The 257,568-nt window shown below is 38.9% G+C and overlaps 6 protein-coding genes and 1 long non-coding RNA gene across 13 annotated transcripts; 3 read left to right on the top strand and 4 right to left on the bottom strand.

Annotated features, from left to right (window-relative positions):
* The first annotated feature begins 7,631 nt into the window (after positions 1 to 7,631).
* TIMM17A (translocase of inner mitochondrial membrane 17A) lies at positions 7,632 to 22,242 on the top strand. Its single transcript, XM_081949240.1, has 6 exons — positions 7,632 to 8,174; positions 9,752 to 9,851; positions 15,653 to 15,716; positions 17,109 to 17,237; positions 19,828 to 19,938; positions 20,358 to 22,242. The coding sequence occupies exons 1-6, from the start codon at positions 8,149 to 8,151 to the stop codon at positions 20,426 to 20,428; spliced, it is 501 nt and encodes a 166-aa protein (XP_081805366.1). The 5' UTR covers positions 7,632 to 8,148; the 3' UTR covers positions 20,429 to 22,242.
* A 14,244-nt stretch (positions 22,243 to 36,486) lies between these two features.
* Positions 36,487 to 41,383, top strand: LOC309390187. The gene is made up of 3 exons (XR_014175083.1): positions 36,487 to 36,582; positions 40,616 to 40,699; positions 41,302 to 41,383. It is a non-coding gene; the product is annotated as an uncharacterized lncRNA (long non-coding RNA).
* A 6,361-nt stretch (positions 41,384 to 47,744) lies between these two features.
* On the bottom strand, positions 47,745 to 74,217 carry LOC309390023 (alpha-1,6-mannosyl-glycoprotein 4-beta-N-acetylglucosaminyltransferase-like). 2 transcript variants are annotated; one of them, XM_081949072.1, is made up of 5 exons: positions 73,780 to 74,217; positions 73,548 to 73,629; positions 57,015 to 57,188; positions 52,778 to 52,925; positions 47,745 to 50,804 (listed from the first exon to the last, which is right to left on the bottom strand). In XM_081949072.1, the coding sequence occupies exons 3-5, from the start codon at positions 57,114 to 57,116 to the stop codon at positions 49,657 to 49,659; spliced, it is 1,398 nt and encodes a 465-aa protein (XP_081805198.1). In that variant the 5' UTR covers positions 57,117 to 57,188; positions 73,548 to 73,629; positions 73,780 to 74,217; the 3' UTR covers positions 47,745 to 49,656. The 2 variants fall into 2 exon arrangements, with proteins under 2 accessions (XP_081805198.1, XP_081805199.1); XM_081949073.1 differs by lacking the exons at positions 73,548 to 73,629; positions 73,780 to 74,217 and adding an exon at positions 73,324 to 73,541.
* An 11,104-nt stretch (positions 74,218 to 85,321) lies between these two features.
* LOC309389813 (putative G-protein coupled receptor 139) lies at positions 85,322 to 87,992 on the bottom strand. The gene is made up of 2 exons (XM_081948649.1): positions 87,494 to 87,992; positions 85,322 to 86,631 (listed from the first exon to the last, which is right to left on the bottom strand). The coding sequence occupies exons 1-2, from the start codon at positions 87,609 to 87,611 to the stop codon at positions 85,703 to 85,705; spliced, it is 1,047 nt and encodes a 348-aa protein (XP_081804775.1). The 5' UTR covers positions 87,612 to 87,992; the 3' UTR covers positions 85,322 to 85,702.
* A 3,103-nt stretch (positions 87,993 to 91,095) lies between these two features.
* On the bottom strand, positions 91,096 to 104,461 carry TMEM183A (transmembrane protein 183A). 2 transcript variants are annotated; one of them, XM_081947561.1, is made up of 8 exons: positions 103,936 to 104,461; positions 103,761 to 103,850; positions 100,035 to 100,193; positions 99,741 to 99,900; positions 97,668 to 97,848; positions 95,581 to 95,655; positions 94,596 to 94,742; positions 91,096 to 93,432 (listed from the first exon to the last, which is right to left on the bottom strand). In XM_081947561.1, the coding sequence occupies exons 1-8, from the start codon at positions 104,039 to 104,041 to the stop codon at positions 93,250 to 93,252; spliced, it is 1,101 nt and encodes a 366-aa protein (XP_081803687.1). In that variant the 5' UTR covers positions 104,042 to 104,461; the 3' UTR covers positions 91,096 to 93,249. The 2 variants fall into 2 exon arrangements, with proteins under 2 accessions (XP_081803687.1, XP_081803686.1); XM_081947560.1 differs by having other exon boundaries at positions 94,596 to 94,751; positions 103,936 to 104,455.
* A 3,185-nt stretch (positions 104,462 to 107,646) lies between these two features.
* PPFIA4 (PTPRF interacting protein alpha 4) lies at positions 107,647 to 232,718 on the top strand. Of its 5 annotated transcripts, none has more exons than XM_081947489.1 (31): positions 107,647 to 107,739; positions 137,665 to 138,530; positions 172,033 to 172,134; positions 174,307 to 174,471; positions 175,192 to 175,266; positions 175,943 to 176,044; positions 176,891 to 177,112; positions 177,709 to 177,855; positions 179,321 to 179,455; positions 181,529 to 181,612; positions 184,370 to 184,501; positions 188,877 to 188,939; positions 189,507 to 189,598; positions 199,310 to 199,451; positions 203,206 to 203,411; positions 206,588 to 206,828; positions 207,172 to 207,207; positions 209,515 to 209,648; positions 211,275 to 211,441; positions 213,758 to 213,851; positions 214,971 to 215,052; positions 215,847 to 216,047; positions 217,567 to 217,629; positions 219,316 to 219,342; positions 220,851 to 221,026; positions 222,113 to 222,210; positions 223,909 to 224,084; positions 224,856 to 224,924; positions 227,174 to 227,351; positions 228,916 to 229,010; positions 231,540 to 232,718. In XM_081947489.1, exons 2-30 carry the CDS (start codon positions 138,294 to 138,296, stop codon positions 228,972 to 228,974), a joined length of 3,705 nt encoding a protein of 1,234 aa, XP_081803615.1. In that variant the 5' UTR covers positions 107,647 to 107,739; positions 137,665 to 138,293; the 3' UTR covers positions 228,975 to 229,010; positions 231,540 to 232,718. The 5 variants fall into 5 exon arrangements, with proteins under 5 accessions (XP_081803615.1, XP_081803618.1, XP_081803617.1 ...); XM_081947490.1 differs by lacking the exon at positions 107,647 to 107,739 and adding an exon at positions 107,750 to 107,993; XM_081947492.1 differs by lacking the exon at positions 219,316 to 219,342.
* A 3,672-nt stretch (positions 232,719 to 236,390) lies between these two features.
* On the bottom strand, positions 236,391 to 243,303 carry MYOG (myogenin; the record flags this gene model as incomplete). Its single annotated transcript, XM_081949239.1, has 3 exons — positions 236,391 to 237,245; positions 238,743 to 238,824; positions 242,752 to 243,303. The coding sequence occupies 3 exons, from the start codon at positions 243,301 to 243,303 to the stop codon at positions 237,124 to 237,126; spliced, it is 756 nt and encodes a 251-aa protein (XP_081805365.1). The 3' UTR covers positions 236,391 to 237,123.
* Positions 243,304 to 257,568: the final 14,265 nt, after the last annotated feature.

Here is a 257,568-nt window from a genome sequence, read left to right as displayed (position 1 = left end):
CACACATCTACAAATGCATCTCCTTGTTGGCATGCAGTGTCTTATTTCACTTCTCTCAATAATATGTAAAATCAAAATAGGCCTGAAGCTTTCTTAATTTAATAAAAGATTCAGTTTGCTGAAAGCAGCATATCTTCTACTTTTCCACTGAAAATACAGGAGTTTTCAATTTGATATTTCTTTTGAATGTTACACAAAACAAATGAGTATGATACAGCACACTTTCAATACATAGGTCATTTAAAAAGTACCCAACTCTCATCAACATGCAGTTTAAAGCTAGATAGAAAGCCCATCAGATTTTCTTTCAAATATATTTGCATAATTGCTAGTAAGTGGAGAGCTAAATATAATAGGATGGATCTTCCATTCTAATCTGGGAGATTTTCAATAAAAACAGTTCAGTCCTTCTCTGAAATGTCTTCTGAAGATCTTACTTTACTAGCAAAATATAAGGACGATAAGGATGGTAATTTCTGAGTAGTTCTGAAACTATTAGTGGAAAGTTTTTATTCCTTGGCTTTTATTTCAAAAACTCACTAAATGCCACAATAGCATTATTGAAAATTGTCAGGTTTTAAATTAATTTATTTTTACAAAATGAAATTCCACTATGGTATTGAGCAAGTACTCCATTCATGAGCATTCCAGGTTGGGGAATTCTGACCCAAATATTTCATATCTTTTATTATGCAAATAATATGGAGGGTTCATACCCCTTGTTCTGCTTTTTCTGCGATTCACCTTCTCCATCTCCTTTCATCTGCTTTGTAACAGCTAGGATTCATATTGGAAGGTATTATCTAGAAATGAAAAACTAATGCTTGCTTCATTGTTTGACATTTACATTAAGTTTTATCCAGGTTCAAACTTCAAAATAAGCTAGCCCAATAGCATGTTGGAGAGTATCACCTTTGGGGTGGTTGGTTTGCATCATAATTTATTACAGTATTAATGATATTTGAAAGAAATAATAGACTGATGTCAAAATAGAAAAATGTAATTCCAAAAATGCTACTTATATAATCAAAACTGGATTATGTCATTAGGAAACATAACTGAATGAACATATCAAATTAATTATCACTGTATGAATGCATGCTTATGTTAGTTAAAAATGTGTTTTCAAAGTCCACATTACCAGGCCCTGTGAATTTTAGTGCAATCTAATAATTGCCAAAGCAAAGTCAAAATTTATTCTTTACCTAAGTTTTTCTCCCATCCTCCTCAGGTCTTTCCTAAACAAAATTTGTACAAACATTGCACTCCATCTGCTGACAGTCGCTATTATTACACATGTAAAATGTTATATGATGTAAATACAGTGCAATATTTCAACTTCGTGTTACTGTAAATAAAAGCCTTGCTGACCTTCAGTTCTCTACTTTTGTTGAACTAGATAGATTTTTCAGGTGTGATGTTGTTACTTTGCTTTTAGTTTCACTATTTGGGGCTTCTTCAACACAATGCCGAGAAGGAAATGTGGTAATACAGTTTGTATCTTTTCCTGACAAAAACATCAGGAATCTGGTAGCAATATTTCCAACTATTTTTTTAATTAAAAGGCATAGGTCTTAAGCTGCAGCTCATTACATCAAATGGATGAAGTGGCTTGATTGATGTAGGGTTAAATTGGAGGGGGGAATTGTTAAATAATAAGGTAGATACAAATTTGTCTCACATACAACCTGTATAACTAACTACAGGTGGTCCTTGACTTACAACAGTTCATTTAGTGATCAGTTACAACAGCACTGAAAAAAGTGAGTTATGACCAGTTTTCACATTGCACATTTCACGCTTGCAGGATTCCCATGGCCATATGATCAAAATTCGGACGCTTCACAACTGATTCGTATTTATAATGGTTGCAGTGTCCTGAGGTCATGTGATCCCCTTTTGCAACCTTCTGACAAGCAAAGCCAATGGGGAAGCCAGGTTCATTTAACAACCATGTTACTAATTTAACTGCAGTGATTCATTTAACAACTGTGGCAAGAAAGGTTGTAAAATGGGGCAAAGTTCACTTAACAAATGGCTCGCTAGTAATAGTAATTTTGAGCTGAATTGTGGTCATACATTGAGGACTACCAGTACTTTCCCTTCCCTTCATCCCTACATCACCCCCATTGAAATCTTAATGAAATTTATTAATAAGAGGTACTAGCAGAAGAGATGCTAAAGTTTTTTTTGCCACCATACACTAATTTGGCTCTCCTTCTACAATGTATAGTCTTGATTCATTTGATATGCATCATCAATCTCCAAAATAAAGCCTTTGACAGAGGTAGAAAAATCTGCACGCATCTCCATGCTCAAGGAATGTTCTTTTCATAGTTCTCTGCAATTCACTCCTTATGTTGGTATGCAAAGGGCAGTCCTATTTAGTCATAAAAGATCCAATTACCAGATGCTAGGATCTCTCTCCAACACGGAGACCACTCTTCAAATGTCATTACTATACTGTACATTTCTCGCCTCTTGCTTCCTAGATGAAGTTTCAGTGAGGGCTTTTCATTATTCTTGTGACGGGATAAAAACGCTATCTCAGCAAAGGAAACATGGCCATATTTGGGTTTAGTTGTCTTGAGCTGGCCCAATTCACATGTGCAAATAGGCAGAGATCAGAGGCAGCAGAGGGATATGGGGAAGAGTGTGCCAAGGGGTAGAAAGAGGCAGGAGGAAGAATTTGCAGCTTTATAATTTTTCCATCTTAAGCTCTTTGTTAGACACTGCGCTGTTACAGTGCAAATAATACCACAGTGTTCTGGGGGAAATTTCTTCCAACAATTCCTTTAGTGCAACATCTTTATCTGTGTGCTGGAGATTATGTAGTCATTAAGTAGTGTCCATCTGTAAGTCATGTCCATCTCTTTGTGACTCAAAGGACCATAGTACGCCAGGCTACCGTATTTTCCACTGCCTCCCAGAATTTGCCCAATTATACATGAGATATACACGTTCAATCAATCACACATGTCCTTTTATATTGTGGATTTTGACAAAGCACAATCATCTCCCCCCCCCTTTCTTTAGCAGCAACTGTAGGCCATTCAGATGTACAGTACTGTGCAGTAAATAGAACTTCACCTTGTTGAAAGAAATATCATTCTGGGTTCAGCCCCAAGTGGGGAAAAAGACACTGGAGACAAGGAGGCTGCTTGGAACGATGGTTTAATGGTGGACAGGACCACATGGCTTGAGTCCTGAACAGAAAAGGTGATCACATGCTTCAATGTTGGGGAGAAGAAGAGAAGGGAGGTCTGAGATGCTGAGTCCCTGGTTTTATGCCCTCTCTGGCCTTTGATCTTGATCTTGTATTCTGATTGGTTGTCAGACTCCCATGGGGCCATGCAGGGGCAACTCTCTAGGCTGCATTTTGAATCCAGGTTTGGTTGAGTTCTCAGATGCCATGTGGTGAGTTGGGTAAAGGCCCAATATTATCATGCCTTAATCCCATCTTCCTGGAGCTGAAGGAGAGAACTCTTTATTATGTAAAACAGTGGTTCTCAACCTGTGGGTTGGGACCCCTTTGGGGGTTGAACGACCCTTTCATGGGGGTCACCCTAAGACCATCGGAAAACACATATTTTTGATGGTCTTAGGAACCGAGACACCAATTTTATGGTTGGGGGTCACCACAACATGAGGAATTATATTAAAGGGTCGCAGCATTGGGAAGGTTGAGAACCACTGATGTAAAGGGACGGCTTGGCTTTCTTAATGGCCCATTGACAAAGTGGGTGGAGGCAGGAAGCTACAGGAAGCTATTCTCAATTTAAAACAGGTTTCTTTCTTTTCACATCCAGATAAATATAATATTCTGCCTTTTCAATATTTCCTCGGATATTTCATTTTTCTGGGAGAGGGCTGGGTGATAACTTTCCACAACCCCTTCACACATGAGCCAGAGTCAGGAAATGGTAGGGAGATGTCATTTAAGCTTCTGATAAAAACAGTTCACCTTGACTTTTTTGTCACTTTGTTTTCTCCTCAGCATCTCCCTCATCAAAATTTAAAGTGTTCATCCGTTAAATAATTCTATATTAAAAGAGAAAGATTTTGTACAGAAAAGAAGATTCATCAATGCAGAACCTCTGGGACACAATGAAGGCCTATACCAGAGGCTTGATAATTGACTATACAAGGAAGAGAAACCTAAAGAAAAGACAAATAATTAAAGGACTAGACAATGACTATAAGCGTCTTGAAAAAGAATTACAGAAAGCCCCACAAAAGAAGGATATTAAAGTAAAAATGGACATGATTAAACACAGAACGGAGCTAATGGAAAAGGAGGAATTAGCTCAAAAAATAGGGGTGCTAAACAGAACTATTTTGAAAATGCAAATAAACCAGGTAGATGGTTGGCATATAAACTGAGAAAAGAGAGAATCAAAGAAAATACTGCAGTTAACAGATGACCAAGGGCAAACCTGTTATGGGAATGAAGAGAAGAAAAAGATCATACAAGACTACTATGGTAAACTATATGATCAAGAGACTATAGAAGAGGCAAGAGTGAAACAATATTTACAGGAAGCCAACCTACCCCGGATACTCAAAGAAACTGTAACAATGCTAGAAGGCAAAATAACTATGATGGAGCCAACTGAAGCACTTAAAAAACAAAAGAATGGGAAGGCCCCAGCCTGGATGGGCGACCAGTGGAATTTTATAAGACCCTGCAGGAATCATTGTCTCTTCCATTGTTAGAAGTTATGAATTAGGTTATGTCATAGAAGAGGATACCCAAATCTTGGTCAGAAGCATATATTACACTTTTACCAAAAGAGGAGGCCGACTTACTACAAATTAAGAATTACAGATCGATTTCCCTGTTAAACTCAGACTACAAGTTGTTTGCGTCAATACTGGCAGAACGACTCAAAAAATACTTAAACAATTTTATTCATTCTGATCAAAATGGGTTTCTACCAAAGAGACAAATTAAAGATAATATGAGAATAATCTTAGATACTTTGGAATATTATGAGGCGCATCCCGAAAAACAATTGGCTTTGATGTTCTTGGGTGCACAGAAGGAATTTGATAACATTAATTGGCATTTTATGTTGTCACAATTGGAACAGATGGGCTTTGGTGAGAAATTTACTCAAGCCATACAAACTATATATCATAAACAAACAGCTAAGATAATGATTAATGGAGACCTGACAGAGTCCATTGAAATAAAGAAAGGGACGAGACAAGGCTGCCCACTAACACCTTTACTTTTTGTCTTAACATTAGAAGTTTTAAATAGAAACATCAAAGAAGAAAAAGAAATTAAAGAAATGAGAATCAAAAAGGAAGAATATAAGCTACAAGCATTCGCAGATGATTTGGTTTTTATCCTAGAGGATCCATTAGAAACAGCACCTAAGCTGATAGAAAAAATAGAGGAATATGGAAAAGTAGGACTGAAAATAAATAAAGATAAAACGAAGATCTTGGCAAAGAATATACCAACAAGACAAAAGGAAGAACTGGCGGGAAGTTTGGAGATGCTAGTTACGAATAAGGTCAAATACTTGGGGATATACTTAACAGCAAGATGTAGTGCTCCTAAACAGAACAATTACTACAACCTTAAACAACAGATTGCGATGGATCTGAAGAAATGGGAACATTTACAACTATCGATGATAGGGATAATATCTACAATTAAAATGAATATTATACCTAGAATTTTATATCTGTTCCAAATAATTCCAATTAGATTGGGAAGGAATACTTTGATGACTTAAATAAAATAGTGTTGAAGTACATATGGCAGGGGGGGGGGGGGGAAAGCAAGAATAAAACTTAAACTGTTACAAGATGCAAGACTAAGAGGTGGACTGGGCCTTCCCAACTGGGAATTATATTACCAGGCAGCAAGTTTGATGTGGGTTAAAGAATGGATAACATTAAGAAACACTAGATTATTGACTGTTGAAGGACATGATCTATTGCTGGGATGGCATGCCTTTTTATGGTACAAGGGAATCAAATCACAGGGGTATTTTAGAAGACATTATCTACGGGAGGCTTTGCTACTAAATTGGGAAATTAAAAGACAGTACTATCTAAAAATTCCAGTCTGGCTATCAACCATTGAAGCTTTTTCATATTCAATAATATACAAAAAGAAACAAACAGTTAGATATGGTGAAATATTGAATGCAGAGGGTGAACTTAAATCTATGCAAGAGTTGGAACAGGAAGGAATAAAGATGAATTGGTTTTCTTATGTGCAAATACAATCTAGATATGAGAAATATCATAAAGAGGAAGGTTTTATGATAAAATAACTCAGCTAGATAAAATGTTGATGAGTACTGATGAAAAAGTAATTTAAAATCTTTATGGACACCTATTAGAGGTTAAGTTAGAAGAACAAGTTAAAGGATCTATGATAGTCTGGGGGGGGGGGAATTTTGGGCATGGGATTGAATTAAGAGAAGTGGCAGAAATTGTGGTCCCAAAATTATAAAATGACAATGTCAACAGCTTATAATGAAAATCGAATTAAGAGAAGTGGCAGAAATTGTGGTCCCAAAATTATAAAATGACAATGTCAACAGCTTATAATGAAAATTTGTATAAGATGTTTTACAGGTGGCATCTACCCCTGACGAGAATAGCAAGAATGTTCAAGAATAATCAGGAAAGTGTTGGAAATGTCATCAGACACCGGGTTCATATTACCATATGTGGTGGACTTGCTCAGAAGCTAAAATATATTGGACTAAGATCCACATGTGGTTGGAGAAAAATGACACAAAAAGATATAGACTTAAAACCAGAGATTTTTTTATTGGGAATTATACCAGAAATATATAATAGAGATTTGAAATATTTGATTGTAAATGCTTTAACAGCAGCTAGAATTGTATTTGCAAAAAAATGGAAAAATGAGAAAATACGAACGCAGGAAATAATGGAATGTGCGGAAATGAGTAAATTGACATTTGAAATCAGAGAACAAGATGATGAACAATTTAACAAGATTTGGGACTTGTTTTATCAATGGTTAGATAAAAAATCATGGTAATGAAAAATGGAGAATTTTTTATATTTTAAGAATAATGGAATGATATATGCAATAATTTTAAGGGTTTAGCATTGTTAAATAGAACGATGTAATGGAATGATGTATGATCTCAATATATAGAATATTCTGTTTAAAATGTAGAAATAATAATTGGAGTTGAACTATTGATACAAATGATGTTGTTATGTATGAATTCAATACTTAGAATAACTCATTTAAAATTAAGGAATAATAATTACAGTTGAATAATTGACATATAATGATAATAATGTACTTATGTTTATCTAGTGAATAATTTGTGACTCCATACATAATTATAAGTTGTGACCATGGAGGACGCACAAAATTTTGTAACCAAACGACACGCTATATGAAATGGAAGGTTGTATGTGTTTTATGTGTTTGTTTAAAAATAAAAAAAAACTTTATAAAAAAATTAAAGTGTCCATCGAATCGAGTATACTGAATCGATCAACACAGATCATTTAGAATAGAATAACAGGAGTTGGAAAGGACCTTGAAGGTCTTCTAGTTCAACTCCCTGCTTAGACAGGAAACCCTACACCTCTTCAGACAAATGGATATCCAACATCTTCTTAAAAACGTTGAGTGTTGGAGCATTCACAACTTCTGGAGGCAAGTTGTTCCATTGATTAATTGTTCTGTCAGGAAACTTCTCCTTAGTTCTAAGTTGCTTCTCTCCTTGCTTAGTTTCCACCCATTGCTTCTTGCCACGCCCTCAGGACAATTTAACAGTGAGTTCTTCTTTTGCTTTCTTAGGATACCCCTGATGCTAGAAAACTCCACTTTTGGGGAATTCCCCCCCCCCCGGCTCGCGCTCATTTATAGCACAGAGATCCCACGCCGGAATCCAACTGATTTTCCTCCTAAGCTTTCCCTTCGGCCTGGCGTTCCCGAGGCGGTCGGAGGGCAACACGTGGGCGCCGCTCAGCTCCGGAACCGGGCCTCGTTAAGTTGAGCCGGCCCCTTCAAGGACTGTCAGCCAATGGCTGCGCCTGGCGTCGCCGGGGCCCGAAAACCGCCTGATTCACAAGCCGGCAAACGTCTGACTCTGCGCGTTACGCCGCTGTGTGGAAACCGGGACGAAAATGGAGGAATACGCGCGAGAGCCTTGGTAAGCAATGGCTGTGGCCGTGGCCTCTCCCTGCCCGGTTCGGTTTTTTTCTCTCCCGAGCGGCAGCCGGCTCCGTCCTTAATGGGGGCGCCTTGGGACCCGCGCCGTTGTCCTTTCTCCTGCCGGTCACCTTGGGGATATGGATTGGGCCAATCAGCTCATAGAGGGCAAGGAGTCGGAGTCGGGCTTCTTTTTAAGGGTGGCCGGAACCGGGCGGCCTTTGACCGAGAAGCGACTCCTTAGCCAAGAGAAAGCACGTGGAATGAAATGGCTGCGCGCGGCTTTGTTAAGAGTGCACCTGCCCTGAGCGACTCCTTGCCGGGTTGGCGAACAGGTCATCTGTAAATCTGAGTCCGGTTTCTAGTCCCTCCTCTGCGGGGGAGGCAGGAGAGCCTGCGGTCTTCAGGTGCTGCAGAATTGCTGTACCGTTCCCAGCAGCTAACAACCAACCCCGGTCAGTGCAGCGCTATTGATCAGTTCCCAGAAGGTAGCCAAGGGGTCTTGTAATGGTAACTCAGCACCATATGTACTGTAGAGCAGGGGTCTCCAAACCTTAGCAACTTTAAGCCTGGTGGACTTCAACTCCCAGAATTTCCCAGCCAGCTTTGCTGGCTGGGGAATTCTGGGAGTTGAAGTCCTCCAGGCTTAAAGTTGCCAAAGTTGGAGATCCCTGCTGTGGAGGCCATCCCCATTTCTGCTGTTAAAGATTACACGTTATTGCCAGAATATTTAATTGGACACATAGTTTTCTATCCTCATACATTGATAAACCAAAAATATTAAGGTAATGGTTCCATTTGCACATATGTGCTAGTCGTTCCCGACTCTAGGGGGCGGATCTCCATTTCTAAGCCAAAGAGCCAGTGCTGTCCGAAGACGTCTCTGTGGTCATGTGGCCGGCAGGACTAAATGCCGAAGGCGCATGGAACGCTATTACCTTCCCATCAAAGGTGGTCCCTGTTTTTCTACTTGCATTTTTACATGCTTTCCAGCTGCTAGGTTGGTGGAAACTGGGACAAGTAACGGGAGCTCACTCCGTTATGCAAAAATATGGGCCTTTATTAGGGCATGTTGCAATGCTCTCCCCTCAACACTGTTACAGCGCAGCTACCATTAGCACATCATCTTTGTGTTGTTGTGTAATGGCTAAGTGAATCCATGGACCATAGCACTCCAGACTCCCCTATTCTCCATTGTCTCCCAGATATTTGTGTAGTACAGAAGTTCAATCAATCACATATGTCTTTTAATGTAGAATAGATGTCATTTGATAAAGCACAATAATCTTATTTTCTTTGTTTTTTTTACCAGCAATCCTAGATCTTTCAGGTGATTTCTGGGTTGATTTCTTTCTTCTGACAAGATCTTTTATGCAACATACAAGACTGTAGTTAGAGGGTCCACAATAAAAAAATTACCTTAAAACATATACTGTATTTGTTGGTTTTTGTTTTGATTTTTGGGGATGTGCATTTGTTAGAAAGCTAATGGACATAATACATTGAAGCTGTAGTATCTGAGGAATTGTTTGCTGTGATCAAGTTACAAGATTTATATATATATATATATATATTTAGCCCCTGGAGAATAGTGGATGATTGTGGTGGTGCTTTCACAATGGGAGCCATTGGTGGAGGCATCTTTCAAGCCATCAAAGGATTCAGAAATTCCCCAGTGGTAAGTTAAAATAATTTCTGGAGACAAGTTTATGATTCTTTTTTCTATAGTACTTAAATACAGAATTTTGTAAATAATGAATTCAGTGAAAATAACTTTTAATATTTTAAATTTATAAAATTATATATGTTATATTTATTTATATGTACAACATGAAGCACATTTTAAAAAATGCCTATTTCTCTGAAATAATAAAATCATATAATTGTGGAAGGATCCACAAGTATCATGTAATCCAACTCTCTGCAGTATGCAGGAAAATCAATTAACCCACACTTGAGAAGTAGCTGTTCAGCCTTTTCTTAAAAACCTCCAGGGGATGGAGAATGTTATCTTTATTTTTATTTATTTATTAAACAAACAAGCACATATAGCATTCATCTACCAGAAACAACTTTGGGCAGCAAGCAAGAATCAAAACCACAATATAATTAAAACAAAAAATTAAATTAAAACAAAATAACCAATTAAAACAGGCCCCATAAAACGTATACCCATCAACCATGCTTCCACCCTATTGTTTAGCTTGCAAATGCTTTTTGCACCGAGAGTGAAATGTTTTGGGGGCTTTGATCTTGCTTGACTTCAGGCACCCATTCTCTCCAAAAACAAGTGGGTGCCTGAAGTTGCCCAAGATCACAGCCCCCAGAAACTTTCACTCTCGGCACGAAAAGCATTTGCAAGCCGATGGGATGCTGAAAGTGATATCGCGTTGCTTTCAGCATCCTGTTGGCTTGCAAAATGCTTTTCGCACTAAGAGTGAAAGGCTGCTGACTCTAATGGGAGCTAAGCAGCTGGGCCAAGAATGCCCCCCCCATCCATCGGGGGGGGCTGTATCCACCTGGAAACAGCTGAGCTGAACTTTCATCTACCCTCCACCATTTTTGCTACCTTTGCCTTCCCCCTACCACCTGGGATATTTAATCATTTCTTGCCCTCCCCCCCCCCCCTGCCTCCAAGCACCAAGTACCACCTGGACACTGGAATATCCCCTACCCTCCATTGAGACTCTTCTATTTATTAACTTTCTACCCTCCACTCCACTGAGACTCTATTAACTACTAACTTTGCATCATCTGCACCCCTACCCTACTGGGACTATTACAACGTTTTAATTTATTCGAGGTCTGACCTGCTCCGCCTGCGGGAGGCCCCTCTTTCGCTAAATGTTTTATATTGTTTTTAGGGGGTTCTGGGAAGGGAGGGGGGGATAACCAGGCCAGGAGGGAAGCCAGTGCCAGACGAACAGGTGAGTCCAGGAGGGAAGTGAGCGGAATGGGGGGGGGTGAGGGAACAAGCTATTCCAGTAGAGGGTTGTTTTATTGCAACGGTCGCGGGGAGGGGGGGATGCGAGGACAAGAGAAGATCACAAGGTCGGTTGGGAGACCGTGGCTGCTGGCTACGCCCGGTCGTTTGTACCAACCCCCGCAACCTAGGTGGTCAGGAACTACAGAGACAGGGCCTGCGGCTGATGCTTTGCAATGCAAGGTCCGTGACCAATAAGGCCCCCCTCATTAATGAGTTGATCTCCGAGGGGGAGCTGGACCTTGCAGGAATAACGGAGACCTGGTTGGGTCGCGAGGGTGGTTTACCCCTCGTGGAAATGTGCCCACCAAGTTTCCATGCATTCCATCAGCCTCGGGCCCTGGGTAAGGGTGGAGGGGTGGCGGTAGTTATACGGGATGGTCTAGAGCCGAGGGAGTTCACTGTTCCTCAGATATCCGGGTGTGAGTCACTTGGTGTGAAATGGGGCCCAGGGAGGCAGTGGGGTTTGCTGATTGTATACTTGGCTCCTCGCTATACGTCAGCAGCCCTGCCCGAGCTCCTCGAGCTGATCTCGGAGGCGGCGGTGGAGATCCCCAAACTTTTAGTTATGGGGGACTTCAACCTGCCGTCGACGGGAGCAGCATCTGAGGTAGCTCGGGAGTTCATGGCTTCCATGACAGCCATGGGCCTGACCCAACTAATTCAGGGCCCCACACACGAAGGTGGTCACACACTGGACCTTGTTTTTGTATCTGAGCAGTGGACGAGTGATCTGGGAATAGGGGATTTAGATATTACCCCCCTGTCATGGTCAGATCACTCATGTCTCCGGCTAGACTTCCCTGGCGCTACCCCCCACCGCGAGGAGGCGGAGCCAGTTCGTCCAAGCTGGTACCGCCCCAAGCGCCTGATGGAACCAGATAGGTTCCAGACAGAGCTTGGGCCATTACCTGTAGCCCTGACCCGCGCTCGGTCGGAGGACCTAGTGGCCGCCTGGAATAGGGCGACGGCTGGGGCCTTGGACCAGGTTGCGCCTTTGCGACCTCTCCTACGGCAGCGACTCACCCGGGCACCTTGGTATACCGAGGAGCTCAGGGTGATGAAGCGCCATAGAAGACGTCTAGAGAGCAGGTGGAGGTCCTCACGCTCCGAGTCTGACCGAACACAGGTAAGAGCCTATTTACGGACCTACCTTGTGGCATTGAGAGCGGCCAAACGTAGACATTGCACCGCTCTTATTGCGTCTGCGGATAACCGCCCTGCCGCCCTGTTTAGGGTGACCCGCTCCCTCTTGGTTCAGGAGACGCGGGGGGCACCCTTACAGGGAAGAGCAGAGGAGTTTGGAGAATATCTACAGAACAAAGTCGCTCAGATCCGAAGCGGATGGGCCCCCTCCAGTGGTCTGGACGGGCCGTCAACAGCAAGTCTTGTGAATCCACTCTGGGAGGAGTTTGACTCTGTTGCCCCCGAGGATTTAGACAGGTTGCGTGGACGGCTGCGACCCACCACATGTTCATTGGACCCGTGTCACTCCTGGTTGGTACTGGCATCCTGGGAGGTGACACGAGGCTGGCTTCTGGGCCTGGTGAATGCCTCGTTGGGGGAGGGATCCTTACCATCTGCCTTGAAAGAGGCGGTGGTGAGGCCCTTACTGAAGAGGTCTTCGCTTGACCCAATGGAGCTAGCTAATTATCGTCCAGTCTCCAACCTTCCCTTTCTGGCGAAGGTTGTTGAGAATGTGGTGGCGCAGCAATTTCCACGTCACCTTGATGAATCCGACTATCTAGACCCACGCCAGTCCGGCTTCCGACCCGGACACAGCACAGAGACAGCCTTGGTCGCGTTGGTCGATGATCTCTGGAGGGCCAGAGATAGAGGTTATTCCTCTATCCTGGTCCTATTAGACCTCTCAGCGGCTTTTGATACCATCGACCATGGTATCCTACTGCGCCGGCTGGAAGGGATGGGAGTCGGAGGCACCGTTTTGCGGTGGTTCGGCTCCTACCTCTCCGGCCGGATGCAATATGTGTTGACGGGGGGGCAGAGATCGACCCTGAGGCCACTCTCTTGTGGAGTGCCGCAGGGGTCGGTCCTCTCGCCCCTTCTGTTCAATACATATGTGAAGCCGCTGGGCGAGATCATCCGTGGTTTTGGGGTTGAATACCATCTGTACGCTGACGACACTCAGCTGTACATTTCAACCCCGAGCCACCCCAACGAGGCTGTTGAAGTGATGTCCCGGTGTTTGGAAGCCGTCGGGGTCTGGATGGGGGACAACAGACTCAAACTCAACCCCTCCAAGACTGAGTGGCTGTGGCTACCGGCGCCTCGGTTCAGCCAGCTGACCCCATCGCTGGCCATAGAGGGCGAGCAATTGCCCCCTGTGGAACGGGCGCGCAATTTGGGCGTCGTCCTAGATGCCCGGCTGTCAATGGATGACCATGTGGCAGCCGTGGCAAGGGGGGCATTCCACCAGGTTCGCCTGGTGCGCCAATTGCGCCCCCTTCTGGATCGGGATGCCCTACGCACAGTCACTCATGCGCTGGTGACGTCTCGCCTAGACTACTGTAACGCTCTCTACATGGGGCTTCCCTTGGGACGCGCCCAGAGACTGCAGCTAGTCCAGAACGCGGCCGCGCGGGTTGTCATGGGGAGCTCTAGATACTCCCATGTAACACCTCTCCTGCGCGAGCTGCACTGGCTACCTGTAGTTTTTCGGGTGCGTTTCAAGGTGCTGATTACCATCTTTAAAGCGCTCCATGGCACGGGACCTAGTTACTTGCGGGATCGCATCCTCCCACATACATCCCTGCGGCCAATCCGCTCTCACAGGGAGGGGCTTCTCCAGGTGCCGTCCACTAGGCAATGCCAGCGGGCGACGCCAAGGAGTAGGGCCTTCTGTGATGGGCCCAACCCTCTGGAATGACTTCCCCCCCGATGTCACAACCACCACAGACTTCCGCTCCTTCCGACAAAAATTGAAGACTCACCTGTTTCGATTAGCTGGCCTGGCATAATTATAATTGTGACAACTGTTACCTCCTGGAAACATATTCTTACCTGGTTATTTATAGGGTACGGTTTTAAATGTAACTGATTTTAGGGTTTTTAGAACCAGATTTATATTCTTCTGTACAGTTCTTTTTAAATTTTTAACCTCCTCCTTATGTGTATTTATATCTGTATTTATATTTGTATTTGATACTTATTGTTTGTTGTGTGGACTGTACACCGCCCCGAGTCCTTTTCGGGAGAGGGGGCGGTCTAGAAATTCGAAGAAAATAAATAAATAATAAAAGGTTTTGGGGGCTAGAGGAAATTACTAACCAACAAATAGATTTAAAACTGGAATTATTTTCATTAGGTATACTAAGAGGAAATTACTGTAAAAAAACACAATATATCACGTTACACATTACAGCAGCCAGAATCACACTTGCGCAAAACTGAAAAAATGATAGCATCCCTTCTGATGGAATGTGATAAAAAAAGTGTTAGAATGTGCGGAGATGGATAGGCTAACAATGGAAACAAAAGAGAAGAAACAGAATACTATTTGATTTTGGACACATGGTATAATTGAGTGGAGAATAGAAATAAAGATCAAAAAGGTTAAAGTAAATTAAGAGGTGACAAAAAGGATGTATGTATGTATGTATGTGTGTTACAACCCCTGGTATGCCTATTTCCCTGGCTCAGCTGATAAGGAGAGCCTGTGGCTTAGTGGCTAATACAACTGCCTAATATGTAATACAGCCCTGGTTCGAATCCCAGTAAGGGTATGGCTAGCTGATGAGAGCTAAATAGCTTGAAATAGATCTATACTAGTCTCCCTTTATTTATTTATCAGCACAAATAAAACACAAACATAGCAAAGGCAACATTAAAAATAAAAATATGGTTTTCTGCCTGGATGGTCTTCTGTAATGAGCTGAAGGACAGAAAGAGGGAGTAGTGAGCTCCCTCCCATATTTGGGCATACCGGGGGTTGTAACACACACACACAAACACACTGATGTAATTATAATAATAGCATACTATATAAAGTAGATACGCACATAAAAGAAAAGGAAAAATAATGTAAATAACTTGTGTGTACATATTAGATATACCTATATCGGAGCGTTATAAAGATTGAAATTGTGATTGAAAAATGAAGAAAATTGTTCAATAAAAAAAAGAAAGGAAGTTTCTGGGGGGCATGATCTCACGTGACTTTAGGCACCCATGCTCTGCAAAAGTGGATGGGTGCCTGAAATTGTGCAAGATCACATGTTGCTAAAACAAATTGGTAGCCTGTCTGATATATGTTGTTTTACAAAAAGTCAGATATGGATTAAAAATACAAAGTTAAAAAAAAAAACCTTTTTACTTCTGGAATACCATTACAGCCGTTGCTGCCTGTCCCAGCATGGTGATGAGTAGAATTTTAGCATAGCATATCAGTCTCAGGAACATAAATTAAACTCTATAGATTGTAACTTGAATAAAAACCTTTAGTATTACTCTTAATAGTATATTTTTACCTTTTCCAGGGTGTAAATTACCGATTGCGGGGTAGTTTGACAGCTATTAAAACCAGAGCACCACAGTTGGGAGGTAATTATTGTTGTTTATTATTATTTCCTTCTCTGTTTTAAAAAGAAAAGTGATAACATTTCTTGATGGACATGGTCTTTACTTTTCTTTAGTATAGTGCAGTGTTTCTCAAACTTGGCGACTTTAAGTCCTGTGGACTTCAACTCCCAGAATTCCCCAGCCAGCTATGCTGGCTGGGGGATTCTGGGAGTTGAAGTCCACAGGACTTAAAGTCGCCAAGTTTGAGAAACACTGGTATAGTGTATAACTGAAGAAGGGGCTACTATAGCTGCGTCATTATCTGCCCTGTGCTTTTGACAATAAAAAGAAGGGAACAAAAGCCTTTTTAAAAAAAAAAACCAGGAAAAGGTAACATTTGACATTTGTCAATATATGTTTTACTTGAGCGTTTCCTTCCTAGGTGTGGAAAAGAAGGACCACCTCTTTCAAGTGCCATGCCTACCTCAGCAGGGAGAAAAGAACACTTGATAGTTATCTTTCAAGATTTGAGAAACTTTTTTTGCCCAACTAGAGAATAGATTTCTTCTTTCCTGTCTAAGCAAGGAAATAAAGTTATTTAGAAGCATAAATCAATACTTTCAACAAGCATTCTTATATATACATTTGTGAGAAAATATGTCTAGATGAGAGAAGAAAACAGTTATCTTAGAAGAGGGTAAATTGTTATCATTTAATGTATGAACTAGCTTGGCTTAGAGGTTAAAGCCTGGGCCAGGAGTCGTGAGACCTGAGTGGTGAGACTTGTGTTCTAAACATGTCGTGGGTACAAAAGCCACATGGGTGGTTTTTGAGCCAATTACTCTCAGCCTTAGGGGGGAAAAGTGGCAAACTACTTCCAGAAACTACATGGTCTTGTCCATATAATCACCAGGAGTCCAGAATGGCTTGAAAGAGGAAGAAAAAAAGTATTTATTAAGTGAACTGCTTTTAGAAATTAAGGAGATGCAGTTTTTAATCAAATGTTCTTAACTTTTGGAATATCCCTAAGGCAGTGGTTTTCAACCTGTGGGTCGGGCCCCCTTTGGGGGTCGAATGACCCTTTCACAGGGGTCGCCAAAGACCGTCTGAAAACACATATTTTTGATGGTCTTAGGAACTGAGACACCGCTCCTCTATGCTTAGGGGTCACCACAACAAGAGGAACTGTATTAAAGGGTCGCGGCATTGGGAAGGTTGAGAACCACTGCCCTAAGGAACTTTGGTGGGCATTAATTATACTTCCTTTTTGTGTTAAATTCTTGAATATTTGATATGTTTGGTCATAACCATAAATGTTGTTTCTTTTTGAATTTAAAACAAAATTTTCTCTAGCTTCTTTTGCTAGGATCCAAATTTTTAAAATGACCACTAAAACTTTGGTTATAAATTTTGAATCATTTTTCATTCAAATAGGTAGCTTTGCTATCTGGGGTGGTCTCTTCTCCATGATCGACTGTAGCCTGGTGAAAGCAAGAGGAAAAGAAGATCCCTGGAATTCTATTTCCAGTGGTGCTTTAACAGGGGCCATTTTAGCTTCAAGAAGTAAGGACTACCTATGAACATTTTTTAACTTTCTTTTTTATTTTTTTTATTTTTTTAAACAAACAAACAAACATAAACAGACATAAGGCATAAAAACCATCCTCCAATTGCATACAGTGTGTCGACAGGTTACAAAACTTTTGTGCTCCCTCACCACAGTCTTTGCTTACAATTTATATAAAATCTCATATTATTAATCTAATATACATATATGCACACTATTATGATCATTATTGAACATTTATTTGAGTACAACCATTATTACTTACTTTTATGTGAAATATTCTAAGTTTAAAATAAATTTACATTGTGGCATTTCATCCCTTCATCCCAAAACCATCCAGTAATATTACATCTTTATATTGTGTTCTGTATAAAATTGTTTATCTTTGGTTACAAAACTTTTATGTATCCTCTCCATAGTCCTCGCTTACAATTTATATAAAATTTCATATTATCAATCTAGTATACATATATATATACACGTCTATACATTATTACCATTGTTAATCATTTATATGACTATAACTATTATTACTTCATTTTATGCGTAATATTCTATGCTTAACTAAATTTAAATTAATTTTTATTATAGCATTTCATTACATCATCCTGTATCCATCCAATAGTAATACAATCTTATATCTCCTGCCATTTGTAGTATTTGTGTTCTAATTGTTTTCTTGGTAGATATTATATGGACGTCTCTTAGTAACTTGTTTTTCACTGCATATCTTGTAAAGACTTGAAACCCCTCGTCTGTTCCTTCCATCAACTTTCCTTTGGTTATCACCGATGCTTCTGCCAGAATTTCTATCATTACTTCTGCCAAATTTTCTCCCTTCTTCTATATTCTGGAATCTGAGATAAAATTGTGATCTGTCGCTCTCCCATTCCAATGTTCCACTCTTGTCTTTTTCAACCACACTCATTCTACTGTCAATATCTCAAATTTTCTTATCTCTTTGTTCATCTTTTTCTTCAATTTTTTGAAATCTGTCCTTGTATTTCATCGTTTGGTAAATATTCTCAATTTTTCCATCTATTTTTCCTGTTCTTTGTTCAATATTCTCCATTCTCTTTTCAATGATCTCCGTTCTTACGTATTTTTTGAATTTCTTGTATAATCATCTGCAAAGTCACTTCCTTTTCTTTTTCGTGTTGCAACATCAGTCTTTTTCTCCAGATAGTAAACAGTTGCACTATATAAAATCCAAGGTTTTTTTATTAAGTTCCCAACAGGTTCATTGAAATCTTCTCTCTTTCAAATCAAGCTTTCATTTCACTCCAGTCCAGCTACTGATAGTACCCCGGACGAGCACCTGTATAAACAATCCATGCTCATCCCACTATCATTTTCAATAAACAAGCTCAAAGACCTTGAAATGTAGATCAAATGCTCAAAGGGAAAAAAGGAAAAACAATGTTTCCAAGCCTCCAAGTGGCAGTGTTACTTCTTTTCCTCTACTTTTACTTCCCTCTTTATATTCCAAACTTAAGGAGAAAAAGAGAAATTCTTAAAAAGAAAATGCAATAGAGTGCTGAAAAAAGAAAAAGAAAGTCTTAATAAGTTTTGAAAAAAGAGAAATAGAAGAAAAAAACCCCACTCCAGTTTAAAAAGTAAAAAGTGTTTGTAAAAATTCCATCAATAAAAAGATTAAAGAAAAATAACACACTAAATTTGACTCAGGCTTAATCTCGCCGCTTAACCTCTTTTGTCTTCAATTTTAACTTTACTTTGTATCTTTTTGGGTGTTCTCTAATAATAAAATTTATCTCACCAATTTGACACACTTTCTCTCCCGCTTTCCTTCCGTTCTGGAGCTCTCCCAACTTTCAGCAGCTTTAATGGCTGCTTTTCTGTGGCCGGAAAAAAGGGCTTCTCCTGGATCTAGCAGGGATTTTGTGATGTCCCTGGGATCAGCAGGATGTGCCCTTCTCTATCATCGTCTCTGCGGGATGGTTTAGGTCCAAAAGGACCGTCCAGCGGCAGCGATATTGACGGCGATCTTGGAGCTTCAAGATCGCACGTCGTGATGTCAGCCCTGCCTCTCAACATTTTTAAAAACTTTCTGACAGATGATTAAAATATATAACGAGCCTTTATCAATGCATATTCTATTCTTAATTTTTTACAGTGTTAGAATTTCTTGAAAGGATGGAGGGAAGTTGTACCTAAAATTTTGGAGTGATATACGTGACCTTTGGGCTGCAGGTTGTACACGCCTGCTATGAAGAATCTACATTTTAATTTTCAGTGTTATTTAGCTTTATATTCCCATTTTCGTCAAGGCCTTTGGAAAGAATGACTGATATCCCTTTCTTCCTTTCTAGTCCCCCCTGGGTTTATTTTATTGCTATTTTTATTCTTTTATCTCATAATGTTTTTGTGTTTTGTATTGTTCTTTGTTTTTAAACGTTTAACAATTGCAAAGGGCTGAGAGCTGGATGGTTATAAATTAAATTGTTGTTGTTGTTGTTGTTGTTATTATTGATTGACATTTCCAACATAACATGTAACCTGAGGTATTATTATAGAATGGTTTTTGAAGATTATTCTAAACCTTTTTTAAAAAATCCCTTTTATTAGATGGACCAATTGCCATGGTTGGATCTGCAGCTATGGGAGGAATTCTTCTAGCATTAATTGAAGGAGCAGGTATCCTGTTAACAAGATTTGCATCTGCTCAATTTCCAAATGGTAAGATAATTGCAGAGTTTCATATGCTGTAAAATCTGATATTTAATTCTCTTACTGAAAAACAATTTTACTTCTTTTAAAAGTTCAATTAAATATTATGGGAGTTATTTTCGCTACAATAAATTGAAAGCATTCAAAATAAAACATTCGAAGATACTTAAAACTTATCTGCAAACTTGTAATACTTTCACATAACAGGCATCAAAAACTTGTGTAATAGTGATTTCATAGAGTTGTCAATTCTGGTTCTAAACATGTGACAGTAGGTTCTTAACTGTTGGTGCCTTCCCAATTGCACGTTAGTGTGGAACAATCATACTGTAAGAACTCCAACTTTCTCCCTTGACCCTAATGGAAACATATTCAGTGCAGCAATATACTGCAGAGCGATAAACAATTGCTGTTTTTTTTTATTACAGGTCCCCAGCTTTCTGAAGACCCATCTCAGTTACAAGCCTCTCCGTTTGGAGACTATAGGCAGTACCAATGATTTCTTCTGTTTCTGTTGAACTTTAAAGTTTTACCTTTAAAAGGAGAAGCAAACTGCAGCCTCATTTGAAGACTTTTCATTGGATGTGTACATGTAGATGTTACTGTATTTTTCACAATATTTAAAGGATTATGAATAGAAATTATCACTGTAAAATAAATATGAAATGCCTGCAAACTCCATAGATATTCCTTATCTTAAGGATCAAGCAACCTATGGATCTGTGGCCTTTTCCAGTGTAATGCAGATTATATCACGGGGGATATAACAACCATGTAATATGAAAATTTACAGAATGCACTAGCAGAATATGTGCTGGTAACAGACATCTGCAGTGAGCTGCGTTGTGTTTCCTTCCAGATAATCAGAAAGAGGTGCAAAGTAAAGAAATATTTAATTTCCTTTTAATTTTCTTGTAATGTTAATATAACTCTCCGTAGCGAGAATGAAATATTAAGGGAGATCATAAAAGTTCTTTACTGAGTATTTAAAAGGATTATATTATGTTGACAAAAAAATTCAAGGACTATTTTTGGCAAGAAATCTTGTTTTTTTTTTCTTGAGCTTTTTTAATCTTTGGAAAATAAGTCTTCTATGCTGTTCATGTAACAATGGATGAAATGTTTGTGATCAGATGGTGTAATTTGCATGTCCAAAGTTCCTTACCCTGTCTGCACAACGACATGCTTGTCCTTCATAACAGTCTTATCTGAAGCTTGTGTGTTTTCAACTTTTGTCTGTTTTAAATGAATTTACCATTTTTCCCCAAGTAATTATACAAAGAATATAAATATGTGACCTGTTTTAGACTAAACATGAGAATGAAGTATTGCTTTAACAAGACAAAGTGCTGCACGAAATTGTTCACTAGTTTTGGAAAAAAGAATAAAGTTAGAGATGTGCAGCATTTCACATGTCAAGAGAAAAACATATTTGGGAATGCCTGGGGGGGTTCATATCGCATCTGTTGGCAATTTGTTAAAGCAGCCATGTCTTCCTACGATTGCATGGCTGTCCTCCATAATGGTGGCATGATATTGAGAAAAGACTTACTTGGTCTGGAGTTGCTACATGCATACCCAAATGCACACTAAAACAACTTTATTCCTAGTAATCTAAAGCAGGGGTCCCTAACTTGTTAGGCCTGTTAGGAACTGGATCGCATAAGTGGTGCAAAAGTGAACAAAATTTTGTCTGCACATGTGTGGAATCTAGGTTGCACGTGAAACCATCCTTTCCCCACCCGCCCACCGTCGATCCGTGGAACAATTATCTTCCACTAAACCAGTCCCTGGTGCCAGAAAGGTTGGGGACTGCTGAGCTAAAGCATTGAACATATCTTATTTATATGATACTAGCTACAAAAAATCTGGCAACACAGAACAGTCTTTCTGAAGCTAAAATTAAATTACTGCCCTCCAATGGCATCTGTGTCTTACTGTTACATTTTAAAATGCATCTTTTGTATGAATTCATACATGTATCAACTTTCTGTGCTTTTTGCATTGTCTTGAAGTAGTGAACTGTGGCTGGGCTGCACCATTTCAGATAAGCATTTAAATATACAAAGATACATTATCTTAATGGAGAAGACAGAATTCGTTCTTCATGTGAAAAAAATTGAAGTCTTTAGAGTTCCTATCTATACTCTAAAGTAGTACAGCCCCAGGATTTTTGTCATTTTAAGTAAGAATTGAATTTACTGCCTTGCATGGACAATTACATGTCAATAGCACAATGGGATTCCATAATACCGAAGATTTTTGGATAAACTATTCTTAGACATTAGCTCTAATAAATTCACAATTATCAAATTATTTGGGTTTTTATGTGTATTCTATCCTTGCAAATTTCTACTTAAATTAGGCTGCAATTGGGATACGTGAGTTTTGCCTTATGACCTTTCTTGCTACAGTTGTTAAATGAATCACCAGTTGTTAAATTACTAAAATGGTTGTTAAGTGTATCTGGTTTCCCCATTGACTTTGCTTGTCAAGAAGGTTGCAAAATATAATAATGACATTGGTACGCTAAAATTCTCATAAATACATGCCAGGTTGCCAAGTGTCTGAATTTTGATCATGTGACTATGGGAATGCTACAGTGGTCATAAATGTGAAAAGTGGTCATAAGTTATTTTTTCAGTGCCATCATAACATTCACTAAGCAAATGGTTGTAAGTTGAGGACTACCTGTGTGTAATCAGGCAGTGAACTGCTAAGTGGTATTGTGGTTGGGCTTCCGAAATTGGCTTACATCAAACAATGCTACAAAGCTCTTTTTGAATGTTCCAGTATTCCTCGCACTTTACGACTGTATGAACAGGATGAACAAAAAGATCCCACAAAAGTCCCTAAAATCAGACCAAATTGTATTGCCATGTCTCATGCATTTGATCAATGGCACAAAAAGAAGCTTTTCCTTCTCCCTGCTTTCTGATTGAATCTCCCCCCCCCCCCCAAATGATGATATTCAGCAGGTTCTGACCAGTTCTGGAAAACCAGTGGTGGAATTTTTGAGTAGTCTGGAGAACCGGTAAATGCCACCTCTGACTGGCCCCATCTATTCTGCCTCCCAAGTCCCAGCTGATTGGGAGGGAATGGGGATTTTGCAGTAACATTCTCCTGGAATGGGGAGGGAATGGAGAGTTTAGAGTATCCTTTCCCTGCCATGCCCACCGAGCCACGCCCACAGAATCAGTAGTAAAAAAAATTGAATCCCACTACTGATGATGATGGTGGTGATTATTCAATATCTCACTTCTCTCACTCTTAATATGGGGCTGTCACCTCTGATGTTTAGTCCCTGCAAGTGTAATCAACCGTTCTGGCAGTTGCTCTGAGACAACTTTATGGTTAATCACAGAACCATAGAGTCCTCTAGAACTAACAACTGGCCTGCAAGTGTTGGCAGCTGCTCTGAGCCCTTGTTGGAGCATAGAGTCCTCAGAGCAACTGCCAGAATGGCTCCTAACATCTCAGGGTTTGAGCAGTGGTGTTAGCAACTTCACTATAAACATAATGGTGACAACGACAGTGGTAGGAGGGTAAGGGGGCAAGCAGCAAGAGGGAGAATCATGGAAAATCACAAGACAGACCTCTGAAGGCTATATTTGAATTGTGGGTAGCCCCCAACAATGAATTACCATAACGTGCTGACTCTGTAAACTGCTTAGAGAGGGTTGTAAAGCACTGTGAAGTGATATATAAGTCTAAGTGCTATAGTGCTATATTAATCCATGGTTAATCAGGGTTTAGAATTCACTCAATTTTTCCATATTGTCAGGGTACACTGAACCACAGTATGTCTGCCAGCAATATTAGTTTGACAAAGACAGCAATAATGTTTGTTAGAAAACTGAAAATGATGCCCTATTCAGTTTAGGCTGGTGCTGTCATCCCAAATAACTTCTGAAATGGAGCTGTGTTATGTTATCAAGAAGAATGAGATGGTGGGCGCTGTCTTTGCACCTTCCACAAACGAATCAATGCAGTGGCCCGCATCCTTTGTTTCCAGTCCATCTCCTTGTGTCTATATCGCTGCTTGCACCAGTACATTTACTAATGAAATTAGGAAGTCCAGAGAAAAGATAAATGGACAGAACTTGGAATATAGGAGTCAACATCAAGAAATGTGCGAGAGAGAGAGAAGCGGGGGGGGGGTGGCTTTCCCTAGGCAGTGTTTTATTCCCGGGCAGAACTTTTGACACAGACAAGATTTATTTTTTTCTATATTCTGATTAGATGCGCAATCCTTTGCTTATTGAAAACAGTGGTTTGATTGTTGAAATCTTAGCGTTATACTATGCCAGTGATGGCGAACCTTTTTTGGCTCGCGTGCCACAAGTGGGGGGAGCGCAGGGGGGTCATGTGCGGGCGTGCCGCACCCATAATGCAACGTGCGACCCCCCAGTGCGCATGCGCGCACAACGTGCAACCCCCCATTTTTACATAGTTTTTTCGCCCTCCCCAGGCTCCAGGGGCTTTATAGGAGCCTGGGGAGGGTGAAAAGAGCCTCCCCCGCCCCCCCAGGCCCTCTAGCAGGGAGAAGTGACTTCTGGGTTGCTCGGAGGGTGGTTTTAAGCATTCCGAAGGCTTCAGGGACCATCCCAGGCTTCCCTGAAGCCTTCGGATCGCTTAAAACAACCTGCTCGGAGGGTTGTTTTAAGCGTTCCGAAGCCATCAGGGACCGTCCAAGGCTTCCCTGAAGCCTTCAGAGCGCTTAAAACAACCCTCCGAGCAAACCGGAAGTGAGTTCTGGTTTGCTCGGAGGGTCGTTTTAAGCATTCCGAAGGCATCAGGGACCGTCCGAGGCTTCCCTGAAGCCTTCGGAGTGCTTAAAACGACCCTCCGAGCAAACCGGAAGTCACCGGAGGGTGGTTTTAAGCATTCCGAAGGCTTCAGGGACGGTTCCTGAATCCTCTGGGGGGGGGCGGGGGGCTCTTTTCGCCCTCCCCAGGCTGCTATAAAGCCTCTGGAGCCTGGGGAAGGCGAAAAATAGCTTTTAAAAAGGTGAACTCAGCTGGCCGGAGCGCATGCACGCTGGCCAGCTGACAGGGCAGCGCTTCGCGTGCCCTGACAAATGGCTCCGCGTGCCACTTGTGGCACGCGTACCATAGGTTCGCCATCACTGTACTATGCTGACATCAATATCTAACCACAAACATCACAAAACAAAATTCATTTCCTCACACACTGCAGTTAAAAAGGCCACCTGGGAAAGGTAACATGCCGTTTGTAAAACATGTGCTTGATTTTCTACTAGAATCCACATTATAAAAGGAATAGAGACAATTAAGCATAGGATAAATGCAATAAGTAAAATTTTTAGTAAATGCTCAAAAACTAAAATCCTTCAGAAAACGGATGAGCTTTCTGAGTAGAGATAAGTGAATGCAGCACTATTTTTCCAGTCCTCACCCTACCCTTACACCAAAATTGGTTATATGCAGCTAGCTCTCATTCTTTGTGTAGTCTACATTCTAGTCTGGGCTTAGGGAAAGAATGTTCTTATGCTTATAAATTATGTTTATCTTATTTTGTGGATCAATCCTTTTCAGGTTTGAGAGACAGAATGCCACTGGGTGAAGGGACCGTTAACGGCAATAATAACAAGCAAATAAATAGAATGTTATGGGATATAATATATCTCTTTCTCTTATTGTGACAGGTTGATAAACATGGTACTAATGATACAGCTTTTGACAACATACTAAGCTAAAATGTGATTAGTTATGATTCAGAGTCATCTAAACAGTGTTGATTACATAGATGATTTTTTTTCAAATAGCAATAAGTATACACTTACTTTATATGTACACTTATCCTGCTTATCAAACAAATGCCTAGTTACAAATGAATCAGAAATGTTGCTATTATGATCCCATAACAGTTTTATCTACTACTTCCCCACCGCTAATTAACACTGAATATATTTGCTGTTTCATATTTGAACATTTACATATCTAAACAGAACATATCACCTAGGTCTTAAGATGTACTGTACGATGACAATTTGTTAGCAATTTTTTCTCACCTATCTTATTTCCATTTAGTTTTTTTAAAAAAAATAATTTTAAAATGAGAAAGAAAACACCAACTTCAAGCACACCTGCATTTCCAACAATTCCTCTGGGTGCCACATGGACTCCAGAGGTGTCAATAGGTAGGTTGATGCAACCCAATGCTTCGTTTGTTTTTGGTTTGTGGCTCTTTTGTAATTGACCACAGCCACCATGACTACCATTTTGTGAGAGTGCCCATAACCTGCGTTCAAAATTTCAGATGAGTCTCTGCATCAAAAATGTTGGAGAACCTTAACATTCCCTATAAGAGAATGTTATAACAAGCCTGAATCTGTTTTTCCACCTCTCTAATCATGACAGGTTCTATTTTTCAATCATTACATTTCCTTCTACATGTGTCCATCAATAATTTTATATTTGAACCTTCTGATTCCTTTTAAAAAAGAATTAGTCTTTTTCTACAAATTTCCACTTCCAAGTACTTAAATTTATTCTATTTAACTGCAACATAATTCAAGCCAATCATAACTTCATATTCTTACTTTATACTGTTTTGATCCAGAAAATGAGCAAATAGTCTGCAAAACTGTTTTCCAGGATATTCCATTGTGAAGTATATAAAAGAGTCGGCTTGCTGCATTCAGTAAAGTGGTTAACTTTTTAATGATAATTTTACTAAATGTTACAATTAAAAAATTGTAGTAATTCAAACTAAAAAAATAAAATAATAAAAAGAGAACGTGCAGGAAAGAAAAGAAAGTAAGAGAAAGAAAGAAAAATATTTAAAGAACTGACTTCTCAGTTATATGCAGTATAAATAATTTTTGTAACGTATCTTCTCTTAAAATGCAACAAAATATTTCATCTTTCTGTAGCTCACCATATCTTATCTAGAAACCCTTAAAGCCTGATCATTCAGTCCTGGTGAACAAAAGCCCATTAAGGTGGGGTGTCAAACTCGAGTCATCATGGTGGCATCACGTGACGAATTGGGACTTCCCCCCCTCTGCTAAACTGGGTGAGGTCGTGGCCAGCGCGTGACACATCCGGCCTGTGAGCTGCGAATTTGACAGCCCTGCATTAAGGATTGCTAGAGATAACAACATACCTATTTTAACTTTGATCAAATAAACTATTTCACTTTGAACAATCTTGATCCTTAATCCCCTCAAACAATGTCTTAGAATTTGATTTATTTTTATTTGTTTCTTTGTTTCTTCTCACAAAACTTCAAAACTTTAACAAGTCTGCTTTGTAAATTCAATTTAGAAAAGTTATCTAAGTCATTCTTTTGGTTTATTATTTGACTATCCTTTTAATCTGGTTTCATTTGTATATCAAGTGTAGCCTGCCCTTTTTAGATCACTTTCAGATCAATCTTAGCCCTGTGTTGTTACACTTGTTCTTTTTCCATAACAACTTTTAAAAACAGCCTATCTATAATGCCAGACACTCTTAAAATTAACTTATGGATCACAAATATCCATCAGTACATGAAGTGTAAAAGTATTTTGCTCCATTCTGTATTAGTAAATCAAATTTAAATGTTCTTTTCCTTTAATCAAATCAAATCAAACCAAACCTTTATTGTCAATGCACAACATGTGTACAATTAAACTGAATGAGCTTTAATTGTAATTTCAGTTCCTTTTGGTTCCCTATAGTGTCCAATCTTCAGTCCCATTCTTACATGATTTTTTTAAAGCATTCAAAATAACAGCATTTTCCTATGGCCAGAATTCTTATAATGAATTTAAAAATCTTATTTCAAAAAACATTTGTAATCTTGGTTCTTTTTAACTTTCCAAAATCAATGTTCTAATCATCCTTTTGCTGTTTATTAAAAACTATTTTTAAAGTACTTGTATTTAAAACCTCTTTTGGTAAGGATTAAAGGAAACTCAACTATGCCCAATAAAATTTGTCAGTTTTCAGAATACCCAAATACCATCTAATTCAGATAAATGTTAGCCAAAACAACTAAGAGAGTTTTAAACAATCAGAATAGATGTTCAGTTAAGAATACAGATTCATTCTGGGCAATTTATGAACAAGGTAAGACTAATATTACCACTACATATCTGGTTTAAGGCTGAATAATAATAACAATAACTCATTATCTAATTTAGGTTTGCTCATCCATTTGAGTACTGTATTCAGATAAAGGATGATAAGATAGAGCTAAGACAAACCCATATTGATTTCTCTCCTTTCTTTCCAGAGATTGTTACTTATTTCTGCTGAAATCCAAAACATCTCACATTAGCCTTAAAATGGATACTGTACTTTGCATGAAATACCTGATGTTTTTCTTCTGTCTTCTGGTGTTTGTAAGTATTATAGACTGTACTTCAATGTAAGCAATGTCCTACTGGATTAGACCCCAGCCTATCTGTTTTGTTTTCATAGATGCCAACCAACTAAAGAAGGGAGCCCCACTAATTTCCAAGCAGATAGTCACACTGCCATCAGTGCTAATAAACACCTATTCCCCATGACTCCTATTAATTTGTCCAACCCATTTTTAAGGCCTTTCAAACTGATAGCCAACATCATTCTTGTGGCAGCGAATTCCAAAATGTAATTACACGTTGTGTAAAAAAATATTTTTCCCGATTCTTGCAAGATTCAGTTCAAAGGCTTATGTCTAGTTCTAGTATTTTAATAGGGGAAAATAGCTTATTCTTGTCCACTTTATCCACACCACGTGTAAATCTATGCTCGATCATATCCCCTTTTTGGCACAAAGGTGCATCATTTTACATTTGCTCACAATGAATGATGTCCGCCATTTGTTATTTTTTGTCATGTTATTTTCTATTTTATGTGTAATTTTATATGTCTAGGAAAGCCCTAAGTAAATTCTCAATTTTTTAAAATTCTCAATCTGTTCTGTAGATCAACATTGGTCTGCAGAAATTCACCTGGTGGTCTACCACAAACTCTATGAATTCACCAGCAATCTGCAGGAAGTTTGCATGAGACTAGCTAGCCTCTTTGACTAAAGAAAAACAGTAACCTGCTATACAATAGATAATTTCTGGTTTTTTTTTCAGAAGGAAAATAGCTAGATATGTTGAAAAACTGTTTACCTGGAGTGGGATCTAGAGTTAATATTCTTACAATACTGCCTTGTCCCTCTGAAATCCTTGCAGCTTTAAATTGCCGAAAGATTTTCCACAGAACGCTGATATGTGAGACTTGTAATGCCTGTTAAATTTGTGCTTCGGTGTCCAGATGGCAGCCTCATAGACCTCTTGTTAATCTTGACCAAAATTAATATCCAACCACTCTTGCCTTATGAGCCAGTCTTCCCCTCGGATTCCTAAGGGAATACTATTTTCTCATCAGAATAAGTTAGCTAAGTTAAACACTACTTTTACATTGAATGGTTATTCTGTGTGTTTTTTTCAGATTGGGTCACTCTGCCTTATTATTGTGGCAATCTGGGCAATCATTGATCCTAAAAGAATTCTGGATATCCATCCAAACTATTTCTTAAAAATAGCAGCTTCTATCATCCTACTGATGGGTCTACTGCTCTCATGGCTGAGCTATTTGGGCATTTATGCAACTGTTGCTGAAGATATACAGTTGTTGAAGAATGTAAGTGAAGGGAGTTCACTGGTATGAAGACTGAATATCCACGCAAACATACATTACAAGAGATTTCCAAGTTTGGAATTCATATCATGGTTTTGAAACCTTATGTGCAATGGTTAAGAATAATGCAGTCTGGCAGTTATGAGATCTGAGGTTTAGTCCTACATATTTCTGCTAGATGCAGCATAAATTATTATAAGAAAATGAATTTTAGGATTAAAGCATATCGTCATTAATAGAGATCTCCACACTAGGTTCATACATGACATACAGTTCTAACGTTATATATGGAAGCATTATACAATACAATACAATAGTAGAGTTGGAAGGGACCTTGGAGGTCTTCTAGTCCAACCCCCTGCCTAGGCAGGAAACCCTATACCGTTCCAGACAAATGGCTATCCAACATCTTCTTAAAGACTTCCAGTGTTGGGGCATTCACAACTTCTGGAGGCAAGCTGTTCCACTGATTAATTGTTAACATTAGATCCTCCCATGCTATGTAACATATCGGAGAGCAAAGTATCTCCAGCAGTTTTTGTCTTGAGCAAGTACTTCAGTGTCTTCCCATGTGATGCTGAGAGTCCTTAAATCTTCCATGAATGTTCTTCAATGTGTATTTTGAGGCGTCCTCCTGGTCATCATGGGTGAGGGGCCCATCTCTTTGCCATCTTGGGGATTTGATTGTTCTCCATGTGGAGAATATGAACTGCAAGTTGTAATCTTTTGTGTATGTGTGGAGGACATGGGCCTAATTCTGCATGTTATTTTCACTTTATAGCTCGTCATACTGGTCCTGGTGATCTCCATTGTGAAGCTTCTGATCATTATACTCCTTTATTTCTTTGCAGCAAAGGTAATAATGAGACAGGGATTAGACCACATGTCTGAAATTTCTCATCCTTGTTGCTTCCTTTGCTATCCTAAAAAGCCCCAAACAGTTCTTCTATTGCTTTTAGAACTCTCTTCATACAAACATGAACTTTTTCCAAGTAGACATATCTTTGAATCAATAGAATCACACTTGCTAGAGAGGAACATAGAGAAATAGATTACTTATTGAATTTGTCATACACTGGCCTTGTGGCTGAATCTTGGGGGGGGGGGAATGCACCTTCTTTGGATTTCTAATGTATAACTGGTAAAAGAATATTTAGAAAATATGATTGCTGACATAAAACTTTGCATGCTTTGACATTTCTACCATGTCTAGCATAACCACTTGAGGCTTTGTACTTTTTAGCAAGAGAAATTCTACACTTTTTTTCAGATCCGTGACAAATACCTTGTAAATCAGCTGGCCCAGAAGTATGAGGGAGACGATGGCACTAATGTATACTCTAAAGCTTTAAATGGCTTCATGATCATGGTAATCAAGAATGAACAATAATTTTATCTTAAGGTCATAAGATTTTGTCAGTCATGTACATTAAGAGTAATTGCAAAATGGTATAGAAGCACAATATGTAAAATGAGTGTACCACTTATATATTATATAAAAGTTTTGTATCCAATGCAATATGTTCTCTCAAAAGCCTTAAAATAGCATTCAAAGACGAATTAATATAAATGTTATATTATAATTATTATAAATTTCTTTTGTGTATATTTCAGAAAACGGACAGGTAGTGGCCATTTCCTTAATTAGATAAATTGAAATTTTAATTTTAATTTAATTTAATTTAATGCTTCTAGACCGCCCCCTCTCCCGAAAGGGACTCGGGGCGGTGTACAGTTCATACAAAATATAACAAGATACAATAAAATTAAATATGTACAGTTGACAGTTGACATAGAGGAGGTTAAAATGCCGTTAAAAGAACTGTACAAAGCAGATATAAAATAAATTCAAACCCCTAAAAACAAATACAGTAAATTAAAAAACCCCTAAAATAACCAGATATAGTACGTTTGCCAGGAGGGACAGTTGAATTATGCCAGGCCTGCTAATCGGAACAGGTGAGTCTTCAGTTTTTGCCGGAAGGAGCGGAGGTCAGAAGTGGTTCTAATGTCGGGGGGGAGGTCATTCCAGAGGGTTGGGCCCATCACAGAGAAGGCCCTACCCCTCGGTGTCGCCCGCCGGCATTGTCCAGTGGATGGCACCAGGAGAAGTCCCTCCCTGTGTGAGCGTATTGGCCGCAGGGATGTATGTGGGAGGATGCGATCCCGCAAGTAACTAGGTCCCGTGCCATGGAGCGCTTTAAAGATGGTAATCAGCACCTTGAAACGCACCCGGAAAACCACAGGCAGCCAATGCAGCTCGCGCAGGAGAGGTGTTACGTGGGAGTACCTCGTACTCCCCATCACAGCCCGCGCGGCTGCATTCTGAACTAACTGCAGTCTCCGGGCGCGTCCCAAGGGCAGCCCCATGTAGAGAGCGTTGCAGTAATCCAGGCGGGACGTCACCAGCGCATGAGTGACCGTGCGTAGGGCATCCCGGTCCAGTAGGGGGCGCAATTGGCGCACCAGGCGAACCTGGTGGAACGCCCCCCTTGCCACGGCCGCCACATGGTCATCCATTGACAGCCGGGCATCAAGGAGGACGCCCAAATTGCGCGCCCATTCCACAGGGGGCAATTGCTCGCCCCCTATGGCCAGCGATGGAATCAGCTGGCTGAACCGAGGTGCCGGTAGCCACAGCCACTCAGTCTTGGAGGGGTTGAGTTTAAGTCTGTTGTCCCCCATCCAGACCCCGACGGCCTCCAAACACCGGGACATCACTTCGACAGCCTCGTTGGGGTGGTTTGGAGTTGAAATATACAGCTGAGTATCATCAGCGTAGAGGTGATACTCAACCCCAAAACCACGGATGATCTCACCCAGCGGCTTCACATATGTGTTGAACAGGAGAGGCGAGAGGACCGACCCCTGTGGCACCCCACAAGTGAGTGGCCTCGGGGTCGACCTCTGTCCCCCTGTCAACACACATTGCCTCCGGTCGGAGAGGTAGGAGCCGAACCACCGCAAAACGGTACCTCCGACTCCCATCCCCTCCAACCGGCGCAATAGGATACCATGGTCGATGGTATCAAAAGCCGCCGAGAGGTCTAATAGGACCAGGATAGAGGAACAACCTCTATCTCTGGCCCTCCAGAGATCATCAACCAACGCGACCAAGGCTGTCTCTGTGCTGTGCCCAGGTCGGAAGCCGGACTGGCGTGAGTCTAGATACTCGGATTCGTCAAGGTGTCGTGGAAATTTGTATTGTAATGTAATGTAATTGATGCATGTTATTATTTAGTTGAACATTTTTGAGGAAACGGGAAAGATTATGCAAAAGTTTTTCATAATTAATAAAACTGTAACTTTAAATCTATTTTTCCAAGGACATACAAATGAGTAAGAAAACAAGTTAAATCTTTTTTGTTGTTAGGTCTCAGATGTAACATAACAAAATAATGACAAACTAAAGTCTTTCTTTGGATCCATGGCACTTGATGCTATAATATATAATAATGGCTTAAAAATTAACATAGCACAAAATAATCTTAAAGGATCCTTTAATTGATTCTTAAAACAGAAGGTTTTGCTCACATTTAGTCTCTATTTTTAAGTTATATCAAGAAAAACTTGGAACAGATCAACTTAATCTTCAATTAAGATAATATGCAGAACGCTTAAACTCCCAGTCCTCTGGTAGGGGAATAGAGATTGAATTGGACACATGCCACCCATACGGTGTGTGTGTGTGTGTGTGTGTGTGTGCGCGCGCGCACACACACACACACACACACACACACACACACCAGGGGTGGGTTCCTGCCAGTACTAACCTCTTATATAGAAGAGGTTCCACAAATCTACAGTGCCATTTAGAACTGGTTCCAGCTCCCTCCCCCCGCCCATCCACACATCATCAAGATGAAGTGCGAGAGGAGGAATTCTGGGAGTTGAAGTCCGCAAGTCTTAAAGCTGTCAAGTTTGAACACGCCTGGGGTTTTTTTTCCCTAAAGGGTTAGGGGTGCAAGGGTCTTGTAACTTGACAGCTTTAAGACTTGCGTGCTTCGAAGAGTTCCGGTTCCGGCGGCGGCGGCAACGGGCAGCTCTTTGCCCGCTCCGGCTCCCCGGTGGGCTTCCCCACTCCTTGGGGGGCACAGGACACCCCGCAGAGGGGTCCTGCCGGAGGGGCGGCATCGCGGAGGACTCCTGCAGCGGCGGCGGCTGGCGGGAGGTCTCTCGCGCGCCCAAGGCACCGGGGAGCAAGCTCAGAGGGCGCTTCGCGTTCCTGCGCCTCGCGCCTCGCTATAAGCTGACCGAAGAATGCAACAATTGAAGGAAGCAGCTGCAGTGCGGTGAGGTTGCTTCTCTCTTCATCCCTTATTCTGCATGAAGAATTACTCAGCTTTTTAAAACTTTAAAATAACTTTCGGAGCATTTTGGAGGTGCGGCTGGAGGGAGGGGGTTTCCCCCCCCCTTGGACAAGCGGCGAGGAACAATCTTGCTCTCAGCCCCCGGGGAAGGAGGAGGGGGGAGAGCCAACGAATGAAGCCTCACTCAGGCTGAGATGATTTTCTTTTCAATTTAATCCTACATATTACAGTGATTTGAGGATTTTTGGAACTTTTTAAAACTTTGTTATGCCTCTGTGCCCAAAACTGGCAGGGCAAGATGGCACACTTCCGTTGTCTTTATGAACTGTGAAACCTGACTCCACCTTTAAAATTCAGGCTTCCAGTCTTTGTCTCCGTGTCTCCCAGAGGAATCTCTTGTGGATTGGTATTTTTTAAACTTTCTAGGGGAAATTTTCTATCTATTGCCAGACTTATTGGAGAGATTCTCTTCTGCCTGGTTCTTCTGCTCCCGGATTCACCTGGCTACCCTTCTTTTCTAACTGTTTATTTCATATTTGGACTGAACTTCTAACGTTATAAAGGATGGCACCCAAAAGACCCCCTCCTGGAAAACCTGGTTTTGCCACTTCTGCTCCAACATCCGCAACATCCAGTCCAGCCACACAGTCAAAGATAACAGAACTGATGCAACATAAGACTACAGAGATGGACTTTCAACAAATGCTTCAACAAATTTTACAGGGCCAGGAGGAAATCAAGAAACAGCTAAGGGAAATGAAAGATGAAATTAAAGAAAATCAAGCCCAAATATATAAGAACTCACAAAGACTGAATCTTGTGGAAGGGGGGGTGGAGGAGGTGAGGGGGGGGGGGTAGAAGCTGTGCAGAAAGGGAACAAAGATCTTGACATCCAACAGATGAAAATAGAATTTGAGAGAATGTCCTATTACCTTAGATTTCAAAATGTTATAGAAGAAGATGGGGAAAACATAAGGGACATCATGATAAACATCCTGGCTGACTATACACACAAAGAAAAACAACAGATGGGGTGGGATATAGACCTGGTTTATAGAGTGAACTCAGCTTATGCTAGAACTCACAATGTACCCAAGTTTAACTCACATTAAACTTCTTAGAAAAAGCACAAGAGATGAAATTCTGGGTGTACAAAGGGGGCAAGCATTGACATACCATGATATGGAGATAACCATTCTGAAGCAGATCCCTAAGAAGATTAGAGAAAAAAGGAAGAATTATTCGCAATTAGCGAATAAATTATACCAGAAAGGGGTGTGGTTTAGATGGTTGATGCCTGAAGGTATGCTGATATTCTGGGAGGAGACAAGAATTAGAATCAATTCACCCATAGAGGCGCAGGCCTTTATGGAAAAAAACAGAACACTCCTAGAAAAAACACAAGACACTACAGCGGACACGCAGGACACGGGAGGGGCCAGAGCTCTGCCAGTGGAGGGAGATGGGGCAATAGCAAGAAGACTCAGATCACAAAAATAAACAAGAAAATCATATTATTATAAACTGACCGAAAGTGATAATGGAATTATATCTGGATTTTATACTGTAATGTCTAATCTGATTGAATTTAGTAATAGAACTAATATGCTGATTGTAATCAATTATATACCAATGCATTATATATAAATGTATACTATGAGTATGGAGAGAGGGGCGCCTGTCACACTTTGCAACTGCCATAATTTGTATACCTGTCCATTTACCCTTTTCCCTATAAATGTTGAAAAACCAATAAAAAATTTTGTTAAAAAAAAAAAAAGACTTGCGTGCTTCAAATGCCAGTGTTTCTGAGCCAACATTTTGATTGCTAAGCGCCAAGCCACTCCCACCCGGTCACATGGCCGGCAAGCCACTCCCGCAAAGCAGGCCACACCTACAGAAGAGGTTCTAAAAAATTTTGAAACCCACCACTGGTGCACGCGCACGTGTGCGTGTGTGTGCATGCGCTTCTATATTTGCCTTGCTGTGTAATTTATATATATATATATATATATATATATATATATATATATATATATATATATATATATATATATATATATATATATAAATTATTCTCACTTAAATTTAGTTAAAATTTGATTATATATACATACAGGTAGCCCTCATTTAGTAAACATAGTTGGGACTAGCAGCTCTGCTGTTAAAGTGGCAAATCATATAATTGTAACCGTTCTTTCTTTTTCACCCTCCTCTACCCTTTGGAATACTTACTTGCAAAAAATTGCCTTTTTAAAATACTTTTCTCACCATTTATCATTACTACTGGACATTTTTATGAAATTATCAGAACATGATACTATTTATTGACATTTATTTATTGACCTAATGTCACTACTCTTGAATTCTTGTAAACACATCAGCAAAATAAAATAAATAATCCCAGGATTTGTAGAGAGAAATGGTCGCAAAAACTTTAGATATTCAGATAGAAAAAAAAAAAAAATCCAAAAGAAATTAACTTCAATAACTTTAGGGGGCTAAGATTTTATTTCTATACTTGTGTTCTTTTTTAGTTTCAGTGTTGTGGAATTTTAGGATCTGGAGATTTTAAAAATGCTGAATTGTTCAAAGAAAAACAGCCCCATGACTCCTGGCCACAAGCTTGCTGTACTCGAGCCAAGTCTCCTGAACCTGAGGAAATTCTGGATGTGAAGTTCTGTCAGCAAGGACAAACTGGATATGTCAATAATTTAGTAAGGATGTTTGCTCATCTGCATGCTGTATAATCACTGTAATCCTTAGACAAAGAGTTATAGAGAGTAGTTTACTGATAACTGTTAAAACCGGACCTTTATTGATATAATTGTTCTCCTGCTTTGGACTCTATTAATGTAATTAATGTTTGCATTTTTAAAATTCTCATATGCTTGTCTGCCAAAAGAGAACGTTGAATCTCTTAGAAAGTTTAACATCTTATTCATCAATACTGACACACAAACAAATTATTAAGAGAGCCAATTCTGTATAATGATTAAGATAAGAAGTTGGATTAGGATTGGCATAACCAAAGTTCTAGGTCACACGTTAGACACGGAAACAAGCTGGGCGACCTTGGGCCAGACACTTTCTCTCAATCCTAGGAAGAAACCACCACTGACAAACCACCTCTGATATGTGTTACCACAAATCATGGACTTGTCCATGTAATTGCCAGGATTTAGTCAAAATTAACTTAAACCCCCTCCCTCCCCAAAAGGTCTTTACGTTATCACTGGAATATATTTATTTTAGTTGTCGGTACCAGGTTTACAACTTAACAATTGCTTTTTAGCATAGGTGGTTAAATGCAATTTGAAACTATCAGTATAGTCCAAATATGGTGCTTAAATTGGGTCCTAAAGGAATTATCAGGGCATGCAGAGAGGATGAGAAACCATCTGCTCACCAGATATATAGTATAGCAGGGACGTGTGGTCAGGGGAGGCAAGGGAGGTAGAGCCTCACCTCTCTTCATGAAATAATAGTATATAATATATTATATATGCTGGTTTTGTTGTATTCGGGTCTTTTCCCGTGTAAGGTTGAGATTGTCTTTGCAACGTTTCGGCAGGATCTCACCTGCCATCTTCAAGCGTGGGCTCAAAATGTGGGCTTAAAATGGGAACGGAGCTGACGTCTTTCTGTAAGTCTTGGTGGGAGGGGATGGGGTGCTGGCTTTGTTTCAGTAAGTGGAATGATTGGTTGTGTGGTTGTATCATGATTGGAAGATTGGTGCTGATTGGTGCAGGTTGTGTGTGCATTGTTGTTTTGTATTTTAACGGCTTGGGTGGTGGGTGGTGTTCGTTTGTTGGCTAGGGCTGGTTTCCAGATGTTTGGTAGGCGGGAGGTATCATCACGTTTGTTCATGCTGTGGGGGTGTTTCTCTATTTCGATGGCTTCCATGATTATTCTCTTGTGGAGGTGTTCTGTTTTGGAGATTAACCTGGCTCCTTCAAAGCTGATTTCGTGTCCTGTAGCTTTAAGGTGCTGGAAAAGGGAAGAAGTTTTTTCTTTTTTTCTTACTGCATTTTTGTGTTCTGTGATGCGTGCATTTATTCTCCTGTTTGTTTGTCCTATGCTGGGCAGATTTTGCATGGTATTTCGTAGACTCCTTGGTTTTCTAGCTGGATTTTGTCTTTGGGGTTTCTTAAGATGTTGGCTATGTTTTTGGTCAGTGGTGAAGGCTGTCCTGATATTGTGCTTGTGGAGAATTTTGCTGATTTTATCTGTGGTGCCTTTGATGTAAGGGAGGAGGGCGATGCCATTTTCCTGTTCTGTATCTTGGTTTTTTGGGGGAGTCTCCTTTTGGATTAGGTTGGTGATTGTTTTTCTTTGGAATCCATTGGAGATTAATACCTTTGTGAGTTTGTGTAATTCAGTTTTCAGGTGGTCTTTGTCGGCTAGGCGTTTGGTTCTGGAGATGAGAGTCTTGGCTACAGAGTTGATCTGTGCAGGGTGGTGATGGGATTGTGCATTTAAGTAGCGGTTGGTGTGTGTTTTTTTTTCTGGTAGATGGTGTGTCCTAGGGAGCCATTGGGTTTTTTGTAGATTAGGACATCCAGAAAGGGAAGTTGGTTGTTTGCTTCTATTTCCATGGTGAATTGTATTTTGGGGTGTAGGTTGTTGAGATGTGTGAGGAAGTTGTCCAGTTTTTCTTTTCCATGTGGCCAAATCACGAAAGTGTCATCAACATATCTAAGCCAGAGTTTGGGTTTGTGTTCAGATTTGTCTAAGGCATTGGTTTCAAAATGTTCCATGTATAAGTTTGCAATGACAGGAGAGAGGGGTGATCCCATGGGTGCTCCTTCTATCTGTTTGTACCTTTGTCCATTATGGATGAAGTATGTGTTGGTTAGGCAGTGGTCAGGTCTAGGATGTGTTTAGGGGGGTTGTGTTTTTTCTGGATGGCTGTCAAGGCTTCTTTCATGGGCACTTGGGTGAAGAGGGATATGACGTCGAAACTCACAAGTAGGTCACTGGGTTGTAAGTTTTGTTTCTTTATTGTTTCTATGAAGTGGAGTAAGTTTTGTACGTTTGAGGTGATGGATTCTGCGTAGGGTTGGAGTTGTTTGGCGAGGAATTTGGCAAGGTTCTGTAGAGGTGAGCCTATGGAGCTGACTATGGGTCTGAGTGGTGTTCCTTCTTTGTGTATCTTGGGGAGTCCATAGAGTTTGGGGCATCTGGAAGATTTCTCTCTGGGGATGATTCTTTGCTGGATCTCTTCACTGATGGCAGAGGCTTTTATTTTGGATTTGGTGGTTTTTTCCAGGTAGGTGGTGGGGTCTGTGTTTATAGGTTTGTAAGCAGGGTCTTGGAGTAGGTTGGATAGTTTGGCTTGGTAGTCAGATGTGTTCATCACCACTGTGGCGTTTCCTTTGTCTGCTGGGAGAATGATTATGTTGTTGTCTTTCTTCAGGTTGGAGAGTGCTTTTTCTTCTTGTTGCTGTAAGTTGCTTCTGGGTGGAATGCTGGAGCAAAGGACGTTGCTGACTGCAAGTCTGATTTTATTGGCTTCATCTGAGTTGATTTTGATGAGTGTGGTTTCAACTCCGCATATGATGTCTTCAGTGGGGATGCGTTTAGGGGCAACTGCAAAGTTGAATCCTCTGGAAAGGACATTGGTTTCAGCTGTGGTGAGGGTTCTGTCTGATATGTTGTGTACTGTTTGTTTCATGAGTTGCTGAGGAGGGGGGTTAGGCTTCTGTCGTTTTTCTAGTCTGTAGAGTTTGTTGGAGTGTTTTTCTGTCTTATAGAAGGTTTCTTTTTCTGCTCTCCAAAGGGCTAGTTGTTTGAATTTGTCCCAGAGTGCTGGGTGGATTTTGTTGCTGAGTTTGAGGTGAAGAGTGAGTAGGTCCTGGTTGGTTTGGTCTAGTAGGAATCTTTTCCTGTGGAGTTTGTTTCTGATTAGGGCTAATTCAGTTCTTTTCAGGATCCTTTCGGTGGCTGAGGTTTGTGAATAATATCAGGGGAGGCAAGGGAGGTAGAGCCTCACCTCTCTTCATGAAATAATAGTATATAATATTTTATATAGAGCCGACGTTCCCCAGTCGCTTTTGTGACGTTCCCGTCGCTTTTGTGGCTTCGTCATCTGGGAGCGTTCCCCAGTCGCTTTTGTGGCTTCGTCATCTGGGAGCGCTGACAACATTTCTGCCTCCGCAGCTCCCGGGCGCGGACGTACGGATGTAGCCAGAGCGACGCCGAGGCGGTCCGGGCGGACGAAAGAGCGAGCGAGTGAGCGAGTGATGGAGGTCCTTGGTCGCTCGCCCACCGGACTGCCTTGGCGCCACTCTGGCTACCTCCGTCCGTCCGTGCCCACGAGCTGCAGAGGCAGAAATGTTGTCGGCGCTCCCGGATGACGAAGCCACGAAAGCGACTGGGGAACGACAAGAACCTTCCTGCCTCTGCTGGACTTTGCAGTCCAGCAGAGGCAGGAAGGTTCTCGTCGTTCCCCAGTCGCTTTCGAGGACTGCGGAGTGCGAGCCGGCGGAGCACGCTCAGGAAGGCGGGGAATGGGATCACGTGTGCTGCAGGCTGAGGCAGCCTCAGCTTCCAGCACACGTGGTCCCATTCCCCGCCTTCCTGCTGACATCACCAGCCTCACCAGCCATAAACCTCACTGCACGTCACTGTAGTATAGTAAGCCCTTCCACAAGTCAACATCTTGAGAGATATTCATGTTGTGCATTTGGGTTACTTTAGTTAATGCTGATGGAGACATTTGCATAATGATTCTTTTATTTATTACAGGGCTGCTCCCGTAAAATTGCGTATTTCTTTTCCTGGTACACATGGACTTTAGTGGGCTGTTGTTTAGCAATGTTAGCTGCTGAGGTAAGCAGGCATGAGTCTATTTGTGAAGTAAGGTTCATATTTTCCTTTGGCCCTCCCCCTTTATTAGGTTCAATAATGTGGGTTATTTAATTTAATGTGTTGATTCTTTCCAGAAAATACAAACCAGGGCTAACATAAATTATAGCTTTGGGTGCTCAGTATTTGATGTACTGTATTGGTTTTTAATTTATTTTATATACCTTGTGAAGATTCTCCCTAAAAGATGGGGGTATAAATTTATTAATTAAATAAGTTTTACTTTGGGTTTCAATCATGGGCAAAGAAAATTACTTCTCTTGATATATCAACATCTCCTAGAAGAATAAAGATGTAATAAAGCAACATATAGCTGACTCCACATAAAACAGTGGAGTCTTTGTAAATATCAAAAGAAACAATGGAACTACACAAAAAATAACAGGGAGGGGGGGATAGTTTGTTCCTAAATATTCTGATTTCTTGCTTCTTTTTTATTAACCAGGCAAATTTTTCCTTCTGGAAAGAGGAAATTTGCTTCTTAAATGATGTTATATTCTAGCTTAAACAAAACCCTGAGGCAGTTGGAGGTTGAACTAATATATCCATCTTTATATTTGTTTCAGATATTTGTTATGGCAACAGCATGGTACCTGCATCGTGTATTAAATGATTGATCTAGCTTGCTAATTCAGGAGAAAATTAAACATACAATACTGGGAAAATGTATTGGTATCTCATGTTTTAGTTTTAAAAAAAGGATAGCAGCACTATTTTTCAGGTAGTCCATAACTTGAAGTGCTGAGCTGGGGAATCATGGGTACACGGGACCTGCAGCCCTAGTAGATGGGGGGAGCTAGTTGGAACACCGCTGTCATCTCAGGCCCTGCCCCTATTTTTTTTTTAAGCTCAGTGCTTCTTTGCCAGTGTGAGAAGAGCAATGCCTCTTGCCTTCTAAAGCCCCTTTCTCTAATACATGTTGGCCCATTGGAGTAAATTTTATGTGAGAGACTCATAGTAAGTTGTGTTCTTATCAAGTATTTCAGCCCTCCTTAAATTCCATGATTTGGTATTTTAATATTTCTCATTTTAGATCATCACTGTAAATGTTTTATCTGCATTGCTGTTTTCAGAGGCATACTAATACCATTTGTGTATTAATAACATTTCAGTGGGCATTCAACAGATACTAGGTGTAAAAATGAAAAAAATGGTGACAAGAATTCAGAAAACTACATGTACTGCTGGTTGGTGAAAGAAAGGATACTTTTGGTACTTGAATGTTACTGCAGTTCTGGCAGTCTCTTTGGCCACAGCGCATGGAATGGTATGAGTGTTAGACATAGATTATCCTTATCTCAGACAATTAAAAATGATCAAATAGCAACTTTGTCAGAGTGGAGGTCTATAGGTGGGTTCAAAAAAAATCTAGATGGTGATTGCAACTGTGTGATCAAAGCTGTACCCTTTTTTTACTTGTATCATGGCCACTACCTTGATTTGTTTGAATCTTAGATTTCCCTGGAGTTATTCCTTGATTATATCAGTATTCAAACATGATAAATAAATAAATACACAAGGTGAAACTCAGGTATATCCTTTAAAAATAGAAAAGCAAAATACAATAATACAATACAATAGCAGAGTTAGAAGGGACCTTGGAGGTCTTCTAGTCTAACCCCGCCTAGGCAGGAAACCCTATACCGTTTCAGACAAATGGCTATCCAACATCTTCTTAAAGACTTCCAGTGTTGGGCATTCACAATTTTTGGGGGCAAGCTGTTCCACTGATTAATTGTTCTGTCAGGAAGTTTCTCCTCAGCTCTAAGTTGCTTCTCTCCTTGATTAGTTTCCACCCATTGCTTCTTGTTCTACCCTCAGGTGCCTTGGAGAATAGTTTGACTCCCTCTTCTTTGTAGCAACCCCTGAGATATTGGAACACTGCTATCATGTCTCCCCTAGTCCTTCTTTCTATTATACTAGACATACCCAGTTCCTGCAGCCGTTCTTCATGTTTTAGTCTTCAATCCCCTAATCATCTTTGTTGCTCTTCTCTGCACTCTTTCTAGAGTCTCCACATCTTTTCTACATCGTGGTGACCAAAACTGAATGCAGTATTCCAAGTGTGGCCTTACCAAGGCATTATAAAGTGGTATTAACACTTCATGTGATCTTGATTCTATCCCTCTGCTTATGTAGCCTAGAACTGTGTTGGCTTTTTTGGCAGCTGCTGCACACTGCTGGCTCATATTTAAATGGTTGTCCACTAGGACTCCAAGATCCCTCTCATAGTTACTACTATTGAGCAAGGTACCACCTATACTGTACCTGTGCATATGCCATAGTACTATAGTACTATTATTAACAGATTATAGAACAATATGTAGAGTTATTCATGCCCTAGTCAACTCTTGGCTCAACTACTGCTGTATGTTTACACTGATCTGCCCTTGAATACTTGGAAACTTCAACTGGTCCAAATGTAGCAACATCGTCCAGTGATGGTCATGTGTCTCTGTGTTATGTACACTCACCACATCAAGATCCTCATGGACTTCCAGGTGAAGTTCAATGGCAGATTAGATGTCTCTGAACAAGTGAAGATAGAGCTGAAAGTAGTGAATGAAAGCCAGTAATGATTTCTAGCCAACAAAGCTTTTCTGGATAAAGGAGAGACCATATGAACTGAGGTGGCACAGTGGTTAGAGTGCAGTACTGCAGGCTACTTCAGCTGACTGCCAGCTTCAGTTCAGCAGTTCAAATCTCACCGGCTGAAGATTGACTCAGCCTTCCATCCTTCTGAGGTGGATAAAATGAGGACCCAGATTGTTGGGGGCAATATGTAAACCAGGGCCGGATTTTCCTATAGGCTAACTAGGCTTCAGCCTAGGGCCTCAAGATCAAGAGGGGCCTTTTATTTTTATTTATTATCCGTGCCACATTTTTTATAAAGGTTAGTACCAATTACAACGTTTCATTTAATATATTGATATATATCACAGTAATTATGTATTTTATTATCTCTCATGTAATTTACAAACTTAAAAATGGGAGGTGAAAGGGCCCTATAAGTGGAATAGCCTATGGCCTCTTTTCATCTAAATCCGGCCCTGATGTAAACCACTTAGAGGGCTGAAAAAGCACTATGAAGTGGTATATACCATATTTTTCGGAGTATAAGTCACACCTTTTTCCCTGAAAAAAGAGGCTGAAAATCTAGGTACATTTTATACATTGAATACAGCATTTTCTGCCTCCCAAAATCCCACCCCCTTCACCAAAATGGCTGTGCATTGCCTTTAGGAGGCTTCCAAAGTACTTCTGGGAGCTGGGGAGGGCAGAAAGGAGCAGAAAACGGGCCACTTTTTGCTCATTTTTGGACCCCCTACCCAGGAGCACTCTACAAGCCTCCTAAAGGCTATTCATGCCCCTTTTTTGGAAAACAAAATGGGCCCGTTTTTGGAAAAAAGAGGGTGTTTTTGGGAGTGCAAAAACCTTTTTTAAAAAATTTGCCTCTTCAAAATCTTGGTGCATCTTATACTCTGAAAAATATGGTAGGTCTAAGTGCTATTGCTAAGTGATTGCCCACCTGTACTCTGGACCTGTCCACCTTGTGCTGAGATTGTGGGATGGAAGCCCTGTGGTTTTCTCATGAGTAGATGGAATGGGATTGAGGAAGAAAAAGTGTGCTCACATATGCAAGTGCCGCCTTTTAAAGGACACTGATCAAATGCTCACTTCCTTCTTTACTTTGAGGTAGTCATTTCGTTTTTAAAAATGTCTTTGAGAGCAACAAGACAAAAAGGTAAAAGATGGCGAAGAGGAAAAACTTGCCTTTCATTTTCATCTTTGTAATTGATTTACTTTTACTTTTGAATTATAAAATGTGATTGTGTGTGTGTGTATATATATATACATACATACAGTATATATATAAATAAAAATACAGAAATATAACAGATGTCTGAAAAAATGGAGGAGCAATCTGAATCTGTTAAATCTATTAAAAGTGAGCTGATTGCCTTTCAAATGAGAATGGAAGAAAAATCTGTAAAGGTGAAAAAACTTACAAAGCAAATTAAAGAAACTACATGACAAGAGAGCCAGTACGTCTAGTTGTTAAGGAACAAAACTAGAAAGCAGGAGACCATGAGTTCAACTACTGCCTTAGCCATGAAAGCTGACTGGCTGATTTTGGCATCACCGTCTCTCAGCCCAACTACCCTCACAGAGTGGTTGTTGTGAGGAAAATTGGAGGAATGTGTGTTGGATATGTTCACTGCCTTGAGTTACTATACAAACACAGGTAGGATGTACATTAATAAAATAATAAAATAAAGGTTACAGGAGAAGTTAAATTAATGATAAAGCGGGAATTTTAGAAAGTGAAATAGAATAATAAATAGAAAGATGGGAAAAAGTTTAGACAATGTGGCATTACTGAGATTGAAAAAAAAATGCTTGAGATTTACAGCAATTTCAGAAGATCCTGGAGAAGACACCAGAGAAAAGATTGTTCACTCTTCAACAAACTTTTTTTTGGAATCGGATGATGATGATGATGTAAAAACAGAACTTGACAAAGAGTATGGAATCAACATACGGTTTGCAAAGTTAAAAAATGTACCAAGGGATATTCTTGTGCACTTTGTCAGGAAGAAGAGTAAAGGTCATGTTTTGCACCAGTATTTTATTACCAGGTTGAAGATTAATAATGCAGATATGATAGTTAAAACAAATTCTGATCAGAATACTGCAGAGGTTTTATTTTTTTTACTGACAAACTCAAACAGAAAAAAGTACAATTTTGAACTTTCAAGTTTCATCCCTTTCATGTATGGTTTCCATTTGCATTTGTGCATTCAGATTTGAGGCTGAAAAGCTGAGTTAAAATGCAGATGGTGCAACACCTCTTGGCAAATCATAAAAGTGGTCACATCCGTTTCCAGGATTGGCTGCTGCAAAAGCCTCCCAGCAATAGCCATATGAGCTTGAGAAAAGATATGGCTGCTTTAGTAACTTGATGACAGGAACTCCTTTGAGCTCTGAAGCAATTATTTGGAATCACGTCCAATCTTATGCACTATATAGGCCTACTTTCTTATCTGAACTCTTTGGCTTTAGGCATATTCTGTAATTCAGATTCAAATATACCCTATTGCTTTATTTGGAATATTATTTCTTATTCCTTTTCTTCACTCTGCATAACTTACCTAAAAGGGGATATATGGTTAATATAAATGTACTATCCAAACTACAGTGGAACAAATGCTTCTGACCATGACCAAATCAAACCAAAAAATCTGCGATCAATCACAGCTGCAATTTTCCCTGTCGCACCAATTTCCCCTCCCACACCTTTTTTGTGTGTGTGTGCATGCACAGTCAATCTTGCTTCCAGTCACGACCAAATCAGGTGCCGACCAAAGTCCTGGAACGGATTACGGTTGTAAACGGAGGTTCCACTATGTGTTAATATATCATGTAGCTATTTCCAGGGAGCTCTTCTCCATTACAGAGATCCTAATTTTCAGTACTCTGCAAAAGCTGCATTACAAATATTAATACAAGCTGCATACTTTACATTGTTGTTAATTTTATTTTAGGACACATCTATCTGCATGTTAATTACCTTCACGGGAAGTCACTGGGCATGCTAAGAATTTTCCAGATATGCAAAATAGGAAGAAGAAGAAAAAAATGCTTCTGAGATTTAGAGAATGTCACCTTATTCCAGCAGATTAAAAAGTTTTGGTTCATATTAAGCAATCCAAAAAAAACCCAAAAAATCAGAAGAGACAGTAACTTTACCAAAGGGGGTTCCATAGTTACTCATATTAGTTGGATTAGCTACATTTTATAATAGATTACACTTTAAATAGCTAGCATGTACCATGTAACATAATCTGTATAAATATTTGGTTATAGTTTGATTCAAATATGCCTGAGAACAGAGTACAGAGAACAAAAGAGGGCCTCCTCCGGGTACCATCCGCTAAACAGTGCGGGCGGGTGGTGCCTAGGAGTAGGGCCTTCTCTGTGATGGGCCCAACCCTCTGGAACGACCCCCCCGATATTAGAACCACCTCTGATCTCCGCTCCTTCCGCAAGAAACTCAAGACCCACCTGTTTCGAGTAGCTGGTCTGGCCTAATTATAATTATAATCGTAACTGTATTTAACATCTATTACTAACTTTCCTGGATGGCTTTTTAAATTTTATATTGGGGTTTTAAACGGATTTTAAAATTGTTTTTTAATTATTTAAATTGGTTTTGGGGTTTTATATACAGACAGTGTGTGTGTGTGTGTTGTTTCTGCTCTATGTCTTATGTTATTTTCTGTTGTTTTGATTATGAATGGTCTGTACACTGCCCCGAGTCCCTATGGGGAGAGGGGGCGGTCTATAAATTAAATAAACTATAAACTATAAACTATAACAAAATCATATAATAAAAAAGGAATCTAGAATTAAAATTCAGAATATATGTTGAAATGGCAATCAATTCAGTTTATAATGATTTCCCGTAAATCTTCAATAGTTTTTAAAAATATGGATGCAAACTATCCATGAGGATTTTGTAATTCTTATGGAGAAATCAGAACTGTTGTTAAATGGTTCCCAATAGATTTGTTTAGAAAAGCTGAATAAAATGAAGAATTGAAAGTACTCACCTGAATAGCTACCACTTAAGGTTGAGTCAGTTGATTCTGCTTGTAAACAGCTGCTTAGCTTTGGGCTTAGGCCACAGTGTAAATTTGCATTACAGGTGACAATGTCATAGCTTATGCCAGGGGTGTCCAAACTTGGGAACTTTAAGACTTGTGGACTTCAACTCCCAGAATTCCCCAGCCAGCATGGCTGGCTGGGGAATTCTGGGAGTTGAAGTCCTCAAGTCTTAAAGTTCCCAAGTTTGGACACCCCTGGCTTATGCTGACTTGAAACACCTTTTACAGTTCTTTTTTCTTAAAAAAAAATATTTTTCCAAAAATAAAATACCAATACCGAATAAAGGAAAACAACAAAGCAAGAATTACAAACAAGATACAGAAAAATGAAAATGAAAAAAAAAGGAAAAAAAGGTTTATGCAACAAACATTAATGTAAGAGTAAACATACGACCTCCACCCTGGTTACTGTATTTTTGTACATGGTGTCAGCTGCAAGGATTGTGTGTGCCAAATATTGTAAAGAAAAAGGAATGTGCCAACACTGGACAAATTGATTTTGAAACTGCCAGAATTAGCAGAGAGGGCAAAATTAACAGTGTTAATTAGAGACAATAAGTTCAGAAGCCATTTGTGGAGTTTCTGCAAGTTAAATATAATAAGAGACTATTAACAGAGGGCTTTGAAGTTTAATATATTTTGGGGCATTAACAGTTAAGAGCTTGTATCTCACACAAATCTAATAAATTCAATCTCTTGCATTGCGGGTCTACAAATGATTATACATTTTTCATCTATACCTGTACTTGTATATTGTATATTACTATTTTACATCACATTTTCTTAACAAATATGTCATTTATACAAATCTATTATCTATCAATCAAATCAACTAAATATCAGTTCACTGTAAAAACAAACAAACCCAAAATATATTAAACTTCAAATCCCTCTGTTTCCAGAAATACCATACAGGTCAGCATTATTTTATTGTAAAGGTATAACAACAGAATTTAAGTCTGAATGTGCTTCATTCTCTCTTGTCTATCGCTAGCTGAACTATCAATGGGCTTGTGTGAGATATTTTCTCAAGTTACTTGACTGAGGTTCAGGCCTTTTTTTATCTGAATGATATGAGTTCTGGAGGACCAAGGTTGGGAAAAGCTATATTAGATTATGGGACAGTTGTTTAAATTACATTCATCAGTCAGCGTTTTATGTAAAATATTATGCAATCATAATTTTAAATTAGAAAGATTTATTAAATATGTGTTTGCACACATTTTGTTAAGAAAAAATCTAAAAATATTTCTTCAGATGTACAAAATATTGTTTCTATGGTTTTAGGAAAAAGATTGCACTTCTGTAAAAATTGCTTCATGTAACTGTGAACAGTTAGTTACCCACCTGAATCCCTTATTGTCCTGTCATTTGCAAGGCCATGTAGCAAGGATGAAAATTACAGAAATGACTCATTGGCCCTACTTACTCCTATAGATATATTTAAATCCTTACTGAAAATCCCCACACACAAACACAAGCATTTTTCTTTATGTGCCTCCCCAATTCAAGTATTAACAGTGATGGAGCTAGAACAAGCTATCTCTGAAGCCAAAGAGCAGATCCTTGAGTTTAATTTAGAAGTTAACAGATTTTAAGTTATACATTATGCTTCAAGGAACTTTTATCACATCACCTTCATCTTTCCAAACTATCATTTAAAGCTTGAATAGCAGAAACAGAAAGTTGTTTATGATACTACCAGCTGAACTTATTTCAGCTTCTTATCTTAGTGGTCCCCAACCTTTTTGGCACCAGGGACCAGTTTTGTGGAATAGAATTTTTCCAAGAACTGGGAAGGGGTGGGGGGAGATGGAGAAAACAAACTAGATCCCATGCAAGTACAGTTTCACTTTCACTTGCTTCTCGCTGCGGTTCCTGTGTTAGGAACCACACTATGCAGTCCGGTTCCTAACAGGCCATGGATCGGGTCCTATCTTACTGTTTTTTCATATAGAGCTACAAAACTCTCTTGTTGTGGGGAAAAAGAGATTGATACAAAATAATCCTGGAAACATTCAATTGAAAAAGGAGGGTCTCTGACAAGAAGACAATGCCAGTTGTAGCCATCTTTTGAAGAACATTGTTAGTGCCCTCTTATGCTGTAAGGTAATAGATCACAAATATATCATCATTAGGACTGAGAACATAGAACTGACTTCTTCCACTGCATCTTGGATTCTTCTCTCCAGAAAGGATCTATCTGCAAGCAATGTTCTTATACTGCAAGAGATCCTGATCATTCCAATGAAGTCAGGCTTTAGGCTTTATCCAGATGCTTATGTTACTTATGATCAATGACTCAGTCTGAGTGTTAGTTACCAAAATGTGCACACAATCAGGGTCAGAGGTGGTACTATTCTCTAGGTTCTGCTTGTCAAAATTTCCTTTGGTAAAGTGCCCAATGGTGATATAATTAGCACACCTTGGTCTTAATGTATGCAATTTATGAGTGCCCAATGCTACAAGCCCTTCATGGAGATAGCTATATGGGAACTTCTCAGAGCCTGTATAGATCTGGATGCGGAAGATGGGGGCAGCCTTTTTAAAGATAAGTGTGAAGGAGTTGCCAACAGAAGGGGCCTTACCCCAAAAGTAGCCTATCACACTACTGTAAGCCTTACTGGGCATAGAATTCTGAAATGTTTCAATATCAGTTATTATATCTGCTGGGGGATTGTCAGGGATCTTAGAGAAATCCTCTTCAAAGTCTTCATCTTTCAGTTTGTTTAGTGTGCCCTGGAAGGAGGAATAGTGACCAACGTGCTGGAAAAGGGATTGCCTGAAACGAATTTCCTCCTTTTGTGTAAGCAGGAGACGGAAATGCACAAAAAGCCAATCACAAGGCATCTCTTGGTAAAAGAGCATGAGGAATCGAGTAAGACGGGGGAGGTCAGTAGAGCGGTAGAGCTTGGCAATGTAACCAAGTTTGGAAAATTCCAGAGTGACCCAAGAGGTGCCCTCCTGGGATGCCAGATTTCTTTTGATTACTGTGAGGAAGTGTTTGGTACAACGGACATCATCCTCAATCATGAGGTAGTAGGTGGAGAGGTTGGATGCAAAGTTCATGAGGTAAGCATAATCAACATTCTGTTTTGATCGAAAGCGCACCCGATCTTCAGGATCATTAAAATTCCTTTTTAGGCCTTCCAAGGGAGGGTAATACTCATGAGGTGTGTGGATAACCACTAGGTTTCTCTGATGGAGTTGATCAGGAAACTTTCTGGCAATTTTCAATGCCATTTGAGAATTCCACTTATGATACAGATCTGTCAAATGTACCACTACCACCATTTCCTTCAGCTCTTCTTGAGAAGATTGTTCAAAGATGGATGTCAGGGTATCCAGGAGATAGTCCTGTCTCATTCGCTTGACAGAACAGAGTCCCAATGTCAGAAACTCTGCAATAAAAAGAAAAAATGTATGCACCTTGTAAGTTTGAACGTCGCTATCCAGGGTGTCAAGTCATGTAGCTATTTGTTCTGTATATCTGCAGCCTTATGTAGCTGATATATGTATCAATCAACAAGAAACCCAGGGCACTAATTAAAAACGATTGTTACTAGGTTTAGAACTAACAAGTAAAGTAATTTTCCACTGATGGAAATTATTACAAGAGGCAGTAACAACTCTAGTTTAGGTATTTTAAAATATTTAGACAATTCCATGTCCAGTTGTAGAGGCAATGAATAGAAAAGGAGAGATAACTGCCTTCACGTGTGTTTTCACAAACAGAAGTTTTATTATGTACTTACTGTGTTCTTATATCACATTCATGCATTGCTAAATGAATTTAATTGTCTAAATCAGCCTTTTCCACAAAACACGCTCGTTACGGGCAAGAAAAAACCATAGCTACCTGGAACATCAGTGCATTTCCTTAAGATGCCTTGAAAAGTTTCATTGAGTTTACAATATGCAGCTATTGGTGTGCTGGCAAAGTCAAATCAGAAACAAAGAGAGAAGGGAAAAATAGCCCTCCACAATAAAAGTACAATAATGGAAGGAGCAGAAACATGGGGGGAAATGATGCTGACAAAACACGAACAGCTACCTATTTCTCATTTCCATCAGCAATGCAGGTGCACTGCAGTGCAGTGCATCATTTGTGATGACCACATCACAAATGACACCATTCAACAACATTTTGGTGTGGCACCAATTATAGAGAAGATGAGAGAAGGCTGGCTCCGCTGGTATGAACGTGTCCTGAGAGCAGCACCTTCCACCGTTGCCGAGACTGCCTACCAACTAGAAGTTAATGGCCGGCAACCTCACAGGTGCCCAAAATGGAGATGGCAGGACACCACCAACAAAGGTATGCAAGCTATGGGCCTGCACCCTGGACATGCAGCTGACTGTACAAAGCAACATTCAATAATCCGGAAAGGGGACCCTGCGCTTGTGACTTTTGGGCAAGTTAATTTCTCTCAGCTCTATGAAGGAAGCAATGGCAAACATTTCCAAAAATGTTGCCAAGAAAACTGCAGGGACTTGTCCAGGCAGACTTCAGGAGTCAACACTTACTCAAAGGCATCACACATACCTTAAAACGGATACATAAAACTTTTAGTATGTGCCTACTCCTCTGCTTGCATCCTTCCCTCTCCTTAACTATAACCAAAAAATCTGATTGCTAAAGGAGAGAGGAGACAAAATGTCGAATAAATCATTGAGCTGGAAATGAGACACACCAGCCAACTGCATCCTCTTAAGAATAAGAAGAAAGCCTGAGCAATAGCAAAGGCCTCATTCCTTCTCTACTTGGAAATAGGAATGAAGAAGAAAAATCTGCCATTATACATTCTGATCTACCAGTTCTATTACCCACTGGGTGGCAGCATGAGGGCTACCACTGAGCAGAAAGAACTGCATAGTTGTCCTATCTACAGAGATAAATTGGCATGAATATTATTGCTCTCGTTTGACTAAAAGTAGGAACAGAGATTTATTTTTGCTTTAAAAATCTTAGCCACCACAAGGGCCTGCTTGTTTTGATGTCCTAAAATGAATTCCACTTATCTTTGGAGTTAGTCCTCGAAGTTACAACTGTTGCACCACCACATGATCGCAACTCAGGCTCTTGGTAACCAGCTTGACCTTACTATGATCGCAGTGACATGATTACTATTTGGAACCTTTCCAGCCTGCTTCCCCTAAGGAAAGTCAACTGGACAGCTTAAAGACTGGGTGATTTGCTTAATATCTATGCTGATTCACTTAAATACCTGTGGTAAAAATGTTTATAAAATTGGGTCTGGTCATGTGATAACTCCTTTTATGACTCCACTAACTTACAATGAAAATTTTGGTCCCACTTGTGGTCGTAAGTCAAGAATTACCTGTATTTGATCTGCCTTTTGTTGGTACTTACTTTTCTGGAGTGGAGGCAACCCAACAAGGTAGTCATAAGAGATATTCAGTGTGTTGGTGGCATTGATAAACATTCGGAGGCTAGAAACGGTCCAGTCAGTTGCAATATGGTGCAGACCCACTGTTTGAGCCCACATCTGAACATCATTCTATGCAGAAACAGACAATAACTTTCACTAAATCAGTGCAGTGGCTTTTTATGGCTATGAAATTATTTCAGTAAAGCAGGAACTTGGCATTGTCTCTCATTTACAGGGTTGACTATCTATCTATCTATCTATCTATCTATCTATCTATCTATCTATCTATCTATCTATCTATCTATCTAACATCTATCTATCTATCTATCATCTATCTATCTATCTATCATCTATCTATCTATCTATCTATCTATCTATCATCTATCTATCTATCTATCTATCTATCTATCTATCTATCTATCATCTATCTATCTATCATCTATCTATCTATCTATCTATCTATCTATCTATCTATCTATCTATCTATCTATCTATCTATCTATCTATCTATCTATCTATCATCTATCTATCATCTATCTATCTATCATCTATCCATCCACACACACACACTGTATTTTTCGGAGTATAAGATGCACCAAGATTTTGAAGAGGTAAATTTTTTTAAAAAGTTTTTGCACTCTGCAGACCTCCCAAAAACTGCCCATTTTTTGCGAAAATGGGCAGTTTTTGGTCAAAAAAAAAGGGCATGCATAGTCTTTATAAGACTTATAAACAGCTCCTGGGAGCTGGTTGGGGGGCAAAAACGAGCAAAAAATGGCCCGTTTTTCGCTCATTTTTGCCCTCCCCAACCCCCAGGAGCACTCTGGAAGCCTCCTAAAGGCTATGCACAGCCATTTTTGCAAAGGGGGCGGGGTTTCAGGAGGCCAAAAATGCTGTATTCAGTGTCTAAGACGCACCCAGATTTTCACCCTCTTTTTGGGAGGAAAAAGGTGTGTCTTATACTCCGAAAAAAAATGGCCAACTCAAATAAAAACACAAAAAAGTGTCTCTGAAGTTCCAAAGTTTAATAAACCTTTTTAAAAGAAGAAAATCAGAATAATAGAATAACACTGTTGGAAGGACTTTGGAGGTCTTCTAGTGCAACCCCCTGTTCAGGCAGGAAACCCGATACCCGTGATGGCGAACCTATGGCACGCGTGCCACAAATGGCATGCGGAGCCATTTGTCAGGGCACACGAGGCGCTGCCCTGTCAGCTGGCCAGCGCGCATGCGTGCGCTGGCCAGCTGAGTTCACCTTTTTAAAAGCTATTTTTCACCTTCCCCAGGCTCCAGAGGCTTTATAGGAGCCTGGGGAGGGCGAAAAGAGCCTCCCCCGCCCCCCCGGAGGCTTCAGGGACCGTCCCTGAAGCCTTCAGAATGCTTAAAACCACCCTCCGAGCAAACCGGAAGTCACTTCCAGTTTGCTCAGCGGGTGGTTTTAAGCGCTCCGAAGGCTTCAGGGAAGCCTCTGGACAGTCCCTGAAGCCTCCGGAGGGCCTCCGGGGGGGTCGGGGGAGGCTCTTTTCGCCCTCCCCAGGCTCCTATAAAGCCCCTGGAGCCTGGGGAGGGAAAAAACATCTAAAAATGGGGGTGGTCGCCCGTTTTGCGCGCATGCGCACTGGGGTGGTCACACATTGCATTATGGGTGCGGCACGCCCGCACTCGACCCCCCTGTGCTGCCCCCACTTGTGGCATGCGAGCCAAAAAAGGTTCACCATCACTGCCCTATACCATTTCAGACAAATTGTTATCCAATCTCTACTTCAAAATGTCCAATGTTGGAGCATCTAAAACTTCTGAAGACAAGTTTTTCCACTGATTAATTGTTCTAACTGTCAGGAAATTTCTTCTTAGTTCTAGGTTCCTTCTCTCCTTGATTAGTTTCCATCCATTGCTTCCCTGTTCTGCCTTCAGGTGCTTTGGAGAATAGCTTGATTCCCTCTTCTTTGTGGCAACTCCTTAGATATTGGAACACTGCTGTCATGTCACTCCATTCCTTCTTTTCATTAAACTAAACATACCCAATTCCAGCAACCATTCTTTATATGTTTTAGCCTCCAGTTCCCTAACATCTTTGTTGCTCTTCTCTGCACTCTTTTCTAGAGTCTCAATATCTTTTTTACATCATGGCAACCAAAGCTGGATGCAACATTCCAAGTGTGGTCTTACTAAGGCATCATAAAATGGTATTAACACTTTGTGTTGATCTTGAGTCTATCCCTCTGTTAATGAAGCATAGGACCACAATGGCTTTTTTGGCAGCTGCAGCATGCTGCTGGCTCATATTTAAGTGATTGTTCACTGGGACTCCAAGATCCTTTTCACAATTAGTACTATTGAGCCAGGAACCACCTATACCTGTGCATTTGATTTTTCTTGCCTAAATGTATCTCATCTGATTACAAATATCTGGAGAACAAAGGCATTGGTTGACTCTGAATATTGAAGACTAGACTCATGTCTGCTACTTCTGCTTTTTATTTATGGGGTGGGGCTATATCTGGTGCCAATCAAAATTTACTGTGCATTCATTTCTGCCTGGGTTGAGGGAGAAAATAATGATCTAAAATAAGGCTAAAGGAGGACAGATTTTTATTAGTTGAAGATTCCATGTTGGCACCTACCCATTTATCTTACAAATAAAACTACAGGTCAATTTTCTTTCTGTGTATTCCCAATGCCTGCAACTCCTAAAATGGTGAGTCAAGATTCATAGGATTCATGTCTTAGGCACTGTAATGATGCCCTTTGTTGCATTCTTCAGGAGTGCTTCATTTTAGGTAAAGGAAATCTGCTTTCCATCCCATTGAATACAGATAACTCTTATTCCATGTATGCCAATAAAATATTAATTTGGCAGCTATATTACAAAAAGTCTCCTTTATCAGGCAAGTCTGGTATTTGAAGTAAGAATATTCTTCTTAGAATGTGGAAATACATTTTGAAGCAGAGATTCCTATATATGCCACTGCTTCACCCTCTGGTCCTAAAAACTTTTGCCATGGCAAGGTTGAAGGTAGATGTGTCTTAGAATTTAATTTAATTCATATTTTTAAGAGTACCAACTAGATCTGTACTTTCTAGACTAAGATGCTGATTGAATTTTTGCATTCCCACCTTTCGTGGAACTGGTTTGTTGTAGTGGCTAGAAGCTGGTAGGCTCTGAGTTCTAGTCTCATTTTAGGAACAAAATCAGCCAGTCACTCTCTCTCTGCACTAGTAAACTTTGTCTGAAAAAATCCAGCCAAGAAAACTGCTGGGACTTGTCCATGAAGTTCTCAGGTGTAAAATCAGGTGCCTGATTTGAAGGCATGCACACAATTTTTGTGACACACGTTTTAATTAAAAGACTGCATTTTAGAGTAATAAATACTTAGTGTAGTTGTTTTTTAAGAGTTAACAGATCAAATAAAAATTGAATGGTACAGATGTACAGTATGTACGATCTTTGAAGACATGGACAGAGGCCTGTCTTCCCATAGTGGCCACAACCTGGATGGAACACCAGTTCTTTAAAAAAAAAACAGGACAGCACTACACTCATCTCAGACAGTGTCGGGAGAAAACTAGGCAGCAAATTGTCAATTCCATCATTATTTCTTTGTTCAGATCAGCACTGACATTCTGCTTGATTTTCTGCCAAAAAGTTTTAACAAGGGGCTGCTAATTTCTAGGCTGCTTATCTCTATCCTCATGTTTACTATAAAACAGTGGACAAATCAGCATGAAAATAAAGAGAGAACTTGCATCCAAGAGAGAACATAATTTAGTTTTAAAAGTTTCTTGCAAATACTCAAAATTTATGAAGCAATTTTGGGATTTCTAATAGAGTTAGAACTCAACAACATGTGTGTTATTTCTGAAGACAAGTTTTTCCACTGATTAATTGTTCTAACTGTCAGGAAATTTCTTCTTAGTTCTAGGTTCCTTCTCTCCTTGATTAGTTTCCATCCATTGCTTCCCTGTTCTGCCTTCAGGTGCTTTGGAGAATAGCTTGATTCCCTCTTCTTTGTGGCAACTCCTTAGATATTGGAACACTGCTGTCATGTCACTCCATTCCTTCTTTTCTCTATCTCTACTCAAAATTTATGAAGCAATTTTGGGATTTCTAATAGAGTTAGAACTCAACAACATGTGTGTTATTCTCTCTCTCTCTCTGTGTGTGTGTGTGTCTGTCTGTCTGTCTGTCTCTCTCAGCAAATGTGTTGTTACACTTACCATCACATGATCTTCATGGTACCAAGAAGCCAGATTCATGATGAGTAGGAACACAAAGAGAGAAAAGGCTGTTGCAAGTGATCGTTTCAGGGAACACCTCATGACAACAGGCACTTTGGAAAGAATGTATTAGAAGCTAGTGAATCTGCAATCATTCAGTTCTCACCATGTCATCTGGAAAAAAAATTAAGAAGATATTATAAACATTTCTCAATGTCCTTACACAACATAATCATGCTTGAGTCAGACACTAACTGTATTGCCAATATATCTGTACTGGAGGCAAATCAGGTCCCAAACAGTTGGAAGTTGATTGAAAACTGTAACATTTATCTTTGTTGATATAGAAGGTACAATTGATAAAGAAATGTAACAATGATTCAAGTCAAATGAGATTTTATTGACAGCCTTGTCAGGTAGTTTAATATTACAGAAGTGTCAAGAAAACTATAGAGAAGATACTAACAAAAGTCCTTCAAAAATTAAAGAGCTTCTTGCATCCACAAAACAAATTATTTATCTAAGCCTGGTCGGTCTTTGTCTTTTCTACTGCCAGCTTTGAAATATTGAGTTTCGAGAGATTAATTGTCATGCCCTGGCAAGGTCTAAAATCTAAGGCTGCTCTGAAGAGAAAAAGCCTTGATAGGCGGTCTCAGCTTTACAAAGAACAGTGTGTCAGGAAATTTAGTCTGGTTAGGCAACCATTCATAAGCATATTTTATTGAGGGACTCTTGAAAAAACAGCTCTGCTAATGAGATTTCAAATTACCAGTCCACTCAACTCACAGTTCTTTTACTCTAATCCTGCCTACTAAACTCCCTTTTTATGATCCTGCAGTCCCTATTCAGGGTAAAATCAGGGCAACTGGATGGAGCTGTTTACTGGCTGGATGCCCTTGCTGGATGCCTAAGGGAAGTTTGCAGCAGATATTTTTTCTTTGCCCCCTAGGAGAGAAATTGCTGCCACTATCTAGCATTGAACTCTCAATCTTCCAAATGGGAGGCGAACATCTTCACCATGCCCTGTTCTTCTAATACTACCTACTGAATATCATATAATGGTAGAGTAGGAAGGCTCAAGTTTGGCTAGGGGTTGAAATGCTAACACATTTCTCCACATGTTCAGTTACAATTTACTGATGTGCTTTTCCTATCAATTGGAGATATAATAAATGTTCATCTTTTTCTGTCTTTCTAAATCAGAAATTATACCTTCTCCATTACATTTGGTTTTTCAAGATACTTGCAGTATTACTCTTCCCACCATATTTCTTGATTTCTGAAGTTTACGTAGACATTACTTGCACATTTCCAACATCTTTGCAGTTATTATTAGTGCCTGGTGTTAAGCAGAGAACATGGGAAGGAAATGCAATTGTTATTCTTTGGGAGCAAATGTTCTGAAATTAATTAGCTATATCAATTAAAACTTTTTATTAGTTTATCAAAGTATAAAATACAAAGAAAAAATGGAAAAGTAAGAAGAGAGGAAGTTATTTTATACTTTGATAAACTAATTGTAAAAGTTTTAATTAAATTAATTATATCAATAAAGTATAAATGTTAAGAAAATACCTGATTTTATTTATTTAGTAAGTTAATATAGCTATCCTCTGAAAAATTACTCAGGAGGGTAATGAAAACAACATAAAGTTTTAAAATCTCAAATATAATACACCATAAAATATATTCCACCAGAAGCATATTCAACAACCCGAACAATCAGAGTGGTCAGACTCATAAATCCTCTTGACCCAATGCTTTGGGGTGTGGGTGGGGATTTGGTCTTCAAAACATCACAAAAGCAAGATAAGGCTAGAGCCATCTGGATCTTGGGAGAGATCATATTTTATAGGAAGTGACAGAGAATGAACATTTCCTGGGTCCTCAGATGACTTTGTTTGAGAAATGGATCCTGTGCGCGCTGGCCAGCTGACTTTGGCCTTCTTTTGAGGCCATTTTTCATCCTCCGGAGGCTTCAGGAGCTTCCCTGAAGCCTCTGGAGTATGAAAAACTGGCCCTACGGGCAAACCGGAAATTCAGGAACCTACTTCCGGTTTGCTCATATGGCCGGTTTTAGCCCCCCTGACCCTTCAGGAGGCTTCCCTGAAGGCTTCCCTGAGTCACTTCGGGGTTGCTCGTAGAGTCATTTTTTGCCCTCTGGAGCCTTCAGGGAAGCCTCCGGAAGGCCCCTGAAGGCTCTGGAAGATGAAAAATGGCGCTACGGACAAACTGGAAGTGACTTCCGGTTTGCTCATAGGGTGGTTTTCTGCCCTCCAGAGACTTCAGGGAAGCCTCTGGAAGGCCCCTGAAACCAGCCCCATGAGCATAGGGCCATAGGGCCGATTTTTCATGCTCCGGAGGCTTCAGGAAATCTCCTGAAGCCTCCAGAGGGCCTCCAGGGGGGTAGGCTGTTTTCACCCTCCCCAGGCTCCTATAAAGCCTCTGGAGTGGTGAAAAAAGCACATGGGGAGCGCTGGTTGTGCATGCATGCGCACTGGGATCATGCGCATAGCATTATGGGTATGGCACGCCCGCGCATGCCCCCCCTCCGCTCCCTCTACTTTTGGCACACAAGACACTAAAGATTCGGCATCACTGCCCTAGGAGGACTCACTATACCCGTGATGGCGAACCTATGGCACGCGGAGCCATTTGTCAGGGCACGCGAGGTGCTGTCCTGTCAGCTGGCCAGCGCGCATGCGCGCGCTGGCCAGCTGAGTTCACCTTTTTAAAAGCTATTTTTCACCTTCCCCAGGCTCCAGAGGCTTTATAGGAGCCTGGGGAGGGCGAAAAGAGCCCCCCCGCCCCCCCGGAGGCTTCAGGGACCCTCCCTGAAGCCTTCGGAACTCTTAAAACCACCCTCCGAGCAAACCGGAAGTGACTTCCAGGTTGCTCGGAGGGTGGTTTTAAGCGCTCCGAAGGCTTCAGGGACCGTCCGAGGCTTCCCTGATGCCTTTGGAGCGCTTAAAACGACCCTCCGAGCAACCCGGAAGTCACTTCCGGTTTGCTCGGAGGGTGGTTTTAAGCGCTCCGAAGGCTTCAGGGAAGCCTCTGGACAGTCCCTGAAGCCTCCGGAGGGCCTCCGGGGGGTCGGGGGAGGCTCTTTTCGCCCTCCCCAGGCTCCTATAAAGCCCCTGGAGCCTGGGGAGGGCAAAAAAAACATGTAAAAATGGGGTGGTCACGCGTTTTGCGCGCATGCGCACTGGGGTGGTCGCGCGTTGCATTATGGGTGTGGCACGCCCGCACTCGACCTCCCTGCACTCCCCCCACTTGTGGCACGCGAGCCAAAAAAGGTTCGCCATCAGTGCACTATACCATTTGGTCTGAATGTTAAATTCCCCTTGATGCCTTGAAATTGAAGTCCGCACATTTTCCAATTGCCAAGATTGAGAGACACTGTTCCACATCTAGGATGCTTTAATATTCACAACCAGTCTTGCTAGGTTTCAGTCTTTGTCTGTTCCTTCCATCCCATCTTACATTGAGCCAGAATACTTGAGCAGTCAGGGGCTGAGATGTATAATTGGCAACTCAGATATAGATGGGAAGAGATGTATAATTGCCAACTCCATGCTTATGTATGACATCACCCAATTGCTTCATGTAACTGTTGAACAAGAGAGAAAATCAAGCTCTAAGATATCCCACACAACAACAGTCTAGGACGGATCTTCTTCAGCTATAATTGAACCACCTGGTTTGTGATAGGCTGCATTGAGGACTGTGAAGAAATGTTGAACCCATTCACTTGGAAGTTTGATAAACTGTTTGTTTCCAGTCTTTCTGAGGTTAAATCAGTCAATGTAGTTAGCAGCAGTTTAATTCTGATGAAAACAAATTTATCAGAGAGATTTCAGTACAGTATTCCAAGCCAATGCTAATTCACTTAAACCGCCAGCTTATATTGTGAGAAATCAGTGGTAAGCACAACTCTCCGTTTTCAGACAGGAAGTCTGGTATTGTGGTTTTGAAAGCTATTCAAAGTGTTTATCTGCAGTGTTACCTCAAAGTGAAGTTCTTTCAGCAGTTGCTGATCTAATTTATAGGTGGCTCAGTATGTTTGTCTATAAAAATACATGTTGAATCTAATTACATTCAAACAGATTTCATTCATTCCATCCATCCACAAGAGACTATAAAAACTTAATAAGGAATCTTAAAGCACATCCTTTATAGCAGCCAACACCAGAGAACCAGATAATTACGCGGAAAACAATAGCTTAATCAATGAACTACCAAAATATTGCATATATTGGCAGGACAAACTGCTGGATATAAACAGGGGCAAACTCTGTTTCACACTGATGATTTTTCCCAGTTGGCTAATGAAATACCTGAAAGCAAACAGAGAACTCAGAGAATACCAAGGACTTCACCATCCAAAATAGATTTGTGAACCTGAGATCGCAATAACAGAGGAATAATTTGTTAATGGTTTTACAGTAAAGAATTCTATTATTTTAATTTGAGTAGATTATTCACTATCCCTCAGCCAATGCAGTTATTAGAAGAGATAAACCAAGTTTTTAATATCCTCTTTAAGTTAAAACCACATTCTAGTATATCCTTTAAAAATAGAAAAGCAAAATACAATAATACAATACAATAGCAGAGTTGGAAGGGATCTTGGAGGTCTTCTAGTCCAACCCCCTGCCTAGGCAGGAAACCCTATACCGTTTCAGACAAATGGCTATCCAACATCTTCTTAAGGACTTCCAGTGTTGGGGCATTCATAATTTCTGGAGGCAAGCTGTTCCACTGATTAATTGTTCTATCAGGAAATTTCTCCTCAGTTCCAAGTTGCTTCTCTCCTTGATTAGTTTCCACCCATTGCTTCTTGTTCTACCCTCAGGTGCCTTGGAGAATAGTTTGACTCCCTCTTCTTTGTGGCAACCCTGAGATATTGGAACACTGCTATCATGTCTCCCCTAGTCCTTCTTTCTATTAAACTAGACATACCCAGTTTCTGCAACCGTTCTTCATGTGTTTTAGTCTCCAGTCCCCTAATCATTTTTGTTGCTCTTCTCTGCACTCTTTCTAGAGTCTCCACATCTTTCCTACATCATGGTGACCAAAACTGAATGCAATATTCCAGGTGTGGTCTTACCAAGGCATTATAAAGTGATATTAACACTTCACGTGATCTTGATTCTATCCCTCTGTTTATTCAACCTAGAACTGTGTTGGCTTTTTTGGCAGCTGCTGCACACTGCTGGCTCATATTTAAATGATTGTCCACTAGAACTCCAAGATCCCTCTCACAGTTACTACTGTTGAGCAAGGTACCACCTATGCTGTACCTGTGCATTTCGTTTTTGTTGCCTAAATGTAGAACCTTACTCTTTTCACCATTGAATTTCATTTTATTAGAAAGTGCCCAATGTTCAAGTTTGTCAAGATCCTTCTGTATCTTTAGCATATCTTCTGGAGTGTTGGCTATTCCTGCCAGCTTGGTGTCATCTGCAAATTTGATGAGGTTCCCATTTATTCCCTCATCCAAATCATTGATGAAGATGTTGAAGAGTACTAGGCCTAAAACAGAGCCTTGGGGTACTCCACTGCATACTTCCCTCCATGAAGATGCAATTCCATTGAACACTACATGTTGAGTGCGGTTGGTCAGCCAGTTACGAATCCATCTGGTGGTGATGCTGTCTAACCCACATTCTTCTACTTTATCTAGTAGTAGGTTATGGTCTACCTTATCAAATGCCTTACTGAAGTCCAAGTAAACTATATCGACGGCATTCCTGTGGTCCACTAATTTTGTCACATTATCAAAGAATGCAATAAGATTAGTCTGGCATGGTCTGTTTTTGACAAACCCATGTCGGCTTTTGGCTATTACTTTGTTTGCTTCTAGGTGGTCGCTAATTTTTTGCTTGATTATCTTTTCCAGAATCTTTCCTGGTATTGAGATCAGGCTGATAGGGCTGTAGTTTCCTGGATCTGTTTTTTTTCCCTTTTTTGAAGATGGGAACCACATCAGCTCTTTTCCAGTCCTCTGGTAGTTCCCTGGTGCTCCAGGATCTCTGAAAGATATAGTTCAGTGGTTCTGAGATCTCATCTGCCAGTTCCTTCAGAACCCCAGGGTGTAATCCATCCGGTCCTGGTGATTTGAACTCGTCTAGGGTAGACAGGTGCTCACTTACCATTTTCTTCCCTATTTCAATTTGTGTTCCTAATCTGATTTTTGTGGTGCTGTTTTTGATAGGTTGGACTGTTTTATCCCTTTGTGTAAAGACAGATGCAAAATATGAGTTAAATTGTTCTGCTTTCTCCCTGTTGCCTGTCACCTTCTTGCCATTTTCTCCCAGCAATGGAGCAATTGTTTCCTTAACTTTTTCTTGTTTTTATCATGTTGGAAGAAGCTTTTTTTGTTAATTTTTACTTTTGTGGCAAGCCTTTCTTCATTGTGAGCCTTAGCTTTCCTCACTTCATCTTTACATGCTCGGGCTATTTGCTGATATTCTGCCTTAGTTATGCCCCCCCTTTCCACTTTTTATACTTATCTATTTTGTCTTTTAATTTGTCAGAGAGTTCTTTATGCAGCCATGCTGGTTTCTTTTGGGAGCTGTTATTTTTCTTCTTCATTGGCTAGAATGGGCATTTGTAATCTCATTTTTCAAAATTTCCCAAGCTTCTTGAGTTGTTTTCCTCTTGAGGATTCTCATCCATGGATTTTTTCCCAAGCTCTCTCTAAGTTTATTGAAATTAGCTCTCTTAAAGTTTCACTTTGTTCTACTACTTGTGTTTGCATAATGTTGAATTCCAATATTGCATGGTCATTTGCCCCCAGGGTTCCTGTGGCTTCAACACCTTTTTTCATTTCCTCTCTGTTAGTGGGAATTAAGTCCAATATGGCTGATCCCCTAGTTCATCTACTTCCTCTGGTTGGGTGGCCTGTAGTATAGACCTATGGCAATGTCATTCCCTCCCCCCCCCAACCTTTAATATTGACCCAAATGCATTCAAGATAGTTATCATCATTGTTGTGCTCTATTTCTGTAGAGAGGTAATTATTTCTTATTTATAGTGCAACTCCACCTCCTCTTTTATTTGGTCTATTTCTTTTAAATAATTTAAATCCTTCTAGCTGTATGTTCCATTTGTCTGTTTCATCCCACCAAGTTTCTGTAATGGCAACAATATAGTATCTGCCTTCTTTTACTTGAATTTCTAATTCGCCCTGTTTATTCCTCATACTCTGTGCATTGGTGTATAGACATTTGAGTCCATTTTGATTGACCCTGTGTTTATTGTCTACATAACCTGTGTTATGCCTGACTGCCCCTATTTTCTTGCCACTTGTATGATTCATGCACATGGTATGGCACTCACTATTAAATGCTTGGTTTTGCTTGACAGCGGGAGTGATAATCTTACCCGCACCAACATCTGTGTTACATGCACTGATAACCCTATGAATTTTAGATTGCTGGGGACAGAAATGTTCTATATCAATTAATTCTCTGTCCCCGCTCTGGTGGGGACAGACATGTTCTATATCAATTAATTCTCTGTCCCCGCTCTTCAGTTTAAATGTTTATCAAGAAAATTTAAATGTTTATCCAGAAAATCTGTGAATTTAATGCCAAGTAACTCAGTCTCTTTCTTGGATGGGAGCAAACCATCTCTTTTTTACAGTTTTTATTGGACCACCTGCAGACATCATGACTAATAAAACCAAAGCCTTCCCTTTTACACACTCCTTTAGCCACACATTAAACTCTGCTACACGCTGGCCCTTCCCTTTTTGTTCCTTATATACTGGTAAAACATCTGAAAACATAAGCCTACAACCTATACTACTAAATTCATACCCCAAGCTCTGGAAATCATTCTTCACAGAAAGTACATCTTTTTGGAACAGATCATTTGTGCCAAGATGTATAATAGCATCAACATCACAGTCCTTACTTGCATTCTTGACTATCTTACAAATACACATCTTGTCTCTGCTGGCAGTAGCACCTGGCAGACACCTGACCTTTTTTAAAACCTCCATACCCTTTCCTAAATTTACATCCCTTATGATTGAATCACCAACCAGAAGGTGACTTCTCTTTTTGCATACCTTGCTCTTCTTGTGCAACTGATGTGTGATACCTGGTTCCCCATTTCGCCTTTCCGAAATAAGTTCTTCATTTTGGACCATGATCCCCTGCTTATTTGAGTCATCATTATCACAACTACCTTGACCTGTCTCTTTAGTGTCCCCATTAGGGTCAGCAAGGGCGCTATATCTGTTATGCTGGGTCACAGCAAAAGCTTTGTGTTTATGGTTCACAGTTCTCAGCCTGCCAGATCCCACGGTTGTCCAGACTACTCTTCTCCTGCAGGATCTTTGCGGTGTGGGGGGGCTGATAGTGTGGCATCTCGATAGAGTGGAATGGTCGAATTGGACACCTAATTTCTGTTTGGAGAGCACAGATTAGAGATTCTAGATAGGTAATCTGTCTATGTAGACTAGTAATTTGTTTACAAAGGGGACAGTATCCAAATTTGAAAAGAGTACTGCGAAAGACAGGTGCAAGACAGCTATTACATTGAACTAAACCAGTCATTTTGAAATAAAATAAAATCACAATTTCAAGCGCACTAATACAGAATGTATTATTACTATTTTGGTTTATGGACATATGATTCACACGCTGTTAGGTGCATGGGCCACTACCTACTCCTCTTTGTCTCTCTGCTTTCCCCCCTTCCAGCCAGCAGCTCCAATCACCAGCCACAGGAAAGTTCAAATGAAATGGAGTTAAAGGGCCACTACATACTCCTCTTTGTCTCTCTGCTTCCCTCCTTCCAGCCAGCAGCTCCAATCACCAGCCACAGGAAAGTTCAATGAAATGGAGTTAAAGGGCCACTACATACTCCTCTTTGTCTCTCTTCTAGTATATATCGCAATTAGAGTACTGCGTCATAACTTAGGAAACCATCAAATAAGTAAAGTTCTGCAGTAAATTATCTTTCTTGGTTCAAGCAATGAATAAACACACTCCTTAAAATAACTTTATCAGCAGTAACACTAGTCAAGATGATATACCCATAAAGAGCTTTGAAGGACAGCTAGATATTTTAAGATATTGACTGCTTGTTGATGATTGATCCTATGTTATGGGTTAGAAGATAGTTGAGTGCATTTCATTCAATATTAAGAAAATTCCTCAAGTGAAAGAAAATGAAAAACAACAACCCACATTTCTACTGTTTTCCATGGATGACTTTCTAATTTATGGGAAATATTAACTACAATATTGATAAGATCTATTTTAATCTTTAGACTTTGAGTGAAATTCAATTATGGATTACTTCATAAGCACAACAATGTATGATAGATTTCATACAGCTATGGCAATAAATCTTTCTCACTCCAGAAACTATCCCTGCGTTCAATGGCTTGGTATATATTGAAAAGTATCTGGAAGATTCAACTAGTGCAAAGTGCAGCAGTGTGAGCAGCTCTTTTGGGTACCAAAAGAAGGGCATATGTAACACCTCTGCTCTGTGAACTCCACCTGTTTGCTTCTGGGTCCAGTTTAAGCTGCTAGTTATAAAGCCCTACATCTCATGGGCCAGGCTACCTACAGAACTAGCTTTGCCCCATCATATTGGCCGAGCCCACCCATCAGGCGGAAAGGTATGTTGCAAACCCCAACAAAAGCTTTCTCTGCCTGTGCCCTATGGAATATTCTTCCCCTGGAAGTGAGGTGGGCCCCCGTTCTCTTGGTCTTCTGAAAAAGGGCCTTGCATGGGAAGTCCAAAGGAGCACACAATGCAGTTGGTCCAATTCTCAGACAAATTCCTGGAAAAATCCCTGAAGTATTTTTTAGAGTTGGCGTGGTATTGTCTCCTTCCAAGAGCTCAGAGAAAGAGACGAGCCAAAGTCATCCAGCTGGCTTTGTGCCTAAGGCCAGATTAGAATTCATGGTCTCCTTGTTTCCAGCCTGATGCTATAGACTTCTGCTATTGACAGATTTCTAGAGTATGGGGATAAGAGATAGAGAGAGGAATATAAACAGTTATCAGCAGCAAATTCTGATTAGGAAAGTTGAGGTGGAAGCAAGGCACAGATCCTTACAGAGCCTAATTATCTTGATGTTAAGCCTGAGACACAGATACTTAATCTTGCACAGTGTCTTCCTTGACCCACTCTGGATACTGCTGGAAGTTTCAGGGATATCTAGCTCTCAATATGCAAGTCATTGACTCACCATGTTTCCTGGAACAGAAGGATATCAAATTGGATAACACAGCACAGAAATGCAAAAATCCTTTTCCAACGGGCATGTCACAAAGGTGCTTTTTCGAAGGCAACTGGACTGTGCCTTTGAAAAAGCACCTTTGTGACAACCACAAACTGGATGACTGAGAATCTCCATAGACATTTCCCAAATGGCAATATTCCCAAAAAACAGTGACAAAGATTTGCAGGAGCCTGCTAGCCAAGGAGACTTGCTAGCCAAGGAAATTTGGGGTCAGTCATTGTTGAATCCATGAGGGGAGGTTTTTTTCCATTCAGGTTATTGGGCAATTAGAAAGGCTAAAACTGAAGTAGTGGTATAGTACATTTTTTTTCAAGTTAGAGATATGGAAGCAAAAGAGGTATTTTTGGAATCCCATGTCAGATATTAAGAATGTTAAGAATTCCTACAGAGGTTATAGCAAATGTAAAAAATCTCTGAACTTCATTTGGACTGTATATATAATCCAGTCTCTGAAGCAAGAGAGAGAAATCTGGTCTGTCCGCTTCTCTAGGAAGGTTTGATTACATGAAACTGTCCTTGATCCAACAGGCCTCCATGATTTATTGGCTGCTGGGAGGTGGCTGCATGGTACAGAAAGTTTGCTCTCTCTTTTTTTTAACCACAATGTTTTAATGTGATGTGATTATTTTCTCTGATTTTATTAAGGAGGAGCTGCTCATGAAGTGTATTCAATGCCATTTTTCCTCCTCCTCTTTGCTGCTTTTTACTTCTCAGTCTACCCTATATCTCTGGAATTCTTTAAATAAAGGTTGAAGCTAAGGCAGGAATCTCTCATTCTAACACCAAATCAAGCAATTTTGTAAAGGATACATAGTAGAAATGCTCAAAGAAAAGGAAATGAGCAATCACATGATTGTTGACTCATAAAGGTAGAAAGAAGAGACCTGGGATTTAAACTCTTACTTCTTTAAAAAGAAGGATTCTGAATAGTTATTAAGAGACAGATCTGTATGCATTGACTTCTTAATTTTCTTCAATAAATCTGCTATGCTAAATTTCTTGGGCCATTTTAGGAGGAGTTTAATTGTGATAATCTGATATGAAGCCCTGTCATCCATCAGAGTTCTAGCCACATTTCAACTCTTATCTTTTAACCCAGGCAAAGTCAGGACTTGCTGAAAGTATAACACTTACAGTACTGTTGCTTGTCAGTATCAAGAAAACTGAGTTAGACACTATCCTGCATTACAGGGTTTAAGCCTGAGGCCCTTTAATCTGAAAAACCGTCAAACAACAATCCCTATAAATTGGGAGCAATAGCATGCTGCTGGACCCCAGATGGTCAAGATTTCAACCTCAGATTCTTATTTAGAAGAAATTTCTTGAAGTACAAGGAGCAGGGAACTGAATTCAGATGACATTTATACTGACAAGTAGCCGGCAAATTTACTGGAAAGAATTATGGTATCTCCTTCCAATCTAGTGGCCTTAGTGGATATGGCTCAAAGAAGTGGCATCTGATTAATTCAGCTACTTACTACTAATACTTTGAGAAATTATTTTAAATTAGTATATTATTTCTACGGTTTGACTGATTTTTATCATATATTAAAAGAACAACATTATCATCATCTACAACAGTGGTGGGTTCCTGCTGGATCGCACCGGATCGCGCGCGCTCCCTTTCAGCGCTCCACCTGGCTTGCGCGCTCCCTTTCAGCGCTCCACCTGGCTTGCGCGCTCCCTTTCAGCGCTCCACCTGGCTCTCGCGCTCCCTTCCGGCGCTGAAACCGGAAGTACAGTCTTGCCCCGCCCCTGGCGAAGCAACGACGCCTGCCTGCGCTCCACCAGCTCGGCTGGGAACGGAGATGTTTCCTCAGCGGAGCGGAGCGCCTGAAAAGACTTTTCAGGCGCTCCGCTCCGCTGAGGAAACATCTCCGTTCCCAGCCGAGCTGGTGGAGCGCAGGCAGGCGTCGTTGCTTCGCCAGGGCCGGGCAAAACTGTACTTCCGGTTTCAGCGCCGGAAGGGAGCGCGAGAGCCAGGTGGAGCGCTGAAAGGGAGCGCGCAAGCCAGGTGGAGCGCTGAAAGGGAGCGCGCAAGCCAGGTGGAGCGCTGAAAGGGAGCGCGCAAGCCAGGTGGAGCGCTGAAAGGGAGCGCGCGCGATCCGGTGCGATCCGGGAGGAACCCACCACTGATCTACAATAAAGAGAAAGAGGAAATCACCAAAAGTCTCATCACTCACCCACTGCCTTAGGCTGTTTCAAACCCAGTTGTATTTCTAAGGTTAAATGCATTAATGGTTGGACATCTTTCTATAATCATAATTAAACCGTATTTTCCTACACCTTTTGCCAAAAGCAACATTAAATTGTTGAGAAAAATAATGCAATCATAAGAAAAACCTCCATCGTGTATTGCTTTGCTTACCATCTTGCCAAATGCTATGTGGATTTGAACATCAACAGTTTTTTCATCCTTCCTACTGCCAGCCCATTAAATAAAAATAGGCAACAAAACATCTCTTTATAGTTTCATGCAGACACTGAAGAAAGGCAAAGCATTGAGCCAACAGCACTGTGTTCTGGAATTAGCCATCCAGTAGGAATAGACTGAGTACTAAGGGGTACTTCCATTACTCAGCGCAGGCAGCCTGCTTGAAAAGGATACCATAATGCAGGGAAATGGAAAGACACTGGAGGTTCTAAGACAGTGGTTCCCAACGTGGGCCCCATGCCCCACGGGGGAGGGGGATTTGATTTTTAATGGGGGCAATTTGAACCTTGTTTAAACCAAGTTAATGGCCTTTTAGGCTTCCTCCGCATGAGTAGAGTTCACTTTTTAAGTAAAGTAAGAAATATATGTCAAGGGGGGGGGGGGGGAATCAGGATTTTAGAGATGCTTAGGCCACTGTTCGAAGAGGAGCAACGGAATCTCATCCACCCTGCCTGTTTCCTGATACAATCTATCTCAGAGGCTGGACAAGGTAGCAACTGTTGAAACCCAGGCCTTCAGTCAGATTGAAGTGGATTCTTAAAATAGGAATGGGAGTGACTTCTACTTGGTGCAATTGGACTTATATTAAATGCTCATGCTCAGGTTTATGCTTTGATTAAAAATAACAGAAGGAATAATACATAGAGATTTGCCAAGGCTAAACAAAAACTCTTTCCGCCTGTTTATGTTTTAGGCTACATTCATAGGCTGTTGAAAAATTGATCCCTTTAGATTTGTTCTGCAGCTTTTCCAAGCAGCTTTTTCAAAAGAACAACTCAGCTCTTGCAATGTTAACTGCTACTTGAGAAGTCCCACAAGACAATTCTTTATTACAGTCCAACTTCTTTCATGCCTCATTGCATAAATAAGACATATTTAAAATCTAATATAATAAAAATATCCCATTTACAAATGAGGCAGAGATTCCACTAAAATGGTCTGATGAATTCTAGAAGAATCATAAGTTTCTGTGTTGGAAATATTGTAAAACTGATATATGTCGAGGTTTTCCCTGAGATCTGGATGGCCCCCACCCTGATGGTATTTCAGAGGGTCTCAAAGCCCAGGCCTTGGGTGAGGGTACCTGAAGCTCTCTTCTAGGGAGTGTGGGTTTTATTTTGGTTGCTTGCTTGGTTTTATTTATTGCTTTTATTATTGCACTGTTTTAATGGTTTTTTAATGCTTTTTATTTGTGAACTGCTCAGAACTACTGGGAGATAAGTGCTGTAAAAATATAATAAACAAATAAATAAATAACAATTCCTCATGGAAAAGCTTATGGAAGAAAAAATGGATGCATTCTGGCTGTTGTCAATCTTCAAGGACAGCACCATAATGTTATATTGCTGAATAGCCCACTAAAGAACATAGAGCAGATAGAAATATATGGGCTTAGAGATTACTGTTAAATATTCAGACAGAGTTTTAACATAGCTGGCTGTTGTAGTTACGCATCTAACTAGAACTAATGGGTAAAATTATAATTTCCATCAGTATTTGAACACTTTTGAAAAACTTTACTCTTCTATCAACTCTCAATAGTTCTGACTCCAGCCAAAATACAGCATAAGGCATATATGTCTTGTTGGTTGAAACAGAGCACTCAAATATAGACACTCAAATGATGCAAAGTTGGAATTAGAATCCAAGTCCAATTGAACTCCACCCAGCAATTTGACCATAATGGGCTTCAGGGCTACTGTGACAATCCTGCCTCCTTGTCTATAAAAACAATCTCAGGAAAAATGTCCTAGTCTTCAGGCAGTGAAATTCAGCATCCAGGCAGCACCTATTTTTATTTTCACACTTACGGAAGTCTGTTCATTAATACTACTTGCATGTGTATCCCTAGTTGGTCAGTGAAGACCATAATCTTTAACTTTAATTATTTAATTACAGGCTAAGCTCTGAAAGCAATATTGAATCTTCAGGCTCTCCTAAAGCCAAATAGTGAATATGATAGTATCACTAGGTTAAAAATCTACATTAAAATTTTTCCAGTGGGACTAAAAAGTTGATCATTGGCATTAAACTGCAGATGACCAGGCTAAGCCCAAGGGAGCAGTCAAATGCATCATCAGTCTCAAGCTCCTTTGCACCCACAAGAGATCTAAGCCCAGCCCATGTTGAATTCTATTGACTCTTATCTACCATAAATTTGCTTTGACCCTTAGTTCAAATTCTTGTAGAGAGCATTAGCATGCAATAAACTATATTCATTTGAACTACCTGATTTCCTGTGCTTGACATTAACTTTATCTTCAACATTTTATTTTTGTATAATTTTGTCAATTGTGGTTATGTTTATCGCACAATTTATTGTATTGATGCAAATAAAGTCTGCTTATGCTCCAATCATTTAAAAATTAGACCGTTTTAACAATAAAGGTGAATAGCAGTGCCAGAAGGGTTCCCCCCACATCAACATTGGATTTAAGCATTTCAGCTGAAATAGGAATGCTACTGGATATTTTAAGCCCTTTCATTTGGTTGAGTTCTCAATTTCTGCAATACATACAGAAAGTCAGTTGGAGTCGGCTACCAGATTGGGTACAGGCAGTTACTGAGGACAAGCATATAAAATTTGGAAAAGAACTCCCAGAGTTCTACTGGAATATGACATGCAGTTTTGGGGTCCACTGCTGGATATAAGTCAGAATTTGGCTATATCCTTACCTCTGGAGGTATAATTAGCTGGCCCTATATACCCAGTCTCTTTTTATCTTTTAAAAGGGATTTTGTACTTCTATTAATTTCCAGAAGCAGTCCAATGGTCCTATCAGAGGTCTGGCTTTATATATAGATCATAAAAATTCCTACGGAAGTTGCCCTCCTGCTCAAATCAACTTGCAGATTAATGTGTTTAGCTGCTTCCTTGAGGTCAGTTTTTGGTAGGCTCTGAATAAGCTTCTCACAATGAACCGCGACAGAAGTATCAATGTCACTATCAGGATGGAGCTCTATCCCCAAGGACTTGATCAGACTCACTAAACTACACATGTCAACATTCATGTATCACATTTTTTAATTAAGTCATAAGGCACTGTAAAATACAAAATAAGAGGCCAATGAGGGGGAAGGGAAAAGGAGGAAGAAAAGTGAGAAAGGATAGGGAAAGAAAAAGAAGCATTGACTTTCACTCTCTGTGTTAGAGTAGAATAAGGCATTAACAACAAATCACAACTTTTTATTTTTCCATAATAGTATGATGAGTCAACATTCAAAATCAACAGCAGATCCTGGCAACAAGCAATTCCCCTAGCCTAGATGGACTCAGTTCAGGTCCACTGAAAATATATAAATCAAGGCAGCTTGACATCTCTGCCAAGTAACAGCTGCTCTTGCAATCCTTAGAGGTGTGAATAACCACGTGTCAGAAAAGTAACTTTGATGATCTAAGCTCCCAGATGAAAGCTTAAACAATTCGTGATAAACAAATGCTCTACCCGCATAGCAGGGTGTTGTTTTTTTAATCTGAGAGCGGCAACTGTTGAAAGGAATTTAACATATTTAGAAACGGGTCGTATATTTTGGAGCTTTTCCGAGGTTTTGAGAAAGTAGCAGAGCTGGGAAAGCTAAAACAGGTCAAAGAATGACTTACTTGGAGAAACTGCAACTGAATTTAGTTAACTTCCCCCAGCTCAAACCGGAGCGCCACATCCGTTCTTCGGGCTTCGTGCAATGAGCAATCCAAAAAGGGGCGGTTTCCACAGCACCCTTTCGGGAGAACTTCCCAGCAACTCCACCCCAAAACCCGTTGCTCCCGACAGAAGAAAGCGGCTCTCGGGTCTTTGTCTAAGCAGCCCAACCCCGACGCGAGCTCACCTTTGTCCGAGGAACGCAGACCTCGCCTTAACGCTCCTTCCTTTAATTGGATGCCATCTCGACACAGACACGTGCCCAGAGCCTGCAAGAGAAAATAGCGAAAAGGCCCGCGAGATTTATATGCACTTCGGGGGGCAGGAGAGAGAGCGGCCTACCCTGCCGCGCGGGGAGCCACTGTGACGGGTTAAACTCGGGACCGAAACGGGCGTCTCTCTTCCGAGCCCAGCCTTACTTTCCTCCTAGTAAGCCGTCATGCCTACGCCGAGCAGAGGTCGCCGGTCGCTCAGCCGCGACGCAGCCATTCTTTCCCGGGCTCTTCCTCTTCCTCTCCCCTTGAACTCCAGCCGTCACTCCGAGGGAAACGCCGAGCGAAATTTCGCCTTGCGAGCCTTTGAGCTCCCGCCCTCCTCATTCACTTCGCCGTCGGCGAGACACCACTCAGGGCGACTTCCACTTCGCCTTGGCCGTTTTCCGCCACGCGCAGCCCACCAGCGTGGAACTATAATCCACTCAGGGAACGTTTGACAGGAAACGTTCCCGTTGGCCAAACCTCCGCGCGCAGCCTTGGCCGCCTGACGAAGAAGCAGCAGCAGCAGCAGCAAACGCTCGAGCGAAACGCTCCCCCGTGTTCCGCCGCTGCTTCTTTGCTTTGAGTGAAGCATCCCCACAGCTCGTTGAGCACCGCCCGCCCCTGGCTCCGGCACCGTCTGGGCGCCGCGGCTCCTCTTGTCTCTTGGCCAACTTTAGAGCAGCTTTTCCAACAGGCTTCCAGCGCGGTTATTCCGCCCCACTGATTACTGTTTCTTCACTTTGCTCGACTGTGTGGGGAAAGGCGGTAGGGCTCTGTCTTGCTCAGGAACCTTCTGACCAGTCTCGCTGCCTGCTGTCTTGTGACACTGAACTCCCGGAAAGTTGTGTTCCCCCCCCCGCCCCCAACAGATCTTTCCTCATCTCTTCCTCCCCAGCTCTCGCAACAGGACTGAAATCGGTGGGGCTTAAGGGAAAGGCTTCCTGTGGGGATCTATGGAATAAGAAAGCCTCCCACCCCGAAGCCCCTCCCCCTTTTATTCAGCATCTCAATCCGGCCTGCAATTGTTGAGATTTCCTATTTGCCAGTTCCCATTCCAAGACGACCTGGCAAATTGGACATAGTCAAAGGGAGAAAGATGTCTGAAGTGCAGATTGGATGCACATGTAGCTCTGGTTGGCAAACTCCTGCGACTTTTAACTGCAATTGGGCATCACAGCAGGTTCCAGAGCTTTTTCCCTTTACATCTTTTTATTTGTTTGAACCTGACACTGTGATGTGTTTACCCAAGGATTGGGATTAGTAACGATGGTTTATGGTTATGATTATCATAATTGATTTGACAAACCAAATTTGAAACAAACAGGTGCAATGTTTGTAATCCAGTATTATTTGTCCCATGTATATCTCCTCATCAATTTCTCAGGTAAATGGAATTAAGATTTCAAGTGGTACAAAATCTGCAAGTGATACAAAATGTTTCCTTGGTCATTTCTCAAAAGTTCCATTTTTGGGGAAATGACCAAAGAAACATTTTGTACTTCTTGAGATCTTGATTTCTAAGTTTGTAATGCCAAGCAAGCCTGATGAGAGTCCCCCACCCCCTTTGTAGGAAAAACTTTCAAATTTGAAGTCACAAAGAGAACTAATAAGCAGGTAGGAAATACAGATGGAATGTATGTCCTTTGAACATATATTATAACAGCATATTACACTTTGATTAAATTGCTTGCTGTTTCTTTTCTTCTAAACGTTTCACTGGCCCCCATCTCACTCCTAACCCCAGTGTGTTGACATCAAGATGTGAACCATAAGAGGATGTACAGGTAGTCTTTGCTTACTAGCTCCCATGTTTCGCCTCCTATGTTTAGTGATCATTCAAATTATGAGGATATGTATTAAATTTATTTTAAATGTTATATTGTATTTATTGGCAGAGAAAAAAGATTCCACTCCAGTAATGTTATCCATTATGGGAGATGAACATAATTGGATAATAAGCCTAATCGTGCATCTACTGCATCTTTTATAACAATTTATGCATCTTAATGTTCCTAAATTAGGCTTCTGACTAGAGTGCTCCATCCTTGTTCTGATTTTCTCCCCCAAAATCTGTTTACTTATGTGCATTTGTCTTTAAACCTTTGAGTGATAAAATAGAACAGCCTTCAAATCATATTTGAGTCATTCAAAATACTTCTAGAATTAAGATAAAATTGTCTACCTCTGGTTCCAATGGACATTAAACAAGCTTATAGAAAAATAAATTTCTTTTGATTGAATTTACCTTGATAATTAACCTTGAAAGAACTTTATATAAGACACCAGCTACTTTATCTTATATACCAATAAAAAAGGGCACATGGAAAAAAAGTAATGATAGATGCATTTGGTATAGAGCACTCTGAACTACTGAGCCCAAAGAGGTAAATTGTAATGCTTGATCTAGACTACAGGAAGGCACAATTAAAGAGTGGAACAACTTGCCTCCAGAAGTTGTGAATGCTCCAACACTGGAAATTTTTAAGAAGAGATTGGGCAACCATTTATCTGAAATGTTATAGGGTTTCCTGCTTGAGCAGGGGGTTGAACTAGAAGACCTTGAAGATCCTTTTCAACTCTGTTATTCTGTTTTGTTACAAAATAAACATAACTGAAACCCTGTGGATTACAAAAAGTAAGTAGGACTTTGTTGTCTCGGAACAGATCAATTCTGTAGAAAGGATACTGGGACAGTGCATTATGTCAAAGAAGGCATATATTCTTTAGAATGAATTGAAAAGGCTAGCTATTTGTCCATCTAACTTCAGGAATCATACCTGGCGAGCGAGTGCCCCTTATGATACTACACTAATGTATTAATGGATTACGGATGGTTTTTCTATAGCAGCAGGAGAACTGTTTTGAAGCTCTTTAAGAGAAACAGATTTAGAGAAAACTAATTTTTAAAGCCATACGGATTACAATACAATACAATATAATACAATACAATACAATAGTAGAGTTGGAAGGGACCTTGGAGGTCTTCTAGTCCAACCCCCTGCCTAGGCAGGAAACCCTATACCGTTTCAGACACATGGCTATCCAACATCTTCTTAAAGACTTCCAGTGTTGGGGCATTCACAACTTCTGGAGGCAAGCTGTTCCACTGATTAATTGTTCTAACTGTCAGGAAATTTCTCCTCAGTTCTAAGTTGCTTCTCTCCTTGATTAGTTTCCACCCATTGCTTCTTGTTCTACCCTCAGGTGCCTTGGAAAATAGTTTGACTCCCTCTTCTTTGTGGCAACCCCTGAGATATTGGAACACTGCTTTCATATCTCCCCTAGTCTTTCTTTTCATTAAACTAGACATACCCAGTTCCTGCAACCCTTCTTCATATGTTTTAGTCTCCAATCCCCTAATCATCTTTGTTGCTCTTCTCTGCACTCTTTCTAGAGTCTCCACATCTTTCCTACATTGTGGCGACCAGAACTGAATGCAGTATTCCAAGTGTGGCCTTACCAAGGCATTATAAAGTGGTATTAACGTATTAATGGATTACGGATTAATGTAATGAGAATTGCTCCATATTTAAAATAACCTTTCCCAACAAGACACTTTTCGTGTTTGGAATGGATTGGGAGTTCTAGGATTTGTAGTTATAAAATATCTGGAGAAAGCCAGAGTTGGGGAAAACAACTTTGCAACAATCAGGAAAAAACATTCGTAAAGTGATACAGGGCTTGACAGAAACAAGTACCAGCCTCACCTGTTTGCACAATATTACTAAGTACCAGCCTCACCTGTTTGCACAATATTACTAAGTACCAGCCTCACTTGTTTGCACAGGCTCATGACATTTCAAATGCCACTGGGTGGTATGACAGAAAAAAGAGAGATTTGCACAATTTATCTCAGTGAGAAAATGTCATTGTTTGAATGCCTTTTCCATGCTATAATAATCCCGCTAGCAAGAATGGTCCCCTGTAACTGGAATAAAAACTATAAATTGAATGATAATGGAATAATAATAGAAGAGAATATATGTAGGTCAGAATTGAATGATTAACTCCTTGGTGTTCTCTGGGTGAGCAAATCCCATTCACTAAAACTGATGTTACATGGAAAGCCCCCAGGATTCTACAACTGTTTTTATAAGTAGTTTTGAGAGTTTTGTTTGATAGGTGCACTAAAGCTGGAATTTCATTGCACATTAAGTTGCATAGCTAAAAAGTTCTTAATTGACACAATGAATCTAAACTGACATTTCTACCTTTGTTGTACAGTAATTGGAGGTGTTTACAAAATTGGACATATGCCATGAGCTTTGCCCCTTTTTTATCTGCAAGTGATACCACAATACATGTACACAGGAATGAAGCTTGCATTGCGACACTGCTGTTATAATTTCCACCCTCCCCTTTGTAATTTTTTCAATAATAAAAAGAAAGCTAAGGTAAAGGTCTTATTTCCAAGATACTATGTTTGACTTGGCAGCTATTAATGTAAGAGTTTAGGTGCTTTCCTTGATGTGCCAAGAAAGATTGTTCAGAGAAACATCATTTTCTGCTTTTAGGACACTACTATTCTTATTCTTGGTTAGATTTTATATATAGAATATATCTGAAGTAGTATCATTGTATACATCAGAGTATGTGTTCTCTTGTAATACAATAAATGTCTCTGAAGTTTGAATAGCACACATTTAAAGTAGATTTACAAGGAATAGAAGGGACAGAACACAACTAAATGTAACTTAAATTGAATCATAGAATCTTAGAGTTGGAAGGGATCTTGGAGATCTTCTGGTCTAACCCCCTGCCTATGGCAGAACCCCCCAACCAATATTGGTTGTCCAATATTTTCTTGTACGTCTCAGTGATGGTGTACCCACAACTCTATAATATAATTGAATTTATATTATAGTAAATTCTATTTGTAGAGTGATTCATCTGAGTTGTTTAGAAACAAGATAGAAAATAGAGAGCAAAATTAATATGAAATAATTAAAAAGCACACACAAAACATGGCCATTAAGTATAATGTACAAATATCAGTGATTGGCAGTCTGCTGTAGCCTCTTGCCATTTTATCCACTTTCACATGATGTACTGTAGTTGCTAGGACAATTCAAAGAGGCTATTTATGAATAGCACACAATGAAATGGATGAGATTATTAAGTAGCTCCAGGAAAAGCGTCATACTAGAATAAAAAGCCCCAAAGTATTATAGATGTTTTACCAACTCAATTACCCCTAGTATAGTGTTTTGTAAACTAGCCTGATTTTCAAAAGCTTTAAACATGTTTTTTCCCACCTCATCAGAAGTTTTGAAAGTCTCACATTGGATTATATAACAAATATGCACAATGCCATACTTGTGAATAGGCTTAGACTTGTGGTGCTAACAAGGAAATGCCTCTGTTTGCATAACACGCTTAATTTGATCAGATGATCTAATACTGGAATTTGCACAAAATACTAAGCTTACTTAGTGTTAATATTGGTTCTATTTTTTCTCACCAAAATCTCATTAGCTTGATTCCTTATATATTGAGCAACTAGATATGGATTAATTCAATAAGCTGGTTAAACACAGTGATTGCATATCATAGTGCTTCAGGGCATAACTCCGCCCTGTCCTCTGTCCATAACTGCCAGATAAGAAGGTTGTCTTATGAAGTTTGGTTCAAAACATCAACAAGGACTTTTCTACTGGGTTACCAACATTGAAATTCAGTTTGAGAAAAAAATTACATATTAAAAGATTGTGCATGTAACAATCTGTCCGTGGTGGCCCAGTGGTTAGAATGCAGTACTGCAGGCTATTTCTGCTGACTGTTGGTTGCCTGACACATAATATTATAAAGAATGAAATTCAAACTCTTGTTCCAAAGAAGGTAGTTATTACAAAACTCCAAGCGTCTAATATCTCATTGCTTCTTGGTCTACTCTGGAAAGTGGGTTTATAAAATGCAGGGCAACAGCTACTATCATGTTGCTTCTAGTTACAAAATGTCTCAGTTCTACCATATGACTGCCGAAATAGGAAACTGCAGTCTAGGGGCAAAATCCAGGGAGAGTGTCTTTGTTCCCTTGGGCCTTAATTAATTAAGCTCTCCCTGCAATTAGAAAAGCAGATAGAAGGTGAAGACAACCCACGGGTTCCTTAAACTCTGCAGCAGTAACTTTCTCCTTGAATTTGCCAATACTGTACACGAACTATTTTCCACATTAAATACTACCACTTGTATAGTTACATGTAAACAGGTAATCCAAATCATTTTATTATACTGCTGTCCATATGCCAGCGTAGATAGGAATGTAAATGACTTAATTATAACTACACTTGCTGGTGATGAATGCAATGCTGTACTTTATACTGATACTATTCACAATAATTAATTTGGATCATCACGGCCAGAGAAAAGAACCATAAAGAAGAAACTCAGCTCATGACCTTAAACACTTTCATACTAACTTAATTCTTTTTCTTTGGAATCAGGCTTGAAATTGTTACATACCTGCCTTTGGCAGAAAGTAAACTTTTCCAAGGTGGAGCTTCTTTTTCTCAATGTGGCTCCTTCTCCACAGACCAACCTTTCCCACCTTGGTGTCCTTTGGAAGTAATGGCCATGCTAGCTGGGAGTGATTGCCAGAATCTCAATATACCTGGAGTACTTTCAGGTTAGAGAGGCATGGTTGACAAATCCTAGTCCTCAACATAGCCCTCCAGATAAAAGTTTGAGTCCCAGGTTATTTGTTCCTCTCTTCATATCATTTCTGGTTTTGCAGTAGCTCCAGGGATGAAATTCAGCAGGTTGTCACAGGTTCTGGAGAACTGGTAGCAGACATTTTGAGTAGTTCAGAGAACCAGCAAATACCACCTCTGGCTGGCCCCGGAGTGGGATGGGAATGGAGATTTTGCACTATCCTTCCCCTGCCATGCCCACCAAGCCAGGCCCACAGAACCATTAGTAAAAAAATATTGAATTTCACTACTGAGTAGCTCCCTTGCCTCTTATACTATATCATACCAAGTTCAGAAGGAAAAGAGACACTTACACTCTCAACTTTGGGTGGTGGTGGGAACATTAATAATTGTGACTCAGCTGCCTTCGAAAAGTAGTACAGTCTGCAGTACAAGAGCTGTGGGAGTTATCAGTGAGTCTCTGCAAGAGGTAGCCTCATATTTCAGCCTCAGAGGTGCTCAGTTTCTTTGGATAACAAAAGAAATCAGCCAACCTGAGCAGAGGAGCGGATGGAGTGAATGTAGGGCTGGCTGTGCAGCTATAGAGCCTCCTTTAATCAGTACGTTCCCCTATCTGCCCCACTCCCGGTAGTCTCCACAGGTAGTAGCCAATGCATCTTGGAAGTTGGACCAATATAAAAAAGCTACAGAAGAGGAACAAACAGGGTTCTGAAATATTGGATGTATTTGCCATAATCCTGCTAAAATTAATTAAGAAAAAGAACAATTTTAAGAATCTCCTTGTTTTACAAGCCTGATCTCTAGGAGTGCTTTGTTGCAGGAAAGTGAAATATTTAAATTTGGTCCAAGAAACCATATTGATGGTTTAGAAGTGAATAGCAGAATTTTTTTTATATATGGAAACTAATTTTCTATGCTACAGTAAGTGTAGTTATGGAATTAGCATGCATATGTGTTAGCTATTATATTTGACTAATGTTTATTGTAAAAGCTTCTCTTTCAGGCTTGTCTCTCCCTCTCTGTGTCTGTTTTCCTGTCTCCTTGTCCTCTCCATGCCTCCATGTGTGTTGCAGCAAAAACAACACAGGGAGTTTTCAAATGGAGTATTCTAGCAATCCAAGTGAAAAATCATTCTGTACCTATTGTACTTTTCTAGCATAGCAGCTTTTCTGTGAAAAGAGAAAAAACAGCAGCATTAACAATAACACATGAGAAGGCAAAGGAAGTTGCAAAGCCTCTGTTAAGATGCCTGTTCCTGGAAATCAGACAATGAATTACTGTGACACAGGAAATTAAATGTATACCGAACTGGTTACACAAACATATTTTTCTGTAATACTCAGGATGTAATATTCAGGATTAATAAAATATGTTAGCAATGTTAGATAGGTTTAATTTTACTGAAGCAAGCAAAGTGGCAAATAAAATCTTATTTTATCTTTTTTTATCTGCTCTTACTTTCACTGCCAGGAAGTAGTTATTTAGTTCTTTACTGTGGCTCTAAGTTCTGGGAAACAAAAAGAGCAATTTTCAGGCTGCATTCAGTCTGCCAGCATATAATTTGCTCCTCTCATACTCTGTGGGCTGTGGGAGGTCATAAGTCTCAATATGCCTTACAAAGCTTGGTGCAAATTATACCGATGGAACTTTCCACCTACACTCCACATAAGGTTACGATTTCATATAGATTTCATAACTTCAGCATCAAGTCAGCGTAATTGTTCATTTTGTAGTTGTCTAATTCAGGCCATCCTTGACATCCAGCAAATATATTATCACTCAATTAACAACAATTTTGTGCTGAAAAAAAAAATGACTTACAATCAATCCTCACACTTACGACTGCTGCAGCATCAACTGGCATGTATTTACAACAGCTGCAGTGTTCTGAGATCATGTGATCATCAGTTGTAACTTTCCCAGTTGGCTTCTGACAAGCAAAGTCAAGAAGGAAACTGGGTTTCTTTAATGACTGTGATAAAAATCTTGTAAAATTGGGCACAGTCACATGATGACACACTTAACAACTGCATCACTTAGTGACGGAAGTCTTGGTCCAAATTGTGATTGTAAATTGGGGATTATCTGTACCCAACATATCTACAGGTTGCAGGCTGATAGCTCAGCAACTTTCCTTCCTCGTAGACACCATTCCTTTTCTTCCCCAGATTTGAGATAAATTCCCTGTTTCAGGGCTGGGAAGATAAACCATTGATTTACAGTCTGCTCAAGACTGAAGATGAGTTGTTTTCATTGTTGCAAAAAAGGTACTGTTGGAACAAAGTTCCTTTCTTCTATGTGAAGAAATATTTCCTTTAGGTAGTTTCAGTTTTAGTAAGAATTAATAAAAAACAGCTTAGGAAACAAACGCAAGTGCTACAGGAAGACACATGGTGGTAAAGCAGAACAACTAAATTTTGTAATAATTTCGTACCATTTAGTATCAACCTCGTTAACTCTCAAGACTTTTTTCCGCTATGTATCAATTTCTGCTATGTATTCCGCTGTGACTAATGTATATATGTATGTATATGTGTGTGTATGTATGTGTATATGTATATGGGTACATATATGTTGTCTGATACTTGCTCTGATGTTGTCTGAATTTCATTTTTAATGTGTGCCAGGGTGTACACAGAAAAGGCAACAATAAAGATTTTATCATATTTGCTGAATGTTGGTATATTTAATAAGATTCATCCAAATGTAAATAAACAATATAAGTCACTTCATTAAAACTATAATGTTATATTGTTAATCAATATAAGTCAATGAAGATTTTATTTTCCATGCAGGATAATACTTTTATAATTATAAGAAAGATATACATGACTCTTTCATTCAAAGTTCCCTGACCAGGGAAGGTAAACTCAGAGTGAGTCTCAAAGCAACATATTTTCAACAATTCTATAGTTGAAATAAATTCCTGAAAAAGTACATCTCAACTGAATATATAATGATAAAGACACATTTGTTATGCATGATCACATGACAATGTACAAAGACACGGTCAAGTTATTCCTTTCTCCAGGTGAACTTAATAAACCAATCCAAAAAAGGCCAGAAAATTTAACTTGCAGCCTACGTTTTCAACCAATGTATTAGAAGAAAGAGGACACATAAGTATACAGATTTACTAAAAGGTGCAAATTATTGAAATGCTTAATACAAAATAAAAAGAGAAAGTACAGAATAAAATATTACATTCTTTTAAAATACCTGTGTATTTGATAACATCCATTAGAAACCCAAGAGTAATGTATAATTGGAGACTGGAATGAATGATGTTGTTTCTTAGCTCAACTAAGTATCCTAGGATTATTTTTAAAAAAATGAGATCTGTGTAGCTTCACTGCACAGTGAACTGTGCTTCACTACACAGTTAGGAGGCCAGGTCTCCTAACCACATGTACAAATGAAAACCAAAGCCTCATAGCTTTAAATCAACATAGCTCCAAAGAAATAGGGAACAGACATACTGTATGTCAGACTCAGTACTATAAATATTGAGACAAGCAGTGTTTGCCACAGAGTCTATGGGCATAAGGCAACAATGCTGGGCTTCTTCTTGCCACACCTTCCTTGCTCCACCCTTTTAACAAACAGGATTGATTGTATGAGGAATCATCTGTGAACTACAACAATTTAGAATTTTGGATTTTGCAACTAAGGCATTGTAGCTAACGTGGAAAGTCCCAATAGGAGCAATGAAGTGAGAAGGATAAATAAGGAAGCAAGGAAGGAAAGAACTACTGTTGTGACCACTCCTATCCCCTCCTCCACTTCTGCTGCTTAGTCACCCGTTGTTCCAGCAGCAGCCTTGTATGCTAGAAGTAGAAGAACCCTTGTGGGCATTGGTGATTCCTCTGGTGATTGTGCTGGCCATTATTTTTCCTCTCCTGCTCCTGGATTGTTGAAGGAATAAGAGAAAATAGGCATTCCATATCTGGAGGGCAAAATCTGAGACAGCCAATAGGTTAATCCAAGAAACACATAAAAAATATATATTTCCCTGGCGCAGAAATGGTTTGCTTACGAGGGAAAAACTTTTAGGCAACCCAGGAATTAGGTGGGGGGAAGATTTCTGATTGGAAGGAGAATAGGATATCACCTCTGAGTCTGAAAGTGAAAGGGAAAAAAGATACTGTGAAGCACTGAAGGTGTGGGGAAACTCTCAAACTCTCATCAGGCTCAAGCTGTGCTAGCAGGAAGAAGTGGCAATGTGACTCTCTTATTCTCTTTCTCCTAACCTCCCTCAAATGCAGCCTGGGTAGTGGGTACTTGGTGCCTAATGCTGAGACACTGCATGAAAGTTGGCCTTGGAACCCAAAGAGCTCTATTTATACTTGTGACCAATCCTCAGAGCAAAAGCCTGCGGTTTCATAGGAACAAGAACAAGGAAATGATAGCAAAGGATCTAGTGAGCCTGAAGGCAGAGTTACAGAGTAGTATCCTCCAAATTTGTACTAGGATAATCTGAAGCTTGAGCAGGTATTGATTCTTAAGGAGAAGTAAGTTTAAGTTAAAAAACATATGAAAAAATACACTCTTCTAAGGCCAGTTATTTCCAATACTCTATGTGAAGAACGGTTGCAGGAACTGGGTATGTTTAGCTTAAGAGAAAGAAGGACTAGGGGAGACATGATAGCATTGTTCCAATATCTCAGGGGTTGCCACAAAGAAGAGGGAGTCAAACTATTTTCCAAGGCACCTGAGGGTAGAACAAGAAGCAATGGGTGGAAACTAATCAAGGAGAGAAGCAACTTAGAACTGAGGAGAAATTTCCTGACAGTTAGAACAATTAATCAGTGGAACAGCTTGCCTCCAGAAGTTGTGAATGCCCCAACACTGGAAGTCTTTAAGAAGATGTTGGATAGCTATTTGTCTGAAACGGTATAGGGTTTCCTGCCTAGGCAGGTTGTTGGACTAGAAGACCTCCAAGGTCCCTTCCAACTCTACTATTGTATTGTATTGTATTGTATTGTATTGTATTGTATTGAAGGAAAGAACTTTAGCAGAAATAGGCAATTAACAAAGAGAAGCAGGGATCCTTCTACAAAAGTCTTTAGTATCTTCTAGCTTGCTATAGCTATATATGGATAAGGGACAAAAATCGACAGTTAGACTTAAGTCACTTTATGGACTTGAAATCTGGATTAGACATTTCCGATAGCAGTGGAATCAAGGCCTATCAGAACAATAAAAAATCAAAGAAAATTTAAATTTAGATGTAGAAAAAAGCATTTATGTTGTTTGGAAATAGACTGAGAAGATGAGGAAATGCATGATTATAGTGGCATGATGGCAGAGGGAATTTAATGCAGAATTAACAGCTTTATTGTCATTAAAAGGGAATAGTCCAGCATTTCTGCAAGTAAAATACCATACACTTCCAGTGATTTGCAGCTCAACCAAATAGTACCACTTCTGCCTATCTAGCTCAATACTGAAATTACATTCATTGGATGCTTTCGTTTTGTTGGCCAGTAACACAGTATACTCTGCAAGTATTGGATAAGCTCCTTTCGGAAAGCAGACTGGGTACAAGCGTAGAGATACATATTGATAGCAGTGTTAGTCATTTCTAGCATGGTACCAATATCTGTCACAATATTAATGGTCTTTGAATAATCTTGCCTATCTATCTCATAGTATGAGGTTTTTATGATGATTTGAGTCACAAACCTGGTGGTGCAGAGACAGGCAAATGTCATTGAAACTGTAACCAAAAGGATGATTGATTTCTTCCAGATACGAAAATGGGTTGCAGGTGGGGTTCTATGCAAGACTGCCCACTTGACACTGTGTACTTTGTTATTGTGAATTATCTGCCTTAGAATGAGGCTGTTTAAGGTGAAGATAATGATGTATGGAATAATGTAGATCACAGAAGTCTGGAACCATACAAGTCCCTTCACATATGCACTGGGGAGTTCAGGGTTATATTTGCAGATGACATGTCCCGTACCATTCTCCATTTCTGAATAGTTAGACCAGTAGTGGGGGATGCCCACAGTATAACAGCAAACATGAACCACAACAATAACATGAATTGTTTTTCTGGGAGAAGAGATTTTCATCCTGAGCTTGATATTGTTGATTGCAATGAAACGCTCAATGGTGAAAGAAACCATCAGCCAGACAGAAGTGTTAACTGCACCATAGTTGAACACATCCCGCAACGTGCACCAAGGATCTCTGTACCAGAATGGACTTGTGCAAAAGCATTCTACAATGATCTCAATGCCAACCACAAGAATAAGGACCACTGTGTCAGCCAATGACATAGCCATGAGGAAGTAGCGACTGGAGGTGGAAATAAAACAGTTTTTTTGACTGAAGATCACTAATGTCATCACGTTTGCTGCAAAATGAAATAAGAATATGCAAAAGTGTTTATTCTTATTGTTGACACCCTAAAAGCATCTACTTAAAGTTTGGATCCAGCATGCCATATTCCTCTCTCATGTGGAAGTTGGCTACTAAAGTTCCTTTGTAGCTTATTCATTGGGTATGTTCCTATTGCATCAGCTCACTCAGTAAGATTAGTGCAAACTAGTACTGCGCTGTTCTCAAAATCTTCCAGAGCAAAATGCCAAAAATCTTTCCACTTTTTAACCATGATATTCTTACAAAAAGCTATGTTTCTGATACCTGCTTGCATTGTGTGGCAAGAAAAATAATTAACTATGGCTTCTCTGCCAGTACACACAAGATCACACAATCCAAATTACAATTACAAAAAAGATCAAAACAGATTTTTCCAATGCTCAGTGATTTCTTGCAGAAGCTCGATATCAGCACTTGGAAATTTTGTAATTGATTCTAGTAAGGATCAGAAACTCTTCCATTCCTTTTCTCTTTAAAAGATACTTATGGCATTATCATTACAGACATATTTGATGTACTTAGAATGCAGTTTACATAATTAAACTTAAAATAGTGAATAGTCACAGATTTGGAATCAAAGTACATTGCACTTTATAGGTAACTATTCTGGCTATTAAGGATCCAAAAACAATGAATTTATTTCACAGGAACTTTCTGTTCTTTCCTGTCACTCAGTTATTCCTGTTCTCTTTTCTTCCCTACACCAAGTGTCCCAACACATTGCTGGCTCTTGCCCTTCCAACATTGATTGTGCATTAATTTGCACCTTATTGGTATTACCTTGCACATCACTTCCTATTTTGCAGCCTTCAACTCCTGTTGTTTCCCCTACTTACATGGAATGCCAATTATGACTAGAAGAGGGTAGAATACTTTCTTCAGTGTTGTAATCCAGTAACTCGGTTTCATTCTAAAATCCAATCCTCTTTTACAAAAGCCGACAGCACCAACCATGTCTTCTGTTAACACTGAAACACTGAACACTGAATTTATTATAGCATCTATAAGTCACTGGTAAATTATTATCTAGGTGCAGATGAGATTATGCTGCAAAACAATTAACTGTGAACATAAATTTTAAGAATAGAAAGGTACACTGGCATTATTTAATTTTCATTACCTGAATTGCATCTAATTGTAGAACTACCTATAGTAGTTCCTTATTGAATAAAAAAGGTTATTTCTCCCCTCTCAAGCTTATTAATTTAAGAACTCATTTAAAACCCCATTCACTTAAAATATGAAGAAATAATATATAAAATACTGTATGAACCTGCAGATACACAATCCTATACTAGTATTCCTATAAGGTTTGGTATAGGAGAGCCAGTTTGGTCTAGTGGAAGAAAACTAGGAACCCTGAAATCATGAGTTCTAGTCTTGCCAGGCAGAAAGTCAGATGGGTAACTTGGGGCCAGTCACTCTTTCTCAACCCTAGTGAGATACTAGCAAGCCACTATTGAAAGACCGGATAGGTTTCTTCATTAAATCACCAGGAATCAAGACTGATTTGAAGCCACCAAAAACAAAAGATAAAATGTACTTGGGATATATATTCAACATGACTATGTGCAGACCAGGGGTGGGTGGCAGCCGGCATTACTGCTGGTTTGCTTTGCGCATGCTTTGTGCGCGCTAAGGTGCGAACCAATAGAAACCCATCTCTGGTGCAGACTCAGAGAAAGCTAGACCTTCTATTCAACATGGATATTAAAATCATTTAATGGAAGTCTATTGTACACTACTGCCTGACTGCATAGCCTTACTTTACGCTTGGCTACTATATTAAAGATAACACAGTGTAAGATCTGTAAATGAACGTAAGTGGAGAAGAAAACTAATATTCATGGGGTAATGGTTAATAGGGCAAAGTGATAAACATTAAATATGGAACTTGCTTATGAAAGAGAAAGCTAGATCATCAGTCACATTGTTGATTTTAAAATTAGCTTCATAGCCAAATAAAGCTGCCTGGTTTTAGAAGTTCTTGCAATGTAATATTAAAGATCCTGTAAACTCTTATGGTGACATCAACTGTTCTCCTAGAACAGCGATGGCGAACCTTTTTGGCCTCGTGTGCCAAAAGCGGGGGGGGGGGGAGCGCAGGGGGGTCAAGTGCGGGTGTGCCGCACTCATAATGCAATGTGTGACCCCCAGCATGCATGTGCACGACAGGTGCTTCCCCCCATTTTTGCATGCTTTTTTCGCCCTCCCCAGGCTCCAGAGGCTTTATAGGAGCCTGGGGATGGTGAAAAGAGCCTCCCCCGCCCCCCAGAGGCCCCCCGGAGGCTTCAGGAGCTTCCCTGAAGCCTCCGGAGTGCAAAAAACCAGCCCTACAGGCAAACTGGAAGTTCAGGAACGGATTTCCGGTTTGCTCGTAGGGGCGGTTTAAACCCTCGGGAGCCTTCAGGGGCCTTCCGGAGGCTTCCCTGAAGGCTCCAGAGGACGAAAAACAATCCTAAGAGCAAACCGGAAGTTACTTCCGGTTTGCTCGTAGGGCCGGTCTGCACCCTCCGGAGCCTTCCCTCAAACTGGAAGCAAACCGGGGTTTGTCCATTGGGCTGTTTTTAGTCCTCCGGAGCCTTCAGAGAAGCCTCCGGAAGGCCCCTGAAGGCTCCGGAGGGCGCAAACCAGCCCTACGAGCAAACCGGAAGTCTGTTCTCGAATTTCTGGTTTGCCCATAGGGCCATTTCTTTATGCTCAGGAGGCTTCAGGGAAGCTTCTGAAGCCTCCAGAGGACCTCCGGGGGCGGGGGAATCTCTTTTCGCCCTCCCCAGGCTCCTATAAAGCCTCTGGAGCCTGGGGAGGGAGAAAAATGGCCTAAAAAAAAGCAAAAATCAGCTGGCCAGCGCTTGCATGCACGCTGGCCAGCTACAGGGCAACACCTTGTGTGCCCTGACAAATGGCTCTGCGTGCCACGTGTGTCATAGGTTCGTTATCCCAGTCCTAGAAGATACTGCTGATGTACTGTTGAATAAATCAACAGCTTTGCTTCTAATCATATTCTACGTAGCTACATTTAAATTGGATTAAATGATGTATTTTGGGGGGGATCAGTTTGATCTCTTAAAACAGAAAACCAATCTGTTTTTATTACCCCAAAGATGATTAAAGAATAGTGGATGCACTGACTGTTGACACCAGTAAAGGAGAATATTTGTAGCTCAGGATTAAAATGAGTGGGTCCTCTTTGAGCTTAGTTGTTTTCTGGCAGACATTTCATTCCCCAAACTAGGTAACATCATCATAGCTAGAGATGTTAATGGATTAGAAAAAAAATCTAGATTACATACCTAAAAAATACCTAGATTGGGGGGGGGGGGGAACCAACCAAGCTCAGAGAGCACCAAGGATCTGTCACTAACTGATTTTAATTTGGACTGTATAAGTAGTCTCTTATGATTTGTGGACCAAAATTTGCAGTTTCAAATAAGCCCATGGAACTGGGCTTTATTTAGCAACTTATGATTAAGTAAAATATGGCTTAGCAGATTCTATGAAATAGGATGTTCTGTACGAGTCTAAAAAAGAAATACATATATAATCTAGAAAACCATCTGTGAAAAAAATTGGCTGGAAATTTCAAATCTTCCACAAAGATTTCAAGACATGAATCTATACTGATTACAAAACAAAACAAAACAAAAACCTAAAAAAACTTCAGACAGAAAGTTCATTAGTATTAATGGCTGAAATTAGACAAATTTGTAGCCAAACTAAGAGATATTGAACATAAGAAAAGCTTCAAAAGAATATTTAACTGGAACCTGTTTGAAATATTATAGGCCATTTTATACCCCAATTAACACATAGTATATATTGTATTAAAACTGACAATTCAATCTGAGTGATTTTTAGAGCACAAAGATAAGTTGTATAGCAAGCAACTGTGTACTGGAGGAAAAAAGCTTTTAAGTTAGGAAAGGTAGTTTAACACCAATTCATATCTCCTATTATGCTAACTTGATCATCTATTCTTAGTTTGCTTTCCTCCTTTCTTTCTATAACTAGAGTATCCTTTACCCAGTTACCCGTTACCTATTTTTGAAGCCATGGTCACCAAATTGTTCCATTTCACAACTAGCAAATACGCCTTTCTTGTTTCTAGAGAAAACCTTCATTTCTGTATGATAGATATCTAATTAATTGCATGTAAATGAGAGCCAGTTTGATATTGGGATGAAGGGGTAACCTTAAATCACAATATCAAATCAGGAAACTGAGTTCTAAGCCACCTTTAGGCACAAAAACTACTTGAGTGATTTTGGGTCAGCCACTCTCTCGGCCCAACCTACCTCATAGTTTATTTATTTATTAAATTTATTTGCTGACCATTTTGTATCCAACAACACAGTTGTGGGGAAAACAAGAGGCTGGAATATTAGGTGTGTTTGCTACCTTGTTATATATAAAAAAAGACAGGATAAAATATACTAAATAATAATTAAACATTAATCTTTATTAATCTATTTTAAACATGAAAAGTCTAGCCTGTCCCAACATACCTGTAAAATTCATACTTAAGAGAATCAGCACCATTGTTTTTCCATACAGGTAGTCCTTGCTTAAGTGACTACAACTGGGACTAATAACTTGGTCATTAAGCAAAGCAATTAGTAAATGAAATACTGTATGTTTGTGCTTAAAAACTCAGCTTTTCTTTGCTTTACAGATCTACGAATGGATTAGTCATAAAGCTATTTTTTTAATCACTATTGTAACTGCAGTCTCTAAAAGGGGCAGTTGTTAAATAAGGACTACCTATATTCTGTGAAGATGTAATCAATAAATCATTAATCTGAAAGTTCTTTTCCATAAATACATGATTGATAATGGCAGTCTTTGGAATTAATAAACACTTTTATAGGAGTGGCACATTGAAATACTTTTGCGTGTGGAAGTGAAATGGATATCTACCTAATATGTGAATTGTGAATGTTACTAGCTACAAAGGAAGGTTGTGTAATTAGAATGTCCCATATTGGACCAACCAGTTTCCAGAATCTTCACACTAAAATGGAACAGACTAATGTGAGCATTTGGGGCTTGGTCACATCCATATCATAGCAACCTAGAGCTTCCAGTTCCAGACAATCTACTTCAAAAACTCATAACCTCCTGATGTTTATAGAGGCCCATTTGCGGTAAAAATGAAGATTCCAGAGTTGGATCACTCTAAAATGGGCCAGTTTACACAGAACAAGACTTGGAGGAAGGAACCTTTGAAGTCTTCTAGTCTAACTCCCTGTTCAGGCAGGAAACCTATACAGATGGTAGTCCAATCTCTTCTTCCAAACCTCTAGTATTGAGTACCCACAACTTCTGTAGGCAAATTGTCACACTGATTAGTTGTTCTAAATTTCTTAGTTCTAGGTTCTCTCCTTGATTAGTTTCAATCCATTGCTTCCTGTTCTCCCTTCAGGTGCTTTGGAAAACAGGTTGACGTCTTCTTCTTTGTGGCAGCCCCTCAGATACTGCTACCATGTCAATCCTAGTCCTTCTTTTCATTAAACCAGACATACCCAATTCCTGCAACCTTTCATGTTTTAGCCTAATAATCTTTGTTGCTCTTCTCTTACTCTTTAGTGTTTCAAGATCATCTTTACACCATGACAATCAAAATTGGATGCTATATTCCAAGTGTGGTCTTACCAAGACATTATAAAGTGATATTAACAATGCACGTAATCTTGATTCTATCCCAATTAATGTAGACTAGGACTGTGTTGGCTTTTTTGGCAGCTGCAACAGCCTGCTGGCTCATATTTAAGTGATTGTTCACTACGACTCCAAGTTCTCTCTTGCAGTTACTAATATTGAGCAAGGTACTACCTACTATACTATACTTGTGCATTGTTTTTCTTGCCTAAATGCTGAACCTTATTTTTTTTCACTACTGAATATTATTTTGTTAGCTAGGGCCCAATGTTCAAGTCTGTCAAGATCCTTCTGTATGTTAAGCCGATCTTCTGGAGTATTGGATATTCCTGCCAGCTTGGTATTATCTGCAAAGTTCCCCATGTCATGTAAATCATTGAAGTTATTGAGGAGTACTGGGCCTAAGACAGAGCCTTCAGGTACCCCACTGCATACCTCCCTCCATGTAGATGCAGTTCCATTAACAACTATACGATGAATGTTGTTGGTCAGCCAGTTACGAATCCATGTGGTAGTGATGCTATCTTACCCACATTTTTCTATCTTATCAAGAAGTAGGTTCTGGTCTACTTTATCAAATGCTGAATGAAGTCCAAGTATTTTTTTGGTCCACTAATTTTGTCACTTTGTCAAAGAATGCAGTAAGATTTATCAGGCGTTTTTTTTTTTTGAGAAACCCATGTTGGCTTTTGGTTACACATTTCTGCTGTGTTTTGTTTTCAAAAAGCAAAAGGACAAATTTCATTAGCACCAAAATATTTGCAGATGAATTATTTTTCATATAATAAAATGCTTTACAGAAGTTCTTTCTAATCTTATTAGCACAAATTATTTCCCAAGAGGTGATTAAGCATATACACAGACTGGCTTATCAAATTGTTGTTGTTTATGGAAATAGCACGGAGTACAATTTATGATGTAAACTTGGGAGTCTTCAGATGTGTGAAGATGGAAACTGTGGATGCCACCAATCAAACAGATGCACACTGTGCACAGGGTCCATTACAACCTGCATCCCATGGTCAAATCTGGGTTTCTTGCCACTCCATACTGGAGAATCGTGGAATACTAATTTCACTCTGTGGTGCCGCATGTCAGTGCTCACATTTATTGTGAACTGCAAAGGAAAAAAAATGGGAAGCTATTCAATAATTTGGATCTCACACAGGCTTCCTTAACCCCAAAATCAAATGGCGTTTTATTCAATGTTTTACACTGATTTTGTCTGTAAATATTTTTAAAATGAACTGTGTCTTTGAGCAAGTCCTTCAAGGCAATATTTGCTTTCCCTGAAACTTTATACAGTAGTCTATAATAAAATCACATGGGGTAGTCATTCCTTATTAGACTATTCAATATGATTTTCAAAGTTGTATTTTTCTTTATCTGTGCCTGCTTGAAGACTTTTTTTATTTGAAAAATACAGGTAGTCCTAGCTTGATGACCATTTGTTCAGGAACCGTTCAAAGTTAGGTGGTGTTGAACAAATGGTACTTATGTCCAATCTCTGAAGGTATGGGGAGCAGCAACAGTGTGATGTATCAGGTGTTGAAAATTCAGGCACTTGGCAGTCTGCCCACACTGACGACCACAAAAGCGCTTTAACTTCCCACCTGCCTGTCTCCCCCATCTCTATCCTTTTGGCTGCCCTATGCAGCAACACTCTTTGGGCAACAGCATTAGGGCTGAAAAAGAGGCCTGGGGTCTTTGCCAGTCTCAGTCAGCTGCCACGGGCCTCTGGGCCTCTACTTCAGCCTCAACACTACTGTGGAGCTGCCTTAAGGTCTGCTCTGCAGCAAGCCTCCTGCCAGGTTTCAAAACACCTCATAAGCCTTCCAATGCATTATGAGAACAAGCAAGCGGCCTCTGGGAAGAAATCTTAGCACTGCCAGAAGCTGCCTCACATAGGCCAAAGTGGATGCTCATCAGCAGTTGGAGGTGAAGGTCAGCTGGGTGCGGCAGAGCCTACGGAGCACTGGGAAGTAGAGCAGTTAAAGTGGAGGCAGTTCTCACAGGGCAGAAGTGTGAGACCTTTGTCTAATGACCACACAGTCCTCACCTAATGACCACAGTTGAGACTTATTGCTAAGCAGTGCATTGATATGATGTTTCTCTTAACAATCACTTGGCTTAGTGGTGGAAATTCTGATCCCAATTAAAGCTGTAATCCATGAACTACCAGTACAATACTTCAAATTTAGAAACTATTTGGTCAAGATTAAGTGAACAAAATTCCTGATATAAAGACCGGAAAATTAGCAAAGAAATCACAATACTTACCAATGTAACTGTCATACCCATTACTATAGGAATATATATAAAGTCGATAGTAGTTATCTGCAACAGACAGCAGTCTTGGTCAGGGTTCATGTGAACATCTGCATACCGGACAGGTGGTTGAAGTGGTTTCAAACGTTTATTCTTCAACTTGGGAGACTCAAGAGAAATATTTCATTTAGTTAACCAGAAACTGATTCAATTTCTACAAACTTTCAAATTACAAGCTTAGAGAAGAGTTAGGTACCAAATCAGGAGAATTTGTAGCCTGTCTTTGAAGGATTAGGACTGACTTACATATGTTATACTTTTTTTTGGAAGCCAATGTGACATTTAATAGTTTTAATATAACAAATCTTGGCTATAATGGAGATTGTTATATTTGTCTGAATATGGGCCCTTGCTTTTGCTATGGATATGATTTCAGATGACTAAGAGTGTAGTCCAAATATGACATGTAGTAGCTTGTAAGATTAACAGCACATTGCATTAATAAACAACCATAAGTAAACTACAAACAATTTATATCTTATAGGAGTTACCTTTAGAGGAAATAAACCTATGGGAACTATTGCACTCGAGTTTGATATTAATACCCCACCCCTCACAATAACAAATTTTGTGCAGTTTATATCTGTTTCACTACATGCTATTTCATGCTGTTTTCTCTCTTATGAAGGATTTTGGGGAGAAATGTACATTTTGTGTCACAATTTTAGTAGAATGTTCCAACTTGGTAAGAATAGCTCTACCCTGATCACCAGCAAGGAAAATGAACAGATTGGGCAGCAGTGCATTTTTACAAAATACCCCAATTTCCCTATTCCCCATTATGAACAGAATCTTTTTTGGACTGTAATCTAGACATGCATCTTGCCAATCAAGATGCACTCAGTTATATGTGTAAGTATAACAAGGAGTTATAAATATAGAGAGGTATTCTGAAATATGAAATTTTGACAGGAATACAAATGTTTAGCTTTCATACCTGCCTTTGGAATTTGAAGCTGAATTCCCACAGTGAAGACTGCTGGTTAATCCTTTTAGACCAGAAAAGTAGGCACTAATTGAGCAAAAGAGAAAGAGTTGTGGTCTGTGGACATACAGACATAAAGCAATAAAGCACTAGGCTTCCAACCTCTTTGGAATGAAGATTGTGGCTTATTGAACATAAACGTATTAAAACAATCCAGTCTGGAGTTTCTATACTATAACAAATCACTTTGAGGATAAAGTAAATAACATTGGCATCAATTTCAAAAAAGGATATCATTGTATTATAATGTGCACTTCGTCTTCTGAACAGAAATAGATACATAGAAATAAAATGAAAGTTCCGTGATTGAACTTAAACAAATATTTCCACAATTGAATCTAAAGAATCTAGAGATAATGATTTCAAAATATTGCTAAGAATTGCTCATTATTTCCTTTATCAAGAAAAAAAATCAAGAAACTACTGGAGCCCGAATAGGGCAGACATTCCAGATTTTTATGGAGAAGATAACTATCATACAAGATGTCCATTCACAACTTTATTAAACATCCATTAGATTTGAAAAGTAACGTATCACCTTTTATGACAAAAGCTGTTCTACAGTGAATGTATCAATAAAATCCAAGCTTAATCGTTTATCCTTTTATTGGTTTTATTATAATTTCCTTTTTGTTGATTGTTGTAAGCCAGAGGTATTGGGAACTGAGTGGCATACAAGTTTAAATAAATTAATAAGCAGAGGCAGATCTTGCTAACGTAACAACTGATAGAATATTATTTTGGTAAAAGGAAGTCTAGACATGTATAGCAATATTACTTTTTTTTTTTTAACTATAGGAGTAAGTATCTCATCTTTATAAAGCAAATTATTACAGCTGCATACAAGTAATCCTTATTTAGTGACCACAGGCAAAATGGTCACTAAAAGAAATTGCAACTATGCTTATAATCTTACTTCAGCTTTCCTTTGCTTTACAGACATGAGAAAGTTATAAATGCAAGGATTGGTCACAAAGTTACCTTTTTATTACTGTCATAACTGTGAATAGTTGCTAAACGAGGCAGTCACTAAAGAGGACTACCTGCATTAGATTCAGAGGGATGCAGCTAGTAGAATTAGCCCTCTTGTCTGTGAAACCTGGAATATTAGGAAAATAGCTTAAGAATTTCCTAGGACATAGATAATCCACATGCCAGCTGTCCTACCCTTCAGATGTGTACCAACTGGTATGCTGCTCCAAACAGTGGATCTGTCTTTAAGGGCAACTTTTGCTGACACCACAACAGCTCCAGTGTCCCACAGAAGCTACACTGAGAAAGAGAAAGGGAAATTAAATAGGAAAAAGCTGGATTCAGTAACCAAAAAGAAAAATACCAGTCTCTTCCTACTTTGCATGCTCAATGTTTGTGGGGAACTCCACAAATGAGAGGAGATTATAAAGAAGAAAAACAAAGTCTAAGCATACAGGCTTTTTGACAATATAGTGTACAAAGATAGTGCCACGCACATATGGAAGATGTGCATTTCAACAATTGTAAGGAGGAACTGAATAATTTTGTTGTTTTTGGAATGTAACCAATTTTGTAACTGTTACTGCAATACAGATTTTTTACATTTAATTTCCTTTTTTAGTGCCAATTTTACCCACAAAAGGATATACAAATTGTTAGTATGCTACGAACTGTGGACACCAAAGCCGTTGTGATGTGACTACAAAGCATTTACGAGGTAAATCAATTTTGGGTGCTGGATTGGGTATCAACTAAACCCACCTTGAGCTGACTTTATTTTGTAATACATAGTTGTAAAATTGCTCTCAAACATGAAACCAAAACTAATAAACTTATTTTAAGGTTCAACATTTTGATTTCTGTATTGGTAGACTAAACAGCCAAACATAATAAACCTAAAACATAATTAAGAAGCTTGTAGAAGTCTAAAAAAACCACCCCTAATAAAGACAACATCTGTCTAAAATATGTACTGGGAAGTGGACCCAATTGCATGCTTTTCACTAGTTTGAAAGAAATCTGCCAATTCTCAGTGGAATAATTCTTCTTCTCAAAGTGTTACTTACTTTTGAATTTTTTAGACTGCTTGGAGTAGCCTCCGGGATTGTTGGATTTCTGGCTATCCGGGAAATAAAAGGTCTGTATGTATGGTATAATGAACGAATTACACATGCACGAAGGCAGTACATCTTTTCCATTGATTCTGGCTGTAAACGGATTGGGAGGGAGGTACTCCTATTGTAATGCCTAAATAAGAAAAATGAAAATTGTAAGAATAATATAGGGATGAAATACATGCTGTGCACTCTGAGATCATGCCATTGAAATCTGGAAGCATAACAGCTGACTTTGGTGGCATTTGTTTTCCAAGTAAAGGATAGGAATAGAAGCAAGAGGCATTTGGGAAGCAAATTGTTTTAATTCTCACTTTTAACTGCCTCTCTCTGTGATGCTTAAGAAATTGTACTGTCAGTTATTATGGCATTGAAATTGCATTGATGGGGGGACTAAAGGCCTCCTGCCAACATTTCCATCCTTAATTCCTCGAAAACAAAATAATAACAGTACAATTTAAGTAGTGCAGTTCCAAACGTGTATCCATCATTGTAAACTGCAGGCCTCCAGAAAGTCAAGATGTAGCTTCTGAACTCTCATAGGAAAGAGATTAGGGAGGTACTCTGGTTGAATGCTCCAACTAGCATAATGTCTCTTCTCTAATCCCCATTAATCTATTTTTTATCAAATGCTTCAATTTTTCTCTCTGTTCAGAGACTCTGCATTCAGGCACTCTCCTTTAGGTTAAATAATATTTCTAGGCCATCTAGACCCTAGTAAAACATATTCCTGTAACTTCTAATTAGGTAAAACATTTTTTTTTGTTTCAAGGTACCTGAAATGGACTAACAGAATGTGTCTGAACTCCAGAATCCACAATTTCCTTAAAATTGAAATGTGGCAGATCTTAAAAATATTTTATGACATAATACAAAATATCACAGCACATTCCCTCTGGTCCACTTTGTCAACTATTTTTATTTGACTGTGCCATATAGATCAACTTTGAAGGCAGATATATCTCTGAATATTTTTCTGAATTGAGGCTCAGTCATTGAGGAATCTGAAAAGGAAATAGTTCTGAAATAATGACCCAATAGATCACGGGCTGCCAGCTAAAAGTTCTGATGTTAGGAATTGCTGTGTTTACCTAAAAGAAAGACTAGCTTGAATTCAATTTCCTGCTGAAGGATTAGAGAAAGAAAAAATTATATAAAAAATAATAATACCTGCACTATGCCTTTCCTTAGCAATATAGCATTGCCATTGTAATGGAAAACATTCCTGTAAATTTATATTATATGCAAGGGAGGACCCTGTGATTCATTTTCTATCATGCAATAGTCATAAATCTAAAACAATCTGTTTTAACTGATTCAAGGAAATCAATGCAATTACTTAAGTTATATAATGGAAGTTGAATTCGTAGCCACAGAAGTTCTGCAAGTCCAAAGAACTGTAGCAATTATTAATTTACGAGCTCTCAAGTACCTTCCTATGAATCCCAGCAATTTCTCTTTGACAATAATGCAAAGAGGTATTGTTTTTATACCATATGTATATTTTGTAATCCATACTACCAATTATATATGCATATTTTATACAGCTATGCAGGCTTTGGATTCAAAGACAAAAAAGCACTTTGGAGTATCAGAATATAAATAGATTAGTTTTTTGAACAAGCAACCTTAAAGCAGTTGCGCTTTTTTCTGTGGTTGTGTGGCAATTACTGTGTGATACCAGGAAAAGTGTTCCTGGGTTATGGAGTTGCAGACAAATGTTCCCCAACATGCTATGAGATACGTTTTTATATGAAATCTGAAGTGAGGCACAGCCCTAAATTTTGATGTATGTTATCTCTTATTGTTCTGATCAAAAAGGATATAAAAGAATCAGTGGACAGTTCTGGGAAAATTGTATCTCAGAACAAAATACATCATTAAGTATTGAAACATTGATCTTTTATACTCAAATTCCTCTGCATGCTATTCATAAAGGTGTCCACCACAAATAATTTATAAAAAACCCCATAACTATTAAAATACATATACCGTATAGAATAAAGAGTTCACAAGCTGTCATACCTCCTATAAAGTCTGGTCCAGAATACAGCTGTACAAGTAACAATCCAGGCCCTTTTGCAAATTAGAGAAAAACTCACAGTGTCTTCTGGACGTATATAGGATGCCAACATCAACCATATGTCAATTGGATATTCTTTGCCTATTACACTCTCAGAGCTTTCTGAAATATAAAACAAGCAATGTAACTGGCCATGCTTTAAGAAGAAAGCAGCTTGATTTTATCTGAAGAGATAAAAATATTTTATTGTTAAAGTGAAATTATGTTAAAGTAACAGTTGAAACAATAGATTTTACCTTTATGCCTCTTGCTTTTCTTTTTTCTATCAGTCATGAAATATTCATCAGTGGTGAAATATTTAGAATCCATTTCATCGCCACTGTCACAGGACTCTGCCACAGATAGTATTTCATCAGTGGGTACGAAAGATGCTTCCAAACCACAGAGTGATTTCACTATAATCATAAATAAATGGAATAATTTGAGATATAAGAATTAGCAGATGTCCTAGAATCAAGAATGTAAAATAAATTCATGTTGATAATCCAAACCACCAGAGAAGAGACAATAGGAAAAATAGGAAGATCTAAATCCAAATTCTTTTGGGGGCCAGTAGGCACAAAGAAAGGTGTCATTCTGATTGTCATGTGGGACAACATGCATTCCTTATATGAAAGACAATTTTTTGTCTATTATTACTCCATTCCAGTAGTGAGGAAACCTCCAGCTGCTTGAAATGGCTTGGTGGCATGGCTTGCATTAAGAAACATGTGGTTAAGGTTCATTTAAGAAGGAAAATTTCACAAGAGAAAGTGAAAGACTGAAAGTTATCCCAAGAACCAGAGAGGTTAAGGAAGGGACATTAAAAGCAGATTATCTGGACAAAAGTTATAGAACAAGCATTGGTTTATAAGAAATATGAAGAAAAACTAGACAGATGAGGCTTGAGAAAAAGAGAGGTGATAAAGAATCTGAATTCTGGAGGAAAGCAGAGACAGGCTAATTAGAATGGGACCAAGGGAGTGTATTAGGAAAGGTAGCCAACAGACATTCTGGTAGAGGAAGTGGGGAAAAAGGGCAGTGTCCTGAAAACAAATATACTGAATAAATTGATAGTGGAGACCTGCAGCTGGATAAAAGAGGATCAAGATGGATGTTAGACTGGGACAAGAAAAACCTCAAATATAGTGATTTGCACTAGCTGAATTAGCAAGATACAGGGTGGGTGAAAAATCCTGAAACAGTAGTCCTAACATATGGATATTATTTTTCCCTATATTAAGATTATGGTAGACTTTCATTTTTTATAGTGACCTACAGTGGTCAAGACTTCCAACATTATTAGCCTAACAATTTTGTTTTGTTTAGCCACTACAATTGTAAAATCAACTTATTTTTTAAGATGTTAAGGACTGACTTAAGAGATTTAGCTCTTTCTCTATAGTTATATGACTTTTTTCTTTCAATAATTATCCTGTCTAATCATCAAACTTATTTTAAGTTTATTTTTCTGTTTTATACAAAAAATCCATAAGGATTTCTACTCAGCAATAAATATAGATATTATTTTTTCTCTAATCAAACAAGTCAATTTGGTCATCTCAGCAAGTTCCATTATCTTCTCCAATCATTCTTCCATTGTAAGTATTGTCAAATCTTTCTATCTTTGTGCATACACTACTCTCACTGCGATTATCATATACAAAACCAAAGTTCCATGATTTCCCCCCAACTGTTTGTCCATCAATCCCAAAAGGAAAAATTCTGGTCAAATGGAGGGGATATACAGTTATTTTAAAATCAGGAAAAATTACAAGGAAATTAAAATTAAAGCAAATTTATCAATTGAGGTTCCGTCACAGAAAAAGCCCAATACCCTTGCCATTGTGTTGCTGCAAGAGCCACCTATGGAACCACAAACATGATTTCCCTAGCTAGGTTAAATGATTTTGAGTACTTAGACTAGGACTCAGATGCTGCTCTGACTTTGAAGAAAAAGCTCCAGCAAAACCTGTGGAATGTCAACCTAAGGAGACACAAAGCTAAGAATCACATGAGGCTGATAAAAGAACAGCACCTAGACAGCTGGAACAGTTAGATGATGTAAGACTTCCCAGCTTCTGCACCAGGCATGAAATCCTCTTACCTTCACTATCGGTTTGGAACCAGGAGCGTGCATGCATGCGTCTGTGATGACTTCTGGGCAGAGCCTCCTGCCGCCGCCACTACCAGTTCTCCCGAACTGGTGTGAACGGCAGAATACCACCTGTTCTGCACCCCAGTAAGTTGAGAGGAGAACAGAGCCATTCTATGAGGCTTCTTGCCAAGCAAAGGAGTACATTTCTTGATTAGTGGCAGTTGGCTACTGCCTGATTTAAGAAACAGCCGTAACTCATTTTCCTTTGCTGGAAAAAACTGCCTGATCTCTGGCTTCTGGGTGGGAATTGGTATGGATACTACCTGGATGACAACCCTGATTTGGTCTTCAGAACCTTAGATTAATTTTGAACTTTTTCCGTATGCTTTTGTTAAAAACATTATTCAAGTGTCTGTTAAAGATTCTGTTTTGGTTTGCAAGCTTTGACTTCTACCTGTTTGTTCTTGAGTAGAAAATGAACTACTACAGCAACTGTGCGTGAGTCAGTATTTCAATCGAGAAGCAAGAGATCCTAAGCTAATTTTTAGGCTAATGTTAATGCATTCACTATTAAATGACCTTTTTGTGTTCTCTGTTATTTTAGGAACTTCTCTCAAGCAAATATTCTTGCTCATTTATCCTTGAACATTAAGTGCTATCATGATGCAAGAAAATGTTGCCGATAGTTTAGAAGTTAAAAAAGAGTGAACTGTTTACACTTCTATGGCTATAAAATTAAGAGAGCTTAGAGTTGAATATAGCTTATAGGTCGACAATAAGGAAAAATGTGAAAACATATTTCTATAAGGGAAAAACATGGAAAATTATTGTAAAAACCCAAATGTTCATGTTGTAATTAAAGACATATTGTTTATCTCACTATCCCTTAAACAGAAACAATTTGTATTATAATACCTATTGATAAATGCTTATCATTATTCCCTGAGAACAGGGGAAAAACACACCTCCACCCTTCATATAAATGTTACTAGGAAAATGAATAAAAGAGAACAACATCAATTTAGACTAATATTTTATATAGACTTCTAAATTATTTCTGGATAGTGGCAGTGAGTTCTTAAAACATTGTACCTTTGCATAAGCTTTTACTTGATTACAAAGATAGAACTGATAGTCAAATTGTAATCTAAATATGTTTAAACAATTCTGTGCTGAATGTTCCAAACTATCCTTTTAGGATACAAATAAACACTCAAGAATGTGAAAGTTAAGGCTGTAATGCCTTTTTCAATTTGATTTTATTTGCTACAGCTATCCAATTAAGAGATATATTAAAAGACTAATCTGAATAAATTTATGTAGAACTATTGTTAATCAAGTTCACTATTCAATTTGTATCTTGTTTTCAAAGTATATCCTATATGAATTTGAATAAATTCAGTCCTGAAAGGGTTTGAAAGTTCGAAAAAATCAGGAAACATCTACTTAACATCTAACAGGCAGTTGTGATATATTTGCCATCTACAACTCCGACGGCATAAAACAAATATGATTGAGACAGAATAAATATATATCAATTAAAGTGCTAAACACATAATACAGAAAAGTTTGCAAGCATACTATTAAAGTGATTTTGTTGCAATAGAAAGTAAGACACTGCCTGACAGTTTTCCAGAGAAGCTACAGGACTGCTCACAACTATCGCAAAACATATTTTTTTTAAAAAATTAAAGTGTAATTGATTTTACCGCTGCATAACCTCTGGTAACCTTGTGTGTCACTGAGTTTCAAATTCACCTGTTCTGTCATGGAATGTCACCGTAGTTCTTTTATGCTCCAGAATGCTATTATAGAAGCCCAGAAAATCGAACCCAGCAAGGTGTTAAGTTTAAACCCCTCGGTGAGCTTTTTCGGGCAAACTCACCTTCCTGTTGCACCGCATTGGCCACGGCCTTTTTCACGCGTCCAGATTTCACCACGGCAGGATCCGAATTTGCATAGTCGGCCACGGTCACTGCGGAAAGAAAGCGACTGTTCAGGGCAGCTGATCAGGGGACAATGGCTGCCATCGGATACGACGCCGAGGCCTCGCTACTCACTCCGCTCTAAGCAGACGTCTTCGGCCCGAAACTTGAGGCGCTTTCGAGCCCCGCGTTTGCGCATGGCGGCCTGAAGTGCCACTACCGGACGGTCTCGGGGTGCCATTTCGTCAGAGAGGGCCGAAGGGCTGAGCCTACCAGGTCGCCTTCGCGCAGCAGCTCCTCAGCCATCCCGGCCCTACCGGCATAGTGACCTGCAGTCAGAGCAATTCTCGCGGTACCCAGAAACACCCCGGCTCGGAGAAGGACAAGGCGGCCTGATGGCGCTCACAGAGGCGTCATTAGTTTGAGACGGGAGGCGGGTCCGCGGTCGGGCGTTGGCGGAGCGGCTCTTGTCGCCTGGCTACGAGGCGGTCTCGGGTTATTTTGAATTTCCTCATACACGATGTTGGTTTTCAGCTATAATAATGCCAGTGGGTGGCACTCTTATTTTCCTCTGGGCAGTGGGTGGTTTCTTTCCAGAGAAGCTATAGGACTGTTCACGGTAGGATTTCTTTTCCATTCTCGGCCTTCAATTTTCTTACCCGAAGAATGGCATGGCAGGTAGCTTAGTTCAACTTGTGTCGTGAATAAACACTCCCCGCTCACCCGTCGTTTTTAACATTTTTTAAAAGAAAGAGGCGAGAAAGGTAATTTTGGCTGGAAAGGGGGAATAATTGGACACAGCAGTGCACAGAACTGCGTTATAGTACTGTAATAGTCGTAGTCCACCTTTAGGCGTACTGGTACTGGTTTTTTCCTCATTTCATTGAGCTACCCGTTTTCCCCCTGCTTTGCCACGATGGAAACTGTTCTGTAAACCAGAGAAAAACGATTTCCTTTTCCAGTGAATCAGGGAAAAGAGGCAGATCGGATGGAAAACCTAACTGAAAGTGAATCTCCATTGAGCTCCCAATGGCTGAGAAATAATCATCTAATAGCTGTAGGGCATGTTCAATTCCTTCCCTTTGGTTTCCTCTTGCCAAGCTCAAGAATACAGTATCCATTCGACAATAATTTCTCTCTCCATAATTTCAAGCAAAAGGCATCAGACTAATTTCTTTTTATTCCTGGTTGCACAGGTAGAATGTAAACAGGTTTACTTATATTAAAACATGTCCTACCTAGCAGAATCTTCCAAGCATGTTATTTATCCTAGTAAATTTAGCTGCAGATACTTCTGGACAAGAAAAACTTTCAGACTCAGTTCTTCATCTCTTTTATGTGATAGCTGAAGTTTATTCCTTCCATTTGAACTGGTTTTGTAGATAATTTTTTTTAGCTGAGCCATCTTAGCTATGAATTTAGAGAGCCTAAAAGATCAAAACCCAGATTTATCCTAAACGGCACTAAAAATCTCAGATTGCCTGGATTTTTGTTAACTGTAGTTTTGGCTAACAGACAGACACACACACACAAACAATGCACATTTTATACAGGTTTTGTGCAATTAAGATTAAGATTTTTGTGTATTTCAACATGCATAAATTATAAAACTATGTTCATTCAATACAATACATAAAAACCTTAGTTTACTTAACCCAATTACCTGAATTTATAGAAATATTGAACTGTAAACTACTCAGTGATTGAGTTTCCGGAACACACTAGGATAAAATAAAGGATTCTCCTTTCTAGTTCTCATCGATTCAAGGGGGCATTGCTCATCTTGGTTCTCAGCCAAGGGAACTTGCATTGTCTGAGAGATACTTCCGCCATCATGAAAGTATGGAATGCAATAACCTTTCTGTCAGCAATACCTATTTATCTTCTTGCATATGCATGCTTTCAAACTGCTAGGTTGGCAGGAGTTGTGGTGAGTAAGGGGAGCTCATCCCATCGTGCAGCACTTGAATCTGGGCTGTCTGCTTTCCAGCTGACAAACATAGCATCTAATTGCTGAGCTATTGCACCACCCCTAGGCTAAACTACAATTGGGTACTTTGTACTTCAATATGTTGAATGTGTTATATATTCATAAAACATAGAAGAATTAGTAAATTGATTGGGAATGCAAAACACTCTAAATTGGGTCCCCAGCCCCCAGGCTGCAGCCCACTACTGGGCCTTGAGCAGTTTGGAACTGGGCTGCGGGAATGGCAGGCAAGCCCATGCGCACGCATCCCCACTTGTGTGAGCAGTAAATAAGCACATGTATGCACGCTTTATTTGCATGAGTGGCAGGAGCGTGCACCCACTGTTTGCACAAATGGAGTTGTTTGCTTGCGCTTGCCCACCATTTGCACAGAACCATCCCCCCCTCCACTGGTCCGCAAAGCCAGAAAGGTTGGGGAACTCTGTTCTAAATCATAAATTAATCACTGAGCTAGTTTGCATCATACTGAGGTAAAGGTAGCCAGCCTTATTTTAGCCTAGTATAATTGTGTCAATTCAACCAACTAAGAAAAAAAATGCCTTTATGATTTAATCTACAACATTTAGTCAAAGCTATTTATACTCTCTGCTTTACTTGCAATAAAAATGTAATTAAAGGCCTAACTATAAAAACAATTTAAAAAGAAGTCAACTTATAAATGATAGTGTACCTAATGAAGTACCTTATTTCAATGTTTTATTTTCATTAATTTTTATTAAATTTCATATTAGGTTTAGTTATAAATAAAACTGTTCTGTATAGATGGCTCGATGTACAAACCCTCAAGGTATAGTTTATGTATTTTGCACCAATACACTTAGAAGTAGGGGTACAAGAAAAACTTGAATAGAGGCCAGTTATTTTAAACAGCAGATATGCTTACTGTAGCAGATCTTGTGGCATATTATTGGAAGAAAGCTTATGTAGAAAAAGCTTATGTGGCTTATTACTGAATAAGCTTATTACAGAATTGATTCTGAATTAAATTAATTAAAATTCAGAATTTAAATTAATTAAAATTCAGAATTTAATTAAAATTCAGAACTATAAATTCAGAATTAAAATAGAATAATAATCTTATGTAGCTTCATACAAGAAGGAAGCTTACTGCAGAAAGAAGATTAATTGTACATTGTGTTAGATTTTATGTAATTGTGCCGTTTTATTGTTGCATTGCCTCTGGATGTTTTTCTTGTACATGGCTTAGAGTTATCTGAGTGAATAACGGTTTCTGCATTATCTAAATTGGAATAAGACTAGATCCTTAGTGTTACTGTGTGATTTAAAAGTATAATAAATACAACCTGATCTGTGCCTGTTTATTCAAGTTTTTAAAGCAGCAGTTGCTAAATAATGGATGTAGTTTAACAAAACAAGGCTCAAACCAAGTTGATAAATGGAAATAAATGGAAATACATTAAATGTACTGGAACGTGTGTGCCCATTTTTTGATTTCTTGCTCAACAGAGGAGGAAGTGTAATTGACTGGAATTTTTTTTCATATGCATATATGTATATGGGTATCTATGTGTATGCCTGTGTCATATATGACAAGCATACATTACACACACATACACACATACATCATTCACACACACATACACACGTACGTATAACATACACATGCACGCATGGGAACCTGTTCAACTGAATTACCAGCGTTCTTCGTTTAGGGTCGTCCATAGCATCAACGTAAGAAGCCCGCCCCTGTGCTGTCATTCCTTTATCCGCATGGGGAGAGGCGGGGCTAAGAAAACATCTTCCCGGCGAAGCAAAAGCAGCGCGTCGCTTCCACCAATCGAAACAGCGCTGAGTAATATTCAGGAGAACTGGTTGGAATGGAAAAGGGGGCATGGCGAGACGTGAGATAGGGACGGGCTTGGGGGCGTGGCTTCTCTCGAGCCGGGACGCTGTTGTACCCGCTGCGAGGAGAAGCTGCTGTCCAAGCGGTGAGTAGCGGTTTGTATCCGGAGGAGCCGAATGCGATGGCGTTCCCCTGCCGGCTGCCTCTTTCATCCCTTTCCCACCGGGCGAGAGTGCGCGGATGGGCAAAGAACTAAGTCAACACTTGCTGCTTCTGTTGCTTTGAGGGAATCTGGGCTGGTCGTAGCCATCGCGCCAGCATGAGGTGCTGCGGTCAGTCGGTAGCGGGATACCGGAGCCCGGACGGTCCGGCGAGCCGGCGCTTTCATGGCCTGAGCGGGTGAGACAAGTGCGCCGCCCGCTCCAGAGGCCTCCGCCTATCCATCCTTGCCGCATCACGTCAGCCCCCCTCCCCTGACACTGCCGCGGGAGTGGAGAGCAAGCGAGGCGGCGAGCGCCAGCGTGCCTCGGGGTGGACGTCTCCGGATGCCCGATCCCCCGATCCTCGCCTCGGGCTTTTCTGCCACGGAGGATGCCGCGCCTTGGGAGCTTCAACGGCGGGCTTCCCGTGCAGCTCTCTGGAGGGGTGAGCGGCGGGTTCCCTGCTTTCCAGCTTGGTGGTCCCCGCCGCCCATCGCCCCAGGGCAGATGCTCCAAAGAGTGAGCCGGCAGCCTGGCTCCCAGCAAAAACGGTAAAGGCGATGGGCGTAGACAGACGGCCGCCGCCGCGATGCTGAGCGCAGGGAAAGAGATGTAGTAAGCTGGAGATGGCCAGCTCCGCCCGGAACATTAAGGCTGCTGAGAGAGACGGAGGGGGAACGTGCGTCCTTTGTACCCCGATGGTACGAGGCTGGCTTGTGGCTCTTAGCGGGGGAAACTACTGTTAAAAGAAACCAGATGAAAAAGCCCAGCCTAGCCTGTTGCTCTTTAAGCCAGAGAGAGGCTGCTCCTACCCTGAAGCCTTGAACAGTATTCAAAGCCAGCTGATTTTGGCATCGCTCAAAAGCGGTTGTTTCTAATATTTGAAAAATGGGCTGAATCTATTCCTCTTTTTTGAAAGGTCTCTGAATAACGTAGACTGGGCCGTATCGATTTTTTTCGCCAAGATTTAATGCAGTTTTGCAATTTGCATCTATGGCAGTAGCTCGGTTTTCACTGAATGTCTTAATGAAGGTCCTGGGTTTTTTTTTTTAGGCTTAACAGGTTAGGTGTTATCAGAAGCCTATGTGAAACCAGGTAGTATTATGTGATGATGTTTCTTCCTAGAAATGAATAATATATCTAGTCCCTGAACATAGTCTTGTGAAAAAGGAAAACTGTATCATGGATGAATTGCTTACTTGAGGGGATGAGATGAAAAGATAACCTTAATTTGATTATCGTAATGCTCAGATGGGACAGGTGCATTTCCAAAGGTGGTTTGTAACTTGAATGGCCGCTCTCCATCCGGAAGCTTTTGAAATCTAGTTTGAAACAACAGATGGATTGACAAATGGTTGAAATAAACAGGGACAGCATGACAGTACAGAACAAGAGAAACAGCTGCCATATAGCATAGCAGCTGCTGAACCATTTTTGTGTGTTCCATAAGCATCAGATTTTAGAACTATGTATATACACAGACCCCACTATAAGATTAAAATATTCTCGGTGTTCTGAATTAGATTTTACAAAACTCTGTCTCTTTTGTTATTTGATTGTACCTTACATTTAAACATAGGCATCCTCTTGTTCAACTTGAAGGCAGAAGCTCCAAGACTTGTTTGAAGAGCCAGGTTGCCTGTTTCTGTGTTTTTAATACTTGCACACAGTAGGCCAATCATTGCTATGCACAGAATTGTGGCTTTGTGTAGAATTAGCTTAGAAAAATGGTTTGAGCTATTAGGAAAGATTTTCTAATGCTTGTTAAAAAGTAAGAGTCAATGGGAGGTTGCAATTTTTGCCTTTTAGGACAAACATACAGGAAGAAAAATAATTTCAAGGCCCTAGCATCAGGCAGGGAATAAACAGGTGTCAGAAAGTTCGCAATGCCTGTTCCTCCCAGCTTTCTTGCTGTATCTCCCAAACTCTTTTCTTTTGTGTATGCTTTAAATTTAACCTCAGGAATTTGTCTGATTTATTATTTTGCCTAATGAATACAATCTATTATTAAATAATAATGACAAAGCAATTATTTCAGCTGGTGTGTATGTATTTTAGACTCTGGAAGTCCAGTTCATATTACCAAAACAGTACATAGTACCCTCAAGGTATTTTGATGTATAAATTTCTATAATGCTTATTTATTTGCCATGTTTCTGATTATTGAGATGATAGCTCATTGAAGTTTTTCATGTAATACATCCCAAGGTATTTGAAGCTGCTCCAAGTGAAATAGGAAAGAAATCAAGAGGCAAAAAAAATTACTGTTTCTAATCCAAGTTCTATTCTTTTTTACATCTAGATATACAGAAGAGAGAATACCATATAATTACAATGATCAACAATTAATGACTAGCACAGTTATACAACAGCAGACAAAAATGTAAACTTACGGTCTGATGTGTTTTCTCTGGAGAAAGGTGAAATGTGGTTAAAATGGTTAAAAATGAACTGGATGAGGGCAAAAGACAAAAAAGAAAAAAATGTCCAAAAGATGTGGTTATTGCTATATGTCTGAAAGGGAAAGCACTGGTGTACAGTAGAGTCTAAAACATTTTGGGGAGTTTAGCAGAGTTACTTTTATATGAACAGATTTGTCAAGATTTGGGGAAAGAGTTCAATTCAGATCTCCAAGAAACAAATGATCTCCTTCAATTTCAAGAAGTGACATTTTTAATGAAAGAATGGAGTATCAATTGAAACAAACTGAAATCAATAGATTGATAAACTGGAAATCAAAATAGTAAAAATCTTCCCTTCATCTTGAATCATATTTTGTAACATTCATCACAATTTCTGATGCATTTGTCTAATCCAGTGGCTTTCAAACTTTTCTTCACCATGGATCCCTTTTAAATGCTTTTTGTGGTCATGGGCCATGGCCACAGACTCCCGAAACTTAACTCAAGATTTAAATCATAATTTTTTTCACGCCTTCACAGACTCCCTGTGAAGACATTGTGGTTCCCCCCAGCAGTCTACAGACCACAGGTTGAGAACCACTGGTCTAATCCATTTTTAAAAAGGCTTCTGAAACCACACATTTTTAACTGAAATATTTACACTTCTAGAGGTTAACAATGTATTTTGTCATTCAAAGATATATGATTCTTAATTTGACATTTTGCTTCTTTTTTTAATAAAAGCTTTTGTTTTGTGATATGTCCTAGAAACATGTTTCTAAGACACTGATGCAGTATTTAGCTTTTTCTGATTCATTATTATAAATCGTCATTTCTGTCTTTGAATAATAAAAGTGTAAAATAAACATTGAAGACAAAGTTATCAAGTGTTGACTGAAAACACCATTTATTAATAGATTTATAATTTTAAATGATAATGACATGTTCACTATAGAGAGGCTAGTAAGCTAAAATTTATAAGATTGAACCCAATGAAACTTAAGACACACTAAGCACCATATAATTAATTAAACATAATCCTAATTAGAATAAGACAATAATATTTACAATAATGTTCATTAGTATCTAAGAAATTGTAAGATAATGATCTTTAAAAACTAGTAATCGAAATAACAAAAAAGTTTTAAAAAAGTATACTTAAAGCAGAGGTAGAACTCCTTAAAGTCAGGATGCAAATCTAACTACTAGTTAGTAAGCATGTTCAGACTAATAATGAAATTCAACTGGATTTCATACAGTCCTATACAGAATCTGTCTGTGTTGTCAGTTTTTAAAGGGTGATAATCCAGGAGTAATAGTAATAGGTGGATTAAAAATAGATCTTATCTGGCCTTTGATCCATAATCCTTGGGTAGTTAAATATGGTACAAATATTCCCACTGAAATATGGCAAGCACTAGAAAAGAAATCAGTAAAGATTCTAACCAAGCTAAGCCAGAACATTTGGAGACTGACACTGTGGCCATCAGATTGGCAATCTATATTCCATTACCAAAAAAAGAAAATTTAACAGAGTATACAAACTACCATACAGTATCTCTAATTTCGTATGCAGATGATCAAGTTACTACTCCTTCAGTTGTGTCGGGAGCACCAAAGCACTTTCAGGTTGAAAGGACTGAATGGGTGACATCACCGTTGCCCGGGGGCCATCCAGTTTGGGAATCCCAAAACATCCCATTGTTTTAATGAGAAAATACTATAGACCAGGGCTGTTAAGCTCCCGGATGCACCAGATGTGTCGTGTGCTGCCCATACCCACACCTGGTTTAGCTAAGGGCGAAAAAATCCTGATACATCACTGCTGAGTTTGACACCGCCGAGTTTGACGCTCCTGTTATAGACAAAATATTGTGAAAGACTGGCTCCAGGTTGACAAAGAAATAAGACAAAATGATGTTCTCTCCCCTTATTTATTCACCCTATATGCTGGATTCTTATTAAGGGAAGCTAAATTGGAAGAGGATGATCATGTTTTTGAAATTGGAGGAAGAGACATCAATAATCTGCCGTATGGTATCCTATGATACTACTCTCTGTTAATCAAATACAAAAGATCTGCAAAGACTAGTAATAAAAGTGATGGAGCACAGTGAGAAAATGGGACAAAAATTAAATACAGGTAGTCCTTGATGTACAATGGGTCAGTTAGTGACCTTTTGAAGTGATGATGGACCTCCCAGAGCTACTTATGACCTGGTTTCAAAATTCCAGCATGAATGATCACATTTTTGCATTTCGGGCACTTGGCAACCAGCCTGCATTTATGATTGCAGCAGTTTAGGGTGGGTTTTCTTCTTCTGGAAACCATTATTTTCTTCTTCTGGTGTTGGCCTTCACACAGATCAAGTTTTTAACCAAAACCCAAGAATGTCATAGTATTATTATTAAAGTTCATTGCATAATCAGCCAGATGTTAGATTCTGTTTGGCATTTTTATCCTCCCATCAAATCCTAAAAAGGACTATTTCATTGTTCTTAGCATCCTTCCTGAATGTCAGACCATTTGGAGCTTTCGCTTCTCTTTCTACACTTCTGGCTACTTGTCTGTAAGCTTAGAAGAGATCTGGGATCTGTGTTCTTTACAGCATCTATATATGCTTCTAGCCCATAGGTTCTCAATCTTCCCAATGCCGCGACCCTTTAATACAGTTCCTTATGTGGTGACCCCCAACCGTAAAATTGGTGTCTCGGTTCCTAAGACCATTGAAAATATGTGTTTTCCGATGGTCTTAGGTGACCCCTGTGAAAGGGTCGTTTGACCCCCAAAGTGGTCCCGACCCAAAGGTTGAGAACCACTGTTCTAGCCCATCCTAGCCTTTTAGATAACTAAATTGGTTTTATCTGCTGTCCTTATTTTTATTTTATTGGAATTATTTGGAGGTTTGCTTTTGGTATCTATCTTCTTTTCTGGAGTCTTGGGGGTCCCCCCAATTATTTCTCCTTTAATGAGACCCTGCTTATAATTGCTCTAGGATTATTAAATTTTATTTCATTATAGTCCAGGATATACATTTAACTATACACAATTTTTACTTTCCCCTGAAAGTAAGAACTTCAGAACCCCATGCCTTCTTAGTGTTTTTGCATATTCCATTTTCTCAATATAGATTTTCCTACTTTTCAGTATCAAGTAAAGAATATCTGATCCTTTTGTACTTTCCTGCACTCTCTGATGGGCAATGTTGTCAACAACACAATTCATGAATTTGGGGCAATTAAAGTTTCCTATTAGTATTGAGTTATTAATTTTATTATTTTTTGCAAACAGTAGTTTGTAATCTGAAGTTTGCATCATCTGTATCTTCTCTTTAGTTGAGCAGTGGGACAAAACCTTGGTGTTAAAACACAACATAATACTAGCCTGCTGAATGCACCCTTGGGATATTTATCTTTCTAAGTTTTTTAACCTGAGTTGTGGGACACTTAGGTATAGCTATTTTCTCAAGTAAAAAAGCTCTACTCAGAGCCATTAAGTAAACTGTCACCACCTGATCTGAAGAGGGGAGTTTCCCTCCCCCCTTTTCCTTTCTTGAATCTGGATAGAATTAATATGGGAGATTTCCCTGTTCCCAAAAGTATGCTTTCATATGATTCTAGTTTTCACTTTTAATTAGGATTACTAGACTCGAGAATTTTTGGAATGTATTGGGCTGGTATAAAGCCAACACTAGCATAACAATGAATAAATGTTTTTTATTTTAATACTTTCTGTTCTTTTTGAACAAATCGTATTCATCAATGTATTGTAAAAGCTTAGAGTGCAGATTAAATATATAATCATTATATTAATACTTGCCCCAAAGTAATACTCACCTTGTCAACTATTAATGCTTTTTGTGTGTTAAAACATGTTTTATTGCACTCATTTCTTCACTTGGCAGCATTTGAAAGGTGTTGCTCTGATGTACTTAAAAGAGCTTACATGAAGTCCCAAAGGTGCTATTCAAAAGACAACTGGACTTAGTTTTTTCCCCCCTTGAAAATATTTTGCTTTTCATCCTGAAAAAGCTTCAGTTCTAGAACAATACCTGTATGACTGAGAATCTCCATAGGCATCTTACATGAAACTATTATCCTTCATTATACCCTCATTTAAGTAGTTTAAATAAGGAATGGGCATTACTTTGCTAGTTCTTTTTATGGAGAGGTATGCTATGCTGATGTTGAATATTTTGTCGCTATTTGATTTCCCCAGGGTGTTGTGTTGTGAAGATTTTCTTTAATACTATCTTTAGTGAACAATTCCCACTTCTTATTTTCAATGCTTCTGACAGAAGTGTTAATGAAGCATTGAGTCATATATATATTGCACTGCAGTATTTATACTAGATTTGCCCCCTCAGTTAAATTTTCCACTAATGTTAATTGAGCTTAGAGAACAGAAGCACTATATATTTCTTTGTGTGGTTATATGATATTAACCTTCGTGTTCCCCTGTGGGACAATACAGTATACTTTTACAATTAATGACCACTGATGCATCCTTTTGAAAAGATCACTATTTTTATAGAATGCTATTGGATAGTGCTACTGAAAAGACTGAGCAATTCTACAGTGGCCTTAAGCTGTCTGTCTTCCATGCTGATATCAGCTAGAAATGAAATTGACTTGGGAAATCACTCTCCAGATGTCAAAGTTTGGCTAGATGTTCTGTCAGGACAGCAGTTACCACAGACTCCCATTGATAACTTTCCTTCCTTTACCCATTCATGCTGGGAAAGCATACACCAGTTATTGCTATTTGCTAAACATTGCTATACAGTTTCTATCTGCATAAGTAAAAAGCATCCAATAGTCATAGCATCATAGACATATACTAGTGATGGGGAACCTTTTCGGCACCGAGTGCCCATACCAGAACATGCATGCATGTACATGCATGTGAGCACTGGAGCATTGGAAACCAGAAAAGCAGCTAGAGATGGTGAACGTGCCCACAGAGAGGGCTCTGCGTGCCACTCATGGCATGCGTGCCATAGGTTTGCCATCATAGGTCCTATACAATTAGAATGTCATCTTAAAAGTTATTTAATCCAATATCCAATTCAGCAGAGCAATTGCTTGCTCAGGATGGGCATTTCACCAGTCCATTTGCAGGATTTGGCACATGCCATTTTTCTTGTTTCTTGAAGTACAAGAGATAAATGGTTGTTGAGATGAGTTAGGAGTCAATTGATGATGATATTTTGCATTCATGTCTCCAAAACTGTAATTGGTGCCATCCTGGCCCCAGGGCAAGGAGGTTATGCAGCCGAACCTTAGAAAATTACTTATTGTTATTGTTCATTTGCATGATCATGAAGTGTTCTGACCACTGTTGAAATTTATTTATGGAATTTCAGAAATGCTAAATGGATGTCAATGACTTTACAATTTGCATATATTTTTTTTCTTATAGGAAATATTTTAGTTACCAGCACTGCAATCTGATCCTATTGTTAATTGTTCAGACGTAAATTGTTTGATCAATAGGGCTTTGCAAATATGAAACAATATGGGTACAGCTTGATAGCAATATTCAGTTGATATCTTTCTGCTGATGAAAGCATTTGTTGGTGGAATAGGATGAAGAACAATTCACATACCTTCATACCGATCGAAAGATATTTTATTTGGTAGGAGGCAGAATTATTGAAAATCATTCTATTTTGCTGATGAATGACTTCTATCAGCAAAAGAATATTAATTTCATGCTGTCTCCATCTTTTAAGTAAATAATTTTGCTTAGTATTTTTAAATGTCCACTGAGAAAGGAAACAAATCTGTACAAGTAGTCCTTGACTTACGATTGTTTTATTTAGTGACCTTTCCAAGTTACAACATCACTGAATAAGTGGCATGACCATTTTTCACACTTACAATCATTAGAGCATCCCCCTTGGTTATGTGATAAAATTCAAATGCTTTACAACTGACTCATTTTTATGACGGTTGCAGTGTACTGGGGTCACGTGATCACTTTTTGCCATCTTCTGAGAAGCAAAGTCAATGGGGAAGCCAGATTCACTTAACAACCATGTTACTAATGTAACAACTGCAGTGATTCACTTAACAGCTGTGGCATAAAAAATGGTAGAATGGGGCAAAACTCTCTTTAAATATGTCTCACTTAGCAACAGAAATGTTGGGCTCAATTGTGGTTGTAAGTTGAGGACTACCTGTATTACATATAAGACATATAGGATGCTTAAGCAATTTGTATTATTGTCCCTATGTTTTGTAAAGTTTGTAGTAGTTGAAGAACGTGTGTTACCTGTTAAATATATTCTTAAAAGAACACCCTATCGATTTTTTTTGTTTACATAATTTGCATGCCACCTACTTACATGCTCAAGGCATCCTGTAATGCTAAAAGTCCAATATATATTAAAATATTAAAACTCATATCTATTACTGTTGCATGCTGAATGTCTACCTGAAAAACTGCAATATACCAATAGGATTACCCTCTAATTATTTGAATTTTCACAATATTTTTGTAAATTGTACGGTAACGGTATAGTAGCAGGGGTGGGCTGCTATAGATCCACCCGGATTCGGGAGAACCCGTAGCTAATGTTATGGCCGGTTCGGATAACCTCCAAATCCCATCCCTGGCTGGCCCCGCTCATCCCGCCCCACCCCTCCTGCCCCTCCCTTCCCCTCTCAGGAGTCTCCACACAGCCTGTTTTGGATGCGAAGTAAGTGCAGGGCCCACGCGGAGCCTCAGGGATGGGGAAAAATGGGCCTCCAGGAAGTTCTGGAAGGCTAGAGCCCGGGAGAGGCAGTTTTTGCCCTCCCAGAGGCTCGAGGAAAGCCTCTGGAGCCTGGGGAAGGTAAAATCAGCCCCTCCACCCACCGCCGTGCTGCAGGAGGCCAACTAGGCCACGCCCACCATAGCCAGCCCCACCCAGCAACCGGACAGAGAACCCATTGCTGAAATTTTTGAAGCCCAACCCTGTATAATATAGTAGTAGGAAATATACAGTAAATACAAAAAGTGATGAATTGATTGTCAGGGTGGAAGCTTAGATTGTAAGCTTGCTTTTAAAAATTGTGTTTGGCATTTAAGTAATTAAATGTTGCCTTGTAGAATAATTGCTTTGTGGTTATAGGTACTTTATTTGCTTGATAACAGTGGCTGTGATCGTCTCTGAAATTATTTTTGTACAGTGAAAGTGAACATGTCCTAATTATACTGTATTTATGAACTGGTATTGCACTCCTAAACTTCAATATATTTGCTATTTAAATAATCTAGAGGATGTCACTAAATTATTCTGTGGCAAAATATAGAGGCTCAGATTCTTTAATCATAATATTTTCTGGATGGAATGATAGTCAAACCCCTCCAGAAAAGCATTCCCTATTATTAAATTTGCACAAACTATTCCTTAGTATATATGTCACTTGAATTCTAATTCTAGGAGCTCTGCTGCTCAGTAATCAGTGTCAATGAACAGTAAGATTTCTAAATCAAAGCAGTCACTTAGCAACCAAGGCAGAAATCAATTTCAAGCCACATGCATCATATTTAGGGTCACCAGCTGGAATTTAACTGAATATGAAAAAGTACAAAGAATCCATTGTACAGTATGCTTAATACAAAATCAGGTATTTGTTTGGCATTTTTCTTGAGCGCCCACATAATTATGCCTCTTTAAAATATCATTTAGGGTATTCATTATTTTTTTCATACCTTGAAAAAACAAGAGTTAAATTAATTGGACCCACACAAAGAAGTGAATGTATTGATAATGTGTCCTGAAGTATTAGTCAAACAAAGATTTTGTTTCCAAATTATACAGATTATATTTTGTCATGATTCTTAACATGCTGGAGGAATATACATATTCCTGCTGTAATATACAGTAACATATCCTCTTGGAATTTAATTTCTATTGTGTCCTCTAGCCTAGTACAGGGGTCCTCAAACTTTTTAAACAAGGGGCCAATTCACGGTCCCTCAGACTGTTGGGAGGGGGCAGACCAGCTGGGTGGGCGTGGCTAGATAGTCATGTGACTGTGTGAGCATGACTGGGTCATGTGACTAGGTGGGCATGGACAATTTAACAGTCCATTGAACAATGCACACAAATTAAACTTTAATTTGTTTTGCTCCTGGGGGTGTTTCAGTTCCAGTCCGCGGGCTTGCGAATGTAGGTCTTGCGCTTTGCTGAAGGATGGATGGGCAATGTGGGCAGGGCAGCCTCGTGGTCCCGTGCGGGGCGGATTAATGGCTTCGACGGGCCCCCTGTAGCCTGTGGGCCATAGTTTGAGGACTCATTATCATAGAGTGCTTCTTGGACTGACAGTTGCAAAGATGTTTTTGTGAACCAGTTGGATTTGTTTCTATCCCATATTCTCAATATGGCATATCTAACATAGTTATTTTTGAAATCTGCATTATCCTTGACTTTATTCTATCACAAATATCCATACCACCCAAATCTAAATCTATCCTTTGCTGGATAATTTGATCTGAATCCTAGTTCTACTGTATTCTACATTGTTCGGGCTCTGTCTTCAGTATAGTGCCTGTTTCTGGAAACCACTTTTGAAGAAAGATTCAGACAAACTGATATAGATGCAAAGAACTGATCATTGTCATCTAGATCAGGAGCTCCCAACCTTTTGGCAACCGGGGACTGTTTCCGTGATGAAAGGTTGTTCTGCGGACTGGAGGGGGAGTGGTTTTGTGTGCTGCCTGCATCTTGCAGATGGGGCTTCACTTATTTGCACAGCCCGGTTTCTGACATGCCAAGGCCCAGTGCCAGTTCATAGACCAGGAGTTTGGCATCCCTGATCTAGACAATAGTCAGGAGACTAAAAACTAAATCTAAAAAGTTCAGCTTTAAGAAAAGATAATAAAGCAAGATGTGACACACTTTTCAAGCACTGAAAAGAGTGTGCCACACAGAGTACTGGTTCTTTGACAGTCCACACAGCATAAACTGTGATAAAACCAAAATATGTTCCCAAAAGGATATATTCCAGTTGAATCTTACGAAAGCTTTTCTTATATTTGATAGTGGATAATAGTGAACTCTTTTGAGTCAATGTAACTTCAATATACATTTGAGATGTTGAGTTCCTCTTCGCTAGAGTTGTTTAAGTAGAGAATATTTTGTTGGGCATGCTTTAATTGAATTTTTGAGTGGTGCAGGGGATTTAATCCCTTGACCAAAATGACCTCTTCCAATTCTACAATTTTGTGGAAAATACTTCCATTTTCAGAGAATAGACAGAACTTTTTTTCCCCAGCTGCTTTGAAATTTAAAAAAATGTATTCTCTGTTTAGCTGTAATAAATGTTGTACCATATATTCAGCTTTAGGACATATTGGTAATATTTTAAATCTGAGAATATATGGCCATTACATTTTGATTGATGAAAAGGCAGAATATAAATCCCTTAAATGTTATTTTTGCTTTGTACACTTCAAACTGTGCTATTAGTATGCATCTTTAAATGTCTTGCTCATATAATTTCCTATAGTTTTATCATTTTCCTGCAGGCAATTATTATATTATGAACATTTCTAACATATTTGAACAAGATACTGTGTGGGTATGTTGTTGTTGCTTGTGGCTATGATATAGAATTAATCCCAAAACATTTTTTTTCTGTCTGAAATAGAAATGATGTAGGAGTCATGGAATCAGATATTTTGAATATAATATTTTTTTTGTCTCCATAATAGTCTCACTTTATAGCTTTGGGTCTCACCAAAAGGGAATTTGATAGCACAGGACACAAATTAAAGCAATTATAATTAAATTATAATATAAAAGTTCTTTACTTATAATAAGTATCTGTTTTCCTTAGATGTGAATGAATGAAACTCTATAATATAGGTACACAAACTTCTCTGAACAGACATCTAGAATTTTTGAGCATGTTGTGTATATTCTCACAAAATGGCTAGAATGGAAAAGTTTGCTCATAGGCAAAGTGGTCACCATGGTGGCTAAGGTCCAGTGGTGGGCTGCAACTAGTTTTACAACCGGTTCGGTGAGCATGCATGTGCGCGCCTAATGCATGCTTGCGCGCATGCGCAGCATTAAAAAACCACCCATTTTAAGCTCTAAAGCTTACCTTCTATTGTAGCACCGGTGAGTAAAATAGCTGAGGCGCAGCAATTAACTGTGCCACATGAATCAGCTGAGCTGGAAAAAAAAAACACCATGGAAATATAGGACAGGATAGGGCAGGGGCGGGTAGGCGGAGCCAACTGCTCACCAGAACTACCGGTTTGCCCAAACCAGTCTGAACTGGCAGCAGCCCACTACTGGTAAAGTCAATCCCTTTGGGGTCAGATGCACGCGTAACAGTTATGGACAAATTAAATTATCGTCAAAGTGCAGTCCAGGATAGGGATTTGATTCACGATATAAGAATCAAGCAAACATAGTAGTTGAAGAGCAATTGAAAATCAAATTAGTACTACTACAGTGAACATTACTATTCTGCTGCAAAAACTTAGTGGTAAAACAAAGTTAAGGCAACAGCAAGATCAAATGGTAGTGGAGATCAGTGGCAGAATTGGTGTTAAAACGATGACATCTCAAGATCATAAAATTTATTCAGGTAACTGTTCTCAGGCAGAATTTTAAAATATGAAATTCAAAATCCAGCTGATGATAATCAGCCATAAGTTAAGGCCAGAGCTACTGGAAAGCAAAAGATCATTTCTACTCTCATGGATTGGGGTGGTGGAGGAGGAGAGTGTACTTCTTTGAAATTAGACATTGTATTTGGCTTTTGCTTAGCCTTAGGCATTGCTATCATCCAAAAGAGTTTGGTGGTTCTTTGTTTGTGGGTTGGGTATAGGACCTAGCTACAGAGACAGTGGGAACTGACACTTCTTAAATAACAAGTAATACAATTGAAAGAAGAAAGAAAATTAAATCAAAGTAAATATGAAAAAGAAAAGAAAAAAACAGGAAAGAGAACATAGAAAAAAGAAAGCATGAAAAAATTACACATATAAAGAACAGACTTCTGATATCCTCTCAGCGGTTATACATACAGTTCTAATCAAACTGTTTTCTCCAATTTCATCCTAGTTTTCTTCTTTCTATAACCTTTCTAATCATCAAAACCCTAAATTATCAAATCATTTTCTTTCTGAAGCAAAAGGTCCTGGGTGGACTGGACAAATGGAGACCTGAGGGGACTGGAGCTTAGTCAGAATTTGTTGGAGGCAATTTCATAATTGTCTGACAATGTCATAGCCTGGCCATAAAACATTAATTGGCTGCTCTGATCTGCTTTGACATTGCATATAAACTGCCTTGCTACCATGTTGATCATTTTAGCATGAAATAATTAGGTAGTGAAAATAATTAGAATCTTTTCAAAATAATCATTAGAATCTTATAAATCCTGTTGAACATTTTGATCTGTTGAACATGCAGGCATAGAGACACAATACTGTACAGTTGTATGAGAACCACTGAATTGGTGAATAGACTGGATTCACATAAGAGGTTTAAATGCATATGAATCATCCCTTTTGATTTATATACTGAGGTATATTTTCCATTTTTAAATAAAAAAGCCATGACTCTGAACATATAATATCAAAAGAGATAGACAGGGATATACATCAGTAGAAAAAGCTTTTCTAGAATATATCTGAATAAATATGACAACTGAATTTAAGAATTCCAGCAAATTTCAAGCAATATTGTTGCATGAAATTATTTGAAGGTAGGTTCAAGTTCACATACAGTGTAAGTATCATTTTATGATGCCTTGGTGAGACCACACTTCGAATATGTTATCCAGTTTTGGTTGTCATGATATAAAAAAGATGTTGAAACTCTAGAAAGAGTGCAGAGAAGAGCAATAAAGATGATTAGGGGACTGGATACTAAAAATATGAAGAACGGCTGCAGGAACTGGGTATGGCTAGTTTAATGATAAGAAGGAATAGGGGTAGGAGTGGGTTCCTGCCAGTTCTAACCTCTTCCATGGAAGAAGTTCCACAAATCTACAGTGCTGTTTAGAACTGGTTCCAGCTCCCTCCCCCGCCTGTCCGCACATCATCAAGATGAAGAGCGAGAGGAGGAATTCTGGGAGTTGAAGTCCACAAGTCTTAAAGCTGTCAAGTTTGAACACCTCTGGTTTTTTTTTTCTAAAGGGTTAGGGGTGCAAGGGTCTTGTAACTTGACAGCTTTAAGACTTGCGTGCTTTAAATGCCAGAGTTTCTGAGCCAACATTTTGGTTGCTAAGCAAGAACATTGTTAAGTGAGTTTCATCACATTTTACACGTTGGCCACGCCCACCCTGTCACATGACTGTCAAGCAACTCCCACTCAGTCACATGATTGGCAAGCCACCCCCACCTGGTCACATGGCTGGTAAACCACTCCTACCTGGTCACATGGCTGGCAAGCCACTCCCACAAAGCAGGCCACACCTACCGAAGAAGTTCTAAAAATTTTTGAAACCCACCACTGAATAGGGGTGACATGATAGCAGTGTTCCAATATTTAAGGAAATGCCACAAAGAAGGGGGAGTCAAGCTATTATCCAAAGCATCTGAAGGCAGAACAGAAAACGCAAGGAGAGAACCAACATAGAAATAAGGAGAAATTTCCTGACATAACAATTAATGAGGAGAACGGCTTGCCCTCAGGAGTTGTGGGTGTTCTAGCAATGGAGATTTTGAAGAAGAGATTGGACAATCATTTGTCTTTAATGGTATGAGTGTCCTGATTGAGCAGGGGCTTGGACTAGACAATCTTAAGGTCCCTCCCAACTCTCTTATTTAATTATTCAGAACTCACAGGTTTGAAGTAAGTAAAAGAGAGAAAGGGAGACTGCGATGAAAAACAGAAAATATTGTCATTATAAAGACTTTTTTCACTATGAGTCATTTAATGTATTATTGTTCAGGCTGTTTTATTCTCTACTTTTTAATGGGGAATGAAGAGAATTATTGCATGTAGTGATGGTAGAAATAGCAAAAATTGATTTTTAGTTTTGATCCCCTGAGCACTGCCCGTTATCAGTGCTGCGAGATGGGCGGCTATAAATTGTTTATAAATTGATAGCACTGGATAATTGTTTTCAAATTATAATAATAAAAATGAAAAGTCAAAATGAAATAGTGCTTTAAAATGAGTAGAGTTCACTGAAGGAGCAAAATATTATAGCAATGCCAAATATTAAGAAGAATATTAAGAAGAAACTAACAGGAAGAAGAAAACAATGTTGAAAAAGAAGATGACACGCCTGATGTCAGAGACTGAGATGAAAATCTGAGTCAATGGGGAGATCCTGGACTAGATGACAAGAAAGTGGGGAAAACTTCCTACAAAATACATTTCAGAGATGTATTGGAAGAAACGACCATCTGGATTCAGTTCCAAGTGGGAAGAAAGACACTGGAAACATTGAGACTGCTTGGAAACATGGTTTAATGGTTGGCTGGACCAGATGGTTTGAGGTCCTGGGCAAAAAGAGCACATGGGTGAGAGAGGGAGATAGATTAAGAACCTCTCTTGGGCCCCGCCTTGGAGGTTCCTGTGTAAGAGGTTAATACCACTTTATAATGCCTTGGTAAGGCCACACTTGAAATACTACATTCAGTTTTGGTCGCCACGATGTAAAAAAGATGTGGAGACTCTAGAAAGAGTGCAGAGAAGAGCAACAAGGATGATTAGGGGACTGCAGGCTAAAACATATGAGGAACGGTTGCAGGAACTGGGAATGTCTAGTTTAATGAAAAGAAGGACTAGGGGAGACATGATAGCAGTGTTCCAAAATCTCAAGGGTTGCCACAAAGAAGAGGGAGTCAAACTGTTCTCCAAAGCACCTGAGGGCAGGACAAAAAGCAATGGGTGGAAACTAATCAAGGAGAGAAGCAACTTAGAACTGAGGAGAAATGTCCTGACAGTTAGAACAATTACCTAATCAGTGGAACAGCTTGCCTCCAGAAGTTGTGAATGCCCCAACACTGGAAGTCTTTAAGAAGATGTTGAATAGGCATTTGTCTGAAATGGTATAGGATTTCCTGCCTAGGCAGGGGGTTGGACTAGAAGACCTCCAAGGTCCCTTCCAACTCTGCTATTGTATTGTATTGTAAATGTATTCTGATTGGTTGTCGGACTCCCATGTGGCCATGCAGGGGTAACTTTGTAGTGTCTTGAGTCCCAAGTTTGGTTGAATCTTGCTGGGTGATTAATCTTCCCAGTTGCTTTGTGATGAGTTCTGTTGCTAGATGGGCAGAGGGCTAATCCTATCTTGTCCTGAGGGCCATATCTTTTGTGTTGTAGATAAGCTGGCCCAGCCCTTATGGGGCTATTTACAAAGGTGGGGGCTGCTTTCCAAGAACATGTTTCTACTTTTCTCATCCAGGGAGGTATAATATTCTGCCTTTTTAATATTTTCTAAAATATTTCATTCTTGTAGGAGAGAGATGGGTGCTAACGTCTTACAGATGCAAGTGTAGAAGATGGGGAATTTGAAAAGAAATTGCTCAGTAACACTACAGTATCATTCAAAGAATGTGATGGAATATGCAAGAGGTCACCAAATTAACTGAGGCTGTTGTAGTTGACATTTTCAGAAAATACTTAATGGGAATTGAGCTGAAATAATGCTTGGAGCTGTTGTAATAGAAAATCTGACTCATATGTTCCAAAAAAGAAAGATCCCCCCCCTCCAAATGCTTGTATACTCAGCAATTCAATGCTATAGTGTTACATTTAAGGAGTGGGGTTTTTTGTGTATCTTCTATTCGGCTTTCCAAAAAACCCAACTGACAGAAGTATCCATGAAGTCCACGCTTTTTAGAGCTGGAAATAATGATCAAACTGTGCAGTAATCCTTCTTGCATTTTGCTGTGTTGCTAGTTTTTTCAATTTGTTCTTTGGGTTGTCATATATAATATGTTACCAGTTTCTGGCACAGTATTTTTCAAAATGTTTTGGAGAGCTTTTTTTTTTTTTAAATTAAACTTTACAAAGTAATTCTTCCCTTCCCTGAAAATTTTAGATCACACATTCTTCATTTATAACAATCAGAGGCTTGTTCCATTTTTCTAAAGCGTCAACAGTAGCAATTGAGAATTGAGAAAAGAAACATGCTATATTTCACATTTTTTTTGTCAATCAAGGTACTGCTTCTAGATTTATATGGATTTAGATCTAGGTATGCTCATGAATCTCATAGCATCTGAGGCACATGTTTACAGATGGTCCTTTCCTTCTGAGATTTTTTTTTTTAACCAAGATGTCTGGAAAACAATACAATCTTCCAAACAGCCTACTTTCTTTTGCCTTTTGCCCATTAGCTGAATTTTATAAACTTCTCTGTATGTATTATTTTAGTTACAGGATTCAGATGTTTTTTTTTAAAAAAAACAAGCACAGATTTTAGAAGTGGAGGGAGTATAGAATATGTCTCTCTCTGTTGACAACCCATATTTTTAGCAATTTGCATTTTTCTTGGCTCCTTAGTTTGATTTTAGTTTTTAATCATCTTCCTAAAAGAGCAACTACCACTTTACTGGCAGTATAAAAACTTGTGCATATGTTACCTTCTCCGAGCAGTTTTCCCCTTTCTTATTTTATATATTTTTATATTTTATATTTTTCCTCTGTCAAACACTTTTCCAGAGCAAGATCTGAACCATGTTTCTGCCTGTGTAGCTCTTAAAACACACACTCAAAATTAGAGTCCTTGTCTTTCTTTGCATGAGTACACATGTTGACAAAATATATAACCAATTGCTACTGCAGATTAGTAAAACTTGTTGGAAATAAGATATCTATAGTAGTCCTCAATTTACAAACACAACTAAGCCCACATTTTCCATTGCTAAGCAAGACAGTTGTTACATGAGTTTTGCCCCATTTTGTTTTTCTTGCTATAGTTTAAGTGAATCACTGCAGTTGTTAAATTAGTAACACAGTTAAGTAAATCTGGCTTCCCCATTGACTTTGCTTGTCAGAAGGTTGCAAAAGTTGATCACATGACCCTGGGAAACTATAACTGTCATAGATACATGCCAGTTGCCAAGCATCCGAATTTTGATCACATGACCAAGGGGATGCTGCAATAGTTGTAAGTGGAAAAACAGTCATAAGTTCATTTTTTCAGTGCTGTTGTAATTTTGAACAGTTACTAAACAAATGATTGTAAGTCAAAAGGCCAGGTGCAAGGCCACCTGTATCTGACCTTGCAATGATTTTGGATGCTGCATATTATTCAAGTTATAGAACGTGCTCTTTAAGGCTGCAATCTTCTACTAGGTCTCTTTGGCTTGTTTTAAATCAGCCCTTTATATGCAGAGCACATCATGAGAAAGGCAGGGCTAGATGAATCAAAAGTTGGAATTAAGATTGCAGGGAGAAATATCAACAACCCCAGATATGCAGATGATACCACTCTAATGGCAGAGAGTGAAGAGGAACTAAAGAACCTCTTGATGCGGGTGAAAAAGGACAGTGCAAATGTTGACTTGAAACTCAACATTAAGAAAACTAAGATCATGGCATCTGGCCCTCTCAATTCCTGGCAAATAGATGGGAAATAAATGAAGGTAGGGACAGATTTTATTTTCCTGGGCTCCAAGATCACTGCAGATGGGGTCTGCGGCCAAGATATTAAAAGACACTTGCTCCTGGGGAGGAAAGCAATGGCAAATCTAGACAGCATATTAAAAAGCAGAGACATTACCCTGCCAACAAAAGTGTGTATAATCAAGGCTATGGTTTTTCCAGTTGCAATGTATGGCTGTGAAGGTTGGACCATAAGAAAGGCTGAGCGCAAAGAATTGAGACCTTTGAACTATGGTGCTGGAGAAGACTCCTGCGAGTCACTTAGACTGCAAGGCGATCTAACCGGTCAGTCCTAAAGGAGATCAACCCTGACTGCTCTTTAGAAGGTCAGATTCTGAAAATAAAACTCAAATACCTCGACCACCAAATGAGAAGGAAGGACTCACTGGAGAAGAGCCTAATGCTGGGAAAGATTGAGGGGAAAAGAAGAAAGGAACGACAGAGAATGAGGGGTCTGGATGGACTCACTGAAGCAGTAGGCGTGAGCTTAAATGGACTCCAGAAGATGGTAGAGGACAGGAAGGCCTGGAGGAACATTGCTATGGGGTCACGATGAGTCGGACACGACTTCGCAACTAACAACAAAAATGAGTTGGTGGAAAATGGACACATCTTTTTTCCTGTTAACTTTGCAGGTTAAACACTGTGAATATTTTCCAGTAAATGCACAGCAATTTGTCCTGTCGATGCACAGAAGAGCAACTGATGGTATTTATTCTTTTGATAATGTCAATTTTGTTCATTTTCCAAACTGCATGGGCAACCAGGCCTTTCCTTCTCAACTAATATAGGTTTATTCCAGGAGTAAGAGAGTTTTCCTGAAGATCAGTTCTAGCACAAGTCCAAAAGCTCAGAAGAGTAAACTTCTGGTCCTGGTGACCAACCCAGATTGGATCTTGTAATATAATAATATAGTTTTCTTGTCTGTTTTCTAGAGGATGAAGTCAAATAATTTCCTATTGTTACTTGGTGCTAAGGCAAGCGACATGATATATTAAAGCTTTCAACTGATGTGGAGCAAGGCGTAATTATTTGTCTCGTCAAAGCTTTAGTGTGTTACAGTGTAGGCTTTGGCAGTACTGCTTAGTTCTGGTACCTCTGAATAAATTAGCACTTATTGTGATCTAATGCAGAGGAGGAATTGTACGTGTTTGTGTCAGAAATCAGAGGCTGCTGCAGCTGCATCATTTAGATACTAATAATTGCTAGTTCAGATATTGATACTTGAATGTCATTAAGTGTTTTTCCTATCCTGATATTTTAAAGTGAATAGTAAATCTATGTTGGTATTTCCTTGCATTTGTAGAACAAGAAGGATATTCAAACAGATGCCCATTTTTAACTACAGTTTATGCTGGTGCACTGGCCTTCTAAAATGAGCTGCAACTTGTGGCTTTCTATCTGAATTTGTGTTCAGAGTCCCCACTCTTTGTAGCGTGAAGGGGTTATGGACCAGGCTCTGAGGAAGGAAGGTTTTTGATGCTTCCTGCCACAATTCCCTCTGTGGACTTTCCTGCTTTCATTTCTTTTTTGCTATCCCATAGTCCAGTGATGGCGAACCTATGGCACCCGTGCCACAGGTGGCACGCGGAGCCATTTGTCAGGGCACACGAGGCGCTGCCCTGTCAGCTGGCTAACACGCATGCGCGCGCTGACCAGCTGGGTTCACCTTTTTAAAAGCTATTTCCCCCCTCCCCAGGCTCCAGAGCCTTTATAGGAGCCTGGGGAGGGCGAAAAGAGCCTCCCCTGGCCCGCCGGAGGCCCTCCGGAGGCTTCATGAGCTTCCCTGAAACCTCCGGAGCACAAAAAACTGCCCCTACGAGCAAACTGGAAGTTCGGGAACGGACTTCCAGTTTGCTCGGAGGGTCGTTTTGACTGCTCCGGAGGCTTCAGGGAAGCCCATAAAGCCTCTGGAGCCTGGGGAGGGCAAAAAAAGCATGCAAAAAATGGGGGGAGCAGCTGTAATGCGCGGATGCGTACTGGGGGTGTCACACATTGCATTATGGGTGCGGCACACCCACACACTACCCCCTTGCGCTCCCCCCACTTATGGCACGCGAGCCAAAAAAGGTTCGCCATCGCTGCCATAGTCATTCTGTTTCTCTGTTTAGGTAAGGAAACGAACACCCAGATGAACACAGATTGTCTACTCTTCTCCAAATAGTTTCCTAATTCAAGAAAAAGCTAATATGTGAGAACCTCCTCATCCCACGCTAGCAGAGGGCCATATTTCGGAGCAGAGGGGCCAAACTGCCGATCCCAGCAGCGAATGATGGGATCTAGGAGAAGAGCCTTCTTTGCCATGGCCCCTGATCTCTGAAATATCTTAACCCCCTGAGATGAGATTGGCTCCCACCCTCTTGGCATTTTGAAAAAGCCTCAAGATCTGGCTCTGCCAGATTATTTGGGGACCTAATCAGGAAGCTTCATGCTGGAGGTGGTTGACTAACTAAAACTTAATCCCCCCCCCAGTGTGTCTCTTTCCTTTCCCATCTGATGTTAATGGTTTGTATTTGTTAATTATTTTTATCCTCTGTGTTCTATGATCATTGATTGTAATGTTTTTTCATGCTTTAAAGTTTTTATGCTGTAAGCCACCCAGAGTCGTTGGATATGAGATGGGTGGCAAAAAAAAATCTTAAATAAATAAGTAAAATGTGCAGATGATATTTTAGATAGTTTGTAGTGATTTAAGATAAAGCAGAGTAATATACATGTATTTTCAAAGATTAGTACTTTTAAATAAGCATTGTGCTATAGTATAAGAAGAGATGGAAGAGGCAATATGCTCAAACTCTTAAGCATTCTGAAATGAAAATTAAAGTTATGTAATACATGCCATAAAGTTAAAAATGCCTTTGTTCCCTGAATTATAAACATGGGTTTTTAAGGAAGCAAATAGTTCCCTTTGTCACTTATCCTCTACTTCAAAGCCATAAGACATTCTTCTGATTCTAGAACCGCAGAGAGCCATCAATGCTGAGTATTTAGAGCCATATCCCACATCATAGGAAACCATTTGAGGAGTAAGAAAGGTGGGGAGAGCAAATACAGTTTTTATCCCTTCTCCTCTTGTGACTCCCAATAGGCTAAAAAACCTCAGTAAACTTGGATCATTCCTTATAACAACAGTCCCTAATCTTTTGGACGCTAAGGACCAGTTCCATAGAAAGAGGTTTTCCACGGACTGAAGGGGGTGTGATTGCGCATGCTGCCTGCATCTCACAGATGGGGCTTTCCTTGTTTGTGTGACCTGGTTTCTGGCATGCCATGCCCTGATGCTGGTCCGTGGACCTGAGGTTGGGGACCCCTGCCTTATAAAATGAGAGGCTGTGTTGTAACAGTTTGTTCCACATCTCTGTATCTAGACAAAGGAAGAATATTATATAAATTACATCAAGATAAGGCAAGTAGTTTCATTTCCACTTTAGTTTATAGTATAGAACAAAGTTTACAGTTATGTGCTTCTCAGATTTTGGGAAAAAGTTAGTGATGTGGGTGAAGGAAATTATACCTTCTATTTCTTCAAGCTGAATGGGCAAACATGACTAAAATCCTGATAAAATAGTTAAAATAGTACTGAATAAAATAGATTGCTTGACTCTGCAGTGACTTTTGAAGGCTTACAAATAAAAGAAGAAAAAAGATAACCCCCCCCCCAAAAAAAGAGGGTAACTCACTGGAAGAGAGAACCAGAACCAAAAAAAAAATCAAACCAATGAGATCTAACCATCATCTTAATCCAAGGCCTGGAAGAGCTGGGTCTTTAGCAGGTTACATAAAATCAAAAGAGTGTCAGCAGTACTGATCTCTAGGGTAAAATTGTTCCACAGTGTAGAAGCCATCTCCAAGAAGGCATGCTTTCGAGGTCCTATAAGAGGATAAGGTAAAGATAAAGATTTCCTTCACATATATATGCTAGTTGTTCCCGACTCTAGGGGGCAGTGCTCATCTCCGTTTGAAAGCCAAAGAGCCAGCACTGTCCAAAGATGTCTCTGTGGTCGCGTGGCCGTCATGACTAAACGCCACTGTTACCTTCCCATCAAAGGTGGTCCCTATTTTTCTACTTGCATTTTTACATACATGCTTTCAAATTGCTAGGTTTGCAGAAGCTAGGACAAGTAACGGGAGCTCACTCTGTTATGCGGTACTACGGATTCGAACCGCTGAACTGCCGACTTTTCTGATAGACAAGCTCAGCATCTTAGCCACTGAGCCGCTGCGTCCCTTTAGAATAAGATATTTATATATAAAACCATGCAGGGTTTTATAGGCAGTAATCAGCACTTCGAATTGTAGCAGCAAGACAACCGGCAACCATTGTAGGTATTGAAATAGAGGGGGGACATTGTCAGATCTTTTTGCAGTTTTATGACCAAACTTTTGATGGTTGGCAACAGACACATTTATGGCCATTTGCAGCATCATGTGATAGCATTTTATGATGGTTTTGCCAAACATTGAAATTTCTGTTTTTTGCCAAAACCTTTGCGCATAGCAAACTATTGGTTCACTTAATGACCAAGGTGTTTACTTAACAATCACTACAAAAAGGTCATAAAATTGGATCGGTCACACAACTCACTCATTTTATGCCTGTTATGACAAATGGGCAGGCTCCATTTCCGTCGTATGTCAAGGATTACCTGTACAGATAAGATTTAGATGGGTTCTAGCCTGCCCTGAAAAATGACAGTATGATATACATAAGCACCTAAAAATGCAAGTTAGCTGTAGCTGATATTTCAGAATAGGATTTCAGGATGACATTTGGATTGTTGGCCTCTTATTGTTAGATTTCCACTCTTCGGATGTACCGTACAAATAAGATAAAATGAAGTTGGAGGAAAATAGCGTTACTTATTTTGAATCTAATAATGCATGTATTTTGATCTCATATCTCCTTATTAAGTGAAAACTGCTACTGATATTTATATGTTACCATCTGTTGGACACAAGATTGGAAATAGTTTATTCTGATTATTTTCCATCTGCACTAAACAAACAAAAAATGGAAAAAGTAGAATAAAGTTGGATCTTGTGCGTAAGTCCTGAATTATATTTGTAAGAGCATCTTGAATTTTGTTAAATTCAGTGCATTCATTTACACATTTTTAGTTGGTTCTCCATATTTGTCTTATTTTTAAGAAATATGGTTCTTGCAGGGGTAGGTTTAGGCTTCTGCTACTGCTAGTTTGCTCCGGGATGCGCTTGTTGCATGGGCTTGATGTGCGCTATGCGCAGTAGTAAAAAAAATGCACAGAAGCAAAAAACGATGGCAATGCCTATAGCGACGCCAATAGAACTGGTTCAGGGGCGTGGCAGGCTGAGTTACTACCTACTTGGCCGTATCGGTCCGAACCGGTTAGGAACCCACCTCTGCTGGGCTGATGATGATACAGTGATTGTTTCTATGTGTTAATTTCTTTGCTTGATATTATTGATTTTTTTTTGTGGCCAGTATTTTATCTCTGCAAAGATAATCGTTTATCATTATAACAAGCTGATTTTCATTTGGGAAGGAATTTATGGGAATGTGTGGTAATAATACTTCTCTATTAAAATGCATATCTGGGCTTGACCAGAAAAGCTTAATTTGAACAGGGCATTCTTCCAATTCTAGCATTCAGTAGCAGTCCCTTCAGTACAGCTGAAGCTTTTAAAACGATATTTACATGTTAATTAATTGTAGAATAGTTTGAGTGTATATTGTGTTTTGCTGGTGGCATCTGGTATTTTTTGTTCAGGAAGAGTGGTACTCAAGAGACTTTTCTCAGAAATACTTGGCAATACATTGACTTGTATTAACGGTAGAACTACTTCAGCTTCCATTCATCTTACAGTATGATAAATTTTCCCGCGAGTGTGTTTTTCATGAGACTTGTGGATAGCTTTTCCTGGCATTTATTTTTGTAGATAATATATCTTAGTGGACTTCTTCAGCTGAAGGCCGTCTTAATAGTGGAAAGACTAAAGTCTACTTAGTCCATGCATATACCAGAGGTGGGTTGCTCCCGGTTCAGCTCGGATCAGGTGAACTGGTAGCAGCAGCAGCAGCAGCAGGAGGCTTTGCCCGCCCACCTGGATGCTTCCACGAGCGTGTCCGAACCGGTAGTAAAAATATTGACAACTCACCACCAATGTTCCCTCTAATTTTTTTTCAGTGTGTGCGGAAAAGTATAGTGTTTGAGCAGCACATTTTCATGCCTGAGCACCTGATTTTTTTTAGCCATAATTGCCATCAGAGCAGATGTTGGGGAGGGGGGAAAGGAGGTAAAGGGTCCTCTCCCTCTCCCTCAGACCCCCAGGAAGGAAGGAAGGGAGGGGGAGGGAAAGGAAAGGAAATGGGAAAGAAGAAAAGGAAAGGAAAAGAGAAGAAAGGAAAAAGGAAAGGAAAAAGGAAAGGAAATGGAAAAGAAGGAAAGGAAAAAGGAAAGGAAATGGGAAAGAAGAAAGGAAAGGAAAAGGGAAAGGAAATGGGAAAGAAGAAAGGAAAGGAAAAGGGAAAGGAAAGGAAACGCAAAGGAAGATAGAAGAAGGACAGAAAGGGAAAAGGAAAGAATGGAATGGTACTGCTCAAAAACCAAGTCTCAAGATCCTGTGGACCCCTTTGGCTCAGGCAGTCCAATTCCCCGCTGCTTCCCTCTCTCTGCAAAGCGAAGGGATCTCAGAAAGGCTGCCTAGCCCAGAACGGGACTTCAGACGACGCAATGCCTGAGAAACCCCGGATGTGCAGGGAAACGCAGGCTACAACCAGCGAATCGCATTTTCCCAGGAACCGACAAAGCCCCAGAGGACCAATGAGAATTCTCCCTTCTGCAGCGTCATCAGTCTCCGGGTAGAGTCTTCCTTGATTTGACCAATCACCAGATGGAGGAGAAAGTTCGGTGCAGAGAGAGAAGGGAGGGAGGAGGGATATTTTCAGTCATATTTTATGACATTAAAAAACACTGTGTGCAGTTTGAAACTTCTGCGCGGTGTTTTCTTGTTATGTGCGCAGCCGTGCAAGCGCACAGTTTAGAGGGAACAGTGCTCACCACTGGCATATACATACAGATATACTTCCAGACTCATGGAGAACATTAGCCTACTAGATAACGGTTTTATGTATTCCGCCTTCAGTGCCTTATTTGATTCAATTCAAAATATATTATTGTTGTGATTCTGAATTTTGTATGGAATACAAAAGATACTTCTACTGCGTGTAATTATCTTGAGAATGCTTGTTCGATATTCAAATTTATATGCCATTTTTTGGTAAATGCATAATAAGGGAAAAAAACAGATCCAGGAAACTATGGACCTATCAGCCTTACCTCAATACCAGGAAAGATAATCAAGCAACAAATTAGCAAACACCTAGAAGTAAACAAAGCAATAGCCAAAAGCCAACATGGGTTTGTCAAAAACAGATCATGCCAGACTAATCTTATTGCATTCTTCGACAAAGTGACAAAATTAGTGGACCAGAGAAATGCTGTCGATATAATTTACCTCGACTTCAGTAAGGCATTTGATAAAATAGACCATAACCTACTACTAGATAAAGTAGAAAAATGTGGGTTAGACAGCATCACCACCAGATGGATTCATAACTGGCTGACCAATCGCACTCAACATGTAGTCCTCAATGGAACTGCATCTACATGGAGGGAAGTATGCAGTGGAGTACCCCAAGGCTCTGTTTTAAGCCCAGTACTCTTCAACATCTTCATCAATGATTTGGATGAGGGAATAAATGGGGAACTCATCAAATTTGCAGATGACACCAAGCTGGCAGGAATAGCCAGCACTCCAGAAGATAGGCTAAAGATACAGAAGGATCTTGACAAACTTGAACATTGGGCACTATCTAATAAAATGAAATTCAATGGTGAAAAGAGTAAGGTTCTACATTTAGGCAACAAAAACGAAATGAACAGGTACAGTATAGGTGGTACCTTGCTCAATAGTAGTAACTGTGAGAGGGATCTTGGAGTCCTAGTGGACAACCATTTAAATATGAGCCAGCAGTGTGCAGCAGCTGCCAAAAAAGCCAATACAGTTATTGGCTACATAAACAGAGGGATAAAATCAAGATCACGAGAAGTGTTAATACCACTTTATAATGCCTTGGTAGGCCAGACTTGGAATACTGCATTCAGTTTTGGTCGCCACGATGTAGAAAAGATGTGGAGACTCTAGAAAGAGTGCAGAGAAGAGCAACAAAGATGATTAGGGGACTGGAGACTAAAACATATGAAGAACAGTTGCAGGAACTGGATATGTCTAGTTTAATGAAAAGAAGGACTAGGAGAGACAGATAGCAGTGTTCCAATATCTCAGGGGTTGCCACAAAGAAGAGAGAGTCAAATTATTCTCCAAGGCATCTGAGGGTAGAACAAGAAGTAATGGGTGGAAACTAATCAAGGAGAGAAGCAACTTGGAACTGAGGAGAACTTTCCTGACAGAACAATTAGTCAGTGGAACAACTTGCCTCCAGAAGTTGTGAATGCCCCAACACTAGAAGTTATTAAGAAGATGTTGAATAGCCATTTGTCTGAAATGGTATAGGGCTTCCTGCCTAGGCAGGGGGTTGGACTAGAAGACCTCCAAGGTCCCCTCCAACTCTGCTATTGTATTGTATTGTATAAGTTTTTTGAAAAACATTTCTAGGTTTGGGTTACTATATTTTAAACTCTTTTTGATGACATTTCAGGCCAGGTTCAAGATTTCAAGATGATTTCACCTGCAAATCAATCCCCAACCTGCCACATATTTATTTGATCTAGCTGCTTTTATATATAGGCATGGATAATGTTTGGGGCTGCAGAAGTTGCCAATGTGTTTATGCCACTGAAAGGAGTGAGGCTGATATTTTTCTCCTTGTGTCTGTGTGTGGGTATATTTTCAGTGTTTTGAGGGCGGTGATGGGAACAAGACACCCCTGGGAAGGACAAAGCGCACTTGTAAAACAACTTTTCCCCAGCAGCCATTTTAGGCCAATTTTAGGTTTGGAGAAGAGGTTTGAAAGATAGGTGGGAGGATTTGCCTTGCAGATATTTCTCACTTCCACTTAAACTCTTAAAAATCAGAACAAAGCAAAAACATTGAGTTGCAATCAGCCTGTAAAATGGCTTTTTAGGACTATTAGAGATTTCAGATAGGATTTGGTGTCAGCGCTCTCTGAGATATTCTACTCCCATTTTTACTCCTAATTTTGGTGGGAGAAAAATTCATTCTATTTTGTCACCAACATTCAAATGCACCCTCTTTTTTCACTTATTCTTGTTTTAAATTGTTTTTTCTTCTGGTTCTTCTACTTGTATTCTTTTATTTCACACAATATTTATTTGTTTATATTGGTAGACTGCCCATCTCCCATAGAATGTAAAGTCAAAATATTTGTTCAATAAATCATATTAATCATATTTTTAAACAAATGAGATTAAATAATTTCATTCTATACCCATGTGCCTTGGTACTATATGATCAGGAGGTGGTGCTATAGAAATAATTTTAATGTTGATTTATCTTTTTATTGCAAGAAAAATAGTACCGGTTGTGATCTCTCTTTTTCACACAGTGGAAGTGATATACTTCAGTAAATTTGGATAATTGCAACAGAAATAATCAAATCATTACCCTAAAGCAGGAAGCAGTACAAGAATACGAAAAATTTATATAGTAATACAATTCTAATTCCTGTAACCTTTAATTGGGTGAAATCGTACACCTGTAGGAAGAAAAATCTGGTCTAGTTCCAAGCCGGGAGAAAGGCGCTGGAAATAAAATGGAAGTTGATTGGAAAAAAGGACTCTTGTTTATAGAAGAGCAGAACTACCAACAGCATGCAGTTCTAGGACAGCTGACAAATTGTTTGAATGAATGGGTGGATCTTTATAGATTTTTGTGACTTTGGGATTGTGTAGTGAAGGGGATTTTGTGTCTCTTGCTATTTCAGTGGTGGTGGATTAATCCTATTATGTCCTGCAGGTCAAGTCCTGTCCTTCTTTATCCCATCACCTGGAGTTGAAGGTGTTTTGTTTCTGAATAGATTGGTTTGGATTTCTTAATGGGCACAAAATTGCCATCTCTAAAGACTTCAGGCAGATGCTGGGTGCTGCTTTTTGTCTCTGTTAAGATTTTTCTCCATTTCTCCTTTGGGGAAATATAATATTCTGCCTTTTTTAATACCCCCCCCCCCCCAATATTTCATGATTGTAGTAAGGGGACTTCCCATACACCATAGGGCAAAACCTTTTCAACGAAGGTACTTCAAATGAGTTTTGAAATTTGGCAAATTTTATAAATTATTTTATGGCATAAAATAATCATAAAACAGTTTATGATAATACAAAATATCATAAAGTATTTCCTGTGCGGATGTTTGACTGGGCTATTTTCAAACAGATACATCTCTGAGTGTATTCCAGCTGGTTTGGGGAAGGCAGAACAGTAGAAACTTTGTCATTGTTGAAGGCATTGAGGAATCTGGTAAGGAAAAATCTCAGAAAATGTGATCCAAGGAGTAATGGGTTGTCTAGTATTCTGATAAAAATAAACAAATATTCGGCAATAGAATTTAGATTAAAAGGATCTAGGCAAAATATACTTAATTTCAAGATACATTACAGTCAAGTGGTTTGCAAAAGATACAATGTTCAATAAACATTAAAGCTCTAAAATTAGAACAAATGCTCCATGGTATCTACGTTTAAAAACAACAACACCTGATTGTTATATTAAGAATGGCTCTAGGGAATAAATGGTAAACTGTATTAATCTGTAATGTAGAATTCTCCATAAACTGTTCCCCTTCTGAATTTTCCCTAGAAATGAAAAGCTTTTGATCTAAATTTAGAAATGAAACACAATTCTAACCTCTAAATATTTTCTTTTCCAACAGATTTTAAATGAAGAATGAAAGATGAATCTTTGGCAAAAGTTTAACCTTGCTTCAAGAATGATCAGTCAACTTTTCCTTTGGATTTCATAAACTACTGCTTGATCTATCCAAGTTGATTTTTATTGATCATATCAAGACGAGTGAAATGTTTTGTAGGCTTTCCAATCCTTTCTAGATCTTAAAACCAGCAAGGATTTTGGTGCTGAATGGAAAGAATGAAAAATTTTAAGAACAAAGAACTGTATGCCCTGGTTGATGGTCATCATTGGAGAGATCAAAGGAATATCTGTCAAAGATTATGGGAATGACTCTCACAAGATTACATTATCAGTTCAATCTAGGGGCCTTGCTGATCTTAATTACTTTATATATACATTGAGCGTAACAATGTGATGACTTTTTCTGATTTTTCTAGATATGTAATGTTAGTTTCAGTTATTTGCAAAAGGAAATGGAGATTCCTTTATGGACTTTATCATCTACATTTGACAGTTGCCACAATCTGTAGTGGCCTACAGTAACCATGTGACCTTAACTTGCTGTTTGTACTGCCTTAAGAGGCATTCTAGGGAGATTCCCTTGGCAATTCAAGTTCTTCCTCTAGCACAGGCAATTTGCAAAGTATTGCCATGATGTGTGAGGTAATGCCTACCATTAGTGAGGGTGACCCCTTAGGGCCACAGCCAGGCTCTGATTCTGATGCCAACTTTGAACAGCTGATGGTGAACATGCTTGATGAGAGAGATAAACTGCTAGAGACTCTTCGGGAAACACGTGAGACACTGTCTGTGTCTCAGGGCCGACTGCAAGAGACTTTGCATGAACGAGACCAATTGCAGAGACAGTTAAACTCTGCTCTACCTCAGGTAAGAAGATAAATAGACCAGATTTTCGTTAGCTGAAATATAAGCAAGCAGAAGGAATAGTTAGGCGCAAGTGTATTGATCTTGTGTGATTTAGCACAGAGAAAATAGCTTTTATACTGTAATCGCTAAACTAAAGGATTAAGACATAAAGATGATACTGTATTCATTGCTTTCTTATTTGTCACCAATGTTTGACAGAGGTAATGCTTGGCTTTGTCATTTAGAATAATTCTCTATCGTCATTCTTTAGAAAAGATAGCCTGTTTAGCCTTGCAAGATGAAGAGCATGAAAATGAAAAACCACTTCAAACAGCTGAATATCCATTAGATTCTTTGAAAAGTTATAGACTCAATTTCAATTTAATGGAGAGAGAATAAATATTAGGGCTGTGTAAATGCTTTGGTTTCATTTAGGAAGAGATTCTTTGAAAAAATATGCTATCTGTGAGAAATCAAAATACCTGTTGGTTTTCAGGATTGTGCAACTGCAGCTGGAAAAGTTGCTTTAATGAGTCATAGGCAGGTGTTTTATTCACACTCCCAAGCTCTCCAAAGCACCTCTTTTGAGTTGAAACCAAACTTGTCCAGCCCTAATAAATATAAATGTGTCTAGCTAAGATGACTGAGGTACTCATTTTAGGATTGTGGTGAAAGGCATCATTATTCTCCCTGAAAGGACAGTTAGTATTTTTACAATAGCAGTATAAATGCTTTGATCAGCTGATCCTTGCAAAATATAAACTTAAGTCACTGACATCAATTGGTAACTTCACCCATCTATTATAATATTGACTTTTTCAGGTAGCATTCAAGGATCACAAGTAGTAGTATAAGCCATAAATGGCCTTTCCTGCATATTTGTTATAGCTGAGATTATCCACTCTACTTCTTCTGGCAACATGTTTTATAAAGATTATGTGATGAAAATTAAATCTTAAACCTTGAAAATTTCTCTGATGTCACACATGGAATTAGTTTATTTTGTAATTGTTTCTTTTGACAGGTAATTTTAAATGCCCCAGGCTAAAAAAGGAGCTCTTTAGTCATACTTATTCATATTTAATGTACAACAATTTTGTAATTTAGAATATGATTTCATAGTAAATTTCTAGCATCTATAATTATTTAAATTATAGTTTATTCCTCATTAGCATTCTTGAACTGTGTGGTGCCATGTGTACTTGAAGTTACATAAGCTAGTTTTGCAGCAAGCTGCAGTGCTTACTTATACATTTTTCTGTAGATTGCTGCAGCAGTGTGCTATTTGATGGGTAGCATTGTGGGTATATAAAATAATTTCATGTGAGATGGCTAGTAACATAACACAAGTTCCTACATAATATTCGGGGTAAGAACTATGTGCGAATTTATCTGAGCTTTTAAATCTATCTATGATTTATCTATGAGCTTTTAGACTAGGAGTGGGTACCTTGCAGGACTTTTAGCAAAAGACAATGCAGGTGCCATTATGATCCAAAATTGAGAAACAAATAGCACGAAGTCTGTCACCACATAAGGGTGGGAGAAAGAGAAACAGAAAATAGAGTCTGGATTCTGTGGAATGTGGTTTGGATTCTGTGGTATATGACATTTATTATTAGGTCTTTTTGTATCTGTAGTAAAAAACAACATATCTACCTCATCCTTATCCTTAACTCTTCCACTGTTTGACGTGGCTTGAATGAAGTTCTTACAGAAGGATCAGCTACTCATCTCATCCATGAAGAATGAGAAAAAGCAGCAATACTCCAGAAATAAACCATGGTTATGCTGTAAATCTATTGAAGTGTATATGGAACAAATTTCTAGCATCTTTTTAGCGTCATAATCGTGTGGCAACTGAGAATGATTGGTTGATGAGTAATACACCGGTGCCACAAGTATGGTGGATGGAATTCATTCCCAGGGACAACACACATGCAATCCCGGATCTAGCAGCCATAGTGGGAGCTGCATCAGTTCTCAATGGCTGAGCAGTTGCTTTTTTGGTTGATGTATGATGAAATCAGGGCAGATTTAGTACTTTCCTTTCTCAATGAGTTGTGCACCTTTCTTGGACTGATTTAATGTGGGGTTTATAATTAGCGTTCTGACAGAGGGAGAGGCAACCAATTTACAGCCCAGATGTGAATAACTATGTCAGTTGGTGACACTGTTCAGGGCTATTTTTGATGAATCTTTCAAACAGGTGACTGCCAGTCACAAAAGCAATAACCCAAGACAAGACAAATGCTCAGTGAGATAATATATTGTTGATTTTCAATTGTTAACTGAGATGTGGGTTGGAATTAATGAGGCTTAAATCCCAATTTGAAAGGGTCTGCCAGGAAAAATACAGGACAAATGCATCCATTACCTCTAAGATTTTGTATGCATTAATACAATTCTATTTGGGGATCAATAAAATACTTGAGGAATTATGACACTATATTGTCAAGAGAAGACATATTCGTTGTGTTCCCTATATTATTTTCTTTGGTTCCATCATTCCCACCTCCTCTCTTTCATCAGTGGTTTTGAATATTGAACTTCCGCAGCTGAGAGACTGGACAGCTCTTCTCTGTGAGAAGAGCCAGGTCAATACACACAAGATCTGTGTGTATTATTTGAAGAACCTAGTTACGTTTAATGGGACGTGGTGACTAAGGCACTGAACTTGTCGATCAGAAGGTTGGCAGTTCAGCGGTTCGAATCCCTAGCGCTGCCTAATGGAGTGAGCTCCCGTTACTTGTCCCAGCTTCTGCCAACCTAACAGTTCAAAAGCATGTAAAAATGCAAGTAGGAAAATAGGGACCACCTTTGGTAGGAAGGTAACAGTGTTTCATGCACCTTTGGCACTTAGTCATGCCTGCCACATGATCATGGAGACATCTTCAGACAGGACTGGCTCTTCGGCTTTGAAACGGAGATGAGCACCACCCCCTAGAGTCGGGAGCGACTAGCACATATGTGCGAGAGGAACCTTTACCTTTAGTTATGTTTCAGAAGAGTGCCCTTCCAAGAGACCACCCCCTTCTGAAATGTCAATAAAATATTGTATATTTCACAATAAACAAACAACCAGATCTGGCTTCTTCAGAAACAAATCAATCCCAATATCTGATGTGATAACATCTGAAAATTAAGTAAAGGTCAGATATGTGAGACTACCCATTGACATTTAATCATTTGTGTAACCTTTAAGATCTAGACTGCTCAACTGTGAAGCACCAGAACTTATTTTATTCTGATGCCACCGGCAACTTCATAAAATCTTCAGTTGCATGTAATGTGCAAATCTTGCACATTTAGCCTTGTGAGAATGGAAACTATTCATTCCAATGTTTGTGGTTCAGCTGAAGTCTCATGAACCTTCTCTCTTACTCATCATCTATTATCATTAAGAGTCATTTAACTTTATTTAGTTTTCTTATTACAATTTCTGATAGTTGCAGGAATTGATTGTCATCAAGCTCACAATCCATTTACTGAAATTGGGAAAGCATTACATTGAGCTCCCATGCATTCAAAACGCATTGCCTCCATGGCTTCATGTTCCTTACTTTTGCTCAGCACAGCACAGTACAGAAGGAATTTCCCCATAAATACTTTGGCCTTGGTCATCTGTGTGAGAATTGGAAGCACAGATTGTACTTCCCCATCAGTTTTTTTTTTGATAAAATATTTTTTTTTATTTTCAAAACAAACACAACACAAAGAATCCTCATTCTTTACATACTGTAGAAAGTGTATCAGTTGGTTACAAAAGACTTTCATGCATCTCTTCCATAGTCATCAACCATAATTCATATTAACTCAAGTATTTTAACTCAAATATTTATACATATTACCATCATCATACCTCCATTTTCATTTGACTACAATTGTTTGAACGTCCTTCATCATAAAATGTATCAAGATTTAAAACATAACCACCTGCTGGCATTTCATTTGCTATTTCTAAAATCCTCCAATAACACTGAATCCTTATGGCCTATTCTAGCTAAACATCCATAATATTTAGTAACAAAAATTTCTAATCTTTCTTTCCAAATCACTGTTTACAATTTACATCCAGTTTCCTTATGTTGAACCCATACATATACATACGTTGTTATCATTATTCCTCCTTTATTTGACTGTATCCTATATCATGACATTTTTCCCCATAATAATTACAAATTAACTAAATTTAACTTAGTTCTTTTTTATTAGCCTTTATATATAACCAAAAAGATTTCTAATCTTCCTTTCATGGGTACCATTCAATATTCATATCCAATTATTACTTATCATAACAATACATATGCATATATTATTATTATTATTATTATTATTATTATTATTATTATTATTATTATTATTATTATTACTATTATTATTATCATTATCAATTATTTATTCGACTATATCTATTGTCACTAAATTTCACTAACTAGTTTTAAATTATACACTTCCATCTATCAACCTGTATCTTTTCAGTAGAAAAACAGTCTCATGTCTTCTGCCATTTGTGATATCATTCCTCTAATCATCTCCTTAATCAAATTTGTATGGACTCCTCTTAGCAACTCATTGCTTATTAAGTCTCTCATGTAATTTCGATGCCCTTCTTCTGTTTCCTTAATCAGCTTATCTTTAATTATCAGTAGTGTTATCAATGATGTTGCTAATAAAATTTCTCTCTTTAAATCCATAAATTCTTTTGTTTTTTCTTCTTCTGTATCTTGCCATCTGGGGTAGAGTTTCCCTCCATTTAATTCATCTTTCAGTGTTCCACTCTTTCTATTTCCAGACACAAACCAATCACCATAAATATCAGCGGATTTAATTTCTTTATGATCATTTTTCTCTTCGGTTTTTAGGACTCTAAACCCCACTTTTTCCACTTGATAAACATCTCCAACTTCTTCATCATATTTTACTGTTAGATGCTCTAGGTTTTTCAACTTCTTCTCCGTTCTCTCAAATGTATTTGATAATTTCAGAATTTCTAACAATATCTTTTACAGGCTTAAAATTTCTTTCTGCTGTTGAAGTTGTGCCATTATCTCCAGCTGACAAACACTGTTGCTCTGGCTTGGAAGGTTTTTACAAGATTAAGCATAAATTCATAATAAGGTTTTATTTTCACTTTTCTCTGGTTAAAGATATACTTCAAAGGAACATATATATGCTTTTCTTCTTATCACTCTCTATAAACAAACAGTGAGACCTTGAAGTGCCAAGCCAGAATAATCAGTGAGAAAAGTAAGAGTGTTTTGTCTCCAATACACAAACCTCCAGCCTCCGAGCAGCAGTGTTTTTCTTTCCCTCTGTTGTTACAATTTTCTTTGTTTCCTTTCCTTTCCTTTTATAACTTTTTTATATTCCAAGTTAAAAAAAGTCAAATTCTTGAATGAGTTAGAGAAGAAAGGGCAGAAACACACCCGCAATAGTGAACAAGGAGAAATTGAGTCCATAGGTTTCAAAGAATAATAATAAAAGAAAAAAAATAGAAGAAGAAAACTTAATCCATTCGTTTTAAAAGGCTTGCATAAATTCCATCCATGAACATAGCATTTAAAAAGTAAGATAACCCACTGTCCAAAATCATTCAAAGCTTAATTCTGCTGCTTATTTCTTCTGTTCTCAAATTTAAATTAACTTTAAGTTTTTTATAGGCAGTCTCTTTTAAAATGGCAAAAATTCTTCACCAGCTGGAAACACTTTCTCTTTCCATATCTTTCAATTTTGGAGCCTCCCTGACTTCATCAGCCTAATGGCTGGATTTTTTGTCGCCGGCTTGAAGAACTTATCTTGGATCCATCAGGGACTTTGCAATGTCCCTGAGATCAGCAAGACATATTCTTCCTGTTCACCGTCTCTGCGGCATGGTTTAGGTCTGATTGGACCACCCAGCGGCAAAAGTATTGGCTGCAGTCTCGGAGCATCGAGACCGCACATCCGTATCATTGTGACGTTGGCTCCTCCTCCCTCCCCATCAGTTTTGTGGCCTTATCCTTGGGCCTGAGATTGCTGCAATTACTGGATTATTGCTAATCCATATCAAAACTGAAAGATCCAGCTAAAGACAACTGTTAAAAAAGCTTCATTTTTTTGGGCATCTTTAGCCAACATTCATTTTGTTGTTACCGTTGTTAAAAAGAAGGGTTGTTCCTTATTACAGGTTTCTGAATGCTGTAAGAATTGTGATGAGTTTAGAGAAAAACAGGAGCAGCAATAAACAATTAATTGATGGCAAGATTCATTATCTAATCAATGGGAACTCCATTTCCAACTCTACTGTATATCTTTCCTTCGATTTATGGTTTTAAACTCCATATTAAAGTCTCTGTGTTCTTCTCTAAGGGCTTGACAGCAAATATTACATTGTCCTCCTCATGTATAAACTATTATAATAACTACAGAAAGCATATATTTTTACTACCGGTAGGTTGGATTCCAAAGAGATTTACAATCTATAATTTAATGAAAGGGATATCACCTTGTCTCCCATGATTCTGGAAAGCCTGACTTTGGACCCAGGCCTGAGGTTAATATTGTTTGAAGTAGTGGTGTTTTGCTTTGCTTTGTAAAATTTTTAGATCATTTTAGTCTGGGGTGACATTGTGGTTTTAGGTTTTGCTTGTTTTTATGTATTTGGAGTATTTGGTTTAGTTTTGTACCACCACCCAGAATCCATAGTGTTGGGTGACTATTATAAATTTAAATAAATAAATAAGATTTGGATACAGTAACAAGAAGGAATGATCATATTGAATAATAAATCTTTATCAAAAATTGAAAGAATGACAAGTAATAAAGATATACTTATAGAAGAGAAAGTATGTAGCTCAGGGTTGAACTGTGGAGTTTTTGATGTTCTCTTGCTTGCAGCATTTTATTACCTGACTAGACAACATCTTCAGTGCTGGAAGCGAGTGGGATTTGATGTGTTTATATACCGTTGCTTGCCTTGTCAGTGTTGGTGGAGGCGTTGTTTACTCTTTGGTAATTCTTTGATTAAACTGTTGTTTACTGCTTGATTGTTTGCCTGAGTTGGTGGTTCCATTATTAGGGTATTATTTACTGCTTAATCTGGTGATAAACCTAGTGTTACTTCATGCTTATCTGACTGTTGATTATTTTCAAGGAGGTATTCTGGTCTTTTGGCTCCCTTTTTAGCTTTTTAACTGTCTTTATGGAATGGTGTGTAAGTATTGTTTATCCCTAGGTGCCTGTTGATGGCTGATTTGCCTGAGTAACAAGCTCCCAGGAATTCCCTACCATTTTTGGATTTAGCTTGATCTAGGAAGCTTTCTCAGATTATATTTGTCATATGTTATGAAATTGAAGGGTTTTCATTGTATCTTCTGATAGCTAATTGGTGTTCATGGATGTGCTTTGCTAGTCTTCTGCCTATCTGTCCTATGGCTGTTACAACCCTTAAACTTTGTGTTGTAGATGACTCTTGTTTTTACTTTTTGGCTACTTGAGTTAATTAAGATATTTTGGAGAGCTTTAGTTGGTTTGCATGCTACAGTAATGTCAAGTGGCAGTCTGTTTATTGTTTCTGAGATTTTTTTATGTATAGTAATTTTATCTTTTTTGTAGTTTGTGTTGGTTTTGCTATACTGAGTTCAGTGGTCAGGCTTTTTTTTTTTGGAAACAGTTCCATGTGGATCCATTTTGTTGGATATTGTATGAAATATATATTAAAGAAAGTAGGAAGTCATAACAAAAGTACTTCAGCAACTGCAATGTTCCATATGAAGTCCAGTATAACCTAACACTCCTACACATTTTCCTTCCCACTGTATCTAGGAATACATTCTCCATCTTTTGAGCAGATTAGCTTGCCTCTTTGCAGTCTTTGTTTTTGTCCTCACATTATCATGTTTGCTATCATGATACATTTGCTATTATATCATTTTTCACTAATTGTGTGAGAATTAAATCTCTCAGCATTATGGACTTGTATCTTTGCTCTAAAAAAGTATGCGGCAAGAATATGGGTGTTTAAATATTCCAAAATGTCTAGCTCATTGTCTGTTTTGCAACAACTGCAAGATTTCTTCCCTCAAGGAACAGTTAGTTATGGTAGCGCATTTTCCCTGACCTTTTCAACAGTTGTTCTACTTGTATTTGCAGATCTCATCAGAAGACCCAGGCAAAGAATGTTTCTCCAGTAAATAAAATGCTGAGGTATACAGTAATTTGCAGTAACCCATACCAGATTGATCATCAACTAGGTCAGTGATGGTAAACCTTTTCGGCACCAAGTGCCCAAACTGGAACGTGTGTGCGCGCACGCATTCTCTTCATATGTGCCAGAGCACATGAGCCAGTTGGTCTTTGGGTTTCCAGCACTCCAGCATGTGTGAAGACCAGCTGGCGTGCGGGAAACCAAAAGAGCAGCTGGCGACGGCACTTGTGCCGACAAGAAAGGGTTTCTCCGTGCCACCTCTGGCATGCATGCCATAGGTTCACCATCACGGACCTAGGTCAACAAGGACCATGCTAGGTGTTGGAATTCCTGGATCTCTGGTGACAAATGGGCTACAGGACTCAGGACTGTTGGCTGAGCAACCAAGGCCAGCAGGAGCAAGACTACTGGAAGAAAAGTTGTTTATCAGTCACAAAGATACAAAGATTGAAAACAAAGAAATAATGATATGTTAATACAAATCAAGTCCAGCAAGAAAAGGATATCAGAAAGAATGCAGTTGGTCTGGAAAGAGCAACATCCAGAATCAGAAAGTAACAGAACAGAGGATAGCAGAGCAACAGTGATTTATAATACAAAGTAAAGTATTCACAGGAGCAGAATTGGAAGAACTGCATAGGTCTATCCAGGGTAAAGAAATCAAAACCATGCCAAAAGTAGCTCAGACTAGAGGCAAACCAGAGGAAACCAGCAATGGAGGCAGCCAGCATTTCTATTGAATCATTTTCATTCCTAAGCCAGTCACTCTCTCCTATGCCTTTATTTCAGAAAGAACAAAATCCTTCTAACTGAAAATGAAGAATTGAAACAAAGAAAAAAAAACCAGCATAAAACAATGAAATAAGGTTGCCTTCATTGAAGATTGTTCCAAAGAAACAGAGCACAAATATTAAAAGATGCCAATCTGTAATATTAAATAAGAGACACTAGCTCACTTCAAGAAGTAAACTGAATACTGTACAGTATGGCTGCAGTTATAATTGAATACTTAGGATGTAGAATTAATGATGAAGAAAGAAAGCTAAACATTTGACCACCAAAATGGAAGATCAGACTGGAAAATAAAATCGTGCTAAAATCAAATGCAAATAAGTTAAAGCAGTTTAAAGAAAAGAAGCTGAGAAACAAGACTGTAGAATACTTTATCAAGAAGTATCATCTAGAAACAAGGGAGATTAAAAATAATAGACTGGAAGACTGGAAATAATAAATCAGCAAATAATAAAAGATCATCATTTATGAAATTTGAATTGCATGCTATAGATAAAATCTCCAGTTTAAATCAAACCAGAAACATTTCTATCAATCCACCCATAGAGTAACTGCAATAAACTATAGTTAATATCTGACAAGGAAGAAACTGTTCAGTTCAGTGCAGTTCTTGGTTAAAGGAGGGGAGAAGAATAAAAAAGATGAGATTAAAGAACTTGTAATAACATCAGAAATTGTAGAGAAAAGAGCAAGGAAGACCAAGAATTGGTAAGCACCAGGTGAAGATGAACTGCGGGATTTTGGTTGAATCATCTGACTGGTGTTGTTAGTTGCGAAGTTGTGTCCGACCCATCGCGACCCCATGGACAACGTTCCTCCAGGCCTTATTGTCCTCTACCATCCTCTGGAGTCCGTTTAAGCTCACACCTACTGCTTCAGTGACTCCATCCTGACACATGATTCGCCGTCGTCCCCTTTTTCATTTGCCCTCAATCTTTCCCAGCATTAGGCTCTTTTCCAGTGAGTCCTTCCTTCTCATTTGGTGGCCAAAGTATTTGAGTTTCATCTTCAGGATCTGGCCTCCTAAAGAGCAGTCAGGGTTGATTGCCTTGCAGTCCAAAGGACTCGCAGGAGTCTTCTCCAGCACCATAGTTCAAATACCTCAATTCTTTGGTGTTCAGCCGTTCTTATGGTCCAACCTTCACAGCCATACATTGCAACTGGGAAAACCATAGCCTTGATTATACACACTTTTGTTGGCGGGATGATGTCTATGCATTTTAGTATGCGGTCTAGATTTGTCATAGCTTTCCTCCCCAGGAGCAAGCGCCTTTTAATTTCTTGGCTGCAGTCCCCATCTGCGGTAATCTTGTCACTACCTCCATTTCTTCCCCATCTATTTGCCAGGAATTGAGAGGGCCAGATACCATGATCTTAGTTTTCTTAATGTTGAGTTTCAAGCCAACTTTTGTACTTTTCTTCTTCACCCAAATCAAGTGGCTCTTTAGTTCCTCTTCACTTTCTGCCATTATTCATTATGAATTGCCACTCATTCATTACCAAGCAGTTTAATAACATACTGCCAAGAGGTGAAATTAAAGAGTAGCTAACATCTGGCAAAACCTACCTGATAAGGAATGATTCAGCAAAAGGGGCAGCACTAGGCAACTACAAACCTATTACCTGATTACCAACAACTTTTAAATTGCTTTTAAACTAGTTTGTAGCTGATGCAGTCCAACAGCATCTAATTAAAAACAAGCTCTTTCCACCTGCGCTGAAAGGAAAGTTCTAAAAGGAAAGGAACAAAAGATCAACTCCTAATTGACATAATGACTTTGGAAAACTGCAGGAGAAGGAAGATGGACTTGAATATAGTTTGGTCTGATCACAAGAAGACACTCAACTCCCTGCCACATGATTGGATAATCAAATGCCTAGAAGCAACAGGAGTCAGTAGAAACATCAGAAGCTTTGTGAAAAGATCAACAGTGCAATGGAAGAATCAGTTGCTGGTCAATGGGGACAGGTTGGAAGAGGTTAATATTAAGAGAAGAATCTTTCATGGAGACTCCCTATCGCTGTTCCTATTTGTTATTGCATTAATTCCTCTGTCAACAATACTGAATAAATCAGGTTATGGCAGTCCTACATCATTGAATTTTCCTTTGACAAGTTGTCCTGCAGTGAGTTGCCACAGTGAGTTGTCCTGCAGAGTTGGCCATGATGAGTTGCTCCATTCCCTGCAAGGCGATCATACAGGCTGATTACAAACAATTGCATGACAAATAGGAAAAGTGGTGCATTGGAAAATCTGCAAGAAATACCATTTGCTTTTACCATAAAAAGAGAGAAAGTAATAGAAAATGAAGAAGCTAAATTGCTCTGGGACTTTAAAATTCAAACAGACAAGCATCTGTCACATAACACCCCAGACTTTACAATTGTCAATAAGAAAGACAAAAACACTGGATAGTGGTCATTGCAGTATGTGGAGTTGACAGAATAAAAGTAAGAACTGGATAAAATCCCCAAATACAAAGACCTGCAAATAGAAGTAGAATGATTGTGGCAAAAGAAAGCAATAATAGTAATTGGCTCCTTGGTTACAATTCCAGAAGATCTGGAGCACCATTTGAACACCATTGAAATTACCGTCTGTCAATTGCAAAAGGTAGTTTTACTTAGAGCAGTTTACGTCCTGTGCAATACTTCGGTGGATTAAAATGCCAAACCAGTTGAAATACCAGATTGGCTGTGTGATGACTCACAATAATGATTATTACATTCTATTTTTTAAAATAAACAATTCAAGGTAGCAAACATACCTAAACATATATAATGCTCCTGCATCCTATTTTTTCCACAATAACCCTGTGAAATAGGTTGGGGCTGACTGAGAGTGACTGGCCAACTGGCTTTCATACCTGATGAGGCCTAGTTCTGACCATTTCCTGAGTTCTAGGTTAGCAAGCAAAATGGTTTTCAGCAAAATGGCAATATCTTTGTCTATATCTGATTAAGTTAAGTTTCTGCTTGAATTTTGCTGTCATTCTACCAATCAAATAGAAAAGTATGGAATGTGCAGGATATATGGAAGACTCCATAATAAAATATAAGCAGCTAATATAATGTATTGACAAATGAATATGGACTATATTTCCCACCTCAGAAAGATCAGTTTATCTGTTCACATTTTCTTTCCTGCCCATTTCTTCATTTCTGACATTAATATGGAATTCTTTCAGCTCAATAAAGCTGGGATTTAAATAAAGAAATAAAACATACAAACTATATTCAAAAGGGACAATTATTAACTCCTCTTTATGTATGACCTTATTTTTACATCTGGTTTTGCGGTTGGAAGTTACTGTTCTAAAATGTTTTTTAAAAGTTGAATCACACAGTGGTCTATTAAGGTGCTTTCATGAACCTAGTAGTATAATATCTGATTTACAAAGAAATGTGAGTGTATCCTCCTTTTATGTTATATTTATAGCATTAGTAAAACTTGTTAAGCAGAGTCTTTCAAAGGCTGACTTCAGATTGATTGATGTATTTTTCATTGTAGCCTCTAAAAATCACACAGATGGGTTACATTTCTTCACAATGCCATTTTGGAACAATTTAAATCTAAAAACACCCTATTTTTTTAACCTCCTTGAATCACATTTACTCACTGAAAGTAGCTTTTTAAGTGCCCATTATGTTGCGTTTATTGAGCTGGAGAATTTTGTGCCTTGTGAAAAAAAATCTTGTCTTCTTTACTTTTTTTTTTAAAAACCCAATTCTTTACAACATACTTTTATTTTTTGTAAATTCATTCTTTTAAAGTTCTTTCATTTTATTGAAGATATACATAATATTGTCTGCCAATTCACCCACTCCTCAAGATCATTGGAAACATTTCATTTCATTATTTTTTGAATGTTTATTATATTCTTCCTTTTTAACTGTTATAATTGTATAAAATCAAATTTATTCCTGGCCTTCTAAGTTCCATTTAAAGGAAATGGTTTTTTTCAGCTCAGCATTTCTCCAGATGAATAATGACAATCATCAAGTTTTGCTACAGACTGACTAAATACCTATGGCCCCTTATGGTTTGCACTGACTCCACAAAAGCAGTAGTAGTGCTGTAGAATAAACTTCTCTTTTATGGGTTTATTAATAACAGAGACACAATACCCATCAATTGGTAAAAGCTAAAATTGCATTTATTTTGAAATTGAAAACTACAATAGCAAACCTAAAAAGGCAGGAATGCAACCCTACATATGCATTTTTGTAGCTCAAAGCCTGCATACATCCATGAGGCCAGAGGTAATGAGATAATGACGATAAACAATGGCTTATTGAAAAAAGAAAGGTTCTGTATTTTAAAATAAAGATTGTTTGGTGAGTCATTTCTAAGCGTTGTTACTCTTACTTGTCATAGCTTTCCTTGCCACCAAGTATGTTTTCTCCTTGTTATTAGACTCCTTTTGCCTTGTAAGGATTTTTATTGCTTCTCTAAGAGACCAGGAAAGGTGACTGCAGATGGGTGGTCTGGTTAATCTAATTAATTGAGTATCTCCATAGACAAACTAATTAACACTTTTTTTTTGCTTCAACAATATATTTCCTGACTGGAATTATATCTGGTGGCCATATAACCTCAATTATTTATTAAGGACTGTAGATTAGATATCATTCTAAGACAGATATAATTTTTGGAAGAGCTGATCCATTTTCGGTTGCCATATGATTCTGGTAAACTGGTTAGGGACACAGTTTGTGACTCTGAAAATCCACAACGAAAGGGAGAAAATGGTTATTGAGCTATAAATGCAATTCTTTGAGTGGTCATCTGTGAATAAATACAACCCAGTCTGCTAACTTGAATTAATCTTAGATGACTTGGTTGTATTGGAAGTATATGGCATACAAGTATAATAAATAACAAGTACAGTGATAAAGACTTTACTTGTTATTTATGTTTGTTTGTTTCACTTTGTTGGTCTTAGGAACTGAAGGCGTTTAGTAGAAGCACTTGGGAAGCAGGGCTCCTCCTCCAAATGGTTAAATAGAAAAAAATATTTTATTTTAAACACGGATACTTGAACTAGCTAATCCTTGGTCTAAGCAAGAATTTCTGGCCTCGTTACAGTACACCAGGTATAGGTGTAGTATAGGTGTAGCAGTGTAGAGAAATGTAGTCTTGACAAATTGTCATAGAGATAGCAGCATATTGAAATATAATCGTCAGCATTTCATTGTTATGTCTACTTAATACTATTGTTGTGGGGATGGGGGATTTTTCTTCAGGGAAATAAAATTAAAAGAAGTGTAAGGGAGTTACTTGAAAGCAATGCAAGTGTCTGTTGTTAGCATCATAGTGATTGGGGTTTGAATTAACATGTGTCTGTATTTGGATGAAATTCCTTCATAAATTGTCTGCTGAACTAAAGAGTTTGACTTCACCACTTGCTATTTTATGGTGGTGCCAACCCCCTTCTACTTCTAAGCTGCCACAGTATCCTATAAGCGCTTGACAGGGATGGGAAAAGCTAAACACTTGAGCTGGCCTCTCATGTTATGGTCTTGCTGCTTCCTCACTGAGCAATCTCTGCTCTTTGGCCGTTCTCTAGCTGGGTCACCCAGTTCTATCAGTAAATATGCTACGGTCCATGCTGCAGGCTCCAACTAACTTTTGGGTAACTCTCCCTCTCCTGCCTTCGATTTGCTATCTTCCTGCTAAGCACTCATCTTTTGGAGTGAGAGCCCTAGTAATGGTGTCTGTTCATGCTGAGCAGCTGGGCAGAGAGCATGCCAGGTCACCAAGGGAGGGTTATGCCTCCTGGGCTCTGCAGCCGCTAGGATTAAGGGGCTATCCAGTGATTTACTTTCTGCTCCTGCTTCAATTCCTCTGCCTCTAACATTCAGGGTAGGAAACATGCAAGCAATGCAAAGCAAACTAGGTCATTTGTGTATCTGCGAGATCCTCTGGGGGAGGCTGCTGGCTCTTCTCCTGCTTGTAGCTCCTGCGCTTCTCTTACCAAATGATACATCTGCCTTCTCTGTATCTTGAACAGCGATGTGATTAACCCAGGCAGCAGATGGGGAATTTCTGCAAGCTTTGGTGACACTGTTACAGTGCCCAATCCTCCTCATCCTTCTAGGTATAATATGACGTGATTTCCTACTGATTTGAATCTCAAACCAAGGTGTGCAGTGGCATCTAGAATCTATGCTGCTTCTAACCTTCCTTCCAGGACTTAGCAGCTACTCTCCCTTCCCTCTGTAGAGCTATGGATTTACTGATCAAGGTGGCTATGATTTTCCTGCAGGAATACAGGGAACCAATTCATAAACATCCATCTTCCCAATGGCATTAATTTCAGCATGTTCATGTTTCAGGTAAGCAGGATATTGCTTGCAATACCTATCCATCCTAGCACTTCCTTTTTTTAAAGGTAGAAATACTCCAGGGTGGTTAGGTTTTCAGGCCTGTCTAAACTTTCAGGCAGATTTGTGTCTTCTTTCAGAAGTTATTTGTGGGCATGACTTCCTGCTTTTTCTCTTTAGGTTAAGGAATGGAAACTGTGTTACAATAGGTAGCTCCAAAATTCTTTGTGAGTGAGGGCCAGAGGACTTGGGCAGTGTTAGTGTTGCTGGTTATACCACCAACATTAAGAGCTAATAGTTCTAGGGCTGCTTCCTGGGAACAAATATGTCCCCCTCAAAGGTGTCCTGGTATGATTGGCATTTATTTGCAAGAAATGGGGCCCTTGACTTTTGGAAGCTACTCACTTAGAAATGTTTGTTCTTTGCTTTAGGTTACTTCAACAATCACAGAAAATTGTGTATAGGGTTCTGGAAGTGAGTAATAGCTGAGTGAGTATGAACTTGCAGTTTATTAAATTCTCCCTGCTGTTTCAAACTGCATGCTGTGTTTGTTGATTAAAAGGGCAGACATTTATACTTTGTTCTATACTCCTATGTTCCCAGAGTGCGATTACCAAGAGTTGTAGAAATCATAGATAGAAATGATATGTTAAAATTACCGTAGGATATTAAAAAAATTCCTGAAATTAATATATCCCCCCCAGTTCTTTTATAGTTTCTGGTCAAATAAGCTTGCACAATTTGATAAGCTGTACTTTTAGATAAGTTAGTTCCAGAGACATGATTAGTTTTGCTTCTTTGTATATTGTACTTTGGCAATTTTAATATTTCCCTCTAATGAAATTAATATTGTGGTTTTAAAGAAGTCAATTTAAATTTATACTTATAACTGTTATAAAAGAAAATCAGAAGCCATTTCTTTTTTCTTTCTTTTCTTCCTGCACTTTTGGTTTTGTTCTCTCTTTCTTTACTCTTTCTTTCATCTTAATTATAAGTTCTTGTTAGTTTTTATCTTTCTTGTTTCACACACACACACTTTTCAGTCTGTATATTTAAATAGCTACAAAATTAAGTTCTACTGATAACATGGGGTTCAAATGACAGTGACTGTTCACTGTCCTCTTTTTGAAGATGCCTTTATGCTATTGCCAAAATCAGAGGCAGCACACTTTCAATACCCCATTCTGAATATTTTGAATGGGGAAGAACAGGAGAAAGGGGTTATCAGATTTCTTCTGCGCTTCCTAAAAGCTTCCCACTTTACAATGTGAGAAATAGTATGGTGAACTAGTGGGGTTTTTTTTAGATAATCCAACAGAGAGATTTTTATGTTTGAAATAATGGCTGCAGAGACAGTTCTGAAAGAATTCAGGCTGTGCTCATGAGCAATCTCAGAGAAACGGAGCTTGAACTCTGATGGCTAAGAAAATGTGGTTGTTTTATTATTATTATAGCTATCACTACTGCTATTTTATTTTCTAACATTTTAGGTAATATTTGTTCCTGCAAACTAAAGCGGCATATTGACAATTATGAGAAGTTTGAAAGCACTATGCTGATTGGGACATTCTTTTCTGTCTCCCCTCCCTCCCCCCCTTTTTTTTGAGGGAGAAAGGTTTTTCTGGCTACACATTGGGATAATTATTTGTGTGATGCTTAGTCAATAGTACTGATTGCTTTGGCGTCTGTTTTGATTAACAAAATGAGTTTGGCAGAAACAATCATTCCAATAAGAGGCCTCAAATGAGACCAATACTCCAGAATTATTTATTTCTTCCTCCTATTTAGAAAAAATAAAAATAAGTAAAGAATGGTTTATTATGGATCCCATCCAGACATAGTCATGCTTAGAACTGATCTATTCAAATAGATGGCATTCCAGTCAGTCATGTCAAAATTCCATTGATTTTAGTGGGTATACTATTCTAGATATTATGATGTATGGATCCTATTAAGATACTTTAAAAGTTTTTTTTAAAAGAATGAAGCAACTTGATAGGAAATACAAAAGACTTTGACAACCTCATATATTACTGCATTCTGTTTCTGAAAAAAACACGTTAATAATTGTTAAATATTTAAATTTAAAAACAAGTGTTATCATTCTTGCTGTATAGGGTGAGATGTAGGAAGACTATCCTTAAAGTAGCCTCTCCAATAAATATTTAAATGTGTACTATTTTCAATTGCCTAATTCATATACTCAAGAGTCTATGACACCCCTAGGCCATATTGAATGATGACACCACCTCCCGCTGATGTGAAAATTTATTTTTAGACTAATTTGGAAGGAGGATTGCAATGGGGCCCATTAAGCTTTGTTATCCTGGGACAATGCCTTAACTAAAGCTGACCCTAGTGTCTTGCCAGATCATGCCAGACTAATCTTATTGCATTCTTTGATAATGTGACAAAATTAGTGGACCAGAGGAATGCCGTTGATATAGTTTACTTGGACTTCAGTAAGGCTTTTGATAAGGTAGACCATAACCTACTACTAGATAAAGTAGAAAAAAGTGGGTTAGACAGCATCACCACCAGATGGATTCGTAACTGGCTGACCAACCGCACTCAACGGGTAGTCCTCAATGGAACTGCATCTACATGGAGGGAAGTATGCAGTGGAGTACCACAAGGCTCTGTTTTAGGCCCAGTACTCTTCAACATCTTCATCAATGATTTGGATGAGGGAATAAATGGGGAACATCAAATTTGCAGATGACACCAAGCTGGCAGGAATAGCCAACACTCCAGAAGATAGGCTTAAGATACAGAAGGATCTTGACAAACTTGAACATTGGGCACTATCTAATAAAATGAAATTCAATGGTGAAAAGAGTAAGGTTCTACATTTAGGCAACAAAAATGGAATGCACAGGTACAGTATAGGTGGTACCTTGCTCAGTAGTAGTAACTGTGAAAGGGATCTTGGAGTCCTAGTGGACAACCATTTAAATATGAGCCAGCAGTGTGCAGCAGCTGCCAAAAAAGCCAACGCAGTTCTAGGCTGCATCAACAGAGGGATAGAATCAAGATCACATGAAGTGTTAATACCACTTTATAATGCCTTGGTAAGACCACACTTGGAATACTGCATTCAGTTCTGGTCGCCACGATGTAAAAAAGATGTGGACACTCTAGAAAGAGTGCAGAGAAGAGCAACAAAGATGATTAGGGGACTGGAGACTAAAACATATGAAGAACGGTTGCAGGAACTGGCTTTGTTTAGCTTAATAGAAAGAAGGACTAGGGGAGACATGATAGCATTGTTCCAATATCTCAGGGGCTGCCACAAAGAAGAGGGAGTCAAACTATTCTACAAGGCACCTGAGGGTAGGACAAGAAGCAATGGGTGGAAACTAATCAAGGAGAGAAGCAACTTAGAACTGAGGAGAAATTTCTTGACAGTTAGAACAATTAATTAGTGGAACTGCTTGCCTCCAGAAGTTGTGAATGCCCCAACACTGGAAGTCTTTAAGAAGATGTTGGATAGCCATTTGCCTGAAATGGTATAGGGTTTCCTGCCTAGGAAGGGGGTTGGACTAGAAGACCTCCAAGGTCCCTTCCAACTCTACTATTGTATTGTATTGTATTGTATCTTGTCTCATCTGCCAAGCTTATTACTATACAAAATAATATAAGCTTATAAATATTTTTACTAATGAAAGGAGGAAACATTTGTTTATCTACAAGAACCACGATACCAACCAGACAAGGTAATATTGGGTTCCAAAAGCTAACTGTTTTAAATTGCTGTTTAGCTTAAACATTAAGGGAATCTCATAAATCTATATCTGTAAATGCATGTGAGAATGATCTTGCCAGGCAAAGGAAGAGCTGCAGACTAGACAAACTGGCATGTAAAAGTTATCTCATTCTACAGGTGGAAAGGCCAAGTGTTTCAGAAGTGGCCCTCTCTAGTTTTCTGAAGAGTAAAGAGAAAAGAGGGGAAAAGTACTTTCAGTCTTGCAAGATTTATGTTAACCCTTTACAGAGAGTCCAGATAAGAAGCACAACCATGAATACTACTGTAACTGTCTGTTAACTTACATTGACAGAATCTTGCAAACTAAAGGACTCTTGAGTCTCTTGCAAAAATACTTAAATGTTTCTTTAAAAAACTTCACATATTGTACTGTATACCAATCACACTATTCCCTTTGAAGCAACTTTCATGTGGCCTTAAATTCGGCTAAAATCTTTCCTGGCATTTATAAGAAAAAACATTGCTTTGTAGTTTTTGCATATATTCTTGCTACCCTTCCTTTTATATAAGGAAATAATTATTATATATTTCTAACCATCAGACATAGAGGTAGTACTTACAATAAGGTGGAACAGTTAATCACCTAGGCTCTCCATAAGCAAATCATGTAAAATATTTTAGTATTTCTCCATGTTATATCATCTATTCTTGCAACCTTACATTATTCATTTTTCTCACAGCATTTTTGATGTTCATAATTTATGGTAATTATTTCATTTCTACTACAACTCTATAAATTCTGATAGAAATACTCTTTCCAACATTCCCTCATTTCAGTTGCATTCCAAATTTTATTACCACTGTCAAGCGCAGGAAAATCAGAAGTCTAAGCAGTTCAAATGAATATAAAGGTTTATTGCAAGCTTATGCACTCTATTAGAATCTGAACTATTAATGGTCAAAGCAAACTGGTGATAGATAAGAGTCAATGGAATTCAAGATGGGCTTTTATCTCTTATGGGCGGGAAGGGACTCAAGACTGATGATGTGTTTGAGCCCTTGGGCTCAGCCTGGTCACCTACAACCACTTTTAGTTTTAACACTATTTACTCTGCTGAAGTCTTCCTGCATAGCCTTTATCACAGATTTCCAAACAATGTTTTATTTCCATCAAAACTGTACTGTTGGGAGAAATGTCCTTCTGGGTTCGGCTCCAAGTGGGGAAAAAGACACTGGAGACATGGAGGCTGCTTGGAAAGATGGTTTTAATGGTGGACAGGACCACATGGCTTGAGCCCTGAACAGAAAAGTGATCACATGCTTCAATGTTGGTGGAGAAGAGAAGGGAAGAGAAGGACTGAAGAAAGGCTTGCAGGGATTTTTATAATCTGTTCTGCCCCACTTATCTGTTTCCTGTTCCTGTGTAAGAAATGTATTCTGATTGGTTGCCAGACTCACATGGGCCCATGCAGGGGCAACCCTCTAGGGTGAGTTTTGAATTCAGGTTTGATTGAGTTTAGATGCCATGTGGTCAGTTGAGTAAAGGCTTATTATCCTGCCTTAATCCCATCACAGCTGAAGAGGAGAACTCTTTATTATGTAAAGTGGACTAGCTTGGCCTTCTTAATGGCCCATTGACAAAGTGGGGATGGGCAGGAAGCTGCAGGAATTTAGTGTTTAAAATGTGTTTCTCCCTTTTTCAAATCCAGGAAAATATAATATTCTGCCTTATCAATATTTCCTAGGATATTTCATTTTTCTGGGAGAGGGCTAGGTGATAACTTTCTACAATCCCTCCTTTTTTTTTTTCAAAAAAATGTGAGTGGAACGCACATGTTTTTGACAAAAGATAAAATTGGTCAGATCAGGGAAACTTAATTTTTCTGATGGAAAAGCATTGAAAGAGACAGCAGAAGGATCCCTTCAGTGGCTCCCAGAGAGCTTTCAACCATGAAGGTCTTAGCAACCAGGGCACAATTTCTGGAAAGAAATTTACAATATCCAATTTACCATGCCAATTAATATCAGATATCACTTTCTGTGAGCTTCCAGATTACAAGCAAGCAGAAGTCCCAAAAAAACCTTCACAGCCATGGTTCTGCCTTTTAAAGAAGTACAGGCTGCCCATTTCCAAGGGATTTCTTTAACTTGCCCTGGCTCCTATTTTAGTGAGGCCAAATTGAGTTTAGCTAGTGTGCAATACAAGCTATTTAGTATTTTTTTTAAAGTTACACACAATGAGCCCAGGGACTCCTATCAGAGACCACCAGTGCAACATGTCCTGCTTTACTGGGCAACTGGGCAGCATCATTTTTTTTTAATTGAGTCATAGGGTTTGAGTTTTGAAGATCCTTTCTGCTACTCTTCAAGTGGGGGAATTGCCTGAGGGGAACTGACCCTCCCCCATGGGATTAAAAGGGAGATATCACTGTTTAGGCTTTTGTGCAAAGACAAAAATCAACCTAGGAAATGCTTTGTGGAGTTGGGTCAAGGAGATAGTTTCAATCTAGTTCTGAATGGAGCCTCTCTCTCTCCCTCTCTCTTTGTGTGTGTGTGTGTGTGTGTGTGTGTGTGTGTGTGTGTGTAGCTGCTTCTACAATACAGAAAATACAGACATTTTGGACAAAATTTCCCTCCCACCAGCCAGAAATCTAAGGTGTTCGGAACTTGCTGTGCTAGCCATTCTCAAATACAATTCTTACATGAATACATTAAACTGATTACAATATAAATGAGACAGGAAAGAAGACCTTACAATTTCTGTGAAGGAGGCAAAGAAACAAAACTTTACAATCAGTTTCCACCCTCCCCCATAGTCTTTACAGCTGCCTTCTGGGGATAGAAGAGAGTCTTTTGGTCTTTACTTCTTCATCTCCTTCAGGGTTCTTTCATGTCTGCTAGGGTGGCATGCTTGGTTTGGTGGTAAGGCTGGTAAGAGTGGTCAGTCAGTCTTGGTAGTCTGTCCCAGGCTTGGCTAAGTTTTTTTTCCTCATGTCAGGTTTTATCAGCACGCAATCACCAGCAGCAAATTGAGAGTTATGGTTTAAGCTAGCAGTCCTTTGTTTCCATTCTGTCCAAGTGTGGAAATCCAAACATTATTTCAGGAGGCAGACGAGGTAAATTTCATGGAACATGACATTCCCACTGCCTGTATGATTGAAACACTTTTGCAGTAAGATGAGTAAATTTCCAAGAGGGACAACAACTTGTGTTGCAAACAAACAAACAAATAAAATATCATAGGGTAGAGCACCTTGACTCATAAACATTTAAAAATGCACAGGTGTAAAAGAGGGAGGGAAGAAAAACAGCTTTAAAAAAATTGCAATTAAAAAAAAGGTACTTTGAGTCAACACTCCAAAATATCAAATTCCATTCAGATGGAAGCAAATTCTCATTAAGTATGTTAAAACATTTACAAATGTAAGCAAAATATCTCAAAATCATTCCTTTTTATAGGTTTAATTAAGCATTTTAAACCTCAAAAATTTCAAGAAAAAAAATCAAAATTGTATTCAGAGCAAAGAAATGTAACTGCATAATTGTTATATGCAGATAAAATATCACAATAGTGAAAGGTAAGCAGGAGCAGATCACCCATTTACTCCAAATTTCTCAGAAGAGAGAGTGGAAAAAAAGTGGTTAAAGTGAGGAGAAAAAATTTCAGCCTTTAATGACCCAAAAGGAAGGAGGGAAAGAAGGAGGGGGGAATGCCCAGAGGCATTCACAGGTATCACTGGGGCGTTTCATACACACACTCATGGTAAAAATGAGCAGACACTCATTCTCCCCGCTTTTCCTGCTTCCCTCCAAAGAATGACCCAGAAGGAAGGGGGGGGGAGGGGGAATTCACACAGGCAATCACGTGGATCTCTGGATCCATTCACTTATCACTCCCTGGGGCATGGGGACATATACTCACATTTGCACTGCAATCATTAATTTCACATACAAAAATCCCATTTCATTCTTTCTTCATGCAAGGCAGTTATTACAATTATTTCAGGGAGCTGTACATAAGCCAATGAGCTCCATTTTCTATTATTAAAGGATCTCAACTTCCCTCCAGGTCTGGAAATGATCACGCACTAGATTGTTAATGCCTGTCTCTGCCCTGGGGTGTTCGTTTCTAATTTGGACCTGCCAGCTGATGCTGGCTAATTTTTAAAGATCCAAATTCTATCTTGATATCCCAGCACGCGCTGGCATTTTTAAATACCAAGATGTATAGAAACAATGTACAGAGATGTTTGTCCACACATTGTTTGCATTCAGCCAGGTTGGCTCTCCCAGCACATGCTGGCATATTTTTAAAGATCCAAGATGTATGGAGACTTTCATTAACACATCATTTGCATCTGGGTGGGGCCCTTGATTCATCTGATGGTGGCCAGAAAATCAGCAAATTTGTTGACAAAATCTAAATCAAAACTGCCTTCTGGAGGCCAGGTTTTTACTTTAGGACTAATAGAGTAGGTTGGTCAGAAAAATGTGCAGAGGGTTTTTACTCAGGTTGAAGGCAAACCTTTAGTAGGAATTTCCTTCATTTCATACATGCACACACAAGGCAACACTCTCCTCCTCCCCCCAAAAGGGAAAAAAACTCTATACTCACCTGAAGAGTACAATCTTCTAGGGCTGAAAAACATGAGAACAAGGTTCCCTCCCCCACAGAAAAGGCATTGTTGGAGGATTAGAGGTAAGGGAGGGGGGGGGGGTAGATAGCTTGCAGGCAGAGTTTGAAAAATAAAACCATCAGTTACTCAGCAGATAAACAGATAAACATTATGGGGATATCACAGATGAGAAATGGGGTCTGGATTCACATGCTCCAGGAAAGAAATGAACAGGTAAAATCATTTAGACACACAATAAATGCAATGCAAGGATGAAACTTTCCTTGCAAACATTTCCTGGGTTGTTACTTTAAGGTATAGGGAAGGAAGGAAGGAAAAAAATATTTTTACTCTGTTTCTGCTGGCCAGAACAGACACAAAGTAAAGACTCTCCCCAGCTTCAGTTAGTTTTCTAGGCCCAACAAACTGAGCAAAGGCAATTTCTGCCAGTTTACTCCTTTCTTTCTTTGAACACTTTAAAATTCTTGTCTTTTGGATTGGAGACATCTTAGTTACAATTACCTTGAGGGTGTACAAAGACTTAGATATACACACAGAGAGAGAGACAAAGAGGGAAAAACAAAATCATTCCCACCATGAATCTCAGTTAAATTGGGGAAGGCACAAATCTTAAGAAACAAAAACCACGTGGTTACATAAAAGACAGAGAAAGAGACAGACAAGAGAAAAAAGAAATCCCACCATTTTCTTTTAAGTACCTTTTTAGCCAAATTAGTTTTTCCTGTATCATCTTTCAGCAAAGCCCATTTTCTACAATCTGCTCTTTTTTTCTTCATTCCGGCCAGGACGGGCATTTGCTTTTTGTCCCAGGCCCCCAATAACTCCCCTAGGGGGGTTTCCATGGCTACCCTCGAGCTACCGCTTCCCATGATCCCGTTTAGATGTGGGTTCACTTCGTCCTAGCCGGATTTGCCACTTCGTATTTCCCCGCTTTACTTTCACGTCCTTAGAGGACCTTTCGCGCCCTTTTGAAGGGACTTTCTCTGTTTGCCCTTCGGAGGGTCTTATTGGTGCCCTTCGGAGGGACTTTTCTGGGGGTGCCCTTCGGAGGGACTTTTTACGCGTTCCTCACCGCGGGAACCTTCTCTCGATTCGCGCCCTTTCACGCAGGGACTTTTCTTACAGTTTCAAGTCTTGGGGAAAGAGACCCGGAGGACCAGCCGCACAGTGACCCAGGAGGGGTGCTGTCGGAGCGGGTATGCATACCTCCCTTTTTCTCACTAACTTTCTTATGGGCTTTAGCTTTTTTCTCTCACAGGACAAAAACAGCAGCAACAACAAAAAATAAAAAATCCATTCACTTTTCCATCCATTTTCACACACACTAGTCACACACAGGCAGGCATACACACATTTCCCATGCTTTAAAATTAAATTTTAGAGAATTAAAATTTAGAGGTACTCACCTTCTTTCCAGGCAGCCTTTGAGCTCAAACTCAAAACCCCTTTAAAGCCTAGATCCAAATGGCTAAGGCCAAGATAAAGTCCACCCACAGACTCAATGGGGTCTGTGCCGGCATGGGAGGCTTACCTGGGCCATATCCATTTGTTAGGCTAGCTTGGAGTCCCATCTGGGTCGCCAATTGTTGGGAGAAATGTCCTTCTGGGTTCGGCTCCAAGTGGGGAAAAAGACACTGGAGACATGGAGGCTGCTTGGAAAGATGGTTTAAATGGTGGACAGGACCACATGGCTTGAGCCCTGAACAGAAAAGTGATCACATGCTTCAATGTTGGTGGAGAAGAGAAGGGAAGAGAAGGACTGAAGAAAGGCTTGCAGGGATTTTTATAATCTGTTCTGCCCCACCTATCTGTTTCCTGTTCCTGTGTAAGAAATGTATTCTGATTGGTTGCCAGACTCACATGGGCCCATGCAGGGGCAACCCTCTAGGGTGAGTTTTGAATTCAGGTTTGATTGAGTTTAGATGCCATGTGGTCAGTTGAGTAAAGGCTTATTATCCTGCCTTAATCCCATCACAGCTGAAGAGGAGAACTCTTTATTATGTAAAGTGGACTAGCTTGGCCTTCTTCATGGCCCATTGACAAAGTGGGGATGGGCAGGAAGCTGCAGGAATTTAGTGTTTAAAATGTGTTTCTCCCTTTTTCACATCCAGAAAAATATAATATTCTGCCTTATCAATATTTCCTAGGATATTTCATTTTTCTGGGAGAGGGCTAGGTGATAACTTCCTACAGTACCTTAGTTAATTTCTTACTCCTTTTGATATATATTTTGCTATGGCCATTTTCTTATTAAACACCTGATTGGCCATGTGCAAACAAACAGAACCAATCCATGAACAAGCCGAAGTAGATATTTTATCGTTGCTTACCTTATATTACAAAAATCTCACCAGACTTCCCTTGGGAAATGGCAGACTTCCAATGTTTTGTCCCCTGAACTAACTCCAAGCTGGAATGTCTTTTTACTCCTCCTAGAAGTGTTCACCTCTCCTTTAGCTGGTAGTTCCACCATAGAACTTCTGTCTTCCTCCCTTCCTTCCCCCCCACCAGCAGTTATTCTTATATATGAATTTCTTCCCATCACACACTTTCCCCTTCAGCATTCCACCAAGCAATCTTTTTCATACTTCCTATTAATGTAATTCCATGTGCTTCTCTAGTACTGTTGAAAGAAATGTCCTTCTGGGTTCAGCTCCAAGTGGGAAAAAAAACACTGGAGACATGGAGGCTGCTTAGAAAGATGGTTTAAAGGTGGACAGGACCACATGGCCTGAGTCCTGAACAGAAAAGGTAATCACATGCTTCAATGTTGGTGGAGAAGAAGAGAAGGGAAGGGGCTTGCTAGGCTTTTTCGGCCCCACCTATCTGTTTCCTGTTCCTGTGTAAGAAATGTATTCTGTACAATGTATGATTGGTTGTCAGACTCACATGGGCCCATGCAGGGGCAACTCTCTAGGCTGAGTCCAGGTTTGGTTGAATTCTCAGAGTTCTCAGATGTCATGTGGTCAGTTGAGTAAAGGCTTATATTATCATGCCTTCATTCCCAACCCCCTGGAGCTGAAGGGGAGAACTCTTTATTATGTAAAGTGGACTAGCTTGGCCTTCTTAATGGCCCATTGACAAAGTGGGTGGAGACAGGAAGCTACAGGGAGCTATTCTCAATTTAAAACATGTTCCTTTTCACATCCAGGGAAATATAATATTCTGCCTTTTCAATATTTCCTAGGATATTTCATTTTTCTGGGAGAGGGCTGGGTGATAACTTTCTACAGTACTTTGTAACATGATTATTTTAATTTGTTCTAAGCAATTTCATCTTGTCTTTCTTTACAGCTATTTGCCAATCATTTTGTTAATTTATCCTCTAATAACCTTTAAAACAGGACTCAACCTTTTTCTTCCTGTAGTCATTCTTCTTTCATTCTGACATAATTTAGTTCTTTGGATGTCCTTTTTCTCCCAAAATTGATTTTTTACTCTACCAAATAATGGTACAATCTCTCTTTATCTTAATGTCCTTCACTAATTCTCTCACTATCCCCAAATCAATCAATCATGTTTTTAGATCTTTTAGATCCATTGCTTGTGAATGAATGAATCATTCCCTGTATGTACATATGGCTGTAGGAAGTTTGTTGCAAAATTTTTATTGGTTTTGAAATATATAGGGAAGGGTAAAAGGGTGTACAAGAAAATTTTTTGCAGCTTTCATACTGGTGGCGAGAATCTCCCCTAGAAACTCACAAATTTAACAATCTTAGAACTAAAATATAAAAGAAAGCATCAGAACAAATTTAACCATTATTATCAAACATGTGCTCTACTATTTTTTCTCTGTTACTTTTGTAATATCAACAATTACAATTATTCCAAATACGTTCATTTTTGTGATCTAAGCCTTTTCGATATTGCTTCTTCTTCCCTGCCTCTTGGGAAAGCCTCAGCGCCCCCCCCTCCTTGTCTTGCGTCTTGCTGTCCTTTTCCCTACTCCCACTAAGTTCCTCCTCTGGGGGGGAAAGATTCTTTTTAATAAAGGCTTCCGCCTCTTGAATTGTATTAATTCTGATCCTATTTCCCTCCCAGAAGACCATCATCCCCTCTGGTAACAACCATTTAAACCAGACCCCCATGTTATATAATTTTTTTGATAAGGGGGAGAATTTCCTCCTTCTCTCTCTTATTTTTTTGGGATCTGTTTAAGAATGGTGACCTGTTCCTCTTTGTATTTCAATAGTCTCTCCCTTTGGGTCACGAGCACCTCATCCCTTGTGGATCCCCTGACAAATTTTACATGTACCTCTCTGGGAACGTTATGACTTCTGGCATATGCTGAGTTTATCCTATATGCCAGATCCATATCGCACCCTAATTGTTTCTTGTCTCCCTTAATATAATCTGCTAAAATTGTACTCAGAATCTCTTTAAGATCTTCATTTTCTTCCTTTGGCAAGTTCTGGAATCTAAGAAAAAAAGACATTCTTTCAAATTCTATTTTTGTCAGAAAATTTTCTACATCTGCGTTTCCTTTGCGTGTTATTTTAAGCTCCTCCCCCATCTCCGCCGCTCTCTCCTCCAACACCATAATTCTCTGTTTATTCCCAGCAATGTGTTCTTTAACGTCTCTGAGCTCTTCTTTAACCTCTGCCATTTCTTTCTTCATTTCATTCTGCCCCTTCATGAGTTCTTTAAACATTTCTGTAACAGATAGTTCCTTTGTGTCCTCTCCAGCCCCTCCTTTCTGCAACAATGAGGTGATCTTAGACTGTTGCGTTGTGGGACTGGGAGCAGCAGATGACGGGGCAGAGTGCGCCTTGCCAGTCGGTGGTTTTCTTACCGCCATTGGTTATGTTCAGAGATACAAATCCTTTCCAGGGAAAATGGTGTCCGAGAATTCCACAGCGGAGCTGGCCTCAGAAGGCAAATAAATGCAGGGAAACCCACAATTCAAATAGAGAGATAATCCAAGAAGTAATTCCACTAAGCAAAGCTCAGAAGAACCACAGAAAGAGGTGCCAGCTTCCCTCTGGGAGAGTACAACCAAAAATCCACTTTTCTTTACTTTCTCTTTGGGAGCAGTTTCAAAGGACAAGTTTCATTCATATGTAGACAAAGGAAAGAGGGCGGGCCCCATCTTGGCCCTCCCTTCCGCAGGGAGAGAAGTCACAAAAAGTTTTTCTTTCCCTGTTTTTTAAAGGCGAGGATCAACTTTAAAATCACTTCTGGCAATTGTAAAAAGCCGTTCTCATTCCCATTCATCCAAGTAACTAATCAGTCATTATTCTCTCTCTCCGAGAGAGTCCTTTCAAATGCCGCTTATTCTGAGGGGGGGGGGTAATAGAGGAACCACCCCCTCTAATTTCCATTTCAAAAGCCAGAGCGCACCAACTCACGCACCTCTGTAGCTTCCTTTCAAAGTAAGCAAAGAGCACCAGGTGAAATACCCACCTCCAGTCTTCAGCCACACTTCTCCTTTGTTCTGAAACCTCCCAGGACCGTCCGGCGAAGAGGCAACGTGATTCGCCCCCCCACTGCTCCCTGACGCCTAGGCGAAGCTGGGAAAAACACCCCTACCGGCTGCCGCCACTGCGGGGGGTCCCAGCAAGCCGCCTTTCAGCAGGAGACCCCTTGGTCGAGTCTCCTGTGCTCCTTTCGGAGCCCGCCAAGGGAGCGCCGGCAGACTACAAGTCCGTTGCCATTCAGTCCCGGAAGCGGAAGTCCCATATGGCTGTAGGAAGTTATCACCCAGCCGTCCCCCAGAAAAATGAAATATCCTAGGAAATATTGATAAGGCAGAATATTATATTTTCCTGGATGTGATAAAGGGAGAAACACATTTTAAACACAAAGTAAATTCCTGCAGCTTCCTGTCCATCCTCACTTTATCAATGGGCCATTAAGAAGGCCAAGCTAGTCCACTTTACATAATAAAGAGTTCTCCCCTTCAGCTCCAGGGGGATGGGAATGAAGGCATGATAATATAAGCCTTTACTCAACTGACCACATGACATCTGAGAATTCAACTGAACCTGGATTCAAAACTCAGCCTAGAGGGTTGCCCTTGCATGGGACCATGTGAGTCTGACAGCCAATCAGAATACATTTCTTACACAGGAACAGGAAACAGATAGTGGGGCAGAACAGATTATAAAAAGCCCTGCAAGCCCTTCTTCAGTCCTTCCTTTGCCTTCTCTTCTTCTCCCCAACATTGAAGCATGTGATCACCTTTTCTGCTCAGGAACTCAAGCCATGTGGTCCTGTCCACCATTAAAACCATCTTTCCAAGCAGCCTCCATGTCTCCAGTGTCTTTTTCCCCACTTGGAGCCAAACCCAGAAGCACATTTTTTTCATCATGGCAATATATGTTTTAATTATGTATTTGAAGCTGACATTATCAATTGCTCAAAACAGTTATTCATAAGTTATCTTTCTCTTTCATGTTTGGGTCTTTGAGTGTCCCAAACAGTTTTTTTGTACGCTTTCACCTCTTTCTGACAAATCTCTAATCTCTTATAATAGAATAACTTTTACTTCTGAGATGCAGTCAGTCTGAAAACTGCACTTTTTGTGCAAAATGATCTCTGATTTTCTTATCACCTTTCATTAGTTTCATCATGCACAAATTTTACTACCTATGAATTCCTATGGACATGCACAATAATCTAGATGATACCAAATCATACTTTCTGAGATATATTTTAGTGCTTTTGTTCATAATTAAACCCACACTTTCACTTCCCTGTGTGTATTCATCAATTCTATAAGGTACTTTAAATCAGATCTATTCAGATCTATTTCATCATTTCCCATCACCCTTTTGTTTGTTGCACAGTCACAAAAATATTTTTTTCTTTCATTCATTTCATTCATTAATTTCTATGCTTTATCATTTACTTCTGTTAAAGTCCAAGTTGCAATCTTCCATAAACCATCTTCATTAACTGATGGGCTCATGAATATTGACCTCCATCACTCATCAAGAAGTAGGTTACCAGTCTTCGTTATAACCATGTCACATGCAGCATTCCCTTTTAACAGTAAGGACATAACATCTATCAATGGGGCACATATTAGTTACTGTGCCTCAAGCACAAATGAAATGCAGTTCCACCCCAGGCATATTCACATTACAATATGTAAGAAAGGATCCCTGGTTCAAAGATTATCTTGCAAGTCAATATGCTATTACTTACATTACAGCATAATAAATCAGACAATTATCTTTTGCATTAACTTTCCTAATTTTTCTTACCAAGTACTACTTGTAGTATACATGTACTGTTACTTGGATTTTGTCTCAGTGAAAGACACACACAGGAGGATTTCTCCCTTCTCATCTCTTATGCTACACTACACTTATTTTACCAAAATATCAAGCCAGAGAAAATTCAAGCTGATTATCTGAATGCTGTTCTCTTGTCTGCATTCTAATATTTGGGAAAGATAGTACATTAAGAGCACTCTGAGCTATTTCATATGCTCTATATTATAAAAATACAATTTATTAACACCTTCCCAAAGAGAATCGAGTATCTCCCTGTTGGAAGAAATGTCCTTCTGGGTTCGGCTCCAAGTGGGGAAAAAGACACTGGAGACATGGAGGCTGCTTGGAAGGATGGTTTTAATGGTGGACAGGACCACATGGCTTGAGTCCTGAACAGAAAAGGTGATCACATGCTTCAATGTTGGTGGAGAAGAAGAGAAGGGAAGAGAAGAGCGTGAAGAAGGGCTTGCAGGGCCTTTTATAATCTGTTCGGCCCCACCTATCTGTTTCCTGTTCCTGGGTAAGAAATGTATTCTGATTGATTGTCAGACTCACATGGGCCCATGCATCCCCCTGGAGATGATGGGGAGAACTCTTTATTATGTAAAGTGGACTAGCTTGGCCTTCTTAATGGCCCATTGACAAAGCGGGGATGGGCAGGAAGCTGCAGGAATTTACTTTGTGTTTAAAATGTGTTTCTCCCTTTTTCACATCCAGGAAAATATAATATTCTGCCTTTTCAATATTTCCTAGGATATTTCATTTTTCTAGGAGAGGGCTGGGTGATAACTTCCTACATCCCAAAATAGTTCCTATTGTATTTCCCTGTTTTGCACACTGCTTGGCTTATTTCTGCTCTTCTTGAGGTAATCTCTGTCTGTAGAAATTTCTCCAATTGCCATTTACTTTTTAAAGTCCTCTAAAATTATAGAAGGAACATTTGAGAGATGGCTATTATTTTTTTTAGCTTGCTTCTTTCTCCCTATCACCATGAATGTTTTACATCTCTAACAGAGTCATCATCACAGCAGGTTCTCTAATTGATAAATACATGGCAACACCATTCTAATGAAAAGGCAAAAAAAACTAGTTACCGAAGTTTTCTTGGAAATATATAGTGTCTCATGGCAGTGAAAGATTCATTGAAGGGGAGCTGTAGCTTTGCACTGTCAGAGACAATCTTGTATGTCCGAAAGGGCAGCCACAATCTTTTCCTTTTTGTTGATTCTCTCGCTTCTCCCCCAGGACAATGCCACCAATGTTCAATGGCAAAGGATAAATTATGAACTGTGGTTTATTTCTTTCCCTTTGGCAGGTGACCGCACCCGTTTGATCTTGTCTTGGTTTAGAAGCTGACCAATGTTAGTATTTCTAACCAGTGCTAGACTTTCTTATGTTGTGGTCCAAGGGAGAAAAATATGATATGGAGAGTACTCAGACTGGAGTGATATACAATGTATAGATGAATTGTAAGCTAAAATTTGTGAACTATTTTAGAGTTTATTTTTTGACAGAGCCATGGTGGGGTGGTGGTTAGAATTCAATATTGCAGGCTAATTCTGCTGACTGCCAGCAGTTCGATTCTCACCGGTTCAAGGTTGACTCAGCCTTCCATCCTCTGAGGTCGGTAAAATGAGGACCCAGATTGTTGGAGGCAATATGCTGACTCTGCAAACAGTTCAGAGAGGGCTGTAAAGCACTGTGAAGCTATCTATCTATCTATCTATCTATCTATCTATCTATCTATCTATCTATCTATCTATCTATCTATCTATCATTCTGTGTGTGTGTGTGTGTGTGTGTCTAAGTGCTATTGCTATTTGAATGGGAGGCCACCATGGAATGCTAGTGTGAAAGAAAATCTCATCCCAATGGGTTTAAACATAAGAGAAAAACCAACATCTAACCTGTCAGTCTAGAGTTAAAAAGCAACCAGTAGTGAAAAGATTTCCTTCAGAGTGTGCAAAATCAATTTTGTTTTGGTTTTGTGATTTCCTCTCATGGGAAGACAAAGTATCTCTCCCAGCTGGCTCACAACTAGAAAAGCAGCACTCCAGTTCCACAGAAGCTGGAAATTGGGAGTGTATTATCAGCCTAAGAACTAGTAAAAGCTTGATGCAATTATAACCTTAATTTGTTCAATGGGAAGTGATCTCTCAGCTGTACCTTGTTTTATGTGTTCTGTATAGGCATTTCTTGTCTAGAGGAACAGCTACTGAGAAAAATCCTACAGACTCAATTGTTATTTTCTCCTATTTTCCCTTCTCTTTCTGGCTTTATCTTCCATTAAGTACCTTAACTTTGCTACTCATTAGAAAGGGTTACATTTCTTATGGAATTGTTCTGATAGAGAAATTAACTTTTATCATTGGTCTGGCTGCTTGGCTAAGCAAGAATGAAGGAAAGAAAGCAGTTTGCTTTTTGTTTGTTGAAGAACAACTATGAATTTTATTTAGCTGATTTTATAATTCATAATCAGATGGGTAACATAAACCCAGTTTGGGTAATTGAAATATTTTGTGATCTTTTGGGGTAGGATAGGGGGTGGGAGAAGGATAGGGATGCAATTCCCTTTTTTATGGCATTACTTTTATTTAGGCAAAATCTATAGAAACCTAACTCAATTGTGGAGCTTATGATTGTCTTGCAGGAATTTGCAACATTGACCAGGGAACTCAATGCATGTCGAGAACAGCTGTTGGAAAGGGAAGAGGAAATCTCTGAGCTGAAAGCAGAACGCAATAATACGCGGGTGAGTAATAAATGAGTTTTATGCTAGACACAGTTCTGTTGGTAGCTTAATCCAAAAGCAACATTTATATTTGCAGATAACATTCAGCCATGCTTTAATCATAAGTTGTGGAATATGCCACAGTGGCCTGATTTGTGCATCATTCTAGGCTAAAAGGAAAGAAATCATATGGTTTCCTTTATGAATCAAGAATTAACTACCTAGTTTAATTGAGATGCAGCTTGGTCTGCCTTTTGCTAAGGTTATCTAATAGACAACAATACAGAAAATTTGCAGTTTTCCCCAGCCCTAAGTTTTAAGAGGATTGAAAGCTTTTTGTAGAATTTGCCATCTTCAGTAATATTTGATGTTACTGTTCTCTTGTTCTTTTGGTTATGACGGGGTTTAAGATAATCTCTGTTAAATTCAGAGTAATTTCTATAGAATGTTGGCCTTTTTAAAATATTTCTTAGAGCGCAGCTTGGTTTTCATACCTGCAGAGGCAGTTTAGGGCCATATCTAGTTATGGAGAATAAATTCATACCCTTCTGTCTATGACAGTCCTTCAAGTATTTGTAAACCACTGCAAAGAACATTAGGGAGGCAATCTCTCAGAGAGTTAGTTTGGTGCAGTGATTAAGGGAACAGGCTAGAAACCAGGAGACCGTGAGTTCTAGTTCCACCTTAAAGTCACCTGGGTGACCTTTGGGTGGTTACTCTCTCTCAGCCCGGGGAAAAAGATAATGGCAAACCATTTCTGAAAAACTTTGGAAAGAAAACTGCAGGGAGTCTCTGAGAATTGGACACAATTGAACAGAAAAAAAGGCAGTCTCTAAAGAAAAGCCAAGTTCTCTTAAGATAAATTGCTAACTTATATGATTACCTTATGAATATAACTAATGATTCTTTTGGAGAGTTAAACTTGGGCAAAAGATACGTACATAACTTTCACTATACTTTCTTTGCTTAGGTTTACTCTTTTCAGCATTACTGGAAGATGATTAGCTTTCTCAATTGCATGTTGATACATTTTCCATTTGAAAAGCTAGAAAATGAGAAATAGAAGTACTGAACTTCACTAATTCTATACTTAGAGATGCTTCAAAGTTTGGATGCACTACTACATGCCACGCTAGCAAGAAACCATCTGCCAGACACAGTGCTGTTATGATTGGCAAATGGTTTTGACAGATAGCTACACTCAGGGGTTTAGCCATCTCTCAAAACTCAGACTGGGCTTTTGTCTCAGTTTTGGCTGCACAAGACCAAAAAAAGCTTGCCAAGACTAAGTACGAGTGAATTTTAACACTACTCCCACTTTGCCTGCACAAACGTGATCAACTTAAAAAAACCCACACCTGTTCCCAATAGATTGTAACCATCTTAGAGCGTTACAACCCCCATTCGAGGACCTCAGTCTAATAAATCATTTTATAATACATTTTGTTTAAAAGGGGGATAATTTCTGAGTTAATCCAAGGACAGTTTTAAAAAGCTTACCTATCTCTTCCTCTGCTACCTTTCCTGTGAACAATCCCTCATTGCATGTATGTTTATTACAGGGACGTGCGGTCAGGGGAGGCAAGGGAGGCAGAGCCTCACCTCTCTTCATGAAATAATAGTATATAATATTATATACTATATATATATAATATTATATACATCCGTCCGGCCGCAGCCGGGAGCTGCGGAGGCAGAAATGTTGTCGGCGCTCCCGCATGACGAAGCCGCGAAAGCAACTGGGGAACGAGAACCTTCCTGCCTCTGCTGGACTTGCGCAAAGTCCAGCAGAGGCAGGAAGGTTCTCGTCATTCCCCAGTCGCTTTCGAGGACTGCGGAGCGCGAGCCGGCGGAGCACGCTCAGGAAGGCGGGGAATGGGATCACGTGTGCTGGAGGCTGAGGCAGCCTCCGCCTCCAGCACACGTGGTCCCATTCCCCACCTTCCTGATGACGTCACCAGCCTCACCAGCCATAAACCTCACCGCACGTCACTGGTTTATTAATTTATTTTTATATGTAAAATCTTATCTATTAGCTTTTAAGATTTCAGCCTTAGTCTGATATCTATATTCCTGGTGCAGAAAATGCCCTTGCAGTTAAACCTGGTAATTATTCAAATCAAGGATTGAAGGATTTATCTTGCGTACGGTGACTTACATAAGGAATAACTGGAGCTGCTGTTTGATTTTCAGCTTTTGTTGGAGCACTTGGAGTGCCTGGTCTCAAGGCATGAACGCTCTTTGAGGATGACGGTAGTAAAGCGGCAAGCTCAGTCTCCATCAGGTGTCTCCAGTGAGGTTGAAGTTCTGAAGGCCCTGAAGTCTTTATTTGAACATCATAAAGCGTTGGATGAGAAGGTTACATAGTGGTTAATTTTGTTGGAGAAAGTTTAGCTTTAATAAAGTCGTCTGTTTTTAACTCATAACCTTTTTATAACAAACCTGTGGTGACGTCTAGTACTGCTTTGGCTCAGCACTTCCTTAGAGCTCTCATGCATCTTTTGATCCTTCCACTAAATGATTTTCATATTAAAAGGTTTTGCCCTTTGAGGAAAATTCTCAAATATTATTGCTTTACATTCCAGGAAGCTACTGTCAAAACTGAATTTGTACAAGTGCTCTTCTAAAAGGATATTCCAGCAGTCCACTTCCACTCTAATTCAACACAGTATTTCAATTCTCAGAATGCTGACTAGATGGTTCTGGGAGTTGGTTCAAACACGTTAAAGTTGCTGAAGTTGAAAAATACTAATTTGGACAACTTTCTGAAATCATCTCCTGTTTATGCTTACAGACAATACTCTTTCCACATGCAGACCAAGTCACTATATGAAAGATCATAGTCTCCCACAAGAGCATTATGTTATTTGGATGAGATCCAGGCTCCTATTGCTGGCAGTTCTGCACCCTTCTGGCAAATCATTTGAGAGTGATCTCATTAAGTTGTTTGCATTATGAAATGGCGTCTCAAATGCTAGGTGTTCTTAAATCTGGCACCTTAGTCCAATAAATTGCAAGAAACCCCTGTAATCATCAGTTTCCCTTTTAAATAACAATTCAGTTTCTTGACATTTTCAGGTAAGAGAACGCCTAAGAGCAGCCCTGGAACGAGTAGCAACACTAGAAGAACAGCTATCCAGTGCCCACCAGCAAGTAAATATGCATTTCATTTTCTATCCCAGATTTTGTAGGACTGTTTCTCAAGTAATCTGTCAGTTCTGTTTACCACAAGCACATAGAGCAACAAAGTCCAATGTAAAAAGGCAAAATGATCTGTCTTTATTGTAAGAGATAGGCAGTTTGGTCTAGTGGTTAAAGCACTAGGCTAGAAAGCAGAAGACCATGAGTTGAAGTCTCTCCTTAGTCATGAAAGCCAGCTACCTCACAAGATTGTTGTTGTGAGGAAAAGAGGAGGAGGAAGATGTGCTTGATAAGTTTGCCACCTTGAGTTATTTGTAATAATAATAAAGATGGGATGCAAATAAAATAATATCTGGACAATGTCATATCCAAGGAAGGAAAGAAAAAAAGAGAGAAAATGACAGAATTAGATAGCAGCAATGTAACGAGTAAGATTAGTTAAATACATGCATGGTTTTATTATGTCATGAAGTTTAAACTGCACAAAATAACTTATTGGATGGGGAGTTTTCTTTCCAATAATTTGTCGTAAGTGAAAAGTAGGTGCGCCACCTCCTTTGAAACCTTTTAAAATATCGGTTTAACTGTCAGGAGTGTTCCAAATCCCTTGTTCTTGTTCTATAGATCTGCTTTGCATTGTTTTCCTGTTTATGAGAACTGTAAGTTCTACTGAATATGTATTTTCCAGGTAAATGCTCTTCAGCAAGGATCTTCCCAAAGGGAAGCACCTGTAGGGGAAGATGAAAAAAGGACTGATGGCAAAGAATCTGGACAAAAAATGCTTTGGAAGGTAAAAGGCAACTTTCAGGGAATTGGATAATAGCTAAGATACAATTGAAATACTGTATGTCTGCAATTGTGAGTCAGACAATTATGTCCCATGGGACTCTTTAGCCCAGTGGTAGTCAACCTGGTCCCTACCGCCCACTAGTGGGCGTTCCAGCTTTCATGGTGGGTGGTAGGGGTTTGCTGTAACTCTGCTTTATAAATTTTATAAAGTAAAGTTACTTCCCTACTTATAAATCACCATTACTGTGGAACCGGTGGGCGGTTAAATTTTTTTACTACTAACAGAGATACAAATGTGGGCAGTAGGTATAAAAAGGTTGACTACCCCTGCTTTAGCCTGTAGGCAATTTTTTTTTTTTTGCTGTATTTGTAAAATTTTGTAATAGGCTGATTGAACAGTTTCCCAATTGTTCTAAGAGTTCATCTAATTTAAGACATCTTATTTTCAAAAGGTACATTGTGTAGAGCTATACAGCTGGTTTGGTGTAGTGGGTAAGGAATCAATCTAGAAACCAGGAAACTGTGAGTTCTAGTTTTACCTTAGGCACAAAACCATCTGGGTGACCTAATTGGCTAGTCACTTTCTCGCAGCCCTAGGAAGTAGGCAACGGCAACCCTTGAAATCTTTGCCAAGAAAACTGCAGGAACTTGTCCAGACAGCCTCTGTCACAATTGAATGGAAGAAAAAACCCACCTTATTATGTGGTTTACAAATAAAAAGAATGACTGATACCTTAGCGCTTGTTGAAATTTTTTAGAAACATGCAATGACACTTGTTCAGTCTTCTAATTTATCTATTCTCTATTGATATGAAATGTTGGGATATTTTTCTATATTACTTGACAGAGACTCCCCAATGGCTCTATACACCCAGATGATGGGGCAAGTCAGATTGTGGAATTGCAGGAGCTTCTAGAGAAACAAAACTTTGAACTAGCACAAGCTAAAGAACGGTTAGCCGGTCTGGCTGCCAGTGTTGCTGAGCTTGAAGAAGATCTAAGCACAGCCAGGAGGGACCTCATCAAATCTGAAGAAATGAGCAACAAGTACCAGAGAGACCTACGAGAGGTCAGAGTGCTAACTTCCAGTTGTGAAAATGATGGCACATAAAAAAACACCTCTTCTAAATCAATTTAAAATAATTTAGTTTTTCTCGCTAGACTAAATCCTGAGTTTATTGAAGTAACTGAAGAAATGGGTTAGTTATGCAGTAATAAATTATAAAATTATTCTAAACTCTTCCAGAAAGGTAAATCTAGTTTAGAATATTCTGTTAAAATGCTTGAAAAAGCTCGGCAGGTTCCTTATATATTTAGTGCAAGTTCTTGAAAATCCAGGTTACATTTTATTTCCTACCAGCCTCTCTTCCTTGTTAATCTCCCTTTGCTTCTTGAAGCCCCTATGATAATATCTTTGAAAGATAATGAAAGGCACCAATCAGTACTGGACAGATACTTCTACAGCTGCAAATGATGCGTAGAATATAATTTGCTGCCAGGTATCAGAGGATTTAACTGTGATGGAGTTTTTTAGCACTTGTTGCCCCACTTCCAACTTAAAGAGTGGAAAAATGGATACAGACTGAATCTGATCTACAATGAAAGTAGATTGTGGTAGACTCTACTGTAGAAGTAAACCTGCCTGTTTAATATTTCCTTTCCCAGGCTTTGGCACAAAAAGATGACATGGAGGAGAGGATAACCACCCTCGAGAAACGCTACCTGGCAGCCCAGAGAGAAGCCACTTCCATTCATGACCTTAATGACAAGTTGGAGAATGAGCTTGCCAATAAAGAGTCTCTCCATCGCCAGGTAATGGGGTTTAATGTCATGGCAAGTGGAATGCCAACGTCAATCTGATAGAGAGCCTCATGGATGATGCGCTCTATTTTTGAAAGCCCATTTTGCCTCCTCAGCAGAACTTTCTTCCTAGATATTCTCCTTGTTGAGATGATTCTTTCCCAGGAGCACTACTACTTTGCCTTCAAAGAAAGATTGGGCTGCTTGGCTATTCTTGCATATAAATCTGTAATCAAACTACAGAATTTTAAAATAATGTTTAAATGTAGACAGTTAAAATTAACAGACAACTTGGTTTGAGTAAAAAATATTTAAAGTCGTGTCTTTGCCAACGATTCCTTGGCTAGTAAATTAGGTACCATGCAACCTTTTCACAAATGGGGCATCGCAATTGGAAAGTCTTATTTTCTGATTATGGAACATTTAGACAATGGCCTATTATGCTGATTCATGTGGGAGAACGCAATCTTTATGTACAGGTTCCAAATAGTGGTGGGATTCAACCAGTGTAACAACCGGTTTGCAGAGCATGCGCTTTGCACGGCAGTGCATTTATAAACAACTCTAAAACTTACCTTCTAGTATAGCCCCAGTGAGCAAAACAGCTGAGATGCGGCTATCCGCTCCGCCGTGCCTATCAGCTGGGCTTCAAACAAAGGAAATATACGACAGAGTAGCGCAGGGGCGAATGGTGGGGCCAACTGATCGCTGGAACTATCAGTTCGCTCAAACTGGTCCTATCTGGCTGAATCCAACCCCTGGTTCCAAGCAATACCTAATATTAAACTTGGTTTTGTATTAGCCTCAAATCCATTTACCTTAGTGGTTTAATATTCAGAGTGTTCAAGTTATAAGACTGTAATCTTAAAATGTTTGTATGGATTTGCTGCTGTGCTTAACATTTTATTTATTTATTTGTTTTCATTACGTAAGCTATCCGAGTGACAAATAAATCCAATGAAATATTTATGAAGGAACTTTATAATATATAAAATTAGTAGGGGGTGTGCAAAACGTTTTGATTTTGAAGCATTCTGAGTCAAAACATTCCATTTTGAGCCTTTTGGAAATGTTTTAAGCTGAGAACACTTCTCTTTCAAATGTAAAACACACTGTTTCAGGTTGAATCATGTAAACAGCCTATTTTACACTTTAAATAATTGTCTTACACAGTTAGAATAGAGACAGGATGTTTTGGAGCCAGAGTGTTTCAATACAGAACATTTTATACAGGTTTAAAACATGATCTAATGAACATCATGCAAATATTCCATAATCCTTTAGCAGCAAATGTTGTTATGTAGCTTTTTTAAAATCAGACTCAAAAGCATGTGTAATGAAAACTGGCATTCAAGCTTTTCCTTTGTTTCTGGTTGGAATATATGCATTAGAATACAGAGCTCCAGCATAGTTTGGAACTATCCTTAGCATTTCTGGCTCCTGGTATACATTACTGCCATTCTGCATCATTCCACAGTGTGAAGAGAAGGCAAGGCATCTTCAGGAGCTTCTGGAGCTGGCGGAGCAGAAACTGCAGCAGACAATGAGGAAAGCGGAGACTCTGCCTGAGGTAGAAGCTGAGCTAGCACAAAGAATAGCAGCTCTTACCAAGGCAAGTAGACAGGACTGTAATGAGCTTTCAATAAAACCTAGGTTACTAGATGGTTTGGCACCTATCCAGGCCATATGATTTTCTCGGGATGGAAAGCAAGTTAGAAAAAGTCATGAACTACTCATTAGTCTTCTAAAAACTGACTAATTTTTTTTTAAAAAAATGAAAAGTTCAGCATTATCAATAGGACCAGCATAACGTTCTCTAGGGCTATAATTATCCTAAGAGGTAGCTACTAGTGATGTACAGTTAAACTCTAATGTGATTCAAATAGTTGATGCTATCCAAATCAGAAAAGCTAAGGCTCTGAATAGCTGAAGCACTGGATTGGGTTATTTTGAGTTATTTTGAGTTTTGGAACTGATTGAGAAATCCAGTTTATGTATCTTTGCCTCCTACGCTGGTATTTAAGTAAGATTGGTTGTGCTGAACTTTTCAATGGATTATACTAGGCTTTACTGTTTAATGCACAGAGAATTGGAGGGCAGTAACTGCTGTCCAAGGATGCTTTAAAGCACATTTTATCCCATTAAATTGTCAGACATTATGTGTGCTTATTTTAGTTTTGGGATTAAGATCCATTTACCAAGCTTGTGGTATTGCTATAAAGTCTGTTATTTGCACATAGATGCATTTAAGGAATCAGATGGGAGCATTTTGTATACTTCTTGAATGAAATGTAGACTTACAAGGCTTGATGTAAACCAGAACTATCCAGGAAATATGTGCTGTGAGTTTCAAATAGCTTTCTCAACCATAGAGTAATGAATTCATGTCTGGGTCCTGAGGTTGAGAGGGTCTATTTCTAGAATTTCTCAGAGAATAATTTGCTGCCTTTCCAAATATTTTACAAAAGCAAATCCACATTGGTTGTATCACAGATGCTTAGTTATACCAATATGGCATATAAGTGTAATCTTATATAAGAACAAATCTTCTCCATTTTTCCCAACCCACATTTCCACAGCTGATTTGTTAATTCTTTGGAGCAGTGTTTAGTAATTGGTAATGTTGGTACCATTGGATAGGATAGAAGTAATTTACAGGTAGTCCTCGACTTACAGCAGTTCATTTAGAGACTGTTTGAAGTTACAAAGGCACTGCAAAAAGTGACTTATGACCATTTTTCACACCTACAATTTCTGCAACCTGCCCAAGGTCATGTGATCAAAATTCAGATGCTTGGCAACTGACCCATATTTACGACAGTTGCAGTGTCTCAAGGTCATGTTTAAACCTTTTGCAATCTTCTGACAAGCAAAATCAATGAGGGAGCCAGATTCACTTAACAACATAGCACTACAGTGATTCACTTAACAACTGTAGCAGAAAAGGTAATAAAATGGAACAAAATTAACTTAGTAATTGTCTTGTTTGGCAACAGAAATTTTAGGCTCAATTGTGGTCGTATATTGAGAGCTGCCTGTTTTTAAATCAATGCATGGGAGAAGATGAGAGAGACTGATTGAAGGGCAAGCAATCAGTCCCCCAAGATTTAGCATTATGGCCTTCCCAGCTTCTAGATGCCACCACCAATGAAATGAGCTAAAAATGCTGTTTATTGGAGAAAGATTGATCTTTTGAGTCATGAGTGAAGTAGTAGATTAGGGTTGTGAGAACATTGTATCTGGACTGAAACAGAAACTTCATTCTGAAGTTATTGAAGATATTGGTTGAATATCTCAGAAGAAAATCAAGATTTCTTCTAACACTGGAGTAAAACAAAGAGAGTCTCAGAATATGATCACAATGTCTTACTCCAATGAAAATCAAAATTAGGGTTGTTGTTTTTTTTACACTGAGATGCCAGTCAGTAAAATATAACCTCAAGCTAATATGAAAGCATTTATTATCTGTTTGTTTCACAATTATAATTGTACAGATTATTGTTAAGAACAGTTTTTCATTTAATTAATACTTACAATAATCAATAACAGAAGACATATAATATAGAAATATTCTTTAAAAACCCAGTGCGTTGTTTTTATTTTGGTGGGATTCAGGTTCAGATTCAGATTCATTGCTTGAGGGGGTTGAGAACCACCATTTTAGAGAATGTATTTTTCTATATAGGCTGAGGAAAGGCATGGCAGTATCGAAGAACGACTGCGGCAACTGGAAACTCAGTTGGAGGAGAAGAACCAAGAATTGGGAAGGGTAAGTTCTTTTCACTAGAGAATGTAGCTTTATTTTATTTCAGGTCAGAGTATTGTCAAATTGAAAATGGTAAATGCAATTTTTTTACTGTGGGCGTGAATGGTAGGTGTGGCTGGGGAAGGATATTGCAAAATCCCCATTCCCTCCCCACTCCTGGGGGAAGGATATTGCAAAATTTCCATTCCCATCCAACTCTGGGACCATCCAGAAGTAGTACTGGCCAGTTCTCCGAACTACTCAAAATTTCTGCTATTGATTCTCCAGAACCTGTCAGAACCTGATGAATTTCACCCCTGATATTAATGTGTGTGTGTGTTTTTTTTTTTTTTACAAATGTGGCATCACATGGATATCTTGTTGTGAGAAAGAATATCCCACATGGTTGTCTGTGGAGATTCTCAGTCATCCAGGTCATGGTTGTCCCAAAGGTGCTTTTTCAAGAGGCAACTGGACTTTCTGGTTTTTCTTTGAAGACATTTCACTTCTCATCCAAGAAGCTTCTTCAGCTCTGACTGAATAGTGGGGAGTGGAAGGATTTATATTCCTTGCAGACAGCTTCAAAGAAAACCAGAAAGTCCAGTTGCCTCTTGAAAAAACACCTTTGGGATTGCACATGGTTGTTTTACATCTTCGCCACACTATGATTATGTGATAGGTTGTTACAATGTAGTTAAATCTGTGGCACTGAAGCAATAAAAGAAATCACTTTAACTCCACGCAAACTAGATATACCTAGTTATGTTAGGTATAGTTATCTAAATAATTAGCTTCACTTCCTGTAATTTAATTAATTTAATGTTATAATATTTGATGGCTCCATCTATGATGACTTTTCTGTCTGAACCCTATTTCTACATTCCACTTTCCCTGTTTCTGCCTCTGATCAAAGTGAACTGTCTTCCTTCTTGAGATGTCATGTTGTGGCCCTTCATATAGAATACAGGTCAGAAGACTGGAGTAGAGTTAACATTGGTTCCTTGTTTTAAAGAAAGAGGAAAATGGACCACCTGATTTGTCATTGGTACCTGGGAAAATCCTAAAAAAAAAAAAATCAAGCAGTGAGTTTGTAAGTACTTAGAAAGGAAGAACATTTTTATAAATAATTTAGAAAAAGAGATAGAGGCAATGCTTGTCAAATTTGCAGGTGACACAAAGCTAGGGAGGGCTGCTAACAACACAGAAGATAGCTTAAAGGTTCAAAGCGAACTTGATAGATTTAAACTTTGGGCCCTACCCAGCAAAATGTTGTTCAATGGCAATAAAGTTCTGCATTTAGGACAAAAATACCCAGATGCACAGGTACAAGATAGATTGAACTTGGACTGGTAGTAGTACTCAGGAGAAAGACCTGGTTATCCTGTAGGGTCTAGACCACAGATTAAGCATGAGCTAGCAGAAGTTGCAGTTTTGGCCTGAATCAATAATATTGAGATCATGAGAAATGATACTTCTGGTCTGTGATGACCTAGTCAGACTACATCTGGAATACTGTATCTAGTTTTGATTGCCGTAATACAAGAATAATACTGAAGAACTGGAAAGACATTAAAGAAAAAAACAATCATGTTGAGAGGCTTTGGGCTAAATCCTATGAAGGGTAAGTAAAATAAGTGGGTATGTATAGCCTAGAGAAGTAGGCAAAAGGGAGGCATTTTATAAATCTTCCAATACTTGAATATTAGAAGAGGGCATACTTTACATTTATTCACCATCGTTTTCAAGAGTAAAACAAGAACCACTAGATAGACGCTTTATATAAAGGTATACAAACTTGAAATAAGGAGGAATTTGATTTCCTACTCTGAGAGCTATTAAGCAGGGGAACAGCCTCCAGCCTAGAGTTATGGGTGACTCCATCCATAACTTGAAGGTTTTCCAACAAAGGTTTAACATCCATTTGTCTGGAATGGTCTGTGATTTCTGCCTAGAAGACTTCATAGTCACTTCCAACTCTATTGTTCTATGACAGTGATGGCGAACCTTATTTGGCTCGCGTGCCACAAGTGGGGGGAACGCAGGGGGGTTGAGTGCAGACGTGCCGCAACCATAATGCAATGCGCGATCCCCCCAGTGCGCATGTGCGCACAACGCACGACCCCCCCATTTTTACATGCTTTTTTCGCCCTCCCCAGGCTCCAGGGGCTTTATAGGAGCCTGGGGAGGGCGAAAAGAGCCTCCCCGACCCCCCGGAGGCTTCAGGGACCGTCCCTGAAGCCTTCGGAGCACTTAAAACCACCCTCTGAGCAAACTCTGGAGCCTGGGGAAGGCGAAAAATAGCTTTTAAAAAGGTGAACTCAGCTGGCCAGTGCGCGCATGCGCGCTGGTCAGCTGACAGGGCAGCGCCTCGTGTGCCCTGACAAATGCGTGCCATAGGTTCGCCATCACTGTTCTATGATATGTTAATTAAAATTTCAACAACAGTTAATGGCGATAAAATTTTGAATATTATTATATCCTAGACCTAGAATAAATAGATGCTCAATTTATAGCACCTCACTTCTGATTTTCAGTGCATATAATATTTTTGCAGAGTTCTCTCAACTGATGTTAAGTTAAAGAAAGTTAGAGGGTAGTTCTCCCTTAACATTTCCAGTCAATAAAATGACCTTCACCTTGTTGTAAATATTTTCTGGCATTATAATGGGCTAGTTAAGGAGAATAGCAATTTCTGTTTTCTTGAATCATTAAGGTTAATTTTAATGCAGTCTCAGAGCAAACTGCTTGGGAATGTTTGGCTGATCTTGATATGTCCCCCAGGCCCGTCAACGGGAGAAAATGAACGAGGAACATAACAAGAGGCTCTCTGATACTGTGGACAGGCTGCTGAGTGAATCCAATGAGAGACTTCAGCTTCATCTTAAAGAAAGAATGGCAGCCCTTGAAGAAAAAGTATCGTGCAGATCTTTTTACTATTTTGTATTCAAATAGGAAAATTAATTTTGCTGATAACTAAGATGGCACCAGAATGTTCATAACCTCAAAAATCGATATTAAAAAAAAGAAGCTAAGACATTTGATGGATCTTATCATAGATGTTTTGAATACAGGTAATCCGTGACTTACGACAGTTCATTTAGTGACCGTTCCAAGTTACGGCACTGAAAAATGTGATGATGACCATTTTTCAGAGTTACAATCTTTGCAGTGTCTCCATGATCGTGCGATCAAAATTCAGATGTTTGGCAACTGGTTCATACTTAAGGACTGTTGCTGTGTCCCAAGGTTATGTGATCACTTTTGCAACCTTCTTTTTAAAAAAAAACAGTTTTTATTTTTAGACAAACATAAACAAACAAAACAAAAAACATAAAGCCATCTTCAATTACAGTGTGTCAGTTGGTTACAAGGTTTCTGTGCATCCTTTCCATAGTCATCACTTACAATTCATATATAATCACATATTATCAAATCAAAAATATTTATATACATTATTATTATTATTATTATTATAACTCGTTTATTTGACTAACCATTATTCTTCATTTTCCACACGATATATTAAGTATATTAAGTAGTGAAAAGAGTAAGGTTCTACATTTAGGCAACAAAAACGGAATGCACAGGTACAGTATAGGTGGTACCTTGCTCAACAGTAGTAACTGTGAAAGGGATCTTGGAGTCCTAGTGGACAACCATTTAAATATGAGCCAGCAGTGTGCAGCGGCTGCCAAAAAAGCCAACACAGTTCTAGGCTGCATAAATAGAGGGATAGAATCAAGATCACGTGAAGTGTTAATACCACTTTATAATGCCTTGGTAAGGCCACACTTGGAATACTGCATTCAGTTCTGGTCGCCACGATGTAAAAAAGATGTGGAGACTCTAGAAAGAATGCAGAGAAGAGCAACAAAGATGATTAGGGGACTGGAGACTAAAACATATGAAGAAAAGTTGCAGGAACTGGCTTTGTTTAGCTTAATAGAAAGAAGGACTAGGGGAGACATGATAGCATTGTTCCAATATCTCAGGGGTTGCCACAAAGAAGAGGGAGTCAAACTATTCTACAAGGCACCTGAGGGTAGGACAAGAAGCAATGGGTGGAAACTAATCAAGGAGAGAAGCAACTTAGAACTGAGGAGAAATTTCCTGACAGTTAGAACAATTAATCAGTGGAACAGCTTGCCTCCAGAAGTTGTGAATGCCCCAACACTGGAAGTCTTTAAGAAGATGTTGGATAGCTATTTGTCTGAAACGGTACAGGGTTTCCTGCCTAGGCAGGGGGTTGGACTAGAAGACCTCCAAGGTCCCTTCCAACTTTACTATTGTATTGTATTGTATTGTATTGTGATCATTTACACCATAGCAACTCAATATACCTTCTGACAGCAAAATCAATGGGGGAGCCAGATTTACTTAACAGTCTGGTTACTAACTTATCAACCACAGTGATTCTTAACAATTGTGGCAAGACAGACTGTAAAATGGGGTAAAAGTCACTTAACAAATGTCTCACTTAACAACACACATTTTGGGCTCAATTGTGGTTGTAAGTTGAGGATTACCTGCAGTAATTGTAGCAGCTGTATTCAAGCCAGTGATTTATGTCAAAGGAATATTAGAAAATTATTAGTGCTGCCTTGCATTAGAGCATGGGAATAGGTTGGCTAGAGGGGTTGATTTTTTGCTGCCTTAGTTTTTACAAGACTTGCCTTCTTTCTGGAATTTTTCTCTTTGCTCTTGTCATGAACTATGAAAGTATGATTTAAATAGCTGCTGCAATAAATATGGAATAGAATTCTGGCTTAAATTTTTTTTTTGAAATCCCTTTATTTCACTGAGCCACATTCACATCTTGAATTTCTGAGAAACTTATCATGTCTTTCTCTGCGCGCCTATATCTGCTATCAAAAAGCCAGATTTTGGTTGCTTGAGATGCAGTTGAGAATTCATGGGTAAGAAAGGTAGTTTTTTTAAATAAAAAGTTTTTTATTTTATTTTTGCTGCATAATAAAAAAAATCTTTTGTGAACATAGTGTTGTCCGGGTTCCCCTTTTAACATTTCCACAAATACATAATTCATTCTACATTACATTTCCATTATTTCCAATTTTAGCCATATACTTTTCTTCTCATATTTTCCAATTTCTAATTTTTAACATATATAAACAATATCATTTCCCCCTTCTCTTTAGAAATAAATCCGCTCCATCTATTTTCTGTTAGCAACATATGTTTTCAAATTCAATTTTTATATGATCAACATTTAGCATAATTACTTTACACATTTAGAAGTGATAATATGGCTCACACACATCCTAAATAAAACATACTATTACCTTGTTTACAGTATTTCATTTCATTCTACTAATTCATACCATTGTACTAGATACTTTTGTTTAGCTGCAAATTGATTGACTTTCGTGAGGAGGTAGTCCTACTAAATAAATATACACATGATTACAAAATAATCATTACAGATGAATCTTGATTCATCCATATAACACTATTACTGTTCAAGCTGCATTGGTTGACAGTTGACTTCTGGGTGCAATTGAAGGTTATCACCCTTAAAGTGTCTGTACAGCTAGCAGTAATATTTGTCCATCAAGTTAGATCTGGTGGACCAGGCTATCTTCATATTTCTTTGCTCAGGGAGTGCCATCTTCAAGGATCATAAACAAGAATAACAGTCAGTACCATTTATAATAAAATCCTCCTTTCTAGCGAATGAGCCTAAACTTAATGTCATTCTGGTGCCATTACTGCTTACCCCTTTCATTTATATCAGTGCTGAATAACAATATCATTTCAACCGCATTACATTTAGGCAACAAAAATGGAATGCACAGGTACAGTATAGGTGGTACCGTGCTCAATAGTAGTAACTGTGAGAGGGATCTTGGAGTTCTAGTGGACAACCATTTAAATATGAGCCAGCAGTGTGCAGCAGCTGCCAAAAAAGCCAACACAGTTCTAGGCTGCATCAACAGAGGGATAGAATCAAGATCACGTGAAGTGTTAATACCACTTTATAATTCCTTGGTAAGGTCACACTTGGAATACTGCATTCAGTTCTGGTCGCCACGATGTAAAAAAGATGTGGAGACTCTAGAAAGAGTGCAGAGAAGAGCAACAAAGATGATTAGGGGACTGGAGACTAAAACATATGAAGAACGGTTGCAGGAACTGGGTATGTCTAGCTTAAGAGAAAGAAGGACTAGGGGAGACATGATAGCAGTGTTCCAATATCTCAGAGGTTGCCACAAAGAAGAGGGAGTCAAGCTATTCTCCAAAGCACCTGAGGGTAGAACAAGAAGCAATGGGTGGAAACTAATCAAGGAGAGAAGCAACTTAGAACTGAGGAGAAACTTCCTGACAGTTAGAACAATTAATCAGTGGAACAGCTTGCCTCCAGAAGTTGTGAATGCCCCAACACTGGAAGTCTTTAAGAAGATGTTGGATAGCCATTTGTCTGGAACGGTATAGGGTTTCCTGCCTAGGCAGGGGGTTGGACTAGAAGACCTCCAAGGTCCCTTCCAACTCTACTATTGTATTGTATTGTACTTCCAAATATAAATGATATTTTGTAAATGCAGGGAATCATTTCTGGACTGAAAATCTAATTGTTGCCTGTCTAAGAAAAAATATCTTCAAAGAAACTTGGTTTTTTATATTTGACACTGCAAAGTTTAAATGATTTTGGCATCCCTCCTACTGATATCTTCAGTGATGCTACTAAATATACTTAAGACCCAAAGATACTTCACTTTCAAATTATATTTGAAAACATGTATTGTAGTTTTTCCCCAAGAAATTTTATAGCAATTCATGAAAATAAACAAATAATTATACATTATAAATGATGTATAATTTCTACAGCTCTATTATAACTGGCAAATATTATTCCTGTACAGCACTATGAAAAAGATTTCTGGTCCGTTTTCATGAAATATTTACAATTTTTCCATTTGTACTATGGTTAATCTGCTCTATAAGAATTTGACAAATAATTAGGTAGAATAATGGCAGTGGGACTGAATTAGGATCAGGCAGGAAGAGGAGATTTTTACTCTTTGGCCATGTCTATGATAATCTAAGAAGAACCATCCTTTCTTCAATGTCTGTGATGTGTAATTTGTTTCTGTGATATTGTTCCTCTTAGTGTAACTAGCACTATTCCCAATCTAGCTTGAGTATTGCTCCTTATTAATTACTTGTTTTAATAATTATGATAAAATAAATAATTTATTATCATGGGTATACCTTCTACTATCTTATCTCAGGCCCCTTATGTTTCTAATTACTTTTTTTTTTGGTTTTTAAGAACACATTGTTGCAAGAACTGGAAAATACTCAAAAACAGATTGAAGAGCAGCAGCATGACAAGGTAAATGCTATTACTAAACCTTGTGTAAGACGTACCGGACATATTTATCAGAATTACTTTTGATGTCTTCAAGTAACCCAGTCAGAAGATATCAAATAGTCATATTGGTATGACTGATAGTTTACATAGTAATAACCAACAGTGAATGTAACAGTTGTATAATGAAACACCTAGTGTTTCTTTTTCTGATTAGAAAAGCATAATTCCAACCTCCATGGATATAAAAATGAACCAAAGGTAAATTAAGTACAAAGTTGTAATCTAGAAAATATATTGTTGAGGCTTCCATTCATTAAAAATTTAGATAAACAGTCACAAATGTGAGATTTATTCTATATTTAGTTATAGATTCTTCTCGGAAATAATATTTTCTAGCACAGCCTCGGCTTTTTTGGCTAGCACTTCAGAAATGTTCCTTCTGTCTCTTTGTAGTAGTATTTTTCTATTTCCTGCTTTGTTTCATTGTTATTTGCTTGTATGCATTTTAATGTCACAAATGCATTCATTTTGAAAGTTATTATTGCCTAGAGATTGTAGAGAAACAATTTCTGCTTTTATTCTGAACAGAGGAGGCTGTCTGATGAAATTGACAGGTTGAGGCTAGAAGTCGACCAGTTAAAAGCAAGAAGTGGACCTTTACTTGACAGTGTACATACCAGGTATGTCCATCATCATGAGGACAGTCATTTGTTTTTTGTTTTATGAACACTTTCAGAAATTAATACTTCTGTGAGGAACATCTTTATTTATGATTCTTTCTAGAATAATAATTAAGTGTCCTGAAAAACCTATCCGTAGGCAGTTTCTTGCACCTTTTTGAGTTTTTCCTACTGCTGGGAAAACCGTGTTCATTCAAACTTGGAAAAGAACCCTTGTTATCCAATAGAGACTATTCCCCTTTATTAAATCCAATGTTATTGTGATAGATACTGTATAATTTTTATGTCTCAGAAGTAAAAAAGGCTACCTGGATTCAATTTGAGTCACAAATTGTCTTTATATAAAGGCAGTTCAAATTCATATTTTCCACCTATTCAATGATTACTTCATAGCAACATGCATTTTATAATAGTCTCTTGTACTTTTGGATTTCATTATTAAGTTCTGAATTCGTAAGTTTTTTTTTTAAATCATGACTAGCATCTTGCATACTTGAGAGAACAAAGGAATAATTCATAGTTTTACTTCTTTGTGTGCTTTTCTGTTTCAAGGTGGGAAGAAAAGCTCACTTTTCCCAAAATAATTATTATGGGCAGAGGGGAAGGATTGGGTTCAGGGACAACACATCAAAGGACACAATGCCAGTAAGCTAGTCATCGCCTCTTAAGCACCTCTCAAACTTTTTGGAACACAAGGAGATCAACCTCACAATGATTCATTTACTGGTAGAAAAGTGATATTTTTTTCCAATGACAATATGTACTGTTTGCAACTCAGGCTGACTGCTGGCACCTGGAAGAGGCTCTTGCTGGAACCCTGAAGGAAAAGCTGTTGTTCTTATGAATTGGAGTCTGATTTGGTTTAAGATACCATTCCAATCAAGATAGGAGAAGGATATTGTTGTGGCCCAGCAGCGGCCAGCTGTTGGTGGACTATGGAAGCGATGACCATTAGGGGACTGCTTTGGAGGATGAGGAAGACTCTGGAGGGTGTTTGGAGTCAGAGCAGGGACTAGAGAGGCTTGTTGGCCACCAGGTAGCATCTGAGTCAGGGAGCAGTGAGGAGGAACAGAGGAGGGTTGTCCCTGATGTGCGTGTGCGTAGAGCTGAGAGGAGAAGGGAGCAGCTGTGGAGAAGACGTCATAGAAGGAAATAGGGACAGCTGGCTACTGTTGTGGCCCCTCCCAAAGAGTTTATAGGTGGAGCGACGGAAGGGGAATCTTTGCAGGAAACAACAGTCCATTTTACTAGCCGTTGAGAAAGCATTCTGTAAGTCTAATCTTGGTTTCTTGAAGATAGCGTTCTAGGCTCTTAGCCAAGGGGTGGTTTTATCTCTGTAATTAGTCGTGGCAGACAGCCAAGCCTGTGTCTGCATATTCATTAGAATCACGGGACAGAACAGATATGTTATCCTGATTATCAGATAAGGAAAATAAATAGTTTCTTTTAAAAATTAAATTAAATTATTTTGTAAACCTGATCAGAGCTGATTACTAGTGAGAATATTATAGATGCCACTAATTTGGGAGCCAGACTTTGAGATTTGAAAACCCTGTGAAACTTTTACTAAATTATGAAGTAACTTGTATATTAACAACAAATACATTTAGCATATATCCTTAAGTAGCCAAATAATACTTGACAAGATGGGTGGTGTCAGTAGAGTTTGAGTAACCTCAAGAGTCACAGAAGTACAAAAAGATCTCTTTAGAATAGACCACAGAGTTGGAAGGGACTTTGGAGGTCTTCTAGTCCAACCTCCTGCCTAGGCAGGAAACCCTACACCACTTCAGACAAATGGTTATCCAACATCTTCTTAAAAACTTGCAGTGTTGGGGCGTTCACAATTTCTGGAGGCTCTTTTGGGCAAGAGATCTTAGACTCTTAAAGTAGATTTACAATAATGACTTTACATCTTGCTGTATGTTCCAGGAGGGTGTTTGACATACTTCTGCATTTTCAGGTTGCAAAATATGTCTAATAAAATTTAAAAGAAGCTCTAAGTGGCTTGTCAGCTATCTATGCAGAACCAGGTGTCATTATATCTCAACAGGAAGATCACCAGGAAATTGCAAGGATAGTGGCTAGACTGGTTATTTAAAAAAAAAACCCCTACAAGACAGAAGGGGGAACTTTTTGCATATTTTAAATAAGAAAATAAATTGAATGATGAATTTTCCCATGTAGTCATTATAATGGGATCTTTATTCAGAGAAATTTTATTCTTCTCTTAAAATCTGGATAGTTGCTGTAATTTTGGGATCCAGTAGAGGGTGCATTTATATAACATGCCAACCAATTAAGTAAAGCAGCCAAACATATAAAATGCGATTGCTTTGTTTAGTTTTTTTATTTTGCAATGTTGCTGCAAATAGGAATTATCTCTGTATAGTGTAGTGAACTCTTTTTCTCATGCCAGTTATAATTCATTTGAGAATATTGCTTCAATGAAATTAATTGAAATTATTATCTGGATTGTCAACTACTGTGTGTACATTTTCACTTTGTAGCTGGATTGCTTTAACCATTGTTGATGCTACCTTACCAAATCAGACTCCAATTCATCTGTTGTAGAGACAGTATATTATGAGACACTCTGCCTGAGAAAAATTGTGCACTCTTGCTTAATTGAAAAAGAAAATGTACAACATTTTTGTAAGCTTGCTATTTGTTTCATAGCAAAATGTATGAAATACAGCTCTGTATGTTTAGTCACTGTGGTCTAAAGAATATTATTTTTGCCTAAGCTTGTTGTCTGATTAATTCCTGGTTTAAGTAACATTGACTCCATCCCTCCTTATTTCTAATTGGAGGAAAAGGGAGACAGATATCTCCCAATTAAGCTGTCCCTTGGTTGGATAGTTGATTAGGGAGTAACACATATACAGTTTTGAAAATAGGAATTGATCTTCTCTTCTAATCTTCCCAGTTAGTAATTATTTTTGTTTCTATACTTTTGGATTATTTTTGGTTTATTTTGGTCTCTGTGCATCACATTCCATATATGGAGTCTCCATCTGTGCAAAAAACCTACCAGAATGAGTCAGAAATTACACTGCACCAATAGAAGCACTCCCTTAGCTCTTTTTAATAGCTACTCCCAATAGATACCTGCAATTTAATATTAGCATTCAGTCTTTTTTTCTCTTCTGACCTGACACTGGGCTGGTCGTTGCTTCCTTCTCCCCCACCCCACCCCCCCTTCACATGTGTGTGGATCAGGATTGTTCAAACTGGAACCCACTCCTATGATCTCAGAACTCTCAACTTCAATTTTTACCAGACCAAAAAGAGCCGCCCATAATCAATATGGTAATGTTCTATCACATAGCTACAGTTGGAATTGCTTTGTATGGTCTCAAGGCCTCTCAATTCTGAAAACCTTGTAGCTGAAGAACTTGTAGCATTAATACCATTAGAGGAATCTAACTTTTGCTGCCATGGGGAGGGAGGGCAAATGGGTTGGCTGTGCAGATGCAAGTTACATGTGAGACAGATTAAAAGGATTTTACCCATTAATCTGTTTCACATTCCATAGAAGCATTTTCAACTACTGTTCTAAAGAATGACATCCCCCAGACCTGTTCAGTGGTCAGCTTCACAATACACATAGTCTTTGACTTACAACAGTTCATTTAGTGACCATCCGAAGTTACAATGGCACTGAAAAAATGTGATTATGCCTGTCTTTCACACTTATGACCATTGCGGCATCCCCATGGTCATGTGATTCAGATACTTGGCAACTGACTCAGAGTTATGACAGTTGCAATATCACTGGGGTCACCTTTCTGACAAGCAAAGTCTATGGGAAAGCCAGATTCACAGAAAAAACATATTACTAATTTAACAACTGCAGTGTTTCACTTAACTACCATGGCAAGAAAGGTCATAAAATGGAGCAACATTCATTTAACCAATGTCTCAATTAGCAACAGAAACTTTGGCTTAATTGTCATAAGTCGAGGAGAGGACTTACCTGTGTTATAAATGGATGTCCAAGCATAAGTAAATTGCCAGAATTGTGCTGTCTTTAACCTCACCTGAAGTACTGCACAATGTCTAAGGTACATGTCGTACTCTCTTCTATATGTGTTGCGCAGAAAGCATGGTGAAAAAAATGATTGCTCGCTTGTGATTGTGTTCTTTGACTTGCCATTTTGCGTACACATCACCTTTTCATCTTTGCCTGTACAGATGCTTATTGTAGTAACTGCTTTGTTTCTAGAACTGTTGAGTTTGCCTTGGGGAAATTGAAAAAACAGCGGGAATCATGTTGTTAGATATGCTCAATGAAATAGACTTCCCATCAAAAATCTCAGCTGGAGAATATTCTAGTAGGCTTTTGTGTAGATTCAGATCTCATATCTGTGGATGGATGGATGATCCTATGAAGAGCCTCAGCTACAAATAAATAGGTTTTGTAGCAAGGAACAGCAAAAAAGACAGGATGCCTTTCTAAAACATATTTAACATAGAAACGAATGACTATTTTAGAATGTCCCATATCCAACAGTTGTTTGAATAGTAGTTACCAAATTTTCTAACTTCAACTGATTGTCTTCGGAGACTTGTACAAAGTTATTTTAATAGCTATACAAACGTTATAAAATTGAAATAAAAACATAAAAAGCACTCTCAGTTTTGGTGTTTATCCATTCCATGCTGAGCAAACTGCGCATTTAGCATTCCTGTTTTCAACACATCCTCACAAGTCCCCAACTGTTCAGCACTGAGGTTTCATATTTTGCTTGTAGTAATGTAACAAAACCTATATGTGATGCAAAATAAAGTAGAACATTAAAAAAAAAAATTGCTGTGTTTCATGTGATGAGACTTACTCTCTATCAGATGTTGTCGAAGGTTCCTTGTCAGGTATTGGCAGAGCACGAAGTTGGAAGTCACGTGTAAGAAGAAGCCAGTTGGTAGGGTTGAAAAGTCTTGTATCCAATAGAGATCACAGCTGTTGCTTTTCCTTTTTATTTTATTCTCTCCAGAATGAAATGAGGCTCTCAGAAATATGCCTTGTGATGACAGAGAGGTTGCTGGCCTGGGAGGGAGCTTAATGTGGCATATAACAAGCTCAACAGATAAACATTTAAAAGAGAACTGAAGTCTCCAGTTGTATCATGGGAATCGTTAATTTTAAACATGTACCTATACATTATTTAAAAAGAACATCATTTTTAGACAGTACATTTCAACTATGTTTTTAAACCACTGAAATTCTTTGGCACACTTCATGGATTTTCTAGGCCTGGGTTGAATTTTAAGTATCATCAGTGGCTGTTTATTATTTCATATTCAAGATATTTCTTAATTTCTTTTGATATTCAGGTACAAATTCTTTAAATCTGATTATTTGTATTTTATTTTTATACCCACTTTTATCATAAAGAACTTGCATGTTACATTCCTGTTACATTTGTATATTTATTTATTACATGTACATACCATTAGATTTCTCTCTCCCCCTTCTCCCTCCCTCTCCTTCTCCTTCTCTCCTTCCTCGTACATAGAAACCAGGTACCAGGCCTTCTTGCTAGTGGCCCCCACACTCTAAAATATGCTTCCTCTAGAGGTCTGTGTAATGCTCTTTCTCTATATATATTAATCAAGCTGGTAATTCAGTTAATTGCCCTAATTAATTGAAGCTGTTCCATTTTGGTAGGAGTTTTAAAATATGACAAATAAATAGAAAAAAAACATTAACAACTATATCTCACTGCCACTAGTTCTTCCCTTGAGTTTATTTACAGTACATTACCCTTGATAAAATTCTATTACCTCATGATTTCTCTTTCCCTATTATTTCTCATCTATAAAATGAATCTTGTGCTGAGATCCATAGAGATGTGTATTGGCACAATCTGGTTTTCTATCTATTCCATATTCTCCATTGGGAATGCCTAACATAATCATTTTTAAAATCTAAATTAACCTGGACTTCATCATACCACAAACACACATGCAACCCAAATGTTAGGTTGTGTCCTTCTAATTCCAAGAGCCTTCCTTTTCTCAGCAATACCCATTCTTTCATCCAAGCTAAACAGCAAGCTCCAAAATATAATTTAAAATCAGTTAGATTCAATCCTCCTTTCCTTTGCATTTTGTAACACCTTATATTTAAGCCATGTTTCCTTCCTCCCCCAGCACACAAATATAGCTATATCCTTCAGCCTTCTGTTTAGATGGAGCATCAATTGCCAAATCAGATATTGGCTGAAACAAAAGTATAATTCTTGGCAAAACTTTCATTTTTATCACAGAAATTTCTCCAGCAATGACAGTGGTAATTTCTCCTATCTTAACCTATCCATTGAACTCAATTCCATTTCTTAACATAGTTATTTTGAAATCTTACAGTTCATATTTGTCATTTTTACTCAAGACATTTTATCTTCTTAATTTAAAAACCTATTTTATTCAACATTTCTATTTGCTCTTCTATTTGTTAATATATTTATCTTCTGTTTATCAATCTTGAAACTATTATTTTTAAAAATAATCTATTAATGTTTCAATTCCCTTTAAAGCATCTTCCAAAACCAAAAACCAAGTCATCTGAGAAAACTCTTAACTTATAAGTGTCTTTTAAAATCTTTAGTCCCACAACCTTCTCATCTTGTGTTATATCTCTATTCAATATTTCAAGAACCAAAATAGGAAAGAGGAGACAGTGTACAACCTTATTTTATTCCTTTTAGTATCTTACATGGTTTTGTTATATTTCCGTTAACAATTATTTGTGCTTTCTGTGAAGTGTAAATTTATTTTACTCATTTTATAATGTTCAAAATTAATATCTTCCAAAATATTCAGCACAAAAGCCAGTTCAAATAATCAAATGCCTTCTCTGCATCTAAGAAAGTCCAGGTGGCTTGTTTTTCATTATATTGCTCTAAATATTTCAAAATGCTCAATGCATTTCTAAACATTGTCCCTTAACTGTCTTTTAGATAAAACCCCCATTGATCCTCATGCATAAATTCTTGCAAATTTGTTTTCAGTCTTAATAATATCAGCCTATAGTTTCTGATTCAAGTCAAAACTATCCCTCTTTAAATATTAGTTCTACTGTTGACCTCTTTCTAACTCTCCAGCATCTTTCCTCCTGCAATATAGAGTTCAGTGTGTTTTGTAAAGGTTATAAAATCCTCAAATTATGTATAATAAAACCTGTCAATCCCCCTGGTCTAGGTATTCTTACTGGTTTAATTTTTTTTAAGCTTCAGAAATTTTCTTTTTTTTGTTATAAGTCCATTCAAAAACCTGACTCTGTTCCTTGTAATTTTCATAATTTGTATTTCAGCCATTTCTTGATTTATTTGTAAATTCATTTTTTTACTTATATAATTCATTTTCATTTTTTTTACTGTTAACATAGACAACTGATGTTTACAAAGCTTAATTTATTGAGAAATAGTTAACTTCTCTGGAAATTTCTTCAATTTTTTTCTATTTATCTCATCCAATTTAGCTTTTCTAGACATGAATTCTAAAGCTTAAGCCATCAGGTATTGCAAAATTAGTTAGACTCATAGAAAGGGGAAATCAGAAATTAAATATTTACCTATATACTTTTTACATCATGAAACCAATTTAACACACTCTGCTTAGTATCTTTTACTAATGCTTAATTGAACAGTAATTGTTTAACCCCAATAGTTATTTGTGTCTTCACAGGTAAATATCTTTTTTGAAAATACCCCTGTTTTAAATAAAATAAAAAGGATTAATAATAAGAGTAAAAAATAAAGCAAGCGTTGAGCACTTTCGCGTAGCTTCTTACAAGAAGGAAGTACATGTAATTCTACATACTGTACATTACATACTATATTGTTGTTAAATAAAATTTTAACATAAAAAGGGAGGGAGGGAGGAAGGAAGGAAGGAAAGAAGGGGAGAGAGAAACAATTGTGCCTCTCTTCCCTGGAGATGAGAAAGTATTCCTGAAACAGGTCTTGATCTTCAGAGAACAAGTATTCCTTCACTGATATTTAGCAGTACTCTACTCCACCCATATATATATTTGTGTTATATTTGTGCTGATAAATAAATAAAGGGAGACTATTATAGATCTATTTCAAGCTACTTAGCTCTCATCAGCTAGCCATACCCTTACTGGGATTCGAACCAGGGCTGTATTACATTAGGCAGTTGTATTAGCCACTAAGCCACAGGGTCTCCTCCTTATCAGCTGAGCCAGGGAAATAGGTATGTATTTGTGTTACAACCCCTGGTATGCCCAAATATGGGAGGGAGCTCACTACTCCCCCTTTCTGTCCTTCGGCTTATTACAGATGAGAGCTAAATAGCTTGAAATAGATCTATACTAGTCTCCCTTTATTTATCAGCACAAATACAACACAAATATAAAAAGGCAACATTAAAAATAAAAATATGGTTTTCTGCCTGGATGGTCTTCTGTAATAAGCCGAAGGACAGAAAGGGGGAGTAGTGAGCTCCCTCCCATATTTGGGCATACCAGGGGTTGTAACACAAATGCATACATATACATACATACATACATACATACATACATACATACATACATACATACATACATACATACATATATATATATATATATATATATATATATATATTTGTGTTACAACCCCTGGTATGCACAAATACAACACACACACACATATTTTTGAGCCACCTTGACTATATTTTTGTTCTAGGATTTGGAGTCTTAGAGATAGCCCCCATCATCTAAGTCTAGGTTCAATATATCTAGATTATGATACGTTTTTCTACAAAGGATGCTTATTTGCTTATAAATGTATTCAGTGTTTTGGTTGTTTCTTAGAAAAATTTGATTTAAATCGCCTTAGTCTTTGATAGGGCCTTGGGGAAACAAAGGACACATCTGCTGACATTTTCCTCAGTATTTGCCCAGCATCCTGCCTACCTTATTTTATTTTAAATAAGTCTTTTGATTAAAAAATTATCCAATGGGAAGCTAGGATGCTGCAAGGCAAAGTGGCAGTCTTAAGTATAATCTTTATTTCCAAAAACCCTTGATCTACACATAAAGTTGAGATAAAATTTACCTTCTCAGGACAGAATGTTCTAGGAAAAGTTCAATTTTCAAAAGTTCAACACTGAAAAGTTCATTTTTTCTACTGGATGTCGTATACTAAGATGGTTTACTAGCTCCCAGAAGTTCTTTACTGTTTCAAGAAATTTACTGTGGAGTTCTTGGTGCTTCCAGAGCTTTGTTGTTTGCTTGCAGATGTTTTTCAGTACTCCGCTAGGTAGCATCCTGGAAATGACTAACTACGCGCCTGAAAGACCCAATCAATGCTGCTCTGAATCAAAACAGAAGATTCATAGATAATGAAATAGTCTGCTTCTTTATTGCCCTTTGGTATGTAGGTGGGGTTGTGATTAGACACACTCATCATGGCAAACTTTGTGTAAGAATATCTACAGCATAGTTACAACTGCTCTTGAAATGTTTATTAGCCCCAAATTTTCTCATCAACCAGAAAAAATAAGAAACCTGTCCTATCCTGTGATTTTAAATGCATAATCTCTGGCAATATATCTGTATTTTAGGATATTGGTACAAAATAAGACAAACCATATTGGATGTATTTAAATTCAGGATTTCTCTATAGAAAGCTAAACTTTAAGCAATACGACTTCCATTATTTCTTTAAAGTAAATATTTTTTTCCATTTTAATTTTGAATAGGTCCCTTGTTGGAAGTACTCCTGATCTCAGATATCCCCTGAGTACTATGGTCCATCCATCCACGGACCCCTTTGCAACACCTTCTAGTCTTCATCGGGCACCAAAGAGCCGTTTTGTAGTTCTGCAGGAAGAACCCTCCAAGGTAAAACTCCTGATGTTTGCCTTGCTGCAAACAAATCTCTAGGGGGCAGCTCCAGTTACGCCTACATCTTGGAGTCCACCATAAAATCTTTGTATTGGCAACAGCTGCAACAGCTGTCTTGTGCTTTTAAATGGGAGGGGGGGGGACAATGGCCTTTCGCTTGGCAGTGACAGCTGCAAACCTAAACCTTTTTAAAGGACAGAGACTCCCTGTTGTGCAGAAAGGCTACTTCACTGGATGGTGGCCAGGACAGTATTTATGGGATGGGCTTATACAGAAGAAGGTGGTAAGATGAAATTTCAAAGGATCTTTGCAATCTTGTGAAATCTGGGAAACAAAGAAAGAGCTCTTAGCTTTTGTATTTCAATATTTGGTTGGGATGCGGTGTTGCTATTTCTTTTCTTATGTTTTATTTTATAATTATTTTCATCAGCCACATTGGAGATTTGTGCTAGCCATGTAATATATATTTTAAATGTTTTTTGGGGATCAGTGGACTGCTCAAATAAGTATTACTTACTTTGGGTAAAATTATATATTGAAACAAATAGATACCTTTTCAGTGTGCTTCTTTGAAACGACAGTTTTGAAGTTTATTACATTTCTTCCTATTTTTTAATCATGTAATGAAGTCATTCCTCAGTCCAACATACTCAGCATCATAGCAAATGTATTAATAATTCTTTTTGTTAAGAACCCAAAAAGCAGCACATACATACATAAATTCAGTAAGTATGTTTCCAAACTGCTTCCCATTAATCTTGAGAGTTGAAAGGGTCGATCAGCTGCAGAATAAAGGGCAATAAATTTCTTAAATTCTAATATAAATATTAAAATTCTGTATAGGGCCTGCAACTCCCATATAAAATCAGATTCCTGTACGTTAATAAAGGATCACAACCTGCTATTTGAGATAAACTAGGTCAAGAAATAAATGCCACATGAATTACTGTAATAATTACATTATTACTGAATTAATATTGTTATAGGGTATAATAAAAGAATCTTGAAAGCCTGACAGAGGTTTTCGCTCTCTTCTCTTACACTAAAGAGAATCAAGGCAAGGGAAATTCTGAGTTTGTTGCTACTCTCTTCCATCTATCCAGGCTAAGATGATGTTTACCTAAAGGTTTGAATTCCTTCTTCAAGGCCACCTCCATACTCCTCCACAATCACTCTACTATGAACCTGATTGAAATATCTAGAAGAAAATTACTGTATCCACCCAGGTTTTTGAGTATCAACTTGAATCATTTCCAGCCTATAAAGCATATTGTAAGAGATTTATTTATTATTAATTTTATTTGCCACATATCTAGCCACAGGCAAGAGTGGTTTACAACATTAAAAGCAATAAACCATGAAAACATAGATATCTCTAATAGCACAAATTATTATTAAAAGTAGGAAAGAAGAGAGCAGAATGCACGGGGGAGGAAATGGTCCATCAACCACCTTCAGCATGATACTCCCCCATTGAGGCCCGAAGCCAACTGGCAGAGCCAGGTCTTCAGGTCAGGAGGGTGGAAGCAGATCTCACCCTGGGGAGCAAAATGTTCCAGAATGCAGGAGGCATGGCAGAGAAGTCTCTTCTCCTGGACCTCACCAGCTGAAATTCCTTGACCAATGGTGAAACATGGACACTGCAGGGACCCAAAGACTGCCCATGATGCCAGTTGTAGCTTCTGAATGCTCTTCAAGGTTAGCCCCATGTAGCACTCTTATTGTCACTAGGTAGCCTATAATAGCAGCTATAAGTTGTGTCTAGTCAAAGTGATCCTTCATTTTTCTGCAGTGGTGTGCTGGCATCTCTTAACCCTTTCCAGAACTTGCCACTCCCCTGTGAACAATGTGGAAAATCGGGTGTGATGGATCTGGAGAGGCGCAATCTTGTCCAGTCCCTATCTGCCCTTGGATTCCAGGATGTTACCAGGGCTTCAGCAGGACTGCGCAGCAAAGTCTCTGAGATATCTCACAGTACCCTCTGAAACTCAATCGAGTCCATCAGTTTCTGGAGGTGAACCTCTCAAATGGACCTGACCTCCCTGTGGAGAGGGCAGCATAAAAAAATCTCAAGGACACCAGGGCGTGATATGACCATGATAGGAGGGATAATATTAGGTTTGATCTTCTTTTTGGAGCAATGGCAATGCGATCTCACCAGATTGTGTTGCCATTGCTCCAAAAAATTCAAATTTGGTCTGTAACCACTGTCCCGAGTCAGATCTGAAATGAACCAGGGTAAACCCATGGACTCCATAATGGTCATAAATTCTTAAGCTGCTTTTGAGGCCGAACCCAGGAATGGCAGATTGAAGTCCCCCCAGCCATAAGTCTGGAGAACCTTAAGTCCACTGTCAGCCATGATATGGTCTCTAGCATCTCAGGTTGTAAGATAAGCAAGCTGGAACACATGGAATGGATAAAATTGCTCACCCAGAATCCAAACTCATTATTTTAAGAACTGAGATTCTTGGTTTAATCAGCTGAAAGTCAAAGTAATCTGCTTGCTAACTTGCTGATTCAATATTTTCTTGTCCAAATTGCTGAGCACTATTGTTTTTCTGTTTGCATATCTGTAGCATTACAAATACTATTTTCTGCTATTTTAAGTTTTATTTCCCCACACTGGTCCATGGCATGTCAGAAACTGAGCAGTGCAAACAGCGAAGCATGCGAAATCATACTCTCTCTAGTCCATGTAAAAACCTCTCTCCACGGAACCAGTCCCTGGTGCCCAAAAGGTTGGGGGCTGCTGACTTAAAGCACTAACATTAGTGTTGCACAATATAGCTAGCTTATTATGAGTAGAATAAGGGACGCAGTGGCTCAGTGGCTAAGATGCTGAGCTTGTCGATCAGAAAGGTTGGCAGTTTGGCGGTTCGAATCCCTAGCGCCGCATTACTTGTCCCAGCTTCTGCCAACCTAGCAGTTTGAAAGCACGTAAAAATGCAAGTAGAAAAACAAACACCACCTTTGGTGGGAAGTTAACAGTGTTCTGTGCACCTTCGACGTTTAGTGATGCCAGCCACATGATTATGGAGACGCCTTCGGACAGCGCTGGCTCTTCGGCTTTAAAATGGAGATGAGAACCTTCCCCTAGGGTCGGGAATGACTAGCACATATGTGCAAGGGGAACCTTGACCTTAATATGAGTAGAATGCAGCTGTTTTACTAAGCCAGAATCTGTGACCCAATCTGTACTCAAATATCTGAAGTATTGAAGAACTTTCACTCCCCCCCTTTCTTTCTTTCTTAGCTTTGTCTGAGTTGGAATGGACCTTGGAGGTCTTCTAGTCCAATCCCTGCTCAAGCAGGAAATTCTATGCCATTTCAGACAAATTGTTATCCAGCCCCATCTTAAAAACTGTCGGTTTTAGAACACCCACAACTTTGGAGGCAAAAATTCTTAACGAGCAGTCAAACCAAGTTCATAAAGCTAGGGAGGGAATGAGTAATGTGGAAATCACATCTCTGCAACAGGTTTACTCTTTTGCTTGGCAACAAGATGAAGGCCTGCACTGTATGTATGCATCCCTTTCAAACGCAGGAGATCCTCAAGGAACTAAACCTATCTTCTGTTCTCAGCAGAATTTTCTTGTTTGCTTAGCTGAAACATTGGAATCATTTAAATTGCATACATAACAATTTGGCATCTCAAACAGATATTTCAGCAAGATGGTGAAATTGGTATTGCAGTTATGTGGGAATCATACCTTATGTGGGATACCTTGTGATTTTTTTTTGTGCCCAGGATTGGGAGCATGGTCAAACAAGTGGCATCCTGAGTACTTCAGCTCACAATTTCGATAGTGACCCGGAGATTTCTGATGTTGATGAGGATGACCAAGAGACAGTTTTCAGCTCTATGGACATGTTGTCTCCCAGTGGTCATTCTGATGCCCAGACCCTGGCCATGATGCTGCAGGAACAACTGGATGCCATCAATGAGGAGATTAGGTATCTCCATTGGGTGTATATATTCTGTGTATTTTAGTTGATTTTGTATGTGTTCAAGGATTAGACACAAAAGTGTGTGATTTGTCTCCAAGAAATAAATTAGGAAAACATTGTCTGGATTGATATTCCAAATGTTTACATGTAGATGATAAGGAATTCTGTGAGTGGTAATGAAATGTTTGAGATAAAATATATGAGCAGTTTGATTGGACTGACCCCCAGAACTGGCACATTTATCTATCTCTAATATCATCTCTCCGAAGATCTCGGTCTGGGTAACACAATCTATACTTTCTGTAATATATGAAGAGTATTAAGTGTGTAATTTTACTTTCTTTCATTGCTGAAAAAATGTTGCTGGAGGAACAGACCAAAAGGAGATATTATATGAAAAATCATTTGAGATGTGTGTTGTTGCTGTACTTTGCTAATTTGTCCTGTCTATGTTCATATCTATCTATTTACATTATGTATTCCTGCTGGGGGACAGCCATAAGTCCTGCAACACCTTTTTTTTTCTGAATCAAAACGCTCATTCTCAAAAGCATATAAAAGGAAGGAAGGGAGGGAGGGAGGGAGGGAGGGAGGAAGAAAGGAAGGCAGGCAGAGAGGTGGTCTCCATTTCACCTACTCCCAAGTAATTCAGCACCAGAGAGATTTCTTTGGGGGAAAAATGATTAGTGTCAATAAAGTGAAAAGCTGTCATCAGGGGTGTGTAAGAGTACAGTAGATTGTCAGAGAAGGTTGAGGAGTTACCACTTAGAAGAACCTGGAAGTCCAATCTTAAGTGGTGTGTGTATTTGGTAGCAGGCCTCATTATACAGGCATATTGGCAATAGTTGTGGTGATGCTTAGCCAGGAACTAAGATATCCCCAGCTCCTATTGGATGCTTTTAGCTGCAGGTATATATGCTATCCTGTATGCTTGCTGAGCATCACCCTCCGTGCTAGTTGGTTTGTGTAACTTGGTTGACATGACAACCGGTTTCCACAGGCAATGCTTGGCTTTTACTTTCTGAAATGCAAATCAGATCCTACATGACTTCCTATATTCACCATTCTTGTAAAAATAGACCTGCTCAAAAACATATTGAGTACTTGGGTGAAAATATATGTAAGTGTGTGTGTGTGTATTTGAGTGCATTAGGAGAAGTGTTGTACAGCGATCTTCACAGCTAACTGTAAGAAAAGGATATGTTGTTATGAGTGTAACAGAACAGGTTTCAGTTGAGAATATTTATGTGTTCCATTCTGCCTTTTTTCACCATTGACTCATCAGCTGGTTTCTTGTGGTTCTTTGACATGCATTTGCACATATACATACACTTACACACATCACTCTCCCAGAACAGTGCTAGACAGGTGTTTAGATCCAGCCCAGATAACAACCTATTGTTGCAGAGCATCTTTCTGCTGGGCACCTATTATTTAGGCAACTTGAAGGATGGTACAGAATGTTTACTTTGTTTTAAATATAACCATTAAACTTCATTGTTCTTCATTGTTATAATAGTTTTGAGTGAAAGAAGAGGGCCTGGTCTTTTCTTGGTGGGTTCCTTTGACCCAATTCTATTGCATCACAGTGTTGAAGAGATTGATCGATGGTTGCTTTCCCTGTTCAACAGGTGGAACAGAAGCTTTGGTGGGGGAGGAAGTGTCTGGTTCCATATTAAACCTGTAAAGGCAGCATTGCTTACCAGCATAATTATAAGGGAAAAGAGAGACTGGCTCTTGGAAAAAAGCTAATTAGGCTGGCATACCTTTTTTTGCCACTCCAGAAATTGGAAGAAAGCATATTAAATATGAGTAGGTAGTAGAGAGAAATATTAAATGCATTTTGGGTGGCTCCCATTCAAACAGCATTTTGGAGGGCCTTGAAAATCTGGTCTTGGACAAAACGATAAATCCAGATGACAACAACAGAACTCACCCTGGCTACCTGAGTTCTGTTCTTTGCTGGGTTTACCATCTTGTGTTATCTTTGCTTTTATTTATTTGTTGTTGTTGTTTGCTGATGGTGTTTTTGAATTGTATTGTATTTTCTTTTCTTTCTTATGTTATGAGGTGATAGAGTTTGATGATACCAAATCAAATAAATGAAATGGTTGTCTGGATGAGTTCTTAGTTCAGTTACCACAGACCCATGGGTTGTTCTAAAGCAGTGTTTCTCAAACTTGGCGACTTTAAGTCCTGTGGATTTCAACTCCCAGAATCCCCCAGCCAGCATAGCTGGCTGGGGAATTCTGGGAGTTTAAGTCCACAGGACTTAAAGTCGCCAAGTTTGAGAAACACTGTTCTAAAGGGACAGTTACTGTAGTAGAGCATGATGGAGGGTAGTCCACAATTACTGATTGTTTCATGAATGAATGTTAGTTTTAATTGTTAATAGTCATGCATCCTTGGGGAGTATAGAGTTACAAACATAAAAACAATAAATGAATAAATAAGGTGAACCAACATGGTACCAAATATATCTTATCCCAGATGAATTTACTACCAAGTCAGGTAGAAATTAATGAGCAATTTTAAAGTATTTCTATCACCACCTCAATCTCATAGTTGAAAGTCCACCACAAACATTTTTTTGGCTCTGCTGCCTGCAAGAGGTTTTTTTTTAAACTAATGACAAATCTGATTTAACAAGGGTTTGCCTAATGTCTGCAATGACATACAGGAAACAAATCATATGACTGTCTTAATTTTGTGATGGAAATTACACTACATTAATGTAGTAAAAAAGTTATACTAATGATTTTGCAGGAAATAAAATACAACCATAGATTAAAATACAAGGAGAATCAATATGTAGAGTCATTTGACAACATCACAATTTTAAGCTATTTTTTAAAAAGTTGACTTTTCTAGGATTATGAGAACATTGAAAATGTGGATTATAATTAAGGAATGCATCAGAACAGTTTTAGGTTGTATGGATAAATATTTCAAAATATTATTTTAAAAAATAGCTCTTGTATTTGTTTGAATAAACCCAAGTAAGCTTACCTAACTACTTAGATGGTTCCAAGTTTCTTTTGGTATAATACATAAGCATGGTATACCAAATTGCTCTGTGAACTAGAGTTGTGTTTAACGTACAAATCTTGAATGCTTCTATCTGCACGTCCTTATGAAAAATAGTAAAATCTCAGCTGAGATTAAATTATGATCTGGTCTAGAATGATCCAGGAGGAGAAAGAATCAACTGAGCTGCGGGCTGAACAGTTAGAGAGCCGTGTCACCAGTGGTAGCATGGAAGCCCTAAATCTGACACAGTTACGCAAGAGAGCATCCATCCCCACATCTTTAACTGCCCTATCTCTGGCAAGCTCATCCCCTCCTGTCAGTGGACGTTCTACTCCAAAACTCACCTCTCGCAGCACAGCTCAGGACTTTGATCGGATGTGCAGTATGACCCTGGTAAGAGTTGAAAAATAAATAAATAATAAAAGTGTGTTCTCCTGGGAAGTGGGATTTTTGATGGTATGCTATGTTCTTTACAATGCTGCCATTATGTCCTATAATGGTCAGCTGTATTGCCCAACCACTGTGGCCTTTAGCATTTCTAATTTGTTTTTATTTAATATCTAAAGCTATTTAGTCTAATATTACAATGCCACATTTTTTTTTCCTCTTGACAAGTCCTCCACCGTGGCTGTTGCTCATAGTTTCTCTAGTCCCAGTTGTATTGAACAATGTGCCATCTGCTCCCTAGAGTAATTTTGAGCTAACTTCCACTGTTTTTATGTCAATCTTTTGACAGCCAAGTGATTTGAGGAAACACCGAAGGAAACTACTTGTGAGTCTGTCCATTTCTTTGCTCTTCTTTGTAGATTTATATTCTTGCTCCTATTCTGTAACTGTATTTTGTCATCTTAAACAAACACAGTCTAAGTTACAACATTGCAATTGTAGTCTTATGAACAATAAAGTTATGATGAAAATATTTTAAAGAATAAAGCAATATTTACTCTGACTATTATTTGAAAATGTGTCATTCTCAGATGCAGATAAAATGTTACCATACTGTATAGCTCTAGTCCTACAGGGTTTTCCCCCCCTTCTACATATAAGTATAAATGGTCTACCATAAATATAGAGCGATAAGTATTGCAGTAATCTTTTCAAAATTAAGTTTTGTTGCTGAGAGATCATGTGTTCGCTTCAAGCCATTTAGTTCATAATAGATTGCTGCTTGAAGGTTGTAAGTAGTAGTTATTTATATATAATGGATTCATATAATTAGTACTCATATCAATTTATATAGAATCCATAAGCACATGTACCTGTGCTCATTTGTAAATTGTTAGAATGTTTACAATATCACACTTTTTCCAAGAGTGCCTCTCCTATCAGTGTGAATAAATTTATGTATTTGATTTGTTCATGTATGCTTCCAGTAAAATCATCTTGAATATTTGCTAGCATAGAAAGGCAGGGTACATATTAAACAAGTTAGTAGGTAAACTTTGAAATCCAAAAGTCCCAAATGCAGACATTCAAGATGCATCTAACTATGTAATACAGTAGGAAGTGTGTTAAAAAAGTAAATTAGACATGAAGCTTTAAAGTAAGTATATTTAGATATTAAAATATTTAAATGATAAGATTCTGTAGGGCAAAGAATAGGTGGACAATAAAAAGCACACAGTGCTAATTTCCCATAACTATGTCACATCCCATAAACAGATTACACAATATTGCAAGTCTTAGGCTGCAGATAGAGGACATTTTTTCGTGAGAGGTGATGAAGTTGCAAACTAGGTTTCTCTTCATTGTATTTCTGCTTATTTAAATTGGGGCTTGGAGTTTGATATTAAATCCAGTTTTCCCTTGAGGAATGCTGTTCTTGCCCTATTCCTGCTATTTCTTGCATGCTTTCACCTGCCTCTCCCTTTTATGCATCTTTGCATTCAACTAGAATGCCTGATGATTCTATGCTCAGAATAGGTTTGTGGCCAATTCCTATTTTAGAAGTAGTTTTTCTCTGCTAGGGGGTTATAATTTATTTATCTTATAGAAAGGCCTCTGCTCTTTGTTCCTGGATGCTTAAATAACTAGGTTTGCAGTGTCAAACTATGTTTAAGAATAATGATTTGTGTTCTGAGATATGCTGAATTGGTTTCTTTGCTGATTTGCCAGTTCAGAAATTTCTATGAGTGAGAATTGTGAACATATTTTTATGAGGCAGTAACAGTGGCTTTGTTCAAGACCAAATTCTTGTAAAACAGTGTGGTGTATTAATATATCTTCCATTTTTTTTGAATGACTTTTCTATTATTTTCAGTTACGTTAGCAGTACTCCTTAAACTGTACTTCTGATGATTTTGAATAGGCAGTTTCTGCAGGGTACTTCTTTCAGTCCTGATGAGAGGGTCCCAGGTCCTTTGCTTAGCTAGCAAATTCGCTGCTCCCATCTGACAAAATGTATTAACAATTGTTATTTCAAAAATAATCCTTGTGCCCATAGAGTACTACTTTGTATATGATTCATTCAAATCTAAAATAGAAGTACATATGAATTTCTGTTTAAATGATAGCAAGTCAGAGCCTCCTGTCCTGATTGCTACATATTGCAGACTTCATATTGTTAATGTGTCAAAATATGCCTTCTCCTTCCTGTTGCTGTTGACTGTATTGCCTCATATTATGATCATATCATTCCAAAGAACACTCATAATTATAACTTGACCATTCAGTCCTCTTGTTGAGCATAGAGTAAGCAGTAATTCCCATGATTTTTTTTATTTGGGGTATTTTAATTGTATTCAATTATTTAGGGGTTTTTAAACATTGTGTTTTTAATTGTTTTTATTCATCAGCTCACCTCCTCCTTGTATATGTTTTGGTATACGTTTTTGTTATATGTATGTTTGTCTATATATTTATTTCCTATGTTTTATTGTACGCCGCCCCGAGTCCTTCGGGAGAGGGTGCGGCTAAGAAATAAATATTTATTATTATTATGATATACTTGATGCATGTGATTCTGTTCTGTCTTCTCCTTTAACTAATTAGCAAGTTTTTGATAAGCGTAGTAGAGATTGGAGGAAAGTTTTTAGACAGGAATCTCCTGTCTAAGTCTGAGTTTACCTTATCTGTTCAGTCACCAGCTGGTCGAGATGAGAGTCGAGAAGATAAAACAACCATCAAATGTGAGACTTCTCCTCCTTCTTCACCCAGGAGCCTTAGGCTGGAGAAACTTGGACATCCTGCTTTTAGTCAAGATGAAGGCAAGAGGTATACATGTCTGGGAAGGGGACAGAGGCAATCTGTCATTTTATAGGCTGTCAGTTATGTTCAACTATATGAGGTGAAAAGGCAGATATTATAAATAAGTGTTTTCAAACTTTTGTTCTATTGAATTGGGATAGATAGAGAAGTTATTTATTCAGTACACTACATCTATAAAAACTTCTTGAAGAATGTGCCTAATACTATTTTTTCCTTTTATGTGGAGGAATAATAGACACGGAGGATTCTTCTCAAACAGCATTGTTGGAAAACATTTAACTGTTTAATCATCTTGGTTGTATATTTCCATGTTTCACAAACATATTGGAGTTGGTATAGCAACACTCTTGAAGAGTGATAATACTTTGTGATAATACTTATGGCTGCCGTAGACGTTTACCAACTGGGTGCAGGCTTTGAAACACAGCTGCTGCCATTCCAATTTGAGAGTTAATATCCTTATCTACCTTCATCGATAGAGATAAGTAAATTGTTGGACTTGTTCTATAGACGGGCCATGGCCTATTATAGGCATATTATTCTGAACCCTTCTGATTTGCATTAACTTGTTCTCATAATTTATATGTTAGCTAATCTAGTTGGACTCATTATCTAAACTAGTGGTCATTTCTTGCAAGCACCCCTTTGTTTTCACTAAGCAGTGTAATGTTATCTGCAAAATCTAAATCTATTAGATGGATTGTTGCCCATAGGATTTCAAAGCTAGGGTTATCCATTGCTTTATTCATAACAAGTACATAGAGAGGAGAAACGAGTGATACAAGCATCCCTGTCTTACTCGTGTATTGATGTTAAAGAAGGTTGTGTTGCCAGATTCCATTTGTACACAGCAGCTGGAGTTATAATACAGGTTCTTAAAGCTGTTGATAAAATGTTGAGGAATACCATAGAACTTTACAATATTCCATAGTGATTCTCAATGAATTGAGTCAAACGCCTTTTTGAAGTCAATAAATTTAATTACCATTGGCTTCTGGAAACCTAAACTCTGTTCAATGATATTTCCTAAGGTCAGGAACTGGTTGTTGCAGGAGCGTCTTTTCTTGAATGCAGCTTGTTCTTCACATAGATGTACATCCACTTGATGCTCCAATCTCCTGAGCAACACAAGGCATAGAACTTTTCCCTTTCCAAGGACTGATAGCAATGTTATGCCCCTCCAATTGTTGCAATCACTGAGATTTCCTTTCTTTGATACTTTGATGATGATAGAATGGTAATGGATAGAAAATCAGTTAATGGAAGTCTTATTACAGTAAATAACATTCAGAGCATAATAGTCTATAACAGAATATCTTGGGGTTCTTTTCTGGGTTCTAACTATTCTAGCTAAATAATTCTTTATATATGAAAGATTTATGCACCTGTTATTCCACAGAATGAATTTCGGATACACGTTTCAGTTTTGTTTTCTCTAGATGTTTTGCACTGCTATCCTTTCCCCCAGACAGAGATTAGTTGAATATGGTCTCTGAGAAGGGTATTTTGAAAAGAGGTGTGTGTGTGTTTGTGTGTGTGTGTATGTATGTGTAATGAGGCTGATCCCAAGTGGAGGACCTTAACTTCACTATTTATAATGACATCATGAACTTTTCTTTCCTATCCTTTTAGTTCTCTAGAGGATCAAGCAAGTAACCCCAGCAGCAGTAATAGCAGCCAGGATTCACTGCATAAAGGCTCCAAGAGGAAAGGCATCAAATCTTCAATTGGACGCTTGTTTGGAAAGAAAGAAAAAGGGCGCTTAATCCAACTGAGCAGAGAAGGCGCTACTGGACAAGGTAATTGATTCTCTTCACCTTTTCTAAATAAAGGAATTCCACAAATTTCGTGGAAGCTGATTATTTAGCAGAGGGGGCTGTCTTTCTCTGTCCTTGGAAGAGCAGAAAATAATAGGATGGAAACAATAAACATAGAACTGATAATGGCAGTTAAATTTCAGTTTTCCTCAGTTTTGCAAATTCCAGGATTATATTTTCATTTTATTGAATTGTTGAATATTTTAATACAATAAAATATAATAGAGGTAGAGATCCATCAAAGGCATTAGAAAGAAATAATACAACGCTGTAAAATGTATGTTGATAATATCCTATGTATATCAATAAATTGTCAGCCATTGGCCTATCAATATTATTGTAGTTACCAGATCTTCTAAATAGGAATTTGAACTATGAATTATCAGAAGCAGTGAATAAAGCTAATGACTTGATCACATAGAACTCCTGGATTGATAAGGAGCGGCGTAGCTTGAAAGTACTGTTGGAAGTTATCACCCAGCCCTCTCCCAGAAAAATGAAATATCCTAGGAAATATTGAAAAGGCAGAATATTTCTCTGGATGTGAAAAGAAACATGTTTCAAAAAGACAAGGTAACTCCCTGCAGCTTCCTGCCCCCACCTTTTGTCCATGAGCCATTAAAGCCCGAGCTAGTCCACTTTACATAATAAAAGACTGGATGGGAATGAAGGCATATTAATATAAGCCTTTACTCAACTGACCACATGGCATCTGAACTCAAACCTGGATTCAAAACTCAGCCTAGAGGATTGCCCCTGCATGGGCACATGTGAGTCTGAAACCAATCAGAATACATTTCTTACACAGGAACAGGAAACAGTTAGGTGGGGCCAAACAGATTATAAAAAGCCCTGCAAGCCCTTCTTCGACCCTTCTTCCCTTTTCTTCTTCATCACCCAACACCTGGAAGCACGTGATCACCTTTTTCCCCAGGACCTCCAGCCATGCGGTCCTGTCCTCCATTAAAACATTAAACCATCTTTGTAAGCAGCCTCCATTCCTCCAGTGTATTTTTCCCCACTTGGGAGCGAACCCAGAAGGACATTTCTTCCAACAGTACAATAGCGGAAGCAGAGGAATTGGCTAAAGGAGGCCCTTGATTCATTCAAGTTTTTTATCAGGATGGAAGAAGCCATTTATACCAATGAGTCCAATCCCCTGATCAGTATATGAATCCAAATTAAAGCATACTGAAGTAGCTACCTGTCCTTTTAACATTTGTACTGAATAGATGCCCAACACCCTTTTGGATGATTGTTTCAACTGCTTACTTCGAGACTGAATATGAGAAATAACAAAAAAATGTTCACCCTTTTTAATATACAGTATGGGAAACTGAGCACCAATCTTATTTCTAATCTTATTCATAAATATAATCTATCTTTCTATTTACCTAAATTAGTATCTATTATTGCACAGCAGGCTGTGAACAAAAATTACTGGATTAGATCACTGGTGGAAAATTGAAAAGTTTTGAAACAAGGAAGGACTAGGAGTACAAACATTTGCAAAAGCATCCCATAGTTTAGCAGTCAATGAAAATGACAATATGGTATGGGGTTTACAGAATTATCCACAGAAGATTTCAAGAACAGGAAATAAGATTTTGGGGATCCTGTTTATTTTTGTGTGTTTGCATCATCGGGTGCTGTAACCTTCAACCCGCTTTCAAAGACTGGGAATGAATCAGGATGGCTGATAGTAATCTAATTAGGCTTTAGTAAATACAGTGATGGCAAGGGGTCATAGACCTGGATGTTGGAAAGTAATAATGTATGAGGCCAGTAGAAGGGAAGGCATGGAAGCAGAAGTGGAAAGGTCTGGATTGACAGGATTATGACAAATTTAAGGAAGAAAGGGCCTAAAGTAGGATGAATTGGTTTCATCCCAGCTTAAGTCCTTTCTTTCTTAAATTTTTCATATTCCTGTCCATCACACCACAATAAAACAGTGGTTACTAATATTCACGAAGAAAGTGAAACATTGGGTGAGAATAATTTTATAATTGTGTATATTTAGGATTTAGTGTATTATTGTGGTACTACAAAAACAATCTTTGTCTATAGTCGGATTCTCATGGATACTGTCAAATATCAAATCTTCAACCTTAAATTAAGCTAAGTAAAGCTTCCTACTCTTGGCAGATTGAATTACTGTGTTTAAATTTATTGATATCAAATTGAATTTCCTGAGTAGGCATAAATTAGTTTCTGTTTTTGAAGGTTTTTTTTAAAGGTAGTACTAGTATATAGCACGAGGAGTTTGTAGTCTAATTCTTCATCTATTGTGTTTCATAGTTTTCCTAACAGATTCAGAAATGAACCTACAGGACTCTCTTGGTCTTGGCAAGCTAGGAGCACAAGCAGAAAAAGATCGACGACTCAAAAAAAAGTGAGGAAAGTTGTATTTACTGTCTTAATCAATATTGTAACAATTAGTGGAAATTTATGTCTTGATTTGGGTATACACTTGATGAATTGCAGCTCATTGTAGAATATTTGGGAAATATTTTAGCACAAGTTTTCACATTGATTGGACTGAATTATCATCCTAGAATAAACTAATTTCTTTCCTGAAATACATTGTAAGAAAAGTTTAATTAACTACTTTGTGAGAACTATTCTGTTTCCCCCTCCTGAAAGAAATACTTTATAACATTTTTCAAGTTTCTTAAAGAAACAATTTAAATAAACAGAAAGATGGAGATATTTGTGGATGGCAGCTTAAGAAGAAAGAGGAAGATCTGAAACTTCATGATTCTCATCTTTCAAAGGCTTCCTTCTCTACATTGTGAAACTGTTATACAAGGATTATCACAGTTTATCAGAATAGATTTGCCTGTCACTATCTGGGCAAATGATCAAGACATATCTCTTTCAGAAACTCCTAAGAGCCTATTCAGTTAAAACAAAACTTGGTTTAATTAGAAAAAAACTAAACTAAAAAAAACATTTCCCCAGATTTTTTATAACCAATGGTCCAGGTCTCACATCTAGCACCCACTCACTTCCTAGAATATGATAATTCTTTACATAGAAAGTTGACTCCTGATACTAAAGACCACCCTTCCACACTCATATGTAACTCTATAGCTGCTATCTTCCAACTAAAACTTAGACAAGAAGTTTGTTAACTCTCTTTTGCCAAGGAATAGAACCAATTTTCTTTAATGATGCCAGCTGCTCATTCTTGTGTCTTATGCCAGAGCACATGTGGTATTGAACAGCTGAGATGTACGAAGGAAGCATGTTACCAAAATGTCTATCGGTATTCATACTGGAAAGCTGTTGCTAGCTTTCCAGTTTTGCTCAGTGAACTCAATGATCAGGATAAAATAATACCAAATGACATTGACTGCATATTGCATGCTTTCTTGTTGCCACATTCTGTGGGACAACTTGCTAAATTTGTTATCAACTGTTTAGATATAATTTCAGTGTTGGGGTTTTGTTTGTTTTCTGGAGGAATGCACAGCTAGTAAGAACTGTTGTATTTCATGTCCCTTTCCAGACATGAACTTTTGGAAGATGCTAGAAGAAGGGGTATTCCCTTTGCTCAGTGGGATGGGCCAACTGTGGTCTCCTGGTTGGAGGTAAGCTTCTTTTACCTACTCAGTTTAGTTAATGATGTTTGGCTAGGTAAACTGTGTTCATAATGGACTGATATATTTGGAAACTGGTGTTGCATATCTAGATTTAAGGCAAATGAAGACATTTGGGGACAGTATCTGCAAATAGGATTTCCATTTTACACATTCATAGTGTGAGGATCTGGAGTTTTATCGTCATTTTGAATTGACTTTGCAATATAATCACATGCCCGATCTTTTTATCTGTGCTGTGTTGCAAAGTCTGATTTTTAATTTCCTAGGATCATTTTTTAAGCAGAGGCATGTGACTGTGTGTGTAATAGCAATAAAAGTGAGCAGGCAAGATATGGAAGATTTTGGCTACTCACTGCCCTAAGGGTAAACTGACAACCTTTCTCAAGTTTGAAATATATACATATATTTATAATGTGACAAACTTTGATTTAAACTGTATTAATAAGAGAAATAACTTTCTCTTTGGGTCCTATCAAATTTAAGTAAAAATGTTGAAAGATTATGTAAATATAGAACATACGGTAGATATTTTTTGAATATTGTTGTTTTGACTACCCTTCCCAAATGTTAATAATTCAGCATAATGTGTCTTATACCATGAAATGTGGGGATGATAGAAGAAATATACAGCATTGTCATGAGAATGTATGTCATAAGAATAAGAAGAATTTAATAGTCAGTCAAAATCTCATATTTCAATGCTTTTGTTCTTTGTAAATTCTTAGTATGTGACATTTGTGCAGTTCAAAATGCAGACTCATCTCTGGCCTTTTATGTTGTAGCTTTGGGTGGGCATGCCTGCCTGGTATGTTGCAGCTTGCAGAGCTAATGTGAAAAGCGGTGCAATTATGTCTGCCTTGTCAGATACAGAGATCCAGAGGGAAATTGGAATTAGTAATGCCCTTCACAGGTTAAAACTGCGCTTGGCAATCCAGGAAATGGTGTCTCTCACAAGCCCTTCTGCTCCACCCACCTCCAGAACAGTAAGCACTCTACCTTGGCTTCTTGGGATCTATAATTTGGGATTTCTTTCCATATTTAACACTAGATGTAAAACAAACACATAGGCCTTTAGTCAGACTCGAGACTGCAGGTCCTCTCTAGGATTTGAATGAAAATGGAAATCCCCATATTCCTCAGAGAAAGTCAATTGTATATTATCCTTTCTGTCCCTTTGGAACAGGGGTGGGTTCCTGCCAGTTCTAACCTCTTCTATAGAAGAGGTTCCACAAATCTACAGTGCCGTTTAGAACCGGTTCCAGCTCCCTCCCCCCACCCATCCGCACATCATCAAGATGAAGAGCGAGAGGAGGAATTCTGGGAGTTGAAGCCCACAAGTCTTAAAGCTGTCAAGTTTGAACACCCCTGGGATTTTTTTTCTAAAGGGTTAGGGGTGCAAGGGTCTTGTAACTTGACAGCTTTAAGACTTGCACACTTCAATGCCAGAGTTTCTGAGCCAACATTTTGGTTGCTAAGCAAGAGCGTTGTTAAGTGAGTTTCACCACATTTTGCAAGTTGACCATGTCCACCAGTCACATGGCTGGCAAGCCACTCCCACCCAGTCACATGGCTGGCAAGCCACTCCCCACCCGGGCACATGGCCGGCAAGCCACTCCCACAAAGCAAGCCACACTTACAGATGAGGTTCTAAAAAAATTTGAAACCCACCACTGCATTGGAATATATGTTTGTAAAATCAGTAAAGGATATTGTGCCTTTTTCATTTCTCTATACTTGCCAGAAATAATTTCACAACAGCTTTATATGAAGTGCTGCGTTACTGTTATTATTCCCATTTGTAAGTTGACTTTCTGGCAACTTAAATGTGCATTATTAGCAGCTATGCCAGCTATTGCAAGATGGGTTGGGTTTTGGTGAACAATGCCTATTTCTTCCTGAAATGTAATGATGTACTTGCTTTGTGTTCCCTGCTTGCTGTGTGAGAAATATTAATACTTTAGGCAGAAACATATGGAACATTATGTATTGAGATTCTTTCCTGTACCCACCCAACAGGAAGAGCAGGTAATATGCTTAAAATGGAAGAAACAGACTATAGTTGTAGGTCTTTTAATGTGGAATTTCTGAAAGGTACTTCCTTTACTCTACAACAGCTTGATACTATAACAGTCGATGTTTACCAGCTGAGAGAAAATATCTATTACAAAACCATAATTAGCATTTGATAGGAGTGTCAGCAGGGTATTAGGAAAGAAGTCAAGATGGCAGATACCCCTGGTATTTGGATAGAAGATCTTCAGGGAATTCTAAGGCTATAGGCTATGATATTGTGCAATAATGCTAGCTACTTCAATATCTTGTAAAAGAAAATAAGTTGTTTCCAGGAGTTGAGTTCAATTCAGGGGAGCTTTTAACTGTTTTTGACATTGTCACAACTATTGACTCTATGGCCTAAGCTATGGCTACAACACTGGTTTTCAGTTGAAAAGTTTTATTGAATATTCCTTGCTTTCTGATTCATGTGTCATATTTTCACCCTAGTCATCTGGAAATGTCTGGGTTACTCATGAAGAAATGGAAACCATGGCTCCTTCAACCAAAATGGTAATTTGTGTGTGTGTAAGAGAATTCTGCCATCTTGTCCTCATTGTAAGCGACAGGAAAATAATTTTGCTTCTGATTAAAAGAAAAAAGCTCGATTTTCACCAAGCAATTGAATTCTTTGGCTTAGATAAGAAGAATAATTGAGATGACCTAAGGGACTAATATCAGTTGTTCCAAGCCGTGTTGGGAATTCTGAAAATAGTTGGAAAGACAGGGCCTAAGTGGCCAAAACTCCAAATACGCCTTTTCCTATGTGATATAAATGATCTACTTCATGTTCAGAAAGCCAACCTGAATGAAAGTGTGTAGTAACTGATTTGTTCTAGTAAGAGGGTCTTTTGTGATATGTTCTGGCACTAGGCTGTGTTCTGACTCAGCCTTAGCAGAAACAAGAAATAGACTTATTGTCCTGAAAACCCCCTCTTTATTTATCTCCTGTGAATTAATGGCATTCACACACTGAAAAGTCCAGGCAATAATCCTTCAAAAAGTTAATTGCAGTAACAGGCCTTATCAGTTCTTAGAGATAATTGCCAGGCCAGGAGCTTCCAGCCGTAAATAAAGCTGCGTCCAAAATGCAAACGGCTGTCTCCCACAACCACCACTCCCCTTTCCTTCTATTTATTCCCCTGCTAGGGAGGGGCCATTCAGCATCCACGTGTGCCTTTCTTCCTGAGTCAACTCCTTGTCCTCAGTTGTTCTCCTCTCCTAACAGTTCTGACATACGTGCATCTGAAACAGGCCCCAGCTATTCTTCCTCCCCACTTATCTCAGCTTCCATAGGCAGCTGCCTCTCCAGTGGCTGGGAAATGTCAGGCGGCCCTGGCTCTTTCTCTGCTTTCGACACAGAGCATCCATCAGAGTCTTCTCCAGACTCTAGAACTGGCCCAAGTTCCTCCTTATCAGAGTCTGCTACCAGATCCACTGGCAGCTGGCGGGCCACAACAGGCTGGCTGTACAGCTAGTTTACTTACTGCACTAATATTTGTATGTTATCACCAGAGCGAGTCAGCGGATAAGTCACTTGTTCTTATTCAAGTGGAAATGAGTGCATTATATCAAAAAATTGAATATGTTATATACAGAAATAAAAACTTCCATGTTTAGATAGGAACAAGAGAAATATGCTCACCTATCTGATCTTTTTGTCTATTTAACTATTTGTGTGGATAGCATGTCTTTAAGTATGCATGCTTTTTGTGACTGTGTGTGGCATTTTGTTTAAATCCGTTCGCAGCTCTGGAAACAAATTGAAGTGGTTTATTATGACAGAAAATGCAGAATAAATGTTTCTTTATAGATAAGCAAAGAAATACATTAGTTGTGCTTAGTGAAAACAAACATCCAAATCACAATTTGGGCAAAGCCAATTGTAAGATTACCAGTTTGGCACTTCACTTTGATAGCTCCTTAGTAACAAGAATAATTAACCCAGAGTTTTGTTTGTTTTCAAAACTTTCTTGAGAGAGCAAAATGCCAACCACAATGAGATCCTTTAAATTAGAAATGGTGAATAATGGTAGCCTCTTACTTGTAACTGTGTTTATGTGACAGTTTTTTGATCATGTTGATGATAGACAATGCCTCTGCTTTATTGGGGAAGGGGAGAAACAGATATGCTTTATTGGGGAAGGGTTTCATGTGGTATCTGACTTTACTTATTTTATTGACATGCTGCACATTTAGGATACTGAGGAAGGCAGTTGGGCACAGGTGAGACTCCTGCATTACTTTGTGGGTCCCCTGTCCTCCCCGTACTGGAAATACAAAACTCAGTAATTTCCAGTGAAATGGAGATACGTACCATCTGATTATATCAAATTGTCTTTTTAAGCAGTTCTCCAGATTCATTTAAGATCCTGTTGGAGAATAATGGAAACAAATGCAGAATATTTGAAAATCTTCCTCTACTTCCTTTTAGTTGCTATTGTAGTACCTTACTATTTTATCCAAATGGGAAGCTAGTCATATTTCATTTAATAATAACTAATTACTTGTCAAGGATATCAACATATAAAATCTACTACATTGATTTTATTGGTGCTTTTCATTTAATTTTAGCATTACTTATGCCTAATCAGATCCTTTATTCTTCCTGTTTTCCCATACAAACAATTAATATATCTCTAGTATGTTCTTTAACTTTCTTTTAAAAAATCAGATATCTCTTGTTTGACAAGCTGAAAGTAAAGAATCCTGTCAGGAATAAATAGGGAATAGTTCTCTTTTATTTTCAGATTTTGCTTCTTTACTACTGAAAATTTTGTTAGCTAATAGGACAGATCTTTGACAGATAAGATCTTCTGAACCAAAATTTCCAGCAACTCTGTTGCTTACTTTATTTATTAATTGTAACAAATCCTATTTCACTGTGTCTTCAGACTCAAATAAAATTAACATTCACATAAAAATATCCTTCAGATAAGTTGCACTATTAAAAAAGCTATGCAGTGTATTTATTCCTAAGATATTGAAAACAGAATATAGATGCTTTATTTGTGTTTAAGGTTTTTGAAGTATGGCATACCTACATTACAACATATAATGTGCATGGTTAATAATATTCAGGCAATCGATTTGAGATTTTGTTACAACTCTCAAATGTATGTCATGCTGTCATATATTGAAAAATGTATTTCAAGCTATATTATTTAGAAGTTACAATTTTTATTTGAAAATAGTTCCTCAACAAAAATTGTTGGGGTAATAGAATTATTTCAGATCTACTGGAAGTGATCCTGTAGCATTTTAAAGCTGCTATATCACTTATTTCTGTGGCACAACTCACTAGTATATTTCATTAGGAATTTTAGATCTAAGATAGAAGATTTCAATGATCTCTGGTAGTTTTTCTCTACTAAAACATTCTAACTCCAATCTGTAGGCCTCCCACTCAGGATTATTTCAGTATTGCTAATAGGCATATTTATATGTGAAAGCTAATTTGGTGTGGTGATTAAGGCAACAGGCTAGAAACTGAGAGACTGTCAGTTCTAGTCCCACCTTACACACAAAGCCAGCTGGGTGATATTGCAACAGTCTTTTTCTCACAGTCCCAGGAAGGAGAAAATGGCAAACCACTTCTGAAAAACCTGGCCAAGAAAACTCTAGGAACTTTTTTAGCCAGTCTTTGAGAGTTGGACACCGTTAACCAACAGGAAAAAAACCCAATTATATGCCATGTGTATGTTATTTGCTTTTTCTTTTTAAAATTTCCACAGACTCTGGCTTATGGAGACATGAACCATGAATGGATAGGGAATGAATGGCTTCCTAGTCTAGGTCTACCACAGTATCGCAGTTACTTCATGGAATGTCTTGTGGATGCACGAATGTTGGATCATCTGACTAAGAAAGACCTTCGAGTACACTTGAAGATGGTAGACAGTTTCCATCGGTGAGCAAGTGTTCTTGAGACAATACAGTATCTGAAGCACTCTTGCAATTACCTTAAATTCCTATAGTCAAAGGGTATTTTTTCAGGTTGAGGTCCATATTTCGCTTTGGAGGATAGGGCAATATTCCAAAAAAGAGGTGAAGCCTAGACAGACCCCAAATCTGATTGCATTTTATTCAAGAGGGTTGTGCAGTGCTTTGAATTCAAAGGCAAGAAAGAGTTTGGGAACGTGCCAGGGTACAAATACAGCAGTTGTCTGAAACTTTTTAAATCAAACACATCTTTTTGGATGGGGAAAAAAAATGAAGCTGCTTCAAGTAGCTGCGTAAAAGTGCTTCATGGCTATGTGCTCAACACTTTTTTGCCTTTAAATCCGAAGCACTAAGTGACTGTATGTTTACATTTAAATTATTTAAACACAATTAATATATTTCTCTGCAGTTACTGTATATGTTTAATAGTTATAATTGATCATATTAACCAATACATGATGTACAATGACAATAAAGGCTATATTACTACTATTAAAATTAACATAATTAAATATTTGAAAAAAAAAGTAAACATCTCTGAAACCATATCCTAAATTTGATTTAAAGTTGAAATTTAAATAATAACTTTGGATAAATAATAAATTTTATACAGTTATTCCCCATGTATTTAATAACTTTCTGCTTCTGTTACAATAAAAAAGCTACAGTTTAGTGACAGCTTGTGGAGAGGCTCTGGAAACTGCATCCAATGCTTTTGAGAGTTGCATGTGATCCTAGAAGTTCAACTTGTACACTCTGGCTTTTATCAATCCTTCCTTTGAATGAAGAGCAATAATGACAGGCATGGTAAGAGTTTTTTAGGCTGAGTAGTAGCATATCCCATAAATATTAAACTCTCAGGTTATAGTGCATTAAAGCCAAAAATCAGAAAACTGGATGAATAGTGTAGACAGTTCAGTATTTTTGAAATAGTGTCCAAAGTAGCTATGTATTTATGCCATTGGCAAAAAATACATATTCACATGCACACCTCTTGAAAGTAAAAGTGGTTGGAAAATTAATACGCCTTGTTCTAAGTATTGCATTGTTGCAGAACAAGTCTCCAGTACGGGATTATGTGCCTCAAAAGACTGAACTATGATAGAAAGGAGCTGGAGAAGAGGCGGGAAGAAAGCCAGCATGAAATCAAAGGCAAGTAGCAATTTAGAAATGAATTCAAGGCAAGCTTGCAAAAATATAGTTGTAGTGGAGTCACAAGAAGGAGAAGCTGTTTCCCAGAAGGTAAAGTGACAGTAGAATTTGAAATGTCTGGAGGCAGAAAGACAGCCATACCCTCCCTAGCAATTCTCAGAGTATAACAGAATAGCCGAGTTGGATGGGATGTTGGAGGTCTTTCTAACCCTATACTATTTCAAACAAAATGGTTGTTCAATCTTTCCTTAAAAACATCCAGTGTTGGAGCAGCCACAACTTCTGGAGGCAAGCTTCTGGAGGTTTACCTATTTTATTATTTCAATTAATTGCTTTAGTTTGGTAATATACTTTTTGTAGGTGAGCAGCAATAAAAGAATTACTCAGAACTCCAATTAAGGTTCCTGGTTCTTTGGACATGACTTTAGTTCAGGTTTTGAATTATATATTTTTTAAATTTGCTTTTTCTTTCTATTTTTCAAAAAAGTCAAAGCTCTTTATGAAATATAGACCCATTTTTAGTCAATGAATCAATTTTCCAAGTTACAGAGAGTAGAAATATTCCAGAGGCTGTCTCATTATTGACTTTTCAGCAGGATTTGTTGTGCATGAAATCTGTCTCAGATTTGTCACTTTAATCTTTTTAATATATTTATATTTAAATATGTTCCTGTTGTTTTATGCATCATGCTCAGGTATCCCTGTAGAGCAGTGTTTCTCAAACTTGGCGACTTTAAGTCCTGTGGACTTCAACTCCCAGAATTCCCCAGCCAGCTATGCTGGCTGGGGGATTCTGGGAGTTGAAGTCCACAGGACTTAAAGTCGCCAAGTTTGAGGAACACTGCTGTAGAGGATTCTGGCTGATGGGAGATTGTAGTCTTGGAGTATAAGTAACTGCCAAGGGTGCAGGGAGGCTGGGACTGGGTTTTAGTGGCTGTGGTTTCTCGGAACAACAAGACGAGGCTCTTTTGCGCTTTGCTGGTGGGCCGGGCCAGGCTTTGTTCTGGGAATACGTACAAAAGAACTCACTCCAACTCTTCATCCTTCATCAGAAGGTGTCCTCCAAAGCTTTTTTATGGTGTCAGATGATCATCCTGACAAGGGACTAATTCAATTCAATGCTGTTCTGCATATGGAATGTCTCACCAGAGAGGCTTGTCTGGTACTAACTTCAATATTATCTTTGCAAAGTTGTTATCATCTAAGCAAAGTTTCTTTTAAAAAATTCCTTAGATATTATGGCACATTGTAAATATCCTTTATTTTGCTTTCTGTTTTTCATGGCATCGCTGATTTTATAGCTGCTGTTTATGTCATTTTGAACTGTTCATGTATTGAATTTTTACTCTATTTGTTTTCAACATGTTCATTTATATTCACTGTGTAGTTAATCTCAGCCATATGTCAGCCACTTCTGTTCTGCCTGCTACATCTTCTTTCTGGACTGTCTTCAAGCTAAAGGTGTAAATATAGATTTTGGGTGTATAAATAAATTAGCAGATACTTGTTTGACATTTTACAGTGGGACTTATTTCCCCAGAAATGATAGTAGAAGACTATCATGACTTGAATATACAAGATGGACTATTTTTAGATACTACATCAGTATTTTGTTCTTTTTATGTCATGAACAGCTCAGAAAAAGTGAGCATTCTTCTGGATAATTTCATTTATGTATATAGTTTCAATGTCTTCTAGATGTGTTGGTCTGGACAAATGATCAAGTAATACACTGGATTCAATCCATTGGACTTAGAGAATATGCCAACAACATCATTGAAAGTGGAGTCCATGGTGCACTTATTGCTCTGGATGAAAATTTTGATTATAATAGCCTGGCACTTATTTTACAAATTCCCACTCAGAATACTCAGGTAGGAAAAAATGTTTGCACCATTTCTTACAGAGTTGATGGTAATTTCTCATATAATTAATAAACCTTCTGTCCTTTATGAAGAACATCTTCCTTGGATTTTTAATCTAACACTATTAAATTAAAACAGAAATGATACAATAAAAATTACTTTGTTGTGCTATAAGTTATTACACATTTCTTCCTCTTAAGGGTAACCAGTGTCTATGAGACTGAAAGTTTATCTTACTGTTCATTTCAAATCTGTCTATGAAATCCTTTTTCTGTATTTCTATATCGTTATGAGAACTGAACCAACCAGAGTTCTGATTTTCAGAATTTTAGGATATGGATAAATGCATCTTTTTTTAAACACTCACAAAGGCATTTTGTATTGTTATTTTCACAAACAGAATGCTGAACTAGACGGAGGCAATTGATTTGCCTACCAGGAGTGATAAGCTTCTAGTTTGTGAGATCTAATATATTTGCACTAAGTTCTACCAACAGGAGGAATTAAGCTAAAAATGAAAGAGTGAAATCAAATGCAGTAAAAATACACTAGTTGGAGCTAGTCGTCTCCCATAACTGCTATGCCGTATATTAGAGTTATGCAAATAGATATATAGAAACCTACCCCTATGTTACTAGGGGAATCTTGCTGGTCTACCAAAAAGTATGAAGAGATCTACTATGAATTTGTCTTCTGATTTGGTTCTGCTAATAAACAATTTACATTAGTAGTTTTATTTGCCTAGATTGCTTCTATTGCATTATTTGATGTTGTTTACAGGCACGACAGGTGATGGAGAGAGAATTTAATAATCTTCTTGCCTTGGGTACTGACAGACGACTTGATGATGTGAGTATAAAGTGCTTCCTAAAAAAGGATACGAATTTAAGAAATATTGTGCTTATACTATCAGTTAGGAAGCACACCTGACGGCCGTATCAGGTTCACCTGGTATGCCAGTTGCGCCCCTTCCTGAATCGGGATGCCCTGTGCACAGTCACTCATGCCCTTGTCCTTTCTCGCCTGGACTACTGTAACACTCTCTACATGGGGCTGCCCTTGAAGAGCACCTGGAGGATTCAGCTGGTCCAGAATGCGGCTGCGTGGGTTGTCATGGGGGTACCTAGGTGCGCCCATGTTACACCCCTTTTAGGCGGCCTGCACTGGTTGCCGGTTGTTTTCCGGGTGCAATTCAAGGTGTTAATTATGATCTTTAAAGTGCTCCATGCTTAGGCCCAGGGTACTTACGAGACCACCTACTGCCACTGGTAGCCTCCCACCGTCCAGTACGTCCCACAGAGTTGGCCTCCTCAGGATGCCGTCGGCCAGGCAGTGTCGGCTGGCCACCCCCAGGGGGAGAGCCTTCTCTGTGGGAGCACCTTCCCTTTGGAATGAGCTGCCCCCGGAGCTTCGCATAATTCTCGACCTCCAGTCCTTCCGGCATGCCCTAAAAAGTTGGCTTTTCCAGCAAGCCGGCGTGGCCTGAATAAAATAAATTATTAATTTTACTTATTATTTTTAATTTAATTTCTAAATCTCATTGTAAATGTCTATTGGGTTTTTTGGATAGTCTACTTAATCTTTCTTTTAACTTTTGTAATATGTGTTTTTATGTTGTGCGCCACCCTGAGTCCTTTGGGAGAAGGGCGGCATATAAGTCCAATAAACCTAAACCTAAACCTAAACTGGAGATCTGGAAATAGAACTGGTATTGTAGTGATATTCTGGGAGGTTCACTATGATGTTCAGTGATGTGGAGGAAAAATAGAAGTGGGCACTTCCACATTGCAAACATGCATGGGGTGAGAGAGGTATTATCAAATTCGGTGGTAGGGCAAGAATTGAGATGGAAGCCATTTTATTTCTTGAGAGAGAAAGCTTTAGGATTAGCAGAACATATGCTATTTTCTCTTCTTTTAGATGTGCGAGGGACAGTCACTTGTCAAAAATAATTCCAGCAATCTTGTTTTTAAAGAAATGCATATATAACAACCCTGTGTAGATCATCTAATTTAGGTTAATTTAAACACTTGAACAGAGCTAATCTAAAACAGTGTTTTTCAATTTTGGCAACTTTAAGCTGTGTTAAGGTGACTTCAGTTCCTCAAATTCCCCAGCCAACATTGTAACAAATTCTGTTATACAAAATTACATTTTCTGTATGATAGCATCAACTCCTAAAAAGTAGTAAGAATGATATATGTTCCTAAATTCCTCTGGGCAAAGATCTGAAGATCTTTGGAAATACTGCTATCTTCAGCTGCAAGTAGAATACCTCTTTGTCATTTTCTATTTCCATTACAGGTAGTCCACAAGTTTACTACTATTTGTTCAGTTAGCATTCAAAGTTAATGATGGCACTTAACAAAGGGACTTACGGCTGGTTCTCAAAGTTCCAGCCGTTGGCATGCCCCTATAGACACATGAACAAAATTTGGGCATCTAGTGACCAGTTGTAGCATCTCACATTACATAATAGCCATTTGTGACCTCCCCTGCTGGCTTCCCACAATGGCCAATGGTACACCAGCAGGGAAGAGTACAAGTTGCTTGAGTAAGTCTCTTTCCCTACACCTGGACATTCTTTGTTTGCATCCCTCCCTTCTTCCTCCGTCTTCCTCCCTTTGCTTGCATGCGCTAAATGATGTAACAACCACATCACTTAGCAATGACAATTCTAATCCCAACTGCAGGCATAATTTAAGGATTGCCTGTATTGCCACTGTAAGAGATAGTAGTGACAAACTGTGGGTCAGCCTGTTTCAATTTTTCATCCAACATCATGATTCCAAAGCATAGTGTTGCTAGATGTGACCATAGTCTTTAATCCACCAATACATACTTGTATACTGTGAATAATATTTGAAGACATTTCTGCTTCCTTTTTCTAATATGATGAGAGAAAAAGTTCAAAGGTTTTCTCAAAAAGAAAAAAAAAGATGTCTCCTGAGAAACCCAGTTCTACTTGAAACCCATGAATAATTTACCCAGTTCCAGTTTTTACAGGCTGTCCTAATCTTTGATCTCCTTCTGGAAATTGTATAGACTCCTGTGGTTACTCTGTGCGATGTATGATGTAAGTATCCTTTTCTTTATAGGGTGAAGACAAGACATTTCGGCGAACTCCTTCTTGGCGAAAACGTTTCCGCCCTCGAGACTTTCACAGTATCACCATGGTTAGTGGGTCAGCAGAAACCCTTCCTGCAGGTTTTCGAGTGACCTCTTTGGTGCCTCTGCCACCTCCTTCAGCACCACCGAAGAAAATGCCACCAGAAGGTATGGTAAAACTCTACTATTATTCATGAGACATGAATTACACCATTCTAAAAAATTAGATGATTCTCTGGATCCTGCATGGCGTGTATGGTATATTCTCTGTCGATATGAAGCCCAGTCCTATATTCTTTTAAGCATCAGCCTAACTACTAAATGAATATTTTGCATTGAATTTTTACCTCCAAAGCATTCAAGTTTTTATTTGAGTCCCTGGAACTTGATATTAATATAGCAGAGGTTTGACACAGACAAAAAATTAGAAGAATAATTAATGTTTGCTGAAAAATATTATCTGAATGCCACGCAGAGCATTTCCTTAGTTGCCTTAGTTGGGGTTAAGGAAAAAGCAACATATTTTATGAGAAGTTTGTAATACCAAAAAAAAATTACTGATTAGTTGCTAATATGTTCGCTGCGTTGGGTTGTTTGCAAAAATAATAAAGGCAGGATGCAAACAAATAAAGCCCAATTGCTACTAGACAAGATAGGAAGGAGGGAAGATCCTATGGGTCTACAGGGGTGTTAAACTGGCGGCCCAGGGCCAGATGTGTCACGTGCAGGCCACGCCCACCCCAGCTCCACGGACAAAAAAACATGATATGTTATATGACATCAATGTGACACGGCAAGTTTGACACCTGTGCTAATAGAGAATCAACATCTGAGACACCTTGTGGTGGAATTCAGTCATAAGTTTGATCTGTCTTTCTCTAAGATACTTTCTATTATTTTGATTATTAAAGTCATTCAATGTATTTTTACAAGGTATTTTATTGCAACTAAAAAATGAAGAATCCAAGAATCATTAAAAGATGGATAGGTCAGTATATAAAATCACGTTCAGTGGGTCCTAATGTATTCACATATTAATGGCCACTTGGAGGAGGACCGTATTAAAAAGTATCATCCTGCTTTCCAGATAGTAACTTCAGACTAAGTGATAAAATTATTTAACTCTAAACTAGATCTCGTTAGCCATTCGGGATCAGGTGGAGGACTGTGCTTAATAAAGTAGAGAAAACAGTCACCCTTGTCAGTAAAATATGGAAGTTTATAATACAAAAAAAATATTACTGATTAGTTGCTAATATGTTCGCTGCATTGGATTGTTTGCAAAAATAATAAAGGCAGGATGCAAACAAATAAAATATAAATAAAATATAAATATAATTAAAATATAGTATAAAAATATTTGAATTCTAAAATAATTTAGAATGAACAATTTCCATGGATGCCCTTTTCCATGATCATAAACTATGAAATTCATTTCACTATTTTTCAAGTTTATTAATAGCATTCCTTCACTGTTTTAAAATTTCTGTTACCATATCCTAAACTATTTGTTGGTGAGACCAGGATGATGTGTTTCATGGTTTCTAAGCTCATTGGATAATAATTTATTAAATATATATCTGCTAAGAAATTCACCTAAATTCCTAAATCCATAATAAGCTAAAATAGGCAGTCATCAAGAGGCAACCAAAATTTAATAATGAGCTTTGCATGAGAGCTTGTTGACCCCACTAATTGCATGCTTTTGTGTGCTGTACTAAATGGTTTGCAGTTGGTGCACCTGGGTCCCAAAGGCTGGAAACATCCACAGTCCGGACATATTCCTGCTGAAGTGCAATTTCCAGTGGGAATTGGCCAAAGCTCCAGGTAAGTTTAGAAACTAGGAAAGAGCAAGCACAGTCTTCATATTCTATAGAGGATCCAGAAAATAATGGATGAAACCAGAAGTTACTTGAAGTACAGGTAGTCCTCGACTGCAACTGTTCATTTAGCAACCGTTCGAAGTTACAACGGCACTGAAAAAAAATGACTTAGGACTGTTTTTCACACTTATTACTGTTACAGCGTCTCCTGGTCACGTGATCAAAATTCAAATGCTTGGCAATTGATTCATATTGATGATAGTTGCAGTGTCCCAGGTCTTTGCAACCTTCTGACAAACAAAGGCAATGGAGAAGCCAGATTGACTTAATTAACCCTAGCTTAACAATTGCAATGATTCACTTAACAACTTTGGCAAGAAAAGTTGTAATTGGGACAAAATTCACTTAACACCTGTCCTTCTTAGTAACAAAAATTTGGGGCTTGTGGTTGTAAGCCGAGGACTATCTCTACCAAATTCAGTTCTTACCTTCATGTTGCTAAACTCAGATTTTTTTTAACCTTTACTGGGTGTGGCTTAATCGACTTTATCTGTTAATAATCTGTTTAGTCCAGAGGTGGTATACAATAGGATCTGACCAGTTCTGGACAACCGGTAGCGGAAATTTTGAGTAGTTCGGAGAACCGGTAAATACCACTTCTGACTGGCCCCACCCCCATCTATTCTCTGCCTCCCAAGTCCCAGCTGATTGGGAGGAATGGAGATTTTGCAGTAACCTTCCCTTGGAGTGGAGTGGGAATTGTTTGTTTGTTTGTTTGTTTTATTGGATTTATATGCTGCCCTTCTCCCAAAGGACTCAGGGTGGCGTACAATGGAGATTTTACAGTATACTTCCCATGTCACGCCCACCAAGCCACGCCCACCAAGCCACATCACCCCCACCAAGCCACGCCCACAGAACCGTTAGTAAAAAAAATTGAATCCCACCACTGGTTTAGTCCATGTCTTCATATTTAAGTAGGGCACAAAACCAGTTTTCCTTACATTTAATTGTCAAGAGACAATATTAAGAAAAAAAGAAAGCACTTCACCTCCCACTAAGAAATCTTGTTATGTGACATGAGCCAGCAAAGAAATGATGAAAATAATTGACCTTTTTAGTTCCAGCTTCATCCCTTAAATGGATAAAATAATATTGGACTCCAAACAGTAGAAAGTATGGTTTAAAATGAGATTTTATTAGTTTTGATACGGATTCCTGTTCAATTGTAAAGCTTTCTGGACGTCTCCTGAGTTGCTCTCCTAAGTTTCTTGAAAAATAAATAAATAAATAAATAAATAATAAATAAATAAATAAATAAAAGAAATAAAATAAAGAAAAATGCTAATAGTATATGAGAGAATATAAACTATAACTCAAATTATACAGGAAAGAATACCCATCAAATGACTATAACAATGTCAATAACAATGACAGTATCCTAGAGTGAAATGCAATCTTTTCAAAACATTTATTAAAAGGAAACTGTATTTATTCAAAACCATTTTAATAATTACAACGTTTGCACTGAAGATCTATTTTATGGCATATCAATTATCACAGTAGAGCTTTTAGGCACCTTCTTCTATTCCAGATTATTGGGGATGTTTTCTCCACACAGCAGGGTACTGATCAACTTGGTTACATGCTATAAGAGATGCAAGTGACTGAAATGTCCACAAAATCTTAGTGGGTTATAATAACAAAGAGGAGGGAGCATTAGGAATGTGATGAATAGAGGCAGGGAAGGTCTCTGTGGAAGTGAAGATGACAGCTGTTGGATAAAGATAGCAAACTGTATCCCTTCCTCCCCAAGGCAACATCAACATTGATATTGATAACAGAGACAAAAACAGACTTGTCCTTGTTTATTGGGATTCTAGCTGCATCGCCCATTTCTTTGCTTGTGTTTGCCATTTATTTTGCAAGTTCTATGTTTATCAGTAGAGTATACATTCTGCCTCTTCAATAAAGGCCTAGTGATGTAATATGCCAGCTCCACTGTTTTGATAAATTCAGGCGTGGCAACCTTAATGGAATCATGTAACCTGGCAGAGGAAAAAATACATCAATCAGGAGATTCTCCCATATGTTCTCAGTAATGTGGGTCATTCACTTGAATCCAGTCCTTTGGGGATGCCTAGCCTGTCATCCTTTAGACATGGCCCTACTGAATAGCTACTGGAGGTGATGTGTGAGAACATAAAGTTAAATCAGTTTTTCTCGATATTCCTTTAAAATACTATAGGGGAGCTCTTTCCAGGCAGGTGCCCTTGAAATCTATTAGGACAAAACATGAAAGCATGCAGTTTTAAAAGCTGTGATCCTAATTCTACTGGAAAGTGCGTGGACACAGAAGGTGAAATGATTTTGTCAACAAACAGTACATATTTCAGGACAGCCTTAATTGCTGTTGTAAAGCAAAATTAGATTGCCAGTTCAGAATGAAAACAAACGCAAAACAAACTTCTCACAGTACAGTTTCCGTTCTTATTGAAGTTTAATTATCTCATTTTTTTCTGATCTTTTGCAGCACATTCCCACTATCTTTATGGTTATACGCTGGCTGCTTTCCGGGAGTAGGAGATTATGCCTGCTCCTTTAGCTCCAAAGAACAGAAGCTACTGGTCAATCCTTGTAGGCCTCATGGCCAGCAGAACTTTCTTCTTCCTGCTTGTATACAACCCTTTGATCTCCTGTTTGGTATCATTAAATCCCAATCAAATCTTTTCCCTTGGCTTTAAAGATACCCTCATTGAGAAAGAGAACAGGCTTCTCTGTCTCTAAGTCTGCACTATGTATGACACAATGATTTTGACTTAGGTTTGGTAAGAAGTGGGTGCACCTTAATGCTGGTCTGCAGCAGTTCCTGCACCATTGTCTGCCTGTGCTACACTCTGCCATTATGCCTGAGAGCAGCAGAAGCTGCTTGTTCCTACTGTACAGTTTGGACCTAATAAGACAATCACCAAGAAACAAGGCAAATGAAGATGGGAAAGCCCAGCTCTGAACTCTTCCTCAGGTGCATTGGGCTTCTGCTGGAGCTTCTCATCGCACCACAAGACCACGGAGAACATGGTCTTCAGTTAAGAAGTACCCAGGCTAGAAACAAAATGGACTGGTGCTTGATGGAGAGAAGGGAGAGGTTGGTTACCAAGCAAGTTTTGTATGGGCTTTTCTTAGATCCCATGTTCATGTATGGAAGAAAATTAAACCCGATGATGGGAAAGCAGAAGATGTTCTTGGACATCTCTGTTGGCTATACCAGGAATACTCTATCTTTTCCACATAGACAGACAGAAAAATCCCCTTTCCTTCTCTCTGCATCTACAGGTAGCCTGTGATCCCCACAAAATTTTAGCTGTTACTATTTCTCTCTCCTAGGGTAGGATCTGTTTGTCTCTTCATGATGCCTTTTGCCTTGTGTGCCCCCCTATTACTGATGTGGTATTTCTTGGTGGCTGGAATGCCATATATTCATACAGTGCTGTTTGAAAGTGCAATATCCAAGAGACTGTACAGTTGCAATGTCTTTTTTGGTGTACGACTTGCCTAATACAGTATTAAATATTTTTTTAATTTACAGAGTAAGTGATCCCTTTATATGAATAATCTCTTTCTTTTGTTATATTGGTACTGCATGGATTCCAAACCCTGCAAATAGGTCAGGAATGGGTGTATGTGTGTTCCAATAAATCTGATTTTAAAACAAGGCTGATTGATTCATACTTGTCTTCTACGTGAATGCAGCGTCTCTCCTCAGAATCATATCATGAATGTAGTCAAAGTGGAAGGTTTATCTCATTTACTTATTCCATTTGGAAGATTTATTCTCTCTCCCTCCCTCCCTCCCTCTCTCTCTCTCTCCTATCATCGCAGTATATAAAATTTATATAATTGCTTATCTTACTAATGTAAGAAATGTACAATAAAACCAACAAAACCATCTTAACTGTTAAAGCAATTAACATAAAATATAAATAAGATCACAAACGAAAATCTCATATATAATATAACCACATCGTGGCCTCTTTATTATCATGAGATCCCCAAGCCTGTTGGGGAAAAAAAAATCTGCCACACATGTTAAGAGATTTCTGGAAGGACAATAAAATTGGGGTGAATCTCACCTCAGGGGGAATCATGTTCCAAAGAATGGATTCCACAGCAGAAAAGGCTAATCTCCAGGTCCTGTTAGATGGATAGATTTAGCAGACAGGACCTGTAACATGCTCCTCCTGCTGCACCTGGTGTGATGGGTATTGTGGCTGAGGACAGACAGTCCCTTAAATGCTACATGGGGCTTTCTATAATTTCTCTGGCTGAGAGAGAGAATAAACATGGGCGTCACGGCTGGATACTGTTCATTATGCTGTTTTAAATTGGTCATGTTAATATATGAGCATTTTCCTTTAGCAATGAGTTATTCAGGCAAGATGAGCTCAGTGCTGTAAACGCAAAACACCTCTGTTGGGTGACCTGCACAGAACATTTTGTCTCTGTGGATGTGCTGACTTCTTTTGTCAATTTCACAACTATGTGCTATTTTTGTGGGTTTTTTACCAGTATACACTGCACACAAAGGGAATTGTATCCTAGACTACTAATAGTTGACACATGTTTCTGAATTAATGTTGAAAGCACATTTTGCAACATTACTTTTCAGTGTCTAGCTTGTCTTTATTGATTGATTTTGCTGAGTAAGAATATCCAATGTCCTGCCTTTTTTTCGTATGATTTAATGGCTAAAAATTATGCTGTAATTAGGCTAAAGCATCTCTCAATTTTAGCTTCAGGGAAGGAAATAAAGGAAATAACAGCATATGTCTATAACACTGCTGCGACATTACATTTAAAAAAATGAATAGCTAGTCATAGTATTTCCATGGCTCGCTTATACAGTATCATTTAAGAGAAATATGGGCTCAGAGGATTGCACTGAAAACAAAATGACCTCATGTTTTTCAAATAGCCTCAGAATGTAGAGGTTTCAAAATAAGAATCTAAAGTTGACTATACTGCTCATTATACAACTACATTGATCTATTTGTTAGATTCATATCCCACTTTTTCTTCAGGAATTCAAGGTGACATACATAACACCAGGGGTAAGAGTGAAAAATTTTAGAAACCGGTTGCTGGGTGGACGTAACCATGGCAGGGTGGCCTAGTCGGCTGGCTGCATCACAGCGGCAGGGGGGGGCATTTTCATCCTCCCCAGGCTCCAGAGGCATTCTTTGAGCCTCTGGGAGGGCAAAAACGGCATCCCCCGGGCTCTGGAGGCACTCTGGAATCCGGAAACGGGACTGTTGCCGGACTTCTGGTACTTCTGGTAGCCCCGTTTTTTGCCCTCCCAGAGCCTCCACACAGACCCTGCACTTACCTGACATGATGAACGGGCTGCATGGAGACATGGGAGGGGTGGGGTGAGGTGGGGTTGGTAGGGTCAGTGGTCCTTGTAACCACTGGTTTGAAATTGAAATTGAAGTTGAAATTTAATTTGTTAGCCGCACCCTCTCCGAAAGGACTCGGGGCGGCGTACAATAAAACACATACAATATACATATATATATACAATACATATACAAATACAAATAAACACATACACATACATGTACCTGGAGGAGGTAACACTCATAAAATATATATAAAAATAAAATTAAATAACTATTTAAAACACCCTCAGGTAGAATTACAAAATTTAAAAAACCCGTCAGGAGCAATAGGATAAAACTATGGTTGAGCCAGGCCAGCTAATTGGAAGAGGTGGGTCTTGAGCTTTACACGGAAGGAGCGGAGATCAGAGGTAATCCTGATATCAGGGGGGAGGTCATTCCACAGGGCTGGGCCCGCCACAGAGAAGGCTCTGCTTCTAGGCGCCGCCCCCCGACACTGTTTGGTGGACGGCACCTGGAGAAGTCCCTCTCTGTGTGAGCGAATTGGTCGTAGGGATGTATGGGGCAGGACGCGATCCCGCAGGTAACTAGGTCCTGTGCCATGGAGCGCTTTAAAGATCGTTATCAGAACCTTGAAATGCACCCGATAGACCACAGGAAGCCAGTGCAGCTCACGCAGGAGAGGTGTTACATGGGAGTACCTAGTACTCCCCATAATCACCCACGCGGCCGCATTCTGGACCAACTGCAGTCTCCGAGTGCATCTCAAGGGAAGCCCCATGTAGAGAGCATTGCAGTAGTCCAGGCGAGACGTCACCAGTGCATGAGTGACTGTGCGTAAGGCATCCCGGTCCAATAGGGGGCGCAATTGGCGCACCAGGCGAACCTGGTGGAACGCCCCCCTTGCCACGGCTATCACATGGTCATCCATGGACAGCTGGGCATCCAGGAGGACGCCCAAATTGCGCGCCCGCTCCACGGGGGCTAGCTGTACGCCCCCGATGGCCAGAGATGGAAACAACTGGTTGAACCGGGGGGCCGGAACCCACAGCCACTCCGTCTTGGAGGGGTTGAGTTTGAGTCGGTTGCCATCCATCCAGACCCGTACGGCTTCCAAGCACCGGGACATCACTTTGACGGCCTCGTTGGGGTGGTTCGGGGTGGAAATGTACAGCTGGGTATCATCAGCGTACAGATGATATCCCACCCTGAAACCACGAATGATCTCGCCCAGCGGCTTCATGTATGTGTTGAACAGGAGTGGCGAGAGGACCGACCCCTGTGGCACCCCACAAGTGAGGGGGCTTAGGGTCGACCTCTGCTCCCCTGCCAACACACGTTGCGTCCGGCCGGAGAGGTAGGAGCTGAACCACCGCAAAACGGTGCCCCGAACCCCCAACCCCTCCAGTCGGTGCAACAGGATACCATGGTCGATGGTATCAAATGGTTTGATGAACCAGATTAAAATTAACATCTGGTTTGCCTACACCGGTCCGATCTGGCTGAATCCCACCCCATCTTCCTCCATTTGCCCCTCCCCCCCAACAACCCAGTGATGTAGGTTGGAGTCTGGAGAGAGTGCCTGGCCCAAAGTTACAGAGTGAATTTTCATGAGAAAAATGGACTAATATTCTCTCATTAATTTTGTACGGTAATCAACAAGAAAATCAGTGCTATTGTTAGGCTGGCATCTCCATAGAACTGTCCTCCCTCCATGTTTTCTTTTTGCATATGTATGTTAATAATTAGAACAAATTAGCCTGGGGATGGGTCTAATAATTCGAGTCTCTTGTATACGTAGAGATTCATACCATTTGCTAAGTTTTGTATTGGCAAAGAAAAGTGGATGTATCAAATGTAGCACTGAAAGGGGAAGGAGGAGGGCTCAAAAGATATACAGAGAGTATAATTTGTATGAAATACACTTCTTTTTCAGGGAATATTTTTAGTACTTTCAAAAAGAAACCAAGAGAGCATTCCATGCCATCTCAAAATAAATTTAACCAAAGAAAAGCTTTATTTTTTTTAAAAATCTCACAATAAATTAGCAAAATACAAAAATGATAACTGCACACAATAAAAATAAAAAAGAGTGAGAAAGAGAAAACTTTAGCGGCAGCATTTTCTATAGTTTGTTGCCTGGAAATTGCAAACTAACTGCCAAAAGTAGTTGGTCGAATAGCATCTTTAAAACACACACATTTGCACACACCCAGAATAAAAAAAATAATTGGCCCCCAAAGGAACATTTCTAAAAACCGGGAAGGAAACACATTCTTCGTTAGCATGCTGTTCTGTTATTTCTTTCAACCTTAATTAGTGTTTGCAGTAATACATCAATGACATTGGACATACTATTCAGATCCATATTTTTCATTGAAGTCACAATATTCTTTTTGAAAACCAGGCAGAAGCTTAAATGAGTATGATTAGGCATCTCTCACTAGCTTGCCTAGGTTTGAGGGGTTACAAAACAAAAACAAAACCACTTTCAGGCATATGGAATTGGATAAGTGGGTTCATTTGTTATCTAGAACAGTTAGAATTGGGAAACAAAATGCCATTGTGTTAGCTGGGAACTCTTCCCTATTTGGAATATCATTCAGTATTAGTGAGAATAGAAATATCTCCTAATTATAAAGTTCTAGTATCCTGTTTCTTCTATTTTACAATGTGCTGGTAATGACTAAAATGAAGAGATGGCTACTGTTGGCTGCTACTTCAGTTCTGAGATCTCTCTTCCTGGAACGCAACAGCTACATCCTCTACCACAATACTATCCACAATTGAAGACAGAGAATGAAGATTGCGGTCTTCAGAAGAATCATCACTCAGCAAGTGATCTGTGGAAAACAAGGGAGTAATTTTAAGTGGAGAGCATTCTCTGAAAACCCAATTGCTACTAGACAAGATAGGAAGGAGGGAAGATCCTATGGGTCTACAGGGGTGTCAAACTGGCGGCCCACGGGCCAGATGTGTCATGTGCAAGCCACACCCACCCCAGCTCCACGGACAAAAAACATGATATGTTATCTGACATCAATGTGACACGGCGAGTTTGACACCTGTGCTAATAGAGAATCAAAATCTGAGACACCTTGTGATGGAATTCAGTCATACTTTTGATCTGTCTTTCTCTAAGATACTTTCTATCATTTTGATTATTAAAGTCATTCAATGTATTTTTACGAGGTATTTTATTGCAACTAAAAAATGAAGAATCCAAGAATTCTTAAAAGATGGATAGGCCAGTATATAAAATCACGTTCAGTGGCTCCTAATGTATTCACATATTAATGGCCACTTGGAGGAGAACCGTATTAAAAAGTATCATCCTGCTTTCCAGATAGTAACTTCAGACTAAGTGATAAAACTATTTAACTCTAAACTAGATCTCGTTAGCCATTCGGAATCAGGTGGAGGACTGTGCTTAATAAAGTAGAGCAAAGAGTCACCCTTGTCAGTAAAATATGGAAAAAATCATTTCTCCTTAGTTTCAAATCAGCTGGAGAGAGAAATATGTTGGACCACTGATAAAACATAAATATTGCAAATTATACTGGCAGTGTGATGAGATCTGGGCTTGGTCATTGACAATGTTCAAATACAATATTACTTATTGGAGTTTTGTGTTTTTTTGTTGACTTGACATGAAGAGATTCAATTTATACACTTATTTCTTAATATTTACATTGTATCAAAATCAATTTAAATAAACTTTCTTAGCAATAACAATAGCACTTAGGCTTATATGCCACTCCATAGTCCTTTACAGCACTCTCTGCGCAGTTTACAATGCCAGCATATTTGTCCCAATAATTTGGGTCCTCATTTTACCAACCTTGGAAGGATGGAAGGCTAAGTCAACCTTGAGCCCGTCAGGATTGAATTCCAGACTGTTGGCAGATTTAGCCTGCAATACTGCATTCTAACCACTGCGCCACCAGGACTCCTTGGGGATAAATATCACAGATAAAGCAGTTCCTTTTTTAAGGAGCTTATTTTAAAATCTAAATTGGTGAATTTCTGTTGCTTTTCAGAAACTACATAATTCCAATCATCAAGAAGAATCTCCAGGTTTCACACACAACACTTGCTTGCTTCTAAAAAAGCACAGTTGCCAACAATCTCCTTCACAATTCAGAATTTATTGCTATTTCTTAAGAAACACAAAAGCTTTATCATTGCACGATTTTTTTCCAGTCTGTAGTCCCATGGAAACAGTATCAAAATGTGCATATATTAAAATGTACAGGAACGGAAGTTGGCAGAGAGTTTAATTTCAAATAAGAATGGTCAAGATTTTGGGATTTGGATTTGGATACCTGTACCCAACCTACCTGTAGAATGAGTGCTGAACTCTAAATGAGTGCTCCACTCTGGACTGCATGAGGTGCTACTAGATCCATGGTCACTTGGCACCTGGAATCAGAAGATGAAGATATTTGGAATTGAATCTAAGTTCTTCACTGATTGTATCCTCCTTGCATTCTCTTTTGTGCTAGATTAAACAGATCATTTTTATTGCTTTCTTTTCCTACCATTGCTTTTTGTTCTCCCCAAATATATTTTGTTAGGCATCATCTGTCACCTGTTCAAAATCTTAATCCACAATGAAAACGCTGATGAATCTACCTTGAAGACGATATTATTGAAACAGAGTAAAACAGTTATTATAACAAAATATATGATAGAGGGGAAATAGAGCAACAATAGTTTCATCAACTACTAGACCAAAGGTTTCAAAAATGAAAAAATGGTTTCAGTATATGCTCCCCCCACCACCCCTGTGTTGAATATGAATGGCAGAAAGGCCTTAGAGAAGAACCCAAACTAAAATGTAACTGGGCTCAAAAATTTTCAACATAGCTTAGCGCTTTTTCTTTATCTTGGAGTTATTCCCTACCGCTTCTTGTTTTTTGGTAGCTATTGTTGACCCTAGCTCCGTGATGGCGAACCTATGGCACGCGTGCCACAAGTGGCACATGAAGCCATTTGTCAGGGCACGCGAGGCGCTGCCCTGTCAGCTGGCCAGCGCGCGCGCGCACTGGCCAGCTGAGTTCACCTTTTTAAAAGCTATTTTTCGCCTTCCCCAGGCTCCAGAGGCTTTATAGGAGCCTGGGGAGGGCGAAAAGAGCCTCCCCTGCCCCCGCAGAGGCTTCAGGGACCGTCCCTGAAGCCTTCGGAATGCTTAAAACGACCCTCCGAGCAACCCGGAAGTCACTTCCAGTTTGCTCGGAGGGTCGTTTTAAGTGCTCCGAAGGCATCAGGGAAGCCTCCGTACAGTCCCTGAAGCCTCCGGAGGGCCTCCCGGGGGTCAGGGGAGGCTCTTTTCCCCCTCCTCAGGCTCCTATAAAGCCCCTGGAGCCTGGGGAGGGCAAAAAAAATATGTAAAAATGGGGGGGGGTCACGCGTTGTGCGCACATGCGCACTGGGGGGGTTGCGCGTTGCATTATGGATGCGGCACGCCCACACTCGACCCCCCCGCACTCCCCCCACTTGTGGCACGCGAGCCAAAAAAGGTTCGCCATCACTGCCCTAGCTATTGTTCAAAATTGATAGCAAGACATGAGATTTACAGAATTATATTCACATATTATATCATTATATATAATACGTAACTATATATGATTTTTATATGTATCATTTGTACAATATTCACATGATGTGAGGTACATAATGAGGGAGCTGAGTATTAAACTGATTCTGAACATGTATATAAATGCAACTGGATCGCTAATGGGCAGATTCAATTAACTGTTTTAAAGTATGAATTTGGTCATACTTTACGTCATCAAAGATATTATTACTTCGTGAACTTAAGGTTCCAGCAACTGAGAGAACAATGAGATTTTCTAGATTTGATTGGTGTTGTACTTGTTAACCTGTACATTGTTTGAAATACATGTTATGACCAAGTATTAAGTGTTAATGGTGCAATAGCTTTTTCTTACATCTCTGTGTGTTTTAGCATGCAGCTGTTCCTCCCACCCACACCCACACCCACACCCCCACACCAGGTTTGGGTTTGTGTAGTATGGGAAGATGCAGTGAAAAGCAAATTTCCTGAAATAAAATGCTTTAGAAAAAGACAAGAGTTATTCTGGATTTTGAAATTAAATAAATACACCCAATTATTAAAGTTGGATGACTTGTCCAAGACAACCTGCTTAACTGTGCCAACTGAATCAGCAAGTAGTTTGTAAATATGGAAATATGCAAGAGGAAAATTGGGTCTACTGGCATAAAAGTGACATATAGCAGTGATCATCACTTATGAAATTTCTGCTAGCACATTCTTCTTGTTATTTAGAACAAATGTGGATGTGTTATTTGTATGGAGAATTTCCAAAGTAAAAAAAACAACAAATTATCTCCATCTAGTGCTAATAAATAGAATTACCCTCGGGGTTATCTGCAATCAGCTGAGTATTTTTTCTGGAAAAAAGTACCGGTAGGTTTTCTTCCAAAGATGTGGATATGTTGGGAAGGGGGGATGGAAAAAACATCTGTATGATGTTAAAGTTCCATTAATTCTATCCTTAAAAAAATCAAGATGACAGATAAGAGTGAATAGAAAGAAAAAGTTACAAATCTTGAATATTTTATTGTAATTTCAAGCAGCTGCTAATGTAATTTCAATAGCTTTGATAGCAACTCTACTCTTTGTGAGATTTTATCTCTCTCAAACACACATTTCTCTCATTCTCTCAAATATACATACATTCCTGATTTTCTTAATCTAATTATTAGAAAAACTTTGTTTCTGGCATGCTCATGTATTGAAAGGGCACTAGAAAAATATGGAAAGCTGAAGTCACAAGATAAATTCTGTTACTGAACCCCGACATTCAGGCATCTGCTCCTCTTTTATTTTTCTTCCTTTTGGATTGATACTTCAGGTTGGTATCCAAATGTCTGTGGGTGTTTTTAAATGGAAATGTCTAGGAACCCACTTGAACTTAGCAAATGTCAGCTCCCACCACTCATCCTATCGCTCTATTTTGGCGCATTCAGCTTGATCCTGAATGTAATCTGTTGAATGTAACATTACCCATCAGTCACTTCTGTTTTAATCATTGCCCCCTTTTTTGTGCTTACCTTGAAAAATACATCTAGGTGAAGTAGCGTACTTTCTCTAGGCAACTGAAGTATTGTAAAATGTATTTGATCATTGTGGGGTTGTTTAATTTACTATAGTTCTTCCACATTTTTGCAGTGGAGTTAGTAATTTATGGGTTCAGGCAATTTAAATGAGAAGTCCTGAAAAGTTACAAATTAATTTACAAGGATACAGTGTAAAAATACACATGATTGCCCAACAACCGCCCACTAATGATGTACGTTTAACAACACACACATTTAACAATGCTATATTAAAATAAAATTCATTCTTCTTCTTCTGGATATATAATCTTCCAGTTTATACAGGCCTTTCTGAACCAGTATTGAGTTGCCTGTATGCTTGTTAATTGATCAGATATGTTAATGAACATGGTTTTCTTATTACTTATAGTGTATAACAAAAAAATGTTATAATTTATGTGCTGGTCAGTTTTAAGGAATGTTGGTTTATTACAATGGTATCATTTAGGATAATGTGAGTTCTCTTGCGAACTGCTGTGGGCTTCTTTGGAAAAAAAAACTCCTTTAGGATACGACTAAGTAATAAATGAGACTGTGGGATTGCTTGGTTGTGCTTTGAGTCAGGTTATTCTGTTCATAGGCTCATAGAAATGTAATCATGCTGGATCAGATTATTTATTTATTTATTTACAAGAAATGAGTTTGTGTGGCAAAAGCAAACAATAAAAACAATAAACTAGTCAAACATAGATTTTTTGTCTTTTAAAAAAGGGGGATGATTAGTCTTTCTAACCGAGAATGGTTGATGTTGTATAGTTCTCCATAGGAATCATTTTAACCTCAGTAGAGTTACTCAGTAGTGAGTATTGGGTATTGGTAATGCCAATATTTTAAAGCTGGCATTCCTAAAAACATAAGAGCCCTTTTGGATGAGTCCAAAGGCCCTTTTGGTGCCAGAGTCTGCTCAATACAATGACCAAACATTGCCACTACCAGAAACTGCCAATAAAGAAACATTGCCTGTGATTCAAGATAGTTACATCACTAGCCTCCATAACTTTATCTCGTCCACTTTTAGAGCTACATAAATGACAGTCATCATCTCATCAACTGTATGTGCTAAAGTATTATGACCAGTGTGAATTCTGAACATACTGTAGCCTGCCTACAGTACTGTGGCCTGCCCAATAGTTGGAAGGGCTCCTATTGCTGTGAGTTCTGTTTCCCTGTAGATAATTGTTTGAACCCACCCCTGGCACTTACCACTGGCTGGCTGATGGCATTACAGAAGCGTAGTTCCGGTTGGTCCCGTTCCTGTTGATTGAGGGTAGTGAGCAGAGCTTGCAAGCGCTCAATGTATTGGATGGCACTGCGCAAGATCTCCACCTTGGGAAGCCGCTGGTTTGGGTTTAATAAAGTGCTCCGTTTCAAAGCTTCAAAGGCTTCGTTGACTTTCTTCAGACGGCGCTTCTCTCTGAGGGTGGCCGCACGGCGCCTATCAATGGACACACTTTTCCTCTTGCACACTTTGCATGCCCAAGGTAGACACTGGCCGGGACTATGGTCTGCCACAACTGAGACTTTTTCTTCTATACCTGCCCGGCCATCAGGACAAAGCGTCATGGCCGTTCGGTCTTGGTAGGCAGCCTGTTCGTAGTTGTGTAAATGTGGGCTCAGGTAGTTTTCCCCATCATAGAACCGGTCTGAAAAAATGTATGGGTTGGTCTCTAGGAGTTCCATAGCGAGCGTCTGGCCAAGCAGAGTCTGTGTTGGGGAATGAAACTCTGGCTCCTCACACCAACTGCTTGGTGGCATTTAAACCCCGTGTGGGCATTAAATCACAGAGATAAATATAGCAAATCTCTAGGAAACCTGAGCTTGCCCTAAGCTGCTGCTTCACATCAAAACTTGTCCATCTGATTTCATGTACTCTCCCTATGGGGATTAGTTGGCTGCTTGGGGCAGTGTTGTGGCTGAAAGGGGGGCTGGAGGGGGTGAATGGATGAAGGAACTGGCATGTGCTCCAGAGAAGCCCAGCCGCCTCTCCAACAACAGTCCCTTGGATTTATTTTCACTTGCGCTCCTGCAATGATATTGATGATCAGTTGCTGAGCTGGCCGCTCTGTGCAACATTCCTTTCTCATCTGCTCCTTTCAGTTATTGCTTCCTGCCAGTCCTAAAGCTTCCTAGAGTCTGGGGGAAGAAGAGTGCCAGGACAGGCACAAAGGTGAGCCCAGAGCATTTCCTGAAAGGAAGATTCACCTCTCAACCTCTTTCTTGGAGCAGGTGACACAATTTGGCTGGACTCTTCTAAACTGCACAAGCACTGCAGCTCCATGCTGGAGATGTTTGACCACTGATTTATTGACCCCCATGCAATCAGTAGTGTAAACATACTCTACCCATAAAATGGAGGAACAGTTCATCAGATCATTCCTTCCTTAGCATCTTGAAATGGGATTACTGTGAGGGGCTCTTCATACAGAGACTGGGGAGTTGTTGTTAGTTGCGAGGTCATCTCCGACCCATCGCAGCCACATGGACAACCTTCGTCCAGGCCTTCCTATCCTCTACCATCCTCTGGAGTCCATTTAAGCTCATGCCTACTGCTTCAGTGACTCCACCCAGCCACCTCATTCTCTGCTTCCAACTCTCTACTAGCCATAAAACTTACTGTGTAACTTAGAGCCAGTTGAGTTTGCACATTGAGCTAAACCATGGGCCTGGATATAAATGATGATTGTATTTCTTCAGGGCCAGGAGTTCAGGGCATTTGATTCCTTTATCAGCTGTCTTTGTTCTCAGATTGGTTTACTTCCCTTTCCTGGTTTTGCTCTTCAAAGATCAATAACCTCGAATCACGAAGGCAACCAAATCTGAGCTGCAAAAATCCAGATGACCACGAGATGGTCAGCTTTCAATTGTACTGAACTTCCCTATCCTTTCACCCTCCAAATATATTGAACTAACCTGCCTTTTACACCAAATCAGCAAAGCTGGCTAACAGTTAAAAAGCTACCATCTAACGTACCTAAAAAGGACTATCTTGCATGGCCTAAGCTGCATTGGTGGCATAAAATAGACCTGGATAAGACAGACTGTACCTCTAGCTAAGGCTTGGAGGGGGGCAATCCTTGCCCACTCTGAGCTGAGGGGAAAGTAGCTACTGTTCCAGAATGCAGGAAATACCTTTTGATGTTTTTTATTTTGCTTTATTTATTTTACGGGGGTTGGTGCTTATATCCGTTTTGAGGCTATTCAACCAGCTCTTGATCACCGAAGACTTTCAATGGTCATGTGGGCAGCATAAAGTCACAGAGCGCTGTTACTTTCCCACCAAAGTGGTACCTATTTATGAGCATTGCCCCTTATATTTGGCAACGACTAATGGAGTGAAATCCTAGGGACTCCTTTTATTTATTTTAGAGATGCCTTGTAACCTTTTCTTGGGAAAAGGAGGTGTATTAAAACTGCTGTAATAAACAAATACAAACAGAAAACCTATTCTGTGTGTTTCATTGCACCATCTTCTGTTACATCTCTTTCTGCACTTCATCTTACATATTCTGTCATTCATCCAAGGTGCTGGGAGTGAACCAACTCAACCAGGAGAACATAAATGAGAGCTCATAGTCAGGACCTCTTAGTGCTTAATGTATAACTAATCCCCATTAAGTGATTTGGAGAATGGGCCCTTGCTTAAGAGCAAGAGCAGCGTGCTGCTAGATCAGACTCCGGGGTATTTAACATGCTTTGCAAGAATCTCAGCAAACAGCAGGTGGGAAGGGGGGGATGACTGCATTTAGGGGGGACTATAAGTTGCAATGACACTGTGCGGCCATTGTCCAATCCTCTTGCCACAGTATCAAATGTTTGGTCCCGTGCCAGATTAATGGGTGGCTATACAAAACACTTTCTTTTAGCCTGGGCCCACATATACTTAATTGTACTGTATTCTATTTGGTTTTGTCAAAGCGAGTTGTAAGTATCTTGCTATATATTTTATAAATTATATTAATGACTTAGTTTATGGGTTTGGTCAGCCAATTCCGATTTATTTAATAAACTACGAGTAAATGTTCCATGGCATAACATTTGGTGGAATTTGAGCCATAGGTTGGACTCATTTTAAGTTAGAATTAATCAAAAATCTAAACTTTTGGCTGCTTCCAATACTATTGCATGAATCATGACTTTCTATCCACGGTCTATTTCCAAATAATTATCAGGTGTTTCGCTGGAACATACTGAAGCTGCTTAGGAGCCAAATTTGCTGAAGATAGTTGTTTACTATCCATGCTGTATTCACACCGATTCACTGGATTATACACCAGTCCACATTGGTTTCTCCAGTGCACTGGATACTCAGTACCTACTTTTCTTTGTCTCTCCCCCCCCCCCAATCATATGACAAAACTTCCAGCAATTATGAGAGTAGAGAATCATCCAGCTAGTCATGAAGATTGCTATTATAAATGGATTTCTATGGAGATTCTCAAACCATTCAGATCATGGCTATCCCAAAGGTGCTTTTCAAAAGGCAACTGGGCTTGCCTGATTTCTACCCTGGAAGACATTTTGCTTCTTATCCAAGAACCTTCTTCAGTTCTGATTGAATGGTGGTGAATGGTTGTTGATTATATAAAACTTGAAATTTGAAACTTGAAGATTCATATTGTAAATAGAAAATAGATAGAAAAGAAATTATAAATTGTGTATTTTTAAAGAGAAAGAAAAATATATTGTTTGTACATGTTAAAAACTAGAAATTGGAAAATAAGAGAAGAAAAGTAATATGGCTAAAATTTGAAATAATGAAAATATAATGTAAAATGAATTATGTCTTTTGGTGGGAATGTTAAAGGGGAAATTCGGACAACACTGTGTCCACAATTTTTTTTATTATGTAACAAAAATAAATAAAAAACTTTTAAAAAAAGAATGGTGGTGAATGTATGTACAGTATATTCTTGCAGAATATAAATGGATTACTCTGTTCTGTTCTTGGATAAACCTAAATATTGCGCATATAATCCCTTCTTCAACTGAAGATAACACTTCATGGATTAGAGTCCTTACTAAAGGACTCTAGTCCATGAAATATTGGTCCTAATAAAATTGCCATTTTATAGTCCAAAGGATTCTTTGGTTTAAAAGTTGAGTTGATCAGCCATAATCCTTTCCTAAAATTTTTTGTTTTACTATAGTCTTGGGAATCTGTGATCTTCCAGGAATCGCTGGATTTTCAGATAGCACACTTATGACAAGAAATAATCTGTATCTGAGGCCCCATCTCTGTTCTAGCCAAATAACAGAAAGTATTTCAAAAGGTCTGGGTGAGATTACAAAAGAAAATAAGTGGTTATGAAGAACCCATTTTGTAGATATGCTTCATTGTGAAGTATTGCTGTGTTTTGAACTAGGATAATCGATAGCAAAAAAAGAATTATCTCCCTATAATGGATTTTTTTTCTACGTATGGGATAAGCACAGACAAAGGAATCCATTTAAAATGTCCATCACATCACTAGCATCAACTTTGCATCATCTTTGACAGGGCTGTAGCTCTCTTAGATTTAAATGCACAGCTATGGCTATTTCAATTCAACACAGAGAAATTTAAAACCTTGCAATGATTTCCTTATTTAGCACCACCCAGGCATCTTGTATTCTAACTACTTATTAAGTAAAGTTTTATTTTTCATTTGATCCACATTCTTCTTTCATTGTTTTTGGAGAAATAATTCACACTACATTCAATAGAGCTTAAATTTGACTGTCTAGCATGCATAAACCCACGATATGAGAGTTGACCATCCATCCTGTTCATCTAGCATGGCTTTCAGACCAAATACCAATTGAGGGTCTGGTCAATGGAAAGAATGTAAGCCAAAAAAGAAAAAAAAAGTAGCGATATTTTTCCTTTCAAAATCCCCCACCCCGTCAGAGGGACTTTCTATTTTATTCACATTTCTCGGCCCACAGGCTCAATGGGGAGGGACTTTGGGCAAATTTCTAGCATGTTTTGAATTTGCCCTATACAGTTAGCAGCCACACCAGCCTATGATTCATTAGGGAAGGCTAGGACTTTTTGGGATGCTCATAACTGAGCTGCCTCACTTATGACCAGAATATGATGTTTAATTTTAAACAGAGCCCAAATATAATTGCTTTGAGAATGTGCCTCCGTTACCCGCATTTTTGGCTATATTCAATTTTTTGGCATCTGTGCAGCATGCCTAAAAAGTATGCAAATACATACATGCACACTCGGAAGAAATGTGCTTTTGCATTTATTTGCAAGTATGTGCCTTATTTTAGCCTGCTTCATATCACATGTTTCAAGAATCAGTACATTTTAATTATTATGCAGAGCGGAGAATTTCATCTAATGGAGTATGTCACAATGCTGTTGAGTGAGAAAAGCAGCAGTCTGGGGGGAAAAAAAACCTCTCTTGCCACATTTTCTTAAAGTATAAGAAAAGTAGGGCATCCCTGTCTTGCCCTAATTGCATGCAACACCTGGAATTTTGGAGTTGCTTTACTGCCACAACAGCATGTCTAGGCTTAACAATAATCTAAGTCAGCAATGGCGAACCTTTTTTCGCTCGCGTGCCATAAGTGGGGGAAGCGCAGGGGGGTCTTGTGCAGGTGTGCCGCACCCATAAGGCAATGCATGACCCCCTCAGTGCACATGTGCGCACTACTGGCGCGACCCCCCCCATTTTTGCATGCTTTTTTTGCCCTCCCCAGGCTCCAGAATTTTATAGGAAACAGCCCCCCCGGAAGCCCTACGGAGGCTTCAGGGACCTTCAGAAGGCTTCCCTGAAGCCTCCGAAGCTGTCAAAACGACCCTCCGAGCAAACCGGAAATCTGTTCCTAAACTTCCGGTTTGCCCGTAGGGCCGTTTTTTGCATTCCGGAGGCTTCCGGGAAGCTCATGAAGCCTCTGGGGGGCCTCCGGGGTGGAGGGGAAGCTCTTTTCGCCCTCCCCAGGCTCCTATAAAGGCTCTGGAGCCTGGGGAGGGCGAAAAATGGCTTTAAAAAAGAGTGAACTCAGCTGACCAGCGTGCACATGCTGACAGGGCAGCGCGTTGTGTACCCTGACAAATGGCTCCGCGTGCCACCTGTGGCACGCGTGCCATAGGTTCGCCATCACTGATCTAAGTGATGGTTCAAAATCTAGCCAGCCTCCTAAACGTTAAATGGTGGAGAGAAATAAACCAAGAGGAATCTTGTATTTACACATTCTCCTTCAGTAATGTGCTCACAAAGAAGGGTGACATCTTCATAACTTTTGTGATTCAAGGCAGCTCAACTCTTGGCAGTATAGGGTGTCTTTGTAACCCCAATTAGTTTTAAAAAATGATTTAAACCTGGCTTGTTTTAATTACCTTTGATTAGAACAAGCAGACATTTCCCAAAATTGGACGCAGGCCATTTGTGTTCTTCTGCTCTCCTGTTTTTTTTGTATAACACATAAATGTTGTTGTGATTACTGGACTGTATGCAGGATGTGCTAAAAAGTTCAAGATGGTGGCAGCAATAGTCCAACTGAAAGTTCATATATTTTTATGTGTCTACTTCTTGCTCTCAGATCCATGGGGTGTGTTTTCACTTTAATTGTTCTGTATTTTACCATTACAGAACCTGCTATATTTTCATCCATACTGTTTGCCACCCCCAGTTAATCCTGGCCATTTCCATTTCTTGCTCGATTTATCTTTTCTGTCAATTCTTTCTCCATTCTTTCCTCCAAACTGGCGAGAATGACATAGGTAGTTTTTGACTTATGACTAAAGTTGAGACCAACATTTCCATTATTAAGTAAGGTTGATGAGTGAGTTGTGCTCAATTGTAAAACCTTTTTTGCCATAATTGTTAAGAGAATCACTGTAGTTGTTAAGTGAATTATATGGTCATTAAACAAATCCAGTTTCCCCTATTGCAGGGGTGTCCAAACTTGGCAACTTTAAGACTTGTGGACTTCAACTCCCAGAATTCCCCAGCCAGCTGGCTGGGGAATTCTGGGAGTTGAAGTCCACAAGTCTTAAAGTTGCCAAGTTTGGACATCCCTGCCTTATTGACTTTGCTTGTCAGAAGCTACTGGGATGGTCACAAATGTCCATCACATGACCCCAGGATGCTACAACCATCATAAATCCATGCCAGTTGCCAAGGGCTGAAATGCTGATCAAGTGACCATGGGAATGCTGTGATGGTTATAAGAGTGAGGACCAGTTGTAAGTCACTTTTTAAAGTGCCATTGTAACTTTGAATGGTCACTAAGTTAAGGACTACCTGTAGTGATCACCAATGGAGGTGGAAAATTTTATTTTGATACATTTTTGATGTCTAGCATTTTAACTCAATCATAAAAAAAACAGCCCATCAAAGTTGTCCCAACAAAATTCCACGGATTGAGGCACAGTAGATCTTCAATTTCAGAGCCGGTATCTAATTCTCCTTCCTGAAATAAGGGAGACACTCAAAAAGATGGTTCATTGAAGGCCAACTATATGAATCCTATGACAATCTTTACAACTATCATTTGGCTCCAAATGTCGTTCTAATATTGGATATATAGAATGTTGTAGGTCCTTTCTAGTTGTGGCGACCATAGTTTGGATTAATATCTTACAGAATCCATTCAGATTGGGTTAGCACAACACACTAAACTAAAATGACTAAAAGCCAAACTTGGTTGGCTAGTTTGTGAGTCATATTATACCAACTCAGAAAGCATGATGTTTTTCTTAAGGTATTGGACTAGGACTAAGAGTGATTCATTCCTACCGTCAGCAGTGGAAACACAAAAGGTGATTTTCAGTCAGCCATCTCTTAGCCTACTATATCCGAAAGAGTCATCGTGATGAAAAATTGGAAAAGTGAATGCCATGTTTCTTATTTTGGCCTCCTGAAGAAAAGGGGAGATATAAATCAAATTAGAGATAACAATTTCCCTGTGTGCTGCAATCTTAAAATCCTAATAAAATTGGAATGATTTTATATCCCAAGATAAATGTGGTAAATGTGCGATAATTGTATGGCAATCTAGAGCCCCACTGGGATTTTCATACGTTCTACAAGACTGGTTTTGTAGTTTATTAAAAGATGTATCTCTGGCAACTTGTTACAATGTAGCCTACTTTACAGAGGGCATTCTCTTTTTTGGAAATTGTCTGTCTGAAGGACTTTGATGTTCAATTTCAGTGTAAAGATCAAGAGCAAACATCAGCCTTGAAGTTGCCCAGCAGCAGACTAAGTAGAGACAGAGATCAATTCGTAACTTGGTTGTTCCACATCTGCTTCTGCTTTATCCTATGGGAATAGAACAAACCATCCTTGTGGATGAAAAGCTGGAAAAGTTTCCAAATTGTTCCTTTTTACATTTCTTCCAAGAGTCCCACAATCCCAGGGGGTGGGTGAACCCAGAGTAAAATGGACTACTGCCTAGTGAAGCCAGGTGACACTTAAATTTGGTTACACTGGTATAGGGGAAAGTCCGTGTGGAAGGATTTCTGATGTGCTCTGCAAGTGTTTAATTAGCCAAGTCATGCCTGGATATGGCCAGGACAAGGCTACTGGGGACGGTCCTTTTGTGGGTCCGTAATTCCAAACTGGCTGGAGGGATTAAAGCTCTGCTGCCAGCTGTCAGGTTAGAACATGATGGATGTTCACTGATGGTAAGAACACAAAGGCAACACTGTGCGCATGAGAGGCGAACGTGTTCCAATCTGTCACAGGCTGACATTTTTGTGTTAAAAGGAGGAGAATAGTTGGTGGGCCAAGAGTGGAGGCAGCTCACTCTCCGGGACAAAAAGTAGCTAGGTTGTAGAGATGAATCCTGTTTCAAAAAAAAAAAAAAAAAAAGGGGGGGGGAAGAGGCACTTTTGAAGAAGCAGAGCCTTCATTTCAAACTTTGGATTCTGACTGGCTCAGGATGCTCTCTGAGAATGGCTGCAGGCCTCCCCAAAGTCCTCATCCTGCACAAATACAATTTTAACCAACCTTGATTCATATGTTTCAGGGGTGGTATACACTTACCTTCCCTACCGGTTCGCAAATGTGAGCTTTGCTCACACAGCCGTCTGCGCATGCACTTTTGGTGAAATAAGCGCCGAAATGGGATGCCATAGAGCCGAGGTTGGTGGGAGAGGCCACCGGTGATTTCCGCTAATGGTTTGGGGCAAACCTGTCCGAACTGATAGAATACCACCTCTGATATGTTTCTTATCAGGTATATATATCTGCAGTATTCATTATGTCTCTTTCCTAGATGCTGAATTTAAACCTGCTCCTTTTGATGGAATCTTGCTTCCATCTCTCTTTCACTCTTTGTTCCTAATACCTTTCTGGCCCAGCATTATAGGAATCACATGCCATAGTTTTAACACATTCCACGGAAAGCCTAAAGTGTACGCTTCATTTCAATGGTGCAAACTTTAATAAGTTCCATTGTTAAAGTTGAGTAGCCTGGAGAAAATTTCAGGAAAAATTAAACTGCTTGGAGTGTTACACATGGACTTGTGTGGTTGAAAATTGATTTGTATGTATTAGGACAGGGGTGTCCAAACTTGGCAACTTTAAGACTTGTGGACTTCAACTCCCAGAATTCCCCAGCCAGCAGAGCTGGCTGGGGAATTCTGGAAATTGAAGTCCACAAGTCTTAAAGTTGCCAAGTTTGGACACCCCGTATTAGGATATGCAGTAAACATGTGACCTGTCAATTCATGGCTAATTAAACGAACAAACAGATATAAAACACACACACACACACACACACACATGCAAGGAATATATAGAGCAATTGCATTGTGTAGGAATACATAACATTCTGGAACTGCAATGGAATTAGAGGTTTCTGTGCTATGGTGGATGGGACAAAAAGAACTCTTCATTCATCTGTAATAAAATATGTATCATCTAGCACACTTCATTTCAAGCTCAATTTCAAAAGTGGTTGTTAACACACACACACACACACACACACACACAAACATGAAACTACATAACTTTTACTGAAATATTGTTGTTTTTGTAATAAATTATATCTAAACCAAATTTAGACCCTTATTTGGATGTTGCAGGTCCCACCCGCCCCCCGTAATTGCAAGCTAGTAGGATACAATACAATAATACAATACAATACAATAGCAGAGTTGGAAGGGATCTTGGAGGTCTTCTAGTCCAACCCCCTGCCTAGGCAGGAAACCCTATACCGTTTCAGACAGATGGCTATCCAACATCTTCTTAAAGACTTCCAGTGTTGGGGCATTCACAACTTCTGGAGGCAAGATGTTCCACTGATTAATTGTTCTTAACTGTCAGGAAATTTCTCCTCAGCTCTAAGTTGCTTCTCTCCTTGATTAGTTTCCACCCATTGCTTCTTGTTCTACCCTCAGATGCCTTGGAGAATAGTTTGACTCCCTTTTCTTTGTGGCAACCTCTGAGATATTGGAAGAATGCTATCATGTCTCCCCTAGTCCTTGTTTCTATTAAACTAGACATACCCAGTTCCCTCAACCGTTCTTCATTTGTTTTCGTCTCCAGTCCTCTAATCATCTTTGCTGCTCTTCTCTGCACTCCTTCTAGAGTCTCCACATTTTTTTTACATTGTAGTGACCGAAACTAAATGTAGTATTCCAAGTGTGGCCTTACCAAGGCATTATAAAGTGATCTTGATTCTATCCCTCTATTTATGCAGCCTAGAACTGTGTTGCTTTTTTGGCAGCTGCTGCACACTGCTGGCTCATATTTAAATGGTTGTCCATTAGGACTCCAAGATCCCTCTCACAGTTACTACTACTGAGCAAGGTACCACCTATACTGTACCTGTGCATTTCATTTTTGTTGCCTAAATGTAGAACCTTACTCTTTTCACCATTGAATTTCATTTTATTAGATAGTGCCCAATGTTCAAGTTTGTCAAGATACTTCTGTATCTTTAGCATATCTTCTGGAATGTTGGCTATCACCCTATCTTTCAGTAGCATACATTCTGATTTAAATTGGAGTAGCAAAAAGAATCTCTAAAGGACAAAGCAAGAAAATGCACTGTACATGTTTTGAACGACAGCTCCTGTATTCTTTGCCACTACAGATAAAAAAGTGAAGGTGAAGATGTGTGGAGGCCCCCAGGTTGCCTTATTTGGATAAATAACTTTAGATAATCTATCATGCAAATGTACCACCTAAAGCATAAAGAGATCTATTTCTGCCACTCCATGATATCTAATGCTAACAAGCTGAACTATTTTTTTCCATGAACTCTAAAGGGTTGCTGTCAATATTTGAAATAGCAAGTCATTCTGTCAATATTTAATCCAAACAGAAAAGTATAAGATTATACTTTCTGAAACTATAATATGCATTCCAAAGGAGGCAGCACATTAAGAATAACTTTGAAATTAGCCTCTCAAGCAGATGTTGCGCTTCTGTGTTTCAAACATTAGATCTTTTTTTTTTTGAGTTTGTAAAGCAGAAACATTTTGGTGTAGGGTTTCAAGGAAATATTTTAGAGAGGTTTTTCTCCTGGGAAGAGTGAAATGCTAACAACAGTCTGCTTATTTTTTTTTTAGTGATTTGCAAAATTTAAAACATGAGTAGTGTAGTGGTGTCAAACTCAAGGCCTGCAGGCCAAATTCGGGCCATGGGGTGCTAAGATCTGGGCCATGGGGTTGCCCTGGAAACAGTGAAAGACCGACCCACGGTGCCTCTGCATGCAACCCTAGCGAGCTCCATTTTCGCTGGCAAAAGGTTGCAGGAGGCTATTGTGGCTGAAAATGGAGCTCAGGAGCCTATTTTCGCTGGCAAAGCACTTGAGCCACCACAGGCGCCCCTGACACAAGTGACATCGAGCTAGCCATGCCCACCCTGGCCACAGACATGCCCACCCCGGCCACCGAGGTCAAACACAACCCTGATGCGGCCCTCAATGAAATCTGCAATAATGCGTTAGCACAACAGTTGTCTTGGGAAAATTAATGGTATGATTTGCAAGAGTTGCAACTTCCAATTTTAGTTTGTGTGTTTTGGCGCTAGTGGTGATGCTGTGGAAGATGGGCTATTGCTAAAAGCCTTAAGGGTCTCCAACGGTACATAGATATTTGCTTCAGATTTTTTTTCAACTTTGGTGTATATTATGGGTGAATTCAGGAAAGAAATATCCAAAATACATGCCTGCAGAATCTCTGAAGAAACTTGACGTTCAGATCAGAGATGGTATTCAGGAGGTTCTGACCAGTTCTGGAGAACTGGTAGTGGAAATTTTGAGTAGTTCAGAGAACCAGTAAATTCCACCTCTGACAGGCCCCACCCCCATCTATTTTCTGTCTCCCGAGTCCCAGCTGATTGGGAGGGAATGGGGATTTTGCAGTAACCTTCCCCTGCCACGCCCACCAAACCACATCCACAGAACCAGTAGTAAAGAAAATTGAATTCCATCACTGGTTCAGACGTATAGAAACTTAACCAGGATTTGACTTACCCCAAGAGAGGCTTGTCAGACATCAAATTCTCAGACAAATTTCACAGCAAAACAATGCCATTTCATCCATCTTACCTCTACAAAATTTTCTCATGACTCTTTCTTCCCTACCGACAGCCAGTGCAAGGATTTGGTATGTTTTGTATCCCTGCCAGTGGGAGCAGGAATTCCTGGTAAAGATCCACCTTCTTAAGGCTGCAACGGGACAAATAAAAATAAGGTTTTGAAAACACAAGGAAGCTTTCAATCTAGGTAAGAAACACCAAAATCAAATGTGGAGGAATATCATGGCAAACCATTTCTCCCACCCAACTGTTTGGACTTGGCTGTATCATTTAAATAAACTGGCTGACAAATGATGAGAACTTTAGAAAAAAAGATGGATATTCTATTTACTGGAGAAGAACCTAAAACTTTTACAACTAGATTTGGTGCTGGTGATGCTTCTATACCACAAAGATGGCAAGTCACTGATAATGCCAATATTGAAAGAAACATTCATAATTTTACACAGAAACACACCGTTTGAATATAGAATGTGAGAGGCTTGAACCAAGGCAAACTGGAAATTGTAAGTTTTAGAACTAAGTGAACATATGTGGACTGGAATACACTCCTTTAAATAAGACGGTGACATGATAACTATTTAGGGCAGGGGTGTCAAACTCGCATTGTCATGGTGGCACTACATGATGTATTGGACTACCCTCCTTGCTAAACTGGGCGTGGGCAGCACCTGAGGCATTTGGCCCATGGGCCGTGAGTTTGACAACCCTGATTTAGGGCATAAGGCTTATGATGGAACGAATGATACTTAAAAAGTACATTACTAAATATGTGCTCCAAATCTCGTTTACATCACAAAAATACATTTTGAATTCTTTTCTCTTTGGCTATTTATATATTAAAGCATTCAAGCATATGATTGCCTAACTCAAGAAATAGCCAATTCACATATATTAAGACTACTAGCCAACCAGTAGTCTTTCTGTTCTAGTCTATTCAAAAGCAGTGGTGGAAAACATTGAGCAATTTTATGGTAAATTTCAAGAGATGCTAAATGCAAGAAAAGTCATAGTATTATATTGGGTAATGTTAATATATATCATAATATGTATGATATGCCATATACTGGATAAATACTATATTGAGCTACTGGAAGACAAAAATTAGAGAAATAAAGAGATCTGGAATTAGAAGAATACTTGAATTGAGTAAACACAATAATACAGGAGACAGATTAATGGAGCTTTGCAAAGTTCTTTTTTGTTCACTGCCAGCACCTGCTTCAAGTAATATAAATGCAAATTCTACACTAAATGAAGAAAATTGCATTATATAATAGGAAACACCAGAGAGAGCAGCACCATTCACTCAAGCCAAAACAATTCCTGATTCAGATTGTGAAACAAATCATGAATTACTGCTGTCAGAATCTACGGGATAAGCATACAAATCAAACAGTAAGTATGCCAATGAAGTTTGATGTGCCCATACACCTTCTGTATTCAATTGCATATGTACATTTAATGTATCCAGAACAAAACCTGAGGAATTAAATCACAATGGAAAAGAAATCCAAAAATCTCAAGGAGGACATACGTAATATAACAGATAAATGCATATTTTCAGTAAGAAGCAAGAAAGTACATAGACAAATATCTTAATCAAAAGTGTAACCAAATTAAAAAAAACAAGAAATGAAATGCTTTTAAAAACAAAGGGTGTTTTAAGATCAGAGAAATCACAAGAAAATTAAGAACTCAGATAAGAATATGCAAGATTAATCATGGAACATACCTAATAGAGGCCAATTATTATAAAGGACTTAGGGAAAGACTGAAGTACAAATTCTTGTACAGAAGAAATATATTCAGATTTTGACGAAGCAAAAGATCGGCTGTTAAAGAAGAAAACATTAGACACAGATGAACATTCATTGAACTGTTTCAAGCTGCAAGAGAAAAGATGTTAAATTGCCAACAGCTTTGGATCAACAAATTTGGAACATGAGTACGTAGCCTAAAGATTGGAAATATAAAACAGATACAAAAGATGCGTAAATTATCAAATCATTGCACTAATTCCTTGTCCAAGCAAAGAACAGAAGTATATATAGAGAAAATAATACCAAATAGGAAGACTTCAAAAATTAGCTGAAAGACATGAGAGCAGAATAAGACAGAGAATCTAAGGAAGAGATTTATCTGGACATTACTGCCTACACAGTAATCTTTGACTGTCTGCACATGCCAGAATGTACACTATATAAAGACTCATTTGATTGCCAAAAGACCTGATTGTTTTGAGGAATCTATACGATGAACAATACATTATTGTAAGAACCAAGTCTGGAAAGACAGATTGGTGCATAATAGTGAAGGAGCGAGATATGAGTGCACATTGACTGCATATATTGGTTGCAAATATATTATAAGAATGTCAAGATTGAAAAAGATGCCAGCTGGGATCAAAACCAGATTGCTGACAATCTGAGATATTTAGATGACACCACCTTGTTAGCTGACAATGAAGAATAAAATGAGCTCTTATGAAAACAAATATAGAAATGGCAAAATCTTGCTCAATGTT

This window comes from Natrix helvetica (genome assembly GCF_964273705.1).
Source record: "Natrix helvetica genome assembly, chromosome: 3".
In the NCBI taxonomy this organism is placed as follows: Eukaryota; Metazoa; Chordata; class Lepidosauria; order Squamata; family Natricidae; genus Natrix; species Natrix helvetica.
Note: the sequence above shows the minus strand (reverse complement) of the source record. Positions and strands in the feature narration are given on the sequence as shown.

Bases quoted from the DNA above. Each gene is read 5' to 3' on its own strand.
- TIMM17A (XM_081949240.1), top strand. From the start codon at position 8,149: ATGGAGGAATACGCGCGAGAGCCTTG. The intron at 15,717-17,108 runs GTAATTATTGTT...TCATTCAAATAG, and splicing joins CAGAGCACCACAGTTGGGAG to GTAGCTTTGCTATCTGGGGT. The intron at 19,939-20,357 runs GTAAGATAATTG...TTTTTATTACAG, and splicing joins ATCTGCTCAATTTCCAAATG to GTCCCCAGCTTTCTGAAGAC.
- LOC309390023 (XM_081949072.1), bottom strand. From the start codon at position 57,116: ATGAGGTGTTCCCTGAAACGATCACTTGCAACAGCCTTTTCTCTCTTT. The intron at 52,926-57,014 runs GTAAGTGTAACA...GTTTCTGCATAG, and splicing joins ACCATGAAGATCATGTGATG to AATGATGTTCAGATGTGGGC. The intron at 50,805-52,777 runs GTAAGTACCAAC...TTTTTATTGCAG, and splicing joins GTTGCCTCCACTCCAGAAAA to AGTTTCTGACATTGGGACTC.
- LOC309389813 (XM_081948649.1), bottom strand. From the start codon at position 87,611: ATGGTTGGTGCTGTCGGCTTTTGTAAAAGAGGATTGGATTTTAGAATG. The intron at 86,632-87,493 runs GTAAGTAGGGGA...TTCATTTTGCAG, and splicing joins AGTCATAATTGGCATTCCAT to CAAACGTGATGACATTAGTG.
- TMEM183A (XM_081947560.1), bottom strand. From the start codon at position 104,041: ATGGCACCCCGAGACCGTCCGGTAGTGGCACTTCAGGCCGCCATGCGC. The intron at 95,656-97,667 runs GTAAGTAACACT...TTGCTCAATTAG, and splicing joins GCAGTCTAAAAAATTCAAAA to TGCCTACTTTTCTGGTCTAA. The intron at 93,433-94,595 runs GTAAGTATTGTG...TTTCCTTTGCAG, and splicing joins TGGGTATGACAGTTACATTG to TTCACAATAAATGTGAGCAC.
- PPFIA4 (XM_081947489.1), top strand. From the start codon at position 138,294: ATGATGTGTGAGGTAATGCCTACCATTAGTGAGGGTGACCCCTTAGGG. The intron at 181,613-184,369 runs GTAAGTTCTTTT...TATGTCCCCCAG, and splicing joins AGAACCAAGAATTGGGAAGG to GCCCGTCAACGGGAGAAAAT. The intron at 213,852-214,970 runs GTGAGGAAAGTT...GTCCCTTTCCAG, and splicing joins GATCGACGACTCAAAAAAAA to ACATGAACTTTTGGAAGATG.